This window comes from Marmota monax, unplaced genomic scaffold (genome assembly GCF_021218885.2).
Source record: "Marmota monax isolate L192 unplaced genomic scaffold, Marmota_monax_Labrador192_F-V1.1 WCK01_AAM20220418_F8-fsc00020, whole genome shotgun sequence".
Lineage (NCBI taxonomy): Eukaryota > Metazoa > Chordata > Mammalia > Rodentia > Sciuridae > Marmota > Marmota monax.
Genome location: NW_026692912.1, coordinates 14,045,745 through 14,253,266, shown reverse-complemented (window position 1 = coordinate 14,253,266; position 207,522 = coordinate 14,045,745). Strand labels below are relative to the sequence as shown.

Genomic DNA, 207,522 nt, shown 5'->3' with positions numbered 1-207,522 from the left:
AGCTCTGGGTAAGGCCTGAATCCATTCTATTCACGGTTCTCTCCTGCACATTACAGGGACCCAGCAAGTGCTGGTGGATTTCCCCCTCTGAGAGTGAAGAATCAGAAGACCCAAGACTTGGCTTTTCCCCTACTTAGCAGTGATTTGGGGAAAGCCCCTTAATGTCCTTGACAGCCTGTAAAATAAGGAAGTCGAGCACTCTAACATCTCTTTTATGTATAGCTCTAGGAAGATCTTTCATTATCCTATGATGCAAAACAGAAAACAAAACCAAATGGAATATTAGTCAGCTTTTTACAAACTGGGTCCATTGCTTTGGGCCAGAGACAAGGAAGAACACCAGGGTGGAAGGGCACAGCAGAGGGAAGCTGCTCTGCTCATGAGAAAGAAAAAGAAGCCAGGGTCAATCGATACCTTTCAAGCCGTGCATGGGGCGCACGCCTATAATCCCAGCAGCTCAGGAGGATTAGGCAGGAGGATCACAAGTTCAAAGCCAGCCTTAGCAACTTAATGAGGCCCTAAGCAACTAAGCAAGACCCTGTCTCAAAATAAAAAATTAAAAAAGAGCAGGGGATGTGGCTCAGTGGTTAAGCATCCTTGGGTTCAATCCCTGGTACCAAAAAAAAAAAAGAAATACCTCTCCAGGGCATGCCCCTATGCCCTACTTCTTCCAATCATGCTCTACCACCTAGAGTTTCCACCACCTCCTGTAGTCCACTCAGCTATCAATGAACTAATCCACTGATGAGGTCAGAGCCCTCCTGGTCCCTCACTACCCAAAAGCCCACCTCTGAACTTTGCTGCATTGGGAAACATGCCTTCAACACATGAGCCCAACCATACTAGGATGTCGGCATCCACATGTTGGGTTAAGCATTCTGTCTGTAAGTGTGAAGGGAGCTCAGAGAAGGAGGCTGGAGGAGCTTCCCGAGGCCTCCTAGAGAAGGACAGTGGGATTTGAGGAGATGGGAGAAGCTGGAGGCCTTTCTGATGGAAGGGAAAAGAATGGGCAGGTCACCACAAGAGCTAAGCAAGATGACCTCGGTTAATACAAATGAGCATTTTTTCATTTAATAGCTATATGTTTATTTTAATGTATTAGGAGAAACAGAACTAGTACATCAGAGCCATGATATGAGATATTCTGATAAAATTAATTTAGTTGTCATAAAATAAGTCTATATTAAGGAAAAGGATAAAGTAAATAAAAATACAGATTATGTTTGGGGCAGTAATCCAGAGTTTGGCATGCAAATGGTTGAAAGCCTAGGGAACTCTCTACTAAGGAAATGCATAGAATTGACTATGACCCAAGTTCGAGGGCTCAGTGAGAAACTCTGGACCAAAGCAATGGTCAGTCTTTGATCTATTCAGCAGCATGCGACAAATATTTACAGAAAGGTAACTGTAGGCTAAGTCCATTTTCAGGTGGTTGGTGCCAAGATCCCTAACCTTGTGGGGCTTCAGGGGAGGGGGGCATGCAAGAAATAATAAGGACAACAATTGGGAAACTGGTCTTGAATGTTAGAAGATAAGGAATGTAAGAAAATAGAGCAGACCAAGGGGACTGAGAGAGGGGAGAGGGGCTGCCTTTTACATGGGGTGGGTCAGGCCAGGGTGGGCTTCAGTGGGGAAATGTGAACCAAGATGTAAAGGATGTAAAAGTGAGCCAATGGGTACTAGGGCAAGAGTGTTGTGGGTAGCTACAGCAGGAACCTACAGCAGGAGCACGGGTACCACAACCCAAGCAGGGAGGCTGGGGTAACAATCCAGAGTATGCAGGCCAGTGGAAGGGGCTTTAGCCCCTGCAAGGTTTTGAATGGAGGAGTGTCACAATCTATCTAACCGTGTTAAAGGACTGCTCTGACTGCCACATTGAAATAACGCAAGGATGGAGGTAGAGACGAGTTAGAGGCCAGACCCGAGGGTTGACGCTTCAGCCCAGAGAGGTACTGTGGGCGTATTGGAACACAGATGAATTCTGGATATATTATCAACGTAGATTCAATGGGATTCTCTGATAGACTGGAAGTAAGTTTGAAAGAGAGAAGTCTGAATGACACCAAGATTTTGACCTGAGTAAAGGAAGAATGGAGTTGCCATTGACAATGGTGGGGAAGGCTGCCAATGGAGCCAGCTGCAGGAGGCAGGAGGAGGGGTCTGTTTTGGGTGTGTCAAGTTGTAGAATAGACTATGGATCATTCAAGTGAAGGAGGCAATGAGACTACCGGTCATTCAGTTCTGGAGTTCAAGAGAAAGGCCTGAGCTGATATCAATCTGAGTTCTTATCTAAAGCCATTAGACTGGATAAGATCACGGAGAATGTGGATATAGATAGAAGAAGGGGGAAGAAGAGGGGGGAAGAAGACCAAGCCTAGACCTTTGAAGCATCCCAATATTAATTTGATGGAGAAAAAGAGATAGAGGATCCACAGAGTTAAGGGGAAAAAAAATCCAGGAGAGCAGGGTGCCCTACAAGCCAAGTGAAAGAAAGAAAAGAGTTTGGGGAGGAAGAAGGAAGAGTGCTGGACTGAACCAACGCTGCTGAAAGGAGAAGGGGGTGAGGGCTTGGCACTGGGTTTAGCATCGGTGACTTTGAGAAATGCCACTCCAGTGAAGTAGTGGAGACAGAAGCCTAATTACAATGGATGAAGAGCAAATGGGCCAGGCCCAGTGGCCCAGTGGCTCTCACCTGTGATCCCAGAGACTCTGGAGGCTGCGGCAGGAGGATCATAAATTCGAGGTTAGCCTGGGCAATTTACCAAGACCCTCTCTCAAAATAAAAAGTAAAGATGGGTGAGGATGTAGCTCAGTGGTGAAGCACGCCTGGGTTCAGTCCCCAATATGGGGCAGGGTGGGGGCAGGGGAGTGGATGGGAGGAGAAGATTTGGGGACAGGGAGAATAAATTCTTTAAAGAAGTTGTGCCACAAAGGGGAGCAAAAGAAATGTGTTGGGAGAGTAGAATGAAGAAAAAGTTAAGATAGGAGAAATAACACATTTGTGCATGAAGGGAGTGATCCAATAGACAAGAAACTGTTGACCTTGCAGGAGAGACAAAGATGATTGATAGAGGAATGTCTTGGAAGAGGCTGGGGCAGGGGATCTAGAGTACAAGTGGAGGGTTAACCAAGTGCATCACCTGCTCATCTATGCCAGGGGTCAGCAAGCTTCTTCTGTAATGGGCCACGCATTAAAATATCTGTGAACATTTTAGGTTTTGCAGGTCAAGAGGTCTCTGCTGCAACCACTCAACTCTCTCATTGCAGCACAAATGCTGCCATAGATAATGCATAAGGGGATAAGCATGGCCAGGGGGTGGGCAGGCTGGATTTAGCCCTGGGCAGCAGTGTACCCATCCCTGATCCACGAGAGTAGGCAGAGAGCGAGAGTACATGGGCAGACACTAGAAGGTGGGTGGATGTGCCAGAGAACCTGTGCAAGTCCCTGTCTCAGAGAACTAGGCAGGAAGATCGCCACCTGAGATAGGGAAGGGGAGGAGCAATTGTCTAGAAGACAGGAAGACTGAATGGACTAAGAACTTGCCATATAACTGCCTCTCTGACTCCAGAGTCCACTTGGGGTTTCTAGCCATGAATTTCAAATGAGACTGGTCAGCATGGATTGTAGGATTTTTCTCTAATCCCATTCAGATACTGAAAAGCTATAGACATGCCTATTCCCTGTGGTCAAGGCAACTGGGAACACCTGCCACTAGACAAGGTCATGTTTATTGAGTGGAACAAGGGAGAGCATATGCCATGAGACTCAGGAGGCTTCTCAATAAGAGGCTGTTAGAACAGACTCCTTATAGGATTTGGGCTGGTGATGGATCATTTCAGGGAAGCTTCAAGGAAATGGAGCTCTTGTTCTGGACTGAACAGTCGAGAAACGGGGGCGATATCATAATGGGTCATCTAGATTCTTTTCTAGCAGGTAGGGAGGGAAGCAGCATTCCCATTGGCCAGGAAAGGGGAATGTGTGGTCATTTTTGTGGCTTGGACGATGTTCTTATTTTTATTCTCTGCTCAAACATGATTATGGAGTATTCTTTTTATTGTCTTGATTCATTTTGTCTGACGGCTGGTGTTCTGTGACATCAGATACAGAGAACACCACAGCCCAGCTCTGAACACCAGGCCAACTCCTAGAGACACCAAGGCCTACCCCCAGTGTCACAGGCTGTTCTTCTCTTTCACAGATACTTTTCCCCAGAAAATGCACATTCACAAACAAAGCACACATAGACATACTATTCCAGAAGCCCCCCAAAAGTTGTGCAGGGACTTCATGACTGAAAACCGCTATCCCAACAGCCACGAGTTTAGCAGCCAAATTTAAAGGTTCTCAAGAGACATGAAACAACTCTAGATTATGTTTCTGCAGGTTTTTCTCTACTCCTGAAAAGGATTGATTCTGTATGTTTAACGTATGAGAGAAGTGTGTTGCCAGGGACATGATCTCTAACTTTGGAAGATTACAGTAGTCCACATTTAGAGACATTCTCTAAATCAGAAGGAGAGGGAGGGCGGGGGGTGGGGGAAGGAGGGATAAAAAAAGGTAGGAAGGAGGGAAAAGAAGGAGGGAGAGAAGAGGGATTTGGTTTTAAGACCAGACGAGAACTCCATTTATAAGAACCTTCTGGATTCATCTCAGCTGGCAGGGTTGCCACCTTCACAGACATTTTGGCAGAAAGGGACCTGTTCTTGGAACACAATGTTCACTCCTTCACTGTTTCCATGATTGGGATCAGATATGTGTGTGTTACATCCTCCATCGTGAACTATATAATCCTAAAGTGTCCAAACCAGAAGGGACCCCAAGTTCAACTCCTCCAATCCCTTCATGTTCACCTGGGATAACTGAGGCCCAGAGGAGCCACCTGCCCATGGTTATGGTGCTAAGTGAAGGGCTGGGATACTAGCCCAAGGCCTGTGACTCTCAGCCCCGTGTTCTTTCCACCATACAGAGTAGCACAAGTTACAAGGAAAGAAGTTTGGGCTCCCTGTGAAGAAGAGTTTTCTTATACTCAGAACCATTCAAAAAGTGGTTCCAAAAATGGAACCAAAAAAGTGATTCCAAAAAACCAAGTTCCCCAGCCCTGGGGAAATCCAAGCAGAGTCCAGGCACCACCTTCCAGAAATATGGCAGGCACAATTCAGGGTGAGGGGCTGGCCCTGATAACAGTCCAACCTCTGTTCGTCTGTGAGAGACCATTGATATTCAGGAAAACAAAACATTTCTTTAAGCCTCAGTTTTCTCATATGAGAAACGGAAATACTAATAATTCCCAGGTTGGAGGGTTTCTGTGAGACTGAAATGAGATAATTCAGATAATACATGTAAAATTATTAGCACAGTACCTGGCACAATAAAAGTAACTTCTGGCTTCCCGATAACATGTCCCTGGCACGCCATCGGTAATAAAGGCCATGAAAGTTTTTCCTTGTGAACATTCCTCTTAGAATCATAAAATATTGATGTCTGAGGCACCCCTGGAGGTCATCTAACCAACCCGCCAGTGTTCCACATGAAGGAGCACGGACTCTCTGAGGGCTCCACAGCCCAGTTGGGCCTAGAACTGCAGCACCAAGCTCCTCTGCCCTCTGTTGGCAGCCTGGTGTGTCCTCCTGCCAGCCGGGCCTCAGGGGAGGCAAGCATACCAGAGCCCAGGGGAGGGCAAGGGGGCCAGGGCAGCACTTCTAACGGGCAACAGGAGAGAAATCCGAACTGTCTGATGAGAAAAAAAATCAGAGTTTATTGGTTGGAGTTTTGGCTGTGTGTACGTGTTGTGTGTGCAGATGGAAGGGGGATTGAAACCCAATGAGACAAGGGAAATTGAAGTTAAGGAATAGATTGTTTGGCTTAATATTTTTTTTCTAAATAAAGAATCTGTAGGAAATTAGAGCCAGGACTGGACTGTAATTCTCTGAGAGCAGAGGAAGAGGAAGAGAAAGATGATATGGCCCGAGACGGAGGAGAAAGCCAGATGGATTCCTGGATCTGTCGGGGCCTTGGGCAGGGAGGTCATCTTTCATACCTCCTCCCCAGCTCCTTTCACCTCTAAAGGCAGAAGGGCAAATGGAGGTAGAAATTTAAATGGCCCATCAGTGGCCTATACATCTGTGTGTGTGTGTGTGTGTGTGTGTGTGTGTGTGAGAGAGAGAGAGAGAGACTGTGTGATAGAGACAGAGGAGCTGTTACTATGAGTAATGAGATAATGAAGAATTAAGATCCTGACCAGGAAACAGAAGGGCCACATTCCCTTCTAGAAGCAGAACTACTGCTCTGTAATACCCACTTACCAGAGTGGAGCTGCCCTGGCTTGTGACCCTGAGAAGGTTCCTGAACCTCATCCAGCCTCCTTGTATCACCTGTAAAGTGGAAGTGATGTTATCAGCCGTAAAGGTTGTAAGTATTAGAGAAACACTAGGTGCCAACCCAGGAGACGCCACCTGTGATGGCAGTGGCAGCTGGTGGCTGTGAGCCTTTGCCTCTCTGAGTTCTCTTAATCTCAGTCTCTTGCTGTTTTTTAATATATTTGTTATTTGTTCTATTACTTATACATGACAGTAGAATGCATGTTTACACATCATACATAAATGGAGTATAACTTCTCATTTGTCTGGTTGTACATGATCAGGCTCTTTTAAAAAGAAGGCTAAGAATTTTCTTCTCATGCAATTGGTAGAATTGTTGCTCGGAGGAAATAAAATGAAAGATGTGAAGAACTTTTAAACTGTGGAATTTTAAATAGAAATGGACATAGCAGCAATAATCACAAGCATTTTTGTGCCACAAAACCACAGGCAGAGACTGCCTGGTGATTTTAAAAGATGGGAAAAGGGTACTATCTTGGAAAAAAGATGTCCCCCAGTGCCTCCAATTTCCCCATTAGCACATCTTCCTTTGATGCTTGGAGGCTGCCATTCTCCTGGAGACTTGTTAGACAAGCAGATCCTCAGGCCCCACCCCAGGGAGCTCTAGAAATCTATATTTTAACAAGCTTTCCAAGAAAATTACAGGTACATCAGAGTCTAAGAAGTGTTGTTGAAAATCTTGTGAAAATGCAGGTTCTGGTTCTCTGGGCCTGGAGTAGGCTGGAGCCTCCACATCTACCTGATGCCCAGAGAGAACTGGTGTTTGAACCTTGAACAACAAGGTTCTAGATTGTTCTATAAAGACAGAGTTTTCTGTATGAAGAAAAATAACCCTTTAACAATCAATACCTTAGTTAAGAGTAATTCTACACAGGATTTTCAAGAATTGGTTGCAGAAGAAAAAGCTTAGGGACACTAGGGAAAAGGAAAACAGACAACAATCACAAAGAGGTCTTAAGGAAAAAGGAGCGCACTAAAGGAAAATTCAGTTCCCTGTGCAGAACATGTGCAGGCCAGGTCTGGGCGTGAACTAACCATTCACTCACCAAATGCCCTCTATATGTGAGGCACTGTTCTTTGCATTCACCAAATTAATGAATCTACAAAACCATCCAAGAGGTGGGAACTATAATTACTTTATAGAGCAGTAAACAGAGAAACAAAGAGATTAAGTAACTTGCCCACAGTCACTCAATTATTAAGTGGCCAGCCAGAATTTAGAACCCAGTATAGAACTTTCTCTAGCAATTAGCCATCCAGTGAGCAAGCTGATTAGTTGCCTGGGGCAAGTGGTATTTGAGCTAATATCTGAAGTAGGAGGAGTTGACAGATGAAGAGGACAGAAGTGGAGCAAAGGGAAAGGAACAGATCAACCTGAGCACAGACAGCTGCAAGAGCAAAGTGGGACCATGCATCAAAGATGTGAAGAAAAAAGTACAGTATGGTGGGTCCCTTGGTGGGGTAGAGGAGCTGAGAGGTAAGAAGAGTAAGGGGGTCATGCAGAGCCTCAAGGTCATGACTCAGAGTGTGGCCTTTGTTTAGAGTGGAGAGGCACCATGGAGGAGTTCGGAAGTGGATGATGTGTTAGGAAGTGTCAGTCTCTGGTTTGGGCTGATTGTACATTCAGCAAATATGTGTGAGACGCAGCAAGGGCCAGACAAAAACGCTGGGCTCTGGAAGGGACTACTGACATTAAAAACATTGTTTATGCAATTAAATATTTATTGACCACAATAATAGTACAAGGAAACTGCTCCTACGCAGAGGCCCGTTAATAGGGAGGGACATGAGAGAGAAAGACAGAGACAGAAGCCAAAGCATTGTGCAATTGCAAAGATAGAATAGAGACACTCAGACACCAGGAGAGGAGAAGCAGAGAGACAGAGCCAGCCCTGAGGGAGAGTTCGGCTCTGGCTTGTGGGCAGCATCCTGGCTTGTGGCCCTGGTGATGGAAGGAGGGGAAACCAAGCCTCACAAGTTACTTAGGAACCTAAATCAGAGCAGATCCTAAGGAGGATGACCAGGAGGGTGGAGGGACATGCCTTGCAAGAGTTGAAAGATCCAGGGAATACTGGGGCCAGGGACCGAAGAAAAGAGGACTGGGTTGGAAGGAGGCGGCGTCAAAGTAGAGACCTGTTTGTGCAGTAGGGCTGGGAGTTACAGAGGGAGTGACCGGCGTAAGGTGGACTAAGGCAGGAAAGATGCCATGGTTTCCATCCAAGCACTCCACACCATAAACAAGAACCTTCCCAGTACCCAGTCACCTGTGCCCACCCCCAGCTGTTCCAAGGCTCCCTCACCAAACAAAAGAGACCCAGTAGAACTTTCTCCAGTATTTATGCTATTCAGTGAGCAAGCCGATTAATGCCCAGCACCTCCATTTACAGAGCGTGTGCACAACCAGCTACCTGTGAGGAGGTGCCCTTGCTTGCATTATGGTATCTGTGATCCAACCTCCCTCTGTCCCCAACCTTCTGGGCCTCTAGGAACCACCATTCTGCTTTCTACTATGAAGTCAACTATTTTAGCTTCCGTTTATGAGCATGGGACATTTGTCTTCCTGCCATTGCTCCAGTGGCCAAGCAGGGATTCAGGGCAGAGCCCTGTGGAACAGGCCTGGCCGTGTAAAACTGGGTAAAGCAGGTCTCTGTTCCTAGAGGCTTCTATACAGGGGAGCTCGTGTCACTTTATGTCCCAGACCCCATGTCCAATCTAAAAATAGCCTCCTACAAAGAGCCTTCAAGCAAAAGATCCAGGCCCTACTCTGTGTCCTCACTTCTGTCCCCAACCAGGCATGCAGGACAGGCCTCACTGAGCTAAGAGCAGGTGTGCTGTCGGCTTTCTTCTGGCCCAAGTTCACAGAGCAGCACCCTCTATCCTCTATGTCGGCCTTTAGACCAGGCTGCTGCCCTCCTGCCAGACCTGCTCAGTTGGCTCATTGCCACTGCAGCTCCCTCCCTGACCCTCCAGGGCAGCAGCTCTGACGGGCCACCCCCTCCTCCAGTGCATGCCTCCCTTCTCCTCCCCCCACATACCAGAAATCACTAGCTTGGCACTTAGGACTTAAAAAGCTGCCTAACAAATGAAAACTGATCTTACCTCTTTGCAAAGCAATTTAACAATACGTTTCAAGAGTCAAAATATGTTTATATCTCTTGATCCAATAACCCTCCTTCTGATGAATTATTTATGTAGATTAAATTTCCAAACAGAAAAAAAAAGGGTTTATACACAAAGGTCTTCTGTGGAAGATTAATTATCCATTCAACAAATATTTATTGAGTACCTCCTACAAGCCAGATGTAGTTCTAGGTGGTGTAATCAAGATAAACAAGCCCTCTGCTCTCCTGGAGAGTTCCAATGGGGGAAAAAACAATACCCACATAAATTAGAAAAATAATATAACTTGCTAAATTCCTTGCAGAGAATTAAGATCAAGGTTTATGATGGAGAACCAGAGGTGACTGCTGAGATTGGATGGTCAGAGAAGGTGTACTAAATGTCACTATGTAAGGTGACATTTAAGCTGAGATTCTCATAACAAAAGGAATGTTCACAGCCATATGAAGGTTCAGGAAAGAGATTTCTAGAAGGGAAGCTAGTGAAGGTAAACACCCAGTGGTCCAGGGAACAGTGGGAAGGCCCATGTGACTGGAGCAAAGAAACCAAGTTACAGCAAATGAGGCTGGAGAGGTGGGAGGGGCCAGATCAATAGGATTTTGTAAGCAGCTATGAAGTATTTGGATATTATTCAGTTGTGAGTATTAAGCAAGGGTCATCAACCAAACTGGAGATGAGAATAGGGCCAGGGAGCTAATGTAGCTGCCCTGGTAAGAGGTGAGAGTAGCTTGAAGCAGAACCATAGAAATCGGAGTAAAGAGAAATGGACGGATTCAGGATAATTTGGGAGGTTGGGCTGAAGGAATTGGTATGGGGTGAGGAAAGCGGAAGGACCAAGGATTGCACCCTTAGCTTGAGCCACTACAGGTGCCATTGACACAGCTGGGGAGACAGAAGAAGGTGAAATTTCAGGAAAATAAGGAAGGGAGTTGTTATGGGCTTGAACCATGTCCCTCCAAAAGATGTACTGACATTCTAACCCCCAATGCCCAGGATGTGACCTTATTTGAAAATAAAGTCATTGAAATCAAGTTATAATTAAAGACAGGAGTCATCCTGGAATAGGATAGGCCCTTCGTCCAATGTGACTGTTGTTCTTATAAGAAGAGGGAAATTTGGACACAGAGTGAACATCATGAGAAGACACAGATAACAGAAGACATGAAGACTGGCAGAAGTCAGAGTGACGCATCTGCAAGCCAAGAAACACCAAGAATCGCTGTCACTGAAGCGAGGAGAGCGACGGGGAGCGGGCTCTCCTCAGAGCCCCTGGATGCAGTCCTGCTGACGTTTTGATTTCAGGCGTCTAACGCCAGAATTCTGACAGGATAAATCTATTCTCTAGACTGAATCTCTGTTGTTAGTGATATTTCATTACCACCGCCCTTGCAAACCAACACAAGATAGGAAAAGGATATTTCTATATTTGAGAAGACTTTTAGACATCCTTGTGGAGATATCAAGTAGCAATTTGATCTGAGTCTAGAATAAGGGTATATAAACGAATGCTTCACACATTCTTGAGGTACTTTAAATGATTTTTTAAATATTATGTATAAAGTGGTGGCCTAAGAGGGGAATATAATACATTAAACGATGGACGGACATTCCATGAAATATTATGCCACCTCAGAAAAGGATCATTATAAAGCCAGTGGTGCCACTATATAATAACTAGGTAAAGGATGAGGAGCAGGCACCAAACCACCTGGGTTCCAATCACAGTTCCAACTCTCCCGAATGGGCTGAGCTAAGATGCAGGTCACTATCCCGCAGGCTGTGTTTGTTCACTATATTTGCAGTGGAAGGGTAAATGGACGCAAGGCTGAGTTGAAAAAGTGCTGAGAATAACAGAACAAAGAAGTGATGAGAGCTGCAATTGAATTCAGCAAGGAAAACTTCCTGGAATTGCTGACGTTTGCAAACTAAGTGCCCGGCCTGCTTGCCATGGGCCTGACATCACGGTAACATCAAAGGGCAGACTCCGTCAAGAGTAAAGAAGAGTCGGAACTAGAAGCCAGACAGTTTGACACCAGCTTCTTATCTGTTACAGTTATTGCTAGGGGCAACCACTGGCTTTATAGTGGTTCTTGCAAGAGGTAGAAGAATACTTCCATCATATATGTGAAGGCTCCAATAAGCGCTCTCTGTGAACACACCTGTGCCGGAGCTCTGGCTACCTACAGCCTTCTGATGGCTTATCCACATTCCTCCATCCCACCTTGAGCCCTGCAGGACAGGGGTCATCCTAACCCCAAGGCCTGGCACAAGGTAGTTATAAATTACAGTCAGCAGCATCTCATAGAATCAGAATGTGGTTGTCATCCAAGACTTTGCAACAAAGGCACATCGATATTAAGTCCCTCAACTTGACAACATGAGAATCAGAAGATGGTAGCGGGAGAAGATGACCTCTGAGAAATGCAAATCAAAACTACTCTGGGCTGGGGATGTGGCTCAAGTGGTAACACGCTTACCTGGCATGCTCGGGGCGCTGGGTTTGATCCTCAGCACCACATAAAAATAAAATAAAGATGTAAAGATGTTGTGTCCACTGAAAACTGAAAAATAAATATTAAAAATTCTCTCTCTCTCTTCTCTCTCTAAGAAAAAAAAAAACTACTCTAAGATTTCATCTCACTCCAGTCAGAATGGCAGCTATTAAGAATACAAACAACAATAAGTGTTGGTGAGGATGCAGGGAAAAAGGCACACTCATACACTGCTGGTGGAACTGCAAAATGGTGCAGCCAATCTGGAAAGCAGTATGGAGATAGATTCCTTGGAAAACTGGGAATGGAACCACCATTGGACCCAGCTATCCCATTCCTCAGTCTATACCCAAAGGACTTAAAAACAGCATACTACAGGGACACAGCCACATCAATGTTTATAGCAGCCCAATTCACAGTAGCTAAACTGTGGAACCAACCTAAATGCCCTTCAGTAGATGAATGGATAAAGAAGATGTGGTATATACACACAATGGAACATTACTCAGCAATAAAAGAGAATAAATCATTGGCATTTGCAGGTAAATGGGTAGAGTTGGAGAAGATAATGCTAAGTGAAATTAGCCAATTCCAAAAAAACAAATTCCAAATGTTTTCTCTGATATAAGGAGGCTGACTCATAGTGGGATAGGGAGAGGGAGCATGGGAGGAAAAGACGAACTCTAGATAGGACAGAAGGGTGGGAGGAGAAGGGAGGGAGCAGAGGGTTAGCAATGATGGTGGAATGTGATGGACATCATTATCCAAAGTACATGTATGAAGACATGAATTGGTGTCAATATACTTTATATACAACCAGAGATATGAAAAATTGAAATATGAAAAATTGTGCTCTATATGTGTAATAAGAAATGTAATGCATTCTGCTGTCATTTATTTTTAAAAATCAATTTTAAAAATTAAGAAAAAAAAGATGACCTCTGAGCTGGGTCTTAAAGAAAGACCCAGATTTGGATCCATTGAAGTAAAGTCAGTTCAGTAAAAAATAATATAGCAGAGCCCAGTAATGGGGACCAAGGGATATGTGGACAGACCTTTAGAAGGTTTGTTTAAACAAGACAAGTAGCAGAGACCAAAAGTGGGACCAAAACGAGCAAGACAAGATGTTTAGAATTTTCCCTGCAGGAAGTGAGAAGTTTTGAGAGTTTCCGAACAGGGCAGCAGAGTGGACGATGGACGAGGGAGGGCGATGACTAACTGTTGGTGAAACATGTTCTTCATTTCCTTGAGTCATTAACCAGGGCCCCATTAAGAAGAAAAACAAAAAACCTTCCAGGACCCACTTTCTTTTCCAAGAAAACTCCTGCCCTGTGGAGCCTCTCATGGGTTCCCTTTATGAAGCCATGCAATCCTGCTGTCACTGTTGGTTAAGGGACCTTGGCACTACTGCCAGTGCCAGGAACTCACTCTCTGGCCTCAGGCTCCAAAAGCCGTGTGGGTCTGCCTGTCGACATGGCAGCCCCCGAACACGGCTGTCTAAAGACTCCAAGGAGAGGGCCTTCCCTTTCTGACCAAGGAGCCCTCGCCTCCAATGAGTCCTGCCTCAGACTCTGCCCTGGGCCTCACTGAATTCAGACCCGGAGCCAAATGGGAAAAAGCCAGGAAGCACAGCCAGAAGCACAGCCGGGGTGATTCAAACCCCAGCTCTTCCCCTTCCCTTTCTGGTCTGGAGACCTCGCTGAGCCTCTTTGTCTTAATCCGTAAAATGAAAGCAAAAGCACCCACCTCACAAGGTTGTTTGCAGAGATTAAATGATAGAGATTTGCAAGCATAACTAGCAACTGGCAGATGCTCAGTAAATATGCCACCTCTCCCGTCCCCCAAGATCTATGTCTCAGCTGCCTCATCTATTAAATTATTAATTACATCACATCTATTAATGTGATGGGCATTCAAGGATAAAGTCGAATCAGGTGATGTCCCAAAATCTCTGTCACCTGCTCCACACAAGGACCCTAGGGAGAGTAGAGGTCCTTTCTTTGAGCTCCAGGAACTGTTTCTTTTATTATTTTCAATAATGCAAAAAAAGAACACTTATTAGTAACACATGCTGGCATGTACTTAGAATGAGCCACATCCCCCAGTCTCTCCCCGCCCAACCACCCCTCTGACTTGGTTTCCCCTTCAGCAAAGCAGTCTGAGGTAGGTCTCTGCAACTACCCACTAGATTGGGAGAAGGGTCCCCAGCAGAGGGCGCTCCGAGAGTAACCTCCTGGCCACGGCCCTGGGGAAAGGCAACAGGCCAAGAAAAATTCTAGTGGAAAAAATGAAGAAAAGATTCCAGGTTTATGAGTCCCAGACTTTGAAAAACAAAACTGCTGAGTTGTCTCCTGAGTTAGGGGAACAGAACACCACATCTGCCTGGAGATTTCCAGGAAACTAAATGTGAAGGCTCTGGGCAAGGCTGGCAGGAGGCTGGCAGAGGGAGCTCAGGGAGGCACAGCTTAGGTTCCAGCACCCTGGGAGGTGGGACAGTGGTGGTAGTGGGTGTGCGAGCATGGGTGTGCCATGTTCTTGGGGATGGCGGCATTATGGGTGTGCACATGTGCCTTGCCTATACATGTGTTTGTGTGCACCTGCAGATACGGTCCCACACAACAATTTATCGAGCAACTTCTATTTTGTGCTGGACACAGTAAAAGGTGATGGGGACATAATCTCCAAATGCTTAGCTTAGTGAGGGATGCAAAATAACTGGCAGTTTCAATCCAGAGACCAGAGACAGGGGCGCAGTTTGTGTGGTGGTTCAGGCTTTGTGGTCAGGCAGCCTGGGATTCTGGTCCAACCACCTTCTAGCTACATGACCTTGGAGATGGCTCTGACATTCATTCTCCTCGGCTGGAAAATGCAAATATTAAAACCACATCCTAGGAAATAGTCTGCTTGTGTCGCTTTTCAATGGCAGTCCCTATCATATGTGCACCTGGTCCACATCTGGATGAACGCGTACAGTATGTGTGCAGCCGGGTGAGGTCCATGTCAGCACGTTCACACGTCTGCTCAGGACGTGTTTATGGAGTGCCAGGCTCTACCAGAGGTTGAAAATAGTGGCCCACAGACATGGTTGGTGGGGAATCTCATGTGGTTTGGGTTTGTGTTTTGGCTCACAGAATGTTCTTAAAATCAAGACATTTCACATCAAAGTCCAGATTTCCAGTTTCTTTTCAAACCTTGGAAGATCCAGCCACCCTGCAAATGTGCATGTCTGTGCCTGCCTGCCACAGTCTCTGCTTCCTGCTAGATGTGTCCTTCCCAGGGGCACCCTCCCTCCTGGCGGGTCTCCAGGGCTGTCCTTGGAGGGACTCCAAGGAGGCTCAGGAGAGCTTGTGTGCCGACATGTTCTGTATGAAAGGATAAGCAGGATGGGGCAGGAGCTGGTGCCAGGCCCTGGGCCTCCCCCAGCAGCTCTGGTTTCAGTAGAGGGGCCAAAGGGAGCTGCAGGCCCAACCCAAGGCTCTCTGGCTGTGCAGCTGGACGATACTTACAGAACATAGTAACTAAGGATGACAACTAGACACAACAGCTTTTCTTGTCCAATTTTGCATTTAAAAAATGTTGCAAGTATAGATCTGAAATGAGTAAGACCTCCCCAGAAAGTGATGCTACATATTTATGCAAGGATACTTTTTTAAATGAGCAAATGGCTCACAGTAGAAGCTAAATACACATTTTTTTTTAAATATTTATTTATTTTTCGGTGGACACAACATCTTTGTTTGTATGTGGTGCTGAGGATCGAACCCGGGCCGCACGCATGCCAGGCAAGCGCGCTACCACTTGAGCCACATCCCCAGCCCCATAAATACACATTTGTTAAACACTTTTTGGGAGCCCACAAGTGTGAAAAGTGTTGACTGATATTTCTCCTAGTATCACGAAGTCTTCTTAGGATGGCAAATCATTCCCTCTTCATAAATATTAATGGGGCTCTCCCTGTATGCAATATGTAGGCTGGGCCCCCAGGGGTTACAGGGATGTGTATGCCCTGCCTGTTGGCCTCAGGAAGCTCAGAGTTGCAGAGATAGGAGAAGATAAATGAATGCAGCAACAAAGGGGCAGGGTATTACTGAGAACATTCTGGGACAAAAGGACAGAGGAACATGGAGAAAGACACTTCGGGCCCTCTGACTGGGTGAGCTGACTTTTCCCTCTGGGCCCACTTCCCCTTTTGTAAGACAAGGAGGTCAGAAGGGATAAGCAAACACCAACCCCATGTTCACAGCCCTCCTGGCCTCCATCTTGGGAATTCTTTGAAGAACAAGGGCCGCAGCCCTCCTTTTTCGACTCCTACTCCTACCCCACATTGCTGCTCCCAAGGATTGGCTTGTGCTGGTAAAATTCATCTGGCTCGAGCTCTGAAAGAAATCTATCAGAAGAGGTTTTTCACATACCTTCCCTAAAAGAAAGAGAGAGAGAAGAGTCTGGAGTCCAAAATAACCAGCTTCTACTAGAATCTCCCCGCATCATTTACCAGGGTTCCTGGTGCCTCTCCAAGTCCAGATGAGAAAGAGAAGGGTATGCCCCTTCCCCAGCACCAGAGTTTGAATGATCAAAGTCTAAATGATTAAAGGGTGCTCGGTGATTCTTCTGAGGCTGTTCTCCCACTTAGCAGATGGGAAAAATAAGGCCGAGGTTGGGAGGAACTTTCCCACAGTCCTGCAGTCAACCACAGAGGAGGAGCTCAGGACGGAGTGAGATGAGAACCACCAGGCTGCGTCCTGCTTCAACCAGATGTTGCCCGCTGTAGAACACAAGCATTCTCATCCTGCAGGAGCCAACTGCCAGGGAATCCAAGCCTGACAGAGGCGAGAGTGAAGGAAGAACAGAAATTCTGTAGCCCAGCAAAAGGCCGCAGTCTAGCATCCACCTTTGGGAGAGAATTTGCTTCCAGAGTCCATAAAGAAAGGAATCGACAATGGTGAAGGTAAGACTCAGAACAGGGCACGTGGGTGAACAGAGATGGCAAAAAGAAGCAGAGGTGGGCCAGCACCGAGGCCTTCCCTGTATGGTCACCCCAGAGCTTGTCCCTAGCCAAAGGTCTATCAGCCAAGCTCTCCCCTGGACCACCTCATCCACTCATGAGTGTCCCTGGCTGCCCCACCATCAACTGAAATCCCATTGCCAGTCCCAGACCATCGGAAAAACCCCAGGGACCTCTCAGTGCCTGTAATTCAAAGAACTTCAGAGGTGGGTTTTTTGGTTGGTTGATTCATTTGTTTTGTTTTTGACTTAAAATCTGGAAATCTATTGAGACCCAGAAACTCCCTTCAACAAAACATTCCTGGATTTCTTTTCAAATTTTTCTAACTTCACAGCATCCCGGAAAAGACCAGGTCAAAGATAAACTGAATCAATGTTTCCTGGTCGTGGTGAAATCATCCTTAACTGTTGTTACCTGAAGCAAACATTTTCATGAACAGTGTGGAGCATGTTAGTCGGCCAGGGAACATTTATTTCTTGACAGACCCCCAGTGCTTCCAGCTCAACGGGGGAACAATAATAAAGTCAGACACAGCTTTATTTCTATGGCTTTGTCTTATGTAACTGATGTATTCATATGCCTAATTTCATGTGTTCCTTTCATTTCACGGGCTTGTCTATTCTAACCTTGTAGACACGTACATTTTTCAAACTTCCAGTTATAATAAGTATAAGAAAAACCGAGGTGGGGAGGAACAGAAACTCAACACAGTTTAATCATCACACTAATGCAAAAAAATACATCTGATAGGCTATTGTTTTGGTAAAAAATTATTTGTTTTGTTTCTTTGTTCTGTTGTGGATATCAGCTCTATTGAATTTGGGTTGAAGAATCCAGCACTATTTGGTCTTTTAATGGAGTAGGTTGCAGACAGCCTGTAATCATGTGTTTAATTAAATTTCCTGGTTTATGGGCTGGGGCTGGGGCTCAGTGGTAGAGCGCCTGCCTAGCATGTGTGAGGCACTGGGTTCAATCCTCAGCACCACCTTAAAATAGATAGAGAGATAGATAGATAAAGGTATTTTGTCCATCTACAACTAAATAAAAAAAATCCTGGTTCCTGAATCAGAAGTTATCATAAGAGATTAAGAAGAGCTAATCAGGAAACCTGATCATAATTGTTTTTACCAAATATAAGCTGTGAGCATGACAGAGAGAGGACATGCCTGCTGGTGATGATAAGAAAGAACATAAGGACAAAACGAGGAACATGTGGCATTAAATAGGAGGAGTGGCAGCCCACTCTGGGGCTCCCCATTTTAAGGGCTGTTGGCAAACAGGGGTAGGTCCAAATAGCTGTAGTTGGCTGGCTGGATTGATTCACTTCTCCTACATCATCCTGCTCTAGGGGTGGCCATCAGGATATGAGGACCTTGTCATCTCATTCACAGCTAAAAGCCGGAGTGTGCTGATGGCCTACCCTGGTACAAGTGTTCAATAAATGTGGGGGCAGGGGGAGTAAACAATAATGTCTGCAGCAACCGCAGCCCACCCTGCATCCCCTCACCCCTCCGTGGAGCCTCGCCTTCCCCCACCTTGGACTCTCCAGTGCCTTGTCTCCCAACCTGCTCCCAGGAGAGACTCCTCCTCATCGTCAGACGGAAAGATAGGTCACCATGACTTATAGACTAGTCTCTTGATAAACCAATGTCCAGAATTAAGAGACTGAAGAACAGGCTGGTGTGTTGGGCTGGTTTAAAGAATCAGGTGGCTCCTACCTACTCCCCAGGCCAAGAGGTGGTCAGATACTTGGAGGCAAGTCTCCGGGGATTCAACTGTACTCTACCATCTTTGACACAGAATGGCCCTTTAATTATCCAGTCCTCCTGACCATCAGTCCTTGCCTCTTTGGCAGGAGCCACAGGCTCTAGAGACTGTGAGACCTGTCAGGCCACTTCAATGTCAAGAGTGTGACAGCTGGAAGACTGGGGCAAAACTGAAGAATGAAAGTCATTCTCTGCCTCTGAGAACAAGGGGAACAGCCATGGATAAGAAGAAAGCCTACTGAGGCGCCAACATCTCATTTCCCTGTGTTTGCTTTCTGGTTCCTCATTGTGGTCCCATGCTCTGACCTCCGATCTAAGGCCATTTTTAGAACAGAAAAAATAAATCTATTCCGTAGAGACGAGTAGTTCCCAAAAGGTTTTATTTCCTTTCTGAATCAGGTTCAGCCTCACAGAGCTGCACTTTCAATTTCTGTAGCCGTACTGTTCCCTGACCACTCAGAGGTCCTCCAGAGATGCCCCCCTCTATTCCAAGAGCCCCCAAAATGATGTCGAGTGACTACAAATAAGTTTTTGGTACTTTCCAAAATTAAACTATTTCCTTTGGTAAATTTCCAGCGAATGAGCTCACTAATCTGAAAACAGGATGTGGCACATGAAGAGTGAGGTCAGACTGCCTGCCTTTCACTTATACTAGCTTAGGGCAGAGAGGGAGGGCCGGCAGGAGAGAAGTGGGACCAGAGAATGGCTCCTATAGGCCCCACATCCTTAAGCAACTCCATTTCAGGGACTGGACTGAGAATCGATGAATCTTTAAGTCAGAGATGGAAGGAACTTTTTGAATTCTTTGGTCTTAGAAAAGGCCACTTGTGGTCAGCCTCCTACAGGATTATCTCCAGGAGGCTCCTGGGACCTCTGTCCTCAAGCAGGTATCTCCCTTCCAGGTGGAACCCAGAGGTCCTCCTGTGCCAGAGCCTCTCTGCTTCCATCTGTGCTGCAGCCCCAGCCTGTCTGCCTGAAACTGGAAGACAGCAGCTCAGCCTCTAATGGGTGGGAGACTTACATACACCCCAGGTTAAGAGAAAAGCAGAAGGTTGTTCCCAGTTCTAAAACTCCACCTTAGAGTCAAGACAAAACAAACAAACAAAACAGGGATCATAACACACAAAGGGAGTTTCATGGGTGTCCCTAGGAAGGTCAAACAAAATCAGCAACGTGGGCGTCCTCCTCCACCCTGAGCAGTCTGGTCCGCAGGAATTAGAGGTCTGATAAAAGAGGAGACCTGTCAAATCAGTGATTCGCAAACAATATGTTTTTTACCCTTTAAACTCATATTCTACACCAACGCTAATTTCCATAACTTTTTGATTCATGTACATAAATTCATGGGGAACAAGTAGCCGTGGGTGTGTGGGTGTGCGTGCACACCCGCTGTGTTTGGATTAAAAAGCAGAAACGATTCCTCCATACAACCAGTTTTGTAGATGCGCAGCGCCTAAGGGCGGGCTGCGTCCTGATTGCGGCCACTGTCTAAACTTGGGCGAGCCTGGCAGTGCCCTGGGCTCTTTGCAGGAATCCACGAGCCGGTGAGACTCGGGGGGCGGGAATTCCCGCCGGCGAGGGGCCGCGGCGGGTCCAGATCCCCGGGGTGGGCTGGTTTCCGCGGCGGGCGCTGCACTATTAAGTAAGTGCCATCACTGCACCGGGCTGGCACGCGGCGCGCGGAGGAGGGGACTGACTACTGCCAACGGGAGCTCGGTGCCCGCCGCCGGCCTCAGTTTCCCCATTCGGGGAGCGTCCGCCCCGCCCCCGGAGCGAGCGGGGGCTGTGGGGACCGCGGCTTCCGCCGGCCTGGCCACGTCCTGGGCCGCCCACCGGAAGCTCCCGGCTGGTGGCGGGGAGGTCGTGGCGACGCGGAGGTTGGTTGCCTTCCCCCCCCCAGCCCGGGACCGCGGGGTGGCTCCGGCCCCGCCAGCCGCGCACGCCCCAGCTTGCGCTCGCACGGGCGGGGCTCCCCAAGTGCCGGCCTCGCGGCGCCGGACCCTGGTACCCGCGCTGCCAAGCCGGTCCCCGACTCACGGTCCCGGCCCTTCCTGCGGGCGCCTGGGGTACCCCTGGGGCCCGTTCGTCCTGAAACAGACACGGGCTGGTGTTTCTGCAGAGCTCTGCGCGCATCTGAAATTGTGACTGTGGTGAAACGACAGTCACCTGCCCTGGGGGGCGTATGGGCAGGGCTGGGGGCGACAGACTGGCCACCGGCATCGCGGAGCAGGGCCGCAGGGGCTGGGTCCGGGACGGCGGGACGCGATGGGATCGAAAGCCCCGCGCCCGAGGGTGGCCACTGAAACTTGCCAAGGAAAGCCGAGTCTGGGCCCAGCGCGCCCCAGGACCAGTGGGGAAGATTGGGGCACGTGACGCTGGGGACTCCGCGCGCGCGGTTCTCCGTGGGTGGATCCACGGAGAAGAATCGATGGAGGTTCAAGGTGGTAGGGAAAGTGGGCAAGGAGACCCACGGAGAGCAGCCAGAGACGCAGGAAGGACTCCATCCAAAGGGGTGCGGGAAGCCAGGAAGGAAAGGATTCCGGAAGGAAGGGCCAGAGCTGTCGGTAATCTTGGGGAAATGGTTCCCAGGAGACTCAAGCACCTGTGTAGACAGTCTTTTCTAGAAGGTCTGCCGAGAGGGGAGAAAAAATAGTTGTGAGAGGAGGATTTGGAATGAAGGTTAACAATTTTAAAGCACATGTGATTAGAGCAAAGCTCTGGGCTCGGGCATGCCCTGGAAGGTAGCTGAACAGAGGACCTTGTGCTTGCTAACCTCTATTAACCTGCGCTTATTAACCCGAGTCACTGATTTACCTCTCCCCGTTCGCTCATCTGTAAGATGAGGATAATGGTGATAATATGTGCCTCTTGGGGCGGGGGGGCATGTAGAAATTAAATGAGATGGTGTATGTAAAATACTTAACAGTGCTAAAAAGTAATGCCTTTATTTATTTTTAAACTTATTAGAGCCGCTTGGGCATATTTTGATGCTGTTGGGATGGAGCATCTAGAGGGAGTGGATGACAACTGGCCTGTCAGAGGGGACAGAAAGGGATGGAAGCTGCATGGAGAGATAAGGCTTGGGTTCCTCTTCTATCCCAAACCAAGGGAAGGAGGGGCAGGTGGGAATGGAGGAAGTTTGCATGTTGGGGCATGCAGTTAAATGTCTGATAATTTGAACTAGAGTGGTGGGCTGAGAGTGCTGGGCAGGCTCAGGTGAGGATGGAAGTCCTGATCTACACTGCAGCCATAGGACACAGTGACCTCTTTGCCAACAGCCCCTGGAAGCCCAGGAAAGGTGGGCAGTTGGGTTTATTGAGGGCAGGATGACAACATCCAACCTGCCTTGCCCACTTGGGAGGCTCAGATTAAGTTGACAGATGTAAAAATACTCTGTGTAATTTACCATTTTCATCTTCTTTCCCGATTTTGAGGAGTCAAGGGGCTATGGCCATAATATGAGTAAAATGTCAAAGCCTTCTGAGCACATCACTTGGACCATGAACTGTGTTCTACTCTCACCCACCATCTCATTCACTCATCATGAACAGTTGGGTGAAGCGGTATCACTATCCCCATTTTTATAGATGCAGAAACTAAGGTTCAGGGAAGTAAAGCCCTTGTGTAAGGACTCTTAGCTAGTAAGTGGTAGATCCAGGATCCCAACTCAGGTCTGTCTGACCTCAAAGCCCCCGACTGGAAATCACTTTGAATATGTGCAGAACCCCAGTGGCAACTCAGTGGAATAGACAGATGTGCAAGGGTCATCTTTTCCATTGATCATCAGGGGGAGCTCGGCTTGGAGGCTCAACCCAGCTGCCTTGCTTATGACTCTTCTGTGGCTGAAGAACTCAGACCCTGGAGACCCATAGCCCTGGTGCGAATCCCACTCCACCACTAGAGACTCTGTGACTCCAGACCAAGCATCTTGCTTCTCTGAACCTGTGTGTGACTGCAGAGGCATTCCCAGCAGGTTGTTGTATGGATTGGAAGGGAGCAGACAGTAGACGCCAGGAGCACGGTTCCCACGGTCCACTTTTCCTGCAAATATGTCTACATTGGCTACTGAGCCCCACTCCCTAAGATCTTTATTTGTTTAGTGCTTTCTTCTCAGAGCAGGGAAGTGGTGGCGCCTGACCCGAGCATGTAGCCACCTATGACTTCCTGAGTGGGGCTGTGGGGAGAGGGCCCAGCGGAGTCTGAGGTCCTAAGGCCTTGGACTTCAAAGAAGGGGAGGGCTTTGTTTGTCACTGTTGTGACTGGTGCAACATGCCACCGGCAGGGTTGGGCTGTCAGAAGAATTTCTGCTCCCTCTTCTAGGCTTAGTCACAGAGTTGCCGAATCCTAAAGCCCAGAGACAGACCACCAGTTGAAACTTGCTTTTTTTTTTTTTTAAACAGATGGGGTAACCAAGACCTACAGTGAGAAAGTGACTTTTCCCTGAGGTCACCCAGGTAAAAGTGACAGGGCAGAGCTAAAGGACCTTGAACCTGAATTTGGGACCAGCCTCCAGGACCCTGGGGATTTCCACCAGAAGGTGAGCATCCCACTGAGAATTTTACACTGCTCAGAGGTCCCAGGGGACAAGACAAGTGGCCAGCTGTGGCTTCTACCGATATGCCCCAGGGAGGAGGCAGAGGAAGCCAGCAGCAGCCTGCGGTTCTCAGGGGAACTCTGGCTCCTGAAAGTCTGTGACATGCTCCTTTTTCTCTGACTCGTTCTCTTGCTCTTTCTCACTCTAAAAAATGACTGGACACTCCTGAAGCCTTTGGTCACCATACAGGGGATTTTTCTCACCACGAAGGGTAATTCCTGCTCCATCCCTGCTGTGACTCAGCTGTGACGTTGAACTACACACAGCCAGAGAGGAAAAGATCAAATCACCAGAGACTCTGCTCACCAGAGAGGTGGCCGAGGCCAGAACCCTCCTCTCCTCTCCCCACGGACTCCACAGGGCTGCCTTCTGGCCTGGAGCAGCTTGCACGGCCCCCAAGATGGCCTCCAACTCGGCCAGCAGCCCCCACCAGGCCCCTGATGAGAATGAGTTTCCCTTCGGGTGCCCTCGCACTGTCTGCCAGGACCCACCAGAACCCAGGGCCCTCTGCTGCACAGCCTGTCTCTCTGAGAACCTGAGGTGAGGGGACAAGAAACAGGGGGTGGGCAGGACGAAGGTGTTGGGGAGGGACCCCTGATGGAAGGGAGGCTGAGAGGAGCCAGGGACGTGGGACAAGTGACTGTACCTCTCTGGGCCTCAGGGTCCACACCCTTTTCTCCTTGATGCTGCCCCTGTGGCTGTGGATAGAAGGAGAAGTAGCCACAGAAAGATTTCAGCCCCACAGTGTCCACACTCCAGACCCACCTCTGCACTCACTGTGTGGCCCGGGGCAAACTGCCGGTGTCTCTGAGCCCCAACTTTCTTGTCTGTAAAGCAGTTTTCTGCCTTGCAGAATTGTTACAAGACCTAATGAACAATACTCAAAAAAAGCTCTTCTAATATTGAGTATTCAGCTCCTTGGTGAATGACAAATGGTTCAACAAATATATCTCAGTACTTGGCTGGAAACCCTTTAAAGGGGACAAAGATAAAAATATGTATCTATGTAGACATTTATATTTAAAATTTGAACAACTCAGAAGTGTATGACTTCAGTGAAACATCAGCATCTTGCCTTAAGCAACTGTTATGCACCTGCTGTATGCCAAGTACTCTTTCCTTATGTCCTCAGGACAACCTCGAGGGGTGAGTACTATTATAATTCTGTTTTACAAGTGAGGACCCTGAAGCCTTGTAGAGAGATGAGGTCAGCTTGCCCCAGGTCAGTTTCCTGGCATAAATGTGCTGTCTCGAGAAGCCATATACTATGGCCATGACCTTTTCTTTGGGGCTTTTCAGCTTAAGGTGGGAAACCTGAATCAAGCTGAATGAAAATTTCAAATGTGACAGAGAAGAGGGAGGCAGGAGGTGTGGGAAGGGGGCAGAAGGTCCCGAGAGTGGAAAGGGCAGGTGGGGGAGGGAAAGGCACAAAGCCCCTGAGCACAAAGAGGCTTCTGTCCTGCTCAGAACTCATTCCACCCTTGGCCCATCCACAGGCCTCCAAGGCCTCAATTTTCTCACCTGTAAAACGGGTAAAGTCAGTAAAAATCACCTGGGGACTTCATAAAGACACAGGTGCCCATGTGCGACCCAAGTCAGAATCGGACACCCTGTCCTAACTCCATGCTAGATGATAACTGAGACCCCCTTCTTGTTCTAATAGGCCATGATCATCTGTAATCACCAGATATAAGAAACCAAAACGCAATAGAAGGTGCTGAGAAGAGTGACTTAATTACATGTCCTCAGTCCCTGTCTGAATTCCCAGAGCCAGTTATGTTTTGGAATTCAGAATTTTTTCACATTTTAGAAAATCAAGTCAGCGTATTATGTAATTCTTCCAGCAGGGATAGGGGGATTACCCTGTAATGAAGCACTTTAATGTTTCTACAGTGAAACATACAAGTAGTCACATCAAGTGGGACCAGCAAGGGTCAGTTCAGGTCAGGTTTGGCTGCCAAAGAATTTTCCCACAAACCACAGAAAAACATGGATGCCCCAGGCTTTGGAGGTTTGAAAATGGCGGCTCCAGGATTCTGGACCTGTGTGACCGCTGCTGTCAGCCACCATGCTGGGCAAGGCCTGGGCTTTTAGAGCTGCCAGCGGAGTGGGTGGTGCAGGGAGTGGACGCCACACTCAGGGCATTTGCTCATGTCTCCCCAGAAACAGCCCAGATGGGATCTGTCCCAAATGCAGAGGGGACAACCTCCAATCTGAAAGCCCAAGGAGCCTTCTGACTCAGGAGAAGGTATGTTGGCACAGCCAGGAAAGAGCATCTGTCTGTTCTCTTGATTTGTTCAGGTTGAGGCCAGCTGCCCAGATATCCCCTGACAGGTGCACCCTCTTTTACCTTGAGTCTGGACTGAATTCACTTTATGAGCAGCGAGGAGATTGGCGTTCACCGTGGGGAAGCGTCTTCCCCAGAGCCACCTGGCTGGTCTGTGATAGAGTTAGGCTGAGAACCACGGTCTAGACCAGCCGTCCACAAATTGTGGCTCCGGTGCCAAATCCGGCCACCACCTGTTTTTGTACAGCTCAAAAGCAGAGAATGATTTTTATATTTTTAGGTGGGTGAAAAAAAAAATCAGAAGAAGAATAGTATTGGGGGATCCATGAAAAGGACATGAAATTCAAACCACTGTGTCCATAAAGTTTTATTGTCCATAAATAAAGTCACACCTACCCATTTACATATTATCTGTGGCTGCTTTCTCCTTGCAATGGCAGAGTACTTTCCACAAGACTTCAAAGCCCAAAATACTTACTCTGAGGTTCTAATGGAATAAATTAGCCAGCCTCCTGATGCAGGGATAGACCATTATCAGCCCCCTCTTAGGCTCTGCCAAGCTGTGCATCTAGAAGTAAGAGACACCTTTAAAATGTGAGGGGCGAGGAGATGTTCTCAGACACCACCATCTAGAACTCTGCCCCTGCAAACTAGTAGAACTCTCCTGGGTACCTGCACAGCCCAGAAGTTTCCACATCCCATCCACTGGTTTATGAAAAAAATTTTTTTAAATAAGCATAGTGGGCTGAGGTTGTAGCTCAGTTGGTAGAGCACTTGCCTAGCACATGTGAGGCACTGGGTTTTATCCTCAGCACCACATAAAAATTAAAAAAAAAAAAAGGTATTGTGCCCATCTGCTATAAAAATATTTTTTTAAAAAAATAAGCATAGTGAATTTTTATAAAGCTAAATTATCTCCATTTATAGAATCAACACTACTCTGAGACTGTGTCCTTCCTGGACATGTCTTTGTATAAACAAAATTCAATAGTAGATGATAGTTTTTGGTAAAACCTTTACCAGGTACAATAAAAAGATAGCAATCTTTATGTTAACGTAATCTCCCAAGTAAAGCAACAAAACTCTTGTGGGCCTGTGAATGCAAACAGGTAGGAATCACTGCTCAAAATCCAACCCCCTCATTTATTTGTGAGACCCAAGGCCCACTGGGGAGTCTCAGTGGCCATCCTCACTGCCCCTCTATGGGACAGACGTCTGGCTGCTTTTAGACAAAGCTCCCTTCTGTGGAGATCAGGAGGCTGGCATTTGAAGATGGTTTTGGATCATTCACTGCATGGCTGGAGGCAATTCCCAGGCGCTGTTTCTTCCTCTGTAAAGTGAAGATGTCAGGTTGGTTCTGCGGGGCCTTTGCAGTATCTGTGATGTCCAGGCTATGGGTCAGCAGCTGCCTGGGAGCTTTTCTTTGCATTTGCTGAGCCAAAGGCTGGTGCGTCTCCCTTCTCTGTGCTGGTTGGTTCCTGATGTTCAGAAAGTTCAGGGGAGATTCCTGCCCTACCACGCTCTGGCTTGGAGGGCTTTCCCGAACCTTCCTCAGCAGCCCTCCTGGGGCAGGATCAGGTACACTTTCTTGGGCCGTGTAGGAAGGATTAATTTGAACCACTGACCCATGGGAGAACTTCTTGAGCCTCCCGTTTGACTGTCGTGCTGGAGAGAGGCTTAGACTCTGGGGACTCCACGGGCCCTGTACAACCCAGTATGCAACTTGCTGCCTTGAACTAAATGGCGCGACGTTTGGGGTGGAGCGACGGGTGTTCCAACAGGCTCTGGGCATAGGGGCGAAGGCCTGTTAGATGCAGGCAGACCCCCCTCCCTTCTGGCTTCCCCACCCAGCACAGTCATCTCTGCCCTGCTGAGAAGGAGCTGGTGGGGCTGAGTCAGTGGGCTAATCACCTGCACAAAGCCACAGAGTGGAAAGACGAGGGACTCCTCTGGCTCCTGCCCCTGATGGGAATTTGGGGGGACTTTTGACCAAGGGAAAGCAGGTGGTTATCAGTGGATACTTTGCATCTGTGGTGATGCCTAAGTTGGACTGTGTATCTGGGGGAAGCCAAAAAGTGGAGACAGGGTAGAGAGACTGGGCTGGAGACCAGGGGAGCGAGGCCCAAAGGTGCCCACCCCTGCAAACACGCCGTCCACTTATCAGCTTGTCTGCATCCTCTGACTTATTAGATTAATACCTCCCTCAGAGGGGCCCGGAGTCCTGCACCGGCACCTGGTGTAAGTCACACGTATTAGAGGGTTAACGTGACCTGGTTAGAGGCTTGGTTCTTGCCTGGAGTCATCTATCTGAAGAAATAACAATGAAGGATGAACCAGTGAGTGGAAAAGAACTTTGTGTGCCAAACCCCCACGGTGGGAGTGTTTCTCTCGCTCCCTTCCCTCTCTGACCCATTCACGAAGGTCTAAAGCAAGCTGGCATCTGATGCCAGGGGCTCACAATAGTGCCTAACTTTTTCTAGAGTCTGAAGATGGTAGGCATTTGTGCTGTCTAGTTCAATGTCCACCCCGTGCTGGACCCCTGCCGTGAGGCTTCATGTCCTTCCAAAGACAGGGAGCTCGTTACTCTGTGAAACCAGTGTCCACGCTGGGGGACTCTGACAACTGCAGTGATTTTTTTCTTTACTTATGCTGAGCTAAAATCTGTCTCCTGTGAGGGCCACAAAAGGTAAGTCAGCCTCCTGTCCCCAGGGCCCTTCCTGATCTGGGGTAGACACACACCACATCCCTGTTGCACCTGTATGCCTCTGGGGCAAATGTCCTCCATCTGTGTCCCCTGAAGTGTGATGCCTGGACATGAACCCCTGACAGTTTACATCTATAAGCTCACTGACCGACGGGCATCCTGTGTGGTGGACGGTGGTGGTGTCCCTACTTTACCGATAGGTAATATATCAAGGCCCAGGGAGGAAGAGATTTTGGCATCTGGACCAACATCACAAAGCAAGAGGGAGGCAAAGCCAGACTCCAACTCGTGCTCCCGCCTCCTAGCCTGGAGGCATCTTCTCTATGCGGTCTCCAAATGGGGGCTGACCCATACCCCCAAAATGTGTTGTGCGTGCGTCAGCCTTAAGTGCTAGATCCCACCGAGTGCTGTGGAGGACAGGATTGACTAGGGCCACCTTCAACCAGGAGAATCAGGCAGGGCTTCCTAGAGCTGAGGACAGCAGAGAGGGAACTGGCCCAGTTATAGGGGAAGGGCAGGAACAGGCAGCATCAGACAGCCAAGTCCCCCTGGAGCTAGGGTGTCTCCCGGTCAGCACCAGCTGAGGCTGAGCAGAAACACACACACACACACACACACACCCAGCCCCGGGCCTCCAGATCCTCGGCCAGTCTCTGTGCCCAGTCTAGTATGGTGGGCAGCACCTGGCACATGCAGAGCCTCCTTGTTCCACACAGTGGCTGCCAGAGGTGGCCCTTCAGCTCCTGGCACCCTCCTAACACATTCTTTGGGGGTTCCCAGGTCCCTGAGTGTGGGCCTCCCACGGGGACCTTCTGTGACCCGATCACAAAGGGCCCGGGTAGCCAGGCTGGTGGGGAATACCCACACCCAGAGGTTCCTCAGACACAGAGGGCACGTGCTCCCCGGGGGCTGGCATGTTGTTTTCTCTCTTTCTGTTTCCTCCTCAGAGGAAATTCCTCTGCCAACTTTATTTTGAGCAATTTGCAAGCAGCGAGGCCATTCACGTAGGGTCCACTTGTGGCTCCAGGCATACCCTGGGGTTGGCCTGGGACTGATCCCCTGTTATTCCTCTGCAACCTTCTGTGCCACTGGTCCCCGCCTTCAGGTGAGGTGAAGGCTCCGTGATGGGGAGAAAGGACCCTGGACGTGGCCCTCAGGCTCTGGGCTGTACCTCACCTGGCCCTGTTGCCTCCTGTGAGTCCCTGACTCCCGCCCCCGTCCTCCTCAGAGCCCTGTCCCTCTCGCAGTGCTTAGGCCCCCAGAGCTACACAGCTCTGGGAGAGCAGCACAGCCTCGCCAAGGCTTGGAACTGGGGGAGAGAAAACCCAGACTCAGCTGGCGGCTCAGCCCAGTCTCAGTTGGTGAGGCGGCAGCTCATCCAGCCCCGCCTGCCGCCAAGGACGGTGCTGGGACCCACGAGGCAGCATGCAGAAATGCCTCGGTCCTCTGTCATTGCAGGACGTTCTGGGTACGCACACATCTAGGGACGTTCTTACCCATCTGAAGAAATCTGATAGAGTTTCATAGAATTAGTTGTCACAAGCTTGAGTCGTGGGGGTTAAAAGAGATGCATGCGCTACTGGACTGGGTAGAGGCCGGTCATCTGCAGGAAGAATGTTAATACCAGTCATGCTACTGCTAATGGCTCACATTTATTGAACGTGGTATCAGGAGAAAAATGTGCCAGGGATGTCCGCATCATAATCCCTGAACCTGTCGATGGTGCTCGTGGCTGTTCTCTACTAGGGCCGCCTTAACTAAGCGCCAAGACGGGGTGGGCAGACCCTGGGCATTTGTTCTCTGAGTTCTGGAGGCTGTGAGGTTCCAGACAAGGTGCTGGCGGGGCTGGATTCCTCCGTGGCCCCCTCTGGTTTGTAGGTGGCCATCTTTACTTGGTCTTCTGCGTCTAAATGTCTCCTTCTTGTAAGGGTACGAGTCCGATGACTGCACGCATAATGACCTCATTTTAGCCGGTGGCCCTGTCTCCACTGTCTGACATGCTGGGGGGGCTAGAACCCCAACATGTGAATGGCGGGGGCCCCTCAGCTCATGGCAGTGGCAAAAGAAGGCTGTGGCTGTGATTAGATGCAGGATTCGAGGTGGGGCAATTACCCCGGGCTCCCTGCGTGATCACAGGGGTCTTCCCAAGAGGGCGATGAGAGTCAGCAAGCCATGCTGGGCACCAGCTGTGAAGGTGAGGGAGGGGACCCCAAGCTACGGCTTGAAGCTATGGCAGCTGCTAGAAGCTAAAAAAAAGAAGAAAATAGATTCCCCACCACCATATCCAGAGGAAACGCAGTCCTGCCATCACCTCAGTGTTAGGACTTCTGGCCTCCAGAACTGTAAGATAATAAATTTGTGTTGTTTTAAACCATTAAACACTCCCAGAATTATTTTGCAAGAAATAACTGATGCTAGCACACATATGTAGTGTCTCATTTAATCTTCACAATGACTCTAAAGGCGGGCACTGTCATCCCCATGTGACAGATGGGGAAACTAAGACAGAGAAGTTAATGACTCTCCCAGGGCCACCTGGCTAGCATGTGAAGGGACAGAAATTTTGTGTGCTGCAAACCCCAATCCACACCCCTCAGCCCTTACTCTCTGAGGAGGGAGTGATGGCTGATGAGACAGGGCAGCCTGGCTAATCTCTGAGGCCCCTCGAGTCACCCTGCCCCTCCTCCTCCTCCAGGATTCGACTGGTCACAGCCCACACCTGTACACACACGTCATAGTGCCACCCTGATGTCTGCTTGGCGTTTTACCCCAAGCTGGCTTCCCTGTTCATCCACACCATAAGGGCTCTGCCACAGAAGGACACACCTCACTCAGAGGACGCTTCAGATTCCACTGCTAGCATGGCCACTGTCACCTTCTTACCCCTCTGATGACTCACTCCAAGCTTCAACCTTAGAACTGCAGAGGCTTTGAATCGTGGACGTGTGGGACTCGCAGACCCCGAGATCCCCCAGGTCGTGTGCCCAGCTCCCGGGTCCCTCGGCATCAGGCTCCTGCTTCCCACCTGTCATCAAAGGGACCTGTGAGGAGAGGGGGGCTCTGTTGCCCCTGACTCCCCAGAGCCAGTGTCTCCCTGCCAAGGCCGCTCTCTGCCTGTCTCCCAAGAAGCATCTGTTTTCTTTCTTTGTTTTTGGCTGGGAACAACTTGTCCCTGAAGCCCAGGACGGTGGGGCAGGGTGGGCCCCGACTGGTGGTGCATGAGTCCCAGGCCAGCTGCTCATGACGCCCACGGCCCTCTGCTTATTTTCCTCGTGCAGAGGGATGACTAGTGTCCTCCTCTGTTCTTCCAGATCCCCTTTCACTGTGCCCCACAAACTCGTTCCTTCGAATCAAAATAATAAAGCTGTTGAAAAGTTGAGCTATTATTTACATGCAGTCAGATTTACTTGTTTTAAGTATACAGTTTGATGAATCCTGGTTGAAGCATAACACCATCTTAACGGTAGTTCTGCCCTGGAAAAAGCTGTCCGTGTCCTTGCGCCGTCTCCTCCCAGCTTGGATCAGCAGCCCATCTAATTTCTACCACTGTAGCCTTGTTTTTTCTAGAATCCCTAAGAATGGAATCAAGGGCCGGGGGTGGGGGGGCATGCACCTGTAATCCCAGCCACTTGGGAGGCTGAGGCAGGAGGATCACAGGTTGGAGGCCAGCTTTGGCAACTTAGCAAGATACTGTCTCAAAAAACTGAAAGGACTCGGCAGGTAGCTCAGGGGCTGACCACCCTGGGTTCAATCCCTAATATCAGGGGGAAAAAAAAGAGTAGAATGGTATGTCATCTTTTGTGTGACTTCTTTCATTTAGCGTAATGTTTCAGGGTTCGCCCATGTCGTCTCCTGTTACTATTTAATTCCACCTGGTGGATGAGCGGTGTTCTGTAGTATGGATGCACATTTTATTTATCTGTTCACCACTTGGTTACATAGATTGCTCACAGTTTAGGGCTGTTCTGAGCAGAGCTATCAAGAACATTCTTGGGCTGGACATAAGTTATCTTAGAAGGATGGTTCAGCCTGATAAGATGCCTCCACGGTGTCTGAACCCAGCAGCACGAGAAAATTCTCCTGCTTCCCTTCCTTGCCAAGACTCGATCTCGTCACAGCTTAATTTCATCTGCTCTAGCAGGTGGGGAGTGGCATTTCACTGTGGTTATAATTCGCCTTCTCTGATGACTGGTGACACAGAGCGTCTTTTCACAGGCTGATTCGTCATTCATACGTCTTCTTTGGTGAAGTAGCCATTGAGTATTTTGCCCCCAGACCAGTGGGGGCGACCACACAGTGATGAGCACAGAGCCGTCCGTGTGCAAGGGGTCCTGGTGCTGCTGAAGATGACAGCAGGGGCCCTGGTCCTGTTTTGAAGGAAGGTCATAAAAGGGCTGCGGCTCAGAGGGTGGAAAGGAGTTGTCCAGGCAGAAGGAACAGCATGTGCAAAGTCATGTGCCCAGCCCACCTCCTGCCCTGATGGAGCTTGGTGCTGTACTGAGAGCCCTAAGGGTGACCACAGGGATCCCCATAAAATGTCCTCAGTGACACCATTATTATTTCCAGGTTCACCCTGAGGTGGCTAAGGCTGGAGTCGGGTGTCCCTTTGCAGCTATTGGCTGTTCCTTCAAGGTAAGCATCTGCGTGTGTCCACTGTGGTCGTGTCCTCTGGGTCTCCCTTCTTGAACCCCTCTGACATTTTCCTATAACATCAAGCTGCTCCTCTGGATGTCCCTTACACCAGTGACTTTCCAAATGACAGGTCTCTCTGTTAAGTCATCATAGTGCTCAGGGAAGTTCTTCTTAATGTCTCACCTAAGCCTTGCTGCAGGTCATGAAAGTGACCCCCACGCCCCTCTCCATGGTCCTGACTTGGGATTGTGTGGCAGGGAAGGATGGCTCTGTAGAGGCTGGGAGGCATGTGGTTCACCATGGGCGCGTCTGGTGCCGGGTCCTCCTGAATCCCTCCCACGGCACAGAGAGCCACTCCCCTGGGCTGGGGAAATGGGTCTGACTTCCTGGGTGGCCTTTGATGCCAGGACCCTCCTGGCCCATCCGCCCCTCTCCAGTGATGGCCTCTGCTGTTCTGCAGGGGAGCCCGCAGGCCGTGCAGGAGCACGAGGCCTCCTCCTACGCCAGCCACCTGAGCCTGCTGCTGGGGTTCATGAAGCACTGCAAGGCCCAGCTGGGCCCTGGCCTGGGCTCTGGGCCCATGGCCCTGGAGCAGAACCTGTCAGACCTGCAGCTGCAGGCGGCCGTGGAGGTGGCGGGGGACCTGGAGGTGGACTGCTACCGCGCCCCCTGCTCCGAGAGCCAGGAGGAGCTGGCCCTGCAGCACTTCCTGAAGGAGAAGCTGCTGGCCGAGCTGGAGGAGAAGCTGCGTGTGTTCGAGAACATCGTGGCCGTCCTCAACAAGGAGGTGGAGGCCTCCCACCTGGCCCTGGCCGCCTCCCTCCACCAGAGCCAGCTGGACCGTGAGCACATCCTGAGCCTGGAGCAGAGGGTGAGCATGAGAGGCCCTCAGGGTCAGCTCAGGGAGGCCCCTGCCACCCGTCACCAGAGCACCAGGCCGGCCTCCCCCTAACATTCACAGAGCAGAGGCGCCCCATCTCCTGGGCCCCAGGACCTTCCAGGCAGAGCCCGGGGTCAGAAGCCCCAGTCAAGGTCAACCCCGACCCCATCCAGTGCTTCAGTTCCTTTGCTGAGCTGCTCCTGGGATAGGGCGCTCCCTCCCGCTCCGGGCAGCTCATTCTGTTGCTGGACACTTTTCACTATTAGAAAGTTCTTTCTTCTACTAAGCTCATGTCTCTCTGTCTCCCCTGCACTGTTCCTAGCCCTGGCCCCCAGGGTCCACAAAACAAGTTCAGGTTCAAGTCCCTTCAGAGATGGATAGTCAGTGACTACGTCCTAACCAGCCTTTCCTTCCTTAGGCCAAATGCCCAGGGTCTCTCCTGTCCTTCAGAGCCTGTTGTTTCCTGTGGTCTTCATATGCATGGGCTCAGTCTCTAAAGGATCGTATTTGCTTGGAGCCAATATAATGGTCCCAGGTCCCAAATATAGTGATCCCAGGTCCCAGACTGACTCCAGATAATCCACCCGTCTGTCTCCTCCTTTATTCCAGAGCTTATACTTTTCCTGTCATATCCGGTCACTATGCTAATGTTGCTTTTTATTTTGTAGCAACACTGCATCATTGTCTCATACAGAAGGAGGCCTGGATTTTAGTTTTGGCTCCACTACTAACTTACAGAGTAGCTCTAAGCAAGTCACTTTCTCAGAACCTCAGCTTCCCCATCAGTAAAATTAGGGGTTAAATCTTCCTTAAGGGCTCTCACTTCAGTTCCTGGCTCCCTCACCTGAGGATAGTTTTGTTCTTTCAGATTTCGTTGGGAAATCCCACTAGCAAGGCTGGGCACTGCTTAGAGTGGCCAAACAAAGCCTTTATTTATGAAACTTGCCGCAGGGAAAAGGTACATCTCCTGAGGACCCTGTCTTCTCCCCAGCAAACTTCCTGGCTGTCCTTTTACAGGCTGGCCCCCTGCCAAATAGGAACACGGATGAAGTGAGCCTAGGCCCAGCTGGTCGGAAAGGCAGGCCATCAGGCCTCCCAGACCACGGTCAGAGCCTTGTGAGAAAGTGGAGGAGAGGCCAGCTGAGCGAGGGCCAGGGGCGAGGGCCTCCCCAGGAGGGGCCAGGGGAGCTGCTTCCTGATGGATGACTCACAAAGGAAGGGAAAGGGACTCCTGGCAGGAGACGTGCCAGTGCAGATGTGTGTGCCCCGGGGGGTGGGGAGCAGGACCGCAGGTCAGGGGCATGTCCACTCCACATCCCGCCATCCCCACCTCGTCCCCATGCCGGGCCCGGTGTCCCTGCCTGACTGGGCTTCCTGCAGGTGGTGGAGCTGCAGCAGACCCTGGCCCAGAAAGACCAGGCTCTGGGCAAACTGGAGCAGAGCCTGCGCCTCATGGAGGAGGCCTCCTACGACGGCACCTTCCTGTGGAAGGTCACCAACGTCGCCAGGCGGTGCCATGAGTCCGCGTGTGGCAGGACCATCAGCCTCTTCTCCCCAGGTAACAGGGCACAGTGACCAGGTGGGCAGGAGCCAGTGCTGAGACAGTCCGCGGGGCCTGTTAGGCCAGGGCCTGGGATCATGCTGAGACCGGGGACAGTGGGCATGCTGTGCCCTGCCCTCTGGCCCTCAGCCACACCCAGCAGTCAGTGCGTTCTGAAAATAGGAATAAACATTGTTAACCCAGAGGCTCTCTGTGTGAAAGAAGGTGCAACGTGAGCCGCAGTCCGTGCAAATGAGGGGGATACTGTGGGACCCACCCACGGAGAGCCCCGGTCTGCAGTTAGACAAGGAGGGAACTGGGTCAGACCCGCCCGCGCTGGTGTCCGGTTGGTCTGACTGTGGGCAGCTCGTGCATGTCCTGTGCATATAACGCTCCCATTCCTGTATCCGTGGCTTCAGCCCCATCTGTACTGCACCGTGTGTTGGGGCCTCCTGGGTCACCACTCAGCGCCTCCGTCACCTGGTGCCCGTTTCCTCGACATCATTCTGTAGTTGAACAAACTGAAGCCCAGGAAGGCTAGATCCCGCCAAGGCTGCACAGAAGCCAGGTGTGGAGCGTGTGCTTCCCCCTCCCCCCGCCCGCCATGTCACTCCTGTGTGTCCAAGTGAACCGGGAGGGGCCAAGAAGGAGGAGGAGTCCCACTGGTCACCTGCGAAGCTGCTTACCTCAGGAGACTGGGACAATGGCAAGGCAGCAGAGGGCTACACCCCAGAGCAGGACCAGGTCCCAAAGCCGTTTCTTCTGCGGGGTGGACCTCTTCATGGGGTGGCCTCACATCCTGCCCCCATGTGAGGCTAGACCTTTCCTCCTCCATCTTTCCACAGAGGGGACAAGCCAGCCTGCCTCTGGCTTCCTGCTCCACCAACACCCGGTGATGAGTCAGACCATCAGCCTGTCCCTCCTCCACCACTTCCTGCCTGCCCCACACCCTGCCTCTGTCCAGGGAGGTGCCACCAGAGCTGCCAGCTGTGGGAACTGGCTCCGATGGGATGGCCGTTAGAGCTGCCCAGGGCGAGAGCCCAGCCATTGGCCTAGGACAGCAGAAGGGACCAGTGTTGGGAGGTGGGGTCCTGCTCTGCCCCCAGGCCGGTAGCCACGGCAGCCATTCTCCTTCGCGGGCTGGTCTCCAGGATCACATGCAGGCTGGTGAGAGCAGGGCTCTCCAAGAGGGTCCTAGAGCCAGAGCTTGTTCTCTGGTATCCCTGGAGAGGTTTTCAGAGTGCAGGTCCTCCGTCCTCACCAACACCACAGAGCCAGAGCTCAGGGCGGCCCTGCGTCTGTGATACAGAAGGCCAGCCGACAGCCATTAGGCTGCCCGACCTCGGGGAGCCCATCCCTCTTTGACTCGCTCATTGAGAAGGCAGCCGGGCTCCCACGGAGCTTGCCTGGTTCTGAGCTGCTGACCCTGGGCGCACCTAACCGCAGTGCCTGGGTCTCCTCATCTCCACCTCCGAGCTCTGCTGACCCTTCCTGTGCCTTGCAGCCTTCTACACTGCCAAGTATGGCTACAAGCTGTGCCTGCGGCTGTACCTGAATGGGGACGGCACTGGGAAGAGGACCCACCTGTCACTCTTCATCGTGATCATGAGGGGGGAGTACGATGCTCTGCTGTCCTGGCCTTTCCGGAACAAGGTATGGGCCTGGGCAAATGTGGGGGGAAGGGCAGACGACCTGTTTAGCCATGAACTGGCCGAGTGACCTGGGCACGTCCCCACCCCCTGTGTTTCCAGTTCCCCCTATTTTAAAACAAGAAGCTGAGTTTGGATCTAGTCAAGGCTCCCTCCAGCCCCTGAGCCCAGCAGCTAAAATGTCCAGAACATGGAGTTCCCGAAGGGCAGGCGTGTGCAAGTGGAATTCACAGGGTGGCCTGATAAGGAAAACGTCCAGGGGGAGGTGCTCTGAGGCTAGGACGGAGTTAAGATGACCAAAATCCAGAACACTGACACCACCACATGCAGGGGAGCCCATGCCGTGCTGGTGGGAATGCAGAATGGCGCGGCCACTTTGGAAGACAGTATGATAGTTTCTTAAAAAGTTAGCATGCTCTTGCCCCGCGATCCCCGAGTCATGCTCCTCGGTGTCTGCCCAGAGGAGGTGAAAACATGTCCCGGACGTTCATAGCACCTTTATACCTAACTGCTGACACTTAGAAACAAGCAGGGCACCCTTCAGTGGGAGAACAGGCCAGCTGTGCCTATCCACACAGTAAAGCATTGCTCCGTGTGCGTGCGCTGTCAAGCCACGGAAGGACGTGGAAGCCTAAGTGCATGTTGCTATTCAAAGAAGCCAGTCTTGAAAAGCCAGTCGTACTGTCGGATCCCCACTGTGGGTCATGAAGACAGGAAAAAAGATCTGTGGTTTCCGGTCAGTAGGGGAGAAAAAGGAAGAAAGAGATGGAGCCCAGAGGATTTTTGAGGCCCACAAAACTATTCCATATGATACTGTGATGATGGACACACATCCTCTACATTCTCAAAACCCACAGAATGCACCACACCAAGAGTAAACCCTAATGTGAACCACGGGCTCTGGTGGCCAACAGGTGCTCGAACACGTTCATCTTTGGTAGCGGGTGCACCTCTCTGGGGCAGGGTCTTGATAGTGGGAGAGGTGCCGGTACGGTGCTGGGGATGAAAAATCTCTGCACTTTCCACTCAGTTTTGCTGGGAACTTAAAACTGCTCTAAATAATAGTCTATTAAAAATGTTTAGGGCTGGGATTGTGGCTCAGCGATAGAGCACTCGCCTAGCACGGGCGGGACCTGGGTTCGATCCTCAGCACCAAATAAAAATAAAGGCATTGTGTTGGTCCATCTACACCTAAAAAATAAATTTTAAAAAAATGTGTAAAGGAGAGTCAGGAGAGGCTGGGTATCCCGGCAAGTGAACAGCAGCATCTAGTGAGGGGAGGTGTCAAGGCTGCAGAGCTCATCTGGGGTGGGGAGCAACCAGGTGGGTCAGTAAGCAGTGGTTCCCAAAGCTACTGCGGACGCTTTTTAAAAACACCAGCACTGAGACTCGCTCCAGCAAGTGGTAAGTGCTGAGCATCAGGACGGTTAACCCGCCCCAAAGGGATTCTAACCTGCAGCCAAGTTAAAGAACTACTTCAGTAGGAGAAGCAGCTTCAGTTCCCGACAAACATTTCAGGGACATGTGCCAGGGAGAGAGGTTCATCTGCTTCTTAGGAGAGCACACATCTGCTCTGTGAATACCAGAATTCAGGTCAGTGTCACCGGGCTTTGGTTGACAGCCCTGTCTGTTCCTGCCTCTCTGCTTGGACCCAGAGGTTCCAGCTGTGGTTGATGAGTCAGAAGTTTCTGAGCCAAAGGGCACATTTAGGATACTGAGTCCAGCCTCCTGCCCCACCTTCAGCCCCCAACGGCCCAGTAAACCTGACTGTGGCATTGGGACACCCTCCAGCCTGCCTGCTGGGTGGGACAGCTGATCCTAATCCTAGGACAGTCCCTGAATCTACCCAAAATACCAGGTGCTTCCGTTTATGGGGGTCATGCAGTACCCTGAGTGTGTCCTTACATGGTTTCCTTGACTCTAGTCAGACCCAGCTAAGTGTCACTGGGGCCACACAGGCAACGGGCACGGAGCCCTCCACTGCCGCAGTCTGGCTGGGCCTTGGCTGTGGCCCTCAACACTCCACCCGGGCCTCCAAGCCCCCCACCTGGGCCTCCGAGCCCCAATGCTGCCCAGGCCTGATCTCTCACCTGTCCCTGCCCTGAAGGTCACCTTCATGCTGCTGGACCAGAACAACCGTGAACATGCCATTGACGCCTTCCGGCCCGACCTGAGCTCAGCGTCCTTCCAGCGGCCTCAGAGTGAAACCAACGTGGCCAGCGGCTGCCCGCTCTTCTTCCCCCTCAACAGGCTGCATTCGCCCAAGCACGCCTACGTGAAGGACGACACCATGTTCCTCAAGTGCATCGTGGAGACCAGTGCTTAGGGCAGGGGGGGCCCCTGAGGGAGGACCAGCTGAGACTGGGGGCCTGGCACTCACCACCCCGGGACACAGGATGGGCCCAGACTGACATGATCTGTGCAGGACCGGCAGGTTCACTGTGACCGCTGTCAGGATGGCGTGACCTTGGGCTGGGCCCGTACAGGCAGAGGACTAAAGGAGGCGGGCGGGGTGCTCCCATCCTTGCAGCCCGTGCAACACTGGTAGGCCCAGGAGTGGCTCCACCCTGAATGTTGATGCACCCCGAAGGGCGCCCAGTGAGCCTGAGCAGAGAAGCTTGCAGGATAGGAGGTCTCTGCAGGGCCCCAGTGGAGAACTGGCCACACGCTGTCTCCCTGCTCAGGGCCAGAACAAGGACCAGGGGAAGTGGCAGGAGCCAATGTGGGTTCAGTCTGTCCAGACCTGGACTGAGGCCCTCGTCACCGGAGGACCACGTGAGGGAAAGGGCATCAGCCTGGAGGCTGCATTTGTGGACCTTTAATGTTTCTTAGAGCCAAGGAAGCCCCATTCCACACCTGCTGGCCCAGGGTAGCCTAGTGCCTCAGGGACCCCTGGGACATTCAGGAGCCTCCCACCCTTGGGTCCCTCCCTCACCTTCAGTGCCACCAGGCAGGCTGAGCTGGCCCACACCTCCCCCTCCCCTGGGGCCTGGAAGCTCGGTTTCCCCTGTGAGCAGACACAGCCCCTGTGTCTGGTGTCTCCACCAGCCAGAGCCCCCCTTCCCTTCATCCAGATAAGACCAGGTCACTGCAGGCTCCGGGGAGCAGCCGTTGAACGTGGAGAAGGGCAGGGGGCAGAGACCGCTTTCCACTTCCCCTGCCTGGAGGCCCCCGTTGTGGGGCTTTCCAGAATCCTGTGTCCAGTTCACTATCCAAGTTATTCACTTCTCAGGTTTGACTAATCGGGACCGCTGGGCACCGGGCAGAGGTTGACCTTTTAAATATGTATAACAACCAAAGAAAGAATGTTTTTTCAAATCTCTTTGAGGATTTCATCCAGTATACAGTCGTGGTCATCCCAAGCCACACTTGAGAAGGCCGTCACTGAGCTGGAGGTGGTATGGCCAGTTTTGCGGGTGGCATCAGAGGCCACTGTGCCACAGGCACATTCCCCCTCGGCCTCAGTCTTCTCCTTTCTGTAATGGGGAGACCCTCCCCAGCCTGCCTCCCATGGTGGGTTTTGTGATAATGCTCAAGGGAGGTGACACACAGGAGGGGCTGGAGAGAGGAGCCCCTGCAGCTTCCTGCCTGTCACAGTGGTTGGTGGCCCTTGCTTGTTTTCTCGCCTCCCAGGGGCCCTGAGACTTCCCATGCCACTTAGGGCATCAGGTCAGGCCCTGACCCCTCACCCCTGCAGCCTCCCGATGGCTTACTGGGGCCGCGATTGACTTCAATCCTCAGGGCTTCGGGTTCTCATCTGTGAAATGGGTCATTTGCCTGCCTGTTTCCCCTAGCGCAGGGTCTGGGAGATCAAAAGACCTGACAAGAACAATTTTAGGGGAGGAAAAGCGTATTTGGCGCTGTTGGTTTCAGAGGTCTCAGCTCCGTCCTCTGCCCGAGGTGACGCAGAGTATCATGGTGGAGGAGAGCATCTCAGGACATGGCAGCAGGAAGCAGAGAGAGAGAGACTACTCTGCTCACCAGGGACAAAATATATACGCCAATGGCATGTCCCCAATGCCCCACCTCCTCCATCCACACCCCCTGCCTACAGTGGCCACCCAGTTAACCCATTCAGGTGGATTAACACACTGATTAGCTTAAGGCTCTCCTATCCCAATCCCTTCACCTCTGAATGCCTCACTGTTGTCTAACACTTGAGCTTTGGGGGACCACCTCATAGCTGAGCCGAGGCACGGGCATCCGGGTAGGTAAGGTAAAAGCTTCTCTCTTGCTTGTCCTCCCTGGAGAGTTACCTGTCTGTCCCCATGCACATCTGGTGGGGGTGAGGGCAGCCTCACGGCCATCAGAGTGTTCAGTGTCCAGAGACTCCGTCCTCTCTGCTTGGACTTGGCCAGTCGCCTGCCATCTCTAGACTCCACTGTGGACGGTGGGCGGTGGCAGATGCAGGCCAGTTGCACTGACCTCGCTGGAGTCTGGGCACTGTCTGCTGGACTGAGGGAGGCTTCTTGCCACTGGGAGTGTTGGTGGGGTCTTTGCTCCGCCCAGGCCCCTGTATCTTGGGGAGCTTAGGATCTGGCCCTGCCTGCCCTCACAGGGCCACTGGTCAACATCCTCACAGCCCATGGCTCTGTTCCTGGGGTCAGGATGTGCAGATCACTTGAGACCTTATCCCCAGCCTCAGCCTGGCGTCTGGTCGAGATTGAATGCGTTGGAGTCCAGTTTTGGTGCTGGCTCTGTTACTTAGCATCCTCGGGCAAGTTATGTAACTTCTCTAGGCCTCAGTTCCTCATCTGTAAAATGGTGCTAGTAACTTCACCCTTACAGGGGTGTTGAGGAGTTGAAGTCAGGCAGTGCACGGCAAGAATTGGTAGAGGTGGCTTGGTGAGCTTTCTAAATGGCATCTACTGTTACTTCCACGGCCACTGGTACCAGTTCAACCCTTGGCCTTCAGCCCACTGATGGGAGCCAGAAATCAAGACCATAACACCCCCCTTCCCAATGGTCTGGCTCTGCCTCCCAATCCCTGCTGACCTCAGGCTGGTCCTTCCCCTTGCAGGGCCTTGGCCACCCGCCTAGATGTAAGAGGGTAGGAACCACAACCTCTTCACCCCAGGCCACAAGAAATGGCCCAGAGCCAGACATTCAGGAAGCAGTGACTAAGGGCTATTCCACAGGCTGGGCACCCAGTCCCTCGGAAGTTGATTCTGCAAAGCCCTGATCTGCAGCTGGCCAAGAGGGAGTAGATGCCCCACCCCCTGGGCTGACGCTGCCTAATGGTGAGCTGAGTGGGCAATGTGCCCAGCGCTCCTTTTGGATTGCAATCAGGTGTTTTCAAAGCCCGTGTGGCCCTGGACCCTGTCCTTCTGCCCAAGGTCTCTTTGCAGGTCAGCCTAGGTTGGGGTGGAGCAGGAATGAAGGGGCGGGGGTTGGAGGGAAGGAAGGACCTGACAGAGACAGAGCTCCCCTCCTGCTCCTGTCTGGCTCCTGCCAGTGGCTGGCCCTGTTCATAAGTGTGGATGACACTTTGGCTCAGCAGTAATCTGTCTGGGGGCACCTGTGGAGACTGTGAAGTGAGCACCCAGAATCTCAGGCCTGGGGGAGCCTGCAGAGAGTCTCTCACTCCAGCCACCTGCCCACTGGGAGCTGGGCACAGGGAAGGTGCACGAGGAGCTCAGGGGAGCCAGCACCAGGCCCCAGGCTCAGTCTTCTCCCAAGTCTCAAAAGGCTCTGGCCTGATCCTGTGCCCCCGACAGACCACCTCACTGCCCCACAGGAAGAGCAGAGCTGGGGGAGGGCTGAGCCTTGGGCAGGACGTTTGCCAGGACGGAAAGCCTGCTAGCTGCTGTCCCCAAGGCTTTCTAGAAGAAGGCAGGGGACAAAAAGTCTCTGTGGGCTTTGCAGGCACCTAAGGTTCTCCAACCCGTCCAGGGCACTGCAGGCCAGGCAACCGGGGTGCAGTAGTTCTCGCCCCTAAAGGCAGATCGGCCTTGGCTAAGCCATAGCTCCAGTGTCGGGTGTCTCTGTGACCCTTTTTACACAGCGCTCCATTTCTGTCCCTGTTCGCCTTTTTGCCATGGGGCAGGGAACCAAAGCTTAGAGAGGGCACGGGGAATGTGGCAAGGTGGACCCGGCTGGACTGTCAACTCACTGGGAACCTCTGGCAAGCTCTTCTTCACTCTGGGCCTCAGTTTTCCCATCTGTAAAATGAAGCAGGTGAACCATATGGTCCCTGGGGCCCCTCCTTGAACTGAGGTCTTTTGCATGGGGCAGCAGCACCCCTAACCTGCCACTAGACCCCCTTTATAGATAAATAGTACCTTCACACTGGTAGCTCAGTGCAGATTAGCCTAGGCAGGGAACACTCTCCCCTCAGCCTCCAGATGAAGCGCAGCCCTGCAGGCACCTTGACTTGGGCCCCATAAGTCTCATGTCAGATTTCTGACCTCTGGAACTATGAGAATAGATTGTTACAGGTTTAAGCCCCTAAGTTTGTGGTCCTGTTACAGCAGCCACGGAACACTGATGCCCATGGCAAACTGTGGCTACACCAAATTGAGATGGCGTAAGTCTAAAACACACAAAAGATTTGGAGGACTCCATAGAAAAGAGGATTTAACTTATTGTTTATTTTTTATATTGATGGCATGCTGAAATGATAAAAATTTTGACAGATTAAATATATTATTGACATTACCTTCACCTGTTTGTTTGTTTTTTTTAACTTGCCTTCTAGAAAACTTAGAATTACATCTGTAGCCACTGGACAGCATTAAGGGTCTTTCTCATTGGCTCAGCCAGGAGGAGCAGTGTTCTGCAGCCAGCTCTGTTGGAACTGAGGATAGGGACCTTCCCTAGGAAAGGAATTCCCCCCGTCCCTACACCCACTGCAGGTGAAGAGTCCTGCTCCCTACCCCCTCTCCTTCACTCCCATCTGCGTCTGGATCAGGCCATGTCCTTCCAAGATGTGACAGCTATTTTTAGTGCTCACAGCCTCAGCACAGCTGATTTTGAAGCTTGCTGGATGTGCGCCAGCTCTGGGATTTCCATCTCCCTGCTAATGGGGGTCTTGGGAGAACCTGATTCCATAGCCTGGAGCCTTCCAGGGCCTGTGAGCAAGCTCCCAACACCCTGGAGGTATAGATGATCTTAAGCCACATGCTTTCAGATGATAGAATCAAGGCAGAAAGGTCTGTGCAAGCCAGGAGGTGGCTGAGCTGGGCTTGGAAGCAAGGTGTTCTAGACTGAGGCTTCCTCCAACATTTCCCAGTGGCTGGGGCTGTGGGTGCTGCCCACTTAACTCTGAATGATTACCAGTCTCACATAGGCTTTCTAAGGGGGTGTTCTATGCCTTGGAAAGTATTCTTCATGTGTGCATGATGCTGGAGATTGAACCCAGGGCCTCTCACAGGCTAAGCATGCGCTCTGCCACCGAGCTACACCCCAGCCTTAGGAAAGCATTCTAAGTGGGACAAGAGCAAGCAATTGATTTGGTGGGTGGGTAGATGAGACTTGGCTTCAGGTTGTACAACCCAACATCTCCAGTTGAAGTGAGTCAGAATAATAAAACGGATCCATACAAACATAATATCTACCCAAAGCCAGGGTTGCCTGGTTGTGGTTCAGAACCCGAGCCCTGGCACTGGGAAGACCTGGGTTCCCATTCTTGTCTCATCTCCAGCACTCCCTGGCTTGGCTCCTCTAAGCCTCTGTCTCCTCCACTACACCACTGGCTTGACAGTGGTTAGAGGATGAAATGAGATCTTGGACAGAAGCGCTTAGCACTGCATCTGTGCTAGCGAGTTCTCAGTAAATACGAGCTATCGTGGGGCCGAGGGTGCAATTCAGTGCAGACCACTTGCCCAGCAAATGCAAGGCCCTGGGGTTGATCCCGGCACCACAGGAAAAATCAACTCACAAAACAACTCACGGGGGGGAGCTGCTGATACTAATGAATTTCACAGATAGAGAAACTGAGGCTAAAGGAAGTGAGGTCACTCTTCAAGGTCACATGGCTGAGGAGTTTGGGGGTAACAACTTTAGGAACATGTAACCCCATACACCATGTGATTCACTCCCCTACAGTGTACATTGAGGCATGAGGTGTGTTCATAGAGTTCTACACCCAACACCGCACAATCGATTTAGCTCCAGGGTATGCAGCCAACATTTCCAAATGAAACGGGTCTGAATAATAAAAAAAAGATTCATACAAACACAGAAACTAGATTAAAACCAGGATTACCTCATAGTTAAGACCCAAGTGCTAGTATCAGGAAGACCTGACTTCCCATCCCTGCCTCATCATTCAGAGCCAAATGATTTCATAAATACCCAGAGAAAGAAACCCTGTACCCTTACCAGAATCCCCCACCCCCCCCCACACACAGCCCAGCCCCAGCCCCAGGCGACCACCAAGCTATTCTGTGGCTCTATAGATTTGCCTATTCTGCACATTCTTTCACTTTTCATGATGTTCTCAAAGGTTCATCCATGCTGTGGTGTATATCTGTACATGATTCCTTTTATTGCTGAATAAAATGCACTGGGGGGATAAGCCACCTTTACCCTTTCATTCATATATTCTTTATTCAATTTGGCCATTCATGGACATATAGATTGCTTCCATCTTTTGCTTGATATAAATACTGCTGCTGTGAATATCAGTGTTCAAGTTCACATGCACACCTGTGTTTTCAGTGCTCTTGGGCACGTACCTAGGAACGGAATTGTTGGTTAGCTGGAAACTCCATGTTGAGCCCTTTGAGCTACTGCCACACTGCTCTCCAAGGCGGCTGCACCTTTCCTTATTGCCACCGCCGGTAGCCTGGGTTTGAAATTCAGTGCTACCCACTGGGTTAAAGTTCTCTCTCTTTTTCTCTTCCTGCCTCTCTCTCTACCTCTTTCTTTGGTATGAGAAAGAGCTGTGAGCTGGGCATGGTGGTGCATGTCTATCATCCCAGCTACTTGGGAGGCTAAGAAGGAGAATCACATGTTCAAGGCCAGCCTCAGAAACTTAGTGAGACCCTATCTCAAAATAAAAATAAATAAATAAATAAAAAGGACTGGGATTGAAGCTCTGTGGTAAAGCTCCCCTAGGTTTAATTCCCAGTACTATGCGCACGCGTGCGCGCGCGCGCGCGCACACACACACACACACACACACACACACACACACACGAGCTGTAAGATGGGACACAAAGAAATGCTGATGTGAACCCTGTCTCCTGCTCCCTTAAAAGAAGGCAGGAGATGGACGTTCTGTTCATGTTTTTTAAGGGACAAATATGTGCAGAGGGTTACATGTCTGTAGAGTGGGTAGCAGCTATGCCCCCTTATAGGGTTGGTACAGGATTTGATGAATTAATCCACATAAAGCACTTCAAACCTGCCCAACCCAGTGAACGCTTGCCAGATCTTAGTCACTACTGTTACGCCCTTGGACCTTCCTAAGCGCCCAATGCCTGGAGCAGTGGACATCAGATAAATGTGTTTGTTTGTTTGGTTCTTGGGGACAGAACCCAGGGCCTCACAGGCTAACGCCCTGCCCGAGCTACACCCCCAGCCCTCAGTACAGTGGATGTGATAACACTGATAGTGAGTGGCACTGCCAGGCTCCCGTCCACAGCCCTGTTTTTAAAGCCTGGAAAGTAATGCCCAGAGAGCTGAGGACACGCTCAGGGTTAAGCTGTCACATCAAGAGGCTGTGAAAGAAATCCAGGTTCCCTGATGTAAAAGTGTGTCTTGCTGGGTCCGGGGTACACCTGGCTAGCCCCTTACTGACTCCTGTCTCAGGATGGTACCGCCCACCCCCAGGCCAAGCCTAAGTCGGGATTCTGGTCCCCTCCTGGGCTCAGGCTGCCTCCCTCAGTCCCCTGTGCATCACGGTGGCCTGAGGAGATAGAACCTTTGTCCACATACTGGTTAATTTTGTGTGTCAGCTTGGCGAGTTTATGTCTCCAATTATTCAATCCAATTATCATCTAGATGTCGCTATGAAAGTATTTTGTAGATGCAATTAATGTTCGTAATTAATTGACTTTCAGTAAAGGAGATTCCTGGTTGGGCTGGGAGGCCTGATTCAGTTGGTTTTCAGGCATTGTGAATGGAACTGAGGTTTCCCTAGAGAAGAAAGTCCCCTGTGGGCAGGGTGTCAGCTCCTGCCTGAGAGTACCCCCTTCCCTGCCGATGCCTGCCCTGGGGGTGTCCCAATGATCTGGCCAGGCCCCTCCATCACATCAGTCAATTCCTTACAATAAATCAATCCAACAGAGAGTGTGCAAGTCTTATTCGCAGTTTCAAACAAGATGCTGTTTTCAAAGTATCAGTTTATTTTAAAATGGACAAAATAGAGAATAATTTAAAATAAGGTAAAGTAAGGTACATTTCATGGGAAATAAATGGTACTTCAACAAAGTCATCCAAATAACTACATATTAAAGTGCCATTGTATCTGTCACATAAAAGCAACACTGGAAATCACTGGCTCCTCTGTGAGGCCACGGTGCTCCCTTGAACTTGAAGCTCAAAGCCCTCTAAGAAGGTGGCAGGGAGAGTTTACTGGAGGTTTCTATGCTTTGTTTCTCTAAGGGAACAGTTCCTTGCTTTGTGAGTCTTAGAGACTCTGGGATTCCAGGGAGGAAATCACCCAGGAGGCCAGGGTGGATTCCAGCTTGGGCAGGGACCCCCTCCCTTTGGGACTTGCACACAAGGAGCCCTGGACCTGGAGTCCTTGGCCCTGGATTCAGATGCTGACCTGCTCCTTGGATCTGAGCCCCACTCTCATCTTGGGCAAGTTTGGAGAGAAAAGTCCCCCCCCCCCCCGCCCCAGCAGGGCACTAAGGAAGGCGATTTGGGTATGCCCTGGGGCCCTGCTAAGCATCCATGCCTGCAACTGTAGGCATCAGATAAATGTGTTTGCTTGTTTGGTTCTTGGGGACAGAACCCAGGGCCTCACAGGCTGAGAGAGACCCAGAGAGCTGAGGGGACTCCTATAAGGAAAGTCCTGTCCTCGGGAGTGTTGACTGAGGCTGAGCCTCTGCCCTGTGTCTGGTGTGTTCAGGGGCAGAATCCCTCTAACCCTTCCACCAGCGAGGCGTCCATTCCGCCTTCACCCTTCAGGTCCTTCGGGGCCTCCCGCAGGCCCAGCGCTGCGCTCCTGGAGCGCTCAGCTGGTGAAGAGACGCGCACAGCTCCATCTCCCATCTCCGCAGGCAGGAACGCTCCTAGGGCTAAGGGAGAGGGCTGCTTGACCGAGTCACCCCTACCATAAGGTCCGCAGGGTCTGGTCCTTGCTGCACGCAGCAGGACAGCATGGAACTGCACTTGACTTCAAAAGCGCGCTTCTGCTCTCGAAGGCGCCTATTCTGGATCGCACCGGCCACTGCAAGCACCCCGCCCCCGCGCCGGGCGGATAAGGGGCCCCGAAGGAGCTCCCTGCACCCAGCTGGGCCACCCCGGCTCCCTCGGCCCCACCAGCGAGCCGATCAGTGCTGAGGGCGTCGATCAGTGCTGAGGGCGTCGGGAAGCGCCTATCCTGTGCGCTGGCCCTCACCAGCCCTGGGGACTGGGAAGTGGCCTGGAGAGAAGGGGCCAGGTCACCCGGGGTGGGGGTGGGGGCTGAATCCCTAGGATCCCGTTGTGATGCTGAAGAAAAGTAATGGAACATTTAAGCCTCCGTGGCAGGCAGGGCCCCACTCTCAGTTTCAGGTCTGGCCTCCCTAACCTTTGTGCATCTTCTGCCCTTATCTTGGGATCTGTGACTGTCAACAGAATAGCATCAGGTGGTAACTGGTCCTCAATAGTTAGAGGGTGAGTGGGAGAGCTCGCTCCTGGCACCAACCTGTGCCAGGCGGGATTCCCACTTTACCTCATTTCCCATAAGGAACGCCCACTGCCACAAATAGTGGCCCCAGGCTCAAGCTGAAATCCCCTCCAATGCTCGGTGGTCCCCGAACTGGCTGTGCATCCATCACCCAAGCACAAAGCGCTGGGCCTTCCTCTGGGTTGTTTGATTAAAACCCGGAGGGGATAGAAATTTTCCATTTACCACAGACTTCCAGTTGCCGCTGATGCTTTGGTCCGGGATCATCCTTTGGGAACCAGCGCCTCTTCTGAATGTATTTTGGCATCAGGCAGACCCTGAATTCACCATAGACCACCATCCAGGCAGCGCTCTCTAGTGAGTGGCCTTCCCTTGAAGGATATTAGAAAGGTGCCTCCTCTGGTTTCCAGCTGTTTTCCTACCCTCCGAGTGCTCTGGCCCCCCCAGCCCCAAAGAAAAAAGGCTAGGTTATTGCTCCAGAAATATTCCTGGTCAAATTGATAGGAAAATAGGCTTTATTCAAAATCAGCTTTGAAGGAAGGAAGACAGAAGAAGCTTATATGTTTCAAAGATTCTCTCTCTGAAATTCCTGAAGTTGAGCAGAACTGTTTTAAAGAGGCAGTCAGGGAACCCAAAGCAGGGAGATATAGATACGTAGATTCCGTCTGCCTGGGGTGGACAGGCCTGAGGGGGCAATCTTGCTCCCAGTCTTGGTGCCTGTCAGGGTGAGGGGTGGCAGCCCCTTTAGCTTCTTCTCTCAGCAGAAAGAAGTTTCTCCCTTGAAAAGGGAGCTTCCAAATTGTCTGTCTCAAAGAAGTGACCCCCAGACGCTGCACTTAATCATTTCTGCCGGTTCCCCCTGTACCACGTGGCACACACTTTCTGAAGTATGCGTGCATCGGTGAAGCCAGAAGGCCGAGCAGCTCTCTTCAAAATGAATTGTCCCACTTCGGGGCTGGGGAAAGGACAGGGAAGCTTGAAAAAAAAAAAAACTTCCAGAGGCTTCCAGAAAAGGGAATAGGTGGCAAGGTCCAGCAAGTTAAGTGATGAATCAGGCAAGAAGAGCCTTCAGCACTGGAGCTTGCTGGAGGAGAGTGAGAGTGACACTCTGTTCCGGCCACCTCCTGTCACTGCCATGTCCTGGGTGTGGTAAGCAGAGACCTGGGACAAGGAGTAGTGGGAACCAGGCTTTCTTGCAGGCTCCTACCAGTTTGAGCAGAGCTAGAGTGTCCTGCCTCGGGGGGCACACCTCACTTACTAGGTTATTAAATGGTGACATTCATATATCAATGTGTACTTGGATTAAAATTGTCACAGCTGCCACTTATTAAGTGCCTATTATAAACAGATGTAGAATCTCTTCCAAACTTCCCAACAACTCCCACTAAGTGGGTGCTGAGACCACCCCCATTCTGTGGACAAGGAAACTGAGGCCAAGAAAAGTTAGACAATGTGGCTGGGGTCCCGGTCTCTAGGAAATGGCAGGGCTATTATCTCCCTATCTCTAAGCTGCCAGGGAAAACCACCATCGTCCTGCCCCTCATTTCCTGAACACCTGCTCTGTGCAAAGTCCCGGGTGGGACCGCAAAATGAATCATTCAAGTAGTCACTTATTGAATCATCTTTCTTCTTTTCTTTTCTTTTCTTTTTTTTTTTTTTGAGCACTTACTATTTTTATGGGTTTATTTATTTATAGCAAGACTTATTCCAGAAAGCACATAACTTCTTTAGTTGATCTACAAGAGAATAAAATTTTACAGGAGTGGCCATGTGACAAGAGACAAATGGAAAACAGAAGTTGAAAAGATCAGAAGAACCCAGGAAGGAGACAGGTATGCATAATGCATTCCCTGTGGTCCTACATGTTATGGGGACAGGTCACAAATTGCTCTTTGAGCAGCTGAAACTTGATCCCATACAGTTGACAGTGTGCATAAACCACAGATGCACCAGTTGCCGAGGCAAAATAAAACTTTCAGAGGCCCTGAGACCAAAGAGGTCTTTTTCTGGTGAGTTGGCATGAAGAGAACGCTGTTGAATGTAAAAAGCAATGTCCCCAAACAGCTTTCTAATTGTAGGTACAGCTCAAGTCTCGGGGGCTATTTCCTGAGCACCCCTCATGCTGGCCCACATCCCATAGAGGAAGGCTGCTCTGAGGAGAGGATCTATGCTTGCCCTGCCTGAAACGAGCATGTCTCTCTCAGCTAAGCCACAGGACTATTCCTAGCCACACACTCGTAGCAAATGCTATTGCTAAATGCAGTTTGGCCTGAGTTTTCAATGATCTGAATGAGTTGTCAACTTGAAGCAGTGGGGTTTTTTTGTTGTTGTTTGTTTGTTTGTTTGTTTTTTAACACAGAGATAAAATACAGATTTTTGTCAGTCTCTTGAAAAAAAAAAAAAGGATCTGACAACCAGGGGAGTCCAAATTCTCAAAGGACAAGAATTAGCTGGAGCAGGCCATTTCTCCCTCCATAGCTCCCTGAAGGTCCTTCTTTGCCTTCATGGTCCCTACCTGGCTCTGCATGTCATAGGGAGTTGAGTCAGGGCACACCAGAGGGCATCAGAGTCACCAGTTCAGGTCCTAGGTCATGGTCCTTGGATTTGGGTGTGTGGTGGGGGGGGGACGATACCACACAGGCCTCTTCCTTGCAGGTGACTGATTGGAGTGGTCTCTCCTAAGGGGCACAGAGGGCCAGGTGGGGCTTGTAACACGATCATACCACCACCATTGATCCAGACAAATAGATGCAGAGTTTTCTTGCAGCATGACTTTTGGTGAATACAGTGAGGCTGGAGTTCAATGTCATGTTCCCCGACAGGTGGGTGCCCGGAGTGCAGCTCCTCTAAGCGGCTGGGGCAGTCCTGAATCACATGCTATAAATCAGTGCCTTCCACCTGGCTGCCCAAGAGAACCACTTGGGAGTCTCTGACTTCGGGCCCAGGCCACGCCCCAGGCCAGGTAAACAGAATGTCTGCGTTGGAGAGAGCCCCCCGTAGGGCTCCACGGATGATCCCAGTGCACAGCTGAATGTGGGGAGCAGGGCTTAACACTGAGCGTCCTCTTCAGGCCCAGGTCTAGTTTTGACTGTGGATGAGCAAGGACCCCCAGGGGAGGGGAGAGGTGTGGGCAGGTGGGCCGTGGAGCTGTTACAGAGTGATGAGCGGGAACATGGGGGCACTCTGGGGGCCCCAAGCAGGGACACCTAACCCAGCCTGTGAGACCCTGACCCCCCACCCCCGGGAGAGGCTTGGGCTGAGTTTAGGAATGATACCATCCAGCTACGCAAAGAAAAGCAAATCCCAGCCAAGGCAAGAATACCGTCCAAGGCTCTGAGGCCCACATAGAGGGGGCCGGGGGAGCCAGAGGCCGTCAGGCACAGCTGGGTCAAGGCGTGGGGGTGGGGCATTTGAGAAGAGGCCACCGAGGCAGGAAGAGGCCCCATCACAAGGGCCTTTAGTATGCCAAGCTAAGGAGACGGAACTTGACCTCGAAGCTAGGAAGACCACCCCCCACCCCAGGGCTTCAGACCTAGGAGTCATAGGGATGAACAAACCCATGACAGGCAGGAGTTACCCAGGAGGGCTTCCTGAAGGGGCTCGGGCTTGAGGTGACCCCGGGAGAAGTCAGGGAAAGTGGGGGTTCTGATCAGCTTCAGTTACAGCTGCGGAAACCCCCCCCCCCCACGCCCTTTGAAACAGTTTGAATCACAGGCGGCCTGCGCTAGGGATGGGTTTGTCTGTTATTTGAAAACTGTGGTTTCTCTTTAACAGATTCTGGGCCCCATCCTTTGACTAGGAACCAGGAAGGAATGAAGGCTGCACCCTCTTGCCCAGAGCTAATTACTGAAATGCAGCAGGGCCTCACGGGGGTCTCTGGCGTCACTGTCCCCTCCTCCAACCGTTCCTGATTTCTGACTGGTCAAAGTTTTCAGTACATTTTTACGGCCTCTCCAAAGCCAGCTGGAAGCTCTTTTTCCATAAACGCTCCCTGAGACAAGTAGCCAGGTTTCACATATTAAAATGAAAATGTCAAAGTTGCTAAGAAGGAAAAAATAAAATAAAAAAGGCTCACTGTGAGGCCTCAGCTCACCAAGCCTGGGTCAGGGTCCAGGGGCATCTGCCCATCTGGTTGGGGATTTTTTTTTTCTCCTTTCTTTCTTTCTTTCCTCTTTGTTCTGTTTTGTTTTTGCAAAAGCTGATGGTCAAGTTAAACCCATGATAATAATTAGTTGCTTATTGATTCACTCAGAAAACGCTTCCTGGCTGGACACTGACTGGCTGCCAGGTCTTGAGCTGGGCACCATGAATGAGGCTATCTCAGGCACGATTGTCCCTCCTCTCGGCCCCCCAGGCTGATAATACTTGATCATTTCCAGTGTTTTCATAGGCAATATTTCAGAGGAGGAAATTGAGGCCCTGAGAGATTAGATATCTTGCCCAGAGGCCCGATGTTAAAGTGGTAGAACCTGACCTTGGGTCATCCAAGTCCATATCTGAGGTTTTTCTTCTTTTCTTTTCTTGGTACTGGGGATTGAATCCAGGGGTGCTTTGCCTTCATGTTTATTTTTATTTTTATTTTGAGACAGGGTCTTGCTGAGTTGCTTAGGGCCTCACTAAATTGCTGAGGCTGGCTTTGAACTTGTGATCCTCCGGCTTCAGCCTCCTCAGTTGCTGGGATTACAGGCATGTAAGAGGCCACCGTGCCTGGCCTCTTATTCCTCCTGAACACCATCTGTTATTGGTTTTTTAGTTGGGTCACAGCTCCAAGAGGTTTAACTGTCACTTATAATCTGCCCAGCATCTAGGTCTACCTTAAATCTCTGGTTTCCCTTTTGCAGAGTCCCCATTTTGAAGAAGGAAGAACTAGCACCCACCTTCATTGTCAGAGCCTAGTGGAGCCAGATGATTCCCCAGCATGTCTTCCTGCCTGGAGATTGGACAGGCATGTGTGAAACATGACCTCAGCCAACCAGACACACATTCTTAGAGCTGATTCTTGAGCAAATAGTGAAGGGACCCTTGGAGAAGACCCTGGATCTGATTGTGCCTGCGGCCCTCCTTTAGATGGAGTTCCCGAAGCAACCTGGGGCTCTGCCCTTTGTCCAGGACTGTTCTCCAGCCTCTAGAGGGTTCTTGAATGGCTCCTTGTGATCCTGTAGTAAATTCACCTCTTTGATCAAGATGGATGGAGTTGCTGATGGCCAAGAATCTTGACAGACAGACGGTCATCGCTCTCCATCCTGTTTACAGAGCTGGCAGGAAATAGCCACCTCCCAGGTGCTGGGGGCACTTGGGGATGCTGTGACATGTTGGCCCCGTCTGTCTTGCCAAGGCCTGGGCCCTGGAGCAGACAGGCCAGGCGTGCAGACTGCGGTGCCCTGGAAGCCAGGCCGACTCTCCTCCTCCCGTCTCGGTCTTGGGCTCCACACCTGGCGGGCCTTCCCGCTGCCCTCAGGTTCGCTCTCCTTGGCACTCCATTCCCATCTGGGCCCTTCTGGCCTGTAGGGGCCTGTGTGTAAAAGGGAATTTGATATAAAGGCCTTGGTTGGAACCTGCTGGGGGTGGAAAGGCTCTGATTAGAGACACCTGCATGGGTGGCAGGAGATGCGCAGGAGGGACTTGAGCATCTGTCCTCGAGACTCTGAGAGAGGATATTTTAGTCAGTCTCCAGAGAAATAGGACCAACTGGACATATATGATTCATAAGACATATTTATTTTAAGGAATTGGCTCATGTGAGATCCTGGGGGCTGGCAAGTCTGGAATTTGTGGGGCAGTCAAAAGGCTGGAAACTCAGGCAGGAATCAACAGTCTTGAAGCAGGATTTTTCTCCAGGAAGCCCCAGTTTTTGCTCTTGAGGCCTTCAGCTGATTGGTTGTGGCCCACCTATACCATGGCAGGTAATTTCCTTAAAGTCCGTTGATGGTCAATCTGAGCTACATCGTAAGATTCCTTCTCAGGGACACCCAGACTGCTATTTGCTTCCAGGTATTTGAAACCATAGCTCAGCCAAGTCCATGCAAAATATTGACCCACACTGAGGAGTTGGTCCAGATGATGGTTCCTGTGACGATCAGAAAATGTGGCTGCAGCCATGATGGACCAGCTGACATGGGGTCATGAGGAGGACCTGTCTCCATAGTCATGCCAAGAGTGCGTTGCGAAACCCTGGGGCTGGCCGTGGAGCGGGGTGGAGTACATGACTCCTGGTTTGAATCTGTGCTTCTCTTTGCTTTCCCTGTGACCTGCGCAGATAAAGCCCCTTGCAGCAATGCCTGTCTCTTGCAGTCCCCCTCCCCCCATTTTTTTTTTTTTTTTTGCCTATGACTTTGGTAGCTATTTTGGATTGATGTCTATTCAAATGTTGCTTCCCCTACACACCCCCTTAGAGCCTCCCTGGCTCGCTGACTGCTCCAGATCCCCCGCCCTTATCTGAACCCTGTCTGGAATGAAGCTTCTACCCCAGGGCGTCTTCACGGAAGCCGGGCTCCCTGCATGCAGCTCCAGCCCAGATGTTTCTTCCCTCTGCAGAGGGAGGCACACAGAACCTGAATTATGACCTTCAAAGAAGCGACTCTCAGGCAGGTGTGTGGGTCTATCGTGGAGCTATTGCCCCATCCTGGACCCAAAGCCTGGGAGTGGAACAGGCAAGGATAGAGAGGAGACCTCAGAGTTTCTTCTGAGAGCAACAAGAGGGAAGTTCATCTTTGAAGAGCCTGGAATTCTGGTGACAGCATCACAGTCTCTCCAAGAAGAAAGAGATCCTGAAGGGGACTTGGTGTTCCCTCACCCAGGAGGGATCTCCTCTGAAACTCATGAGAATGTGTCACAGAACACTCAGCCTTCCTTTAGATGGGTTTTAAAGTAAATCTGGCAATAGAAAAACTCAGAGGAGATCTGACAGTCGACACACCACACAGCTCTGGCAGGGGAGAGACCCTGACCAAATTTTGTCTCATCCGCTGATTTCCTGCTTGACCTTGAAGAAGCCTCTTCTGTCTGTCCTCTAGACACCAGCTCCCCATCTGAAAACAAGGATTTGGGTGACCCTTGGAAGGTCCTCTTCAGGTGACCACTGACCCGAGTCTGGTGTCTTAACACTTCCCAGCTGTGTGACCTTGGCACATCCCTTAGCCCCCTTAGGCCTTGATTTCCTCATCTACAAAGTTAGGGGGTCATGTCCCCTGCCTCGCTCAATCTGCAAAATTGCGGTGGGGACAGGATGGGAAAGGGAAAAGCTATTCAGATCCAAAGTATGATTGTAAAACGAAGTATCATCACAGGCCGTGTAGGATGTTTAAAGGACCTTTAAGACCAAACAGTGTTCACAGGGCCAGAGAGATGTGGTGGCTAGAGGCTGGGGAGTGAGACTACTGGGTTCCGGCTCAGTTCTGCCACATTTATCCATTTCCTCATCCGTAAAACGGGATCATAACTGCACATGTGGGACCTAGGGTGGTGCCTGGCATGTGGTTTGCTGGGGATGTCCACACCAGGGATCACCGTAATCATCAGTAATGGCACGTGGGGGCCAGAGAGGACGATGTGGTAAGCACTGGCTTTTGAACACTCAGGGCTCAAGTTCATTACCAGCTGAATCCTTTGAAAGACCGTGTTGTGCCCACTCTCGTTTGTTCTCCCCCAATTATTTCTTGACCAGTTGCACATATACCTTGCCTCCTTCTCTGGGGCCGGTTCTCCTGCATTAACCCTGCCTGCTTTATGTCCACCTTGGGGCTGGGAGCTCGGCCACCTCAACTTGATTGATTCATGGACTGCTCGTCCAGAAAAGATGCCTTGTAAAATATTGGAGTTCACTAATAAAATGGCTCCTCTGTATTTTAATGTGGGGACAACTTGAAAGATATTTTCAACCCTCTCTGGAAGCATCTGCTATAAAAGAGCATGAACGAATTACCCAATATCCTAGGTTAGAAATCTATCATCTGTTTTTGTTACACCAACTAAAAGCTCTGATTGAAACTCTAGGTCGACCTGATTCATAAAATCAAGACACAAATTAAACAATGCGATGTTTTGGCTGGTCAAATCTTGAGGTAAGACTCTTCATGAAGATTGGTCAGGAACTCATTTGTCCTAAACTTTATAGTGTCTTATTGAAGGTTACCCAGAAACCTTGAACTAAGTTCACAGGATCAAATAATTTTGTCATCGGGGCCACCTTAGAGGTCCTTGGGATGTGCTCAGAGCTGACACTCCTTGTCTGAACCCATCTCTTAACAGTGACCTATTGATGTGTCTGTCCCCAACCCCACACACCAGCTCCGGACCAAGAGGTTCTGGTGTTGGGGAGCTGGTTCTTCCGCAGCCTCATGGCATACCCCAGCTCCCAGCAGAGTGCCTGCCCGCAGGACAGTTCCCTAAATAGCTACTGAATGTAGAGAGTATGAATAAAGGACCACTTTTCTTTTTGAACAGGTGGAGAGACTGAAATTCGGAGAAGGGAAGGGACCTACCCTGGTTTCACCGCAAGGTGGTGGGGTGACCAAGAGGATGTCCTGGCCCCTGGTGAAGGTTCTCTACTAAACCTCTCGGGCTCCCACACAGTATAGACACTTCTCTCATTTCCCCCAAAAGCCACAGGTACAGGTGTTTATGGTTTGACCACTATCACCAGAGCCACAGGCACTTCAGTAGGTCACAGTGTGACCCCATCAGCCCACTTTTTTAAATAGTGTTGACGATCAGGCTTTCTAATATAATTGGAAAAACTCTCAGCACCTGCATGCCAAGGACATTGTAAACTGAGCCCAAGTTCAGGCAATGAAACGCAGACCCATCTAACTGTCACCTGTGCTGCAGTATTTCCAAAGACTGTACTACAATAATAAATTCTCATGTTTGTGCAAAGCGTGTTCTTGCTTGGTAGAGCACTTTCATAGACGCTCAGATGCTTGAACAAATGTTTCCAAAACAACATTATGTTCTTTCAGAATAAGTTAGTGGCTGTACCGCTAAAATAGGTGAATTTATCATGTGTGAACTATACTTCAGTAAAGCTGATAGAGTGGACTACAGGGAGACCTTCCACGGGGTTCCCTGGCCTTTGAGTGGTCTCCTTTGACAGCTAGGTTTTGAGATACAGCTGAGGAGAGGTCAACAGGGTGTCCTGATATGCTGTTGAGTGTGACCCTGGGAAATCACTCCAGCATTCTAAGAATTGGCTTCCCAAGTTGTGACAAGACTCAGGAGGGTCACCAATGCCAGACATGAGAGGACATTGTGACCCCTGTATCCAAAACATCCTCTGCACCACACTGTCATTGTCTCCCAGCTTCTCTCAACTTTATGAAGACCAAACAGTTCAAACACACAGAAAATAGATGAAAAGTTGGAGACTAGGGAAGGAAAAGGGTCAGGGGGAACAACTACCGACCAGCCACACAACTGGGTCAAATCTTGACACTCTGCTCTATTTACTGCAGACCTCTCTTTTTCTCTCTCCTAAGGAATAAAACATTACAGATAACATTAGATTCTCTATGTGCTTCTTCCTCATCTCATTCCCATTCCTCCCTTCTAAACTTGGTGTCTTTCATTTCCCTTGCAAGTTTCAGTACTTCTACATGCTACCTGACTGTATCATAAAATGTAGGCACATAGTTGCACATGTTTAAAAAGACTTTTTTGAATCACACTGTACTGACTACAACTTGATGTTCCTTTTCCCCTAAGTGTATCTATGTTAAGGTTTGTAACCTTGGTTAAACAATATACCAGGAGCCTTAGTTTTGTTTCCAGTATATTATTCCATTGTACGAATTTATTCATCTGGACTGCCACTGATAAGACACTCAATTTCTAAATTTTTACTGTTATATGCTAAGTGAAGCCATTATGTTGTAGATGTGAGCATCTTCAACTTTTTTAGATGTTGCCAAAATGTTGTCCAAAGTCATTGTGCCAATTACATCTCCACCACAAGAGTATGAGGGTCCAGACGTCCCATACCCACCCCCATGCCCCCAAATTGACAAACTTTTTACTCTTTTCCAGTCTGGTGGATGTGAAGTGGTGTAACACGGTTCTTTTCATTTGCATCTCTTACAAGACCAATGAGGTTGAACATCTTTTCATATTTTTGGCTACTCAGGCCATTGAGACTTCCTCTTTTGTGAATTACCTGTTGATGCCCTTCACCCAATTTTTAAAAAAAAAAAGTTGGACATTTTGTCAGCTCATTAAACTTCTTCCACCTGGAATATCCACCTCCCTATTTCTACATCCTATCTTCTAAATGTCACCTCCATAAAATAACCTCTAAACGACCACAAATGACAATCTACCTTTCTTGTGGCATTGTAATTTCCTGTCTTGTAGTTGTCACAACTTCTCATTTTACAGACAGCTTTGTAGTTTACGAAAGCACCTGCTCCTTCATTATCCTATTTTAACTTTTATCTAGACAATGGCCCTCGGAGATGGGGTAGTATTGTTACCACCTTAGAACACATAAGGAAACAGTGTCAACAAGGACTAAGTTGCCCAAGACCTTATACTGGCTCAGAAGCAGAGGCGCGCTCAGAGCTGAGATGCCCCCAGTTTCATGTTCGGGTCACTGCACACATCCCTTTTAATTATATACATGTGTTGATGCCACCTGCTTGGACACTGACTCACTCATGAGACTGTAGGCCTCTTGTCTGCTGTTCCCTCGTAAGCTCCCAGCCCCTAGTTCTAGCTCCACACAGGGAGCATCAGTGAGTACAGAATTCTTGAGAAAGTACAATGTTCACCTTCTGCACACCCACTAGGTGCCCCCAGCTCTGCATACATAAACTCTAACTTTCCCAACAACTCTGAAAACAGGTTTACCAGTTGAAGGGACGATCAGGGCTCCACAGCCAGTATAGGCGGAGCTGGTCTATGAACCTCAGAGGGACACACTTCCCCACAGTCCTAAAGGCAGACCTGGCCAATTTAGAAGCTGATGGAAGTGTCCTACTTGAATCTTCAGTCCTGCCCCAGTTGGACACATGTTCTCTCTGTAGAATGTGGGTAACAAGCACATTCCTACAGGCCCCTTTGGGACTTGCAGACTTACTCTCCAGGACAGGAGACCCAGGCTTCAGCAGAAGGGAGGCAGGTTCTGTGTTGGCCCAAGGAGCCAGAATGGGGTAGTAAGACAGAAGGGGCAGCAAGCCCCAGGAGTGGAAAAAGTGAGGGAGTGCCCGAGAGGACTCCGGATGAAGAAGTGGGTTGGGGGTGGAGGCGATAGGCCTGCAGGCTGTACTGACCACACCCCAAAGAGGCAGAGGACAAGGGTGAACATGAGCAGGGAAGGGGCTCTTCGGGGAAGGTGCTGTCCACTGGCCACACCCATGAAGGCGCACACTCCCCCAGCCTCCTGATGGTGTCTGCAGAATGTGATGGCAGCAGGTGAGATGGGCAAGGGCGGCTAATGGCGGGGGTGCAGGTGAGGATTTGTTGCCCAGGGTTCTTTCCAGTCCTGCCCCTAAGAGTGAGTCTGGGTGGGGACATGTCTGACTTTTCCCCAGAGGACTGGGTCCTTATCTGTTGCAGCTATGCCCATTGCCTCAATCTGCTGTCCAGGGACTGTGTTGTCTTTCATTGTGTGTCATTTTATTATAGGTCCTATTTGTGTATGTGGCATGTGCAATTGAATCTGTGATCGTGTCTCTGCACGTGTGTGTGCCTTTTGCTGTGTCTGCCTTCTCACTGTGCTGAGGCTGGCCTCCCGTGCACGTTCTTCTGGGTCTGGGCTGGGCCCTGCACCTCTCTCTCCTGTGTGTGTCTGTGTCTATGCACCGAGTGTACATTAATCCGCTTCACTGTGTGTGTCGTGTAAACGGTGAGCTGGCTGGGCTGTGCACTGCTGCGGGTCTGTCTGGGCCAATCTCTGGGCTGTAAAGTGCAAGGTGCTGGGCGACCCGTTCGGCTTGTTCTGGGGCTGAGTTCCGCCCGGCGTCCGCACTGCCTGCCGCGTGTCTCCTAAACTGCGCGCCGGCTTTGAGCGCGGAGCGGTGTTTCCTGCGCGGCTCCTCGGGGTGTGCGGCGGGTGACCCGCCGCCGCCGTGGGACCGAGTCCGGCGCGGGCTCTGCGCGTCTGCGCCCGCGCGGGCGGCGGCCCGGGGGCGGGGGCGGGGGCGGGCGGCGCTGCGGGGCCCCGCTGCCGCGGGCTCCAATGGCGAGGCCCGCGCGGCCGCTGCTAATTACATAAGCGGGACGTCAATAATTCGCGGGAAAACGCGAAAAAGATGGCGCCCCGCGCCCGGGGGGCCCCTTCCTGAGCGCCCCGGCCCCTCCCTCCCCCCGCCTCCCCTCCTCCCCGCGGCGCCCCCGCCCCGCCCCGCCCCCGTCGAGACCCCGACCCCGGCCCCACGGGCGGACACTCGGCCAGGCAGCCGCGGGCCGAGCGCAGCCGCCTCCGCCGCCGATGCGCCTGGTGGCCAGACTCCAAGTGGGACCGGCGGACACGCAGCCTCGCGGTAAGTTCCGCGCTGCGGGCAGCCGGCCCCGGCCGGGGACTCCCCGCGACTCGCTCCTCTCCCTGCGCGCGTCCCTCTCTTTCCGAAACCTCTGAACTTTGGCGGGTCGAACGCCCTCAGGGGGTTGGAGTCCCGCGGAGCCGCGCAACTGGGGGATGGGGAGAGGGAGTGAGTGGAGCTCGCAGGGCAGCGGGAAGCCCATCCAGGTCTCCGAGCCGTGGGGGGCGTGGGTGACAGGTCGCTGTTCCTGGTCCCCAAACCTTTCCTTTCCTGTTAGTGAGGGTGGAGGGAGGACCGACGGGGCATTTGGGATTTTGCTCACGTCCGAAGTCAGGTTGCGGCGGGTGGGGACGGGGGCGGTTTGGCGTCGGAGCCAAGGGGGAGAGGAGCTCTCGCGCCCCAAGGGGGCACTTCTGCAAGTTTCCCCTCCCGAACACCCTTTTAAAAAAGCCAACGGCCGCCCTGGGAGAGGCCCCGGCGCATGAATCATCCTCGCTTCCTGCCCCCGCCCGGCCCCGCGCTCCGGGTGCCGCGGATTTGAACTGGACGCCGACGGGAACCCGCAAACCGGCATTTCTTTGCCGATGGGTTTGAATCAGCCAATCACAGACCGCGGGGGCCCACTCCGGGAGGATGGAGGCGGGGGTGGGGGCCGCCACCCGGGGGCCCCCGCCGGGTCGGGAGGGGGGCGCGGCCACCGGGCCAGCTCCCAAAGGCGCAGCGGGGAGGAAGTGTCAGTTTGTGAACCTGCTGCGGCCTGGCCCTGGCCGGCCACAAGCCAAGCGGGCGGGGACCTCGCAGCGCCCGGGGAGCCAGGTGGCAGGGAGAAGGCAGGGGTTCCGATGGCACCCCCAGGCCCTGGTGCCTGTGTGCTCTGCCCTGAGGAAAAAAAGAGGAACCGGCGCCGTGCATGGGGACGTGGCCAACCACCTCTGGGAAGCCAAGAGCCCTGCAGTGCCCTTCCTGTCCCAGGGCTCCTCACATCACACACATGTATTTACTTTCACACACTTACGTGCACACTGCAACGACATTATGGTACCAGTCTACCAGAGTACATACACACGCACACGGAAACTCGCACCGGACTCATCCTTGTCAGCAGAGAGTCACGACACCAGCTGCCTAGCAGTCGCAGGGGGAGGGGACAGAGCAAGGCTGTGTGTGGCTGTGGTGGGGAGTGTATGGAGGGGCATGGAGCCAGGGGAGGCTGGAGAGGGGAGGAGGGGGCACTGAACACCAGTGAAGGCATTAGGGAGTCACAAGTTTTCTGGAAAAGTCTAGTGGAGAGGCAGGAAAGCAGGAGTGGGGACTCTTGGTGGTGCCATTGCCCATCCTGTGTCCCTAGCATAGGTGAGCCCCAGGCTCAGGTAACAGGTATCCAAAGGGTGATGAATGGCTCAAGAAAAGACCAGGCTTGAATTCAGACCAGGACAGAAGGATGGAAAAGAGAGCATAGATGCTAGAATTCATTGTGCCCAAAGTAGACCATGACCTGTGACAGTTCCTTGGTTTAAGTCTGAGCTGCCTGGGGCTTCTGGGGGGCCATGGTAGCACCATTAGCAGACAGAAAGAAGGCAAAGGGTAACAGCATGGTGATAGGCTGGCATGGGGGTGACTTAACTCTTGGAGCGAAGGTACAACAGGGTAAAAGCACTGGCAGGTTTAAATCTCGCAGAATTGGTTTCCATTAAATCAGTCCATAATTGAGACCAGAAAAGCAGATTATAAGAGACATAGATGGCCAAGTCACAAGCGACCCATGAGTTTTCCTTCCTAGTTGTTTTCTCTGGATGGATCTCAAGGTATACTTGGGAGGGGATATGTGTGAAGACTTCCCAGGTGCTCCCTTGGAGAAGGTCCTGGACCTGGAGAACATGGAGTACTTTTGCTTAAGGGATAACAAATGCCTTGTCTCCTAGGTCAGAGAGTGCAGGTCAGGCCCATTGGGGCTTTGCTCTGTGTTAATTGAGAGATTCATTTTCTTTAAAAACAGCATGGTATAGGCAAGTGAGCAGGACTTAGAATCAGCTCAACTGATTATAAACCAGAGTTCTGCCTCTGGCCATCACCCACTTCTTGTCACAATTCAGTTCCCTAACTGCAAAATGGGAGTAATAATGTCTCCCACCATAGCTTCATCATGAGGATTCAGTGAGATCATAAACATGTCTGACATTTAAAGACTCCCCATACCAGACTCTTCCTTCCCCTGATGGGGTTTGGGGAGCAGGGAAGCAAGAAGTAAAACTCAGTTCTCTCTGTTCCCCAGTGTCAGCAGAAGCTGATGGAAAATCGGGCTCTGGATCCAGGGACTCGGGATTCCTATGGTGCCACCAGCCACCTCCCCAACAAGGGGGCCCTGGCTAAGGCGAAGAACAACTTCAAAGACCTGATGTCCAAGCTGACAGAGGGCCAGTACGTGCTGTGCCGTTGGACAGATGGACTGTATTACCTCGGGAAGATCAAGAGGGTAGGTATCTCCTCTCTGGTCCCTATTCTCAGGCTTGGCATCTTTGCTGGTCCTCTGGCCTGACTTTCAGACCAGTGATGGGGGGACGGGAATTGCTGGCAAGTTCCCTTCTTGTCCCTCATGCCCAGAAGCTGGAAAGAGAAAGAGCCAGAGCCTGAGTTTGCAGGTACCTTCCTTGGAACAAACATCAGCCAGAACTTTAGAAAAGTGCTCTGAGCGCCTACAGAGCACACTGAACAAGGCCGGAGAGGAGCAGGGGTGACCCGCTGGCCTGTTCTGCCCTCAGTGTTCCTACCAAGTTGTCCCCCTGTCCCAGACTGTCCAGTTCCAGGGCCTCCAGGAGCTGCCACCCCCGCTCCTCTACTAGCCTAGCTCTGCTTTCTGAAGCCCAAGGAGACGGAAGTGGGAAGACGACTGGGCCCCAGTCTGGCTGTCCCCCCAGCTGCTTCCTCACATTGCTCCCCTCGTGCCTCAGGTCAGCAGTTCTAAGCAAAGCTGCCTTGTGACTTTTGAAGATAACTCCAAGTACTGGGTTCTGTGGAAGGACATACAGCATGGTGAGTATTCCTAAGATTTGGGGTACCCTCCCCTCCCCTGTTCTCCCTCCATAAGTTTTTCCATCAGTCCTTCCATCTCTTTTTCCTGGCATCTGCCCTGGTTCATGAACCCCCAAGCCCACCTGAGATGATGATCAGATTACCAGTTGTGTGACACCTGTGTACTCCCCTTGAGTGCTCATGATTATAAGGGCAACAAGGCAGATGGGGAAGTGGCTCACAGAGGTACCACGCAGGCTGGGACTAGATCTCAGGCATATGTTTGTGGCCTTCTTGTACTTTATTTTCTGCTTCTAAAGCTCTGGGTCTAGTAGACTAGGAATGAGGAGGAGGCCAAGCAATCAGAATTGTCACCTGTAGGTTTAATCAGTGCCCCAGATCAGCATGTGAAGAAAACTAGTGGAGGCAGCTCTAGCCCTGGGGCGAGGAGTCAGGAACCATGAAGAAAGCAGAGATGGGCTAGTCAGCGTGAAGGTGGACATGCCTGGGTAGAGCTGGGCCCCCTCCCATCCCTGACTGCAGAGAGCTGACAGTGTCTTATGGAGATGGCAGAGCAGGCATTCTACTGCCATTCTCCCTTCCACATGACCCATGTCAGTGGTCAGTCACAACACTCAGATTTGGGGGAGGGGGCAGTACTGGTGATTGAACCCGGGGACACTTAACCACTGAGCCACCTCCCCAGCCCTATTTTGTATTTTATTTAGAGACAGGGTCTCACTGAGTTGCTTAGTGCCTCGCCATTGCTGAGGCTGGCTTTGAACTCTTGATCTTCCTGCTTCAGCCTCCTGAGATGCTGGGATTACAGGCATGGGCCATCATGCCCAGCTGCTTATAGATTTTTAACATGGAACTCCCATAAGCTACCACCCATCAGAGTTGTCGAAAGAGAAGAAATCTATTTGCTATTTATGCTTAAAAGGAGAATGGGGGACAAAGGAGGTTTTTTGGTCATATGGACTTTGAACCAAGTTCTAATTCTGCCATTACTAGATGCATAGTCTTGGGTTGTTAAGTCTGGTTTTCTTCATCTGAAAGAAGAAGAGTGAAGTTTTGGCTTCATAGGGTGGTCAGGAAGATTAAATAAGATAGCCATGTAAAAAGCTTAGCCTGGTGCTATTGAGTCACAGGGAAGCAGTTTCCAAAGAATATACAGTAACAAAGAATTTATAGTAACACTATAAAAGACGATTTAAATAGCCCCTTTCTGCAAGAAATTGTGGCCAAGACAGACTGATACCTTTTCCCAGCCCTCTTACCCTAGAATTACTATATAAAGATCCAAAGCCCATGAAGATCTTCTCTCCTATTACCCTTTTACTGAAAGTGTAAGGAACCAGCTAGAGAAGACAGTTAGTTTTAGCAGGGCTTGCATAGAAGGTTTACTGTGTGCCAGACACCATGGAGGTACCATTGTGCTCTCCTAGAATAGCTTGTCTCCCCAGCCGGAAGACTGTTCCTCCCAGGCAGAATGGTGGCCCCCTGGTGTTGCTGGACACGCTAAGCTATGATCCATCTCATTGCTTCATTAAGCCAGTGAGGACTTACTGAGACTCACTGTAGGTACCACACTCCTGGGGCATATTCAGGAAGAACCAGGTCCCTGCTTGATCATTTATTCAACAAACATGTCTTAAACACCTATATGTATCCCATATGAGGTCCTGGGGATACCAAAATGAAATGACACCATTTCTACTATAACAAAAAAAATGACACTGGGTGGTGGCACATGCCTATAATCTCATCAGCTCAGGAGACTGAGGCAGGAGGATCTCAGTTTCAAAGCCTCAACAACCTAATGAGGCTGTGAGCAACCTAGTGAGACCCTGTCTCAAAATAAAAAATAAAAGGTCTGGGAATGTGGCTCAGTAGTAAAATGCCCCGGGTTCAATCCTGGTACAAAAATAAAACAGAACAAAACACCAAACCCTCAGATGATTGGAGAAATGAGACAGAAACACACATCAATATGTATTTAATGTATCCATTCAAGCATTTCAGTTGTTAAAATGTAAAGAAAACAATGGAGAGGGAATCAGTAGATGAAAAACAATTCTAAAATCCTATTAACTGGTCACCATGTATAGACTTTTTTGGATCTTGATTCAAAAGCAAAAAACAAATTGAGAATCATGACAACATTTTTTTAAAACTTTTTTTTAGTTGTAGGAGAACAGAATACCTTTATTTTATTTATTTATATGTGGTGCTGAGGATTGAACCCAGGGCCTCATATATGGGTAGGCAAGCACTCTACCACTCAGCCACAACCCCAGCCCTGAGAATCATGACAACATTTTTATTGAGAGACAGTTGGGAATATGAACACTAACTGAATTTGTTGATATTAAGGCTCTGTTGTGATTTTTTTTGTTTTGTTTTGTTTTGTTTATGCTGGGAAGGACCTTATGCAGGCTAGGCAAACCCTCCACCCCAGAGCTACTTCCCAACCCAGTAGTGATGCTTTAAAAAAAAAAAAAGTCCTGCTATTTCAAAGATACAACTAAAGTATTTATGGAAAAATGATTTGGTATCTGGATCTCAATTCAAAATAATGACAAGAGGGAGAAGTGGGTGGGAACCTAGTCAAAATAAGATTAGCTCTGAGTTCATAATTATTTATGAGAACATGGAGTTATAGTGTAACATACCATTATTATCCCATAATAATTTTTTAAAATGTTATTTAGCATAAAAATGTCAACCAAACAAGTTTAATTAGAAGAGAGCATGCTGTGGTCAAAAGAACAAAAGATTTGTTGAATAGCCATCAGTTTGAATCCCACCTTTTATTAGCTTAGCAAGGAACTTAATCTCTTAAGCCTCAGTTTCCCCATCTTTAGAATGGGGTATTGGTAATACCCCATTGGACAGATGCGGTGGGGTGGCTTGGAGGCCTGGTGCTAGGTCCAGTGTGCACCAGAAGCCCAGGACCTGGACTCTGATTTTCACTCTTCTAATTGCTGTGAGCCAACTGTGACCTGGAAGGCCCTCTTTTCCAGCCGGTGTTCCAGGGGAGGAGCCCAAGTGTAACATCTGCCTGGGGAAGACCTCGGGACCCCTGAATGAGATCCTCATCTGTGGAAAGTGTGGCCTGGGTGAGTGGGGTGAGCAGGCATTAAAAAGCCCCCATCCTGTGAGTCTACCCCTGCATTGGCCTGATGGACACTATTCCCCACTGCTGGGACCCCTGGTGGCTCCCTGTTTCTCTTGAGCTCCAGGATGAAAGGGGGCCAGTCTCTGTGAATGAGGGCCCAGGGAGGTGACCTTGGGGAAGTTGAGAAAATACAATGGAACATGCAGTTTGGTACCCACCTAGGTAGCGAGGAAGGGTGGGAAAGAACCGGTACAGGTGCTGAAGCCAGGCCTTGGTGCCTTCCCCTCTGGCCAGTGCTTTCTTTTCATCCCCAGCCTGGATGCCAACTTGGCTGCCTGGGTGGGCATCACCAGCCAGCCCCCTAGCAGCTGGCAGGCAGAGCTCCCAGGGCTCTCCACCACCTTCTCAGCCTTGCTGCCTTTGAGCTTCCTGGCCTTGAGCCACTGCTTCGTCCTGGGTACTCACTACCCCCTCCTCTGCCATAGGTTACCACCAGCAGTGCCACATTCCCATAGCAGGCAGTGCTGACAGGCCCCTGCTCACACCCTGGTTCTGTCGACGCTGCATCTTCGCACTGGCCGTGCGGGTGAGCCTCTGTCTTTGTCAGACCCTGCCTCTCCCTCCTGCAGTCCAGCAGCCCAGAGGACCCCTGGGCCCAGGCCGGACTCCCCATACCAGACTCTGAGCTCCAAGCAGAAGGACCCTACTTGGGCTTCAGAGATAGATGGTATCTCTGCCACTTAGGAGCTGTATGTCCTTGATCAAATTCCAGAGCCTTACTGAGCCTCAGTTTCCCCAACTGTAAAATAGACACGGTTTGGTGTTAGGAGTAGCAGGCTCCTGATAGATGGTGCTTTGCTATTAAAAGAGAAAATCCCTGTAAATGCCCATGCTAATACATATAGGTCATTATGACCTGTATTGTGCTTATTTCCTTTAATATTATTAATGAAGATCCTTCTGGGATAGAGATGGCTTGAGGATCGGTGAAGGAAAGTTCCTTGCCTTCCTGTCTTGGAACTTCTGTGGGTTCCCCCAACCCCTGGGCAGTATTTCCCTTGATAGTCGTGTAATGACACGGGTGGCCCAACCAGTACAGCAGGTGATTGGGGCCCTCGTCTTCCCCCAGAAAGGTGGCGCGCTGAAGAAGGGCGCCATCGCCAGGACGTTGCAGGCAGTGAAGATGGTGCTGTCCTACCAACCTGAGGAGCTCGAGTGGGACTCGCCACACCGCACCAATCAGCAGCAATGCTACTGCTACTGCGGCGGGCCCGGAGAGTAAGGCCACCGGGACAGGGCCGCCGGGGAGATGGGCACGTCCGAGAGCGTCAGACTGCCGGCTGGGGCCTGACGGGGAGGGCTGGGAGTGTGAGCCTCGAGGGGCGGGCCGGGAAGGTCAGCCGTGGGGTCGGGGCTGCGGGCCAGAAGTGTCAGCCTCGGGCCGGGGCCTCCGGGGGCGGGGCTTCGGGAGGCGGGTCCGGAGTGTCAGCCTCGGGGGCGGGGCCTCCGGGGGCGGAGCCGTGGGAAGCGGGCCCGAATTGTCAGCCTTTGGGGCGGGGCCTCGGGAGGCGAGGCCGCGGGAGGCGGGCCCGAGGTGTCAGCCTCCGGCGCGGGGCCGCAGGGGCGGGGCTTCGGGAGGCGGGCCCGAAGTGTCAGCCTCGGGGGCGGGGCCGCGGGAAGAGGGCCTGAAATGTCAGCCTTCGGGGTGGGTTCGGGGCCCCGGGAGGCGGGCCTGAAGTGTCAGCCTCGGGGGTTCGGGGCCCCGGGAGGCGGGCCCGAAGTGTCAGTCCCCGGAGTCCAACCCAGAGTGTCGGCCGCGGGGGCGGGGCCCGGAGTGTGAGCCGCGCTGTGTGAGAGGTGGGAGCGGGGTCCCCAGGGAGGCAGGATAGGTCGGGGTGCATTCTGCGACAGGGGTGAGTCAGGAGAGTCGCCAAGGGGCCTCCAGGAGCCCCTGAAGGTAAGGCTTCGGAGTGGGGTGCAAGGGGGCAGGACTTCAAGATGAGAACCTGAAGATTGGGCCCCTAGGTGGCGTCTGACACTTTCCGGCAGTTGGGGGATCCGGGACGGGGGGACAGGGGTGTTCGCTTGGAACTTGGAGGAAAGGAGGACTTATAGAGGAATAACTAAGAGCCTAGGCCTGATACTCGTTCAAGATCCTCCCCGGACGTCCAAATCCAGGCTCTGTCCCTGTGCAACCCCCAAGCTTCAGTTTGCTTACTGTTTTCACCATGTGGAAGTTGTGCACGATGTTAATTACATAATTCCCGTAAAGGCATACACAGATCTTGGTACTTGGCAAGCATTTGAAAAACATGAGGTGGGCTGAAGTTGTGGCTCAGGGGTAGAGCGCTCGCCTAGCATGTGCGAGGCCCTGGGTTTGATCCTCAGCACCACATAAAAATAAAGATATTGGGTACAACTAAAAAATAAATATTAAAAAAAGTGAGGTACTGGTGATAGTGCCATTACTGCATGGAAATTATGATTACCTATTCATTGTCAGAGCCAATGAAACAAGTGAGATACAAAGATTCTTTTCCCTAGAGAAGTGCAAGCAGAGCTGGCCTGATGCTGGGGATGGTGCAGAGGGCATTCTTGTCCTACTGTGCCAGAGTCTGATTGACTCTTCCTGGTTCCCCTTATAGCCATGGTTAGTTGATCCTGCTCCTTTGCACTGACTGCCCCAGGCATTATGAAAGGAACCTCAGACTTTAGAGGTTGGGTTTCTGCCTCAGGAAACAGTCTGCAGGGCCCCCTGATGTCCTTAATCTCATACCCCATCTGATACAAGAACTAGAGGTCTGAAGACTGTGGTTAGAGCCCACTTGGGAACTCAGGCAAATCACTTGAACTACTTAAAACTCTCTAAACGGCTTAGTTACCTTAATTACCTATAGATCATGGGTTGTTGAGCAGCCTAACAAGAGAAGATTGAGAAATGTTTACAGAAACCTTTATGGCCTTAAGGCAGTGTGTTTCAGTGTTTAATGGGTGATTGCTAAGGATGCATCTCCTGGAGGCTTCCCCAAAGATTGCAAAGATCTGAAGTGGACCAAGGAACCTGCAGGTTACCCTGGACCACATCTGACAAAGTGCAGAATGTTGGCTGATAAGGGAATATCTTTTTGCCCTTCATTCACAACCAGATACTAATTGTTGAATAGCCTTAATGGGGTAGTTACAGTACCAGGTGAGAAACAATAGGTGTAGGCCTGCCCCCATGTAGCTTTACAGGAACCATTATTCTTCCATGAGTCTCTCAGGATGTCTGTGATGTTTGGGGAACAAACACAGGCCAGAGGTGGGGGCTCTGATATGGCATGGCAGGAAGAACACGGGCTTTGAAATTGAGGAAACCAGGATTTGAGTCACCATCCTCCATGTTCTGAGTGACCTTGAGCAAGCCATTTATTCTCTAACTCATCTATAATATGGGGGCAATGTTCATCTTCGGCCAGATGGTAAGGTCCAACGAAGTGGCATACGCCTGGCTCCCAGAACCTCCAGGCACAGTCTGAGTGCTTAGTATCTGGGAGTTCCCTTCCTTCTCTTTGGGTGGAGGTCACAGCTGCTGAGTCTCATGCCTAATTGTGAACGTGGCTGACCGTGTTTCTTCTTCCTCTCCAGATGGTATCTGCGGATGCTGCAGTGTTATCGATGCAGGCAGTGGTTCCACGAGGCCTGCACACAATGCCTCAATGAGCCTATGATGTTTGGAGACAGGTAAGTTAGTGCTATTTTGGTCCAGCCTGGCCTTCAGAGTGGCAGCTCCTTAGGATTGCCTGCTAGGCCCATACAGGGGGGTCTATGATAGCATGTACCCATCCACAGGAGGCTGCTCAGGGTAAAGGAGTCCCAGCTATGCTGTGATGCATTCCTAATTGCCATGGAATTGTGAGCACTTCAGGCACATCTTTACCTTCCCTAAGCACCAGTCTCTTCAAGTGTCTGGGGAGGGAATGGTGACACAGTCCCTGCCCCAGTCCTGCCCAGAGAAGTTGTAGGAACCACCAAAAGAAATGGATGCCTTCTAAGCAATAGGGCTAAGCTAATGGAAGGTGCTACATGTCAAGCCAGATATTATGTGTTTTTTGTTTGTGTCATTTGTCATTGTGTGTGTATTAGGGGAGGAGGGTGACCACTACAGTCCAGCATAGCTCAGGTCACTCTCTTATGAACCTCGAGGCACTCCAGGGCAGTAGTATTTGGGAAGGGGATTGAATGTACAGGAGTATTCCTTGATCCTGTCCAGCCTTGTCCTTAGCTCTCCAACCCCCCAGAGGCCACCTGTCCCAAGAATGAAAGTCTGACTATGAGGAGGCAGGTGGGGGGAGCTGGCCTAGGGTGGGATGTCAGAGCCCCACCCACCACAAAAGCTTTCCCATATTCCTGAAGAATCTTCGTAAACCCACCACAGGTCCCCTTTCCACCCATCCACAGGTTCTACCTGTTCTTCTGCTCCGTGTGTAACCAGGGCCCAGAGTACATCGAGAGGCTGCCCCTGCGATGGTGAGAGGGTGGGGCTTGGTTCAAATTCACCCCTGCCAGCTCCTCCATTATCTCCTCCCTGGGGGTTGCCCCGCCCCTTACCTGGCCCCACCCCTTGCCCTCTTGCTCAGGGTGGATGTGGTTCACCTGGCCCTCTACAACCTTGGGGTGCAGAGCAAGAAGAAGTACTTTGACTTTGAGGAGATTCTGGCTTTTGTCAACCACCACTGGGAGCTCCTGCAGCTTGGCAAGGTACTCAGGGCAGTGGGCTGTCAGAGTGGCAGAGACAGAGATGTCTCTATAGGGCTGTGCCTTGAGGACTAGGGTCTTGGTGTGTGAGCTCTCACTTTGCATCCTGAGTCCAGGCTTCTGGTCTCTGATTTTGGCAGTGGGCATATGGGGACTCACCAACTCAGCCTCTGGGAACTGGGGCCCTGGATCAAATCTGGCCGGAGCAGGTTCTCTGCTGAGATGTCTGGCCCACTTCAAATTTCTTAGCTAAGATGAAAAGTAGAGTAGTCCTGTCCCTGCTCATGCTGTTCTGAACAGTGGGTCACCAGGGGCCTGAGCACCTCTGATCCATGAGTTAGTTGAAGTAACAAATGTAGACTTTAGAATGTCAGAGCTGGAGAACAGCCTGCCTGTTGGTCAGCCACCTGAGCCAAGGCTGGGATCAGGACCTTCCTAGCCACTTCCGGAGTGGGGATGAGCCCCTTTGTCCCTAATGACACTCAGAATCCTTGCTACTACATGCAAGTGAGCCTGCTTCTCTACTGATTGCCCCAGGCTCTTCTTTGATGAGACAAGGGTTTTTTTTTTTTATTTTTTAGTTGTTAATGGACCTTTATTTTATTTATTTATATGCAGTGCTGAGAATCAAACCCAGTGCCTCAAGCATGCTAGACAAGCACTGTACCACTGAGCCACAACCCCAGCCCCAGTTTTTTTCTTAAGTAGCCTACATGCTTTGCAAAAATAATAAAAAAAGAAAAAGAAAAAAAAATTTTTTTTTGTACCAGGGCTGCTTAACTACTGAGCCACATCCTTAGCCCCTGCAAAAAAATTGTTTCACATGAAATCTTCATTTATAGTATTGGATAATTTATAAGCTATACATATTATAAAGCCTTAAACTGTTTTTTTTTACTCTTTCCTGATCTACAAAAAAAATCATACTTATTACTGGTAGAAAATTTTTAAGTTACCAAGAAACATAAGGAAGTGTACTTTTTAAAAAATCCACATTCGCATATCACACTACCCAGAAAAAACTAGAAATAATGCATAGGTACATTTCCTTTGAGCCTCTCTTCTATGCTTGTTTTTTTTTTTTATTTTTACATGATTTGGATGATACAGTATGTATATATAATTTTAATTTATCTTTTTTCAGTTTGTCATAATTTAAATGCTTTCCCATATTCCTGAAGAATCTTCGTGAACATGTTTTTCTTTTTGTCATGAACATTTTTAATGGCGGCATTGGTTTCTACCGTAGTTCACTGGTTTCCTTCCTGTTGGGCATGTGGTTTTTTTCCCTCCTCTCCACCATTAGAAACGTGCCATTGGGACCATTTTTGTATGTAGTTTTATTTGAGTCCCGTGTCCTATCTGTACCATAGATCCCCTGGGGGAGCATTACTGGGTCAAAGTATGTACCTTTTAAAGATCTTAATAGATTTAGGCCAGGAGTTTTTCTCTCAATTTTCCCCTGAGAGAGGGGAAAAGGCTTGTCTGAGGTTTCATGGATCAATGTCCTCACCTGAAGGACTCAAAGGCATCAGGAAGGAGATGGACAGGCAGGGGACAGGGTGGGGCCTCCTAAGATGTCAGGTGCCTGAGTCTGACTGTCTCACTGGCTTGCTCCCCCAGCTCACCAGCACCCCTGTGACGGATCGAGGACCGCATCTCCTCAATGCTCTGAACAGTTACAAAAGCCGGTGCGTGCAGCATGGGAGGGAGTACTGTGGGCCGCCCCAGCAGGTGGGATCTCAAGCTAAGGGCTCTTCCTACCTGTCTGGGTCTCCCTCTCCTTCTTTACCTATACCCTTCCCATCCTTCATGACCCAGGGAACAAAGGATCCTGGGACCTTCTTTTGCAAAGTTTCTCCTGAGCACCCAGCAGCCTTACTCAGTTTGGGACTGGGCTCAGCTCCATAGGGGTATGTGCTCCTGCTCTCTGAGGGTCCCTCCTGCCTGAGCCAGCTGGGGTTTTGGGTCCCTCAGTGAGGCATCAAGTCAGCATATTCCAGGTGTGTCATAGCCTTCTAACCTATCCCCAGCCAGTGTCTTCCCATTCTGAGTTCAGCACACATAGCTGGCCACATCCTTCACCACACAGGGGATGCCTGGGCTCCCCGTTCCAGCATTCAAGGACTCTTTTGATCAGGCCCTGCCTGCAAATCTTCTTCCACTGTCTCTTTGATTTTTTTGTCTTGGTGCCAGCCCCACTGAGCCCTTGCTCCCCACCCAGGGCTTTTGCTCATCATCTTCCCTCAGCCTAGGATGCTCTTCCTTCCCTCTATTCATTTGTTCCATCAGCAAGTATTTATCAGCTGCTGCTCTGTCAGGCCCTGTCTAGGTGCTGGGGGAAAAGACAAGTCCCTGCTTCTACAAAAGCTTCCAGGTGCCTCTAGAAGGACTCACCTTCACATTCACATAGATTGGGACCCAGGCACAGTCTACTCCTCAGTACGAGGCCTTGTGCCTCCCAGTAGACAGTCCCCAAGAACAGGCCTGGGTGTGAACTGCCTCTGCAGCTCAGGGCCATGCAGCCAGTGTTGGAAGGAAGGAAGTGCCTGGGGGTGCTTCCAGCTTCTAGGGGAATTCAGACGACAGCATGGGTTGGAATCAGTGTCTTGACCATGGGAGTCCCACTGTGAGCTGAAGGTGGCCTTGCAGCTGGTTGAGGCAGAGAAGAAAAGGGAGAGGAACAGCAAGAACCCCACATGTACTGGAGGAAGGATATGGAGGAGCCACCAGCCAATCCTCAGCTAGGACCCACTTAGTCCCTAGGGGGCACTCTGGATTTTAGGTCTGGGTCCAGAGAGGCAGACAACCTTGTTTAATGCCCACCAACACTCCCCAGGAGGATGGACTGAATCTGGGTCTCCTCCCCTGCCCATGCCCAGGTTCCTCTGCGGCAAAGAGATCAAGAAGAAGAAGTGCATCTTCCGCCTGCGCATCCGTGTCCCCCCCAACCCACCGGGGAAGCTGCTGCCTGACAAGGGTCTGTTGCCAAATGAAAACGGCGCCTCCTCTAGCTCCTCTGAGCTGCGTAAGAGAGGAAAGAGCAAGCCTGGGTCAGTGCTTGGGGACCTAGGGGTTAGGGCTGCAGCCCCAGTTGGCTTCTCTACTCCCAGCTCCCAGGACAATGGGCCATGTCTGGGATCTGAGAACATGGTGACATTTGCATAAACCAAGAGCCCCCACAGCTAGTCAGTCCAACATAGGTTCCCTGAGAGAGCTAGTCAGTGGCTCCCAGGCTCCTTCTGCAGCCCCCTTATTGCCTCTCAGGAAAAGCCAGATCATAGGCCCTAGCCCTAAGGGGAAGAGAAGGGGAAATTGGTGTGTGGACAGTGCCCTTGCCCTCCCGGCTGAGCTGAGCCCCCTCCTGGGTGTTGGGGGCAGGGTACCTGGACACACATGCCCAGAGAGGCACCTTTTCTTTTTCTACCCATGATAACCCTCCTGCATCTCCTGCCCCAAAGCAAGTGCATTCCTCCCCAGACTCCTTCTGAAGGTGCCGCCATCCACCCTCATTCAAGTCCATCCCTACCCCAGCTACCGGCCCCTGCCCCTGTGCTCCTGAGGCTCCTTCCTCTGGGGCCCCCTCTGGCCCTCAGGCTCTGACTGAGCCACCCTCTCCCTTTTCTGTCTCCACAGTTTGTTGCCTCACGAATTCCAGCAGCAGAAAAGGCGAGTTTATAGAAGAAAAAGATCAAAGTTTTTGCTGGAAGATGCTATTCCCAGTGTTAGTTCCTTGTTTTCTCATCCTCCACTTTCACATGCAGGACCGCCACATATTAGGGATTCCTGTGCAGAAAATGAAGTCCCCCAAGCCCAGGAAACTCTCCCATGTCCCATTTCCTATTTAGCAAAACAAGGAAAAGTTAGGTGCTCCAGTACCTCTCCCTTGTCTCCCCAAGTTCTCCCAGGAACCCAGGGGCAGGGGCAGGGGCAGTAGTATCCTTGTCCCCATTGTCAAGTGGGGAAACAAGGACAGGGTTGAGCAATGACTTTCCTGAGGTCACACATCAGCCTGGAACCAGGGCTCCAGGGCATTTGTTTTTCTTTGGCATCCTCATCGAAGCCCTCTCTGTGGGCAGTGATACCAACAATGCCTCATCTCCCCAGCACTTTACAGTTTACAGGCATTACTTAGTGCCTTTGATAGCCATTATTTAATTTTCTGGGCATCCTGACACCTTTTAAGAGGGAAACAGGGCAGGGTTTCTTGTCCCCATTTTGCAGTTGAGGTGACTAATGCCAGAAGGGTCAGCATTATCCAGTTGGCTGGAGACAAAGCCAGGACTAGAATCAGGGTGACTTGGCTCTCTGGTCAGGACTTGGAATAAAGAGGAAGTGGCAGGCCTTACCCTAGGGAGGCCCAGTGCTTGGCAGCTCTGGCTGGTGTGGCCCTCAGCTGGGGCAAAAGGTGCTTGGGGAAGGTGGATTTGATACCCGCTGACTGACCCATCTTCTCTTCCTCCTCTGTGTCCACAGAGTGACTTCACCTCGGCCTGGAGCACCAACCACCACCTGGCTAGCATATTTGACTTCACGCTGGATGAAATTCAGAGTTTAAAAAGGTATCAATGAGGGGCCCAGCAGAAAGGTTTGCTCCGGAGGCTGGGACGGACCAGGTGTGGAGGCTCCCTGCATCTGCACAGCCAGGCAGGAGGCTCTGGAAGGGGGAAGGGCAGAAAGTATTCTGAGGGAGGAGTGGGTACTTCTGAAACCCCAGGTTAAAGGGTCCCTGTGGCATGGGGCTGCCTGGAGGGCCTTTACCAGCTTTCAGCATGGCACCCCCATGGCACTGAGGCTGCCTCACTGTGCTCCCCGCTCCCCAGCCTCTTCCTGCCCCCAACCTTACACCAGTTTCTGTGGTTATCCCACACTGTGGTTTAACACCTCCTCGCCTTCACTCATGCTGCTCCCTCTGCCTGGAAGGCCCTTTGCCCTGCCCACCCCATCCCATCTGAAAACCCAGGACCTGGCTCCTTCCAAGGAGCCTACACAGATCCTCCCAGGCTGTGTTGGATACTTTTCTGTGTGTGCTTGGGTACACTCAAGGGGAAGGTCTACATCTTTTGTCATCTGATTTCCAAAATCACTAGAAGTCATTCAGTGTTTACCTAAAGCCATGGAGGAAAGAGTCGGGGATTGAGACAGGCTGAGCTCCAGACCCTGTTCACCAGTACTATGTGGCATCAGCTAAATTTCTTAACCTCTTTGAACCTCCTCATGTTTTCTTCCAACAAGATACTGAAAATGGAAACACTGACCTGTAAAGTTGCACAAATGCCTCACAGTTCATTAAGTATCATTATCTGTGCTTCTGTCACATTTATTTACAAGCCTAGTGGAGGGGAAGGTGGTCAGGGAAGGCTCTCCTGCCTCCTGGACTTTGAAGGGGGATGGGCGGGAAATTGGCAGGTGTGGTGGTGGGAAGCTCAGCAATGCAAAGATGGGCCTCCACTGGGAATGAAGGATGCATGCCAGAGAGGCAGAGAAAAGCTGGAGAGATCCCAGGGGCCCCCAGGAGCCAGGTCAGCAGGACTTTGCTCGGCTGGACCAATGGCAAGCTCACCCTTGCCCCCTCTCTCAGTGCCAGCTCAGGCCAGACCTTCTTCTCAGACGTGGACTCCACGGACGCTGCCAGCACCTCGGGCTCTGCATCTACCAGCCTCTCCTATGACTCCAGGTGAGCGCCCAGAGGTCAGCCCTGACCTCAAGCTTCACAAGAACCGTTGTTCTTCCCAGGCTGCCACCTCCCACTTCTACTTTTGTGGGGCTCAATTTGCATACCTGAGCCCCCCACTGGAGGACCTGGCCTTCTGCAATTCTAAGAGTCTGGCCCTGGGACCCTCTAGTTCCGAGTCCCTGGGGTTCAGGTGGGATAAGGAAAGGCATCCAGGATGCTGGGGACACATCCCTTTGGAATGCTTTTCACCTGCTGCAGAACAATGGACATCTCTGGCTGGCTGGTTCCAATCTGGGGTTGTCTTTTATTAGGGGTTCCTGGCCTCTGTGTGCCATGATTTTGCAGGCCCGTGCTTCTCAGGCTGTGGGGTCCCTAACCCTGGTTTCTGGCTGTCTGAGTTCCAGGGCCTCTAAAGGAAGAGCATGTGTTTGGAAGCCTGGTAGAGGGAGGATGGCATCCTGTGGACTGCAGGGTCTGGTGGAGGACAAATTCCAGGGGGCCCAAGCTGAAGGGCTGGCCTGCTTGGCAAGAGCTGGTGGTCAGCAGCACAGGGAGGGTGGTCTGCAAAGCAGAAGGATTTCTTCTGGACTCAGGCTCCTTTATTTTAGGACATGTGAAGCCCTTGCAAAAGTAGAATTAAAAGCATAATGCTTGTAGACCTGTGTCCTGAAGTCTTAGTCTGCAGAAGTCTCTCATGTGTCTTTTTCTAATGTTTTTTGTTTGTTGGTTGGTTGGTTCTGGGGATGGAACCCAAGACTTCACACAAGCTAGGCAAATGCTCTACTGCTGAGCTACACCCAGCCCTATATTTTGTTTCTTCCTGTTTCTTTGGTTTCCACTAGTGCTTTGGGTCTTGGCTTCCATTTCTAAGCATCTGTGGATGTGAATCTGATCTTGTGTCCCTTCTCTAACACATCTGCCTATGTAGTACAAGGTCTGTCCTTCAGTCCTTGACCCTGTCCTCATCCCCATTTGGCTCAGCTAGCTCCACATGGGTGCAGGTGACAGACGAGCAGCGTACACAAGGCCTCTATGCTGCATGACCTCAGGGGGCGCAGAGAACAGTTGTCTGTACTCTAGCAGTTCTGGTTCTGGCACCCAAAGAGCCCAGGCTTTAGAGCTGGACAGACCCAGGTTTGAACCTGGCTCTGCCACTCCCCAGCTGGCTGCTTCTCCCCTGGAGCTTCAGTTTCCCTCCTATGGGGTTACTGCAAGGACCTGTGAGATAATCCATGCCCCGGGCCAGGCACAGTGCCGGGTACCCAGGAGACTGCTGGGAGCAAGGGATTTGTCATGGTCATCCCATCTCATTCCCATCATCTTCCTCTCCCCACTCCTGCTGTAGACGGACAGTAGGCAGCCGCAAGAGGAAGCTGGCGGCCAAGGCATACATGCCGCTGCGGGCCAAGCGGCGGGCGGCTGAGCTGGGTGGACGCTGCCCCTCAGACAGCAGTGCGGAGGGGACTTTGGGCCCCGAGCGGCCAGATGAAGGCATCGATAGCCACACATTTGAGAGCATCAGTGAAGACGACTCGTCCTTGTCACACCTCAAGTCATCTATCACCACCTACTTTGGCGCAGCAGGGCGGTTGGCCTGTGGGGAGAAGTACCAGGTGTTGGCTCGGAGGGTCACACCAGAGGGCAAGGTTCAGTACCTGGTGGAATGGGAAGGGACCACCCCTTACTGACTACCCCTCGGGGGCTGCAGGGAGCCCTGAAAATCAGAGGGACAGCCGAGGGCACAGGTTTCCCTGTTTCCTCCAGGCTGGGTGGGGGAGGAAGCAGCACAGTGGCAAGGGCCTGGAGAGGCCTTGTCCAGCTGCCCAGCAGGCCAAGCTGAGCCTGCACTACTACTGTGTCAGCTCTGCTCTGCTCTGCTCTTGGTCCATGGCCTCCCTAAGGTCCCACTGGCTCTTTTTAGTGTCTTCACACTCCACACCCCTCACACTGTTTATTGGTTCTTCCTGAGTTTGTGTCCACCCCTATCCCACCCCCCACCCGGCTCTGTGACTCTAACTCCTGAGGCCCAAATCTTTCTCTGTCCCCATTACTTTGTCCCTTCACCTCTCACTGCTTTCTGGTGTGTGTTCACACATCCTCCATGTGCATATCTGTCCCTCCACTGGATATCCTTTACACCTGACCCATGGGGGCTGCCCCTCCCTAGGACCACATTGAGATTGGGAACCTCTGAAGGAGAACAGGTCAGTGGAGGCTTCTCTCCCCCGCCCCCTTTTCCTTCCACTTCTACCCCTGGAAAGGGGGTGGTGTGAGAGGACTCTGGGAAAGTCTGTGTGGCAGAGATGCTGGGATTCAGCACCTAGAGAGCAAAGAACCGGGTCTCCACAGCAGAAGGCACCAGCCTCTGGGCCCCCTTATTAAGGCTGAGTGTGAAGGCTGCTGGCCTCAGTTCCGAAGGTCCAAGAAGTTTGTCTGTGCCAAGCCTCACACCACTTAGCTGCCACAGAGCTGGGCCTCGCCTTCCTAGAATGGAGACATCCACGAAAACCAGGGAGACTGGGGGAAGCAGTGGAAAGGGAGCCACCACCCACAGCCAAACCACACCCATGCTCTTGCCCAGAAGCTTCCATGTGTGTGCTTTTACACACCAGGCTCACACATCTCCCAGCGTCCACACACAGCCACATGACCTGTCTCCCAGCGTCCACACACAGCCTGGATCCTTCTTTTGGCTTCCTCTTTGCCCCTTCCAGGGGCACAGGCTGCAGGTGAATGTGAAGGTCCAGCTCCTGCCCACTTCCTCCAACATAATGGACTAGCTTTGGCCCAATGAGGTCAAAGCACAGAAGGCTCCTACTCTCCCCCAGCTCCCCAGCCCTGCTCTAAAATTGATCATCATGGGATTTTTCAATGGCCTGTTTCATTAAGCCCCCTCAAAGGGATGTGTTTGTCATTTGGGCTTGAAATAGAATTCTTAGAACAGACATTCAGATTCAGCCCCGTCTGGAGGGAAACCAAAATTGGGAGGGGGCCAGGACCCCTCATTTTTGCTGCTTCCAGAGATATTAGAAACTGACTCACTTGATTGGAAATGGGAAGAAGTGCCTTGACTGAGGGGGTTGGGCACCAGGTTGGGACCAGCCTTGGCTGGATTTGCAGGCCACCAGCTGGAAGGCGAAGATGGGAAGAATGAGGCAGCAGGCCCAAGGAGCCAGATTTCCCGAGATTATGCCAAACTCCTCCCCACCATGAGCACTCGGCCCTGGGATAGGCTAGATGGCCCTGCCTTAAACCTCAGCTCCTATAGTGCCTTTCAAAGGAACTTCACCTCAGCCCCTTCGCATATCCTGCCCACTTCCCTCTCTTTCCCCTACATGGCCCAGGCAGGGACAAGCAGGTTCTGGGCCCAGTTCTTAGCCCCACAGCTGCTGCCACTGAGGCACCCAGGGAAGGGGAGTTGAGAAGCCAGCCCCAGCCCAGTAGGGGTGTGGGACCTGGGATTCAAACTGGCTTCCTGCCGGTCTCAGCACAGCAACCTCTGAGGTCTGACTTCTAGGTTCTGAGAAAGCCAGGATGAGCAAGGCCTGTCCTTCCCACTTAGGCTGGGAGAGGCTCTGGGCCTGAAGAGCAGGGCAAAAGAACCTTTCCCACTGGGAAGACAGCACAAGGCCTAACGAGGTCACTGACTCTACACCCCAGCTTTTCATTCATACCACATAATAGCTGCATTATTGCCAACTCACCTTATAACCCTGTGCACCTTCTAAGAGATACATGGTTTTGAATTGCTGCTTTTAATAACATTTTGTTATATTAAATTTATGTGTCTGGTTTACAATGTAAAAGTTCCCTTTGAGAATTATCTCTACTGAGTGGTGAACTGCCAGCTGCTGAACACAGAAGAACTGATTCTGGCTTCTGCAGTTGGCTTCCTGCAGCTTAGAGGAGGACGGCAGGACCCCATCCTGTGGCCACCTTACCACTCCCTATAACATTCAGTAATCTCCCACCCTTATTGTCAGAGAAAATGTAGGACCTTTTATCTGCTGAGTACATGACCCATAAGGATACAACCTAGCTGAAGGCTGCAGGTAAAAGATAAAACATGAACTTAGGCATTTATGCAGACACTGCAAACATTGCTCAGCACACACAGGCACACACTTCTAGAAACTGAGTTCCAGAACCCAGCTCTGATGGTTTCAAACAGTAGCACTAGTCAGATTCCTTCCATTTTCTCACCCTTCAAATTCCAGCAATAATTGCCACAGCACCTGGCTCCCCAAGGTTGGGAAGGGACCCTTCACATATATGACAATATTATTTCAAAATAAATCTCTTTAGTATTGTTTAGACAGAGAAAAAATGTTTGTTAAGGTGTAGGGAGAAGGTTGGCTTCAGGGAGATGACACCCATAAATTCACCTGGTTCCAGGTGGAAGTGTGCCCTGTTAATCCTGAGCAGAGGGATGCTTAGGTGTACTGATAACTCCTACCCTATGTCTTTGGTACTACTCCTTTGGCTTCCACCCTTTAGCTGTCCTGGAAATAAAGCCACAGTGGGAGCCAGGGGAGGGGGTGGTTTCTTCTGTGAGCAGCTATCTAGATGCACCTGAGACCTGTGGGCCTCTTGGGTTGGAGGGTACCTGCTTCTCTGTGGTCTCGGGCAGTGTTTCCCAATTCACAGCATTTACCTTTCGAATTCAGGAATGAGAGATTAGAATTTCTAGAAATTCCAAATCCCAAGTGTTTTTAAGATACTTCACTCTTAATACTCCTCTCAGTATTATAAGTATCTGACAAAATTTTGTCTAGTAAGCATATTAAGCTTAGTACTATTTACAAAGGACTAGCCTGTACGGAAAGTTAAATGCTGGAGCATCTGTTAGAAACTATCCAAATAATGTGACATTTGAATATCCTAGAAAGGTTAACAGCACTTAAAATCAATCACATGTCCAAATAACTAACTTAAGAATTTATTTTGCATCTAAAGTTTATTTTCTGGAGCACCACTCACAGGATTTGTATAATATATACTATGTGTACAAATTATTTTATTTACAAGAAAAACTCCGATAGCAGCAGACAGGACCAGACATACACACTTCTAACATGGCAACAACCAAAAAACAAGATCAATTAATTCGATGGTGACAATTTCCCTCTCACAAGCCAGGCCTGGGCTCTCTCTTCAGCTCAGCATGTTAGTGTTTCCTGCTCTTGTTTTTTGCTCAATTAAGGTGGATTCTTTCAAATCAGTAATCTTTCCATACTAATAAGCTTTAGTATTCACAGGGTAATTATGATACTTTCCCTCATTTCCTCAATTGATTTTTCTAGGGATTCTGGATTAAAAAAAAAAAAATGTTATCTAAGAAATTCTGGAAAGGAGTTCCCACATGGAGACTCTGGTCTAGGACCCAGCTCTGGCTTCTACAGCATCATTCTGGGAGGGTGGTATGGGATGGCAGCCACACCATGTAGACTGGAGTTACACAAACCCTAAACATCACTGAACACCTCTACTCCTTCATCTATGGAATGGGTCATGAGCCGCCAGATCTGTGGTAAGGAGTACACAGTGAAATACATGCCCAAACGCCAGGCCAACTGGCTTCTATGTTTTAAGAACTAATAACTGCTGGGTACAGTGGTGCATGCCTATGATCCCAGCAGCTTGGGGGACTGAGGCAAGAGGATCCCAAGCTCCAGGCAAGTCTCAGCAACTTAGTGAGACTGTCTCAAAAAATAAAAAGGGTTAGGGGTGTAGCTCAGTGGTAAAGTGCACCTGGGTTCAATCCCCAGTACCAAACCAAACCAAACAAAAATAACTCTTCCTTTAGAGCTGGCTATAGCAGGTTCTCTGAGCCTGTGACCTTCAAATGGATCTATTCAGCCTCCTTCGATGTAAAAGCTTTAAGTTTTGAATCAGAGATTGGGTTCACATGTGAGTGCTACTTTCTGATCTCAGATTTCATCTGCAAAATGAGGGTAACAAATAAGAACAACTGAAATATAGTATAAGAATATATTATAAGAATATATATTATATATATTCTTATAATAATAAGATAATGTTAAGAAGCTAGGGCAGTACATAGTGGACAGAGCTGCTATTTAGTAAATGTCCCTCTCCCCTCCAGTGTCCTACATAGTCAACTCTGGACACTGAGACAAAGGCAGGCTACTAAGCAAGTTTTCTGCAATATAATAACACAAAAGATGATTCAATAAAGACAACAGATAGAAAAATCTTCTTTGGAATTGTCCCACTTTAAGAAATTAAAAGAAAAGTTGAATTTTGCCAATTCAACAACTTAATAGTGAGTATGTACAGTAGAGAAAGCTTTGATCATTTAAATCCTTGAAACATCAGCCTCAGAAATATCTGCCAAACCCTGTGCAAGAGATCAAGTAGATTCAGTCATGCCCCTGACCTCCAGCAACTCACAATCCTGCAATACAAGGCCAACTTTGATGCAGAAAGATAAAGGGAACACCAAGGCAGGATAGAGTCCTTACAGCTGGCAAGGCCTCAGAAAGGTCTTACAAAGGAGCAGTCACATGTCATAGGCATTTAGGCAGAGGGCATTCCAGACAGAGAGGATAGCATGAACACAGGAATAACATCAACAGCACAGTGAGCCATCTGTTAGCCAGAGTGGGAAAGGAGAGGTCAAGGGGGATGATGGAAAAGGTGAGTAAAGATTGTAAAGGGCTAGAAGGCCAGACCTAGAAATTGGACTTTATCCTAAAAGCAATAGAGTCAGTCCATTTGGGGTCCTCAGTACATTTTTAAGTAGGGTTTACTTTACACAAGATTTTCCTAAGTATCAGAAGCTGATCTGCTTTTAAAAAGAAAAGAAAAAATCAACAAGGGACATCACCATTAGCTCTATTCCTCTTTTCAGGCAGCCCCTGAAATTACCACTGGCATCCTCTGGACCTTTAGAAGTAAGCTAGAATAGGAGGGGGTCCAACACTCCCCAGAGGGTGTTATTCCATTTCTCAATGCTTTTCTGTATTTCTTTTAGGCATAAATTGTTTTTGCAAATAGCCAGACCTAAAAGTCACCAAATTCCCTCAAAGCTCACTGAGGGAGTTTCCTGCAGCCTGCACAGAGCAGCAGTTGTGAGCACCTCTGCCACCTTTTGGGAGCCAAGAGCAAATGTACCCATTGCACAGGGGCACACAGCCACATCAAGCGCAAACCTTGATGCTGAGAGCAGAAAACAGACAAGATGTGTGCTAAAGTCCTAAGCTGTGTGCAGTACCCACCAGGGCCCCCACACCAGCCACCAGAGACTATATTAGACTATATTAGTCACTTCCACATGGTGCCATTCTGGAAACCCTGTCCCATGTGCTGTCTCCTTTGTGGTTGGGCATAAACTCTAATAAAACCTTGTTTAAGGGGCTGGGGTTGTGGCTCAGCGGTAGGGCACTTGCCTGGCATATGTGAGGCACTGGGTTCGATTCACAGCACCACATATAAATAAATTAAAGGGCTATCAACAACTAAAACAATATTTAAAAAAAAAAAGAAAGTGAAAACTACATGGTTCTTTAGAAATTTCTTTGTTCAATACAGAGTTAAGTATAGCTTCACTTTCTTTAAAAACAAAACAAACAAACAAACAAAAAACTTGTTTCAGTGATGTTGCTTCCCTCATCAAGATCTGTGTCTCAAATTGAGCAAAAGAACTTTGCAGTCTCAAAAAAAAAAAAAAAGAAAGAAAGAACTTTGCAGTCTCTACAATGTCTTCATGGCTGGGCCTTTGAGATCATCCCCATTTGATATCTGGAGGACTCTAGGGTAGAAGCAGCACAGCAGGTTTCAGAACGAGGGCCTGACACTACCCAGCTCACACACCCTCTTTCTAGGAAAGACCAGGATACCACATCTGTCTTTCAGTTCCCACCCAAACCACCCATGTTCTCCTCAGAATGGAGCTACTTTGTGACAGATTCATGAAGGAGGCTGGAGCCGTCTCTCTGGAGCTCACCACCTAGGGCTCAGCATCCCCTGCTCTCTTCCACGAGAGACTCATGGAGCAGGCCCAGGAGAGTCCCAAACACAGCTGAGCAGTCATGGTTGTACTATGTGGAACTCAGCATACCACCCCTTTTCTGGATCTCCATGCAGTTCAGTTTTCTTAAGTAATCTATAAAATGGAGACTGGTTTAAGAGTAGTGATTTAAAATTTGTCAATAAGGAAAGTTTTCAAAACACTCCAAATCTTACAGGGGAACTTACCGCAAAGTGAAGGCACAATTGCACTGGTAGGAGTATGGGTATGTGTGTGGGTTGGGGGGATCTGATGCCCTTACTACCAGTCAGGAATCCAGGTTACTGAAGCTTTATACAGCAAATATGAAAAATACTGGTCTAGAAGGTTCCCAGGGTTCCATTTCTATGCTTAGAACCTGTTATGATTTAGATATGAGATATCCTCCAAAAGCTCATGTGTGAGACAATGCAAGAAAGCTTAGAGGTGAAATGATTGGGTTATGAGAGCCTTAACCTAATCAGTATATTAATCCACTTGAATGGATTAACTGAGTTGTGACTAGAAGCGGGTAGGGTATAGTTGAAGGAGTTTATATTTTGTTCCTGGTGAGTGAGAGTCTCTCTCTTGCTTCCTAGTGCCATGTCCTGAGCTGCCTTGATGTTCTACCTCACCTCAGGCCCATGAGCAATGGAGTTGGTCATCTATGGACTGAGACCTCTGAAACCGCAAGTGCCAAATAAACTTTTCCTCCTCTAAAATTGTTCTTATTAGGTATTTTGATACAATGACAAAAAAAGCTGACTGGAACAGAACCTCTTCACTGAGCAAGGCACAGAACCTTCTGATGTCTGTCACATTCAGCCTAGGAAGGAGTCAAAACTTACTGCAACCCATGAAGCTGTGTCTAAGCACTAATGTTCCCCTAGTTACACACATATTCCCAGACTCGCCTCTTCAAGACTCAGGAACAATAAAAATCTCTAACTAGGAGCAATAATCCTGCTGATCCATGAAATTCCACCATTATAATGCATCCTTTTGAACAGAGTACTTGAGTACTTTCCAGTTGCTCTAGAATGAGGCACACACTTCCAGGTGAACAAGGTCATTGGGTCCATTCTTCCCCAGGAGAAGCTGGGGCATAATAATACCCTAGGCATTCAAGGTCACCCTAGGCACCCTAGGTCAGTCCAGTAACCAAAAACGACAAACCTCACTTTCACTGTTACTTTCCCTTGGTCTCTACACAGAATTATCCTCACCCTCCCACCCTCTGCCATCTTTAAACAAAGTAGTACTTCAAGACAAGGTCCACTGGGTTTTTACTGGTATGACTGGTCCAGCCTTCTCCAGCCTTAGGAGCCTTGAACACCTTCAGCCCACAGAGCTGCTCCTCTTTGCTGACAGGAACTTGGAATTCACAGATGCTAGGAGGTAGAAAGAGGCCTGCTCTTACCCAGAGTTCAGCAGCTGAGGGATAGAGGCAGCCAGCAGCACGCACCAGAAGCTTCCCTACTCAGTCTTCCTCCATGCCCTCCTCAAGCCACTTTAAATAGTGCACATCTCCTTGGTCCATGGGAAGACTGAAGACCTCTGGGATTTCAAAAGGATGCACCAACCTTTGGAAAGAAGGGAGAGCTCTGTGAATCAACCCATGTGATACTAACCCATTCCAACTAGCCAGCCTCCTGAAAGGCCCTTTGAAATCTGCGACAGTCTACCTGGCTAGTGCCATAGCCCACCATTCCTGAGCCCGTGTTTCTTAGCTGTCAACAAGCTAAGCTGGATCAGGTGGCTTTAGAGTCTCACAGACATGGTTCAAATTCTAAATTTCCTTACTAGCTGTAAGGACTATGGACAAGTCACTTCATTTTCTAGGGATAAAAATAATACCTATGTAATTAGATTGCTGAAGACTAAATACGACAAGGTATATAAAGCACTTACCTACTCCACCAACTGGCACTGCACACATTCTATTAGATGTTAGCCTCTGCTTTCATTAGTCTCCTATACACACTGTTCTACCTTCCCTCCCACAATTCCTCTGTATTCTTCCCCACATGGAAAGTTCTTCCTGCTCCTGCTGATCAATCAAAAGCCTTTCTCTCAAGCAGAGGGAAGATGGCGGCTAGGGGAGTGCATTGCCCCCGTGTGCTGCTTCACTGTGTGGGAGTATGACAAGTCAGGACGGCTAAAGGCTATCTTGTTAGGAATTTCCAGCAATAGTGGGGTGCTCCGGAACCTGGAGGAAGGATTTCCATTGCACGAGGATTGGCTACGGGGACTCAAACGCGAGAGGTTTGTCGCACAGAGGGTAACACTGCTTATTCAGCAAATCGCCCCGCGGCTAGAGTCTGCAGCGCGCGCTGGGAAACGCGGAGATAGCGACGCAGGGATACAGTGCTGCAGTTTCTGCCAGCCGTGCAAGCACCGTACTCAGGGCTGAATTCTGGGTTCGAGGCGGGGGAAGGAAGCGGTCCATCTCGGTTCTCCACACCGGTCAGACCACAGAGGAGGCCAGCAGCCACCATGTTGGAAAGCTGACGTCACCATCCCTGTTTTCGACTGACCGCAGCTCATTCAGCCATAGAACAGGTAATTTCAGGCTGCCATTCGCCTGCGGCTTGCAGACAGATTGCTAGGGTTCAGTGCCTGGGTGCTTCTTAGAACCTGATCTTATTGGAGCAAACACAGAGCGCGGGGCGGCCAAGTTCCGGCTCCCGGAACCGCCCTGGCCCAGGGCTGCGGAGCCTGCGGAGGCTGCTTCTTGGACCCTGCTCCTATCAGAGCATACACCAAGCACTAAGCAGCCGAATTCCGGCTCCCGGAACTGAGCCCGCGGGGACTGCTTCTTGGAGCCTACTCTTATAGGAGTTTACACCGAGCACGGAGCGGCCGAGTTCCGGCTCCCGGAACTTCCCTGGCCCAGGGCTAGAAGCCCGCAGAAACTGCTTCTCGGTCCGGGTCCTGCTGAGGGCCAGTCAGGACTCACCCGTTGCTTTGGTTGCCCAGCAAGGGGAACGAAATGCTGCCATTCGCATAGGATACCAACATGGCAGAGATCTGATGTCATCAGAAAGCGGCGGAGGAGAGAACTTCATCAATACCAGCGGCAACATAAACAGTTGGTCTCCTGGTAGGGGGGGTTAGGCACAGACACCCGAGTCTCCTCAATTTGTCCTCGAGCCAGAGGGGAGGAGCCGGGCCGCCGCCAGCGCCCGGAGAAGGCCCAGCGGCTCGCCAGCGTGGTGACCGCGTGACCCCAATTGGAGAGGGGGCAGAGCGGAGCCGCCACCCGCACCCACAAGGTGGGCTGACCCGCGACCCAGTGGTACATGGGCGTGGTAGGAGGGGCAGGGCAGAGCCGCCGTTCACGCTTGCAAAGTAAACAGACCTGTGACAGCCTGGCGGGTCAGGCCCAGTGGCCTGCCAGGGTGGTACACACATCACCCCAACTGGAGTAGGGGCAGAGCAGATCCTTCTCCCACGCCCGGATCAGGCCCTACCGGTGTGGTGGCCACGTGACCCCAATTGGAGTGGGGGCGGAGCGGAACCGCCACCCGTGCCCGCAGGGTGAGCAGACCTGTGACCAACCTGCAGATCAGGCCCAGGGGTCCGCAGGCGTGGTAGGAGGGGCAGGGCAGATCCGCCGCCTGCGCCTCCAAGGTAGGCAGACCTGCGACAGACCGGCAGATCAGGCCCAGGAGCCTGCCGGCGTGGTACACACACCACCCTAATTGGAGTAGGGGCAGAGCAGAGTCGCCGCCCGTGCCAGGAACAGGCCCACCGTCCTGCAGCCGGGGTAGTCACGACACCCCAATTGGAGTAGGGGCAGAGCAGAGCCTCCACCCGTGCCCAAAAGGTGGGCAGATCTGCGACCGGCCAGCGGGACAGGCCCAGTGGCCTGCCGGTACGACAGACAAGTCACCCCATTTGGAGTAGGGGCAGAGTAGAGCCGCCGCCCACGCCTGCAGGGTAGGCAAACCTGCAACCGACCGGCGGATCAGGCCCGGTGGCCTGCCGGCGTGGTACACTCGTCACCCCAATTGGAGTAGGGGCAGATCAGAGCCGCCGCCAGCGCCCAGAACAGGCCCAGTGACCTGCCGGCGTGGTAGCCACGACACCCCAATTGGAATAAGGAGAGAGCAGAGCCGCCGCCCGCGCCTGCAGGAAAGATACGCAAGTAGTATGAAAAGACAAGAAAAGAAAGGACCACAAGCAATGCAGGTCAATGCAACTTTAGAAGAGGTAACAGCTGCAGCAGATGGAATGTCAGATAAAGAATTCAGGATATACATGCTTCAGATGATCTGGAGTATCAAGGAAGACATTAAACAGCAAAATCAGACAATGAAAGATCACTTCGACAATGAATTATGCAAACAAATCCAGGAAGCAAAGGATCAACTATACATGGAGATAGAGGTTATAAAAAACAAACAAACAGAAATCCTAGAAATGCAGGAAGCAATAAACCAACTTAAAAACTCAATGGAGAATACTACCAGCAGAGTAGAACACTTAGAAGATAGAACAGCAGACAATGAAGACAAAGTATTTCAACTGGAAAAGAACATAGACAGCTCAGCAAGACTGTTAAGAAACCATGAGCAGAACATCCAAGAAATATGGGATAACATTAAGAGACCAAACTTAAGAGTCATTGGGATACAGGAAGGTACAGAGCTCCAAACCAAAGGAATGAGCAGTCTATTCAATGAAATAATACGAAAAAACTTCCCAGACTTGAAGAATGAGACAGAATCCCAAATCCTAGAAGCCTACAGGACGCCGAATGTGCAAAATCATAAGAGATCCACACCTAGACACATTATAATGAAGATGCCCAACATACAGAATAAGGAAAGAATTTTGAAAGCTACAAGAGAAAGGAAGCAGATTACATTTAGGGGTAAGCCAATCAGGATAACAGCTGATCTTTCAACACAGACTCTGAAAGCTAGAAGATCCTGGAATAACATATTTCAAACACTGAAAGAAAATGGGTTCCAACCAAGAATTGTGTATCCAGCGAAATTAAGCTTCAGGATGGAAGATGAAATGAAAACCTTCCACGATAAACAAAAGTTAAAAGAATTTGCAGCTAGAAAACCATCTCTTCAAAACATCCTCGGCAAAACACTACAGGAAGAGGAAATGGAAAATAACAATGAAAACCAACAGTGGGAGGTAGGACAGTAAAGGGGGGGGGGAAATAATCAAAGAGGAAAACAAACCATGTTTAGTAACAGAAATAAACAAATATGGCTGGAAGAACAACCCATATCTCAATAATAACCCTAAATGTTAATGGCTTAAACTCACCAATTAAGAGACACAGGCTAGTAGAATGGATCACAAAACAAGACCCAACAATATGCTGCCTACAGGAGACGCATTTGATAGGAAAAGACATACATAGGCTGAAGGTGAAAGGTTGGGAAAAATCATATCACTCGTATGGACTTCGGAAACAAGCAGGAGTGTCCATACTCATATCAAATAAAATAGATTTCAAGCCCAAGTTAATCAAAAGGGATAAAGAGGGACACTACATACTGCTTAAGGGAACCATGCACCAACAAGACATAACAATCATAAATATTTATGCCCCAAACAATGGTGCAGCTATGTTCGTCAAACAAACTCTTCTCAAGTTCAAGAGTCTAATAGACCACCATACCATAATCATGGGAGACTTCAACACACCTCTCTCGCCACTGGACAGATCTTCCAAACAAAAGTTGAATAAGGAAACTATAGAACTCAATAACACAATTAATAACCTAGACCTAATTGACATATATAGAGTATACCACCCCACATCAAGCAGTTACACTTTTTTCTCAGCAGCACATGGATCCTTCTCAAAAATAGATCATATATTATGTCACAGGGCAACTCTTAGACAATATAAAGGAGTAGAGATAATACCATGCATCTTATCTGATCATAATGGAATGAAACTGAAAATCAACGATAAAAGAAGGAAGGAAAAAGCATACATCACTTGGAGAATGAACAATAGGTTACTGAATGATCAATGGGTTATAGAAGACATCAAGGAGGAAATTAAAAAATTCTTAGAGATAAATGAAAACACAGACACAACATATCGGAATCTATGGGACACATTGAAAGCAGGTCTAAGAGGAAAATTCATTGCTTGGAGTTCATTCCTTAAAAAAAGAAAAAACCAACAAATAAATGATCTCATACTTCATCTCAAAAATCCTTGAAAAAGAAGAGCAAAGCAACAGCAAAAGAAGTAGAAGGCAAGAAATAATTAAAATCAGAGCTGAAATTAAAGAAATCGAAACAAAAGAAACAACTGAAAAAATTGACAAAACTAAAAGTTGGTTCTTTGAAAAAATAAACAAAATTGACAGACCCTTAGCCATGCTAGCGAAGAGAAGAAGAGAGAGAACTCAAATTACTAGCATACGGGATGAAAAAGGCAATATCACAACAGACACTTCAGAAATACAGAAGATAATCAAAAACTATTTTGAATCCTTATACTCCAATAAATTAGAAGATAGTGAAGGCATAGATAAATTTCTTAAGTCATATGATCTGCCCAGATTGAGTCAGGAGGATATAGACAACCTAAACAGACCAATATCAATTGAGGAAATAGAAGAAACCATAAAAAGACTACCAACTAAGAAAAGCCCAGGACCGGATGGGTATACAGCAGAATTTTACAAAACCTTTAAAGAAGAACTAATACCAATACTTTTCAAGCTACTTCAGGAAATAGAAAAAGAGGGAGAACTTCCAAATTCATTCTATGAGGCCAACATCACCCTGATACCTAAACCAGACAAAGACACTTCAAAGAAAGAAAACTACAGACCAATATCTCTAATGAACCTAGATGCAAAAATCCTCAACAAAATTCTGGCGAATCGGATACAAAAACATATCAAAAAAATTGTACACCATGATCAAGTAGGATTCATCCCTGGGATGCAAGGCTGGTTCAATATACAGAAATCAATAAATGTTATTCACCACATCAATACACTTAAAAATAAGAACCATATGATCATCTCGATAGATGCGGAAAAAGCATTCGACAAAGTACAGCATCGCTTTATGTTCAAAACTCTAGAAAAACTAGGGATAACAGAAACATACCTCAATATTGTAAAAGCAATCTATGCTAAGCCTCAGGCTAGCATCATTCTGAATGGAGAAAAACTGAAGGCATTCCCTCTAAAATCTGGAGCAAGACAGGGATGCCCTCTCTCTCCACTTCTGTTCAACATAGTTCTCGAAACACTGGCCAGAGCAATTAGACAGACGAAAGAAATTAAAGGCATAAAAATAGGAAAAGAAGAACTTAAATTATCACTATTTGCAGATGACATGATTCTATAACTAGCAGACCCAAAAGGCTCTACAAAGAAACTATTAGAGCTAATAAATGAATTCAGCAAAGTGGCAGGATATAAAATCAACACGCATAAATCAAAGGCATTCCTGTATATCAGTGACAAATCCTCTGAAATGGAAATGAGGACAACCACTCCATTCACAATATCTTCAAAAAAAAAAAAAATACTTGGGAATCAACTTAACAAAAGAGGCGAAAGACTTATACAATGAAAACTACAGAACCCTAAAGAGAGAAATAGAAGAAGATCTTAGAAGATGGAAAAATATACCCTGTTCATGGATAGGCAGAACTAACATCATCAAAATGGCGATATTACCAAAAGTTCTCTATAGGTTTAATGCAATGCCAATCAAAATCCCAACGGCATTTCTTGTAGAAATAGAGAAAGCAATCATGAAATTCATATGGAAAAATAAAAGACCCAGAATAGCAAAAACAATGCTAAGCAGGAAGTGTGAATCAGGCGGTATAGCGATACCAGACTTCAAACTATACTACAGAGCAATAGTAACAAAAACAGCATGGTACTGGTACCAAAACAGGCGGGTGGACCAATGGTACAGAATAGAGGACACAGAAACAAATCCACAAAACTACAACTATCTTATATTTGATAAAGGGGCTAAAAGCATGCAATGGAGGAAGGATAGCATCTTCAACAAATGGTGCTGGGAAAACTGGAAATCCATATGCAACAAAATGAAACTGAATCCCTTTCTCTCGCCATGCACAAAAGTTAATTCAAAATGGATCAAGGAGCTTGATATCAAATCAGAGACACACCGTCTGATAGAAGAAAAAGTTGGCTACGATCTACATTCGGTGGGGTCGGGCTCCAAATTCCTCAATAGGACACCCATAGCACAAAAGTTAATAACTAGAATCAACAAATGGGACTTACTCAAACTAAAAAGTTTTTTCTCAGCAAAAGAAACAATAAGAGAGGTAAATAGGGAGACTACACCCTGGGAACAAATCTTTACTCCTCACACTTCAGATAGAGCCCTAATATCCAGAGTATACAAAGAACTCAAAAAATTAGACAATAAGAGAACAAACAACCCAATCAACAAATGGGCCAAGGACCTGAACAGACACTTCTCAGAGGAGGACATACAGTCAATCAACAAGTACATGAAAAATGCTCAACATCTCTAGCTGACAGAGAAATGCAAATCAAAACCACCCTAAGATACCATCTCACTCCAGTAAGATTGGCAGCCATTATGAAGTCAAACAACAACAAGTGCTGGCGAGGATGTGGGGAAAAGGGTACACTTGTACATTGCTGGTGGGACTGCAGATTGGTGCAGCCAATTTGGAAAGCAGTATGGAGATTTCTTGGAAAGCTGGGAATGAAGCCACCATTTGACCCAGCTATTCCCCTTCTTGGTCTATTCCCTAAAGACCTAAAAAGAGCATGCTACAGGGACACTGCTACATCGATGTTCATAGCAGCACAGTTCACAATAGCAAGACTGTGGAACCAACCTAGATGCCCTTCAATAGACGAATGGATAAAAAAAAATGTGGCATTTATACACAATGGAGTATTAGTCTGCATTAAAAAATGACAAAATTATAGAATTTACAGGGAAATTGATGGCATTAGAGCAGATTATGCTAAGTGAAGCTAGCCAATCCCTAAAAAACAAATGCCAAATGTCTTCTTTGATATAAGGAGAGTAACTAAGATCAGAGTAGGGACGAAGAGCAGGAGAAGAAGATTAACATTTAACAGGGATGAGAGGTGGGAGGGAAAGGGAGAGAGAAGGGAAATTGCATGGTAATGGAAGGAGACCCTCAGGGTTATACAGTGGAGGGGGTAGAGAGAGAGGAGGGGAGGGGAGGGGAGAGGTGGGGAGGGGGGAGGGTGGAGGATGGGAAAGGCAGCGGAGCACAACAGACACTAGTATGGCAATATGTAAATCAATGGATGTGTAACTGATGTGATTCTGCAATATGTGTATGGGGTGAAGGTGGGAGTTCATAACCCACTTGAATCAAAGTGTGGAATATGATATGTCAAGAAATTTGTAATGTTTTGAACAACCCACAATAAAAAATAAAAAAAAAATTTTAAAAAAAAGCCTTTCTCTTCCTCAAGATCCAGCTCAACCACTAGCCTTTTCTAAGGGATCCTCACTGACCACTAAGCCACAGAAATCCCTCCCTTTTCTCCTGTTTGTTTCACCTGGCTCTTGTCACACAATACAAGTTCTCTTCACTTTCCGACTGAAGAAACATGAGAACTTGGTTTCAGTTTCCCATTTGTCAAACAGGATAATAATTCTCTATGTCCTTTCTGCTGCTGAAAGAACCAATTTAAAGTTCTCATGCGATAACATGATTAACAAATCACAACATGGGTGTAGGTGCTTAAACATGTGGAGTAAGTTGGATAAATTTTATCCAGTTCCTGAGGATAATGAATTTTTTCATGAACATCTAGGTAACTGCTTTTATAAATAAACATAAAGAGGCCAAAGTGCATATTTTAATAAGCACTTTAGTAGTAAGAGCTGCTGATGACAAAGCATCATTTCATATGTATACCTCACATGTTAATTCCAAAACACATGACTATGATCACCATTTCAAAGACAAGACAGCGGAGGCACAAAAAGTATTGATATTCTTCATGTACTTATGGTACAACTAGCCAATGGGAAGCCACATTTCAACATTAGGAGGTTAAGCTCTGGAGTTCTCACTCTTAACCCTGAAGCTGTCCCTGATGCATTAAGTTATTTCTTGACAGTGTAGTTTCTACCAAAGATGTCTTACTCCCTCAACTCTGTTGAGATGGTAACATAAGGGCCTTCTCTATAGCAACATTTGAGACTTAGCTATAGCCTTATAGCCACAGATTCCTAGTTCTCTAAAAAGTGAAGGGAAACAATTTTATCATCCAAATAGGTGGTTCACATCTTTGGCTGCACATTCGAGGCAATTTGGGGTGCTTTTTAACAGTACCATACTAGCTGGGTACAACAGCATGCACCTGTAGGACCAGTTGAGGCAGGAGGATCACTTGAGCCAGAAGTTCCAACACCAGCTTCGGCAACATAGCAAGACCCCGTCTCAAAAATAACACCAATAATAATATCATACTTTGTTCCCATCCTAAACAAATTTAAAGTGGTAGTTTGAAAAATACCACTGGTTTAGACTATGGGAATTCCTGGGGAATATTACTAAGATGTAGTTTGATTCCATAGGTCTGGGGTGACCATGAGATTCTGCATTTCTAACAAGTGTCCAGTAATATCAATTCCAAAACTTACACTTTGAATGATATAGGGTTATACCACTGGTTCTAAAAGTGAGGTCCACTAACCTCTAGGGGTCTACAAGACTCTTCCATGGGGTCTAAGAAGTCAAAACTATTTATATAATAACACTAATTTATCATTCATATTTTTACTATGTCAATGTTTGTAACAGTGGTGCAAAAGCAATGATGGGTAAAACTACCTGCATGTTTACATATATCAAGCAGTGGCACCAAACCACACTATCATTGTACTCTTCACACCTGCATTTTTAAAAAAAAAATATTTATTTTTAAGTTTTAGGTTGACACAATATCTTTATTTTATATTTATGTGGTGCTGAGGATCGAACCCAGTGCCTCATGCATACTAGGCATGCACTCTACCACTGAGCCACAACCCCAGCCCTCACACCCGCATTTTTAAAAAGTCAGACATTTTTGAAGTGGTAAAAATTACTTTTTTAAATTATTTTTTGACCCTTGAATACATGTCTTTTTAATATTCTGAATGGCAAAACGGGAAGTACACATAGGCATTTCTGTTGTGTACCTAGGTTCAATAGTCATTGAAAACAATCTGAGTCACAAGCTAAACTAGACATGTTTTTTTTTGTTTGTTTTTGGTACTGGGGATTGAACCCAGGGGCATTTAACTACTGAGCCACATCTCCAGCCCTTTTTTATTTTTTATTTTGAGACAGGGCATCGCGAAGTTGCTAAGTCTGGCTTTGAACTTATAATCCTCCTGCCTCAGTTTCCTGAGCTGCTGGGATTTTAAGCATGTACCACCATGCCCAGCTAGACATGCTTTTTTTCTTTTCTTTTTTTTTTTTTTTTGCATAACATTTTTGCTTTCAAACCTAAATAACTGTAATTTGACTGTCATTTTTACAAACTATTCTGAAGTCTTGAGTATTAGGAAGACATTTCCTCAAATAGAAACAAATTGAACCCAATACTCAAAGACAATTTATATCACTTATTAACATTAATAAAATTATGTTCTAAGACAAAATTAGAATTTTGAAAAATTTGAATTCATTACTGTAAGCTTAAAATTGTCCCAATACTTAAAGGTGCTCCTTTTTTTTTAATATTTATTTTTTAGTTGTACACAATACCTTTACTTATTTTTATGTGGTGCTGAGGATCAAACCCAGGGCCTCGCACATGCTAGGAAAGCACTCTACCACTGAGCTACAATCCCAGCCCACTTAAAGCTGTTTCTTGAGGAGATCTAGCTATCTTACTAAACCAGATTTTGCAAAAATGTTAAAGGTTTTCACATGAGACTTTTTTTTCTTTTTTAAATGCAATCCTAGGGATCAAACCCAGGTCCTCAGGCATGCAGGCAAGCTCTCTACCACTGAGCTACACCCCAGCCAGAAATGTTTTTTCTTGACACATGTTGACATCTGCCACCTCATTGTTTTCCCCAACTGGCTACATGAGGAACCACCCCAGGACAATTCTGTAGACACTTCTATATCTTTTCTCCTCCAAGTTCATCTTCAGTTCTTTTATTTTTCCCACTAGTTTTTGGCTTTGGAAACTATGATTGCTTTCTATAAAAATGCATGTATAGGACTGGGATGGGGGTGAAGTTCAGTGGTAGAGTGCTTGCCTAGCATGAAGGAGACCCTGGGTTCCAACTCTAACACTAAAATAAATAGCACTATTTGTGTTAATATATAATGGTTTACTACTGTTATTTTTAATGACCTAAAACATTTTAAAAATTGCTCAGCTTTAATGTTTAAAACAGTTAACTTTAATTTTTTAAGAGAACAGACACAAAATTTATTAACATTCCGAAACATGAAAATCATACACCATGTCTGAAATTTAGAAGTGGAAGCTTCTAAACCTTTTCTCAGAGGGGGAAGGGAGATAGGCATGTGTATATATGATTATTAGGGAAATGAATGGACCCTGGAGACAGAAATTAGTTTGTAAAATGATGCTCTCAAAACAGTTAATTTTTTTTTTTATTAACCCACAACAAAGCTCTTTTTGGTCTAAGTAACTTTTAAAAGTGTGAAGGTTCTGAGACCAATATTTTGAGATCCACTGATTTAAACTATCTCATTCTAGCTCCCTATTTTATAGAAAATCTATAATTCAGAAAGAGACAGGGACTTGCTCAGAGTTATATGGGAAGTTGATGGCTAGGTTGCAGATTTCCTGCTTCTGAAGCTCACTCATTTGGTCCCCAGAAGAAGAATTTGCCTGTCTGTCGTGAGAATGAGTGAAGAAATGCTAGACTTACCTGATAAAGCCAGACAGCATGAGGACCTTGGAAGTTTTTGTCTTTATTAACTGTAAAGGAAGAAAAAAAACACTACTGAGCCCCAGCTTTGCCCTGCTCATTCACCTAGCCATTTAGCAGTTTGCATTCCTCCCAGGTCACCAGGTTGCTGGGAGCCATTAGCCAAGTAGGTATGACAATTTCCTTGCCAGCGTACCCCATGTTGCAGTGACATTGAATGTAGGTGACCTTGCTCAAGGACCAAGGCGGATTAGGGCGTTCCCGGTTTAGGTTCCAGGTTTAAGGTTTAAGATTATTCCTGCTGGGAATAGGGCGTATCCTGCTGCCTGAGTTCCCCTTGAGTTCTCACGGGATTCAGACAGTATATTTTGGAGATAGAAGCCCAGTGGAGGTGGATTTGGGCAGAGAACGTGGATTTGGGCAGAGAACGTGGATTTGGGCAGAGAACGTGGATTTCCCCAGAACGTGATTGTAGACGGCTGGTGTGAGTTCGGGAATAAAGAGTTGCTGTTTGAATCTACAAGCTGTGTGGTGGCTCGTGATTGTGTGCCCAGCCAGACTGCAGCATTTGGTGGCCCGTAAGGGGGAATCCCGTGAGAACTCAAGGGGAACTCAGGCAGCAGGATACGCCCTATTCCCAGCAGGAATAATCTTAAACCTTAAACCTGGAACCTAAACCGGGAACGCCCTAATCCGCCTTGGTCCTTGAGCAAGGTCACCTACATTCAATGTCACTGCAACATGGGGTATGCTGGCAAGGAAATTGTCATACCTACTTGGCTAATGGCTCCCAGCACCAGGTCATGTCAGGAGCTCACAAATGAACCTCATGCATCTGAAGTGAGCAAGACCTTCAGTCAATTGATTTATGTTAATTTTCATTGGAACCTGGGAAAAGGTCTTAGACTTACTCATTCCCTTACCCAGACCACCTCTGCTCCTATCCTTACTTACCAATAAGACCTCAGTGGCTTCTTCTATTTCTCCCTTCCAAAAAAAACTAGAAAAGAAAGCAAAACCAAATTGTGAAGCTCATAAAAGGAGCCCAGCGAATTAAATGTCAAACCTGGCCAGAATAGGTGACTTACTAAGAAGGAAGCTAAAATCTTTCTAAGTCCATATCAAGAAGTCTAGAGTTAGTCAAAGCCCCACAAATCATCTAGTTCCATCATTCTAACACATGCATCTAGCATCTTCCAGAACATTCCTGGAGGTGGGAGGTTCACCATCTCTTGAAGAAGTCCCTCAAACTTAAATGTTTTCACATGAGACTTTTTTTTTTTCTTTTTTAAATGCAGTCCTAGGGATCAAACCCAGGGCTTCAGGCATGCGGGCAAGCTCTCTACCACTGAGCTATACCCCAGCCAGAAATGTTTTTTCTTGACACATGTTGACATCTGCCACCTCATTGTTTTCCTCAACTGGCTACATGAGGAACCACCCCAGGACAATTCTGTAGATACTTCTATATCTTTTCTCCTCCAAGTTCATCTCCGGTTCTTTCTATGTTTATCCTATATTCATGGCTTCCAGTCCCCTCCCTGACCCTTTGACTAGTGTTGCTATGATCACTGACTTTCAAAGCTGAGTGCCCATGAATGGATGAATGAAAAAATTCAGAAGGCTTCAGGAGAATTAAACCTTGTAAGATACACACACTTCTAGAAATGAAAAATAAAATCAGTGATGATATTCAGAACAGAGTGTAAGAGCTGGGTACAGTGGCACATGCCTGTAATCCCAGCAGCTTGGGAGCTGAGGCAGGAGGATTGTGAGTTCAAAATCAGCCTCAGCAATTTAGTGAGACTCAGAAATCACTTCATCACCTCCCTTATATAGAGACCCTGTCTCCATATAAAATATAAAAAAGGGCTGGAGATGTGGCTTAGTGGATTCAATCCCTGGTACAAAAAAAGAAGAAGAAGAAGAAAGAGAAGAAGAAAAGAGTTTAAGAACAGCATCATAGGGCTGGGATTGTGGCTCAGCGGTAGAGCGCTCACCTAGCACGGGCGGGACCTGGGTTCGATCCTCAGCACCACATAAAAATAAAGGCATTGTGTTGTGTCCATATACACCTAAAAAAATAAATATTAAAAAAAGAACAGCATCATGGGAAAAGGGAGAGATTTAGCCTGAGATGTACATTGACCCAGGGTAAATCTAAGATGACCTAGGCCATGGGCCCTTTCCTGTCACAGCTTTGGTAAATATAAGAATTCTAAGCTGATATTCTATTCTGGTTACAAAACACTCATTTCCAGACTGGATGAATAGTGAATCGCCTATAACATTTTTTTTTTTTTTTTTAATGCTTAGAATTGAACCTAGGGCCTTGCACATGTAGGCAAATGCTCTACTACTGATCTACCTCCCTAACCCTTGTTCTGCTTTTTAAAGATTCAAAGGCCTGGGCCCACCCACTAACTGAACAGATCTAGGCTGGAGTTCAGGGAATTGACATTACAGCCAAATTTGGGAGCCACTGCTATAGATGATGTGAACAATAACAGAGTAACATTACTTTTTCCTTCTCTCTCTATAAACAGCATATTTTTGCTTTCCTTGGATGAGATAAACTACTTGATTGATCTCCTCTGAATATAAGTCAACTGTGAACCACTGACTAATTTAATACCTTTGAGTTATTCTTTGGTAATTCCCATTAGTTTAGTGCTCTTTCCACTAGCCAGGACCTGACCCTAAGACTCCCAATTCCCCTTTATTAGCCATAGCAAAACTCACAGTGAAGATGTCTTGGGCAAGATGTTCACAGAGGCAGCCAGTTTCTTATCCAGTATGCCCCTAAAGCAAAGAGAAAAGGTAGCGGTCACTAGAGCAAGTCCCAGGATCTAAAGAGAAAGGATGTGAACAGGGGTTCTTGGGAATTACCTTGGAAATCTAAATCTAAGTAGAAAATAATTTAGGATGTCCCTCCCCTGCTTTAGTTTAGTCCCCAGATTTCATGTGTTAGAAATTTTATCCTGTTAACAGTATTTGTGAGGCTCTTGGGAATTAATAGCAGCGTGGAAATGTGGGGCTGAAGCTGCTGCAGGATCCACTAGGGCAATGTCTAGTAGAGCCACAGGGGTTGGACTGCCACAGAGACCCGGGATTATAGAGCTATATGGTGGGCAAGTAAGAGCTATCAGCTTACCCAAGTGAGCTGAAGCTGTACTGAGGTGGAGGCTGGGCTGCACAAGGCCTCGGGGGCATAACCCCTGTCCCAATATATCCAGGAACGTGAACATGCAATTATGGAAGATGGTTCTAGGGCCTTCAGATTTAATGCTGTTCATCCTGTTGGGTTTTGGACCTCCATGGAGCTGGTGACTCCTTTCTTTTTGCCTGACTCTTCTATTTAGAATGGGAACATCTGTCCTATGGCCTGTTTCACCACTGCGCTGTAGAAGTGTGTAGCTCCTTTGATTTTTCAGGCCACAGTAGATTAAATTTGCCTCAGGCATGCTTTCAGTCTCACCCAAATCTGATTCAGATAAGAAAATGCACTTTGGACTTTTATATTATTTTTGGAACCAGTTTTGGGGGTTTATTGTATTTTGCATGTGAGGACATGGATATTGGGGGCTAGAGGCAGAAGTTATGGTTTCAGTGTGTCCCCAGAATTCCCTAAATCATGTTAGTGGATTTGGAGGTGGGGCTTTTGGGTGATTAGGATTACCTGAGGTCATGAGGATGGCACCACCATGAGGGCATAGGTGCCATTATAAGAAAAGGGAGAGAGACCAACCTAGCATACTTGCTCTGTATCACCATGTGATGTTCTCTGCCATATTATAAAGCAGGAAGTAGGCCCTCACTAGATATCAGCACCATACTCTTGGAGTTCCTAGCCTCCAGGACCATAATCTAGATAAACCTTTATTGTTTATAAATGACCCAGCTTGTGGTATTCAGTTACTGCCACAGAAAACAGACTCAGACATCACTTCATCACCTCCCTTCAGAACAGTCCATAAACAGCATGCATAGAACCTCTGAAGACAGAGCTGTTTCTATGTACTTTTCTGGGTGAGAAGTAAGAAAGCAGCTATGGGAAGGAAGTTTTAAAGAGAGGCCCAGTCTGTCTGGGGTCTGGGCAGTAATTAACATTGGACCTAAAGAAGATCCGAATTCCATTTCCAGCCCTGCTATAAGATAGCTATGGGACCTTAAGTAAGTTCTTTCTTTCTGTCCCTCTCCTGCTTTGGCGAAATAAGCAACCTGACCTGCTATACAACAAGACTGGTTTGGCCAGTGGTTTTCAACCTTTCCTATTCCCAATAATTTCTTTTATTATGCTACATCTACCTTTAACCACCAAAGATAATCTAGCTGAGACACTAAGTGCTTCTGACTATAAATACCCATGTGACCACACAAAACTAATACAATTCCAAGCAAAAGCAAAAAGAAAAAAAAAAGCATCATGTTTTGGCAAATATAGGACCTTTTCATCTTTCTTTCTTTTTTAAAGGAAACCAAAGGAACCTCACCTCTGTTCTCTGATGTGCTTGGACCGAGCCAAACAAACCTTATCTGAGCCCTGCTCGCTGATTCCTCTTTCCCTCAGCCGTTACCAAGAGAAATGACCTCTTTTTTTTTTTCCTTGAGTCCCAAGCTGAAGAGTATTCTATTTAAGGCTCCATATTCATGTGACATTATCACCACTGTTACTCTCTTGGAAAATTATCAACTGTAAGAAGAGACCTGTCACACAAACTTGTTCAAGCAACTGCTGTGAGCCTTGTTCACTCAACCACTCACTGCGAAATTACATTTCGTTGGTTCTCCAGGTGTTAAGCAAATGCAAGGAGCAAGTTACACACCCATGGAAGATGATCACATTGCCTCAGAAGCCCTTTCCCAAATATGAACTCCTCAGCAACTGATAATAACAACCTGTCTTTAGGTAAGAGATTATAGAATATGGAGGGTTTTTATACAAAAAGTCCCTAAACGGCTGGGTCTGTGGCTCAGTGGTAGAGCGCTCGCCTAGCATGTGTGAGGCCCTGGGTTCGATCCTCAGCACCACTTAAAATAAATAAATAAATAAAATAAAAGTCCTATGTCAAACTACAACTAAAATATATATAATATATATATATATTTTTTTTTAAGCCCCTAGAGCATTATAAAAGAGAGTAGGGAAGAAGAGAGGCTGACTGAATTCAATTTTAAAACAGACACACAAACCCTCAAGACCAGTAGAGAGCCACACATGGGGAGCTCAGGATTTAGGAAGCAGAGGGAGAAGTGCAGAGGTCACACAGGGTAGTGGCTCAAAGAACAGATACATGTTGGTCCCATGACATTTTAAAAAATCTTGACATTGGCCAGGCGCAGTGGCACACGCCTGTAATCCCAGCAGCTCAGGAAGCTGAGATAAGATGATTGCAAGTTTCAAAGCCAGCCTCAGCAACTCAGTGAGCCCCTGTCTCTAAATAAAATACAAAATAGGGCTGGGGATGTGGCTCAGTGGTCAAGTGCCCCTGAGTTCAATCTTGGGTACCCCCCCCAAAAAAAAATCTTGGCTTTATTAACCAATATTTAATATAGAATGTATTTCACACCCCAAACAATACAGATTATCTAGCTTCTAGCAAAAAGAAAAAAGTGAATCTTCCAATATTGGGCCTGCAGGTCAAATTTAGCCATGCTAGAGCTGAGCAGCAGCTGCTCCCTTGAGTCATGAAATACGCTTCTCAGGTCAACACAGTTCCATTGCTCTTTCCTCCCAAAGCCTAGGAAGCACCATCATTATACACCAGCCCACTTCTCATTTACCTGATTACAGGCATTTTCTTTCTTTCTTTCTTTTTTTTTTTGGTACCAAGGATTGAACTCAGGGCACTTAACCATTGAGCCACATCCCCAACCCATTTTTGCATTTTACTTAGAAATGGGATCACAATGAGTTGCTTAGGGCCTTGTTAAATTGCTGAGGCTGGCTTTGAACTCATGATCCTCTTGCCTCAGCCTCCCAAGCCGCTAGAATTACAGGCATGTGTCACCGTGCCTGGCTGCCTATAGGCATTTGATTGTTACTGTGACACTGGACTAGTTTTAGTCTACTATTAACTTCAAGAAGGCTGAGTTGTAAAGCAAGAAGAAAAGGAACACAGAGCCACGGCCATTACTTCTCAGCCTCACTAACTCTCTTTAACCTGTCTCTATAAACAGAAGGGGGAAAATTCAGATATAATAAACATTTTCTGAGAACCTACTATATTTACTGGGGTATGCACTGTTTATATTTCATCTCATTTAATCTTCACCACCACCCTGTGAGGTAGATGGCATAATGCCGTTTTATAATTTAGAAAACTGATGCTTCAAGAAGGGAATCAGATATGACTTGGCTGTACATACCTGCCTACCATGCTCAAGGACCTGGGTTTGATGCCTAGCACTGCCAAAAAAAAAGAAGAGGAGGAAAAGGAGGAAGTGGAAGAAGAGACACAGCTCGGCCAAGATCACGTACATAGTAAATGGCATATTCACATTGAAACCCTGGCCTAGTCCAGTGTTCTTTCTAGTATGTCACAGCTGCTTCTAGAAAACAGCCAAATACTTGAAATGACCTCCTCCTCCTTATATATGAACAAAGAGAGGTGGGTCATCAATTTGGAGACTTAGATTACAAACCTGCAGGGTTCCACAACTTTCTTACGCCTTCAACAAACCACCTCTCTCTGGGCCTCGGATCCCTTTTATGCCCTCCTGCACCACTTGACACTTTTAGGCCCTGCAGCAGCATCAGTCAGGGGATCATTTGGCCATGCTCCTTGTATCACCCCAAGCAGACAGCTATAGAGTTCATTGGACAGGCAGGTTTGTGAGAAGCAAGAGAAGGGCCCAAATTAGTCCCTCTGGAGCTTCTTAGAGCTTCCCAAGTCTTCTGGGGCAGCACCTTAGCCCCTGCACTATACCTGGCAATGTCTCTAGCAATTTGCTCGTTGGGACAGTTGACAAAGACGATGGAGTGTGTGCCAGAGATATAGCTGCCGGTGATGGCTGAGTGAAGCTGTAGGCTAAGGGTCCTGAGCATGGGGTACATCAGAAAAGAAGTTGCCAGGATCTACACAGTGGAAAAGAAAAGCACAGGTCAATGACTCCCAACTCCAGCAGACTAGAACCAAGGCTGATATCATTTTTTCATCCCCCAACCCCATCTATAAAATAACCCCTGAAATCTACATTGAGTTTTCATATTTTCCTCTGCATATTTTAGATGAGAAAGAAAATGGAGACTTATAATTCAAAAAACTTTTTCAAAATCATATAGCTTTAATTGGTGAAGCCAGGATTTGGACTCAAGCCTGGATGACTTCAAATCCTTTTTTATTGTGCAAAACTGCTATTGCTGGTGATACTAACTGGCATCCACCGAACTGCCATCATTATGAGAAGATTATTATGATAAACTCTTAAATCTATTGATTTTCAAGGAGTAATTTCACCTGCGTTCATTTGTATATGCATTAGGGAATGTCAGACAATCTAGTGCAAAAGGTAGGCTTGTGAACAGATCAATTCTGAAACAATGTAACCTGGGCTGCTGTGCTGGGAGGACCAAGAGGAAAGCTATGCTAGAAGGAGCAGGAAAAAGCTTTGAAGAGAAGGAATGAGGTAGGACTGAAAAGAAGATGTCATCTGAGTTGGATCTGAAATAAGTAGGATTATAAGAGGGTGCTCTAAGCAAATGATAATATGTACAAACTCAAGAGGTACAAGGGACATATGAAATATCCAGTCTGTACTAGATTTGCATGGGATAGTAAGAGTAGATCAGAGAAAATGAGGTTGCCTAGAATTATACAGAAAAGGGTCAGGCCCCAGAGTTGGGGGTTTGCACTCAGGTGACTGAGTGCTTTTAGAGGTTTTTTAAGTAAGACAATAACAATATGGCCAAGCCAAGTAGCGTTACAAAAGGGCTGGGAATGGGGAATTATCAGAAGGCAGGCTACTTAGCCATTTTAGTAACCCAAGAAAAAGACATTAAGATCCTGAACTGGGGTTGGGATTGTGGCTCAGCGGTAGAGCGCTCGCCTAGCATGCACAGGGGCCCTGGGTTCGATCCTCAGCACCACATAAAAATAAATGAATGGAATAAAGGAATTATATCCAACTACAACTAAAAAAATAAATATTAAAAAAAAATCCTATAAAAAAATCCTGGACTAAGGTGGCACTGACCATGTGAGAGGAAAAGGCATTCAAGATATAACTTCTTTTTATTTTAATGACAAACATCCAAAATCGGGGGGAATAAAAAGAACTGGAGATCCCTTCTATTCCAGGATTCTCCGTTTGGTGGACATAATGGAGCTATTAACAGGGACAGAGGCAACTTGCAAGGAGTCAGGCAGGGACTCAGCAAGGCTGAACAAGAACTGCTTCTCCTGCCTCCTAGGCCAGGGATCTGGCTTTGCTCAAATGAACCTCTGTCCTCCCTTCTCATTTTACATTATTGCCTCTGTCCTAGCTCCTACTTGTTGGCAGGGCCTGAGTAGTGGTTTTGTATCTTTAGCTGCAGTTTGACCTCAGGCCTTTTGGGTTGGGTTTTTCATTCCCTCCCACTATCTCCACAGTGCCTCAGTCTCATATTAGCTCTTTGAACCAAACCAGAAACCATGCAAGAAAAAAAGAACCAGGCTTTTCAAGGAAGCTTTTACTGTTATTTCTTTTTGACAACTCAATTGGACCATAGCGGGGAAAAAATAGAAGGACTAGAGGGCAGGATTTAAATCCTAGTGCCAGTACAGATAGCTGTCTGTGGACTGCCAAGTTTCTTCCTCTTCCTTCTATAATCCTGATGTAAAAACTGGAGATTATGACATTCATGCTGCCTAACTCAAGAGTTGATAGGGGTTCAAACAAGATAGGAAAAGCAATTTGTAATCACTAACTCAATAAAGGAAGGGCTGTGTTTAGTTCACCATTCTCCCCACCTCAGTTCCTGGCACACAGCAGGTTCTCAATAAATACTTGTGGATTAGTGACTTAGTAGCACACAAGTGAAATGCTGTTGCTAAGACTAAATAGCCTTGTGAAGAAGGCAAGGCTTCTGGGTCACCCACTGTGAGCAGTGCTTTCAGAACATTGTATGGTGTTCCAGCTACATGACTCTAAAGAAGCTTCCAGCACCACTCTAAAGAAAAGGAGCATTCAGCCGGGCATTGTGGGAGGCCTAGGCAAGTGGACTGCAAGTTCAAGTCCAGCCTGGGCCACTTATGAAGACCTTGTCTTTAAAAAAAAAAAAAAAAGAAGAAGAAGAAGAAGAAGAAGCAGAAAAGAAAAAAAAAAGACTGAGGAGGCAAAGTGCTCCTGGTGATCCCCAGTACCCCTCAAATAAATAAATAACCAACCAAGAGGTAATGGGCCCTCAGGTATTATCTAAGACAACCCTTAACTCAACAAATAAGAAAACCAAGGCAGAACATACAGAAACTCAGTGATAGACCAATTCTTGCCTCCAAGACCCCTGACTTCCATTCTGACTTTTATGCTTTGCAATAAGCAAGAGTAAGAATGGATTCAGGGCATCCTTGAAGCTTTGTGTTATCCAGTGATTCTCAACTCAGGGAGATTTTGCCCCTCTGTGTACATCTGGCAATGCTTAGAGACAATTCTGACTGTCATGACTAGGGAAGAGGTACCATTGTCATCTAGTGGGTGGAGACAAGGCTGCTGCTAAACCTCCTTCTGTTGTGCCATTCACAGAATACAATGAAATACAGAGTTGTTTCTATGCCTCTCCCATTGGATAGGAAGTCTTCATTCTCATTCCTTCCTGTATTCCTACCACATTACTATCTGGGAACAGACTATATGCCTGAGAAATGTTTATGGGCCACATCAGTTAAATATCAGAAGTAAGAAAGGTCATTTGGACCCCAAAGTGGACTATAATATTTTAAAAAGTAACATGTTATGAGTGTGAAACCAGTGGAAAATATACATATCACAACATTCCCTAACAGAAACAGTTACTATCATGGGAAAAGAGTCACCATAAATTTTAAACAAAAGCCTTTTTATTATAAAGCCTTCATATTTATGTCCTTTACTATATACCTTTTCATATTGATGTCTTTTTAAATATATCTTATCTAATTTAACATTCTTGTAAAATATTTTATGTATCCTTTCAGTAATTTCCTATTGTATTCAACCTTTCTCCTTTTTTTTGTCCTAGAATATGTACACAGCCTTTCAGAGGCTATGGTTGACTTTACAGCCTGTGACAGGCAGAAGGGGCCTCACTAATCACCAAAGCCAGTGGCACTAAACCTGTAATCCAAGGAATCTGTAAATACCCTGAAGTCAAATGCAATATTGAGTTTATCTATACATTTTCCTGGAGTACAAATCCAGAGCTTTCAAAAAAACAATTCAATAAGATTTACAGTCCCCGAAAGTTAAGAGCCACTGATTTGTGCCAATTTTAACAGATAAGGAAATAATGATCAGTGAATGGGAGCAATCACTCCCAAAAGTAAGGGGTAAGCTGGGCTAGAACCCAGGGCTTCTAACCCTCTCCTAGGCTTTTTCCCCATTCTCACTTCCAACATCAATTTTAAGACATTTCAGATGAGAAAACACAGTCCCAGAAAATTAGTGTATTATACAATAGGAAAAGGAAAGAATCTATCATGAAACACTTAAGTGGGACTTTATCAGCAGATACCCGTTGCCCTCCCCCACTCTAGCAAAGAAACAGCACACTCACCTGTCCCTAGAAGTCAGGAGTAAAGGTATGGTGGTAACCTTGAGAACCACCCCACTACCTCCAAAGGGTCTTACCTACCTGCTCCCAACTAAAACCCCAGGACCAGTCAAGAGAAATATGCCTTCTTCTCCTCCATCCTTCTCCTTCCGTCCCCAAGCTGAAGGTTTAAGGATGAGGGGGTTTCACCCTGTAGACTAAGGACTCACCAGAAAGCATATGAGGACAGAGGGCCGCGAGTAGCCTGGCAGAGGGCACCGTGATCCCAGCCTGTCCATGGCTTTGTTGGTAATTTAGCACAAGGCAGTGGCAGTGAATTACAGTCTCAGGCCGGGTGCCGGCTGGTGGGCGGGCACTGAGGGCCTTATCTGCCCTTTCCCCACAAAGCCTCTGGTCTGCACACTGCCCGCCCCGCCCCAGCCAGGCTGGCCAAAGACACTGTAGGAATCTGGGAAAGGGAGGTTATTTTCACTGGGCACACCTCTCCCCTGAAACTTACAACCTAAGCACTCAGACCTATAACTCTTGCAAAAATATGTGCTATTTTCTCTTTCCATTCCAACAAACAAAAAGGCATGTCCCCAGAAACATACAAAGACATAAACTTTCAGAAACCACAGCACACAAACACTAAAACACATACACAAAACTCTTCTCTAAAGAGCTTCAAACTACCTATAAACAAGGGAAGCACAGAATGTAACCCTTACACAATGTGGCCCCCATATTGCCCCCTCCTCCAAGGATTTCCCCTAATTCTCTTTGGCTTAGAATACTCTTGCCCACTTCTTCACTTCCTAATAAACTCATTCCTTTTCCCAGGCCAACTGCCCTGGGAGCCTTTCTCAGTTAATCTCAGTCCTCTTCTAAAGACGACACACTGCGCTTGTTTTGGAGAGCGGCACATAAAACCAGCAAGCCAAAGGCTGACTGTTGTCCCTTAGGAATGCAGAGTCCACTGCTACTACAGTTTCCAAATTTTTAATATGCCTTTTTATTATAATGCCTTCATATTTATGTCCTTTACTGCCGCAGTCCAGCTGCAGCAAAATAACCGGGGGGGTGACGAACAACTTGTGTACGTTGATACAGCAGGAGTAGGAGCCATTTATTGCAGGACAGGAGCAGTATTTATACATTCCACACAGCTTATCTAATTAGCATAAACTAGATACATCAGTCAACCAATAAGGAATCTCCACACTTAATGGCTCGCTTTTGTTACTTCTCAAACCACTCCCTCTGGCATTTTGCCAGGCACCAGCCAGACTTGTTTACCAACTCTAACATTCCCCTGGCTAAATGCCAGGTGTTATTTTGACTTGTTTACAGACTCTAACACTTTACTATACACCTTTTCATATGCTATTTTCTCTTTGCAGCTTTTCAATGTGAAATATCCCAATTTTAAAATGATGGCAAGTTAGCACAGAGGAAAAGCTTTAGTGCACAGGTAAACTGTTTCAGGGAACCATTTTACATCTTAATTGTTCTGTTGGCAGTTACACAGGTATGAAAAAAATTCAACTGGACACTTCAACAGGTGAATTCTATTGTATGTAAATAGTTTCTTACACAAAACAGGAAATACTGAAAAACAATTGAAAAAATTTTCAAAATGGAAGGAAAACAACAAAATCTTATTTGCAGATTTGCAGTTCATAGCTTCCCTGTTTATTCTCATCACCTGTTCATTTGTCTCACTTGTTGAGACTACAATTTCCTTTTCTGGGGCTACTGGGAATTTAACCCAGGAGCACTTACCACTGAGCCACATGCCCAGCTCTTTTTATTTATTTATTTTTATTTTTATTTATTTTTTTTTTGTTAGTTGTAGTTGGTCACAATACCTTTATTTCACTTATTTATTTTTATGTGGTGCTGAGGATCGAACCCAGGGTCTCGCATGTGCGAAGCGAGCGCTCTACTGCTGAGCCACAACCCCAGCCACTCTCTTTATTTTTTGAGACAGGGTCTTGCTAACTTGCTGAGGCTGGCTTTGAACTTGAGATCCTCCTGTCTCAGCCTCCCAAACTGAGCCACTGGGATTACAGGTATGCGCCACTATGCCTGGCTAAGACTACAAATTCTTTTATTTTTTTAAAATATTAATACCTTTATTTATCTTATTTTTATGTGGTGCTGAGGATCAAACAACTACAAATTCTTAAAGGCGTGATAGACTTATGAAAATGTCTGACAAAGTAGTTAATCATTTGTAATCCTAATCCTGTTGTTTACATTAGCTGTGCAGACTCCAGCAAGTTTCTTAACCTCTCTGGGTTTGAAGGGAGGTTTTTGATAAATGCAGGGCTAATAACTTCCTTCATATGTCTGGAGTGAGGATTAACAGATTAATGTTGAGTGCTTTATAAAATGTATGATCATGTCACCATTTCAAAAAGAAACAGTCTCATGTCAACCACCAACACCTGTTTGTAACTGAAAAATTTAACATATATGGTTAGAGGCTGAATGGTCCTAAGAAAACCTTTGTATTTTAAGCCCTCTAAAATAAACTGGGGCCATGATCTCTCATACCAATCATCCATAAGAATGGGTACTGTTAATGACCATTTACCTCAGATCCTCAGATATTTCCTGAGTTGATTTCCCAAGTTTAGAACAGGACTATACAGAATTTCCACTCAATATCTGTTGAATGACTAAGTGTTACAGATGTGTCTGGTGATTACAAAGATGATGGTAGTGATGAAGGTGATGTTGAGGTAATGAGAGAATGATAATAAGATGAAGTGTTATTTGGAAGAAGCAACCTCTGGATCCGCTCTGTCCTTCAACTCAGACATCTCTACTCATTCCAAATTCAATTCCAAGGTTAGATTTTAGAACTCCAATTATGGCTTTGACAGTTTTTTCAGCTATTATCAAGTCTTAGTGCCACTGCCAGGAAGCTTTTTATTCTATACCTTTTCTCTTTCCTTCTCCTCCTCCCTATGGAATTGATTCAGGCTGACTTTAAGACTCAGACTTCCCCTGCAACACAGATACTACACCCATCCCTATCATTTACTTCGTTTATTTCTCCCTTATCACTTCCTTTATTGTTTATTTCTTCCTTCAGTTCCTTTAAGTTTCTTTTGCACCTCTCTATAGACATACAGCAATTTACTGTAATCTTTTTTGGGGGATTGCACTAGGATTAACTCAGGGCACTGGACCACTGAGCCATATCCCCAGCCCTTTTCTGTATTTTATTTAGAGACAGGGTCTCACTGAGTTGTTTAGTGCTTCGCTTTTGCTGGAGCTGGCTTTGAACTCACAATCCTCTTGCCTCAACCTCCCCAGCTGCTGGGATTACAGACATGCGCAACCGCAACCAGCTCTGAAATCTTTTTTAAATGTCAAACTTCAATCCAAGAAAGGATCTGTATCAACTGCAGAATCAATGAAATCTGAGGCATCGTTTAAGACAGCAATTTCTTTAGATTCATCTTTACCTCTAGTTGGGGACTGGTCTTCATCATCTATGGATATAGACTCTAAATTATTCCCAAAGATTGGAACTTTAGTAATTCATTATTTTCACTTTCGTTTATATTGATGCAGACGGATTTTTTTTCAACTTCTTCATTAACTCTGGGGAAACATGCATACGCGTTCAAAGAACATCCTTCCAATCTTTCCACTAAGCCTTATTAAAGACGGCTGGTTTTATATCATTCATCACTTCTTTTACCACTACTTCAGAAATGTGGCATTGTTGTCATGTTTCTTTTAAAGTAAGCTTTTTGTCAATGCAGTCAGCAAGGTGTTCAAACATATGGTTGATGTAATACCTCAGTTATACCATGGTTCAAGGGCTGGAGAAAGCTAGTGTCTTCCAAGGAAAGAAACCCAATAACATCAAATAATGAGCAAATAATGAGTCAGGGTAACCAGGACTTTTTTCCACAACTGGCAACACTCTGAATTCAAGTTTTTTGTGCTTTTTTTTTTTTCTGTTAAACACACCTTAGTTTCATGGATAATCTAATTATAAAAACCAATCCAAAAAGAGGGTATTGTAAAAAATCTTTTTTCCAAAAGAAAAGTGGGATTAAGGTCTTTGTGAAGCAGCAATGTATTCATCATTTTGTCACGGGAGACATTGACACACAAAATGAAGGAAATGCTGTCCTTAAGTTTCCTCTAAGCTTTCCAGATTTTTGTCTATTTCCTTAAAAGTATGGGAAAGCATGCGTTTCCAAACTAGGCTCATCTCCTTGGTATTCAGGACCTGCTGAGGCACACTGCTTCTCTCTCTGATGAGTCGCTCCAATTGCTTGCACTGTTTGGGTGCCAACTCAGGATTTAACGGTTCTTCCTTCCTCATCAACTTTATATTTCACAGTATTTATTTATAAACTTCTCAAACCATTCCTGGCTCGCAGGAAACATATCTGAACCGCCCTGACCACTGGTTCCCACCACATGCAATACAGATGTGTTTGGCCTGGGTGCAGAGGCCGTTGCAGTCAAGAGGCCGCCTTCTGTGCTCTGCCCCTCCACTCAAAAGGCTACCGAGGTCTCCATCTTCTTGGGGTCTACCTCACGGGAATCTTGGAGCAGTCGGGCAAAACACTCTCCATGCCGGCCCAAACAGCCCTCGTGTTTTTCTCCATCACGAGTACTATTGACTCGTCGACACCAAAAAGGCGCCCCAAGATCGTATTACTCACGCCTTCGTCCAGCTTCTCGAGAATTTTCATCTTGCCTTCCGAGGCAGAACCCTCTGCCTCTTCTGGACAGGCGTGTGGCCCAGGATCTAAGTTCCCCCAAGGCCCAAAGCCGAGAGGCCTCCACAAAGGCGGCTCTTTCCAGTGCCAAAGGTCTGGTCTGGAGGCGGGGAGGCCATTTCCAGGCCGTCTGACTGCCGACAGGCCCTCATCCTCTCGGCTCCGCTGGCTGGGCATCCTACGAGGCTTCCACTCCGCCAGTTCACCAAGCTGCTGGGAAAAGCAGGAGGAGTAACTGAGCACAGTTCCTCGTGACGTCAGACCGAGGCCCTAGATCACTGGCAACCTGAGACGTTCCAGGAGTCTCGCGAGACTTGGCAGACCGAAAAGGAGCCTGCGTTCAACTCATCTCGCGAGGCTTGGAGAAGCGCCTCGGGAACCTGCTGGCCCGGCGGGCAGGAGCCGGCAAGATGGCGGCGCAGGCGCTGGCGCTGCTGAGGGAGGTGGCTCGGTTGGAAACTCCCCTGGAGGAGCTGCGTGCGCTGCAATCGGTGATACAGGCTGTGCCACTTAACGAGCTTCGAGAGCAAGCATCGGAGCTGCGCCTGGGCCCTCTTTTCTCCCTGCTTAACGAGAACCATCGGTGAGAGAATCCCGGTGCTTGACCTGGAGTGAGCACCCCCAAGTATGGAGATGGGTGGGTGGAGGCGAGGAGAGTGACTTTCCATGTTGGGGAAGCAGAAATTAGCCGAAATTGGAGAGAGGAAAGGATCTTGGGCTTGAAGGCGAGAGATGGGACTCAAGTCCAGCCCCTGGGTGTGTTTTCTCCAGTCGTCTGGCCTCGTTCCCTTATCCATGAAGTAGGAATTGGAGGAAAAAAACAAGGTCCTCTACCTATAAAAACTCCACAACCATGTGTACGAATTCTTGTCCTCTCTTAAAAAAGGATCCTGTCCAGGGCTGGGTTTGTGACTCAGTGGTAGAGCGCTTGCTTAGCATGAGTGAGACATTGGGTTCGAGCCTCAGCACCACATTTTAAAAATAAATAAATAAAATAGTTATGTCTAATTGCAACTAAAAAATATATATATTTTGAAAAAAAGGATCCTGATCTGGTAACCAAGATTTTAATTTCACACACATTTTGAGTCATTTGTGTTATAGGATTTCAGGTATGTTTGCATAAAATGTGTTATATGTCCAGGGAATATTCATAACAGGTAGTGTGTAATAGCAGAAAACCCAGAAACAACCCAAATATTCATTAAAATGGAATATAAATTAATTATATGGTATTGCCATGTAACACTATGCAATTATTTAAAATATTATTTGTGGTGAAATTAAGTGCTAAGATTCTTGCTTTGCAACATTGAAGTCAGAGAAGATGGACTGTAGGTGTGGATATAGAAAGACCTCTCATAATAAGTCCAATGAGAAAAAAATAGCAAAAGTTATGATCTCATTGTTTGTAATTTTAAAAAATAATTTAGACCCTACCACACACTTGCTTACCTTGTATAACATGGGAATGTCAATAGCAGAGATACAATAGAAACTTCTAATATGGAAGTAGAAGTTAAAATATTAGAACTGCAACTTTTACTTTTGATTTAGTACACATTTAATAGATGCCAATTGCAATTAAAAACACAGATAATTTTATCATTTAAAGGAGTTTTAAGATGTGATACAGGATTTAAAAGTGATCTTTCTTCTTGAAAAGTTAATGAACTGCTGGATCACTTTGGATGATTTCAGAGGGCTTTCTTGGCTTTGACTTAAGATTTCTCCCTTTATTAAATCCATTAGTTTCCATTATTCAGCTCTACCTATGAAATATCTCCTTTTTCTCTCTTCAAAGCTCATTCTCTCCCTCTTGCTAGGTCTGTTGTAGATACAATAGGTCTATTAGTCTTGATCCTCATTACCTCCTGTTTTCTTTTCTAACTATTCCTTCCCAACCTGTAGGCACAGGGAACTTCTCAGGTCAGCTCATATGTTTTCCATGGTTTCCCTTGCCTACAGTTTGAAATCATGATTTCTTAGTCTGATATTTGGATCCTTTCACAGTATATTTCCATCCTACTTTTCCAGTCTTATCTTTTTTTTTCATTCCACTTACATTTCATCTGTTCCACCTACTGTGTGGCATTAATGTTCCTAGAGCATGACTTGCACTTTTCTAACTTAATTCATCCAGTCCTTCTGACTGAAACACCATCTCCTCTCTGCAAATTTTGTCAGCTGTTTAAGGCCCAGCGAAAATGCCATTCTATCATCTGGATAATATATTTCCATCCTACTTTTCCAGTCTTATCTTTTTCTTTCATTTCACCTATATTTCATCTGTTCCATCTACCATGTGGCATTAATGTTCCTAGAGCATGACTTGCAGTTTTCTAACTTAATTCATCAAATCCTTCTGACTGAAACACTGTCTCCTCTCTACAGATTCTGTCAGCTGCTTAAGGCCCAGCGAAAATGCCATCCTACCAGAAAATCTCAGTTACTCAAGATATCCTAAAGGGCAACTTCATTTCTGTTAATGACACTTGATATAATTGCTTTGTTATGTTTCTCCATGTATGTGTTTCTAGTTTGTAAGTATTTTTTAAGGCAGAGGTCATATTTTGTTCATCTGTGGCTCAACATACAGTACTGTATGTAAACCTGATACAAAGTGAGGTTAATAGAGTTTAGAGAGGGCCCCTAGGCTAACTTCTTCATATTATAGATGAAGAGATTTTCAAAGATTATGCCACAAGTTGGCAATAGAGAAGCAGCCGAAACTGAAAAGACAGAGAGTTTAAGGAATAATGTCCATGGGGAAGACAGTCCTTGAATGATAGACTAGTATTTTAGGAAATAATTTTAATGGAAATTTTAAGAACAGTTCAGAACTGGTTACACAATAGATACCAATTGCAGTTTATGGAAATAATTCTTTTCTGGATAATATATTGGCAGTCTCCAAATACATTGCTATTATCCTGTTGCTGTATATTGATTCAGGTTGTGTGATCTTGTGGATGTAAACCTTGAATCTTTTTGGTTTTTAATTTTTTTATTCTTTTTAGTTACACATGACAGAATGTATTTTGACATGCACATGGAGTATAACTTCCCATTTTTGTGTTTGCACATGATGTGGAGTTATACTGGTTATATATTCAAATATAAACATAGGAAATTTATGTCCAATTCATTCTACTCTTTCCCATTCCCATACTCCCCTCCCTTCCCCACTAAACCTAGAATCTTGACAGGTATTTTTGTGAGTGAAATTAAGTCCTAAGATCACTGCTTTATAAAATGGAAGTCATACAAGACTGATTATAAGTTATTAACTCTTTGGTTTTGGGTACCAGAGGGCCCCATGTGACCTGAAATTGACACGCTATGCAGTTTAACTTAACACTGGTTTTTAAAAAACAGCTTTATTAAGGAATAATTTACATACAATGAGCCTGCATATAATAAAATGTACAATTTGACAAGTTTTGATATAAAACTTAAAACCATCACCACAATCAAGATAGTGAAGATATCTTTCACTCCCAGAAGTTTCTTTACTCCCCTTGGTAATCTCTCCCCACCTCAGGCAGGCAACCACTGATCTACTTTCCATCATTATGGATGAGTTTGCTGGAATTTTGGTAATGTGAAAGGAAAGGTGTTTTATTTACAGGAGTCGTGCAGTATGTAGTCTTTTTTTTTTTTTTTTGTAATATTTATTTTTTTAGTTTTTTAAGTGAACACAATATATTTTATTTTTATGTGGTGCCGAGGATTGAACCCAGTGCCTCACACATGCTAGGCGAGCGTTCCACCACTGAGCCACAGCCCCGGCCCTAGTATGTAGTCTTGTTTGATATCTTTTTGCACAGTGTAATTATTTTGAGATTTATACATGTGGCATGAATGAGTAATTTATTCCTTTTTACTGGGAAGTAGTAGTCCATAATATGAGTATACCCAAATTGAGATTTCCATCCCTTGTTGATGAACATTGAGTTGTTTTTGGTTTGGGGATATTATAAATAACACTGCTGTGAACATTCATGTACAAATCTTTGCCAGGAATGGAATGGTTGGATAGTGTGTAGAAGATATATATTTAACTTTTTAAGAAACTGCCAAACTGTTTTCCAAAGTGGTTATACCGTTTTATATTCCCATCCGCAGTGTAGGAGAGTAGATGATAGGCCTAAAAATAAAACCTGAAACTATAAAAGTTCTACAAGAAAGAATATGAAAAAACTTTTTGTGACCTTGAGTTTAATGGATTTCTTCAAGAAGATACCAGAAGAACAAATCGAGCCAGGCACAGTGGCACACACCTGTAATCCCAGATACTCAAGAAGCTGAAGCGGGAGGATTGCAAATTCAAGGCCAATCTGGGCAATTTAGACCATGTCTCAAAAATTTAAAAAGGTAGTGCACTCACCAACATGCTTGAGGCCCTTTTAATCCCTACTACTGCAGGTAGAGAAAAGAATAAATTGGAATTCATCAGAATTAAACATTTTGCTCTTCAAAGGTCACAGTTAAAGAGAATGAAAAGACAAGTCAATGGAGGAAATAAAAGGTCTTTGCAAAGACTATATCTGGTGAATGACACTCAGGATATATATAAAGCATTAAAAATTCAATAGCAATAGATGAAATACTCAAAAATTGGGCAAAATTAGGAAGAAGTATGGATGGCAAATATGCAAATGAAGAGTCATGTCATTATTAGTCATTAGGGAAATACAAGTTGAAACCACAGTGAGATTTTACTGTACATCTGCTAGATTGCTAAAGTAAAAAAAAGGATGAAAGGCCAAACAAAATGTGGCAGATAAATACAAAGGGGTATTTATGTGCAGCCTTCAAAAGGAAGGAATTTCTGACAGAAGAACTTTGAAGGCTTTCTACTAAGTGAAATAAGCAGACACAAAAGGACCAATCTTGTGTGATTCCATTTATGTGAAATCTCTAGAATACATAAATTTAGAGACACAGAAAGTAAGACTGTAGTTTCAAAGGACTGGGAGAAGGATGGATGGAAAATATTCAGTGGGTACAGTGTTTCAGGTTGGGAAGATAAAAAAAATAATCTGGAGATGGATGATGGTGATAGTTGCAAAAACAATGTGTAATTATACTTACTGCCACAGAACTGTATGTTAGAAATTGTTAAAATAGTGAATTGTTGAATTTTATCTTATATGTAATCGAAACTTTTTTTTTAATGAGATGGATTCTTGCTATATTGCCTAGGCTGACCTTGAACTCTTTCTGGGCTTAAGTGATCCTCCTATCTCAGCCTCCCAATTTGTCAGCAATTTTTTTAAAGGAGAAGAAGCCCAAATCTAGAAGTAGTCACTCCCCATTTCTCCTGTATTCTTGTCCTTCAGGCAACCAGGAACCTATTTTCTGTTTCTATTGTTTTGTCTATTCTGAACATTTCATGTAAATAGAATCATCATCAAAAGAAGCCTTTTACCAGGTGTAGTGGCACATGCACTCCCAATGGCTCAGAGGCTGAGGGAGGAGGATCTCAAGTTCAAAGCCAGGCTCAGCAAAACAAGGCACTAAGCAACTCAGTGATACCCTATCTTAGAGATAGGGTATTTTATTTAGAATAAAATACAAAAAGGGCTGGAGATGTGGCTCACGCCAAAAAAAAAAAAAAGCCTTTTGTGTCTGTTTTAGCATATAATACTTGAAGGTTTGTTCATATTATAGCATTATGAGTACTTCCTCCCATTTTATTGGTAAATGGAATATTGTATGGCTATACCACATTGTATTTGTCCATTCATCAACGTTTGGGTTGTTTCTACTGCTTTGAGAATTAATATGTAGGTTTTTGTCTAAGCATATTTTTAATTTTCTTAGCTATGAAAACATTCTTAAGTACTCCTTTAGACCCAGTTATGCAAGGTAGAATCCCTAAGTTAAAGGAAGTGTATGTATTTTTAAGACTTTTGATTTGTAATTCCTTAATTGTCATCTAGAAAAGTTATACTAGTTTAATTGTAGTCTCCTATTAGCAATATGTTAGCCCATTATTTGTATTGTTTATTAAAAGACAGAAAATTGATCTTGAAACAGGATCTTTTCCTTTTGTATCTTTCCCCCCTCTTCTATCTCCACTGCTATTTCCCTGATCCACTTCTTTATCACCTCCCACATGAACTGCCTTCATGTTGAAAATTCTTTCTTTAATGCGGATGAAGGATTTTGGGTTTTTTTGTTTGTTTGTTTTTCATTTCTAATCTCTTCTGCTGGTGATTGAACCCAGGACCTTGTACATGCTAAAGTACATGCTGTACAACTGAGCCACCCAGGCCCAGGGTGATTTCTGTAAGTTAGATCTCATTGTTACTTCTCTGTCAAAGCCATCTCATGACTTACCATTGCTTTTCTGGAGAAAGTCTGGATCTCTGAGAATCTGGCTTCTGTGCATCTCTCCAGTTTCATTTCTTGCTATTCATGTCACTCTTTTGCCTTCTCCACATCTGTTCCCTATTTTGACCCTAGTCATACCAAGCCCCATGTGGTTCCTTGAAAGTATAACAAGGTGTTTTCTTCCTCTGTTTCTCGTGTGCTTCTACTCCCTCTTCTTCTTTTTTTTTTTTTTAATAGTTTTAGTTGTAGATGGACACAATACCTTGATTTATTTATTTATTTTATGTGGTGCTGAGGATCAAACCCAGCATCTCACATGTGCTAGGCAAGCGCTCTACCGCTGAGCCAAAACCGCAGTTCCATCTACTCCTTCTTCTTAGAGTACCTTTCTTCTAGATCATTCCTACTTTTTTTTTTTTTTTTAACTTAGTTCAGGTGTCACCCAACTGGGAAGCCTTCCCTATACTTTGTGTTCTTAAAGCTCCCATAGCTTCTAGTCCTAGGTTATGTCATTTATCTACCTGGATTGTAGTTGCCTTTTATTTTTCTGTATATTCCATTAGACTGAACTTCTTTAGACTAAATAATATATCGTAATCCTTGTTGTAGCCCCAAAACATGCAAAGCAGATAACAGGTACTTACTAAATGTTCAATGAGCAAATAGAAGTTGCTGTTTTAAAAAAAAAAAAAAAACATATTTATGGCACAAATTAATGAGCCAAGCTTCACTATTATTAGCCTGTTGCTTCCAATCTGGCAGGACATGAACTAATGAGATCTATGGTGTCTCCTTTAGGGAACAGACTACTTTGTGTGTATCCATTCTGGAGAGATTGCTTCAAGCTGTGGAACCAGTTCACGTGGCTAGGAACCTCAAGGTTGACCTACAAAGGGGGCTTAATCACCCTGATGATTCTGTTAAAATTCTCACTCTGTCCCAGGTATGAAACTTTACTATATAAGAAGAACCAACATTAACCAACTTCTCTGGGGCAGGTTGTATGCTGGGTTTTAATCTCTCTGTATTCCTAGGGTATGTCTAGTCTATTCTGTTGTGCCTAATGAATTATAACCTGAGAAATAGAAACTGAAGTAAAAAAAATTCACTTAGTACTATCTTAATCATTCACTCACCAAATAATGACTGAATTCCTTTGACATGCCAGGCATTGTGCCATGTGCTGTTGGAGTTATCAACATAAATCTATCATGGGTTTTTGTTTGTTTGTTTTGTTTTTTTATAAGCGGCTTCTAGTCTAGAGAAAAAGATTCTTGGGTGTTTAAATAGCTACTCTGCCTAACATTGTAGTGACATGAAATAAGTGCTATCCTAAAGGTCAGTAAGCCAAAAAATTAAGACAGTAACTCTTACCATCTTGGTAACCAGAAAATCCTACTATGTGAATAAAGAGCTTCTGCTAAAGATTATATTGTTGAAATGTTAGGAACTAAGCAATTGTCTAGTTAATACTCTACTGCTCTTCCTTTTCTTCTCTAAGGTGTTATTCAATAAAAAAGGGAGATGGTATCAATTTATTCATTGACCATGTATGTGCCAGACACCACAGTAGGTACTTTGCCTATTTAGTCTCATTTAATCTTCAAAACTACCCTGGAATTAAGTGTCATTATTTCCACTTTACAAGTAAGATATTAGACTCAAAAGTTATTTAATTTGTCCAAAGTCAGTGCAACTAAAAATTGATATGAGTTGTTTACATTCACTAACTTATCAATATTCTGTACCCATGGTGTCTTGTTCGTTTTTTTCCTTTTCATTTAAAGGTGCTAAAGATGGTGGGGGCTGGGGTGGTGGCTCCAGTGGTAGAGCACTTGCCTAGCATGTGTGAGGCACTGGGTTTGATTCTCAGCACCACATATAAATAAATAAAATAAAGGTCTATTGACAACTAAAAAATATTTTTTTAAAAAAAGGTGCTAAATATGTTACTACAACATTTTAATGAATTTGGGTCATTATGAATTTTTAGGGACCTGTCCTATAGCTGTAACTTCTAAAATAATTGCACACTAAGGAAATTAGACTGTCATTTATTCACATTACTATACCTTGAAAGAGTATTTTTTTTTTTTTTTTCTCTCAGATTGGAAGAATTGTTGAAAATTCTGATGCTGTTACTGAGATTCTAAATAATGCTGATCTACTAAAACAAATTGTGTATTGCATTGGTGGAGAGAATCTATCTGTAGCTAAAGCGGTGAGTTTACTAGAACACATCAACTAACATGTAGAGACATTAGTGACTTAAAGTCAAAAAAGGCCTTATGAATTGAGAGGTGAAGGATTAAAATTGATGATTGATGGAACTGAATTTATAGCCTCATGTAGCTGGTATCAGATAAATAAATGGTTATCAAATACATAGTAGTGAACTTCTTTTCTGTGATACATATATTTACATTATTGGGTTTACATTGGGTTACTTGATCTTTTCCAGTTATTTACAAATAACAATAGCTAAAATGTAATGACTGCTCATTGGGCAAGTACATTTTGTGCACTGATTTTCACATCAGTCTCAAGAAGTAGATGTAAATATTTTGTATTTTTGTGACTTAAGAGATATTTTCTTTCCTTGTAAGGCTATCAAATCCCTGTCAAGAATATCACTAACTCAAGCTGGACTTGAGGCTTTATTTGAAAGCAATCTGCTGGATGATTTGAAAAATGTAATGAAAACAAATGATATTGTTCGATACAGGGTGTATGAGGTAAGACTAAAAACTATGGGACATTTACAAAGCAAAATATAGTAAACTTGAAATGGAAGGCAAGATGGTTCATTTAATGTGTGTTTATTGGATATATAATCTGTGTTAGGCCCTATTCCAAGGTGCTAGGAATATAGGGATTAATTCCCAGCTGGTGTGTGGGAGAGTCATACAAAAAATGGTGTAGTATAATTACTCTATTAGAGGAGATAGCATTGAAACTGGTCTGAAATATTATCTCACTAGTAAAGGAGTACTTTTGGGAGGGCGGTACCGGGGATTGAATCCAGGGGCACTTAACCACTGAGCCATAGCTCCAGCCCTTTTTTGTATTATATTTAGAGACAGGGTCTCACTGAGTTGCTTAGTGCCTTGCTAAATTGCTGAGGCTGGTTTTGAACTCGCAGTCCTCTTGTGTTAGCCACTCAAATCACTGGGATTACAAGCCTGCACCACCAGGCCCAACAAAGGAGTAATTGACCTAAAGACACACTTAATAGGCTGCATACTCAAAATGGAACCCTGTACAGTCTTAATTCCTTCTTTACAAAACATTCTTACTGGGGCTGGGGATGTGGCTCAAGCGGTAGCGCGCTCACCTGGCATGCGTGCGGCCTGGGTTCGATCCTCAGCACCACATACAAACAAAGATGTTGTGTCCGCCGAGAACTAAAAAAATAAATAAATAAATACTAAAGTTTCTCTCTCTCTCTCTTTTAAAAAAAAAAAACAAAACAAAACAAAAAAAAAACTTTCTTACTTTACATGCCCTGATACCACACTACTCTGGTTTTCCTTTTGCATCTCTATTTCTTCTTAATCTCCCAGTTCTTTATTCTCCAAGAACCTTTAATTGTTTGCATTCATGAAGGCAAAGTCTCAACCCCAGATTTTATTGTACCCTGTACTCATTTCTAGGTTGTTGTTGGTGTTTTTTTGTTGTTGCTGTTTTTTTTTTTTTTTTGATAACAGCCTCGCTTCATTGCCCAGGTTAGCCTCAAACTCCTGGTTTCTAGGGATCATCCCACCTCAGCTTCCTAAATGCTGGGACTACAGCTTAGTTTGATTTATCTTGTGATTTCAGTTCCCACCTATGTGATGATGACTCAAATGTAAATTTCCATCCCAGGCCTTTCTTTTGAAGTAAGATCTTCACATCCAACTACTCACTAACTATTGCCCCAGTGGACATATTCCAGGCCCCTCATACTCATGCTCCAATTGAATCCTGATCTACCCCATGGCCATAGTAAAATACAGCAGTAACAAACTGGCCCTGCCCCAAAGTTTACAGAGTTGTGTATTAGACCTTGAGTTCATTCTTATAAGGTCTTATGTGTTGGTTTTACCTAAACTTGTGTATTTCTCTTCATTGGTATATCCCCACACCCTACCCTATGATAATTTACCACTGCAGCTTACCTCATCTGTTATTGTCATTCACCCCTCATCTATCTTACATGCAGCCAGAATGCTATTTTTTAATTGACATGTAGTTGTATGTACTTATCATGTATAACAAGATGTTTTGAAGTGTATATAAGAATAATCTTTTAGCCCGTGCCGTGGTGCATGCCTGTAATCCCAGCAGCTCAGGAAGCTGAGACATGAGGATTTCGAGTTCAGAGCCAGCCTCAGCAACAGCAAGGAGCTAAGCAGCTTAGTGAAATCCTTTCTCTATATAAAATACAAAATAGGGCTGGGAATGCAGGTCAGTGGCTGAGTGCCCCTGGGTTCATTTTCTGGTACACCCCACCAGCACCAGAAAAAAAAAAAAGATCTTTTAAAAATTTATGTCTGTTTCTGTCACTTCTCAAAGTCTTCAGTGTCCTTTTTCTCTCAGTAAGCTCTCAGGGCACACTAAATGAAGAAGTAACTGAATTGATGAACTATTTTTTCCTTTGAGGTGCTGGGGATCAAACTCAGTTCTTCATACTGCCATGCAAGTGCTCTACCATTAAGCTACATTCCTAGCTCATGAATGAATATTTTAAATAATCTGCTTATTTTTGCTAATTTAGGCTTTTATGCCAAGATTGATGATAAGGGGGTGCGGATACACACAGATATAATGGAATATTTTGGTGCCATAGTGATTTCTTATGTGTTCAGTGAAGTTTTCCTAGAGACAAATTAATGGAGTTTTAAAAACTCAAATCATATAAAGTACCCAGTTCTGCATTTAATTTAAAATGAGACCTAATAGGCTTGTGGCTGTTTTGACGTTTTTCCATTTTATTTTTTTTTTTTCCCAGCTAATTGTGGAGATTTCTTCTGTGTCATCAGAATCTTTAAACTACTGTACCACAAGTGGATTGGTAACCCAGCTTCTGAGAGAGCTGACTGGTGAGGATGTGCTAGTCAGGTGTGTTCACTGACAGATCTTAAACAGAAAAGTCCTCTTTTAGAGGGCCATGAACCAGCCTTGGGACCTGTCATGATCTGTTCTATTAGAGCTTGTGTCTAGTCTGCAACCTCAAGACTTCTGTAAGCTATACGTGGTGGTGCATGCCTATAATCCCAGTGTCTCGGGAGGCTGAGGCAGGAGCATCACAAGTTCAAGACCAGTCTCAGTAACTCAGGGAGAAGCGCTATGCAATTCAGTGAGACCCTATCTCTAAATAAAATACAAAAAAGGGCTGGGGATATGGCTCAGTGGTTGAGTGCCCCTGGGTTCATTTCCAGTACCAGAAAAAGGAGAGGAGGGGGCTGGCAAGTGGCTCAGTGGTTGACCATTTGCCTCACATGCGTGAGGCACTGGGTTCGATCCTCTGCACCACATTAAAAAAACAAAGATATTTTTTTAAAAGGAGGGGAGGGCTAGGGATGTGGCTCAGTGGTTAAAAACCTCTGGGTTCAATCCCTAGTACCAAAAAAAAAAAAAAATTATGTGAAATCACTCAAGTTACATTATAATAACATTAACATATTGGAACTCATCAAAGCCCTGCAAGACAATTCAGTTTTTTCAAGTGATTGTGTCCCCTGTTCCTGGGCAGGTATGCTCTTAAATAGTTGTAGTCACGTGGTAACTGCCATTTCGAATTACTTAACATTTTATCAGATACATTCATTGGCCTTGTTAAAATAACAGCACTGACTTATAAAATATGGGCTTTTGAAAAGGAGATGGACTTGACCTTGCTTACCTCTCTTCTACTTATCAGCTGTTTGACCTTGGACAAATGATTGTAGCCTTTCTACACCTCAGTTTCTTCATCTTTCTGATGGAACAATAACAACTCTAAAGAAGTAGTGAGGAGTAAATGAACTGACCATAGAAACAAATGAATGTTAATTCCAATCTTTTCTAGATCCCTATTCTTACTCTCTTAAGTTCCCTTTATTATCTGCCAAACGTCTCCTTATTGATATTCCAGTTTGCTATTATCCTCACTGTTGAGCAAGTATTTTGCTGTTACCATATTAGTACAGTTGTCATCTTTATGTGTGAAGTTTTTATTCTCTTCTAACCAAATGACTTTTTTTGTTTGCTTGTGGTGCTAGTGTTTGAAACCAGGACTTCTCACATACTAGTCAAGCTCTCGACCACTGAACTACACCCTCAGTCCTAAAATCCATATTCTGATGTCCTATGTGCTTTAAGTGTAACTGAATTATTAAACCTATATGTATAAATCAGTCATTAGTTAAATTTAAAAGCACTTGTGTATTATCCTAACAAGAACATAGGGAAAAAAACCTGCAAATGATAGTTAACATACTTCAGCATCAACTATTAAAAATACTGTTTTAGTTATTAGGAGTAATTTTTTCATCGTTGAAAATTAGATGATACCATAGAATTGTTAAGTTGTTAATATATGGTAATTACAGTATAATTATGTAAGGAAATATTCATGTTTTTACAGATGCATACTGAAGTGTGTAGGGGTAAATGGCACGATAACTAGGATTATCTTTAAAATAGTTCAGCAAAAAATGGGAAAGAAAGATGAAGTAAGTAAAGCAAAATCTTGATAGTTATTAAATCAGGGTTATGAATGCATGGTAGTTTAATGTACTAATCACTTTACTTTTGTGTATATTTGACATTTCAAAATAAAAGCTAAAAATCTCTTAGGAAACAACTATGTTTTAGTGGAAACAATAGTGGGCCTCAAGTCAAAAAGTCAAGATTTAAGTATAAATTCTATCTTGTAACAACAAGTGATATTCCAAATATGTCATTTTCACCTTGTAAGTGTTGTGTCCTTATCTAAGAAGAGTCAAGGGTATTAACCTTTCAGATTTGGTGAAAAGATTAAGATAACCTGTATGAAAACAGTTTTAAAAGCAGCCTATTCATGTGCACAAACTCCTTGTTTTTGTTCTTTCTTTATAGAGCCACCTGTATAGAGATGGTGACATCTCTAGCATATACCCATCATGGACGACAATACCTTGCTCAAGAAGGAGTAATTGACCAGATTTCTAACATAATTGTTGGGGCAGATTCTGACCCTTTCTCTAGCTTCTATTTGCCAGGTAAGAAATAGTGGTGCCTGTGGAAGTGACAGTGCATGTTTTGCTTCTGAGTTATATTGGCTAGAAGAGGCCAGGAATTATTTTGCTTTGAGCCAGTTTCTTTTAGAGGATACTCATGGCCACCAAATTTAGCAGCATCATTATTCACAAGTAGGATTTATCCCAGAGATGCAAGGATGATTCAATATGCAAATCAATAAATGTTGTACAACAAATTAACACATGAAGGATGCAAACTCATATGATTATGCTTGTAGAAACAGAAAAGACATTTTGACACATTCAACATTCTTTCATAAATCTCTTATTAAAAGGTGTAGAAGGAGTAACCTACACAGCAGTGAAAAGTTAAAAATTTTTCTCTTTGATCAGGAACAAGACAAGGGTTGGTACTACTTCTGCTTAATATAGTACCTGAAATCCTAACTAGAGCAATTATGTAAAAGAAAAAAATAAAAGGTATCCAAATCTGAAAAGAAGACATTGATTTGCTGCTATATGTAGAACACACATTCTTTTTTTTTTTTTTTTTTAATATTTATTTTCTAGCTTTAGATGGACACAATATCTTTATTTTATTTTTATGTGGTGCTAAGGATCAAACCCAGTGCCTCACGCATGCTAGGTGAGTGTGCTACTACTTGAGCCCTATCCCCAGCCCCACATGTTCTTATATATAGAATACAGACTCTGCCAAAAAAGCCTGAATGAATTTAGCAAAGTTGCAGAATACAATAGTAACATACAAAATCAGTAGCATTTCCATACTCTAGCAACTATATGAAAAAGAAAATATCCTCATGGGATAGAGATGTAGCTTATTTGCAGAAAACTTCCTAGCATGCTTCAAGCTCTAGATTCAATCTCCAGTACTAGAAAATAGAATAATTCCATTATGATAGTGTTCATAAAAATAAAATTAGGAATGAATTTCATTAAGAAGATGAAAGATCTGCACTCTGAAAACTATAAAATAACTAGTGAAGAAAATTAAAGACACAAATGGAGTGATATCCCAGATATACGGATCAGAAGAATGATATTGTTTCAATTTCTATACTATTACCCAGAGCGATTTACAGATTGAATATAATTTCTATCCAGATTCCAATGGTGTTTTTCACAGATGTACGGGGATAAAATCCTAAAATTCATATAGAAACACAATGTAGCCAAAGTAGTTTAAAGCAATGCTTCCCTGACTTCAAAATATACTACAAAGCTATAAGAATCTAAACAATATGGTAGTGCCATGAAACAGGCACATAGACAAGTGAGATAGAATCCAGAAATAAACCATGCATTTGTGGCCATTTGAGTTTCAACAAATATGCCAAGAACATTCAATGAGGAAAGGACAGCCTTCTCAATAAATGGTGTCAAGGCACCAGATGTATATAAGCAGAGAATGAAATTAGATTTGTATATTTAAGACTTGAAACTGGAACTCCCAAAACAAAAATAGGAGAAAACTCTATGACACTGTTCTAGACCAAGATTTTTTGAACATGACCCCTTAAAAGTACAAGCAACAAAAGCTAAAAGAGACAAATGGGATTGTATCAAACCAAAAGATTTTTGCATAGCCAAGGAAACAACAGAATGAAAAGGCAGCCTATGGAATGGGAGAGATGTTTGTAAGCCATGTATCTGGTAAGGGGTGAGTATCCAAAATATATAAGGAATGCAAATGATTTAGTAGCAAGGAAATGGTCCATAAACAACTATAAAAATATGTATATATATATATAAATATAATAATTTTTTTAAAATGCCTGTCAGGTATATGAAAAAATGTTCAACATTACTTATCATCAGGGAAATGCAAAATAGAACCACAGTGAGAAATCATCTCACACCTATTTAAGAGTGGCTTATATTAAAAAAGATGAAAGGTAGCAAGTGTTGACAAAGACAGGGAGCAGAGGAAACCCTTGCACACTGTTGGTGGGAATGCCAATTAGTATATGACCATAATGGAAAACAGTATGTGTCCTCAGAACACTAAAATGAGAACTAGAAGATGAACTGGCAATCCTACTGGGTATATATCCAAAGGATGTAAAGTCAATATGTGGAAGAGATACCTACATTCCCTTGTTCTTTGCAGCATTCACAATAGGCAAGATATGGGATCAACCTAAGTGACTGCCAGTAGATAACAGATAAAGAAAATATGAGGTTATAAATATAGCTCTGTGATAAGAGCACTTGCTTAGCATGCAGGAGACCCTGGTTTTGATCCCCACATCACAGAACAAAATAAAGGAAAGAAAATGTGGATCACATCCACAATAGACTACTCTTTAACCTTAAAAAGAAATAATCCTGTTAGTTTCAGCAACATGGATAGAGAACATTATGTTAAGTGGAAAAAGCAAGGCATAAAAAGATAATACCACATGATCTCAACAGTACACGAACTAAAGGAGTCAAATTTACAGAAGTAGAGAATAGAATTGTGATTACAGGGGTTGGTGAGGCAGGGTTGGATAACAAATTTCAAAAGATACAGATTTCAGAACTGGGGTTGTGGCTGAGTAGTAGAGTGCTTGCCTGGAACATGCAAGGCACTGGGTTCAACTTTCAGTACCACATAAAAATAAATAAAGTGTACAATTTGATGTTTAAAAAAAAATACCAATTTCAGTTAGGAGAAATATAGACTAGTTGATAACAATGTATCATGTTCTTTAAAATCATTAAGAATATATTTTAAATTTTTCACCATAAAAAGGGTATGAGATAAGATGTTAATTTGTTCAATTTAGTCATTCTGTAATGTATGTGTAATTCAAAATATGTTCACTTAATACATAATGCAATTTGTTAATTCAAAAAGTTAATTTTAAAAATGATACCCACAGTCCCTTAGTAGGTAGAATCCATTGCTCTGAGAGCCATGCATGGACTGTTGACTGCTTTTCTTGAAATATTAGTGCTTTTTAAAGCATGAAGGTTATTTTATTTAGAAGCTCAATTAAAAGAAATGTAAATAAAAATAATAATACTAACATTTACAGTATATATCACAGATTGATCACATCTGTGAGTTGGAATCTGTATGATACAGGATCTGCTCTAGCCATTCTGTTTTAGGGCTTGATTAATTAATCCTTAGCACTCCCCAGAAGTTGGGGATTTACTGCTTCCTTATGTAACCTACCTTATTTTATTGAGCATGTATGTTTAAAAGTGTCTTCCCAATAATGACTCTAACCTTGCCTTACTCCAAATTGTATCCATTTGTCCTTGTTCTTCTTCCTCTGTACCATTGGTACCCTGAGGTTTCTATTCTCTCAGGACCACATATCACCAGTCATTTGGATATCTGAATGGTCTCAGGTTTCCAGGCAACTCTATAGTCTTTCTCTTTCTGGCCTGTAGTTTATTACTGTTCCTTTGAAAACATAGAGCCCACAATTTGTACTGTTTAACTCTTTTATTAAGATGTATTTTTCTAAATATCTTTAGGATTTGTGAAATTTTTTGGAAACCTGGCTGTCATGGATAGTCCTCAACAGATCTGTGAGCGTTATCCTGTCTTTGTGGAAAAGGTGTTTGAAATGATAGAAAGTCAGGACCCCACCATGATTGGTGTAGCTGTAGACACAATTGGAATCTTGGGATCCAATGTTGAAGGCAAACAGGTTTTACAGAAAACAGGTTGGTATAACTTGTCTTGACTTTCTTTAGTTGTGTTTTATTTTTCATAATGGTGCAATAACTCAAGTTCTTTTGCTGGTGGGTTAATTGCATTGTAGAAACTACTTTTGTTGGTAGTAGTCTTCACCATGACTATGGACTCATCTCTCAGTCTCATAATTTAAAGTCTAAAACTCTTTTATTTCTTACTTCTCAATGTTCAGTGTTCTACCAACCAATTAGGACCAAATACTCTTTCCTGTATGTCTTCTTTGAATAGTATTCATGATACAAAGACCACACTAACAGCTTTTTTTTTTTAATAATTTTATTTTATTTATGTATTTATTTTTTTTAATATGGCACTGAGGATTGAACCCAGTGCCTCACACGTATTAGTCAGGTACTCTACTACGAAGCCACAACCCCATCCATTAACATTAGCTTTTTGAATTTCACTTACCTCACTTCTCTGGGCCTTATTTATAAAAAAGGCATAGCAATTGACTTATCAGGATTGTTGTGAATATTTAATGAATTTTATTTGTAATGTCAGAAAGGAAACAAATACTTATAAGCTTTTATGTTAAGGAAAATACTTTTATGACACATCCGTGATTATCTTAACAGCACAACAAATTCTTCACAAAAAATTAAAAATGCAGCACTGTTATGAAAACTCTTTTGAAGTATATATTGAACATTAATATGCCGTATGTATTGCAGCTAATATCCCTGCTGCATGTACTTGTCTAAGTGCTTGTACCTATGACATATAATCCTTTTACAGTCCTGCAAAGAACATACCATTGTCATTCTCATTTTACAGATAAGGTAGCTGAAACTCAGAGAAGTTAAGAAAATTTTCTAAGATCATACAGACTGGGGCAGCTGCTACTCAAATCCAGGTCCTTTGATTCCAATCCTATACACTTTGCCTTATATGTGCTACATTGCATATAATTGTGTGCTTTAGATTTGTCATTTGGTTTCTGACTACATGCCTATTTTTATGTGATTTAGGTTGGTAGGGGTCATAATGTATGAAAGTATACTTCATATCCATTAGGATGCTATCAATTTTTTTTTTAATTACAAAATTATAAAGTAACAGATGTTAGGATATGGCGAAGGCACAATCCTGTTTACTGATGGGAGTGTGAAATGTTGCAACCCCTGTGGAAAATAATATGCAAGTTCCACAAAAAAATGAACCAAGTACTATATGGTCCAGAATTTTACTTCTAAGTATATTCTAAGAAGTATTGAAAACAAGGACCTAAACAGATTTGTATACCTATGTTCATGGCAATATTGTTATAGCCCAAACCAGTAGAAGCAACCCAATGTTCATTGATGGATAAATGGGCAAACAAAATGTTAATATGTCTACAGTGGAATCTTACTCAGCTTTATTAAAAGTATGTGACATGTGTCACAGCACAAAGGAAGTGGGAAGACATTATGCTAATGAAATAGGCCAGGCATGGAAAGCAGATACTGTAAGATTCTGCTTAGATGAGGTACATAGAATAGTCAAATTCTTAAAAGAAGAATAGTGGTTATCAGGGGATGAGGGTAGGGAGGAATGGGAATTATTGCTAATATGCACAGAATTATAGCTGAGTTGTTGAAAAGTTCTGCAACAATATGAATGTACTTGTAATGACAATGAAATGTATAGTTAAAATGGTAAATTTTAAGTTTTGTATACTTTACCATATTAAAAAAAAATTTCGAAATCTCATTGTTACCTTCAAAGGAACTCGCTTTGAACGCCTGCTCATGAGGATTGGACATCAAGCAAAAAATGCCTCCACAGAGCTAAAAATCAGATGTTTGGAAGCAGTTTCATCTCTTCTATATTTACCAGTAAGTGGACTGGGAAATTAATGAAGGACAGTGTCATATGTTTGGGAGAGTAAATCTATCTGTATAAGTCAACATAACATTAGTTAATGTAAACACTGACCAAGTAAATGTCGTCTGTCTCACTTCTAGTAAAAGAAGAGAACCTTCATAATATGACTAGTAACATTTTTAGTTAAAGTGGAATCATACAATATCAGAAGTAAATAGGCCATAGATATTGGTGAATCCTATCCATCAAAAACTGGGAAGATGGGGCTGGGGTTGTGGCCCAGCAGGAGAGCCCTCGCCTTACATGTGCAAGACCCTGGGTTCGACCCTCAGTATAAAAATAAATAAGTGAAATAAAGGTATTGTGTCCAACTACAACTTAAAAATAAATAAATAAACAAACAAACTGGGAAGAATCTGGGCTGGATTTGAAGATGAATGCTTCAGACTAAGCTAAGAACACACAGCAAATTAATGAATATCTAAACCCAGGTTTTCTGGCTTTGAAATGCATTGTTTTCTCCAGATACAGTAATCTTGAGAAATTTTCCTTTTCTGTCCTGTAGCCTGAGCAGCAGACTGATGATCTCCTGAGGATGACAGAATCTTGGTTTTCCTCTTTATCCCGTGACTCACTGGACCTCTTTCGTGGTATCAGTAATCAACCCTTCCCTGAACTACACTGTGCTGCCTTAAAAGTGTTCACGGTAGGTATTTTCTTCTCCATCTGTCCTTCTGGGACTGCTCATTTGACCCACGATTACCTGGAATTCATTTCCTGTGCCTTGCCCTGTGGATGCACAGTGTAGAGCACAGGTTCTGCTCTCTGCTGCTTCAGAGACCAAAGAGGAAGATATTAACAGTAAAAGGTATTAGCTTCTAGAGATGTGGCTCCATGGTGGAGTGCTTGTCTGGCATGTATGAGGCCCTGGGGGGTTCAATCCCCTTCACCCCCAAAACAAAAATGTGCTAGGTTCTGTTTGAAGTTTGAACAGGGTGCTATGAGATCACAGAATTAATTCCAGATTCCTTATCTACCATACTCAATTGACCCAGCCCTCAGCTTCTTCCTGAGCCTTATTTTCTGACATTCTTCTTTTGGCACTTAATGCTCTAGGGATGCCGTCCTTCTTATTTCAAATCTCTGTATTTTGCTGTGCTTTCTGTATCCGACACTCTTCCCTAACTTTGCTTGTTATCCTCTTATTTATTCTTTAAGACCTAGTTCAGGTTATCTTTTTAGCACAGTTTGCCCAAACTGATGATTAACTCAGTGTTAAATTTTAAAATACATTTTTAAAAATTTAAGCAAATTTTAAACAAAACGTTAATGTTGGCTTTCATACATTGCATTTATTCATTCATTCAGAAAATATTTCTCTTTTTCTTTTACTAAGTGTGAGGGGTACAACCCTGAATAAAATAGATTAAAAGTTTCTTGCGACTGAAGTTGTGGCTCAGTGCTCTATCATGTGTGAGGCCCTGGGTTCGATTCTCAGCACCACATATAAATAAACAAAATAAAGATCCATCAACATCTAAAAAAAAAAAAAAGTTTCTTGAAGCTTTTTGTCTGTTGAGGGAGCCAGGCAGTAAAAAAAAAAAGTTTCTTGTAATTGTAAAGGTACTTATTACCTGTCTCTGCATACTTAGTCTCTTCCCCCATTAAGCAATTTGTGAAGAGAAGGACCATATCTGATTTGTCTTTGTAATCCCAGCACTTGCCATGGTGCCTTGGCTCATAGAAATGTAGTCATGTCTTTGGTAATCCTATCATAATGGGATTCACACAGCATACTAGGCCTAAACTAGGATGGGATTGGAGAGGGAAGGCTTCCTGAGGATGTGTTTTGTGATCTGAGTCTTGAAAAACACAGATATTCCTATCATCTTCAAGAACATCTGCTTTTAGAGACCACTTCACCCTTATAATCACTGTATGAGAAGGGCATTTGGCTTCTCCATTGGTATCTCATTATCAGTTTATTTTGATTTTGCTATTCTACCTTATCCTCCTCTACTTAGTTTGCCATGACTGTAGAGATAATTTTTTAAATTTTCTCTTTGGGATAGCTATTTAAGTCCACTTTTCATCCTTAGTTATTGTTATCTAGGTCAGTATTTCTTAAATATTAACTTTAGGGATCTTGTTGAAATGTAGATGCATGGTAGTTCTGAGATGGAGCTTAAGAGCCTGAATTTCTAGTAAGCTCCAGGTTGTGCTAATGCTGCTGGTCTGTAGAATAAGTTTGAAAGAAAGAAATTATAAGCTTAATACTTGTTCTTCACTAAAATGTAATGGTGAAGTTTTAATAAACATAAAAGTTGTTTATTTAAAATTTGGAAAATACTGAGAAGTACAGATTTTTCAAATCAAATGAAGTTGTTTCATTGTTGTATTTCAATCTAGTTTTAGTATGTATGTATGTATGTATGTATGTATTTTGGTTGAAGTATTTCGAACAGTCATACCTTACTACCTCTGCCCAATCTCATTCCCCTTCTTCCCTGGATGTAATCACGATCACAAATTCAGGATTTCTAGGCCCGTATGTCATTTCATATTTCTACTACATGTTGCCTATATAAACAAAATACATTATAGTGTTTTATATTTTCTTAAATTTTGTAAATGGTATCACACTAGTCATATCATTCTACAGTTTGCTTTTTCTCTTTAATATGTTATATCAGTGATCTGGGCACAGTGGTGCATGCCTGTAATCCCAGCTACTTGGGAGGCTAAGGCAGTGGAATCACAAGTTCAGGGTCAGCCTAGGCAACTAAAGTAAAAAATAAAAGGGGTTGAGGATACAACTCAGTGATACGGCATCCCTGGGTTCAATCCCCAGTACCAAAAAAAAAAAAAGTGCCTTTGTGTGTGTATTTACATTTTCAAAGAGGAAATTAGAAGTCAGTGTTTCATTACAAATCCACAATGTATCATTCTCCAAATGAAGCATCATTCCAAAGCATCTTTTCTTTTATTTCTACATAAATTACTTAATCATGCCTCCATTATTACACATTTATATTGTAACTTTCACACTGTGATGAACATCTTTGTATGCTAAGCTTTCAGGTATTTAGAATTGGTTTCTTACATTTGTTTATCAGGAGGTAATTTACTTTGGAGGAAAAGGTAATTTTTGAAATTTTCTTATTAGTGCATTGTAGTCATATAGTATAATAGTGGTGTTTGTTTTGCAGTATTCATAAGTATGTGTAACATAATTTGCTTCATTTTAATCTCCAAATCTGAAAGGTAACATTTTAAAGGTTCATTCTACCACACTTCTTCCTAAATACTACTCCATCCCATTAACAAACTTAATTTTTCAAGGCTAAGAGAAAGGTATTTTTTTCTGTCTTCTATTTCAGGCCATTGCAAACCAACCCTGGGCTCAGAAACTTATGTTTAACAGTCCGGGTTTTGTAGAATATCTGGTGGACCGGTCTGTGGAGCATGATAAAGCTTCCAAGGATGCCAAATATGAACTGGTGAAAGCACTTGCCAATTCCAAGACAATTGCAGAAATCTTTGGGAACCCAAATTATTTGAGACTGAGAACTTACCTGAGTGAAGGTCCATACTATGTGAAACCTGTGGCTACAACAGCTGTAGAAGGAGCTGATTGATTTCTTCAAGAGTCTAATACAGAGGACCATGTTTCAACTAGAACTTCTAAGGCATTTGACTCCATCTGTATTTTCTAAAAGAGGGAGTCCCCCAACCTGCTCCAGCAGAACTATCATGAAGTATCTAATGGAACTTTATTGCCAACGTTATGTTTCTACATTGAAGTACAATATGGAACAGGAATTTGGAATACATTAAGAGCAAGCAAAGGTGGTCATAAAAGAATGAGTGTTTTTCAGATTCCTGAAACTGCTTTAATCTTTGCAGTAAGACAAAATTTTGTTCTTTCAGAAAGTTTCCATGGATGTAGTCATGGTCTTATTTAATAATCTGCTTCAAATAAAATGAAACCAAATTGTGACTTCTCTTCACCTTTTTAAGAATTTTTTTTTTTAATTTTTGTTTATGATTTTTCTTCTTTTGATTCTTCTTTTAAAGTCTGGGATATTTCTTTGAAAAATAAGTAGTTTGGAATCCTCAAATTATGATCTGTCTAAATACTTTTAATGAGATCTCTTGACTTTTTTTGTTATTCCTTTGAAAACTGACAAAGTAGATCTCTAAAAATATGTGGTATTCTGTTGATGCTTTTTGCTATTTATCAGTGAATTTTGTCCTGTGTTGGTTATGGGGAAGGGAGAGTGATATTTAAATAATAAAGTTCTCTTAACTGCAGTTGGTTGTTGGTGGGTCATCATTGTTAAGGGACTTTTTGCTATTGATTTTTCATATTCATCAAGTCAATCTTGAGTTGATCAGAAAGGGAAACTGACTTTTAACCACCAGATCAGGAAGAATATGAGTAAATTAGGATGCCATCTCATTAAATTACAAAGGGCAATCTTTCTTTTCAGTGATGGAAATTATACCTACCTGTTTTACAGTGTCTTCTAAACAAAACACTCTGCATGTCAGTTCACCTGTCCAGAGGTTTCGGCATGAGTTTTTTGTAAAACAAAAGAGTAACAGCTTTGGAGTGGAGAGATGTGTTTATATTCTAGATCATGGTGAAGTTGGTAAACCATCCTTGCTCTATAACAAAATGATTCTCAGTGACTAGAATCCTCTGGTTCCAGATTAATAATCTCCTTCACCATCTCTGGTATAAGTTTTCTTTTTCTGTGTTTTCAAACTGCCTATTTCTACTGTTAGTATCACTAATTAGACTCTAGCCAGGTCTTTCCTGGCCTGAAATATTGTCTTTAAAGTGACTTTTGCTTTGTCTCATTCATGTTGTTTATTTGTTCCTCATTTTTTCATTGTAGTAAAATATGCATAATAAATATATGTATATGACCTGCTAAATAAAGTTTACTATCAGCCATTTTAAAGTGTACAGTTTAGTGATATTAAAAATCTGCAAAATGTTTTACAATCATCACCACCATCCATCTCCAGAATTCTTTTTTCTTGTGGCATTTTACCACTGAACTATATCATAATCCTTTTTATTTTAAGACAGTATCTTGCTAAATTGTTCAGGCTGGCCTAGAACTTGTGATTCTCCTTCCTTAGTCTCCCAGGTCACTGGGAATACAGGCATGGGCTTCCTCTTTTTATCTTATAAAACTTAACACTGTATACCCATTAAATAGAACTCCCCACTTCCTGTTTCCTCCCAGCCTCTGGTAACACATTCTAATTTATGATGACCCCCGTACCCATTGCTGGGGCTTAAACCCAAGACCTTGCACTTGATGATGTTAATAATTTAATATCAGGGTTCAGGAAGATGCCCTCACCTATGTATGGCCAACATAATGACATACTCATTCTGATTTTGTACCTATAGCTTTATTTAAAGTTATTATTTTGCAGTTAATAAATACTGGTGTGTATGTGTGTGTGTGTGTGCGCACGTGTGCACTCACAGCTTTTCACAAAATGCCCAGAGAGAGCAAGGGTGGGGAGCTAGAAACTAAAAAAATAAAGGAATAGGCCATCTGCGTTAGCCATTCAGCAGGAGCCATTGTATTCCCGGTGTATTGCTCCTTATTGGACACCTGCATCTCTTGCTACTCGGTACCCAACAGCTTTTTCTGCCAGAGAACCCTAGAGAGGGAGACAAAGCTGTACATTCCTCACTGCACCCTCAGAAGTTGTCTGTACTGTTGAGCTGCTTTGGGGAAAGAGCTGCCATGTCTCCAAACCCTTCATAGACCCTGATGCCAGAGATGCAATCCCTCTTAAAATATCTGTACTACATACTCAAGCTTTGTGGGTGCATTCAGATAGCCTGTATCTCAGATATCACAGCTATCAGCAAAGAGCTAGTTTGCACTCTAGGCTGCTGAGACAATTCATTGCATGTAACCATACTCCAGATCCTAGTCTGAAGCTTCAAGGACCTAAACTGCTACTGGAAAACAGGAGCCACTGCACCTCTATCCCTGAGGTTCTGCAATTGTTGCACCATGCTCAACATGGTAGTGCATTGTTCCCCAGCCAAGTTCCTGCAGCTATCCCATACCTTGGTAACAAGCTGCCTAGGAAACGCTTCATCTACCCATCCCAGTTACTGCTGCATCCTGCCTTTGGCTACTTGGAGCACAGGCCTGTCAGAACAGCTGAGACCCCAGCTCTTGAGCCCATGTGGTGTCCTATCCCTCAAGGAATGGACAGACCCAGTGGAAAAGCTACATTCAAGCTAGTGAAGCAGCCATGACCCCTCAGTGCCTCATCCAATCTGTTGCCCTGACCCCAGGGAAATGGAGTTTTGGCCCATGTGAACAACCACAACCTTGATGCTTGAACTAGCATAGCACCCATCCTCGCACAATACCCCCAATGGAAAACATGACCTTGGCTGATCTGTGTCCTCACCCTCAGGACTGAATAGCCACAGCATCCACCTCTATGGGTCTGGGCCTACCCTTCAGAGTCCATGCTGCTGAGGCACCTCACTGTCACAGGGAGTGAAGGCAATGTTGCATTCCTTCCCATCTCAAAGAGCAAGCCACAACTGTGCTTCACCATTCCTGATACATCACTGCCATTACATGGAGCTTCACAGAGCCTGTACCACTGCTGTGTCCCATAGTCACCACTATATAGTATGCTTTGTTCTGGTGCTCAAGTTTCCACTGTGCCCTATTGGCTTTGGAACCCAAATTGCAGATGTGCCCGGCTCCTCAAGGTCTGAGCCTCTGTAGCACGCCTTCCTGCCTGAAGCCATGCCAGTGCTGGGTCCTGACCCCAGCATCAGAGTCACAATTATGTCCTTAAGCTACTGGAAAGTTCCTCAGAGTCACAGTCTTGGCTCTGTGGGAGAATTGCATCCACTCATGCCTTAAAGAGTGAGCCTGTATCCATATCACAGCAGTCTCAGTAGATCAACAAGACACCGAACCCTGGACCTGAGCTCCACAGCCACTTCAAGCACCTAAGGCCTGGAACAGTGCTGCCTTAGCTAAGTGTGCATCTTATCAGGTTCATCACAAAGACAGAGTCCTTCGGCTAAGTCTCTTTCCATTGTGGAAAAACCTTGCCACCAGAGTTGTCACAAAATTCTGGACCCTAGGCTGCTGGGGCTTTCACATCATTGGAGACATTGATTAAAAAGTTGCACCAAGGCTACACTATTCCAGAGCACACACACCACCCAACAACAAACTCCCTGGGGCCCAAGTGCAGCTGAAATTCATTCCCTATGAAAGCCACTCTAAAACTGGAAGAGACAACTGTTTCACCAGATGTGCAGAAGTCATTACAGGAACACAAGAAACATGAAAGGAAAGAAGCATGACAGTTTTATAGCAGTGTAAGCAGACTAAGATCCATCCTGTTTTTAAAGAAATAAAATAACTGACCCCAAAGGAATGGAATTTATGAATTGCCTGATAAATCAAAATAATGATTTTGAGGTAACTCAGCAAGGTACAAGAGAATACAGAAACAATTCAATGAAATCAAGAAAACAATTAATGATCTGGATGAGACATTTGACAGAGATACATATCATTTTAAAAAATCTTTGAGGGCTGAGCCACTTGCCTGGCGTGCGTGAGACCCTGGGTTTGATCCTTAGCGTCACATATAAATAAATAAATTAAATTAAAGATCCCTTGACAATTAAAAAATATTTTTAAAAAATCTTTGAGCTGAAGAACTCAATGAATGAAATAAAATATTCAATTGAAACTTCAACAGCAGACTAGATCAAGCAGAAAAAAAAAAAAAAGAATTTACAAACCTGAAGATAGGTCTTTGGAAATAACGTAGTCAGGGGGAAAGAAAAAACAATGAGAAAAGAATGAAGAAATTATTCTATACTTCTTATAGGACACCAATAAGAGAACAAAATTTCACATTATGAGATTGTCAGAGGGAGGAGAAATGGAGAAAAGCACAGATAACTTATTTAACAAAAAAAAAACTGTAGAAGTTTTCTCAGGTTTTAGAAGAGATATGGATGTCTAGAAAAAGAAGGAAACTGTCAACCCAAAGATAAGTTACCTGAAAATACACAATCAGAGGAGGAGAAACAGATCAGAGGAAAATGAAAGATAATGAAGATAGTTTATGGAATTTAAAGGACAGCAACCTAGGAACAAATATTTGAAATACAAGTGGTCCTAAAGGTGATGAGAGAGATAAAGGGCAAATTAGAAATAGTAGCAGAAAACTTTCAGATCTGGGGGAAGATGTAAAATCCAGGTATTGGAATATTCTAGATCACTGATCAAATTCAACCCAAACGAGAATACACTGGGACATATTATAATCAAATTGTCAAAAATCAAAAACAAAAAGAGAGGATTCTGAAGACAGCCAAGACCCATCTTCAGGTTCAGAAATTTCTTCTGCTTGATCTAGTCTGCTATTGAAGCTCTCATATAAGAGAGTTCCAATAAGGCTGGCAAAGGGCTAGAGAAACCTTATAGACCAGGAGAAAACAGGATGGTATCTTAGCCTGTTTATGCTGCTATAACAATATATCTGAGACTGGATACAAATTGATTTTCACCAGAAATTTATTTCTGATAATTCTGGAGGCTGGAAGCCAAGATCATGACATGAGTGTGTTCAGTCTGTGAGTACTGCTCTCTGCTTCCAAGATGGCACTGTGTTGCTGCATCCTTGCATGGAAGAGGACAAAAGGACAGGAAGCACCTTCATCCCATTTACGGGGGAGGTGTTCTCTTGACCAACCTACCTCCTAAATGGGCCACCTTTCAATACTGGTTGCATTAAGTTTCTGCATGAATTTTGGAGAGGAGACAAACATTCAAAACAAACTTCAGACAAAAACTGAGGGAGAATAGATATATGAGGTGATGATATGCCAATTACCCTGATTTGATCATTGACTCTTATAAAAATATCCCACTGTATCTTATTAATACATTTATGTGTCAATTAAAATAAATATAGCAAGGTACAGTGGCTCACACTCACACCTGTGATCCCAGCTTGTTGGGAGGCTGAGTTAGAAGAACTGCACATTTGAGGCCAGCCTGAGCAACTCATGGAGATTCTATCTCAAAATAAAATATAAAAAGGGCAGGGGGTGTTGTTAAATGTTGGAGTGTTTGTCTAGTACATGCAAGGTCCTGATTCAATCCCCAGCACCTCAAAATAAGTAAATAAAAAAATTTAAAAACTGGCAATTTGTTACCATCAGACCTGCCTTACAAGAAATGCTAAAGGAAGTTCTTCAAGCTGGAAGAAAAGAATGCTAACTAGTAACAGAAAAACATAGTGTAAAGCTCACTAGTAATAGTATATACACAGCCAAATTCAGAATACCCAAATACCAAAATGGTGGTATGTGAATCACTTATTTTTTTAATATTTATTTTTTAGTTGTCTTGGGACACAATACTTTTATTTTATTTATTTTTATGTGGTGCTGAGGATTGAACTCAGGGCTTTGCACGTGCTAGGCACCCACTCACCACTGAGCCACAACCCTAGCCCTGCAAATCATTTATATCTTTAGTAAGAAGGTTACAAGACAAAATATTAAAATAATAACATATGTAGTAATTTAAGAGATACGCAAAGATATAAATTGACATCAAACACCAATGTGTCTAGGGAGTGAAATAAAAATGTAGTGTTATACAAGCAACATTAAGTTATTTTCATCTTAAAATAGCCTTTTATAACTCAAGATGTTTCAAGTAAGCCTCATGGTAATCACAAAGTAAAAACCTGTAGTAGAAACACAAAATATGAAAAATAAAGAATCAAAGCATGTCATTAAATAAAGTAATACAAAGGAAGATAGAAAAAGAGACAGAAATGAACAAAGGATCTACCAAACAGCCAGAAAATAAACAATAGGCAGTAGCAAGTCCTTATGTATTAATAATTACATTGATTATAAATGGAATAAACTCCCTAATCAAAAGACATGAAGTGGGGGCTGGGGTTATGGCTCAGTAGTAGAGTGCTTGCCTCACGCATGTGATGCCCTGGGTTCAATCCTTAGCACCACGTAAAAATAAATAAACAATAAAGATATTGTGTCCATCTATAAATAAAAAAAAAATTTAAAAAGACAGGAAGTGGCTACAGGTTTTTTTTTTAAATCCAACAATATGCTTCCTATAAAAGATTCTGTTTAGTCCACTTTCTCTTGTCATAACAAAATACTTGAGACTGGGTAATTTATAAAGAAATGAGGTTTATTTAGCTCACCGTTCTCCAGGCTGTGAAGTTTAAGATCAGATGTCTGTATCTGATGAGGTCTCCTGTGGTATAACAACATGGCAAGAAGAAAAAGCAGAAGGGTAAGCCAACATGTATAGAAGACAGAAAGAGGGTCTGAGTTCCCAGAATAGCTGTTTCCTATTTTAAAAAATTATTCCACTGATGAGAGGTCTGTCCACATAACACAAACACCTCCCACCACACCCCACCTCCCAACAGTGCCTCAGTGAGAAATTAAGCCTCAACATAAATTTTGGTGGGGCAAACCATATTCAAACCATAGCAAACTAACTTTACCTTTAATGTAGTTTGAAAGTGAAAAGATGGAAAAGATACTCCATGGAAATGGAAATGAAAGAGCAGAAACAGCTATTCCTCTATCAGATATCAAAACTGTAAGTCAAAAACTGTAAAACCAGCCAGGAATATTGGGCATCCCTGTAATCCCAGTGACTCAGGAGGGCTGAGGCAGGAGGCTTAAAAGTTCAAAGCCAGCCCCAGCGATTTAGCACGACCCTGTCTCAAAATGAAAAACAAAACAGGCTAGGGATGTGGCTCAGTGGCTAAGTACCCCTGAGTTCAATCCCAGGTACCAAAAACAAAACTAAACTAAATTCAAATTAGACCAAGAAAATAATTATATAATGATAAGTGGATAAATTCATATAGAAGATATAACAATTATAGGTCTATGGTACATCTGACATCAAAGCAACTAAATATGTAAAGCAAAATCAATAGTTCTGAAGAGGGAGGGATGGATGGACAAAGAAGAAGAAAGAGAAGAAGAAAGAATTCATCAATAGATGAACAGATAAAATGTGGATTTTCAATGAATGAACAGAGAAAGAAAATGTGGATTATATCCACTATAGAACATTATTCAGCCTTAAAAAAAAAGAAAGACATCCTATCATTTGCAGCACAGTGGACAAACCTGGAGGACATCATCTTACGTGACACCAAATGACAATTGCCACATAATACTGCTTATATATGGAGTGTTAAAATATCAAATTCATAGAAACAGGGTAAAATAGTTTTTACTAGATGCTAGGAGGTGGTGGGACCAGGGAGATGTTGTCAAGGGACAAAAAGTTTCAGTTTGACAGGAGGAATAAGTTCAGAAGATGTACTATACTTCATGGTAATGACAGGAGCAATATATTCTATATTTGAACATTGCTAGAAAAGTATATTTTAAGTGTTATCACCATTAAAAAATACATAAGGTAACATATGTTAAGTGGCTGGATTTTGCCATTCTGGAATGCACATGTATCAAAACATTATGTTGTTTATATAAATTTATATAATTGTTATCGAAAGACTTGGTTATAGGGTTGGGGTTGTGGCTCAGTGGTGGAGTGCTTGCCTCGCATGTGTGAGACCTGGGGATCGATCTTCAGCACCATATAAAAAATAAATAAAAATATATTAAAGACTTGGCTATAATTCGATGTACTAGTCTCTTTTCTGAAAGATTTTATTTTGAAAAAACCATGCCACACCAATTTAAATTTCTTAAAATGAGATCTCAACAACATAGATTACATCAAAGCACTACAAACATCTTGTATCCTTGCTAGGTATGATTAAAGATTCAGAGAAACTACATAAAACAAGGGAAAAGAGGGCTGCTTTCTATAACAGGAAAAAAGCATTTTAAAACCGACAGACTTACAAGAAAAGCAAAGACATCTTAATCATTGAGATACATATCATTATTTTTTATGGTCCCCATGTGAAAATGCTTAATGCTGTCAAGGTATGTCAGAAGTTTGCAGGAAATGAGCCCATAGTAAGTCTCAAACAGTGAGCATTCTTTCCCATCATTAATTTCCATCCACGCCAGGGATATTTCAGCATCTTTAGTGTCAGAGGATGTAAAAATGAACTTATAGCAACATCTGTTGTATCTGATGTGTCTTTTTCCAGAAAATCTTGAACTGTGGATGGGTATAAGTCCAACGATCTTAGCACAAATCCCTACAAACACATCAGCAGGCACCGTAATGGGTACTTCTTTGAAAATCACATATATCATCTGAGCCACATCTTGGGACATCACAAAAGCTTCACCACTGCAGTAATCTGGGTAGTATTTTTGTGAATACTCACTAAGAGGAACAAAGTTTTGGCTACCAGGGTCTCTGTTGGGTGTATCCTGATGGACAACTTTTCCTACATAGATATTTTCAAGGTGTTCCTTTAGATTGAGAAGATAATCTACCAAGCTTGGCAGATTGACAAACATCTCTTCATCAACTTTGAGAATGAATAGGGCATTAGAGCAGAATGTCACAGCCCACTGGGTCATTGTGATGATCTTCAGGGTTTGGTTCTCAAAACTGTCCAAGAAGATTCCTTCGATTATATCATTCATTATTCTTATGGGATTCTTTGTCTATCTCTCTCTGAGTGGTTACCGTAACAGGCATTCCCAAAGCAAACAGTGTGAGAATGGGGTGCCCTTGGACACTGCTCACATTACCCCAGGTTTTTCTGATGAGTTCCCGTCTTGTTCCATTTCCTGGGCTACTGAAGACAAGAGAGAGCAAAAAAATGTTCTTCCCCTTGCAGATATCCGACTGGCTCAAGACATAGTATTTGGAAGGATTACTTCTTAGAGGTTCCATATTCAGTTTTCTTGCCTTCTCTTTAATTTCAAGAACTTTCATATCTACATGAGGCAAAGAATGCAGAAAATATTCTTCTACAAAGTCAGCCCCAAAAAGCAAGGCATGAAACAGTATGACATTAAACAGAATGAAGCACCACTGGTGAGTCCAAAGTCTGCAGAATGTCACCTGAATAAGAAAAGGATACATGGTCACTCAAGCTTCATCCCCATTCCTGGTTTGCTACCAGTGAACCCTGTAGGGACTTTTTTCATGGTATTGGGGATTGAATCCAGAGGCACTTCCCTCCTGAGCTACATCCCCAGCCCTTTATTTTATTCTATGTTCAATTTTGAGACAGGGTTGCTAGGTTGTTTAGGGCCTCACTAAGTTGTTGAGGCTGGCCTCCAACTTGCAGTTCTACCTCAGTCTCGAGTTGCTGGGATTACATGTGTTTGCACCGCTGCACCCAGCTCTATGGATTTCTTGAAGCACTTAGCAGTACACCTCTACGATAAGTGTTTATTATTTATCACTATTCTCTGACTGTTCTACTAGATTGTGGTCCCCTGGACAGCTCTCTCTTCTCCAGTGCTCTAAGTCCATGTTAGGCACAAATGAGACACAGAGTGAGATGTCACTTAGTTGTTCTCTTCCTTATTTGGATAAAAGCCTACTTATTAGACCAAGAAGCTGTGTTAGATGCTGGGGATTACAAAGAAGAACCAGACACAGAAATGTGGATATTACATAACAAGTGGCATCATTGTGATTTAAAAAAAAACCTATAGGAAAATATCTGATGTTCTTTTTTGAATGGAAGGACTTGGATCAGTTTCTTCTCTTAATTACAAAGGTCAAGGGCTATTTTTCCATGAAGTGGTTGCTTTTCTTGGCCATCACACAGTAATATTTATCAAACATTTACATTCTTCTACTATGACTTTCCCATTTAATCTAATTCTGAATCAGAGTCTGTTTTGACAGTGTCTCCTAATCCATCTGGTTTCTATCAGGATGGGTAGATTCCCACTATCTGCATGGCACCTCTTCAAAGGTTTAGGATGGACACGTGCCAAACTTACTTCACCTCAGTGAAGGAGATAAAAACTTTCCATCTGAAAGGGAATCTGCAAAATTGTAATATAACTAAGGAACAGTAAAGGAATTAAATCTCTATTCATTGGAGCTTTGACCAACAAAGCTTTCCATAATAATAGTTAGCTCTTACTGAGCACTTGTTGTGTGCCAGACATTGTGCTAAGCTTTTTATGTCTTAACTCATTTAGCCCCAGTAAATAGATAGGTCATTTTAAAAATTAAGCTGAGTATCTGAACAGTTTAGTTATTGCCTCAAGAACACACAATGAGCAAGGGCTTGGGGGTAATACCCATGATCTGAAATCAAATTTGTCAGATTCTAAAACTTACTCTTCATCATTGGAGAATCCTGACTCCTTTCTCTCCTAGCCCATGACCATTAAATAGAAAAACAAAACAAGAAAACAAAAGAAACTTCTAAGAGCATAATCTGAACTCCCTTCCCTTTTCTCAGTGCAGATTTACACATAGAAAAAACTTCAACTTTTTCAGAGCCTATTTTAACAGATATCAAATGTTTCAAAGATCATTGGAAACTTACCTGCATGTTATTTGTGAACAATATTACGGCTGTGGAAGTTACTGAGTCCAGATGCTGTGTGTCCAAATGTATCTCAGGATCACTCCAGTCTAACAGCAACTGCAATAAAGTACTTTGTGTCTCAAACTTTAAGGATAAGGTTTCTTGCCAATCATCCTGAGCTTTTGTCCTAGAATACCTGCTGCCTGCATAGGAGAGTGAGTGCTGATCACATTACGGGTAGAGTAAATCTAGGACAAAGAACAGAAAAAGCAAACCTCTTCAAGTGCTTCCAGTCCTGTGTATCTCATGAAACTGACTCCTTGTCTCATGCTGAGTTCCTGGTAAAAAACTTCAACATCACCTCTCCACAGCATCATTGACCAAGGAGAAATATTGTACAGTGGTTTCTCGAGTGCAACTCAAGAAACTAAACCTTAGGAATAATGCCCACTCCCTGGTATATGCACATATGCTAAAACTGTTTGAAACATTGAGGAATACTTGTCATCCCTACTGGATTCATTTGTGTTTCTTCACCAAGGAAACATCAAATAGTGTGGTCTGGTGAATCTTTTTATTTATTTTTAGCACCGGAGATTGAACCGAGGGACACTTAACCACTGAGCCACATCCCCAGCCCTTTTTTGTATTTTATTTAGAGACAGGGTCTCACTGAGTTACTTAGGGCTTCGTTAAGTTGCTGAGGCTGGCTTTGAACTCACAGTCCTCCTACCTCAGCCTCCCAAGTCTCTGGGATTACAGAGACTCCACCATATCCGGCTCCACCATATCCGGCTGGTCTGGCCAATCTTATTGAGAGAAAGATTCTGAATTGTTGGTATCAGCTGTGCAAGAACTTTGCTAAATCATGTAAAAATTACCTCCCCTAGGAAGTTTATCTCCAAATAAAAAATATCATATAGCTCATTTTAGCCAAAATGAGGAAACTAAACATTTAATGTTTGCTATTTTCTTAGAGCATGTAGGAATTATCCTAAACACCATTTCTACTGGTAAGTTTATTTCAAGAAAAGAAATACCATTCAGCATATTTGCATGTTCCTGTCACAAATGCAGTTGCATTGAGCACTGTGTTCTCTTCCAGGCTGTATTTTATCTTTTTTTTTTTTACTACCTGACACAGGAGTTTCGTAATTATTTGGCTAGGAATAGCTTCTAAAAGTTGGCTGTTTTTGATCAATTATCATGCATTCTTGGAAATTGTTACCACGTGGGAAAATCTAACCTAAAAATTCAAATGAAAGGGAAGTTTTACATATATTAAATTTAATAATTAAATGATTCTTTTAAGTATTTAATTAAATATGAATACCATTTTGCAATTTTCTTTTTCTTTTTTCAAAGTCATAAGTTTTGCTCCTCAATCTTCTCTGGGCTCAAATTTACAGAGTATGGATATTTTGTATGTGAGGGATCCAAACAAGATTATTTCTGGATGGGCTCCATTTGAAATTTTCAGTTTGATTTATCAAACTTCTACCTTAATGGCTTTGAGACTGCTGCAAAGAGATATTGGTGCTTGTTTTTCTTTTCTGACCTCCTTTTCCTAGAGGTTATTCAATTTGTATATCCATCTCTTGCTATATGTCTTTTAATGTTGTCACCAGTCACTGTCTGGCTTACAAGTCTGCAGTGGCTTCCTGTTGTCTACCACATATTGTTGCTCTCTTGTGCCCTGACAGTGAACACCCTACACTTGGCTTTCATCCCACATGATTTTTATTTCCCATGTCTCAAGTACTCTAAATGGTATCAGGATGCTTGGAACTTTGGATATGTGGCTATATAAACTTAAATTAACTACAAATAAATAAATTTAAGAATGTCTTTCCTCAGTTACATTAGGCACTTTTCATGTGTTCAGTAGCTACAAGAGGTTAGTGACTGCTTTATTGAATAGCACCAAGAGAGGACATTTCATTTATTTCTGAGGGTTCTCTTGGACAGTGCTGGTATAAAATGCATGTGAATGTATTTGCGCACATGTGCATGCCTGAGTGTACACCTGGGTGGGGATAACTTGTGCTCTGAAGTGGATTTGAGTTGAAATACAAAAAAAGGTGTTTAGAAGTAGCACTTGGAATAGTTTTAGTTCTTTTCCTTTTATTTTTTTAAAAGAAGAAAAGTTTATTTGGGTCATGGTTTCAGAGATTCAGTCCACGGTTGGACGGCTCCATTGCTCTGGGCCTGAGATGAGGTGGAACATCATGGTGGAAGGACGTGGCAGAGAAAAGCTGCCTGGTTCATGGCAGCCAGGAAGCAGAGAGAACTTGAACTTGAATAAAGAGATAGGGATAGTATAATCCCCAAGGCTTACAGTAGGCCACCCCTCCCTGCCTACAGTGACCACACATTAATCTATTAAAATGATTAATCCACCATGGATTAATCCACTGATTAATTTACAGTTCTCATAATGTAATCATTTCGCCTCTGAACATTACTGCATCGTCTCACATATGAGCTACCAAGGGACAGCTCATATCCTAATCATAACATCCTGGCCCTAGTCCCAAAAAGCTTATGCCCATATCACAATAAAAAATACATCTAGCCCATTTCCAAGAATACCCATAGTCTTATGAGTTCCAGAATTGCCCAAAAATCCAAGTCCAATATCTCACCTGAGACTCAAGTCAAACTCTTGACTGTGAACCTCCGTAGAGATCAAAACCAAGTTACATATGTATAATATATAATGGCACAGAGTAAACATTCCCATTCCAAAAGTGAGAAATAGGGACATAGGAAGAAGAGAAGGGGCCAAAGTAAGACCAAAACCCAGCTGGATAATCAAGTTCCGTGGCTCCATGTCCAGCATCTAGGGTACATGGCATTGTGATGTACTCTCCTAAGGGCTTGTGTAGCTTTGCCCCATGGCCTTGCTGGTTACAGCCCATGTGGCCTCTCTCTTGTTTCTGCTTCATTTATGCAGCTTTCCTCAGCAAATGTTTCAAGTTACTGACATCTCTTAATCTCAGGGGTCTCCACTACAGGTTGGCTTCCTTCTGACATCTTCATACATTGTCCTCTCAGGGGCTGCATGCAGGAATTCTGAACCTGCAACACTTTGCCCAGCCTTCCAGCCCCCTTTCTTTGAATCTCAGTGAAAGCCTCCATTACCCCCTAACTACAGTATCCTGAATTTCTGCAGAACCAGTGCCATATGGATGACACCAAGGTCTGCTTCCATCTTAAGCAGTAGCCAGGCCTCCTGGGATCATACCTAAAGCAGCTTGTGAATGCCTGAGCATGATGAAACAACTTCCTTGGCCCTCCATGCAAGCAGGGTGCCCTCATGGTCTCTGCTCAAATAAATTTTTACTTTTATACCCTTGAGCCTGTGATGGATAGAGTCTTGATAATTCCTGAGATGCCCTCAAGCTATCTTTCTTATCATTTCTGTGCAGATTACTTAGCATCTCTTTAGTGGCTATAAGCTCTTCAATCACCACGACTTTCTTGGCCCTAGTTTTACATTCACTTTTCTGACCAAATTGCAAGTTTTTCAATTTTTTTTTTTGGCCGGGTTGGGGGGTGGGTGGGGGGGTGGGGATTGAAGTCAGGAGCATTTGACCACTGAGCCATATCCTCAGCAAGGCCTCCCCCCTCCATTGCTGAGGCTGACTTTGAACTCTTGATCCTCCTGATTTTTCAAATCTTTTTCCTGTTTTCTGCTCCTGATTATCACAGTAAACTTGATCAAAAGCTGCCATCAATATCCATATCACTGCCTGAATGCTGTGCTGCCTTGAAATTGCCTCTTCCAGATTAACAGGTACATCACCTTTAAATTCAGCCTCACAGAAAGTCTCAGGACATAGGCAAAATGTAGATAATTTCTGTGCCAGAATTTAACATGCATGGTTTCTTAGAACAGCATGGTAGAGGAAAGATGCTCAGTTCATTATAGCCAGCAAACAAAGAGATTTGGTTCTTGACACTAAATATTTGCAAACTTTTCAGCTTCATTCAGTCCTTCAGAGGATGACAGGGTGCTATATTTACTCTTCAAATGAGGAGTAATTACTTCAGTTTGAGTAAACAGTTTAAGCGTTGTAATTCCAATCTATGTAATGTGACTGCCCCCTTGCCAAGCTTTATTTTCTCCATAGGTTTGTCCCATGCCTGCTTGGTTACTTATATCTTCCTGCTTCTACTAGATGTAGGCCTCAGGTGGTCAGGGATTTCTGTGTTTTTTGTACCCTAACCTATCTCCTTGAACAATGTTTGGGTTATAATAGCTGCTCAATGGATTGAATTTGGACACATCTCAACTTAGTCACAGCTGCCTCTCCCCAGTGAATTGAGACTATTAAGAAAAACTGGCTGAGTGCAAGATAAGGCTGAGTAAGGGACATCAAACTCTGGGCAAATCTGGATGTTCCGCAGGAAGCCGAAGATACCGTCGAGCCTCCACTGCACTATAAACTAGGCTGGAGCCCCACGGCGTGCCCCGCCTTCCTGGCTCACCCCTTTCCTTCCCATCACCCCTTTCCTTCCCATCTCCCCTTTCGGGCGGGGCCGGAAGTGCAGCCGCTTCCGCCGGGCGCCGGGGGACAGCGGGACGCGCGGAGATGACGCGAGCAGCACCGGAAGCCGCTCCCCAGTGAGGCTGCGGACCTAGAGCGGCGGCCGCAGGTCCAGGTCTGTGTGCGAGGCGGGGCCCGTCAGGGAGGGGGCTCTCTGCCGCCCATGCCTCTGCTGACCCGCGGTTACTCCGGCTGTTTGTCTTTCTCTCCCTGCAGGCGCCATGGCTGCGGAGCGGACCCGGCCGCTGCGAGGCTCTGGCGGCCCGAGCGCGCCTACTCGGTGTGAGCCCGGCGCGAGGTCCCGGGCCCCGGGGCGCTCGCTCAGGTCAGTGTCGCGCGGAGCATGGCTCCGGGAGCCGGGGACCTGGGAGCTACTAATCAGCTCCGGGATCTGGAGTTCATTTTAGAGATGGGAAAATTAGGTCTGGGAGCTCCTGCCTCCTAGTTTCTCAGTTTCCTAGGTGCTAAATGAGATAACTGAAGTCCCAGGGCTACCAGGAGTTGGAAAGATGAGGAAGTGTGGCGAGGTGATTTATGAACTATAAGCCGTTGTGGTAATATGGGGGACTGCGCCATAATTGTGGGTATGCCATGGAAACAGGTGTGTATGTGGGGTGCCTCTTGGAAAAAAGCAAAGATAATAATATTCTAAGTAATAATGGTAGCTGGCATTTATTGTGTGCTTACAGTGCCCCAGGTTCTATACCAAATGTTTTGTGTGTGTGTGTGTGTGTGTGTGTTTTATCCTGCTTAAATCCTCACAAACCTGAGTTTATGGGTGTGAAATGCTGTTAGTGGCCGCTTGTTTTTACAAGTAAGGAAACTGGACTTGAGGTAGGTGGAATGATTTGCCCAAGGTCACTTGGTAGCAAGTGGAGTTGGAGAGCCCTTATTTATATGAGTAAAAGGAACCTCTCCCTTTCCTCATCTCGCCTCTCTGGAGGCAGCAATATTATTATTTTCTTAAGTTTACAAGATGTTTTACACATGTGTAAGTTTTTAGGCTAATGTACATTTTCAAAGCCCCCCCCCCTCCTTTTTAAAAAGCTGCTTGATAGGAAAAAAGAGGGAAGAGGAAGCCTTCTTCTTAACATATGTCTGGCTTTCATTCTTTACTAGGCCAGGTCCTGATGGAGTAGAAGAAGAGAAAACATTCACACTGTTTTATCTAGAATGTGCTGTCTTTAATAAGGTGTTGGAGTGTAAATTTGGTTTTGCTTGGGAAGGGTGGAAACTGGTCAAGATGTTGAGCTTGATACTTTCTATGCAATTCTGGAAATGCCACTCCATTTCTTAGGCCATAAATTTCTCATTTGTTAGGTAAGGACAATAATATTGACACCCTTTATGAACTTGTGAAGATCAAGTGAGGTAATATGTATGAGCACTACTTCAGTCTTTGAAACCAGTTTAAATAAGAGAGTTGCCTAAGGGAACAGAGAAAATTAATTGCAGATCCAGAGATCAAACCCAGGTCTCAACTCCCAAGTTAGGAATCTTTTCAGCACAATATGTATTTCCTCAGAGCTTTGTGATTGTTAATATTAAAGTCAGAAGGGCAAGTTTAATGTTGAGTTTGAGGTGGGGAAAATAAGTGTTAGACAGCAGGGGATGTGGGTAGGGGAGAGAGGAAAAAGTACCTAGTGAGCAATTTATAGCCTCAACTCAGTAACTACCCTTAATTATAAAATTAAACCCAGGAAGTTTGAGTCCTTAAATTTTTCTTCCAGGTATTAAGAGAAACTTTATGATAAGATAAGGTTGGGAGGGATGTCAGTGGTCATGTCATTCCAGCCTCAGTGCCACAAAAAGGAATCCTTTCCAGATGTTCATAGTAATGAGACTAATAAAAAGTACTATTTGAGTTACCCTAAGTTGGGCACTATGCCATACATCTCCCTGCTTTATTTCTTATTCTCAAAATCCTGAAGTTGAATAGTAATTTGCATTTCACATATGACAGAATTGAAATTTAGAAGTTAGTTGAACATTCCATGATCACATAGGAAGTGGCTGAATCAGTGAAAAATTTGACTCCAGAGCATTTTCATTTATCCCATTCTGCCTTTGTCTGTATCCAGCTGTCCAGATTATTCACAGTAATGGGAAACTCACTACTCTGGAGGTGGTTATTCCATTGTTGGAAAGCTTTGATGATTTAAAAGCTCCTTCTCATGTTGAATTGAAATTCTACTTCCTGAGGTTTCTCCCTGGAGACCTTGTGCTACCAGTACATGATATTCCTAAAGGCACTGTAAAAGAGTTCAGTTTAGACCTATGACCTTAAGGAAGTTCCTTCCAAAGTTAGTTAATTCTTTTAGAAAATTAAAAATCTGTGGCTTGTTAGTTTTGTCTTGTTTGTGGTGCTGAGATAAATTGGTGTTTTTAACAGTACATTCCGCAGAGTTAATGAAACCTACTTTATTTAACAAAAAACAAAAACCTTTATCATAAGAATTGGAGGTGAAGAACTAGAAAATAGCCTCCGTAGGTGTTGAACAGTAATGTAATGTAAGAGCTGGACCAAAAAATTCTTTTCAGGGCTTAGGAGAATATATAAATATGTACATCTTAGACATGACGGGGGCTTTTAAAATAAAGGTGCTCACTGGAAAGTTTATGGGCACATTACTTTGGCCTGTTGTAGGATTGCTCTTAAATATTCATGAATGGTAAGAACCTGATGATGTTTTAATGATTATTTTAGATTTGCCTTGTGGCCATTTAACTCAGAAATGTAAGCAGATGTGTGTCATAGTGTGTATGCATGTGTGGGTAGATGTGGTGAAGGATGTCCCTCCACACTTTAAACAACAACAAAAGAAAAGCATGTGTTTTTAATTGATCATATTAATTAATTAGCTGTTGTGACAATGTGGGGATCCTTCCAAAAAGGATTGTTCTAGAAGGTTGCTAGGATACAGAGGAAGAAGAGGGCTTGTTATCTTGTAATAAGTTGATACAACTTGATGTGAACTATTTTTGGCAACCAAGTTATCTTTTATAAATTAATACATCCTTTAGCTCAAATCCTTCAGCTTTAAGAATATTATCTTGAAGTCCAATCAGTTACAGGAACCAAAACTATTCTATAGCAGATGTGACTGATGTGAACTAATAAGTCACACTGTTTTTTGTCTGAATACATTCTTGCCAAATTTGATATTGGAAATGTGTTTACTCACCTTATATTAAAGTTGGAAGATGAGATCTGGCTTTTTGTGTAGTTGTGATCTAGGTGATTTTTTGGAAAGAAATTTATTTCCTTTTTCAGTTATTATGGACATAAATTTTAAAAATTAAGAGGTCAGTCTTGTAGGAAACTAATCAGATTAAAAGGCTTTTTAAAAAAGTCCTGTGGAGCTGGGCACAGTGGTGCACACCTATAATCCTAGCATCTTGGGAGGCTGAGGCAGGAGGATTCCAAGTTATAAGCTGGCCTAGGTAACAAAGTTGAGACCTGCCCTGAGTTCAAAGTCAGCCTCAGCAATTTAGCGAGGCCCTAAGCAATTCAGTGAGACCCTGTCACAATATAAAAAAGGGCTGGGGATGTGGCTTACTGGGTGAGCGCCCCTGGGTTCAATCCCTGGTATTAAAAAAACAAAAACAAACAAACAAAAAAAAACTGTCACTCATCTAATAGTACATGTCCCAATCTTGGGGATGAGGGTTTTTTTTTTTTTTTTTTTTTTTTTTAAGTTGGTTTGCTCTATTTTCTTGTTCTCTTTCCATTAGTTTAGTACACATTATGAAGAGGGAATTGATGCCTGTTGATACTAATGCAGGATACTTTAAAATTCTTTTGTCCCATTTAGTCTTGGAACAATTTGTCATTCTCCCAAAAGGAAAAATGGTATAATCAGATACAGTCCCCCCAGATCTTGTCACCAGGTTGTGGTTCTTCTGGTTATCACTGACTTAAGACAGACAACTGGGTGTACTGATCTTCAGAGCACTGCCTTCCATTCTGTTCTGCTCTTTTACTAGCTCTGTGAGTATAGGCAAGTAATTTATCTTCTGTGACCTGTAGTTTTCTCATCTGCAAAGTGAAGATGGTGATAAATGTTTGTTTGTTTTAAGCATCAAGATTATTATTTTTTGGGCTGGGGATGTGGCTCAAGCGGTAACATGCTCGTCTGGCATGTGCGGGGCGCTGAGTTCGATCCTCAACACCACATAAAAATAAAATAAAGATGTTGTGTCCACCGAAAACTGAAAAATAAATAAATAAATAAAAAAGATTATTATTTTTTGTTTTTGTGTTTTTGAGATGGGGGAGGGCAGGTCTCAACTTTGTTACTGAGGCCAGCCTATAACTTGGAATCCTCCTGCCTCAGTCTCCCAAGGAGCAAGGGTAACAGGCGTATGCCACTGTGCCCCACAGTATCAGCGTTATCAATTTGCCTTATTTGTGCAGGCTTCTAGGACCCTCATGGGTTTCTGGCACACATGATTAAGACTTGTCAGTAGCTCATCTGAGGCTTATAGAAACAGACTATGTAATTCATGTTCTAACAGGTAGTTCCAAAAAGGAGGTAGAGGAACCAGAATGTCTGAGGCACATAACTTACTTCATCTGTGTATATTTTTTTTCTTCATACCTTTTTGCCTGGACATCTATTGCAAAAGCAAGCAGTCAGTTCTGTGGTTTTGGTGACAGGTTAAGTTAAACCTAGCAAGATAACTAATAACTAATGTCTTAGGTTACTGCTCCAGAGACTTGCTTTCTGGTTGTTATATCTGATGCTTATTTTTATGATTTTAGTGCTCAAATAAAGTGTATTAAGGAATTAATTAAGGAAGTAATTTTATAGTAACTCTGATAGGGGGATGTATTATAGAATACATTGTTTCATTATGAATGAATATTTGTAAGTCTTTTACTGTGATAATGCATGTAGCATGTGCTAGACTTCAAAAGGAACAAGTCAGACACATCAGCCTGTTTCACTGATTTATGTTTCAGAGATAATGATTTGTTAAAATGTTTTCCCAAATTTATTTTCTTTTATGTGCATTGGAAGAGTTTTAAAATGAATATGGTACATAACTGTAAAATTGTAGTAACTAGGCATAAAGTTGTAATGCTAAATTTTTTCATTAATTTTAATACTTCATTTGTTAGCAATCTTGCTTGAATGGTCTTTTTGAACAGAACTAATACAATATTTTGATGTGCCACAGGTAAATTTTTCCATAACCTTATGGAGAGAAAGGACTTTGAGACATGGCTTGATAACATTTCTGTTACGTTTCTTTCTCTGACGGACTTGCAGAAAAATGAAACTCTGGATCACCTGATTAGTCTGAGTGGGGCAGTCCAGCTCAGGCATCTCTCCAATAACCTGGAGACTCTCCTCAAGCGAGACTTCCTCAAACTCCTTCCCTTGGAGCTCAGTTTTTATTTGTTAAAATGGCTTGATCCTCAGACTTTACTCACATGCTGCCTCGTCTCTAAACAGTGGAATAAGGTGATAAGTGCCTGTACAGAGGTGTGGCAGACTGCTTGTAAAAATTTGGGCTGGCAGATAGATGATTCTGTTCAGGACGCTTTGCACTGGAAGAAGGTTTATTTGAAGGCTATTTTAAGAATGAAGCAACTGGAGGACCATGAAGCCTTTGAGACCTCATCATTAATTGGACACAGTGCCAGAGTGTATGCACTTTACTACAAAGATGGACTTCTCTGTACAGGTAAGATATGCTGGTTGTTGTTTTTGTTTATTTTATCTTAAAATACACTACTCAAGCTTGTGAGGGTCAGGTGTTGATTATGTTAGCTATCTGAAATGGCATATTCCTCCTAGCCTTTGAGTATATTGTCCACCCCTCTTTATCTTCTGTCCCTCTGTAGAAGACAGTCATTTTTATAAGGTTTAATGAAAGGAAAAAAAAAAAGCTTCAGACTTTCTTCTAAGCATAAGGTGAATGAAAAAGCTGTAGATTATCTTTTCTATATTTTTCTTCCATGTATAGTCCTCCATGTTGGTTAATTCTGTTTCTTTTACTCTAAGTGATTTGGCGGGGGGTGTGGGGTGGGGGTGGGGGGGTGGGAAAGGAGTCAGTAGGTGAAAAAATTGGTATCTAACTATTCAAGGAACAAGTCAGACACATCAGCTTGTTTCACTGATTTATGTTTCAGAGAAAATGATTTGTTAAAATGTTTTCCCAAATGTATTTTCTTTTACATGCATGGAAAAGTTTTGAAGTGAATATGGGACATTAACTGTAAAATTGTAGTAACTAAGGATAAAGTTGTAATGCTAAATTTTTTACATTAATTTTTAATACTTCATTTGTTAGCAGTCTTGCTTGAATGGTCTTTTTGAACAGAACTATTAAAATACACAGGTTAATTTTTCCAGTAGTTAGATCATTTTGGATGAATTATTTCCTTGTCAATAAAAAATATGGGAAAGGAGGATTTTCTTCCTTGTTCTAAAATCCTGTGGTTTTAAGAATTGGAAGTTGAAAGTTTGGACATAGGAATGAATTGTGTACTTTTAAACTAGGCAATTAAGTGACTTTATATAACATATGTAATCATTAAAATTTGGAACTTTGTGTATTACTGTTGGATTATAATGGGTATGTGTTTCTACAAATAGTTTTAATCTCTGCCCACATTTTAGGCAACACATTTTGACAGGCAATGTAAATAATTCTTAGGCAGTGTTTATAATCGCTCTAGGCAGTTCTTATTAATGATCCCAAGTGTATTGTATAAGGATACTTGGTGTTCTTTTTTCTAATTTCTACACACACACACACGTGTGTGAGAGTGTGTGTGTGTGTGTGTGTGTGTGTGTGTATATATATATATATATATATATATATTTTTTTTTTTTTTAAGTTGTCAGTGGGTCTTTATTTATATGCATTGCTGAGAATTGTACCCAGTGCCTCACACATGCTAGGCAAGTGTTCTACCACTGAGCCACAATCCCAGCCCTTATCCAGGATAATTTCTGACAAAACATTTGTACATTACCTAAATTATAGAGTTGTCACTTTTAATAAGTATTATGAATTGTTCCTCTGTGGAAATATATCATTATTTAGCTATTTCCATGTTAGTGTATATTCAGGGTTTTTTTTTCCTCCTATTTTTATGAGTATCTTTACATTACTTTTATTCTCCTGAATTCTTTATTTGGAACAGAAGCTGATAAGTAGAATTACCAGGTCCAGAAATCTGAATGATTTTATAGTTCTACTTAGTGACTTTGCAGATATACTGAATTGATGCCATGTACACAGCAAATTTTAAATAACTTGCCCCTCTTTTAGTCTCACCAGATACAGTTTTAACTTTAAAAAAAATTTTTTTTAGTTGTAGATGGACACAATATCTTTATTTATTTCTATGTGGTGCTGAGGATCAAACCCAGTGCCTCCCATTTGCTAGGCGAGCGCTCTACCATTGAGCCACAACCCCAGCCCATACCTTTATTTTATTTGTTTATTTTTTTATGTGGTGCTGGGGGTCAAACCCAGTGTCTCACGTGTGCCAGGCAAGCACTCTACCACTGAGCCACAGCCTCGGTCCCCTTTAACATTTTTAATAGTTAAGAGAATGTAACTTCTCAAGGTTATTTTAAAATTGCATTACCTTATGGATGTATATTTTCCCACATGGTAATGTATTCTTTGAAATGTCAGACACCTTGCCAGTTTTATAAAGTATGCATTTGATTTAAGGCAGTGGTTTGATTTGTCATTTGTAAGCATAAAGTTATTTCATGCTTACATTATTCTCCCTGTCTTATAAGCCTGATTGTTGGAGCAATATCATCTGTATCTATGTACTTTGATGTACTTTTCCAGTATGGTGATGGCTCTTCCATTTCTTTTTTGCCTCACCATTTATGGTAGGTATTTTTAAAAGATTAAAATGCAGTATTGCCTTCCACTTACATAAATGTTGACTGTTGACTCATTGTGTCACAGCCACTCCAGCTTTAGAAAACTATTCTTCTTTCATCATACTTTATTTTATTTATTTATTTTCAAAAAATATTTATTTTTTAGGTGTAGATGGACAAACACAATGCCTTTATTTTTCTTTATGTGGTGCTGAGGATCGAACCCGGGTCCCGCCTGCGCTAGGCGAGCGCTCTACTGCTGAGCCACAATCCCAGCTCCCATACTTTATTTTTTAAATGCAATAAAATAAAGTAGTAATTACTCAAAGCAGAAATCAATGGGAAACAGTTCCCTGAATTCTCTGTTGGGAAAGTTAATATCTACAATAAATACACCTAGCCCTGCTCTCCCCCACCTTCATCCCTGTGCTAGGCAAGTATACTACCATTGAGCTACATCCTTAACATCCAAACCTATATTTTAAAATTAGTTTCTTAAGTGTGCCTATATATTAATGTTATTCTTTTTTTTTCTGATTAAATTCACCAGGTTTGCATATTGAAAATTATGCTATAGCTGTTAAATAATCTAAAGCATTTTTTTTAAATAGCAGCATCCCTGGGAGTTTACTAGTGAGAGAAGTACCTGTAGCAGAATTGTATATGTGTTTATGTCATCTTGTTTCTTAAGAGCTTGCATTTTCTTTCTTTCTTTTTCTTTTTCTTTTTTTTTTTTTTTTTTTACACACGAGAGTTTATTTGTCAGAGCTGACAATAAAGGCTATCTCTCTATAGTGGAGAGAGGCAAGAGCTTGCATTTTCACTTGAATTGTGAAATCCTGAATTTGGCAATAAGTTTACAGTGACTTTTAGAGAGCAAACAATAAAGACGGTATTATAGGAGAAGAGATTTCAGAAGTGGATTAGGTTTCTAGCTTTGTATATCTGGGAAGATAATAGCACTACTAACAAAACTAGAAAATGAAGGAATGAGTTTGAGAGGGTAGATTGAATTCTGTTTGGGATGAACTGAATTCAGTTGCCCAAGGGAGTTCTCATGGTATTTGGAAATGCAGAGTCAGAGCTTTGAAGAGTACTCTGAGCTCAAGAGAAAGATTAGGAGTTCGTAACATCACAGCTATGGCTGGAGCAGTGACATTTTAAAAGGAGAGTTAGGAAAAAGACGAGCCTAGAGTGGATCCTTGTTAAGGGTGCTGAAGAGAATGAAGGAAACAGGTGTGATGAAGGGTTTCACGGCGAATGACAGCCTGTGTTGAAGAGGTGCTGGTTTTGTTTATTCAATTGGTCACTAGAGTCACATGCCTCAGAGGTGTTTCGAGAGCTGAGATCTGATTCTACCAGTTAAATATTTAAACTTGATAAGATAGTTTACTCCGTTTGGGTTACAGTTCATTTTTCTGCCTTCATTTTTTTTCTTATCATAGTACTATTTTCAGAATTGAGAGGGTTTTTTCTTTCACGAGATATAGAAGCATATACATTTATTTCATCCTCTTTCACCTCTAGGCTGCATTATTGGTGACCTCTTTCAAAAAATGTGACAGGGCAGCAAATGGGAATCCAGAGGAGAGGCCTACAATAATACCAGAAAGGAGTGGAGAACAGTGGCTCCTAAAGGTTTAACCCTTAGGAGTAATCTGAACCACTATAAAATGTAACTCAACCTGGTTTTCTTTTTTGCTTTTTAAACTTCTTTAGAGTGTAAAACCAAATGACCCATTTTTCTATAAAATTAGTTTAAATAATTAGTTGGGAAAATCCCTTAGTTTTTTTCTTCTCAAGCTGTGGCAGACACATAACAAAAGTTATCATTTTAAAGTGTACGGTTCTGTCTCAGTAAGTACTTTCACAGTATTGTGCAACCATCACCACCATCTAGCTCCAGAATTTTTTTGCATCTTGCTAAACTGAAATTGTACCAGCTAAACACTAATTGTCTATTCCTCCAGCCTATGGAACCTCCATTCTACTTTCTGTGAATTTGACTAATCTAGAAACTTCATCTAAGTGGACTCATGTAGTATTTGTTTTTTTGTGACTGACTGACTTTTTTTAGCATAATGTCTTTAAGGTTCCTCCACATTGTAACAATGTTAGAATTTTATTCCTTTTTAAGGCTGAATAATATTTCTCTGTGTGTATGGGTACACTTTAGATTTTTTTTCTCTTTCTTTCTTTCTTTTTTGTATTGGGGATTGAACCCAGGGCACTTTATCACTGAGCCACATCAGCAGATCTTTTTTATTTCTTGTTTTGAAACAGGTTTTTGCTATTTTTGAGGTTGGCCTTGAGCTTGTGATCTGTCACCTGACCCTCCCCCCTCCTTTTTTTTGTGGTGCTGGGGATAGAACCAAGAATCTCGTGCATGTGAAGCAACCCTCTACCAACTGAGCTATATTCCTCCCTTTGATTTTTTATGACCTTCTTCTTTTTTTTTTTTTTTTTTTTTTAGTACTGGGGATTGAATTCAGGGAACTGAACCACTGAGCCACAACCCCAGCATTTAAAAAAAAAATTATTTAGAGACAGGGAATCACTGAGTTGTTTAGCGCCTCGCCATTGCTGAGGCTGGCTTTGAACTCTTGATCCTCCTTTCTCAGTCTTCTGAGCCACTGGGATTACAGGTGTGCACCACTGCGCCCAGCTTTATATATAGCCTCTGGTCTTGTTCCCTGCTTCAAACTGTTTTCCACAATGCAGTCATGATTGTCTATCAGAAATGTAGATAAGGTCACAGTCGAAACATCTTTCTGACCCAGTGGTCCCACTTGACTTTGCCACTATTTCACAGGCCAAACTCTTTTTTAGAATCAGTGTCCAAATTTTAGGCAATTAATTTTGACAATTTATGTAAATAATTTTTAATTTTTAGGATGGTTCTAAATATTTCTTTATGAATTGGCCTCAATGCCTACTCACAAATATTTATGTAATATAGAAATACTTAATAATGGTCAATAGGTGTATACCTGGGGTTGGCAAACTGGACTGTGAACCATGTCCAGCAGAAAGGAGTGATTGCAATAGAGATTCTAGTTCACAAAGCTTAAAGTATTTACTATCTGGTCTTTCACAGAGAAAGCTTTACTGACCTCTGGGGTGTGTGTGTGTGTGTGTGTGTGTGTTTACATACATATATACTATTCCATTGTATATTTTATTCTTTGGTTTCATTAACTGAGTCATCGTTCAGATTTTAATTAGTAAAAACTTAGTTTTTTAAACCATGAAATCCCTTCTTCAAATATGCTAAAACCTGGCTTAAAAACCAAAGAGAAGTATAGTTGAGGAGCTGATCATGCCAGCTCCTGAGATAAGTTTGTAGAACACATGCATGTTGAGGAGCACAGTCAATCTCAGTGGAGCCTCATGTGAGACATTTTTGCTTTTTATCCCCTTATGTTTGCTGTGGACTTTGTGCTGTTTACCACTGACTGAATTGTTTTTGCTTGTTTAGCCTTTTTGTCTTCACAAGTAGATATAAGTGCCATGAGAGCAGGAGCCCTCCCTGCTCAGAAGTCCTATAAATATATATTGAATGGATAAATATAGATACAGAAATCCTATAAATATATATTGAATGGATAAATATAGATACAGAAGTCCTATAAATATATATTGAATGGATAAATGAATGAAACCCCAATTGAACAGTGGAAATAAGTTAGAACCAAGTTTATCTAGGACTAAAATGATTGCCTGCTCTAGCTCCTTTAGAATACAATTACAAAATGTCCAAGCTGAAGGAGCTTAAACACCATCTATCTAGACTCTGCTGTCCAGCATAGTGGCTACCACTTCTATTTCACTTTTGAGTTCTTGAGCTGTGGCTAGTCCAAACTGTGAAGTGAAATACCAGGATTCAAAAACTTAGAATGTAAAAAAATATAAAATATTTCATTTTTAACATATCGAGTTAGGTAAATAAATTATTTTCTTCATGTCTTTAAAAATTTTTTCTAATAGGATATATTATGTATGCAGTTTATATTATATTTCTGTTGGATAGCACTTTTCTAGACCTTTGGTTCTCAAAATGTTGCTGATAAATTAGAATCACCTGACAAACTCAAGATGATTGCACTTCATTTTAGATACTTTAAACTAAAATTCTCTGAAGATAGGGCCCTGCTTTTGTGTGTGTGTGTGTTCATTTTATCCAGTGCTGGGGATTGAACCCAAGGCCTTTTGTTTAAAGCTCTCTGGGTGGTTCTAATGTCTCAGATACTCATTGAGAACCTACTAACCAAGTCCAGCCCCACAAAAATAGCAAAGTGGCAATAAAAAATTTATAAATAGCTGGTTATTACAAGCTCTAATTTGAGTCTGAAATGGGTGGTATTCCTACCCATTTTAGTGTAACTCATAGCGTTTGCCAAAGTTAAAGTCATGGTCTCATTCTTTTCTGAGTGATGATTACTTTTCCACTGTCTAAAACAGTGGCTCTTAACTAAAGATGGAATTATGTCTGGCTTTATTTAGTTATTTCAGCTATTTTTTTTTTAAACTAGGGATTAAACCCAGGGATGCTTAAACACTGAGCCACATACCCAGCCCGTGTGTGTGTGTGTGTGTGTGTGTGTGTGTATATATATTTTTTTTAATATTCATTTTCTTTTTTTAGTTGTAGTTGGACACCATACCTTTATTTTTTGTTATTTTTATGTGGTACTGAGGATTGAACCCCGGGCTTTGAATGTGCTAGGTGAGCACTCTACTTCTGAGCCACAACCCCAGGCCCCCAGCCCTTATATTTTATTTTGAGACAGAGTCTTGCTAAGTTGCTTAGGGCTTCATTAAGTTGCTGAGGCTGGCTTTGAACTTGCAATTCTCCCACCTCTTGAGATTATAGGTGTACACTAGCATGCCTCAACTCTTTCAGAACTATTTATATAGTGCTTTCCTAGAATATGGTATCCTGATTGTAGCAACTATGGTATCTTCTCAATGTCTTTTTTTAAAAATATTTTTTAGTTATAAATGGACGTGATATCTCGATTTTGTTTATTTATTTTTATATGGTGCTGAGGATCGAACCGAGTGCCTCACAGGTGGCAAGGCAAGTGCTCCACCACTAAGCTACATTTCCAGCCCTCAGAAGGTCTTTTTGTCAAGTCTTTGACTTAAAAGTAAATTGTGAGATATGAGTTAATCATTAGAATTTTAAACTTAGAGAACAATGTTGAATTGTCATCATGATTAATGTAACATTTTCATCAGAGTCAAAAGAAAAAACTGATTTTTCCCACAGAATTTTAAAGGATTTCATAAGCTTTTTGTAGAGTTGCTGTGAATGGGGGTAATTTGTTCCTGTTTTTTTTTTTTTTTTTTTTTTTTTAATGTTCCTTTATATTTCAAGATGGCTCAGGAAATTAGCTGTTGGCTTTTGCAGAACTTAGCCCATGATCAAAGGTTTATCTTTGGCTTGTCTTTGGACTATATTCTATCAGACAGCTCTGCTATTCGTCATTCCTTATTTGTTCAGTACTGTTGTGTAGTGGACAAGCATGCAGGTGTAACATGCAGCCATAGGGAGTACCTACCCATTACAGACCCAAATTAGAGCTTGTAATAACCAAATATTTATAGATTTTTTCAAGTGAAAGCACCAAATGATACTTTAGTCCAGTACTGTAGCCTGGTAAGTTAAGGGACAGGACTAAACAAAAAGCTTAGATTCTGTCCGAGTGTGCTTGATACCATTTTAGTGACTAAGCAAGTCATGTTGCCCTCTCTATGCTTTGGTTTTCTCAACCTTAAAGTCAGAGAAGGTGATCGCTGAACGTTTGCTTTGAGAATACCATGATTTTGGGATTAATTGTCCTTTGCAGGGTGTTTTCTTTGTATTAACCTCCCTGCTTTTCTCTTGAAGGGTCAGATGACTTGTCTGCAAAGCTGTGGGATGTGAGCACAGGGCAGTGCGTTTATGGCATCCAGACCCACACTTGTGCAACGGTGAAGTTTGATGAACAGAAGCTTGTGACAGGCTCCTTTGACAACACTGTGGCCTGCTGGGAATGGAGTTCCGGAGCCAGGACCCAGCACTTCCGGGGGCACACGGGGGCGGGTGGGTTGCCCTTTTTCAAGGATTTTTATAATTATTTTAGCATCTTTCTTTGAAAGCAGGAGCCATGTATGTTGTATATATATTCTCTATTTTTATTTATATATATATATATATATATATATATATATTTTTTTTTAATTTAACCTGCTATTTTTCACTCTTCTTAGTCACTGGAGTTATTTCCTTTTATCTCAGTTTTATTCCAGATTTTATTCCTTATTTGGGACGTTTTCAATAATTTTGCTTTTTCTTGTGTCATTTAAAAATTCTTCCATGTACCCTTGTGCTAGGAGGGGTAGTTGTTCCTCTCTCCTATTTCATTTATATCCTGTTGTGCAGTCACTTTTGCTTTTATCAGATTCCATACTTCCAAACTGAGTGAGTCCTGCACTTGGAAATTCAGACCACTTTATTTATAGATTTAAGGCTGAAAATCCTTTGGAGCAATAGTGGTTCACAGATTGTGTGATCTTCACAGATTATGTCTAATTGGAGCTTGTTTGACTACCAGTGAAAGCAAGTAACCACCTAAAGATAAAAGGAATAGATGCCTGAATGCTTCTTTTTTTTTTTTTAGTTGTTGATGGATCTTTATTTTGTTTATTTATTTATACTCGGTGCTGAGAATTGAACCCAGTGCCTCACACATGCTAGGCAAGTGCTCTACCATTGAGCCACAACCCCAGCCTGTGAATGTTTCTTAATAAAGGCATACCAGACCTATTTTGCAGAAAATTGGTCTTTTGAATATAACCTGAGACTTGAGTTCCCCGTGTTACATTTTGTTTTGGAGTTTTATGTAGAAATCATATTGAGCTATTTCCTGGAGTCTTGTGGATCACCTTCCCTCTTTCTTTCCTCTATTTATGTACTGTTTTAGCTTCTCGGGGTCATAATTTATGCTCCTAAGCCTCACGTTTATGAGCATCCTTCTGGGACTCCCTAAACAGGTTGGACCCCTCTACTTGTTCCCCATAACCTGTATTACTGTCATAACACTCATCATACAAGTAAGCATAACCTTACATCCCCATCAGACCATAAGCTCCAGAGGACAGGGATCTTGCCTGTCTTGTTCACCCTTATGTTCTGAATTCCCTACACTGTTTCTGGTGCTCAGTATTCTTTAAACTAAACCTAGTTGTTTTGCTGCTAAAACCGTTTTTTTTTTTGTTTTTTTTTTTTTTTAATTTTGTTTGTTCTGTATATTTGTCTTCAATCTTTGCTATCTGCTATCACTTATTTCAGCAATTATTATTTGGGTTTATGATTTAGTATGGAATTTAGATATTAAACTGAGTGTGACATTCCACTGTGTCAAGATATACAGTGACATCCAGGTGATTTTATTCCTTATCAACTTTGAGAGCCCTGTTCTAAAAAATGTTCTACTTGCTGTTTCCTGGACGTTGCTGTGGCTTTTCTTAACTCCATGCCTTTGCTGTTCCCTCTACTTGCAATTTTCTTTTTCTTTTCTTGATAAACTCTACTCATCCTTCAGGGCCCATCTCCAATATCGCCTCTTCCCTGAAGTCCTCCCTGATAGCCCTGGGCAGAGTTAGTCATTCTCCTTGGTGTTTCCCTAGCAAGAGGTAAACTTTTATTTCTTTCTGGACTTCCTCCACTTCTCCCCACTTAGAGTTCCTTAAAGGAGGGAAATGTCTTCATCTTTGGGTCTCTAATGTCCTTTAGAGCTTGGCAGATATTTAAAAAAAATAGTACTCCCTGTGCTGCCTGAAATGATTTAGGTACTAGGTATACAACTGTGAAGAATTCATACATTGTTTTGGTGTCTTAGTCTAACCTTTGAGAGCCTTGTTTTTTTTGTTTTTTGTTTTTTTTTCCTCTTTACATTGACTTTTCTTGAGCCTGGGTACTGTTTTGCAGCTTATATTCTTTACGTTTTGTTTTATTATTATTGCAGATAATCCTAAGAAGGAATGCCATTTTCTCAATCACTGGTTTTGCTTCATGCTGAAGGTGGCACAAATATCGGAGATTATATTGTTCCCAGGACTTTCCAACTTTAGGATAATAAGCTATCTTAATAAGAAATTTGAAATAGATTTTCTTATCATAAAATTGCTGGTTGAGTAGCACCATTCTTACAGTAGCTCAGGTTAGGAAATTATGTAGTCGGGCAGCTGGGGAGAATAAACATTATTGAATGCTTGTTATAAAAGAACCATTGACAGAGAGGCGTGTTTTAACTTTATGTATTTATATGCACTAGTGTTTAGCGTGGACTACAATGATGAACTGGATATCTTGGTGAGTGGCTCTGCAGACTTCACTGTGAAAGTATGGGCTTTATCTGCTGGGACATGCCTGAACACACTTACTGGGCACACGGAATGGGTCACCAAGGTATGAAGACTTAGAAGAAATCTCCTTGTCACCAGGCTTTTTGCGGGTGGGCAATGGAGAGGATGGTAGACTCTGCCTTATAACTGGCAGATGAGTTGTAAGTGGAATAAATGCAGACACAAAGCATGGTAGTGACCCCCTGTAGAAGGCACTGGGTAAATAGTTTAACAAATAAATGACACATGGGTGTGGAAAGATGCTCACAATAAGACAGGTTCCATATAAAAGTGTATGTGGAGAATAATGCCAGTTTCTAAATGTATTTATGCACCAGAATTTTGAAGGTGTTGTTTCTGGTAGGATTGGGGTGCTTTTTGCCTTTTTTCAGATGCTCATGTTTCTCTTTTATTTATTTATTTATTTTTCATGTCTCTCTTTTAATCAGATGAGCAGCCTTCACTTTTTTTTCTCCTTCCAATTTTTGTGTTTAAAATGGGGTCATGTATCTCAATGGTGGAGTGCTTGTCTACAAGGCCCTGGGTTAATCTCCAGCACTGCAAAAAAAAAAAAAAAAAGTGGGGCCAAGTAAAGAAAAATATAGAAGATTTCAAACAAAATGTTGCGTTTTCTAATTTTCAAAACAAGATTTTTGCTAGGTCAAATACAGTATATTCTTTAAGGATATGCCATGTATAAGCACTTCTCTTGAGCTTTTTGTGAGGGGGTGAGGATACAGGAGTGAGCAGAATAGCCCTATGCATGTTGGTCTAGTATGACAAATAGTTATTAAACAGTAATTTCGCAAATAAATGCTACATAATTACAAATTCTGTTAAAGAGGAGTACAGTGTTTTATAAGAATCCCGGAAGGTATCTTATTTAATTAGTTCAGGGAAAGCTTTTGGAGAAGAGGTAAACCATGAAAAATCAATAGGTGGTAACTGTGGGAAGAGCAGGAAAAAGAGTATTTCAGGGGGTATAAGAAAGAATCTGGAACATTTGATGACCTGGAAGAAGGCCAGTGTAGCTGTTCTTCATTGAGAGAGACTCGTGGATGTAGTCATCATGTATGACTTATTAGGCCAGAGTAAAGATGGTAGATGTCAAAAGTATAATACGAAGTATTGGAAGCTCTGATCAAGGGTCTGATTTATGTTTTTAAAAAATGAGTAGACAGGCTGGGGATGTGGCTCAAGCGGTAGCGCACTCGCCTGGCATGCGTGCGGCCCGGGTTCGATCCTCAGCACCACATACAAACAAAGATGTTGTGTCTGCCAAAAACTAAAAAATAAATATTAAAAAATTCTCTCTCAAAAAATAAATAAATAAACCATATTCTTAAAAAAAAAAATGAGTAGACAACAGGGTGAATAGTTAGGCTTAGTTTAAGCAAAAGATGCTCATGACTTGGACTTGAGTGGTAATGAAGAAAGAGGGTCACACATGGAGACATGCTTTTAAGGTAAAGTCACCTAAACATACTGATTCATTGTAGGGGATGAAGAATCAGAGAACTGATAGATTTTAGATTGGATGGGTGATTATGTCTTTTTCTGAAATAGGTAGAGCTGAAGGGAGAGCAGTCTGTGAGAAGATCAATATTATATTTTGAGCAAATCACATTTATAAACAGAGAAGGTATATATTATAAGGCAACTTGGTGTAAGAGAAAACAGTAGACTTGAGTCAAAATATGCCTATGATGTCTCAAACAAGTTACTTTCACCTTCAGGAACTGAGTTTTATCATCTGCTAAGTTCCTGTGACTGTTAAATGATATGTTGGAAGTGAACCTAGCAAGGTACCTAATACTTAATAGCAGGTCCATCAGTTTCAGTTGAGTCTCCAACCCAGACTTCTGAATGAGTAAATCTTGCCTCCTGTTTCACTTCATGCTGATTTAGTTTTTTAAAAATAACTATAATGTAGTGTTTATAGATTATCCCAAGTGATAATGGGATTTTTTAAATTACAATACTACTATTACTTACATGGTTTAATTTTATGTTCACTTCAGTTATGTGAGGTAAGATTATAGGTGCCTTGGGGCTGGGATTGTGGCTCAGTGGAGAGTGCTTGCCTGACTTGCATAAGGCACTGGGTTGATCCTCAGCACCACATATAAATAAAGATATTAAGTCCACCTGAAACTAAAAAATATTAAAAGAAAAAAAGATAATAGGTACCTTGCTTTCTATTTTAAAGGTGAGGAAGGTAAGAGGTTAGATAGAATTGGTAGAGTGTTTGCTTAGCATGCATGCAACCCTGGGTTCAGTCTCTAGCATTGAAAGAAAAAAAAAAGGTTATTTGGTCTTGTCCAAGGTTACAGAGTTGAGTTTAGTATATGGCAGATTCTGGTTCCAAGTCCAGTGGTTTGTTTTTTTTAATTTTTTAATTTGTTTTAATTAGTTATACATGACATTAGGATGCACTTATATACTTTGATATATCATACATAGATGGGATACAGTTTCTCATTTTTCTGAGTATACTTATTGCAGAATCATATTGGTCATGTAGTTACATATACACATAAAGTAATGTCTTTTTTTATTTATAATGTACATATTTATGAAAACAGATCATTTACTTTTATATGTAAGGACATTTTCTGTTCCTTATGTTTTATATTATGTCACATTTTATAACTTTTAAAATTACTTAATTAATGTCTTCTTCCATACTGATTAAATGCTGCCAACATGGACACTTTTAGATACTTCTAAAAACAGAATCTAGTTGTAGCAAAAATCTTAGTATAGGTTAATTTGGTAATAGAGTTATAGTTTAGCTATTGTAGCATACCATATTTCAAGCTCATCTTCTGTTTTAAAAGTGAAATAAAATCAGTATTTTGGAGCAGCATTAAAAGGATCTTTTTGTAACATAGATGTTGATATTTGTAGGTGGTTTTGCAGAAGTGCAAAGTCAAGTCTCTCTTGCACAGCCCTGGAGACTACATTCTTTTAAGTGCAGACAAATATGAGATCAAGGTGAGTTTTTTTTACCTCTGTTAATTATCAAAGAAAAACTGGCAAATACAAGAAAATTAAAGTATTATGGCAAAGGGAGAATGTTCCAAGGGGAAGACTAAGAGTGTCTTTGTCTAAGTCATCTTAAATCCATTGGGAGAGAGGATGTTTGGTAGCTCTATGTGGTATGCAGTTTCTAACTCTTAGTTTGTCAATGAAAAAGAAACACAAAAATTTATTTTGCACCCATTCTTCCTGTTAAGACTATCTACCAGCCAGGCATGGTGGTGCACACCTGTAATCCCAGTGGCTTGGAAGACTGAGGCAGGAGGATCATGAGTTCAAAGCCAGTTTCAGCAAAAGCAAGGCACTGAGCAACTCAGTAAGACCCTGTCTCTAAATAAAATTTAAAATAAGGCTGGAGATGTGACTCGGTGATTGAGTGCCCCTGAGTTCAATCCCCCCCCACCCCCCCGCCAACAACAACAAAAAAACCTCCTGCTTTCTTCAGTTCTTTCTTAGATCTAAACTATGAAACAAGCATTCTTGTGCTATAATGATTTGTAAAGATTTTACAAAACATTCTCATATGTGATTCTTGCATCTTTTTAGTCATCTTTGTGGTAGGCATTATTTTCCTTGCAGGAGCAGAGATTCAGAGAGGTTAAATATTTTATCTAAAATCATGCAGAAGAATCAGGACTTTAATCCATGACTCTTGGCTATAAAACCTGGGTCTTTGCAGTATATTTCACTTTTTTGTATCTGACTTTAGCAAATACAAGACACTTTAAGAACAAGCTTTTTTGTGGTGATGTGATCTGTCATCTTTCCTAACTTTGTTTTCTGTAGATTTGGCCAATTGGGAGAGAAATCAACTGCAAGTGCTTAAAGACATTGTCTGTCTCTGAGGATAGAAGTATCTGCCTGCAGCCGAGACTTCATTTTGATGGCAAATACATTGTTTGTAGTTCAGCACTCGGTCTCTACCAATGGGACTTTGCCAGTTATGATATTCTCAGGTAATGTTTCCTTGGACCTTATGCTTTATCTTTGAAAATTATTTGCAGTTCAGTAATAAAGACAAGACTATATATTTTGGGGGGTGGGTACCGGAGATTGAATTCAAGGGGTATTTGACCATTGAGGCACATCTCCAGCCCTGTTTTGTATTTTATTTAGAGACTGGGTCTCACTGAATTGCTCAGTGCCTCACTTTTGCTGAGGCTGGCTTTGATCATCCTCCTGCATCAGCTTCCTGAGCTGTTGGAATTACAGGTGTGTGTCACCATGCCCAGCAACAAGACTATATTTTTGAATATACCATCAATAGCTTGCTTTATTATGAAATACTTAATATATCAGTTATACACAGGAATATAGAGTAGCTCACCTAGGCAAAATGATTTAGAGACAGTAAGTGAGCAAGAAAGGGTTATATGTGGAAACCTGAAGATCGGGGTTCTATGCCCTCCCCTACTCTAAGTCGTGAACTACTTCCACTTTTTGAATGTAACATACTTTTTTGGAAAATGCAGTGCTTGGATGAGAAGCTCTTTCAGATCTCCTTTAATTCTGGTAAGTCATACTGCATAGTAGGAATTACTGTGTGAGCCTGCTCAACCTCTGTGGGGTTTAGGCATCAAGTGGCCTTCTATTTATTAGTAGAAAGACAGCTAGCTAAAGAAAGTGTAACTAGCATGGTTTCCCTTTAAAGAAATAAACAAGAGGTCCATGGACAAATAATTTTGTGATTTCTTGCATATTATAGGTCCTCCTTGGACATTGGAAATATCTATTAGCATATAGGACTGATGGAAGCCAGTGCCATATGATAAGTGAGAGAATTTACATTAGTGATGAGACTTTGGTTTAAGAATAGGTGCAATCTCTAATTGGGGGCATGATTTTGTGTAAATATCTTGACTCCTCTGTTTTAGTTTCCTCATCTATAAAGTGAATGTTAAATGAAATGCCTGTGGTGAGGATCTAGTAGGGACCTGACAGATCTTTGTTACTAGTAACTCTGAGAAACTCTATATTGAGAAACCTGTCTGAATTTGTTTAACTTCTATACTTTACACCTAAGGTGCACACACCTATAAATAATTCACAGAAATAGTGTTTCACAGCATGATTCAGTAAATGCCAGCTTGGGAGAGTTGGAGAAAATTGAACATTCCCTTCATTGTTTTTATACATAACTGTTTGAGATCTTCTTGAATGGGATCTGTTCATACTAGCCTTCAGGACTTTGATTGACCCCAGTCTCTTTGGTCACAAAGTTACAACCTCATTTGTGTCTCTGATTCACACCATCATTTCTGACCAGTTAGATTTCAGAACTGTCAGAATAATTTCTAGAAATGATTGATGCTTGTGCTTTGTGAAGAAAAGAGTGAAAACATCTCCAAAAAACATTAGTGTAAGCTCTTCATTTTATAGATGGGAGAAACTGATGCTGAGATGTAATGGGGGTCTTGCTCTGTGTTCCACAACTTACTGTAATCCAACACTCATTCATCCTTGGCTGGCTTATTCAGTGGGCATATATATAGCATACAAGGAAGCCTAAGGCGACAAAAAGTGAGAGAATAAATTTTTGAAGGAACTCAATATTTTGAAATAAAAGAAAAAAGTTTTATGTATTCATCGCATCTTTTACAGTTTAATATTTTATTTTGAATTAAAATTTTGAGAGGAGAGAGCAAAAGTAAGGCAGAATAGAGGTATCATAATCATTTCAGTGCTTACTGTCTTTCTTTAAAGGCTTCAGTTTGATCCCAAGTCTACCTTTCTCATATATACTTTCTACTCAGAATAGTGTCTAGAGTGCCAGGGGAAAGTTCGTTGGTGTTTAGTGTTTGGATGCTCTAGCTTTAAGTAATGAACATCCAAGATTATTTGCTGATAGGAAGCTCATGGTTCACAGTTTTCTTTGAAAAGGGGACTACTTTATCTCTGCTTTTTCTCTTCCAAACACAAACCAACCTCTTTTGAAACCCTAGTACAAAACCTATTGCCTAAGTTGCTAAGATCTTGTTGGGCCACTTAAGCTTTGACGCTAATTGAAAAGGAGCAGAGCACAGATGACAGCATGTTGCTCAATAAGTGTGAGATGTGATGTAATCTCTTGAGCTAGGTTATCTCAGTACAGCATAGAGGGTTACTTAGGTTCAAAGACTTAGACTGCTAGCAGGAATGTCTGTTTACAGGTCTAATGTGATCAGAAGTAAAAGGGCCTGCAAGCTTATCATGACCTGTGTTCTATTTCTGCAACATATTTGTTTCAGTCTTTGGAATCAGCTTATCTTTTTTGTTAAGCCCTCTCTCTATAGCCCCCCTGGATTTCCATGTTTCCAGTTATACTTTTCTTTACATTAATGATGTAGTAGGCCTTACCAGAGTTTCTAGCTATTTTCCCCAGCTTCCTTTGGATCTCTTTTGTAGCAGTTTATATTTATGTTCATTGTACCATTGTTTTATTCATTAGCAAGTATTTATTGAGCAACTGCCTATGTATCACACATTTTGATGTGCACTGGGAAGCAGAAGAAATACTTAACAAATTCATGGAAATTACTGATTAGTAAGAAGGAAGACTAACATTCAGTCGCAAACTATAGGAGCTGGGGTAGTTTAGTGGTAGAGGGCTTGCTTGTCTTATCTTGCACACAGCCCACGCGCACAAACCCCTGCTCTGGGTGTGTACGCACACAAAGCTAAATACAATTTTTAAATGATTGGAATAGAAGGAACTTAATACAGGGTAATTCCCTTGAAGAAGAGATGTTTGAACTGAGCCCTAAAGGATATGTGCCTGTTGGGTCTGTTGTGAGGAGTGTTGCAGACTGAAAAACCAGTCTGTTTGAGGAATTCACCAGTGTGACTGCAGATAGGAGGATGGTAGGGAGTCATCAGAGAGTTTAAAGATTTAAGCAAGGTGGTAACAAAATCAGACTTCATTGTGAAGAGAACTTACTGAAAGGAGTTAAGCGATTTACTCTTGGGGAGCAATCAATAGAAAGCTATTGGCAATACTATAAGCTAAGATGGTGTCTTAGACTGGAACTGTGGTAATAGAGGTAGTAATGAATACATTAGAGAAAAATTCAGCAGGTAAAATCAATAAAGCTTGGTGATTGAATCTCTGATTTGAGTAAGGTGGAGAGTTAGGTGGTTGCCATGTTTCCTAGCTTGAGCACTTACTTGGGTGAATGAGTGAGCGAGGAAACGGAGAAGCAGGTTTGGCTAATAAATTCAGTTTTGCACAGTTTGTGTGTGTGTAAAGAACTTTGCCCTTTTTTTTTTTTTTAACAACTTAATCCTACTTCTAATAGCAGCTAGTATACTTTAGAGTCTCAGTAAATATTTGTGAGTGAATGAACATAATCACCAGGTAGAGAATGATGAATGAGTTACTGTGATTATATTTCATCTGAAGAACATTAATTGGAAGCTCTATTTCCCCTTTATTTGAAGTTAATCCGAGTTCCCTCCTTTCCCTGGGATCCGTCTTCATCCTATAGCCTGTTTATAAAGGCTTGCACCATAGGGATTGTTTAGTGATTGACTTTGGATGAATGCTATTCTTAAATGTAGGCATCTAAATAGTTCTGTTTTAGTAGGAGTTTCTTCTGTTTTCAGTCTAAGAAGGTGAGCTTATTTTCTGATCTGCTTTTCAAGCAGAGGACCAGCAGTACTTAACAGTTTTCTTAGTTTCATAGAAGTGTTGTCCCTATAGATATTATTACTATTGCAGAATTTTTTAAAATAAAAGATTATTAGTTTGTAAGAAAACATTTGGCTTGTGACAGAATTTGTAAAATTGAGAGTCCTTTAATATTGTCTTCCATATGAAATACCCAATTCCACTTATTCAGGAAAGAAATAATGCTCTTCCAAGGCCATCTGATAAAAGGTAGAATAATATTTAAGATAGAATTTCTTGATGTTTCCATTATATACAGTGTGGTGTTTGTGTTGAGCATGGTCTTATATTCACAGTTATATATGTTGTGCCTTCCCTGTTCCAAGGGACGAACACAATTTACTCATCTTTTCTCAGGGACCCAGTTATTATTCAGCATGTCTGACACTAAAAACACATCTATTCAGTTGAAATCATTCATTTGTGCCCTTATCCATTCATTCAGGTGTTGTACACATTGATTGGAGATGCTCAGTGCTCTCCTCATAGAAAGGTGCTGTATGTAGAAAAAAGAAGGTAGGTTCTGGAGTCAAGACAGATCTGGGCTGAAATGCTAGGTCTGCATCATATTAGCTGTGTGTAAAATGAGGATAAACCTTTACCTCACCACATTGTGTGAGGACTGTGATAACATGTTAATTGTGTCGGGTACTTGGTAAATGCTAGATAAAACATAAAGTCTCCTTCCTTCCTAATATCAAAATGAAATTTGCTTTGTGACTTTTTCTTTTGATCCTAGTTCGTCTTCTAGACCTTGTAATGTTTGGCCTTTCTCTTATACACATCCTCTGCTGTTTAGAGGTAATGATGTCCCTGCCCCATTCTTTTTCTCCATTCTCAGCTAATGTCCTTCAGGTGTTCCTTACTTGTTCTGGTTACCAGCCCTCCCAATTCTGGCTGGACTCTTGGACATACACTGGTTTAATAGTGTCCTTGTTAACACATAAGCTGAATTTCCCTCCCCCAGGAGCCCAACCATATTATAGAAGACTGGTTATATGCCCCATATCTTATAACTTTTTTTCTAGTGCCTCCAAAGAAGGAAGACATTAACTTTCTTATCAACATTTTGCTCCCACTAAGGGTGCAAATTACAGAAACTATTTTTTTTTCTCTTCTTCATTTATGTTGATGCTTAATTAGATCTCTCCCATTTTGTGCCTTTGACATTTTAGAAACTACCAGTGTGCAAAAGTTGGGGCTGCCTCACAGATTGCCCAGGTTGCTCTAACAACTTTTTAGCCTTTATTCTTAGAAGGAAACCCACTTGTTTGCTGCCTGGTGAGCAGAGTAGATCTATAGTCACTTGGCTTTAGGCTTGTTCTGTATTACAGAATCTATTATTTAGGACTTTATGAAAAAGTCTTTTTACCTAATGGTAGGAGTTGACTCTTGTCTAGTTCTAACTGGTAACTGACAAGTTGTGAATCTTTAGCCAAAGGGTGTACCTTGTCTGGGCTTTAGTTTTCATATTTTAAAAATAAGAATGTTGGAGCTGGGGTTGTGGCTCAGTGGTAGAGCTCTTGCGTAGCACGTGTGAGGTAGTTCTATCCTCAGCACCACATAAAAATAAATAAATAAAGTTAATGTGACCCTTCTGCAACGTGTGTGTGTTTATAAATATAAATGAGGATGTTAACTTAGATAATGTAAGATCTTTTGTAGCTTGGATGGATGTTTTGTGCTTTTATAAACTTTGATCAAACACTACTTTCTTACATGTTAGTTAAACTGAAAACACATAGAGCTGCATTCCCAGGCCTCTTTTTATTTTTTGAGTCAGGGGCTCGCTAAGTTGCTTAGGGATTGCTGGGGTTGGCCTTGAACTTGCAGTTCTCCTGCTGCCTCCTTAGTTGTTGGGATTACAGGGGTGCACCACTGTGTCTGGCTTCATATTTTTCTTTTTATCAGATACTTTCATTTAATTCTAAATTTACTTGAATTTTATGCTGGTTTTAAATGTCTCCAGAAAAGATTTCAGTGACATAAACAGAAGCAAAGTTACCTTCTGCTTCATGATCCCTTTCATCCTTGTAGGGTCATCAAGATTCCTGAGATAGCAAACTTGGCCTTGCTTGGCTTTGGAGATGTCTTTGCCCTGCTGTTTGACAACCGCTACTTGTACATCATGGACTTGCGGACAGAGAGCCTGATTAGCCGTTGGCCTTTGCCAGAGTACAGGAAATCAAAGAGAGGTTCGAGCTTCCTGGCAGGCGAAGCATCCTGGCTGAATGGACTGGATGGGCACAATGACACAGGCTTGGTCTTTGCTACCAGCATGCCTGACCACAGTATTCACCTGGTGTTGTGGAAGGAGCACGGCTGATGCCACAAACCACCACCACTGATTGACTTTGGGTGCCGGGGCTGCAGGTTTTGAGTGCAACCTCTGTGGCAGCCGACTGCATGAACCAAAGTTCTCACCTAATGGTATCATCACGCAGTGCACAATCATTTATCTATGTTTGCCAGGGGCCAGGGCTCAGGGTGGGGGAGGGTTTGTTTTATTGACATACAGTGCAGCATGCTAATAGGGTACACCATTGACTTCATTTGTACTTAGTTATGTTGGTCAGGATAAGAGGATGCTTTTTGGGTTCATCTTTCTTGAGTGGAATATTGGTTTTAAGAAAGTGAAATGGTTCATTAATTTGCTAATTGGTTGCCTATAAAAATCACATTCAGTCTGTTATTAAAGCTTCTTACCATAGCCTTTTTTTCTTTTGAAGTTGAAGCAAAGGTGCTATGATGCTGTTATAGCAACTTCTCTCATATGGGGCTTAGCTTTTTATAAGAGCCAGTGTTAAAAAGACCAATGAGTCCTGTGACACAAATTTTCCATCAAATACGAGTTCTACAGAAAGTCTGTCTTCCAGTGCAAATCTAATTCTATAAATTGATTGTTCACAACTCATTCTAAACCCTAGTTCTTGGCAGAGTCAAGGTTGGCCATGGTTAACATGTGAGGGAGCTCTGTAGTTTATATTCCCTGTGGAAAAAACTGGTCTCCTCCCACCTGCCTTGGTGATAGCACAAGTGACATGGAGTCACTGAATGGTGACTGAGTGTTACATAGGAGCTCTGCAGTGTCAGGCAACACTTCTCTGGTCTCTAGTTTCCTTGTCTGTGCAACCACGTGTTCAGCTAAGATTCCTTCCAGTCCTGCATCCACTGGAGTGTGCAGAAGTTGATATTGCAGTTTCATCTGATCTCTGATTTATTGTTCTCGTCATGTTGGAGATAAGTTATTAAGGAAATTGATCATATGAAAAGGATGAGTAAAAGGTGAATGTAGAAAATATGAGTTTCCACTTAGAAAACTAAGTAATTGGTGGATTTGATGATGATTGGAGTCTGGATTCTGTAGGGAGGCAGTCTTCTAACTGGGAAGGAAAGATGTCTGAATCTGACTTGGTTTCTTCCTTTGCCTCTAACTGGAACTTTGGCCTCAGGCAGATTAACTTTCCTTTCCACACCTTCATCATCTTTAAAGTAAAGCAATTGTCCTAAATTAAACAAAACCTGAGGGAGTCTCAAATGCCTGAGGGAGTCGTAGGTAACATAAGTGAATAGAATGTTCTAGGGAGGATTGTGCAGAACTCTGGAGAGTACATCTTAGGGCTCTTACTCAGCTCTTACTGTTTTGTCATTAGCTGAAATAAACTAAGTGTTGACAGGTCTGGGGTTTTTTGTTTGTAAGAACTAGAAATCTAGATTTCAAATCTAGAAGTCCTCTGATTTTTAAAATATTGGCAGCTGATTGAAGATAATTTAAGATAAGGTATTCTAAACAAAACATGTCTATGAGCTGCCAGCGTGTGTTCTCCACCCTCTCTAAAGTTAGGTAATTTTGTGGTTCATCAGTGGAAATGTTGTAACATAATTGTCATAAGCATTAGAGAGAAAGTAGAGGGAGCAGCAGTGGAAGTGTTTCCCTGTGTTACTAGGAGAGTGAGGGGGTGGTATATTTCTTTTGCAGACCTGACAGGATGATAGTTTGAAGATGAACATAAGAATTGGAACCTCATTTAAAGCCTCTGCCTAGCAATATGGCTTATTCCTTCTTGCTACCTCCCACATAGAGCATATCATTTGCCAGCTGGAGAAAAGGGTTGCTGGCAGATCTGAGAATGCAAATATATAGATTGGGAACCCATTTCTTCCCCAGTCTGCATTAGCATAGATCAAGACAGTGGACTTCAGAATGTTGTGTAGTTAGTAGAGACTCATAGTTGATTTCAAGGACTGGTTTAGTGTCAGTGACCATGTTGAAACACCAAGGGGATTAGGCAAAAGAGTAATATCCATGTTTAATCCATGTCACATTTGAGTTCTGTGTACAAACTCTGCTTTGTCCTAGAAATGGAACCAGAATTGTAGCTGGAATCTTTTGCAGAAGCCCATGGAGACTTTGGACAATAAGGGTGAATCACTTTTTCATTTCCAACCAGCCTGAATAAATAATTGAGATTACTGGTCTAATGACCATCACTACCCTCCACCTCATTTTCAGATTCATCCAATAGCTTCATTTGTGAGAAAAGTTTTATTAAAAACGACTGGTGTGAAACTTCACTCTGTGTCCCTTTTCAGTCTTTAGTGGAATGGAAGTTATTGTCAAGGTGGCGCTGCTCAATTTTGACAGCAGTAGTTGAAGTCCAACTTTGATTCTTCCCCGCACAGGCCTTTCTTTCACTTGAGCATTTTACTTAATTGCTTTATAGATGCTGAATCTATGCATATGATTGCCAGCTTTTGTAAAAAGTGAATGGTAAGCTGGGCATAGTGGTGGATGCCAATAATCTCGGGGACCTGGGAAGCTGAGGTAGGAGGTTCACAAATTTAAGGCCAACCTGGGCAACTTAGTGAGACCCTGTCTCAAAAAAAAAGAAAAAGAAAATGGAAGGTAACTCATCCTTTTTACAAAATAAAGCAAGGCATAGTCAGAGAAAGGAACAGGCAGGGAATAACTAAAGCTAAGCTGTACTTCCTTAGTCTCCTTTCTTTTGTCTTTTGCGCATAGTGACTTCCGCTTTTTTAGCCTAGAGGCAAGGAAATGACCTTGGCCTCATCTGTGAATATTTTAATTTCTGAAAAATTTTAAGTTATAGCCCCATCCTTTTTTTATGATGATTGAATTTCTTGGGTGACACTGGCATGGCAGAAGCAAGGGGCATCTCTTCTCTCAGGTTCATAGAGGGTACAGCAACTTCAGTCTCCAAAGGAGGACAGAATGCTGGAGAGCTGAGTGGGTGTGAGGTGGTTAGTAGACTTTGTTCCCACTTCACTGAAAGGTAGTTTCCTCTGACTCTATTATTTGAAGTGATAAGTATTGTAAAATACGACCCTAACCTGACCCTTTAGACCTATTAGAGAAATAGGAAGAAAGACCCTCCAGTGGAAGGACTGGAGGTTGAGAAAGTTCCAAAGGAAGATACATGTATTTGTATAGGTTTTCAAAAATGAGACATGGGGAGCATTACTATTGAAATCTGAGGACTGGACTTAATTTTTCATAGTTTGAAAATTCTTCCATTCTGGCAATTGAAATGATTGGTAAAGTTTGAAGATTATATTTTCATTCTGGTATTGCTAACAGGAGGTTGCTTACTAGTATGCTTTTGTAAAATAAGGAGGAAAGAAAATACTTTTGGAAACAGTATTATTTTACACATGAAGAAATTATATCATTTAGGTTAGGCATTTTGACCTTACAGAAGCAGCTAAGGATGGTGGAGCCTGGATGGCCGGTATTGCTTTAGGCCAAAGCCAGCTGACTCACTGAAGGTGTGATTGTGTGTCCTGGTTCCTTGGAAGCCTGGGATGAATCTTCCCACCATCACTCTTACAGTTTTCTGTGCCTCTTCCTCTAGGCCTTGGTGTATGAGCCACTTGCCTTTTTCTGCAGGAAAGTGAGAGAATCTGATTGCTACTCACAGATGCAATCTTGGGTAGGGCACACTGATCTCTTTGCCTTTAGGGACACAGAGTTGTAAGGGTAGGAGAGAAGCTCTTTAGGTCTGTCCCCTTGACACAGCTTCCCTACCTGTTTATGCTGCTGCTTTCGCCAAAATGATTGGGACAACTGAGACACTGTTGAGAATTACACAGTCACAGAGTATCTGATGAGAAGAATACGTTAACCTTGAAAAAATGCTTACTGGCCATCTTTGGCAGTGTCTCTGAACAGAGGCTTCCTGTGCCTGTACTAGGAGAGTGTAATCTTTCCAGAATAAATACTTTAGTGCATTTCTGGATAGTCTTTGCACCATTCCTATCAGCCTCACCAGGCTAAATGATCATGCCCAGTGCAAAAAGGCGTTTTGCTGTCAAGTGGTTTCAGTGTGTTTCCAGTCTTCCCCAGAGCCAGTTCAGTTGCTTTGTTAGTATTTCAGCCCTGGCCAGCATAAACTTAATTATTGCAGCATATGGATTCCAGCTACTTTTACTCATGAATATGTCCAAATAAAAATCTTTTTTCATATTCAAACCCAGGAAATAATTCAGAAGACAAATGTTTTGGTGTCCTTATACTCACATAGTGAACAGACAGATGTATTTCACTAATTGAGATGCAGTACTCTTAATGAGAGTGCTCACAATCCAACACTTAGAGCAACTTGCATCTCACTAATTTCTGATGTATGTTGTGATCTAGAGGGAATGAAGTGAAGTTTATATTTTAACTGTGTGGGGTGGGGGTAAGAAGAGGTTGCTTAAGCAAATAGTGGAGTGATTTGTGAAATAAGATGAGAAGTTATTTTCATGCATCATAGAATCATTCTTTTACCCATGAGTGATTGTGCTAACTATAAATCATTTATATCTATACGTGAAAGCAGATTTCCTCAATTAGGCAACATTTGGTTATCCAAGCCCAAGTTATTGTTTGTACTTGAAAGTAATAAAGCTGCATTTCTTTACACACTTGTTCTGTAGTTAAGACTTTTTCTTGTTTTGTTTTTTTTCCAACCAATTTGGACTCCACCCCACCCCCCCCTTCCACTAGTTCACAGTGAGTGTGTTTGGGCTTAGTTGTAGAATACTTGGCTATCGTGAGAGAGGCTGTGAGTTTGACCATCCCCAAAAGGCAAAAAAAAAAGTTTAAAATGTGCATCCTGTGACCTAAAGAGACTCTGTTCTCCTTTTTCCTGCATGTTGTAGAGTATAATAAGCTCAACAATATAGCAGTTTCTCAAGGAGATGCAAGAGGGAAAAAGAGTAAATTTAAAAGCAAAATTTCAAGGAGGAATTTTGGCACCCTTCACAAATTGATGCAAATGGAGGGAAAACTACCATTTTGCAGGTTTTAGACCTTGAGCTTTTCTCCTTTTGCCCTCTTCTACCCAGCATGTTCTAAGGTGGGTTTATTCTTAATATATAGGGCTCCCTGTCATTTGCTTAGCATGGTTCTGAACCTTTGATCTCCAACAGCTTCATTATAGGACAGATTGTTATTTCTGTTCTGTTGATAAGAAAACTAAGGCATGGGAAAGTAATTGTCTAGAGGAGTAATGGGGTAGTGATTTTGAAGTCCTGAATTTCAGCTTCCACAGACCTGGAGTTTTCCTGCCTTCTTTTCTATTTCTTCCCCACAGTAAGTCTCTTGAAACCTAGATGGCTGCCTTCCCCTTCACCACCCATGTGCACCTTTGAAGTTGCCTTATGATCTGCTTGCAAGGTTCTCCCCAAACATTCCTCTGAGCACAGGGCTGTGATTACCAGCAGGACATGTCTAGATTCCTTAACCTAGCTTAATGGGAGCCCAGCTAATCTCTTCCTGAAAACAGTACTTGCTCTCTGGATTTCCTTGCTCTTGTACTTTGGACCTTATTCTCCCCTTCCTACTGGGAAGTTCTCCATGTTACTTCCCACCAGTCCTAGGCCCAGGTCTTAGAGTCCCATTGGCTCTCACTGTCTTCAAAGTATCTGCTGACCACCTGACCAAACATTATTGTCTAGGGTAATTAGTTGTGCAGTTCATTTGGCAGTGAATCTTATGGTACCATTCATACTTGACAAACTGAACTTTTCACTCTTGATCCGTTAAGTTTTCAAAATTTAGGTGAATATGCTGTCTGTCCAAAAACATTTTAAGATTGATAGTAGGGACTCTATAATGCCCAATAAGTTGTTGATAGTTTAATAATAATTTTAAGTGATAAATGTGAACTAAATTTATGGGATTCTCAAGACATTGGAAATTCAGAATAAAATGTCACAAGCAAAATGAAAGACCAATTCCACACGACTCCTGTTCTCCCAGACTTCCTTGTTCTGCCTCATCCAGTCAATGTCCAAAGCATACTGTGTGTAGTTGGACAGAGTATTTTCTCATGCTGTGATTAAACATGAATAATCCTTGCCAGTGGGATGTTCCTGTCCTTAATGTTTTAACCACATGTTCTCTCTTCTCTTTGTGGTAAAGATAATCTAATAGCTGCTTCATCATTACAATTTTTTTTTAATTTTTTATTGTTGGTTGTTCAAAACATTACATAGTTCTTGACATATCATATTTCACACTTTGATTAAAGTGGGTTATGAACTCCCATTTTTACCCCGTATACAGATTGCAGAATCACATCAGTTACACATCCATTGATTTACATGTTGCCATACTAGTGTCTGTTGTATTCTGCTGCCTTTCCTATCCTCTACTATCCCCCCTCCCCTCCCCTCCCCTCCCCTCTTCTCTCTCTACCCCCTCTACTGTCATTCATTTCTCCCCCTTGTATTATTTTTCCCTTTCCCCTCACTTCCTCTTGTATGTACTTTTGTATAACCCTGAGGGTCTCCTTCCATTTCCATGCAATTTCCCTTCTCTCTCCCTTTCCCTCCCACCTCTCATCCCTGTTTAATGTTAATCTTCTTCTCCTGCTCTTCGTCCCTACTCTGTTCTTAGTTACTCTCCTTATATCAAAGAAGACATTTGGCATTTGTTTTTTAGGGATTGGCTAGCTTCACTTAGCATAATCTGCTCTAATGCCATCCATTTCCCTGTAAATTCTATAATTTTGTCATTTTTTAATGCAGAGTAATACTCCATTGTGTATAAATGCCACATTTTTTTTTATCCATTCATCTATTGAAGGGCATCTAGGTTGGTTCCACAGTCTTGCTATTGTGAATTGTGCTGCTATGAACATCGATGTAGCAGTGTCCCTGTAGCATGCTCTTTTTAGGTCTTTAGGGAATAGACCGAGAAGGGGAATAGCTGGGTCAAATGGTGGTTCCATTCCCAGCTTTCCAAGAAATCTCCATACTGCTTTCCAAATTGGCTGCACCAATTTGCAGTCCCACCAGCAATGTACAAGTGATCATTACAATTTTTAATACTATCTTTTTTAATCTTAATGCACATGTGTAGATTTATATTACTGCACATCATTGTTTTGTAGTATGCTGTCAAAAATGTGCTTTAAGTCTTTACAGTTACATACTACTTAGCAATATGTTCTTTTAGTACTGTAATTTGTTTAACTATTCCTGTTTTGGTGGATAATTAGGTAGTTTCCGGTTTTGCTGTAGCAAAAATTTCTTTGTATTTTGTTAGAACAAGTTTCCAGTAGATTTGTTGATAAAAGCAAAGGAAAAAAAATTTATGTTACAGATAGGTGAGTGAATAAAGTAGTTTTATCAAATAGGTACAAAGTGAACATCTGTCTATCCACTGCCCAATTCAAGGAAAAAAAAAAAAACATTTCTGGTGCCCAGGAAACCTCTTTGTGAAGGAAGGGACACTCTGGCCTTTGCTTTATGTTTAGCCTGTAGCTTTCCAAGTGAGAAATTGATGTATGTTGCCACAATGCTGGATCAGTGTTATGTTTTTACAACATTAGTTCTGAGTGGTAATTTTACTTTTTTTTTTTTGAGCCTAGGGCACTCTACCACTGAGCTACATCTCCATTCTGTTTCCATTTTATTTTGAGACAGGATCTCATTAAGTTACTCAGGCTTACCTTGAATTTGTGATTCTCCTGCCTCGGCCTCCTGAGTAGCTGGAATTACAAATGTGTGCCATCACATCTGGCTAATGGACATTTCTTTAACATGTGAATGTGTGCTTTTTTTTTAATGCGTGCTTATTTGAATTTCTCATCCACATATCCAGGGCTTTTATGGGAACCACAGGGTACCTCTGTTTTTTCTTTCTTTTTAGATGTATAGTGACAATTTTTGTGTCAATTTTATTGAGGTACAATTAACATACAGTAAGTTTTGCCAATTATTTTTTTGTGTGTATGTGGTGCTGGGGATTGAACTCAGGGCCTTGTGCATGCAAGGCAAGCACTCTACCAACTGAGCTATATCCCCAGCACCCCTCTGGTTTTTAAACCTGGGCTCTCTACTCAGTGACAGGCACCTTCCAAGATAACAAATGTAGACATAGCAGGGCCTTGCAGTCAAGTATCTGGAACTCATCCCTTCTATCATGTCCTCTGGGTCAAAGCAAGCCAAGACAACATTCCAGAATCAAGATTTCTACCTTTTAATAGGAGAAGCTGTAAAATATTATGGCCCAGCTTTTCAATCTACCACATTGCTATAAAGCAGCTTTCCTAGTTTGTAAGTAGCAGAAAAGTTACAGGAATCATCCACCAGTGTCCAGCCCAGTACTTAACGCCTGGCAAGCTCTCACTGTTGGTTCAGTAAATGAATGAAGGTCATCAGTGATACTATTCTTTGACCTTGTACAGGTTCTTTAGAAATATTGGCTTGTGCTGCCCCCTAGAGGAACCTGAGGATTGGTGTGTTTACCCTGGGGCCTGGAATGTTCTTAGAGGTGGAACTGTAGGGTTATGGCAGTGGGTCCTGCCATTTAGCATAGGGTATGAGTTATATTCCTGGGCTCCATCTAAACAGATCCATTGAGTCTTAGGTCTTAGGCTCTGATAGTGGATGCTGCAGGGTGAGGCTACAGCACTGGAACAGGAATCTATGTTCAGGTGGTGAGACTTGTCAGAACAGAGCTCTGCCTCTTTCTGTCTGTAACCTTGGGACATCCACTTAATATCTGTTATTCTCAGTTCTCTCGTTTGTTAAATGGGGTTAATGATATCTACCTCATAGGGTTGTTGAGATTAGAAATAGTTACAGTGCTTAACAGACTGTAACTCAGGAAGTGGGTGGTTAATGTTGTATAATAGACAAAGGTCTTTGAAAATGTGTAGTAGATGTTCAACAAACATTAAAAGAATTTAGAAACTTAAACACCATAAGAACAAGAAGCATAGCTTCACCACTGGTTTCCAAGATCTAGTGTTTAAAAAAATGAGGTATATTAGGTGCTCAACAGATTATATATATTTTTGGTACCAGGGATTGAACCCAGGGTCACTTAACCACAAAGTCACATCCACAACCTTTTTTATATTTTATTAGAGACAGAGTCTCACTGAGTTTCTTAGGGCCTCATTGATTTGCTGAGACTGGCTTTGAACTTGTGATCTTCCTGCCTTAGCCTCCCAAGTTGCTGGGATTATAAGCGTGTGCCATCACATCTGGCTCTAACAAATATATATATATTTTCATATTTTTTTAGTTATACATGGACACAATATCTTTATTTTGTTTATTTATTTTTATGTGGTATTGAAGATCAAACCCAGTGCCTCATATGTGCAAAGCAAGCACTCTACCACTGAGCCACAACCCCAGCCCGTCTAACAAGTATTTTTTGAAAGAGTAAATGAAGTGCTCAAATCCTGCCTCTATCCATATGGGTATTATCCCAGTGGATATTTCATTATCAATACTGGTTGTACATTACTGATAGTATAAGAAATTTGGTGTGTGTGGCATGTATACACGTGTACACATGTGTGTTATTTTTATACAAGTGTCTTCTCAGGACTTGTAGACACTTTGTTTTGTGTCCACCTCAACACTGACTAAGCTGCCAGGAAGCAAGTAGTTTTTAGAATTTTTTTTTTTTTTTTTAATGGGTGTAGTGATAAGTATGGGAGGCTTAAAGACAGATGATTTGTTTTGGATTTGACTCTTTCTGTTTCCCAAAGAGTAGCAACCTAGCTTTGGTTTAGCAAATGATGACCCCTAAGGTATAGCAGAGCAACAGGAAAACAGTTAATAGCAGTGTCACTTCACCAACCTGGCCTGGCTGTTCAGTTTGGGAAGAGAGAGAAATAGATTTTGATCATGTTTGGGCCAGTAGTTTTTAGGGTCTGTCTCTTCCAATGACCCTAACTAATACATACTTCTCCCAACACCGGGGACATCTTGGTGGCACCACTTAATGGTTTGTGGAGCTGATTGGAGGCTGGTGGCAGAGCACTTGGAAGTCATTGTGTACTTTACAGAATGCTGTCTTTTATATTCTTTCATATAGACTTCTTAACAAAAATTATTAGTATTTTTGTTTATAAGGTTTGGAAAGAAATGTAACTTGTTACAATTGATCCAAGATGCAAAAGTGCAACACAGAAATCACAACCATAAATAGAAAGTAAGCTGCCAAGCCACATGCTCTGTTTGGGATTGACTTTCATATATATATATATACACATGTATATATGTTTTGTTTTGAGGTACTAGGAATTGATCCCCAGGCCTTTTGCATGCTAGGCAAATGCTCTGTTTTGAGCTCCATCCTCAGCCCTCTCCTATTAATATATTTTTTTTGTTTTCTTGATTTGTTCTAATTAGTTGTACATGACAGTAGAATGCATTTTGACACATTGTACACATTTTGAAAGCACATTTTCATCATTGGAGTGTTCTTTACAGTCCTGGAACATTGCTACATTTTGTGTCCTCTTTTCTTTTCATTGTGTACTCTCAGTGGCAATGATTGTAGTATATGTGACTATGGCAGTAGGAGGCATACATTTTTTAGAAATTGGTTCACGCGATTGGTTAGGTTGAATGTGCTCACAATTCCTTTGGTTGAATGTCTTTGCAGTCTCTCCTCTGAAAAGTACAGTGTCAAGTAGCACTCTGAGGAGTCAGCCTTTGTCCTAGATACTGAATATTTGCAAGGGATCCAGCACAGTACACAGGAAATTCAGAGGTACCCATCATAACAGATCATCCATTACCTTTATGAACGACTGTTTCCACAGCCATCAAGATAACCTGGGTCCATGATTCTCATCATTGTCAAACCAGTGTCTCTGGGATCCCTCTCTGAGGCCCTAAAGGGTAGGGAACTCCAAAATCTAGGGATGTTATCTCCCCTTTGTCCCTTAGGAGGAGAGACCTCCTTCCTTCTCTGAGCAAGCCCTCTTCTGGTATCCTCACTAGGTATAAGGTGGCAGTGGTCCTCAACTTGCTCCTTAGCGAGGAAGCCTGGCTTCTCTTCATCATGGTGATGTGACAGGAACAGGCCCCTGAAGGCCAGCAGGTGAGGATGTGCTTCCCAGCTCCACTTCTCACTGTTAGACCCAGCATAGGTAAGGGAGGCCCCCCCTTTTTAATATTTATTTTTTAGTTGTAATTGGACACAATACCTTTATTTTATTTATTTATTTTTACGTGGTGCTGAGGATCAAACCCAGGGCCTCACATGTGCTAGTTGAGCGCTCTACTGCTGAGCCACCTCCCCAGCCCCAAGGGAGGCTCTTTTGCATTTGTGTGTGTGTGTGTGTGTGTGTGTGTTTTCATTAGCAATTTACTTGCTGCTATATTGTCTTCATAATAACCATAACCATTTTTAGCAACTGTACATTATTTCATCAAACAATAGAATTTATTTAAAGAGTACCTTATTGTTGGCTCTTTTTTTAATAAAAATATTTTTAGTTGTAGATGGACATAATACCTTTGTTTTATGTTTTCATATATGGTGCTGAGGATTGAATCCAGTGCCTCACACATACCAGGCAAGTGCTCCACCACTGAGCCACAACCCCAGCCCTTATTGTGGACTCTTTAGCTCCCAATTTGTGTTACTGTGGAAATTGCTGTAATTACTATTTTTGTCTGTAACTTTTTGCCTCCATTGGAAAATTTCCTCAGGAAATGGGTAAGTTTCAACTACCTCTTATGGAAATCTAAACAATTGTTGTGGCAATGTTTTTTGCATTTTCAAAAAAATGCGAAACCAGAATCATCCTTCAACAGCAAATACTTAAGTAAACTGTCCTACATTTAATCATTGCATTACTGTGCAACCATTAAAAGAAATCGGATTATTCACAATAGCTAAAAGATAGAAACAATCCACATTGTCCATCAACTCAGCTGATGAATGAATAAACAAAGTATGGTTTAAAGATCTACACAATGGGATATTATTTAGCCATAAAAAGAATGAGATTCTGGTATGTGTTACAACATGAATGAACCTTGGAAACCTTAGCATAAGTGAAAGAAGTTAGACACAAAAGGCCACATATAATGTGATTCCATTTTTTGTGTAATGTCTAGAGTAGGCAAATCCAGAGAGCCAGAATATTTTCAGTATTTAGGAGGTGGGGGATGAGACAATATGGGGCTGGGAAATGATTGCTAATGGGTGTAGTTTCTTTTGGGATGATGAAATTATTCTAGAATTTGATAGTAGTAATGGTTGCACAATCTTATGAATACACTAAAAATCCACTGAATTATACACTTTAAAAAGATGAATTTCGTGATATGGGAATTATATCTCAATTTAAAAGACTGAAGAACTATATTGATGTGATTTATTTTCATTGAAAAAGCTAAATGCAGAATTCAGTCTATAATATGCCATTTTTGTGAGAATTTTTGTTTGTTTGTTTGTTTTTTCCTTCCTTTAGTGGTGGAGACTGAGCTTTTCCAGGAATAGGTCAGACCTGCCCTCACTCTTCAGTGAGTTCAGGCAAGAAAGTGGCTACTTTCTCTGAGATTAGCGAGCACCTGTCATGGACCAGGTGCTGAGAATGCACACAGATTTCTAGATGATCTGTTATTATTCCCATTTTTCAGATAATAAAACAGACATAAGAGAAACTAGTGACTTATCAAGGTTACTCAGCCAAGACAGGAACCAACCCCAGGCCTATCCAGAGGAGGTGAGTCTGAGGCTTGAGCCACGTGGATCTAGCTCCCAGCTGTGTTTGCACCTGTGGATTGTCAGGCCTGGGACATGGAGACTACTTTTCTTCAGGAGCACAGCTAACAAAGATGCTGGCTTATGAATTTACACTGAGAGGTCATTTGTGGTCCTTTATTTGAGGACAGTATAAAGTGCACTTCAGAGAGTCCTCTTGTCCTAGGCCAGGCACTTGTAACTTGATGGGAAGGTTTCAGTAGTTCCTTAAGTGGTCCACTCCTGTGGTCTGAACATTCCATTCTCCTTCATGAAGCTGTCCTTGATGTTTTTTTCTGACAGAAGACCCTGTCTACCAGCCACTCAACCAACTCCTATGTTGTCCTCAAAACCCAGCTCATATGTCCCTTCTGTTGTTTCTCCTTAACAACACCATTTATAGATGCCTGACTGGAGCCTTGAAAATAATACTAGTCATATTAACACAAGTAGTTATCATTTAGTGAGCTCCCTCTCCTGATCACTGTTTTTTAACTGTACTTATTCCTTTAAATTCTCATGGTAATTATGCAATAAAAGTATACGTATAATTACTTACACTTCTTCCAGATTGAGAAAGAACCTGGACAAGTTAAGAAACTTGCCCAGAGTCATACAACCAGGACATGAAGCAACAGGTCTTTCTGACTCCAAAGTTCATATTTTCCCCTTGCACCACATCCTTTTCTTGCACCAATCACTTCGAATTGCAAATGCTACTTGTCTCTTTCTTCACTGTTGCCCTGTAAGCCTTAGGAGGCAGGTGGTGGCTCTGACTTCAGGACTGCCACCCCACTGCCCAGTGTGGGGCCTGCTCCCAAGTGGCCAGTCATAAAAGTTTAATAAGAATAAGAGGCATTCCACTGGCACAGCCTGGAAAGTACAAGCAGTGTGTTTGTCCTTACCCTGGAGAGGGAACAGACCTGCTATCTGTCCTAGAGTGGTGATAAAGGGCAGGTTGTGCCTTCTGGAGGACTTGCAGATGTTTCCTGAGGCCCCAAGAGCACGTCTGCTTTCGAGCTGCCTTGGCTGCCCATTGGTGTGACTGCTGGGAAAGCCAATTTCGTGGCTGTGCTGGAGAATGTCAACAACCCACTCTAACCAGCTCTCTGGATATTTCCCTGAAATATTAAGGCCAGCAGGGACCCTTGAAGTAGAGGCCTCAATTGCCAGCTTGTTGGATTCCAGCAGGATCTCTGTCATAGAAACAGCAGCAAGGTAGTTGAGACATCAAGCTTGGTTGTCAGCTCTTGCTTTGAAAACCCTATCTCCCACTGACTACATCTGTGGCATTGGGACAAGTTCCTCAGACTTTCTTAGCCTCAATTACTTAAGCCTTCACAGGGGATGTTGCCTCCCTTTCAAGGTCATGGATAAAAGGAGATAATATCTATAAAAATCCTTACCAGTGAGCCTAGCACAGTACCTGCATCAACACTAATGGCAATAATAATTGTTATCATTAAACTACCAGAGTAGATTTTTTTTGTTACTATATCTACTATATAAGTAGATTTTTTTTGTTACTATAGTAGATTTTTGTTTGCAGCTTTTATTTAGGGGAATAGAACAGTTTTCTACAAGGACAGGTCCTTGGGCCCGATGGATAGTTTCCCCTGGTCTAGGACACATCCTGACTGAAGTAGTGGTCTCCATCCTTTGATGTGAGCATGTGCTGTTCCTAGTTAACACTGGGAAGGTAGAGGCTGGGTTAAGAGGAGACTCCACTTTTCCTAGATCACAGGCAGCAAACAATTATTTCTGTATCCCAACCACCTACCATGAGTTGAACAATTAATTAGCAGTTATTAACAGTATTGATTATTATTTGAAGAAAAGAAAAAGAATAATAATTTTACTTTGAACAATATATGAATTAGCATTTTCATAAGGATTATTTTATTTACATTATTTAAGACAGAAATACCTACCAAGAAAAAAAAAAAAGACATGGCTTTATTTAAATTTCATTGAACTATCTGTTGAACTCCGTCAGTTTTCATCTGCAGGCCTCTGGGAAAGAAATAGATTGGCTTGTGCAGTTTTGATTTCTAACATTTTCCTCATATACCTTTTGTATATGCTTTTCCACACATCAGTGAGCCTCATATTTGCCATTTTATTTTTTTTATTTATTTTTTTTTATTTTATTATTTAAAAAAAAAATATTTATTTATTTATTTATTTTAGTTTTTTAGGCGGACACAACATCTTTGTTTGTATGTGGTGCTGAGGATCGAACCCGGGCCGCACGCACGCCAGGCGAGCGCGCTACCACTTGAGCCACATCCCCAGCCCCAATATTTTGTTTATTTTTATTGTTTGCTACTGGGTATTGAACCTAGTAGCAAACTAATAGTACTGTGCCTAATTACTGGGCCACATCCCCACTCCTTTTGTTTTTTTATTTTGAGATAGGGTCTTGGTAAGTTGCTTATAGCCTTGCTAAATTGCTGAGGCTGGCCTCAAACTTGCAATCCTCCTGTCAGCCTCCCTATTTGCTGGGATTAGAGGCATGCATCACTATACCCAGCTTATATTTGCCATTTAAAAGCTTGTCATATTATTCCTTCAAACAGATAGGCCAGGGTTTATTCGTCCACCTGTCACTTGGAACCTAGATAGTTCCCACTTCGTGCTATTATAGATATTATCAACCCTTTTTAAAACACGGTTTTAAAATAATCTTTGGAAATATTTCCTTAGGACAAATTGCCAGAAGTGGATTCAGGAGCCAAAAGACAGGAATAGGTTTTCCTGTTCCTGTTACTTAAGGTTAAGTCATCCTGAAAAAAGATAAAACCAACTCACAGAGATTGTCCATGTATTCACTTCTGGTCTGAAATAGGAAAGGAACACGGAAACAGTGCCAGCGAGATGACAAGGCGCTCTTTGCTGAGCCAGGCAGCATTTGCTGGAAGGGGCTGGACTTTTTTTCTATGGGAATATTCTCCACTGATATCCCAATCCTCTGATTGTCTGTTTATGTAGGGCTGCCCCACCCCGGCCTCAGCTGCCTTTGCAGGAATTGTGCAGTTGCAGTTAATCCAGAGCTGGGCAAGTTCTAGAATCTCGAATGAATTCCCAAGAGTCCAATGCCTGTGATGGGGCTGGGCATGGGGGGGGGGGGCTGTGGTGTGTGTAATAAATGTTTACCTGAACTAGGCAGCGTGGCCTGCTGGAGGGAGCTCTGTACCAGCCAGGCAGGCTCTGCTTCAACTTGCTGACTCAACAGGTACTTCCCCCACCTGGATGACAGAGATATTATGCAATTTTAGATAACATTCCTTTGACTCGGAACTTTGACTCTTGATAAAATATGGGACTTCTGGGAGAGGGCACAGTACTATTTATATCCCAGGTGAAGTGTTTTACTAAAGCTGACTCTGAGAATAGACCTAGTTGTGGGTAGAAGATACAAAGCATCATGAAGATGCTGGAAAGCAAGTGAAGGAGCCCACGAAGTGGGTGAAGCTCTGAGCTTGGCCTTCTGTAGTTCATAAAATCTCCTAAAACCTTCTCTAGTCTAGGAGGACAGCGCACCTGGGTGGGAGGTATAGACAAGCCCTCCTGGTTGTCTGGTATAGACAGAGACTTAGGATGGACATTTCCTGCTGGGTTTGAGAACTGAGCTGCAGATTCCAGTAGATTTGCCCCAGAAAACCCATCCCAGCCAGATACCAGTGATTGGCCTTCACAGTTATCATCACAATGATGCTGTGGTTTCTGCTTTGCTGTGACTCTGAAAGGGGAAGCATCACCGTGATTTAATCTTTTGGCATCTGTTTAACCAAATTAAAGTACAACTGGTTGCTAACAGGGTATGTAATACTTATAAAATAGTAAAAATACATCTAGCCCAGCACAGTGACGCATGCTGTAATCCCAGTGGCTCTAAAGGCTGAGATGGGAGGAACTCAAGTTCAAAGCCAGCCTCAGCAGTTTAGTGAGTCCCTAAGCAATTTAGCAAGACACTGTCTTAAAACACAAAAAGACCTGGGAATGTTACTGAACGGTTAAGCACCCCAGATTCAATCCCCAGCACTTAAAAAAAAAAAAAAAAAGAATACATATAGTTGATTCCTTTTTCACAGATTTAATCTTTAGCTCAGTTCAGTATAGTAGGTTGTGGCTCAGATCAAGATCTCCTCTCAGATTCTATCTCCTTTTCTGCTTCCTCTCTTTTGAGGGATTCTACCCATTCTATTTTCTCCCCCCTAGGATATACCAAGCTTGTTTTTGTCCTAGAGGCATCCCCTCCACTGCTCCCTCTCCTTGACCTTCCCAAGGCTGTCTCCTCCTCACAGGCTTCTCAATTCTGGGCACCTTTTCCAAGAGAACTTCTGGTAAAAGTGGCCACTCTGGTAAAAGTGACATGCTGCTCTGTGGGGTTTTCTATGCTATTATCATCAGCCTGTGTTTGCTTCTTAGCTCTGTCTTTTCCTGAAATTGTTGTTTTACAGACATTTACATAATATATTGTCCATCTCCCTAACCAGAATATAACATTCATGAGAACAGCAACAGGCTTTCTGCTCTCTGAAGAATGGAGAACAGTTCCAGCACCTACAGACAGAGGAATTCATCCAAGAATTCCAGGCAGCACTGCCCTCGCTCTTCTTCCCTTTGCTTCCTCCTCCTAAGTGAGACATATATATCTCTCCCGATTGAGAGCCAGGCAGGGTGGGCCCGGGCTGCGTGCAGATGGGGACTCTTGCCTAACTTAGCAACTTCGCTTATGGCATGATTTGGGCCACCTCCTACCCAAATCTCCAGAAGTAGCAGACTTGGTCTGTGGGCCTGCAGGAGCTGAGCGGGGCCCACTGGGAAGAAGTTCATAGAGACAGACTTTAGTTCAATATAAAAAGAACTTTTGGGTGGGGCCCAGAGGAGGCAGAATGGTCATGTTGCCACTTTCCTGTGCTGGCTCCCCACTTTGTGACCATGGTCCATTCTCCACTCTCTGCCTCTGCATCGCCTGCCACCGGCCAGCTCATGGAGGTCAGTGGTCCGGAATGATGCTGCAGCACAGATACGGGTGATTCTGCATCACTGAGGGAACTAGACCAGATGGTCTCTATGGGCCATTTTGTCTCCTGTGTCAGGGGTTTGGCTCAGAACCATTCATTTTTAATCCATGTTCTGTGGACTGCAGGGCCTCCAGGGAGAAAAGGGTGACGGACTGGATTAAGCTGTTAATGGTGTGCCAAGGTTAAAGCTTGGGGACCCAAACGCCAGAGAACTGGTTGGTGACCACATCCGCCCACCTGCTGTTTGCTTAGCACAGAAAGTTGATCATCTGCATCAGGAATGTGGCTCATAGCAGTTCCAGGCCTGGTTCTGCTGCCAAGTTATTGTGTGAGCTTAAATATATCCTTTCCTTCTCTTCTGGAAGACTGAGAATATTTGGGTTAGACCTCGTTGCTTTGTCTCTTCTGACTTTAACATCTAGGATTCTATCAGTGAACCTCAAACATGAAAAAATCAGGCCTTTTGCAAGGGCTCATGCCTAGGTTCTATTCTTCAGCAGCTCATCTTTCTTTGTTGATAGCCTGGAACAGAATCAAGACCTCTAACCTCCATCATCAGTAGCTCAAGGCTTCTCAGAGTGTTTGAGTGTCTATTCACAGCTCTGACTGGGCAGATGACACAGCTATGGACAGATCACACACTTGTGTCCAAAGGTGTCCATCATAAGAGATGTGTCTAGCAGCTCCCCGGAACCAGACTCTTAATATGGAGGGCAAGAGGGGGATTTTGCATATCTAGGTGATAGTGCAGTGAATCCTTGGGCAGCACTGATGACAAGGAGTCTTTTCATGATACCGCATGGTCATTTCATGATGTTTCAGTCTATTATTCTCCCCCGAAACTCATCTTAATTTATCTTTGGCACAACCTGAAGGGAGAATAGAGAAGCCTAACCCTGTATTCTGCAACCAATCTCTGACCTGAACCAGGTCTTTTTCTTTCACCTTGTAGGTTCCTGTAGGAATGAAAGGCTCAAGCCAATGTGATAGTACACATCTGTAATCCAGCGGTTCAAGAGACTGAGGCAGGAGGATTGCAACTTTGAGGCCAGCCTCAGCAACTTAGTGAGACCCTGTCTCAAAAATAAAAAAGGGGTGGGGATGCAGCTCAGTGGTAGAATGTCCCTGAGTTCAATCCCCAGTATGTGAGGGTGGGAGGCTCAAAATGCCCAGTGCTTGAGGAAACATTTCACAAGCATCTTCTCTGAACTAACTCCAACGCTCTAACTTGGCAAGTGGAGATTAAAACTGAACTTATTAACTTTTTAATGCTTTGTACCTCTCTCCCTCCCCACACACAAACACAAACAGGGTATAGATTCTTAGAGGAATAGACTTTTCATGACACATATATCTTTTAGATCACTGTTAACAGCATGGATATACTGGCTTTAAAGGAATATATTTCTCATGTTTAAAAAAAAATTGAATACTTAAAAAAAAAAAAAAAAGGACCAGACATAGTCCCTAATCTCAAGGATTTTGGATAAATCATTTTACCTCTTTGAGTCTCAATTCTGCAAAATGGGTTAAACTGATCCTGTCTAAGGTTGCCAAATTTAGTGAATAAAATTACAGGATATCTAGTTATATTTGAACTTCAGATAAATGATGAATGATATTTTAATATAAGTATGTTCCATGCAATACTTGGGGCATACTTATACTAAAATTATTTATCATTTATCTGAAATTCAAGTTTAACTAGGCATCTTGCATTTTTATCTGGCAGTCCTATCCCTGTTCAAACTAGGTTAGGACTTTAATGAATAACAGAAGGAATAATTTGTGGATTAATAATGAATGGAAGTCTTTATAGTTTACAGAGTTCTGTGTCAGCAGGAAGGGTTTTGGTTGCGTGACTTTGATGAAAAGGGGTCTCTTGCAGGCCTGAGTCTGCAAGACATGAGAACCTGGAGACTCCCAAGACATGAGAAAAATCAATGCTGCATCCATATGAATTCCTTTTATTCTGGGACAGGGGATTCAAAACCTATGGTATAAGGGCTGGGGTTGTGGCTCAGAGATTAGAGCATTTGCCTTACATGTGTGAGGCACTGAGTCTGATTCTCAGCACTGTATATAAATAAATGAATAAAATAAAAGTCCATCAACAACTTTAAAAAAAAAACTCTAAAAACCTATGACATAGGGAGGACCCTGGAGCAGCACGTGAGAAAACCATAGGATTTTGGCTCATAGGAAACTCAAAACAGGACCCCTTAAGGGTATCAACTACATCTGAGTTTTCCCACTACATCCTCGGAAGTACAGTGTCTAGAATGCTGTCGCTACTCAGACTCTCCCCGCAAGGTTGAAGGGGATGCAATGGACTGGATTCGAGGGTTTTGACACCAGAGTCCAGGTAGGAGCTGGAAGAATGGGAAGCATTTGACCCAGACCATGTGGACATAGGGTCATAGGCCATAGGCTTCCCATCCAGCATGGATTTTGCTTTCTGGAAGGTGTCACTTCCAACCATGGTGGCTTTTTGCTTTGGTAGACAGCCCCAAACAGATATTCCTTTTCAATCCCTGCCCTGTCTAGAGGAGCAGAAGGCCACCAGCATCAGTTGTTCAAAATGTGAAGGTTGGAAAAGCCCTGGGAATCATCAGTCTTCTGTCCTTGCATCTTAGAGATGGGGAAGCTAAAGACAAAGCTGGGGAAGGACATACCCATGGCCATGTGAAAGCTAGGGGTGGATCTGGGACTGGAGCCCATACCTGCTGTTTTGCAGCTCTGGGTCAGGATCACAGCAACCCATTCTCTCCTAGGATCCCCTCTGTTGGGCAGTCCCCATCCTGCTACAAGCAAGTCACTGCCCTCCAAGGCCAATGATCCCTTCTCACGGGGCAGGGGGGACAGCTATTTAAAATCATGATGATAATCTGCTTGGGGGACAGTATTTTCTAATTTGCAAGATCCATTCAGGTACCTCCATGTCGATTTTCTTCCCTCTCATCACATCCCACTGCCTCACACCCTACATCTTCTATACTTGCTGTCAGCTCCAAACGTGCAGTGCCTGTCCCACAGGCAGGCAGTGTGGCTCTGCCACAACAAGTTATGTGATCTTGTACAAGTGATGGAACAGAGGTTAACTGTGCCTCAGTTTCCTCATCCATAAAGTGGGGGTAATAATAACGGTATGCCTCATAGGATTTTTATGTGAGAGTTGACTAATTGTGCCTCTGAAAGCACATGCTCAGGGCTTAATGAACATCAGCTCCTACTGTTAGACTACTACTGTATTTCAGAGCTCTTCTTATTCCTTTTCCTCCTTCAAGACTCAACTCAACTTTCCCTGCCCTAGGAAGGTTTCTTTGACCCTTTCCCTTCAGTGGAGTTAGATGTTCTTTAGCATTTATTGTACTTATTTAAATATATTATATTTGCCTATTTTCTGGTCTGTCTCCCTGACTTAGCTATGATCACCATCCCCATTTTTATCCCCAATGCCAAGCATAAGATCAGGCAGGTGTTTGTGCTTAATGATATTTGTTGAATGGATGAATGAGTGAGTGAGTGAGTGATCCCTTTGATTCCCAAATCTTAGCCATTCTTGATGTCTATCTCTCACCCCACATCCAATCCAATAGCACGTTTGGACAATCCCACTTCCAGAACAGATCCTGAATCTGCCTCCAGGCCAGTCTATGCCACCATCCTCTCACTGCTGGCCCTCTCCGCATCTGTGGCTTCTGAGTTTCCATCCCTGCTGCCCTCATCCTCTCTCATCCCCCTGCCTAAAACTCTGCCTTCAATTCTTATGAATAGAATCTAGTCTTCTTGTGGAGCTGTGGAGCCCTGCAGTATCTTACTGGTACCTCTCTCTCCTGCATTTCACATGCTTCACTCAATTTCATCTCTTTATCCTCCTCAAAATCTCACACTTGCTGTTCCTTCTTGTTTTGCAGAGTTGACTCCTCTTCCTTCTCCTTTTTCTCCTCCTCCTCCTCCTCCTCCTCCTTCTTTTCTTCTTTTTTTTTTTTTTTTTTTTTTTTTTTTTAATTTTGCAGTTCTGGGGATTGAAGCCAGAGTCTCATGCATGCTAGGTAAGTGCTCTACCTCTGACCTACATCTGCAACCCTTTCTTTTGATTTCAGGTGGAATAGTACATCCTCAAAGAGACTTTCCCTGACCATGCTGAGGGAATGTCTTTCTGCATCATAATACCCCTTTAATCTCATTTGTAGTATTTATCATAATCCATAAATATCTTGATTGTTTACCCATTTATTCATTAATTGGTTTATCTCGCTTGCTATATTGTAAGCACCGTAAGTGCAAGTCCCTTACTTTGTTGTCTTGTTTACTAGAATGTCTCTTGGTCAGAGCTTAATACCTTTTTGCTGAATGAATGAATGAATCCTCCTTGAACATAATAGGTAGAGCAGGCATTAGATGCAGATTTTACAGATGACAAAACTGGAGTTTAGAGAGGTCGATTCTTGCTGTAGGTAGCATAGGCTGGACATGGTACAGCTAGGTCCACAAGATCATGGACTTTTCCCATCAGAACAGAAAGGAGATGGACACTGTGCTGGGAATCCAGCTTGGTAGATTCATAGACTAGTTCCCCAATGTGGGACTGGATGAGTAAGATTCCAAAGCTCCTGCTTCTTAAAGAGTTAGTGCTGCCAGCGTGAGGCGAAGGATTACATCCAGTTCCAAATTCCAGTCTGCACTTGAGGCATTGCACACACCCAACAAACACCCAATGATCATAAGAACAGTGCAATGATTGTTTGAGAAAGGAAATGAGACCCACAGGCTTGATCTCAACCTTCTTCAGAATTTGTTCTAATTTGGGCTTGATGGAATGAGAAAGACATTTCTAGTTTCCTTACATGAATGTGGCCTAATTTGGAAGATTTTGTCATTCCCAAGGCCCCCACTGCTGCTTGAGAGCAGACCTTGATTATTGTCATTATTTAAAATACTGCCTTCACCATTGATAATAGGCTGGCAGCAGGGTACCATTTCTGTGATTCTAGGAGGAAAGTTCCTGGAGGGGATGCCCAGTGACATAAAGAAAGCTCTGGAACAGAAGTCAGAGGGTGGGAAGGCCCATGGTGTCCAGCTGGTAGGCTGGAGACCTCTAACTGGCCCTTAGCTGCCTCTTATGTAAGGAAGGATCTGGGTATGATAGTGGCTTGTACTCAGAGGGTTAGGGTCTGATCCTGGTTCTGTTGCTAGTTTTCAGTGTGAGATCTTGTCAGGGTCTTTTCCTTCTGTGGTTCTGAATGCAATTGTAGGGGCTGATGCTTGTGTCCCCATGCCATCCCTATAGTTGCTCTTTGTGTGGTCTTTTTTGGGGAAACTTACTCCCTTAAAATTTGGTTTCCTTACCACCCAGCCCCCAGAAGCCAGTATGAAATTGACATGGCTACCTTAACATATTTCCAACAAAGGGCATAGTAGTCCCTAAGGCCTGCTTCTCAGGGCACTTCGGTAGAAAGAGGGGTCAAGTGTCCACTCCTGCCAAGCACTCTCTCAGCCCTGTTGCTGCCCTCTGTCAAGCATGTGCTCCAAGGGAGGCTCTTGGGATGGGGGTGGGGAGGCACTGAGGGTATGAAAGGAGGGGAGTATGACTCTTCTGAGAGTCTAGAAGTTCTGAGCATAGAACCCCAAGGACACTGTACCCTCCTTGCCTTGACCCATTATGTGGAAAGACATGTAGGAAAATCAGACATGTACCAGTGTCTTTTGAGTGTTTTCAGTGGGGCAGACTTTGGCTCAATGGTTTACATACATTGTTTTATTTGACCTTGAACTCTGTGAGGTAAATATGAGGATCCCCATTTCTACAGAGGAAGAAATTGAAACACAGAGTTGAAGTTACTTGTCCAAGGTTATACAACTAGGATGATCAGGATTGAGCCCAGCAGGCTTTACTGCTAAATTATTGTCTCTGCTAATTAACAATAATGATAAAAAATAATTAAAATGGAGGAAGTGCAGTTAGCAGCTGTGGAAAGCACTTGAGGTCTAAAGTTCTACTTATTAGCTTAGTAACTATGGGCAAGTTATTTGACTACTTTGAGTGATAATATACTTGCTTATAAATTAGAGGTAATTTCTTCTTCTACTTCACAGTATAACATTAGAGGAGACCATGTATGTAAAGTGTTTCAAGTTGATGCCTGATACATTATTAATTGCTTGTTGTTACTGTTTCTATCACTACTGCTGCTATTGCTACTACCTTCTCTCCACCTTGTTCCAAAGCTCAAGAGCTCTGTTTGCTGTGCACCTGTTAGTGATCCCTTTTATTACAATGATAGAAACCTAAGAGAATGAGTTATTTGTGAACCTTCAACCTCATTCCTCCCCCAAATGGTTCACATTCTTTGCTCTACAGCCAACTCTGATGAAGGGCCAGGGTTTGACTTGGTGCCCACTGTGAATGACGTCCTCCATTAGATCTTCAAGAACTGCAGCAAATGCTTTTCTGGTCTTATTTTAGCATCAGGGAGACTTTGAAGCAGGATTTCAATATTTAGTTTTCTCACTTGGAGATGGTGCTTGCAATTAATGTGGGTTTGCAGCTTGGGTCTTTCTTTTCATCTTAAGAGATGCCAGGGGGTAGATCAACGATGTGGTTGTCTGACATATCCTGAGATTCAAATGAGTCCTGTTGTTGGTTATTACTAAATCTGAGAGTACTGTGTACTCGTTGTAAAAAAAATTTGGAAAATGAGGGCAAATATGAAGGAGAAAAATGTAAAATACCCATAATGCAATCACTCTGAAATAAAGAATTTAATGTTTTGGTGTATTTTGTTTTGTTTTTTATTATATATCATCATATTTTACATAATTAGGATCATTGTATAAATAGTCATAGAAACTATGTTTTAGTAATTTCATATTACCAGAATTTTCTTCATGAATATGCTTTAGAAATGTACAATATCCCAACATAAAACATCACAAAGCACAAAGTACTTAATCAATCCCCTATTATTAATTGTTTAGGTTTTTCTAATTATTATTGTTATAACACTGACAATATGCATATAACATTTTTATATATAAAGATATACATCTTTTGTATATAAATATGTACATCTGATTATTTCCCTTGGACAGATTCTTCAAAGTAGAAATGATGAATCAAAGAGGAGTAAGGGACTGGGGATGTGACTCAGTGGTAGAGCATGTGTAAGGCTCTGGAGTTCAGTTTCCAGCACTGGGGGTGGGAGAGGCGTATGAACAATTTTAAGGCTTCCTAGAAAGGTTATATTCTATCAACATTTAAATTCCTATCAATAGTGAGAGACAAATCCTGGCCAGTAGCAAGTATTACAAGTTTTTAAAACTTCTGATTTCATGAGAATCAGTAGGTTCAAAAAATAGCAACTAATTGTCTTGATTTTCAATTCTTTGATTACTTTAGCTGAATAAAATTTCATGTTTCTTAGTCATTTGTATTTCCCTTTCTATGATTTGTCTATCAGCGTTCTTGGCTGGGCAGACATGGTTAATAAAGGCCCCAATAGTCCTATAGTTGTCTGCAAAGGATGCCAAACCTTTGCATTTAGCCACATCTGATAGGCTCTGGCAGGATGACCATGTCAGCATTGCTATTTCAATGGAACCAGAAAGTGAATGTCTCTGTGTTTTATTGCAATCTGGGAGAAGCTGTTTTTATAAACAACATCTAGCATATTATTGTATTTTCTTCCTCTCTGAACTTCCCATTTCTTAAAGGTTGCTCTATGGGAGTGTTAAATTTGATGTGTGTCTGTTTAGCCTTTCAGTATGTGTTCATGTGCAATGCATAGAGGCCACATTAATGGACTGCAGAGTACAGAGAAGAACCTGGGCTTTGGACTTAGGCAGGTGTTGGACAAACTTCTCAAAGGCTCAGTTCCTCTTCTTTCAAGCATAAATGATAGCCTTATCTTGGAGGAATAAATGTATTATGAATGTAAAACTCTTAGAACAATGGCTGTCAATATCATAAGGCTCCTTTTAGCCCAACAATTCCTGAGCCCATTCTCTACATCCAGCACTGGGCTAGTGCCAAGTACGAAGAGGAATCACACTGGGTCCGTTACAGTGTTGTGTTTCCCTCAAGGTAAAGGTCAATCTGCTCATAGACAAGGCCAACAAGGCCTCCAGGGGCCTGCCATCCTGTGGATCTTCATTAAGCTCCATGGCTCCAGCTGTCATAGGTCGGTTGACAGCTTGCACCCTGCCCCTGCCCTTGGTACTAAGGATTGAACCCAGGGGCACTTTACCACTGAGCTATATCCCCAGCCCTTTTTATTTTTTATTTTGAGAGAGGGTCTCAATAAGTCAATGAGGACCTTGCTAAATTACTGAGTCTGGCTTTGAACTTGTGATCATTCTGACTCAGCCTCCTGAGTCACTGGGATAAAAGGTATGCGCCACTGTACCCAACTAATAGCTCTCTTTAGATCCCCAGACCTTAGCTGCAGTCCTGTGACAATCGAAAGTGTCAGTCAACATTCTGATACAGTATTACAGCTATAATTTTTGTCTTCTCTTTTTTCTTCCTAACATTATACCATAAGCCTTTTCCCTTTATAGTTGAGGTTGCCAGCTGAAGCCAGCCACCCTGTTTAATTTCTGGCTCTATTACTTGTTAAGTGACCTTGGGCAATTACTTAACTTCTCTGTATCCTGGTTTCCTTATCTGTAAGATGCAGATAATAATATGCTAGAGAGTGATTATTGGTGTTCCCCTAAAATTCATTCATTAAAACCCTAAACCTCCTACATGTGATGGCATTTGTAGGTCTTTGGGAGAGGATCAGGTCATGAGGGCACAGCCCCTGTGAATGGGACTAGTGTCATCATTATTATTGTTGTTATTAATTTTGGCAGTATTGGGGATTGAACCCAGGGCCTTACACATGCCAGCCATGTGCTCTATCACCAAGCCACATCCTCAGCCCTATAGGATGAGTGTCCCTATAAAAGAGACCCCAGGGAGCTCCCTTGCCTTTTCTTTCTTTCTTTCTTTCTTTTTTACCATACGATTTATTTTTATTTTTATTTTTTTTTAGTCATACATGACAGCAGAATGTATTTTGACATATAATACATACATGGAATGTACATACATCAATCATAATGTCTATTCTGTTCTGCTGCCCTTCCTATCCCTTACCTTTTCTACCATGTGAAGACACAGTGAAAAGACTACCATCTACAAAGAAGGGCCCTCACCAGACACCCTGTACCTCAATCTTGGATTTCCTAGACATCCAAACTGGGAGAAATAAATTTCTGTTCTTTTTAAGCCACTCAATCTATGGTACTTGGTTATAGCAGCCCAAACAGACTAAGACATAAGGTACTTACTTCGTGGGGTTCTTAGGATTAAAGGAAGTAACTCACCTTTAGCTCTTAGGAGCATGTCTAGCACATAGAAAGCATAATTATGTATTACTAATATTTACCATATTGCCTTGATAGCAACCCTTACAATGACATTATATAATTAAATTGAATAGATATAATTATCCCTTTCTCTGATGTTGGATATTTAAAGTGTTTCCAATTTTTAAATATAAACTAAAATGTTATTCCAAAGAAATGAAAAGAAAATCATCTTGTGGTTTAAAGGCAGAACAATTAATTTAAGAATTAAATGTTGAATGAACCCACATTAGTAGACCTAAATTGTCTTTTGGAAAAATTTAACAGTTTCTGTATATATTAGGGCTAATTGTCCCCTCTGAGCAGCCCAACATGGGTGGTCCTTGCCTGGGCAGAACTGGCCTGGATTCCTCAGCAAGGTCTTCTAGTACTTTGCTGTGATTCTCCTGGCAAAGAAGCTGCATCAGCTTTCCTCCCCTAATGCCAGAGACCCTCCGATACAGCATAGCTCTGGGCCAACCCAGCAGTTTTTAGATATCATTTGGAAATATCTAGTGGGGCAACTATCAGGTCATGTCACCTGATGGGGAAGTTATGGGACAGAGGTTTCTGATCTGGTCTTTCAGACAACAAGGCTCAGAGTTAGCAATGGTATTATTGAAATATGAACCTACATAGACAGCATTGTGACTTAGGCTCTATAAATGTACTTTTGCATCCTCAACGAAGTAAAAGAGGATTTATGGGCCCCACTTTATAGATGAGAAAACTGAGGGTCAGAGAAGAGAAGACTTTCCTCCAAGGTCACACAGTCTATAGAGTCATGAGTCAAGTCTGTCTGACTCTAAAGACACAAACTCTTCCCAGGGGCACCACAGGATCTTTTCAATTTAATCAGCATGTATTAGCATTCACATTGTATTGCCCCCATGAGGCACTGAAAACAGACAGACAGACACATCAGTCACAAGTTCTAGTATTAAGGCTGATGCATGCCTGCGAGGAGTAATAAAGCTGTGTGGGCAGTTCAATTTATCCTGTTGTATATATTTCTGAAAGCCATCCTTAATCCTTTTAGGAAGAGGCAGGGGAGAGGTAGACTGGTAGATCAGGGCTATAATCAATGAATAAACAAAGGGCAGTAGGAAAATGGGGAGGGAGAGAGATGAGTTCTCAGAAATCCAAAAAAGTCTCTTAGAGGATGTGACAGTTTGGTTAGGGTTAGGAGCCAGGAGGAATCAGCAAAACAGGCACAGGGCATATGTCACATTCACTCTCTTCCTAAAGAGAAGTAAAAATAGAACCTCAGTTAGTTCTTGCTAAATATTGGTCTTGAAACCAGAACAATCCATTTCATTTTGTCCCCACTTACATACATAGACAGATCTATCAAGACACACTCAGAGGTAATCATGATGCAAAAACACAAAATCCCATGAAGCCTGTCAGCACACTTAAGACACATAATATATAAAAATAGATACTAGCTCCTATAGACTCACAGATACTTGCAGTATTCATACATAAAGACTTAACAAACATGTTTATGCTTTCATACACAAGCCATAAATATCCTCCCTCTCCAACTACTCATGCAGGCAAATAAATGCACATTTTCGTTAACATATACAAGTTCATACGCAAATATCATCCTGCCGGTCTGGTTAGAGGCCAGTGACTAATGGGAAACCATGCACAAAGGCAAGCATCATGTAGAGGAGGCCGGGACTGGTTTAGTGACGAGGCTGGGATTAAGCCAGTCAGATGA

General features: G+C 44.0%; 6 protein-coding genes, 1 long non-coding RNA gene and 1 other non-coding gene across 31 annotated transcripts; 4 read left to right on the top strand and 4 right to left on the bottom strand.

The window, feature by feature from the left end:
- Positions 1-20,171: 20,171 nt before the first annotated feature.
- Traf1 (TNF receptor associated factor 1) lies at positions 20,172-43,701 on the top strand. 6 transcript variants are annotated; one of them, XM_058581663.1, is made up of 10 exons: positions 20,713-21,322; positions 22,546-22,635; positions 23,159-23,295; positions 23,524-23,892; positions 25,516-25,600; positions 32,910-32,975; positions 33,436-33,846; positions 35,236-35,413; positions 36,900-37,048; positions 39,152-43,701. In XM_058581663.1, the coding sequence occupies exons 4-10, from the start codon at positions 23,753-23,755 to the stop codon at positions 39,368-39,370; spliced, it is 1,248 nt and encodes a 415-aa protein (XP_058437646.1). In that variant the 5' UTR covers positions 20,713-21,322; positions 22,546-22,635; positions 23,159-23,295; positions 23,524-23,752; the 3' UTR covers positions 39,371-43,701. The 6 variants fall into 6 exon arrangements, with proteins under 6 accessions (XP_046307501.1, XP_046307498.1, XP_058437646.1 ...); XM_058581662.1 differs by having other exon boundaries at positions 22,546-22,731; XM_046451545.2 differs by lacking the exons at positions 20,713-21,322; positions 22,546-22,635 and adding an exon at positions 20,172-20,302.
- Positions 35,407-36,903, bottom strand: LOC131424435 (uncharacterized). Its single transcript, XR_009227433.1, has 3 exons — positions 36,082-36,903; positions 35,673-35,916; positions 35,407-35,568 (listed from the first exon to the last, which is right to left on the bottom strand). It is a non-coding gene; the product is annotated as an uncharacterized LOC131424435 (long non-coding RNA).
- A 16,392-nt stretch (positions 43,702-60,093) lies between the features above and the next one.
- On the top strand, positions 60,094-81,652 carry Phf19 (PHD finger protein 19). Of its 15 annotated transcripts, none has more exons than XR_009227428.1 (15): positions 60,102-60,232; positions 63,575-63,775; positions 64,251-64,332; positions 67,338-67,433; positions 67,918-68,018; positions 68,562-68,710; positions 71,060-71,155; positions 71,873-71,941; positions 72,052-72,172; positions 73,793-73,860; positions 75,052-75,149; positions 75,806-75,893; positions 76,646-76,731; positions 77,751-77,846; positions 79,192-79,234. XR_009227428.1 is itself a non-coding variant. In XM_058581652.1 (15 exons), the coding sequence occupies exons 2-15, from the start codon at positions 63,590-63,592 to the stop codon at positions 78,492-78,494; spliced, it is 1,653 nt and encodes a 550-aa protein (XP_058437635.1). In that variant the 5' UTR covers positions 60,102-60,232; positions 63,575-63,589; the 3' UTR covers positions 78,495-78,502. The 15 variants fall into 15 exon arrangements, 10 of the variants coding, with proteins under 10 accessions (XP_058437641.1, XP_058437639.1, XP_058437638.1 ...); XR_009227429.1 differs by lacking the exon at positions 79,192-79,234 and adding an exon at positions 78,251-78,291; XM_058581652.1 differs by lacking the exon at positions 79,192-79,234 and adding an exon at positions 78,251-78,502 and having other exon boundaries at positions 75,052-75,222.
- Positions 70,994-114,522, bottom strand: LOC124097103 (protein CutA homolog). 4 transcript variants are annotated; one of them, XM_058581660.1, is made up of 8 exons: positions 109,714-114,522; positions 105,705-105,853; positions 101,518-101,577; positions 99,730-99,775; positions 98,776-98,825; positions 87,278-87,440; positions 71,880-71,933; positions 71,001-71,136 (listed from the first exon to the last, which is right to left on the bottom strand). In XM_058581660.1, exons 1-6 carry the CDS (start codon positions 109,780-109,782, stop codon positions 87,338-87,340), a joined length of 477 nt encoding a protein of 158 aa, XP_058437643.1. In that variant the 5' UTR covers positions 109,783-114,522; the 3' UTR covers positions 71,001-71,136; positions 71,880-71,933; positions 87,278-87,337. The 4 variants fall into 4 exon arrangements, with proteins under 4 accessions (XP_058437642.1, XP_046307221.1, XP_058437643.1 ...); XM_058581659.1 differs by having other exon boundaries at positions 70,994-71,933; XM_046451265.2 differs by lacking the exon at positions 71,880-71,933 and having other exon boundaries at positions 70,999-71,136; positions 109,714-114,521.
- On the bottom strand, positions 96,836-96,908 carry Trnat-agu (transfer RNA threonine (anticodon AGU)). The gene has a single exon. It is a non-coding gene; the product is annotated as a tRNA-Thr (tRNA).
- A 95-nt stretch (positions 114,523-114,617) lies between the features above and the next one.
- On the top strand, positions 114,618-138,277 carry Psmd5 (proteasome 26S subunit, non-ATPase 5). Its single transcript, XM_046451264.2, has 10 exons — positions 114,618-114,826; positions 121,384-121,528; positions 122,693-122,806; positions 123,192-123,320; positions 125,576-125,685; positions 127,666-127,808; positions 131,283-131,474; positions 133,216-133,325; positions 133,880-134,020; positions 136,695-138,277. The coding sequence occupies exons 1-10, from the start codon at positions 114,654-114,656 to the stop codon at positions 136,950-136,952; spliced, it is 1,515 nt and encodes a 504-aa protein (XP_046307220.1). The 5' UTR covers positions 114,618-114,653; the 3' UTR covers positions 136,953-138,277.
- Positions 138,278-145,085: 6,808 nt separating this feature from the next.
- On the bottom strand, positions 145,086-146,136 carry B3galt9 (beta-1,3-galactosyltransferase 9). Its single transcript, XM_046451253.2, has one exon. The coding sequence runs from the start codon at positions 145,994-145,996 to the stop codon at positions 145,313-145,315; it is 684 nt and encodes a 227-aa protein (XP_046307209.1). The 5' UTR covers positions 145,997-146,136; the 3' UTR covers positions 145,086-145,312.
- Positions 146,137-152,426: 6,290 nt separating this feature from the next.
- On the top strand, positions 152,427-183,278 carry Fbxw2 (F-box and WD repeat domain containing 2). 2 transcript variants are annotated; one of them, XM_046451251.1, is made up of 8 exons: positions 152,427-152,523; positions 152,625-152,733; positions 157,593-158,102; positions 166,167-166,361; positions 168,595-168,728; positions 171,575-171,661; positions 172,493-172,662; positions 178,389-183,278. In XM_046451251.1, the coding sequence occupies exons 3-8, from the start codon at positions 157,613-157,615 to the stop codon at positions 178,675-178,677; spliced, it is 1,365 nt and encodes a 454-aa protein (XP_046307207.1). In that variant the 5' UTR covers positions 152,427-152,523; positions 152,625-152,733; positions 157,593-157,612; the 3' UTR covers positions 178,678-183,278. The 2 variants fall into 2 exon arrangements, with proteins under 2 accessions (XP_046307207.1, XP_046307208.1); XM_046451252.1 differs by lacking the exon at positions 178,389-183,278 and adding an exon at positions 173,179-173,251.
- Positions 183,279-207,522: the final 24,244 nt, after the last annotated feature.

Excerpts from the sequence above, each read along its gene's own strand:
- Traf1 (XM_046451545.2), top strand. The coding sequence starts at position 23,753 with ATGGCCTCCAACTCGGCCAGCAGCCCCCACCAGGCCCCTGATGAGAAT. Across the intron at positions 23,893-25,515 it reads TGTCTCTCTGAGAACCTGAG|AAACAGCCCAGATGGGATCT; the intron begins GTGAGGGGACAA and ends ATGTCTCCCCAG. Across the intron at positions 25,601-32,909 it reads GCCTTCTGACTCAGGAGAAG|GTTCACCCTGAGGTGGCTAA; the intron begins GTATGTTGGCAC and ends TATTATTTCCAG.
- Phf19 (XM_046451254.2), top strand. The coding sequence starts at position 63,590 with ATGGAAAATCGGGCTCTGGATCCAGGGACTCGGGATTCCTATGGTGCC. Across the intron at positions 68,019-68,561 it reads TCTTCGCACTGGCCGTGCGG|AAAGGTGGCGCGCTGAAGAA; the intron begins GTGAGCCTCTGT and ends GTCTTCCCCCAG. Across the intron at positions 73,861-75,051 it reads CTGAACAGTTACAAAAGCCG|GTTCCTCTGCGGCAAAGAGA; the intron begins GTGCGTGCAGCA and ends GCCCATGCCCAG.
- LOC124097103 (XM_058581659.1), bottom strand. The coding sequence starts at position 109,782 with ATGGACAGGCTGGGATCACGGTGCCCTCTGCCAGGCTACTCGCGGCCC. Across the intron at positions 105,854-109,713 it reads CTGTCCTCATATGCTTTCTG|ATCCTGGCAACTTCTTTTCT; the intron begins GTGAGTCCTTAG and ends TCCACTGTGTAG. Across the intron at positions 98,826-99,729 it reads AAGCCACTGAGGTCTTATTG|TTAATAAAGACAAAAACTTC; the intron begins GTAAGTAAGGAT and ends CTTCCTTTACAG.
- Psmd5 (XM_046451264.2), top strand. The coding sequence starts at position 114,654 with ATGGCGGCGCAGGCGCTGGCGCTGCTGAGGGAGGTGGCTCGGTTGGAA. Across the intron at positions 114,827-121,383 it reads CTGCTTAACGAGAACCATCG|GGAACAGACTACTTTGTGTG; the intron begins GTGAGAGAATCC and ends TGTCTCCTTTAG. Across the intron at positions 125,686-127,665 it reads GGTGAGGATGTGCTAGTCAG|AGCCACCTGTATAGAGATGG; the intron begins GTGTGTTCACTG and ends CTTTCTTTATAG.
- B3galt9 (XM_046451253.2), bottom strand. The coding sequence starts at position 145,996 with ATGAATGATATAATCGAAGGAATCTTCTTGGACAGTTTTGAGAACCAA.
- Fbxw2 (XM_046451251.1), top strand. The coding sequence starts at position 157,613 with ATGGAGAGAAAGGACTTTGAGACATGGCTTGATAACATTTCTGTTACG. Across the intron at positions 166,362-168,594 it reads CCGGGGGCACACGGGGGCGG|TGTTTAGCGTGGACTACAAT; the intron begins GTGGGTTGCCCT and ends TATATGCACTAG. Across the intron at positions 171,662-172,492 it reads CAGACAAATATGAGATCAAG|ATTTGGCCAATTGGGAGAGA; the intron begins GTGAGTTTTTTT and ends TGTTTTCTGTAG.